The following is a 284,958-nucleotide window of genomic DNA, read 5'->3' as shown; positions in this document are numbered from 1 at the left end:
TTATTCAAATAATTGCAAAATGGGTCTATGTTCTGATAGTGCTCGTTACTATAGAATGTCCTGTCCATATAAGGAGTCTCCATGTCTCTCCAGCTCTTTATAAAACAGAAAATGCATTTTCGTTTCAGTTTCAGTTTAATTTCCAATTTTATCCAATCAGGATAGAGAACTCAATCAGGATATAGATTAAACAAGTGAAATTTGAAGTGATGACACTAAGAAATGAGCAGGCAAAATTTGAACAGGAACACTATAAAAATGAAGCTTAAAAATGGGTACTTTCTCCTGATTGGCTGAGATTTTGACACCTACCAGAAAATGTATTTTCTGTTTATTAAAGAGCTGGAGAGACGGGGAGACTCCTGTTACTGAACAAACACTCTATAGCAATGATTACTATCAGAATATAGTGCTTTAACCTTTTATCAAAATACTTTTTGTTTTAACCCAAAAATATCACTTACCCTACCTTTAACTATTAACTATTACAAAGTGAATTATAGTCCAGTCTATAAAGTAGCCATACAATGTCCTTGAGACCACAGATGGTGGATTTTGATGAGAAATGGAACAAGCTACAAACAACAATCAAGGCAGTTCTGATGCTTGATTTAGAAGGAGTTTTTAGAATCGGCCTCAGGTCTAAATGGGTTAAGCTTGTGTACTGAGTTGTGCACCAAAAATAGCATATCCACAAGCTCACAATACATTGCAGTGCAACACTGTGAGCACTGTGAGCTTGTAGATCAGCTATTTTTGGTGCGTGACACTGGCACGCAGCTAAGCATTAATCACCCTAACTGTTACACTGTCCCATACTGACTCTCTTTGCCTCGCACTCATCTCTCGCTGTCTTTTATCTTTCCCCCTCTTCCTTGCCCTTTTCTCCTTCCCTAATCTTTCCCCTAGCTTAATTGGCCTATTTACTCTATATACTCAATGACAATGCTTCTGTTTACTCTTTTGTGACGAGATAATCGATCCATAGACTGACTGATCAATGCCTAACCGGTCTTTATTTATAGTGTGAAAGAGATGGAGCGAGCGAGGCTGTGCTGTCCCATCACGCCCCTGGGCAGGGCAATGGCTTCGTTCCCTGTGTCACCGCGCTATGCCAAGATGCTAGCACTAGGGAAGCAACAGGATTGCCTGCCCTTTGTTATCGCTGTGGTAGCAGCCATGACTGTCCGGGAGCTCTTTGAAGACCTTGACAGGTGGGCTGCATAATCTTTACGAAAAATCATAATACTGATTTACGTTTAACCATGTAATCCCTATTTTATACTAAGAATTTTGAAAACACATTGTGAACTTGTGGAATGGCCATTTTTGCGGGGCCAAGGGTTACGGGCCATGGGTAGGCAACCTTGCCTACTTTTTGGTGCGGTTAATGTAAACTGCTTAAACTTTTCTACATTATTTCTTCTCTATGCTCAAAACCTTTATTTGCACCAGAATCCCCTGTCGATTCAGAAGCTTTCTCAGACATTTGAATTGACTCCGATATATGTGTGACTATTATGAAGACCTGTCCTGCGTTGTAATTTCAATGTGAATAGTCATGCTTTAAACTACTAACTAATTTTCCTCCCTTCTCAGACCTGCAGGATCTGAGGATGAGAATTCCACACTGGCCCAGCGTAGAGCTCGCCTGAGCCAGATGAGGAGGCTGTGGGCTGGACAGGGAGCTTCTCTCCTCCTGGGGGACCTCATGGTCATGCTGGGTAAGGTTACTCATAATGTGTTATGATTTAACCGTGTATGTGTAGACCTCTACTTGTTTACCATTAGAGGTTGTTGGCATAATTATGGTATTGTTATGTCAGGGTATATATAGTATGTTGTATGTGTATATCTAAATATGTATGTATGCAACTGTAGGTGCAGTTGGTGCGTGTGAGTTTGCTGGCTGCAAACCAGAGTTCTGTGAGGAAAATGGCCTAAGGTATAAAGCCATGGTTGAAATCAGGCGGCTTAGAGGGCAACTGACCAATGCAGGTAGGCGTACACACACACACACACACACACACACACACACACACACACACACACACACACACACACACACACACACACACACACACACACACACACTTACAGATAACCAATATAACACATGCGACAAATAAGCATTCATATTTTATGTTTGTAGTGAATGCAGTATGTCCAGAGGTGGGAGTGTTTGTGGATCCCAAGATGACTCCGCCCACAGCGAGCCAGGTGGTCTGCTTGCGTCAGATTGTGCTGGCCGGACTGGGAGACCATCTTGCCCGGCGGGTACAGGCCGAAGAGATTCTAGACCCAAAATGGAAGAACGGATACAAGGCAAGTTACATCGGGGGATAATATTTTGCTCAGAAAACTGTAGTTGTTTATTTCCCTCTTAAACATGTTTTCTTTTATTAAAATCTCTCTTTAGACACCTCTTTTGGATGAGCCAGTGTTCATTCACCCCAGCTCCGCTTTGTTCAAAACCCTGCCTGAGTTTGTGGTTTACCAAGAGGTCTTGGAGACCACAAAGATGTACATGAGAGGTAAAGTACACCTCCGGTGCGTTAATCAAATCACATTAACAAGGACAGTAGTAACCACAATGGAGACGCTGTGCTAGGGCTGGACGATAGGACTTCAAATCAGTATCACGATCATTTCAAACTTTTGCCTCGATTACGGTTAATGAACGATAATAACGAAAAATTTAAAATAGCAGATCTACAAGCTCATAATGCGTTGTGCGCTTGTAGATCGGCTATTTTTACTATTATTGCAAGCCACCATTGTGCAACAAAGTATAATACAGGGTTAAGTGGTTAATCAGACTAATCGATTTAGTCAGAAAAAAAAGAACTTGCTTCTCAATTATTCGATCATAAGTCGGTTATTGGTTGGTTAATATCGGTTTCAATATATTTTCGGTTAATTGCCCAACCTGTGCCCGTTTCCTGCTGTCTCTCTCAGGTGTGTCTGCAATAGAAGCAGAGTGGGTCCCTCAGCTCCTGCCCCAGTACTGCCACTTCGGCCCTCCACAGGAGACCCCGCCTCCGTGGCTCTGTTCCTCCACAGGCGCTATCAAATGTCACCGTCAAAGCACCTTTTGTAAGTGTCACTGGCTGAATGGATGAATAGGCAAAATTTGAGTAGAGTTGTTTTTAAACGCAGCTGAACATATTATGTGAAGAGACCTGTGGCTTTTTAGTAGGATGGTACGTTGTTGGAAAAACAAAAGGACCTGGAAAAACTTTTATGATGCACATTTTTGAATGAATTTGAATGGAAGACTGTACACACTGCCTGTAAAGTGTCCTCTCGCTTCAATCTATCCTGTGTAGTCCGTGTGAGTTGGCAGCTACCTGCAGTGGAGATGGATTACCCAGATGGCTTGGAACGCTACAAGCTGTTTGCAAAGTTCCTGCTTGAGGGACAGGTACTCTTTCAAAACCTGATATTCCAAATCTTTGATGTGACATGGTAATTGTATGTGATTTATATTGTATATCCCATGTCAATTTTGCAGGTATGTCTTAATTTGAAGAAACACAGTGCCCACCTACTCTCGAACCCCTCCATCATGTTGAAGACATGGGCAAAGTAAGTTATGTGTCCCTTAACATGTGTTAACCCATTAAGACCTGGAACTATGTCATTTAGATTTGAGCTAAAAAAGCATTATTTTACACTTTGGGCTATTCAAAAATAGCAGATATACAAGCTCATTGCCGCGCTACGAGCTTGTAGATCTGCTATTTTTGAAAAATCGTGAAAATGTGTGCAAATCTTTGAATATATATATTTTTAAAGCGAACATTTTTAACTCAAATCGTTGCTTCTGGGGGGTCCCTGGAACTAAATATTTTGATGGGGGTCCGCTGCCAAATACATATAATTTTAGGGGTCCTTGACATGAGAAAGATTGAGCACCACTGATATAGAAACATACGTTTTTCAGAATACTGTTGAGATTTAGGAGACATGTATAATCGGCTTCAGGTCTCAATGTGTTAAAGAAAACATGCAAAATTGTTACACTCAGAGTTAAATAATAAATAAATGAACAGGATTTTACTGTATACATTCTCTTGCTGTTACGTTGCTTTCCCAGACTGCAGCCCAGGACACAGGCTTTACTAGGTGCCCTGGTTTCCCAGAAGGTTGACTGTAGAGATGCGCTGCTCTCCGCCTGGATAAAAAACGACAAATGTGAGCATTTGCAGTAAAAGTGTTTTATTTTATGTTTTTTATTAAGCTGTGCCTAACCTTTTTGTTTTGTGTGTGTGTGTGTGTGTGTGTGTGTCGTTCAGTCCTCCTGTCTGTATACTGCCAGTGGCTACCTGAAGCCATGCACCAGGAAGTGGCCAAAGGTTGGCCTCCTATATGAGGAAGTAAGACGAGAACATCGTATCTACAAAGAACATGGAAATAAAGAATGACTCACTACAGAGACTTCAGCGTAACCCTAGCCAATCTACAAGCTCACAACGCATCCTTATGTTCACCTATACATGCCCAAAATGGGGCAGCAGGGTGAAAGTGGTTAACAGACTCAAAAGTGTGCCTCTTTTTTAAAAGAGCAATTTTTTTTATCCCTGTTTTGTCTGACAGAAACAGACTTAAGTCATGTTTTAATATTGTTATCAAGATACTACAACCCTGTATGTCTGATTTGGTCTTCATAAGACTCGTATTAAAGGGTTTCTTTCAATGGCATTTGCTTGTATAAAATGGTTGGGTGATGACATGAAGATGTGAGCCCGTACAGCATCTGTATGAATGGACCTTGCATGTTTTATTATAATTAATAATACTCTAATCTAAGTATAATTATTAGGGCCAAACCGAGCCATGTAAAGCCAAACTGAACCACTGTCAGTCAGTCATGTCAGATGCATTATAGGTGACTGAAATCACAGACTGGCGACATAAACCCTCTACATTGTTGGACCCAGTCTTGTTTTATATATTTTTCTTAAATTTGAAAATGGAAGTGAATGGCGGTGGGACATATGGAGTCATATGTCATACGTAATAGATGACTGGCGTCATATAGACAGAGTGGCTCCTAGATGGCAAGCCGTCAAGAAGACGATCTGTGAGTGTGACAGTCTGTCTGGAGCTAATCTCGTAAACCATTGGACCTATCCCTCTAAATGTCTCATATTGTATACATTTTGTCTCCTTGGAACTTGAATTTTATACTGGAAGTCAATGGCGGTCTCACAGCTCCTGGCGGTGGGGAAATATTACCTCTTTGTTCTCTTCATTGTCTTTCAGTAATTTTCCCCCCCACAACGGGGTGTGACATTCACATTATGCTGCACCGATGTTCCTGTGACGTATTGATCATACGTCACTGCGGGTGGTGTAGGCTATAAGGCAAGGTGTGCTTCCCCAGGTCATTAGTAGGACTTGCGAGTAGAGGGAGAAAAGCAGGGAACAAGTTTAGGTTAAAACAGCAGCACTGACGCACTATAAGTGAATTATAGTCCAGTCTATAAAGTAGCCGTACAATGTCCTTGAGACCACGGATGGTGGATTTTGATGAGAAATGGAACAAGCTACAAACAACAATCAAGGCAGTTCTGATGCTCGATAATGTGGAGAGAGTTACATGGAATGACAGCATCCATGACATTTATGACTTGTGTGGTGCATACCCAGAGAAATTATACTCACAGACAAAGGTGTTTCTGAGGCATCACGTCCAGCAGTTGTCCATGAATGTTGTGGAATCAAATGAGAACACTTTACAGACGTACCTAAGGTACTGGGAAATTTATAGCAAGGGAGTTGACAATATAGACAGTTTATTCGGTTATATCAACACTCTGCACGAAGATCTTCTGCAAGAAGAAATTCACAAGTGTGAGGTCAGAGAGTTGGCATTAGACAATATAGATGAAGTTGATAGCATGAGTTGGCCACATGAGGACCGGCCAATTCGGATGCAGCTCAACGGAAACAAAAATAAAGAAATTCATTAATTCTACTACGTTGGTCAAGTAGTCACGCGCATGAGTGACCGTGGTAGACCTGGGCATCAGCTTCCAAAGCAATGTATTGCAAGCAACCTGGCCCTTCAAGAACTACCTTTGCCTTCCTTCAAGAACTAGTAGAGAATTTACAGATGTTTGAGTTCTAGAATCCGCACCAATCAATAGAAAGTTGACCTGGCTGCACCATGTCTGCGAATCCCTATCCAAGCTCTACCATGATGACAACATACCAAATGGTCATGCTGTTGGCTTTCAACAACAGCCGGTGGACTACAAGGAGCTGCATGACAGCACATACTGTAGATGAATGAGAAGGAGCTACACAAGACCGTGCTGTAGATGAATGAGAAGGAGCTACACAAGACTATCTGACCTTGTTTGACAGCACACCAATGCTCAACCACGACTCGCAAAAGGAGGAAATAGAGGCAGTGTCCACATTTTCATGCACGCTTCACCATTAAAAGGACAAGATTACGATGTTAATGCATAAATGAGGAGTGCCATAGATAGACTGGTACCTCAAAATATATTTAGAAGCTGCTATAGTGAGAATCATGAAGGCCTGCAGGGTGCGACACCCTCATCCAAGAGCTTATCAACCAACCGGTCCAAAGCCAGATTCAACCCCAGCATCAAGAATAAGGTGGACAGAGTGGAAGGTGATCAAGGTGATGGTATGAAGTTGATTTTATTTTATCTTTAAGACTGTGTGACTGTTCAGACGCAAGGTGAAGTCTATTTTATTTATTTTTAAAAATAAGATTGTGTGACTATTCAGACTCCGTCAGACTGGGTGGAGAGAGATGAATGTGGCCTGAAGACACTTTTGGTAAGGGTTGGTTGATGGAGGAGTAAGGAGAGAAGAGGGAGACACTGAAAGAGAAGGGAGAAGAGTGAGAAGACGGTGGAAGACTGAGGGGCTCATTGTGGATGAGAAGGAGGCTAAATGTGGAGTAATAATGGAGCTTCATGATGGCAACATAATTTGTCTCCAAATGCCTTATGGCAGTGGAAGGGGGGTCCCTTCTGAAAATATTTTGTGCCATGAAGGAACCAATATTTACGTTGTTAAAATGTTTCAGAAATATTCAAAATGTTTCACTTTCTTTGCAAGATTTTGTGTGTGTGTGTGTGTGTGTGTGTGTGTGAGTGTTTATGTTTATGTTTATGGCTGCAATCTGGATGAATGTGCGTGCGCGTGCGCGTGACGTACGATCTGCTTAGACTCAGTGGCCAATGGGGCGTCTCGGTCAACACGGTCCCCTATGTCGTCACTTCCTCCAGTCGGCTCATGCACTTCCGGGACGAAGCGGAAGACAACAACATTAGGAATTCTCGTACAGTTTATTTTCCAGAGAAACTGTCCAAGCTTTGTTTAGAGTATATTTGTATCGAAAACACTAACGTCACTGTGAACATGGTGAGTAAACACGCAAAGATATGTTGGTGACAGGTAATGACAAATTGTTCCCTGTTGCAGATCGTACTTGAACAGTTAGCAAACGGCTATTCAACAAAGCTGCCCCGTCATGATAATTCAGGCTAAACAAGACATAAAGGTATTCTGTAAAACGTCCGTGAGCGTTTTGCTCGTGCGGTCTGTTCTATGATTTTTGTCAGTGGTGGAAAGTAACTAAGTACATGTACTCAAAGTACTGTACTTAACGACTTAAGTAGAATTTTAAGGTATTTTGACCTTACTGGAGTATTTCCAATTTTCATTACTTTTTACTTCTACATCTCACGGGCACATATTGTACTTTTACCCCCCTACAATTATTTGTACACTTTAGTTACTAGTTCGTTTTTGTAGATTTTGATTATTATTACAAAACATGCATTAACCACTTCAGCCCCATTTAAACGTTGGCTATTTGAAAATAGCAGCTTGTAGATCGGCCATTTTCGAAAGATTGTTATACATTTTATACATATTATGATACCTTGTGAAACGGGACATTCTGCATAATGAGTACTTTTACTTTTGGTACTTTAAGTACATTTTAATGCCAGTAGTTTTGTACTTTTACTCAAGTAAATTTTGATTACCAGACTTTCACTAACTGTTTCTACATTGCAGTATTGATAGTTGGAAGTTTCCACCACTGTTTTTTGTTCACAGTTTTCCTTCAACATGTTCGACCACCCGATCCCACGGGCTTTCCAGAACCGCTTCTCCACCCAGTACCGCTGCTTCTCTGTGTCCATGCTGGCAGGTCCGAACGACCGCTCTGATGTGGAGAAAGGAGGAAAAAGTAATTGACTGAAGTACTGTACTGTACAAAACCAAATGGACCCATAGACCATAATCGTCCATTTGGTTACATTTGTACACTCTGAGTTGTTAATGATGGATGAGAAGGATTTACTGTGTAAACAGAACCTTCAATTAAATTGTATACATATAATCATATTATATTGTTCTGGCCAGAGTCAGAATTATTAATGTTTTTTTGTTTTACAGTTATAATGCCACCCTCTGCTCTTGATCAGCTCAGTAAGTACATTGTATTTAGCCACCTCCTGTACCATACTTAATGCAAAAGTCATTATATCTGTGTCTCACCGTTCTACTCTTCTTTGCCCCTACAGGCAGACTTAACATCACATATCCAATGTTGTTCAAATTAACCAACAAGAACTCGGACAGATTGACACACTGTGGTGTTCTGGAGTTTGTTGCAGATGAGGGGATCTGCTACCTACCACACTGGGTAAGAAATAACAGAAGTGACACAGCTTACAGTAGGTGTGGGTGAAATGGGTCATTTTGCTGTAAACTAATGTCACCGTTTCACCGAACCCATCATCACAATACTTGCACAGTATGTGAGCGGATAATAAACATCAAGGTTTTTGTGTGCACTTTTTCCATTATTATGTCCGACTGTCGCTTGTGTGAGCTCATATTTTTCATAATTAAAATGTGATGGATGTTCTGAACAAATAGAGCATTTGTTTTCATAATTTTGGGCAAGTTGTACATTATTTTATTTCTTTATTTAAAAGAAATAGCAGATCTACAACCTCGCAATGTGTCATGTTGACCTGTGTTTTGAACTGTAGATCAACAATCTTGTATACCTAGAGGGATTTACGTTGTTATGATACGGTTACTTGTTACATAGCATGCAATAAACATGTAGTTATGTTTATTTTTCCTTGCAGATGATGCAGAATCTCCTGCTGGAGGAAGGTGGTCTGGTCCAGGTAGAAAGTGTTAACCTCATGGTGGCCACGTACTCCAAATTCCAGCCACAGAGCCCAGACTTCCTGGACATTACAAACCCGAAAGCAGTGTATGAAATATTCAATATCACCTAATTCATGTTTTCTACCTTTCTACATTAATGTTTCAGACAATTAATTTAGTAACTTTTCAGCAGGATTAAAAAGCAGGAGTTATATTTAAAGTTTTGCAATTAAATTTAACTATCATTGTTATAAAAACATAATCCTCCCCAAATTATGAGCAGGATTTAACTGGTGTTATTTGTTCCAGGTTGGAAAACGCATTGCGAAACTTTGCCTGCCTGACAACAGGCGATGTCGTCGCAATCAACTACAACGAAAAGGTCATTTTAAAATCTATTGGATGTATTCCAGTTATGTAGTGCAGGTCCAATGTTGAATTATATTTGTATCTCTATCATAGCCTGTTCAGTTAAGAATAACAACTTTTTTCAGATCTATGAACTGCGGGTAATGGAGACCAAGCCAGATAAGGCCGTATCCATCATTGAGTGTGACATGAACGTAAGATTCACTATATACTGCTCATCACTGTCCATTAATAAATACAACACTACGAACAAATGCTGAATTCATAGGTGATTCTTTTACTTCGTGTATAGCTTTACATGGCTTTGTTGTCTCAAAGTCTTGAGTCTTACTGTTTCTCAGGTGGATTTTGATGCTCCACTGGGTTACAAAGAACCTGAATGGCCCCAGCACCGGCCCCAGCACCACGAGGAACCCACAGTAAGGACAAACCGGATTATTTGTCTAGGAAACAGTTGTATTAAAAGTACCTGAATGTGATTAGAATAGCTATGCTGCGGATGGTCTGAAATAACATTCACTCTTTTGACAGGAGGAAGAAGGAGATCCCAGCAGTTATGCAGACATGGATATTGGATTCAGAGTGCGTATATAGTTTTGTACAAATGTATTTTAGCAATGTTTTCTCTTCTGCTATTCCTGAAAAGCACTGATGTACATGAAAGAACAGTGTTGGTCAGACCTGGTTACATTTGTATACATTGCAAATTTTGTGTTTTTATCAATTATCATATGAATTAGCTGATGTTAGTGAAAATAAATGTATTTTTTTCTTTTCTTTTATTCTCAGGCTTTCGGTTGCTCTGGTAATCGGTTGGATGGCAAATTGAAGGGCATTGAGGCCAACCCTGCACCTATTGACCCAAGTGATATTAAAAGGTTAGACATTTCAACTGTACTGTTTCGTTTGTGAACATTTGTCACATAGTGGTATGGGAGTTAAGGAACTAGATTGCTGGGACTAGGTAACAAGACTAGGTAACGAGTAAGATATCTATGCTGCCGGGCAGAAACCAGCTATGTCCAAAATATTAACTTTTCAGGAAATGAAGGGGAAAAAAGCATGTTTTTAGAACAACATAATACTGCCTCATCAAAGTTGGTATGATGACTTTATACATTGTCAGATACTTTAATGTGTCCTTATATTATCATCACTTTACCCAAATACAGCTCAAGTGGAGTTGGGAGGTTTTTGACCATTAATGTGGAGAGTTTTTTTCCCCGTCTGACTTCGTCATTCTAATTAACCTATTATTAACTGTTAGAGGATCCAATGGAGTTAGGAGATTTTGTCAGAAGCGCTTTTTTAATACTTTTCATTGGTTCAATATTTGTAAAACCCACACACAGACGTAAATGGTGTTCAATAGCACTGATCTATAGAAAATAAATAAAAAGGTTTTTGCCTGACAGCGACGATATCTAGCATCTATTTTGGACTTTGCATCTTAAATATTATCTGGCATATTACCCACAGTTCTCTCATCTTTGTGTACTACAAATCTGTTAATATTGAGTCATTACACTTGTGATCTCTGCTCTAAATCAGCCTACTAACTTCTTTCACACAGAGGAATTCCTAACTATGACTACAAAGTGGGCAGGATCACCTTCATCAGAAACTCTAGGCCTCTGCCCAAGAAACTTCTAGATGATGTAAGTACTGAAATGCATATGAAGCAATTACATTTAGTGTTTTGTGTGCAGAATATGTCTACATTTATGTCATTGTTACTTTCAGGATGACCCTTTGAGCAGATTCATTGCCTTCTCCGGTGAAGGACAGTCACTACGCAAAAAGGGTAGAAAACCTTGAAGAATGAATCAGCAGAGGAGACTGGTTTACACAAGCTCACTATACAGTATCTGTCCTACATCCACTGTAACAAAAATAAACTAGCCTTTAAAGAGCTGGGATTATATTTTTCTGTCCCTTGGATGTTGCGGTTTTGCGATCCTGCTGGGATTATATTATACACTTAATTCTCCAAACATGTATAAAAGGACTGGGAAAGAACGCCAAGTGCAGCCAGCACTAACTCATAATTGGTAAGAATCCAGGGTCACTGGTTTGGTCCTGGCCAGAATAAATCTGCCTCCACCACAAATCTGTTAAACTTGATCTTTTTGTAGCTGAATTTATTTTCCAGTTTTGCACCTCAAACTAGTTGGTGATTTGTTTTTCTTATTCTCTCTAAAAGGGTAAATATTCAGTTAATTTGTGAATGGCTTTTACAATTGATAATCCTAATGCCCTTTCCTTGCTGAGTAATGATAGCCATGTTCTTTTGTTTTCTAAGTGAAGTGATGAAAAATCTTTGTTTGATGGCTTTTTTCAAGATTCAGGTCCTGATTGTTCTCCCAAGTCAGGAATATTGTTACAAAATTACCTTTGCTTGGTTTATTTATAGCTTAAATAAAGTGTTTTGATTTTAAATACGTGCATGTTTTTTCTTTCTTTCATTGATGTCTGAGATAGAACGCATTACCAATGTTTTGGTTGTGTATGTATGTATGTATGTATTTATAAATTTAAAAAAGCCTTGGATCAAGACGATCATAGATGTATTTGATCGAGTCTGACTTTTACGAAAGTCTTGATCCAATGTGTATTTTCTATGGTGGAGGTATTGCTAATCAAAGTACGCGTCATGACATAAATCCTACGTCATATTTGGTATAGCTGACTGATATAGTGACATCATATGAACGTGAGTGTCAGCACGCAGCAGCACATCTTAAAACCATATAACAATGCTTAAAACCAGTACAACCGCATAGTGTCGTTCCACAACAGATAAAACCTCAAACTCTGCACCTTCTGCCAGAGGAATAACGTAGCCTTCAGAAGCTTTACGTCGCTACGTCATCCATACGACAGCAATGGAGGGGAGCGAAAGATCAATCTGGAGGGCAAGTATTTAAATATAAAAATGCAATGACATTGGACCGTTTATCTCTATCAGGCTCGAGCCAAATGTCTGCTGATCTTAACTAGAGTTGCAAAGAAGTGAACTTGTTTAAAGCAGAACAAACAGCAGGCAGTTGGTGTCTAGCTAACTATGCTAATCGGCTAATCTAACCTGACAGTAATTCCCGAGAATACAAGAACAACAGCGGCCACCCCATCAAGCTAAAGAAATGGATCGGGTCCATTTGGTTCCATTTGTATACTGTCAGAGTTACAGACTTGTAAGGGTCAATTTAGACCCCTTCAAGGAACCTTGAGAGTCCCTGGACCCACTCTGAGAACCACTGTCTTAATAATTACAACGTTAAACGGATGTATCACCGATTTTCTGAATGAATGTTTAGAAACACTAGAATAAATATCCAGGTGGCGATATGGTTTTTACATTGTATTTAATCAACTAAAGCCTGTGTTGCAGTTGGCACCGCATGTCCTTTATTAGGTCGGATTAATCCTGTCTTTTCCCCCCTCTACTGTTCTCGACATAAATCTAATTCTGTCTCTTGTCTGTCCTCAGCCACCTCGTGTCTGTGATGACTACTGGAGTGAGTTCAGACACTGTAAAAGCCTGTTGAACCGTTTCCACCACTATTATGCTTATGGTACATTACCATCCTGTCAACAGTGGAAAGAAGACTACGGCAATTGCAGAGAATGGGAGAAACGCAAAAGCACAGAGGCCAAGGTACAGTCAATAGAGATGGTTTTAAAATGAGAGATATTTGTTTGTTGTCCCTCCTTAATATTAAGCCGCTCTTAAGAATGTGCTCTAAAAAAGCAATTTGTGATTTACAAGATTTTTTTTGTTTGTGTTTGTGCAGGAGGCATTACTGAAGAGTGAAAGACATAGGGTGGAAGAGCAGAGAAAAGTTACCCCCGTTTGGGAATTGAGACAAGAGCCTCCCAGAGACTGGCATATGCCCCTAAACCAAGAAAAGTCTCAGGACTCCTGAAGACTCCATTGGCACTTTTCCGTGTCAACATGTTGACTCCATAGTGGCCAGGCCAAAGTGACTATCTATAACATTGAGAGGCTACATTTGTCTACACAACTTTGAGTGAGCCCTATCTGCTGTAGGTGCTGTGGTGATCAAATCATGATTCCAACTTAAGGTTGTCAGTGGGATGATGCTTGACTATGCTTAAGTACAATACATCTGTGACTATACAGTATATTCAGTGGAAGTCTTGGAAGATGTGCAGCCTTTTGATGTAAGCCAATTCTAGTAACATTGTGCTACTTTTTTTCTTCTTTTTTAACTTTTATGAATCCTGTGGGGTGTTAAGAAAAACTTTCGCACACCTAGAATAAAAACTTAAAATAGCAGGTGCGTAGGCAAAAATCATGCCTGAAGAAGGTCATCAGTGCCCGAAACGTTGCTTCTAATAAATCTGCTCTCCTGTACCGTGCAGTTCTGCAGTGTGTATTCCTTTTTATTATTAATCCTGTGGGGGGAATTCAGTTTCAGCTGCAAACAGCTGATGGCTACTCGGATTGTCACGATGAGTGGTTGGGGGGGGGGTTAAGTGTCTTGCTTAGTCACAAGACATGTAGACATTGTTCAACAAGACTGCGATTATCTACATTTTCTTGTGTAGAAGTTAATACATAAAGGATTGCACACAAACAAATTTATCGGGTGTAGGATAGTCTGTCTGTTCATCCATTCCACACCACCTTACATGGTGGTCAGAAACACGTTTGTCAATCTCCGGTGAACATTTCAAGGAATGAGAATATACAGACCGGTGACAAATGAAAACCCTGAATAAATAAGTTGACTTGTCCCCGGCTTAGAGGGCAGTCACTGCAAATCAATACAAAGTTATTCTGAGTGATCACCACCACCTTCATCCTATGATGCACTTCAGAGCACTTCTATCCTGAAGAGAGTGGTCTCTTCCATGATGACAATCCACAGGGCACGAGGGGTCACTGAATGGTCTGATGAGTATGAAATTATGTAAAGCATTAGTCACCAGATCTCAACCCAGTTAAACATCTTATGGAGATCTCGGACCTACGTGTTAGACAGCGCTCTCCACCACCATCATCAAAAGACCAAATGGAATATATTTGTTAGAATGGTGTTCTAACAAAGCAGAGTTCCAGAGACGAATCTCAGCCTAGATGCATTGAACCTGTTCTGGTAGCCCAACCTTGCCAAGAGACTTTATACTGGCTTTTGCTTAGTTTTCCATCCGTAGATTAATGCACATATTCAACTAGTATTAGTACACAATGTAAAAAAGGTAAACGGGAAGCTTGATATTTAAAACTGACAAAACCATTTTGATAATGCATGAGGCAAAACATGCAAGACCAGGTGTCCTTTGTCAGTTTGTTCTAATGACACTAGTAATTGTTACAATTGGGGGATAGCAAAAGTGTGAATGTCAATGACCTCATCTTCTGTGGTGCTGACTTGGTTTGACTCCCTGTTGTGAAAGATCACATACAAGTTTCCCTGAGCACTTTCCACCTTTTATGACATTATGAAATGAGGTGATGTCACAATTTGGCTGTGAAGTGATAAAACAGATCAATTATATCAAACAAGATGCATTTAATGCCAAGTGCAAACGTAATCCAGCTAAATAATGAAGACATAATCCAGATAAATGACATGTCAATGTGACATGTCAAGAAGATGGATTATCTCGGCAGCACCAAAACAGCATCTTGTTCTGAAGCACAAGGATGATGTCAATGGCGGTGTGATGTTACATGCATTCTGTAAATGGAAATACACAAGATTAATAGTTTGACGCTATTCTCTTCCTCCACGTATTGTCTAAACATTGTCTAAATGGAAGCACAGAAGCAGATTGACTCACAACATAAGCTGCCTTTTATTGTTGCATGAAATGTGTTACATAAATGTAAGAAAAGCTTAATAATAAAAACCCAAATGTAAATGTTTGTATTACTATTTCATACAGCTATATGAATGTGGAAAAACAACTTGTGTCATTCAACATTTCAATGAGTCAAGAATTCACACATTTGATGCAAATCTGTGACAAGACGAGTAACATCGAGCTTCAAACTACTGTTTTGGTGTAGAGGGAAAAAAGAAGTTGGCTTAGTACAGAGCCCACTCCGGCCAACAAAGTATATAGGGTTTAGGTGCATAATCCCCATTCCTCACTGAGTGTAGACTCTGGTAATGTCATTGTATTTGCCATCAGGTGCCTCGTGCTTGGCCTTTGGTGCCGTGTAGCTGGGTCCCTCATGACTGAAGGGAAAAAGAAGGGAGTCAGGTTTCAGAGCTTCCTGGTACAGTTCCTCAGACTCGAGCTTCAGTTCCTCCAGAGCCTCCCTCTGAGCTTCCAGAGCAAGCTCAACAGCCTCCATTTCAGAGATATGCTGCATCTGCAAGGAGTAGAGACAGACAGGCACATTGAATGTCATCTAGAAATGGCTTGTACAGTGTACAAGTGTAACCACATGGACCCGTAAGGGTCCATATGGTTCCATTTGTACACTCTCAGAGATATAGGGGATCCGTATATAGGGGATCCATCTAATGCATAATGGTAAACTGAGGGTCCTTGAAATTAAAAAGTTTGAGAATCACTGGTCTACAACACTTTCAACAAAGATGGAGCTGCAATGTACAAACTCAGCTTACCTGTTTGTAACGCGACCACTCCTTAAGTAGCAGAGCGCGTCGCTCGGCCTCCTCAAAGGAGAGCAGGGGTGCAGAGCGTACCCTTTGGGATAGAAAATATGAGATTTGTATGACAAATAAATGATGAAATGTGTGTTGCCTGACAAAAATAAGAGGAAGGGATATGCACCTTGTTTCATCCAGGCATTTGATCGGAATGATGAAGTCCTCTATGGGGATAAGCTCAGGTGGAACTTTCTCCAGTTTCTTCAGCTTCTTCCTCAGCCTCTCTCTCATCAACTGATCTCTTCTGGGATCCGATTTCTTCTTCTTTTTGAGCGGCTCCCCCCTTATGATGGAGAAAGCATTTTATTTGAAAGCACATGCATCCGCCATGGAGAGAGAAAAACTATAATTTGCTAATGTATTATTTGACCACAGCTCACTCATACTATCCGGGGAACACACCATAGTGGAGCAGATGTCTTCAGTGTCAGCACCGACGCAAACCAAGGACTTTGTATCGCATGCAAAGTTTCTCCTTTCAGAAACCTGTAAAAGAATACAGATTGGTGGCGTTTGCGAGTCATGAGAATTGTCGTGCTGCTGAGTGTAGAGGAGTGGGTAATGACAGGCACAACAAGGACTCCTCAGTTTAGCAGACTTTACTGTTGTAACTGCACCCAGGTCAATACATACAGACAGACAGACTTCACAACAAACAATTATGGTCATTAAGGCAGTTCTAGCAAAGAACGGGGAGACTTGTCCGTCCATGCTGTGAGCTTGAGTACCTGTTAACATGAACTAACCTATGAAGTGTCCACCTCTCTTTATAAACGTCCCACATGGAACGTCCCATAGCCAATGAGAATACGAACAGAACATGCACATTCAACCAAACTAGGGGGTAAATATCTAGGTAACACCAAGTTACACACATCACAGTCTGTCATAAAATAAGGTGTCTCAGGGCTGTAATGCCCATCACAACAGAATAATCATGTTTATCCTCTCTGGGATAAAAGAAAAGGGGGGATTTTGCTTTAACCACACAAAATAATACAGTAATTCACTTATATTAGTTGTCCATTTGGTATATTATTGTATATTATAATATATTATTGTTTGTCTTGATGAATTGAATACACAGCACCTCCATGGAAACACGCCCTGGGCTTATTGGGTTATCCTTTTAGCATTATTTTGTATAAATCTGTGCCTTTTTTGCAAACTGTTAATAAAGTATTCAATCAATCAAAAAAAATCCATCATGTTGCTATAAACAGCCATGGATCAGAAGACGGTCATGTCATAATATAGGACAGTCATGTATCAGGGCTGCTATAAACATTGCTATACGTACCTTGAGGGAGCGCTATCTCGGGATAATATCCTGCATAGAGACCGTGATAAAGAAAGCGACATGGTTTCCTATTAACTGGAACACTGCAAATCGTAAATTATGATATAACTATGGATCTCTGACAGAGAAAAGTCACATCACGTCCCCTGTTTGTCTCCTGTGACAGTTCAGCTGCGACGGAATGGCATGGCGCATGAATATGACGGCATCCACCGATTTCGCGTAGCTACTTTCGACTATTTTGTTAGAGCAGAAAAAGACTTGCAATAAATATTAACCACTTTTACAATGAACCTTAAAAATAAAAATGACATTGATTTAGTTGTGTGGGCTTGTTTCCTTCTGAAGAAATGACTTTATTTGGCAGACGCAAGAGCTTGACATTTCTGATTTCCTGTCGAATCTTATTTTCGGTGTGTAAAAACACTTCAGCATACCAGTATCTAGGCGAAAGGTGAAGGCGTTTTAGTCGAGACGATACTGTTTGACATACACTCCGCTTTAAAGTCTAAAGTCTACTTTATTATTTTACAATACATTCATAGACTGGGATCAACATCATGTCGCTTCTCAGAGGTAAGTAACGTTTAACACACAATGTGATGATTTATTTGTGCATTCATTATTGTCAATGCATATATAATACAAAACATTATGACTGCGTGAGGGTAAAGGTGACTCTTTTTGTTTTACCCGTCTGAATGAACTCTGATCATAAATCCCTTTAAATCTATGTTTCTGAGAAATATTAACCGTTAAATTAGGCCATCTGTAATTTGATTAGAATTTCTTAATCTCTCTTTACCTTATTTTTTACTTCACAGAGACACAGACAGAGTAGACGGGGGTTTCAGTCACTCTTGTTTGGAATTGTTTGTCAGTTTGACTATAGCATGTTCATATTATATAGCACAAATAAATAATGATGACACAGCACACTGCTTCGATGATTTACTTCTCATAGCCACAACAAAGTGTTGATATCACATTTGTAACTTTTATGAGATGATGATTTCTTACACATACATGGTATATCTGATCATCAAACCAGTGTGTTATGCACTTGTTACATTAATGAGCTGGTAGTATCTCACATACATGGTATGTCATTAAATCAGAGTGCTACTGTGCACTCTGCCAATATATTATGGTTTGCACACTAGGCTATATTCAAGGTTCAAGGGTGTTTATTGTCATATATATACACTACAGCTGGTGGCAGCTTTAAATGCCTAAATGCCTCTTCAACAGTGTGGATAACGATACAACATTTATAATAAGACAAAAAGGAGAAAATAGGAATAAGAAAAATGCCATAACTATGTTTTCGTATGACAGTGTCATGCAAAAGTAGCGAAAATAGCCAATCTACTACACATTGTGAGCTTGTAGATCTGTTTCTGCTATTTTTGGAAATTCTTGAAAAATGCTGAATATTTCTGAAACATTCTGTTTATAATAATGACATGCCCAAAATAGGGACGCCAGATTGAAAGTGGTTGGTTAAACCCAGAGCCGTATAAGAGAGTTACGTCACTAGCATAGACTCTCATAGGAAGAATGTGGAATGCGGAAATGCTCAATAAGGAAGTTCCAATGTTTGGAACTACAGCCCATAGCAGCCCGCTTTGCAGTGTGATCAAAGTGTGACGCGACTCTCTCTTACACGACTCTGATTAAACCTAGACAAATTTCTTCAGAAGCTGCCTCTGTCTCTCCTCAGGTGTATTTGTTGTGTCTGCCAAGCGCACTCCTTTCGGTACGTATGGTGGTGTCCTGAAAGACCACAGTGCCACTGATATGCTTGAGCATGCTGCCAAGGCTGCCCTGGCAGCAGGGGGTGTGGCCCCAGAACTCGTCAACAGTGTCATTATGGGGAATGTCATGCAGGTACAGTAAATCCAACAGTCCATCAAGTATCCAATTCCACTTGATATCCTGCCTCAGAACACATGCAAAATTAACTGCTATAGATTGAGATCCAGTCTTATGTCCAGTCTAGTTTTAGGTCTTGGTGGCTCAACCATTACGATTGTGACCATAAATAGGACTGCAACCTGCGGTCCAGGCTTGATTTCTAGACGAATTGTAATGCTTGTGACACTCTCCTTTCCTGTCTCTCTCCACTGTTCTAAATCTAAAATAATCTAAATAAATAAAAAAAAGTCCTTTAAAATCTATGCATGTGTTCTGATCTGGACCTCTGGATTTATGTTGTGCTTATCGTTCTGTTTCAGAGCTCAGCAGATGCACCTTACATTGCACGTCATGTGGGTCTCAGGTGTGGCGTGCCAATCCCGGTACCTGCTCTTACTGTGAATAGGCTGTGTGGATCTGGTTTTCAGTCCATAATCAATGGTGCTCAGGTAAGCTTCACCATTAACAACAGATGTTCTACTGGCACATTGTTAACGCTGTGGCTCCGAAAGAGATTGCTGTCTGTAAGAGGGTCTGTGTGTCTGTCAGCGTCAATTCCTGAGCACAATGTCAATAGGCTAATGTGGAATCCCACTAATATTTGGACATTAAAAAAAAAATATTTAACTTTTAATTTTTATGTCAAAGTCAAAGGGGCCCAAATTTGGGCACGGATGATGTCATCAGCTGGACTATTTCAGGGCCGTCGAATCGGGCTGAAACCTTGCCTAAATATGGAGTCATACATAATACATACGTCATAGATGACTGGTGTCATATAGATTGGAAAGATTCTTGAAAATTGGTTTTGCTGAGGTGCTCAACTGGCACAGGCGCAAAGTTCCTGGCCACCAACCGAGGAGACGAGGGGTTAGAATCCTCTGCGGTGCATCTGGCTTGGGCGAGCGTCCCAATGAACACAAGTTGGGTTAGTGGCTTCTGTTCAAGATGGAAACACGATGTGTATCAGAGGAGACGTGGTTGACTGCACCTTTCCTAAGAACAACATGCAGGAGTTGGCAATGACATGGACTTTATATACACACACGGGGGAATTGGCAGTGACTACATTGGGGAGATTTTTTTTTTACAAAAAAATATTAAAACAAGCAGATTTATTCCACATTCCTGAGACTAAGTACACTATAGGAGTCCTCAAGGAGAAAGGCCCACACGGCCATAAAAAGTGTGGTTTTCAGGCTGCTTTACAGAAAGTCAAGTGTAAAGGTCCTTACACACCGGGGCAAATTCTTCATGCGAATAAATACGTTTTTTTTAAAACCTTATAAAGTCAATGCAAGCGTCCACATCAGTTTCGCGAAGCGAAAAAGCGTCTTTTAATTATTCGGAACGAGTCCGAATTTTGTGTATATTCGCATATTCGCCGGTGTGTAACCACCTTTACTATCAATAAAAGGTATTATGGTGTGCACTGTGCATGCTCGAGAGTGTGCGTGAAGGCTTGTACTATATACAGTACTACAATTGCTTTACCTATATTGATTGAATACTTTATTAACAAGATTGTTAACAGTACAAGAAGTACAGTCAAAAGTTATAATGCTAAAAGGATAACACAAAAAGCCCCAGGGGATTGTTTCCATTGTAGTCCATTGTATTCAATTCATCAGTAAGACATACAATATATACATGCAATACATATCAGTAACAGTAAAAGTTCAGTAGCAGCAAAAGGTATATTTACAGAAGAGGGAGGTGATGTGGTGTATGTAGTGTGTCTTCCTGTTATAGAGTTTAAAGTTCTGTGTATTATCATCTGTGTTTGTAGGAGATCTGCCTAAAGGAATCAGAGGTTGTCTTGTGTGGCGGATCAGAGAGTATGAGCCAGGCACCCTACGCGGTTCGCAACATAAGATTTGGCACCAGATTTGGATTTGACCTCAAGGTTTGTGATTTTGTTGTTTTTGGCAGATTTCCTTAAAGCTCCACTATAATTGACTCTGTTTTAGGTAGATCATAATTTTATTATTTAACTCCAACTTCTAACATTGTAATGATGCATGTCTGTTTCAGACCTTGGCTGCCAGGCAATAGAAATGTAGTTGTGTTTAACTTTAAACTTTTCTGTCTCATTCACAGCTGGAGGACACACTGTGGGCAGGGCTCACGGACCTGCATATCAAGATCCCTATGGGCATTACCGCAGAAAACCTGGCAGAGAAATACCAGATCACCCGAGAAGAGTGTGACAAGTTTGCTCACCAGACCCAGCAAAGGTGGAAGGCGGGTCAGTGTAGCTACGTTACTAATAGTTCTGTTGTAAGATTACCGTACACATATTTTGTCGCAGTCAGGAGTGTCCAAAACTGTTACTTTTCAGGAAATGGAAAAAAAGAACCTGTGTTCCATTGAATCCAATGTAGTTAGTTAGTAGTCACAATCTCTTTTGTCTGACGCTGTAGTAGGGTATTCGTTTACAAAAAACATAAAGAGTTTCTTCCCGATAGCAACAATATGCAGTAGCTATGGAAAGCCTTGTTTCTATTTACTGCTCAGCTACTTCATCCAGTAATTTGCACACGCACATACATACATACATGCACGCACACAGACCGTTTCCGTATCCGCTCTAGATACATTTTTAACCTAATGTTTATCCTTGTCTATCTGCAGCTCATGAGGCAGGTCATTATACAGCAGAAATTGCACCCATCGACGTGAAGGCCAAGAAGGGCAAGGTGCCTATGACACAAGATGAACACCCTCGTCCCCAGACCACATTGGAACAGATGGCTAAGCTTGCTCCAGTCTTCAAGAAGGGAGGAACTGTTACTGCTGCCAACGCATCAGTGAGCACAAAACACTAAATCTTTCTCATCCCAACAGAACTCAAAATATTATTATATCTTCCACCAATGCTGTCACATATTGTCTTTCATAATCAACAAAAAGTTGACAGGCCTAACTAATATTACGGAACTCTATTGTTTGACTTGTCATGGGTGGGTGTATCCCCTTTTTCCATTTGGATCATAATTTAGACTTTCAAAACACACTGCTAATAATTATATAAGATCTTAAATGCATTTGTGCATGATGATATACAGTATATCTGCAATTAGAAAACACAAATTCCTCTTCCACGTCTCCAGGGAGTATCCGATGGGGCTGCTGCTGTGGTGATTGCCAGTGAGGATGCTGTGAAAGAACATAAGCTCACTCCATTGGCCAGAATAGTGGCCTATCACGTGTCAGGATGTGACCCAAGCATCATGGGAATTGGTGAGTCTCGTTTGCTGTAGTCCAAGACAAAAATAGGAAGACTCACCATCTCCGTTTTACTTCCCGTATCTGTGAAGTAGGCAGGCGCCTTTTTTAGGAAACCGGAAGCAGGTTGGAGTCTATTAATTCCAATGGAAGAGTGAACACAGCTTCTGAACCATTCTTTAGCTCCTTGGTCACTGAACTAAATATTGGACCCAATCGCAACAAGCCACACAATATTCCCTAGATTTTCATACTAATCATACTACTTTCATACTACAAAGTTTCAGAGACAAATCAGGAGAGAATCAACTTTATTATCAACCTATCTCTGTCCCAGCAACACACTCTCGCGGGATCTAGCACCAGTAAACGTTCGCGAGATTTGTGTACCATGTTGCTTCTAGTGGCTCCAACCGGGATGCTGTATCTCCCTAAATTAACCATCTTTGCTGTAGTGTTCAAGAAAGGTAGTGACTTCTGAACAGGCATCATCATACCCATAATGCATTGTGCAAACAGTCAAAGCTGAGTGAGGCTGATTATAGGTATACCATTGAAATGTTTATGTTTAGGCATTCAATTAGAGATGGTTAGGCATGGGTTTGGTGTGGTTAAGGTCAGGGTAGGATCTGGGAGGGGCAGAGCAGTGAGCCAATGACACGACCTTTAAGAAAAACATGAAAATGTATTGATCTGAATGAAAATGACATTTTAGGTCTGCTCTGTGTCTGTAACTCGCTCTAATCCTTTATAAAAATAGGCCCAGTTCCAGCCATCACAGAAGCTCTTAAAAAAGCTGGCCTTTCTATCAACGACATGGATCTTGTGGAGGTATTATTTCTGTGTATTGAAAGGCCAAAAATTCTTGAGGCAACTGATTCTGATCTGATTCCTGACTTGCTACCTGAGTATACTTAAGTTACTGTACATGCATGGTACCATTCACATACATTGATGTTCTGGGAGTGGTTGTGAAGGTCCTCAGAATGTCCTTTTGCTTTGTACAGGTGAACGAGGCATTTGCTGCCCAATTCCTCGCCGTTTCAAAAGCTCTTGAACTGGACCCAGAGAAAACCAATGTCAATGGTGGAGCTATCGCCATTGGACATCCTCTCGGAGCATCTGGAGCACGCATCACTGCCCACCTGGCTCACGAGCTCAGGTGTCCTTGTCATTCCCCTCACATACTGTACCCTGTACTGAAGTACACCCCAACGTGTACAACTTTTCAGTCATGCTACGGCTCATTGTAATATCAGTTGTTTTCCCTTTCCTACAGGCGTCGAGGTGGAAAGTACGCTATTGGTTCTGCGTGCATTGGTGGTGGCCAGGGCATTGCCATCATCCTGGAAAACACTCAGTGAACAAACTACTACTACTACTGAATGAATGTGCCTTGAAGAATATATCGCATCAGAGAAGACCAAGACTGCACCGTCCACTCACAGAAGAACATTACATGCCATTGACCCCTACTAAAAATAACTTTGCTTTTGGCACCAAAAGGTTTATTTTACACAACCCATAAAATCACAACTAATCTCTTCACATGCTCTAATGGCTGTTTTCCCTGAAACATAACAGCGATAGCATTCAAACTCCTTCTATTATTACCTCATACTGATTCGTTTGTCAGAGTGCTGTATTTATTTTTGAAAATCTACTCACTCCATTTTGCTCAGAAGCGCTATGAACATACTGTATAAAGGGCTAACTTGGTAATATTGCCTGGATCTGTATGTTTTTTCTATATAAGCTTGACCTTACTTAGGCCATGGTTACCTATAAGCAGTATTGTGTTGGTGGTTTTGTTAGTGGTGGGACGCTATTTTAAAGAAGTCGCACGCACGTCGCTTAACACCTACACTACAGGTCACACAATGGACAATTGATATGCATCTAAGCTCATTCCTATGTTAATTCATGCTGGTGTGAGCCCTGGCAGTCGGGAGCCTTTATAAACTTTGTTGAGGTGTGAATTAAGTGTTTTAAATCGATGCGTGTGCGCGTGCGTACTCCTGCTCAAACAAGGGGTTGCACGGCGTGTTACCGCGTCCCAAGATCAATGCATCCCGGCCTATTGGATATGTTCTTTGCAATGTGATGCGAGAGTGCGGTCTAGCCAACACCAACTCGGGACTCCTGAATTGCTCCACACTCTTCTATCTAGCATCAGGGTCTTGAGCAGCATTATGTTTTTTAAATCTGATGGTGAGGGGGGAAAAGCTGATGTACTGTATGTCTTGTTTCGGAGTGAATGGGTTATTTCTGTGACAAGAAGATGCCTCTAGATTTAATCTTTGCCTTAGAATTTTGTTTATCACGCTACATCAGGGATCTGTGCCCAACAACCATTAAGATGCCAGTAAAGGACTTTATATTTCCGTAAAATAAATCTCAATAAAATAAAAAATGAAAAGTGGAATGTTTTATTAGATCGGGTGAATGTTTGCTCACAGTTTTTTTTCAATCAAACATATGTTCAGTTAACCACACTACCAATACAAGGACTATACAGTACTGCATACACTAGTATGTTGTATAAATAGCCAATTGCTTTTAAAGAATAACTTTCAATATATTTAAATATGTTCAGAAATCTGCCTTGTTGTTGCTGCAGAATATGTTTGTATGGCCTAATTAATTATTACACACACACGCACACCTTTAAGCGCCATGTAGAGAATCACATTTGTTTTCATGGCTTCATCAATAACATTAATAATCTTAACAGTAGCTACAGAATAATTTGACAATCACGCCATCTATTCCTCTTAAACATAATTTGCATCCATGATTGTGCTGAATGTATACAGGTTCCATATATCTTATCAATTACCAATAAAGTATGGGAAGTTCATTTTAGAATCATGCATAGGTCATGCCCTTCCTTGCGTAGATATTGGACTGAGATCTTTGACACTATCTCCGGAAGTGTCGAGATACAATTTGAACCAACTGCAATGACAGCTATTTTTGGAATTTCTCCCCCTACTCTGTCACTACTACCGAAACACAAAGCTCACTTGGTGGCCTTTACCACTCTCTTAACTAGGTGTTTAGTTTTGATGAAGTGGAAGTCCTCTGCTCCCCCATCCCATCTTCATTGCCATCATTGGATTAGAGATGTACTCCACTTTATTAAATGAGAGAAAATTAGAAGGCCGTGAGAGGCTCGGTATCTAAGTTTGGGAAAACCTGGGGTCTGTAAACAACTTACAGTTCCATATAGTCCATGAGCCAGACAAGATTTCATTATCGAAAGAGTGGGCAAAACCATACCTATATTAAATTGTTCATAGGGTCAATACGAGTAAATCAATATATGATAACCTCTCCACAGGAGCAGCCTTTTCATGGTTATCACACATTTTGTTATTTTCCCCATACGTACATGACAGGTGAAAAAATTACAAAATTTAAAAAAGAGTTATCATAATGAAACTTCCTGAGTTGACTACTTACATGAAGACAATGATTTATCGTATTACAAGTTTTCTGAAATTGTATATTTAAATATGCAAATTAGGCATTAGGAAAGTATGCCCGAATTTGCATAACTTTCCAGAATCAACATTGGAACATTGGACAAAGCCAGAGTCAACATTCTTATTTAATTTTGTTAAGATGTTGGAGTCAAAGGTTTTTAACGAGGGAATATTCAATATCTGGCTCAATTTTGGGGCTCTGGCTCATGGACTAAATGCTTAATTTGCATATTTAAATATACAATTTCAGAAAACTTGTAATACGATAAATCATTGTCTTCATGTAAGTAATCAACTGGGGAAGTTTCATTATGATAGCTATTTTTTAAATCTTGTAATTTTTTCACCTGTCATGTACGTATGGGGAAAATAACAAAATGTGTGATAACTATGAAAAAGCTGCTCCTGCGGAAAGGTTATCATACATTTATTTACTCGTATTGACCCTATGAACAATTTAATATAGGTTTGGTTTTGCCCACTCTTTTGATAATCATTGCTCAATTTTGGGGCTCTGGCTCATGGACTAATACTGTTCTAGACGGATTGAGTCTAAGCCTGAATTTGAGCATATTAAGACATGATCCCTGGCGCAGCTGGGTTCTATGTCTATTATGAGGAACTATGTGTGGGTGTAATGTTATGTTCATTATATGTTTTGCTTTGTGGGGTGATCAAGCCATGTTTTGTTATGATGTGTGTTTGTTTTGTATTCTATCTGCTTGTTTGTCTTTGTTTTGTCTTTTGTCTGAATAACTTGTTTCAGGGTATGCAGTCTATAATTGTCCCCTCCTTGCTGGAGTAGGATTACACAATTTCTGTTGTTGACACTTTTGATACTTGCTTACTAAATCTGCATAATTTTATGTGTACTTGCCCTGTAGTTACAGTGATGGTATAGCATTTGTATGTCGATATGTTATTGCTATTGTCTTATGTCCTATGTGGGTGTTTGTGTTTCACATAAAATGTATGTACGTCATTATTTAATGTGTACCCTGACATCCTGAAAAAAATAAACTGAAGAAAGACAAAAAAGTCATGCATAGTTTCACTTTTATCCTGGCTGCAAGACAAGTCATTATGTTTTTAAGGTTAAGAAAGAATTTATGTTAACTGCGTTCGGAAATACACTGAGCGCACTGGCTAATACATAGGCAAGTGCGCTCCGGTGTGCAATTTAGAGTGATTAATCCAAGAACAAATCAACAGCTACCTCAGCGAGCGTAAACTGTTGTTTGAATTCCAATCGGGCTTCAGAACATCCCACTCCACTGACACATGCCTACTGTATTTGACCGACTACATCAAACGTGAGGTAGACTCCGGCAAATACTGCGGCATGGTCATGCTGGACCTCCAAAAGGCGTTTGACACTGTAAACCACTCAATTCTACTTGATAAGCTGAGGGCGATTGGTTTTGATTGCACATCACTAAATTGGATGAGATCTTACTTGGAGGGTAGAGAGCAAGTGGTTGACATCAACGGAACCATGTCCTCATCTCTCCCGGTGAGCTGCGGGGTTCCTCAAGGCAGCATTCTAGGGCCGTTACTGTTCCTACTATACATTAACGACATGAATGCTGCCTGTAAATGCAAACTGTTCCTGTTCGCTGATGACTCGGCACTCCTGATCTCGGGTGAGGACAAGTTGCAAGTTGAGGAAGCTCTCAGCTCTGAACTCTCAAAAATCCGTACCTGGCTTACCGATAACAAACTGTCACTACACCTTGGGAAAACTGAATCCATTCTCTTTGGGACCAAACATTCCCTCAGTAAGATGAAGGTAAATGACTTCAAGGTCAAAGTCGATGACACAATCATCTCTAGCAAAGAAGAGATTACCTATTTGGGATGTATTCTTGACAAATACGTGACAGGTGAAAGCATGGCAACAAAGGTGGTCAAAAGAATAAACCAGAGAACCAGATTTAGGCCCTGATTCAACCCCTGTTTTGACTATGCTTGCTCCTCTTGGTACTCCAACACCTCAGTGTCACTGAAGACTAAGCTTCAAACCTCCCAAAACAAACTGATTCGACTACTTCTCGGACTGGGGCCCATGACCCACCTCTCACCCACTCACTTTGCCAGCCTAGGCTGGCTCAGGGTGGAAGACAGGGTTAAACAACTAAAAATGGGACTGGTCTTCAAAATCGTAAATGCAGATTTGCCCGAAATGCCCCCTATACCCGCATATCTGTCTAAATTCCTCCAAAAAGTTAGTGACACCCACAGTCACGAAACTAGAGGGAGCATAAACAACAATCTGGTACCACCCACCCATAAAACAAACATGGGCAAATTCTCCTTCTACAGCACGGCCACCAAGGTATGGAATAGTCCAACCCCATCCCTCAAAAAATGCAGTTCGCTGGGCTCATTTAAAACAGCCCTAAAAACTCATCTTTCTGGAGGCCATAAGAGGAGGTAGTACCAGTTTCCCGGTAGACAGACGACCCCCCTCCCCTTTTTTTGTATATATTTTTTATTTTTCTTTGCTTTTTTGTTGTTGTACATAGTGGTGGTATTTTTCCTCTGTATTTTTATGTTGATTTTTGAACTGTTTGGTTGCTACTATATATGTCTATGAAATTAATTCAAGGACCCCAACGGAAACAAGTCCGCAAGGACTTTTTTGGTTGGACCTTTTAGACAAAAGTATTATAAATGTAACTGTGTTGTTTTACATTCTTTTGCCTAATAACATTTACAATCAATCAATAAATCATTTCCGAACGCACATTATATGTGTGTACTGTAAAATGTAGCATAGACACAACTTTTTTTCTGGTTGTGCCCCCACAACACATTTTGGAAAGATGTATTCTGTATATATCCTATTGTTGACAATAATTACTGACTGACTTACTAACTTAAATTACTACTCTACAATAATGATAGAAATAAACAGCAGAGTTCCAAATGGAGCCATTCTAAATCTTAATTTATAAATAGTATTTGAAAATAACTACAATAAATAAATAAGAAAGCTGCAAAAACAGTCAATTTGTATTTTTTGTTTAATGTTTTCCCTAGAGTCTAGGGGATTATCCCTGGCCCTGGTGTAAATGATGAAAAAAGAACATAAACTACGCAAAAAACTTATCCTTTTTAACATTATTTATAATGGACATATTAAAAGTTTACGTGTGTGCGCACCTTCAACGTGATTTTATTTGGACTACAAAGACCATGAACACCTTGAACAGGGACGCTGTTTACGTCAACGCGTCTGCAGTCTTTATATACGTAACTTCCCCGGAAGTCGGTCTTTTTTCATAGCAAAGGTAAGAATGCCCTGTTTCCACACCATAGAAGGAAAACAAATCTGTTTCCATCTCTGTTTTTATAGTATCATCACTGTACCCCAACACTGGTAACCTAAAGTATATGTTCTTAGGGTCCGGTCAATGTGATTATTGTGGGATTTTAACACATAATGACTCTATAATAAAGTGTTACGTTTATCGCTATTCTTGGGCCCACCGGCTAGCCTTCGTGCTATCAGGATGCGTTGTAACATTGCACTCAGTTTTAGTCACCGGACCTGCTTAGCATGAAAACTGTATTCTACCAACAGTTAGCTGTTTATTTATCTTAAATGTTAGACTTTAAAGTGACTTTAAATGATGGGCTGCCTGACATTCGAGTTGCTAGCAGCTAGCTAATATGGCAGTGACACTAAGGTAGTCACCGTGTGCCCGTGTCATGCCTCCGCTTTGGGTGTACATGTGCTTGTGTGTTGGCATTTAATCTAAACGCCGAATCGTAATTATATATGATATGTTGGAAGTCATGCAAATCGTATGCCAGTGGTCGTTCTCAAATTGCGTTTACGTGACGAGAACTCACTCATTAACAACGGAGATGTTTGTATGCTATGCTGTATATTGCTCCTACATAACATGTGTTTCACATGATTGCAGCTGGTTACGTTTCGGATTGTTTGGCGTGTGTGGTGTAATAAATTTAGTGTTATGGTTACGTTGGTGGTGGTAGGGTAAGGATCTGTGGAGGTTGCTACCTATGTATGCTACCGTGCTACTACCTGTATGTGTTGAAGTAAAAGAGAAATCGGGTCAGTTTGTAAGCTGATGCTAGGGACGATGGGGTTCATGTGGTTCTCTAAGCATAAATAACCCAAACCTAAATGTTAATTTAGGTGTAATCAGCTCAGTTAATTGGCAAATTCACTTAAACTGGTTGTTTGAACACTTTTTTACAGTTTGTAAAAAGGTACAGATTTGTACAAAAGGATGCTAAAAGGATAACCCAAAAGCCCATAGCTTATTTCCTGTGTATTTCAATTCATCAAGACATTTAAAGGGACATTTCACTTTCAAAAAAACTTTTGGTCATTTTATCGTCTACTCAGGCTTTTGTGAGCCCCCCAGACCGTTTTGAAGTTGCTTGATTCAGTATTTAGATATTTGATATTCATTTTATCAGACACGCCCCCTTCCTATACAAACATTTTTTAACATGTTAGATTTGTCAAAAACACCCGTCCTTGGTTCTGGTGACTCACCCTGCCCTCCTAATATGCGAGGGGGCCGTGTTTTTTCAATAACTTCATTTTAAATATTTTTTGGAAAATGAAAAAAATGAAATGCATTTAAAAAAATACTAATAATTGAAAAAACACGGCCCCCTCGCGTATTAGGAGGGCAGGGTGAGTCAGCAGCAGAACCAAGGACGGGTGTTTTTGATGAATCTAACAGGTTAAAAATGGAGTTTGAAGTTATAATGGGTTTGTATAGGAAGGGGGAGTGTCTGACAAAATAATTATCAAATATCTAAATACTAAATCAAGCAACTTAAAAACGGTCTGGGGGGCTCACAAAAGCCTGAGTAGACAATAAAATGACAATTTTTTTAAAGTGAAATATCCCTTTAAAGGCTGACAAACTGCAAACTGACTGATCTCTCAAATTGACTGCTACACAAATTCAAAACTAATGGTGGTTATTGTGATAATCTCTGAACCCCTTCCCTAGATGGCAGAGGGGGACAAGAAGGTGGTTGCCAAGAAGAGGCCGCACTGCAGCCGGAACCCGGTTCTGGCCCGGGGCATTGGCCGGTACTCTCGGTCTGCCATGTTCGCCCGCAGGGCTATGTACAAGAGGAAGACCAAGACTACAGAGACCAAGGTTTGTGACTAATTGGAATGTATACCATCAAACTCGATGCATTTCCATATTTGCTACATGTTTGTGCAGTATCTTTATTAAATCAGCATCTTGGTTTTATGCAGCCCGAGAAGAAGATGAAGGTGAGGCCACAAGCTACCGTCGTCAAGACTGTTGGAGGAGACAAGAATGGAGGCACCCGTGTTGTCAAGATGCGCAAAATGGTAAGTTTTTAGATCTGGTCAGTTCCATATTTAGTCACAACGTCTGGACCATGGTGCATGATTTGATAAAAGGATATATTGCCCCTACATTACATGTGTTTCACATGGTTGCAGCTGGTTAAGTTTCGGATTGTTTGGTGTGTGTGGTGTAATACATTTTGTGTTATGGTTACCTTGGTGGTGGTATGGTAGGATAAGGATCTGTGGAGGTTGTTATCCATGCTGTGAGAGCAGTCAAGGTTTCTACAGTGTGCCTGACTGCTGAAAGGAAAACTTAAACAGTTTTCAATATAAAACCAATTCTGATGTGAGGAGATCAATAATATAATGTGTAATTCTTCTTAATATTGACATCAAAACAATGACATGAAACATGTTTGTCATCGAGCATACACCCGATAATGAAACAATGTGTTGGTGTTGGATTACCAGTTTGAAAATAAGCTACACAGCACTCTGATCACACCCTGAAATGGACCCCCTAATCAAATTGAAACACAAATGCAATATACAGCATGTTTTCTTGGATTTAACATAAGTGAACCATGGGTCGTGCCAGCAGTATTCTGACCTAGGGACTTGTTTGTAAATGATGTGCTGTTTGGCCCTTAAAATGACATAGTTCTATATGTGTTCGCTACTGTAGCCCCGCTACTACCCAACAGAGGACGTTGCCCGCAAACTTAAGAGCCATGGCAAGAAGCCCTTCTGCCAGCACAGGAGGAGACTGCGTGCCACCATCACCCCAGGAACTGTCCTCATTTTGCTCACCGGTCGCCACCGTGGAAAGGTAAGGACTCCTTGGGCATACCTGGATATCGTTGCTGTCAGGCAGTAACCTTGTATCTTAAAATTTGAACTTTTTATGTTGTCACGCAAAAATAGCCTATCTACAAGCTCACAACACATCGCAATGCCATGTGAGCTTGTAGATGGGCTATTTTTTAACTTTGAAGTGAAAGTGGTTCAAGTCTGCCTTTAGGTTGTATAAATATTGAACCAAAGAAATGTAACAAGATTGTGACTTAATATCTACACTGGATTCATTGAAACAGTTTCTTTTTTCCATTTCCTGAAAAGTATGTTAAAGGTTATTAAAGGTTTCTACCTTACGGCAGCTATTAACAGACTCGCATGACATTTGATGCAATATTGTGTGTGCCGAGATGCAGAAATGATCATCCTACAAATTATTGGAACTTAAACTCATGCATTTCATCAGTTATTGAGTTCATCATTAGGTTAGGGCCACTTACTTGTATGTAGGAGTGAACGATCACACAGCTAAACAAGCAGATGTTGTGACGTGAAAAGACAATGCTTTATCTTTGGGTGTGTGTACTGAAGGGCTGGTAACTTTCCTCAGAAGATATTCGAATGTTGGTCTTAAAAATTGGCAGATATTCGAATATTATTATTAAAATAAAGTCATATATATTATTATATATTATTATATATTTTGTTTGTTTTTAGAACTTGATACATTGTTTTTGTATTGTCCCTGTCAAATAAACATTCAAAATAAATAATAAATAAATGCATAAATTCAACAAATTAATTGTCATATTCGAATATACATATTTTCTCCATATTTGAAATTAATTCACCAGCCCTAGTGTACTTCAAATAGATCTTTGATTAAACTACAGTACATTAAATGGACATCCATCCAATGGCTGAATCTGACATTGTTAAACGGTTTTGATACACATGCCATTTCTCCTAGAGATGTAGTCCCTTTCTCCTCACAAATGCTGCGTGGGCAAATTATGGAGGCATACAACTGATCCCACACACTGAACCTGAGTTCAACTGCTGTAAACAACATGAATTGTGTCAGCTCTGAAATGGAGAGGAAGAGGACCCTTTAGATATTTGCCATGTGTGAAGTAGATTTTCTTCAAATAATTTTAATTGGATGCACCATATTGCTATGTCAAGCTCCCTTAATTTGGTGAGGCATTAATTCCAGTTGTTTGGTTTGTGATGTTTAGGGAAGTGATCTTGTCAGGCAAAAACCTTCTCAACAGTACAGACACTTAAGAATCCAACATCATAAAGCTTGAATGATTGGAAAAATACAGGTCTTAGTGGATTATGTTATGATGTATTAATTGTCTGCTGTCTCCTACATTTCAGCGTGTTGTGTTCCTGAAGATGCTCGCAAGTGGTCTCCTGCTTGTCAGTGGTGAGGACAACTACATTTTCAGTATCTAAATTATTTGTGTACAATCTTTTTTCAACTGTGCATCGCTATGTTGGCTTAACGATGTGACCTAGAGCACTCCAAGTGGTCACAACAATCTAAATCTAACAGACGTTTAACCACTTGAACCCTAGCATCTCTAACATTTGCAGAAAATGGATCTAGAAGCTGTTCTGAGCTTGGAGATCTATTTTTGGCAGAAATTTGGCATAGACAAAGAGCCGACTAAGTATAAAGGGTTAAGTGGTTAATGCTGCCACTCTTAACATTATTTCATTTTTACCACCTTCAGGCCCCCTTGCCGTGAACAGAGTTCCCCTGCGTAGGGCACACCAGAAATTTGTCATCGCTACAAACACCAAAGTTGACATCTCTGGTGTGAAAGTACCCAGAACTCTGACTGACCAGTACTTCAAGAAGAAGAGGCTGAGGAAGCCCCGTCATCAGGAGGGAGATCTCTTTGATACAGAGAAAGAGGTGAATTATCCACATCTTGAAATACCCATTTGTACCGTTGTCTATGTAGAGTATTGAAACATTACTAATTTCTCTAATTTCTTATCTCCCACTACAGAAGTACCAGCTGACAGAGCAGAGGAAGGAAGACCAGAAAGCTGTGGACTCCCAGCTCCTGCCTTGCATTAAGAAAGTCCCTCACCTGAAGGATTACCTGCGTTCAAGCTTCTGCCTGTCCAATGGTGTCTATGCACACAAGCTGGTTTTCTAAATGTGTTATAAATAAAGTACTACTACCGTTCAGTTATATTGGTTTGTGTGGTTTTTTTTTTTTGGCCAAAGTTCTGAGTTGATCAGTGATTTACTTGCATTGTATCTAGTTAACCAATTGCATCACTAGTTAGCCTTTGAATAGTCTTGCAAGCCAGACTGCCTTCCACAATTTTCAAATGCTTCCATCATAGTCTGGAGCACGAAAGAAAGTGATCAGGGGATAAAGCGGATTTGGCGCCTCCTGCCCGCTTCAGCTTAATCTTTGGTGGTGCAAATTTGTCATAAAAGCAGCTTGCTGCAAAGACTTAGTTCACCCAAAAAATTACTTATTTTCTATCAATTCCACACCCCATGAAGCCTTGAATCCATGGATTTATTTTTGTGGCATTCCTCAAGGCAATAATTTGATTCGTCTCCTACCGGCTAATGTATCCGGTAGGAGACACAAGTCGATTATTTGTCTCCTACCTGATACACACCTGGTCATCAAATTATTGGCTTAGGAATGCCACAAACTAAAATAAATCCATGAATTCAAGGCTTCATGGGGTGTGCAATTGATAGAAAATGTCATTTTTTGGGTTAACTCCAAGTTGGAAATTGCATCTTTCTGGAGGCATGTTGTCCTAGCATTTGGAGATCATGCAATGTTGTCTGCAAGACAAGGCCTTCGCAATTCTTGTTACAAGTCATGCTAGATAAGCCTGTAAGGCCACTTATGAGGCTACCCATTTAGAGAGCCTGACCAAGTTGTGAAATAAAATTTTTATTCAAAAACAATGTTGCGATACTGCTTATAACCGTTTCCATCTTAAAGTAGAACTTGTGTTCCAGGTCTTTGAAGTAACAGTGTTTGGATCCACTTCATCCTTTTTAAGCATTGAAAATAACTAGTTGTACATGGAAAACTGGAAGTGGCTGAAATATAATTTCTTGATCCAAGCATTATACAAACATTGCAATCTTATACCTATGTTGTAAAACCATTTGAATGATGTCTTGTGTACAACGGTGTGATGACTAAAAGAACAACCACTACAGAAATTCTAGACAGCCAAACCATAATGTTTTAATTAGAAAAGAAATTGGTCACACCTAATGAAACAGAAGACAAAAAATAAATACATGTTTCATTTCTCTTATATGGCCATGTTTTTTTTTCTCCTCCAAAAACAAAGAAGTTCAACAAAGTAGAAAGCAGCACAGAAAAAGGCAGTGCCCCTTGATCAGGAATGATAAAGCCTTTCTGTCAAAATCAGTCAGTAAATAATGGTCAGTTGGTATTTATGGGAGCGCATTCCCCTTAGCCGGACTTGAACAGCAGAATGGCAACTTGGCCCAAGTAGAAGTAGATGAAATGCTTCGTCTCATGAGTAACGTAGCTGCCGAAGTTCCTCCCAACGATGCAATGCCAGGTGGGGTTGTACTTCTTATCAAACTCCTGTGAGGGGGAGAGACCAACAATACCAGTGAATCACCTGTAGAGATTAGTTTACGGTAACTTAACTGTAAGCCCTATACTTCTTATGTTGAATAGCGAAAATGGCACATCTACAAGCTCAACGCAGCATATTTTGTCAGCTTGGGTATTTTTGCCATTTCTGCCCAAAATGGGGATGTCAGATTTAAAGTGGATAAGGGTATGACACAAATATATATCAAGGATCCCAAATTAGCCTTAATTTTATTATAATTGCCAGAATATGTAGACAGTGGTGCCCATATTAACCTGAGTATATGACATTAATTAACTATTATGCATCTACCATTGCCATAATAAAGAACTGCAAATAAGAGGATGTTTGACTAATGCAATACACTGATGGGTTAGTTATGTGCATACAACTAGTATTTCACAAGGCATTTTATTTAAATAGGCCAATAGAAATCTTAATTCATCCTATCAACAAGTACACAGTAAACCAGACCAAAATATTTCTCTTGTGTACTCATGTCGTATATAAGATGTGTTGAATCTAAAATCTGTGTGTTAAGTGTTAATTTATCCATTTGTAATTGAGTGTATAAATGGAACCAAACTGAACCCATATGGGTAAATTTGGCTCCACGTGTAACGCTCGGAGTTAAATCAACACTGGATATTACTGTAAAGGAGTGTGATTAGTCGTTACCTTTTTGATGTAAGCAGCAATGTCTTTCTCGATGTTGTACTTCTCCAGGGCCTGTGTGGCACACTCCACTGCATCTTGCTGCATGTCCTCAGACATATCTGCATTCTTTATCACTGCCTTTCTGTCAGACATGGTTGTTGTTGCTGTGGGAAACCAAAAACAGTAGGGGGCATTAAACTTCTTCACTGTCACAGCACTGATTTGACGTGCACAGACAAGCTACTCACTAGACAGCCCATTACAAACTCTACTTAAGGGAATTCCTGACCTGGGGATTTTAAAGCTGCTGGAATCATAATTTTTTTTAAAGAATAAAGCGTACATTTAGCCGACATGTATGGTAGGGTATGTTAATACATGTACAATCAGTTGAATCAGAAGATTATTGTCACATCAGGTTTAGGTATTATTAAGTGGGTGGAATTATTTTTTTCGTGCAAGCGCCATCATTTGTAGTTTTTAGTTTTCTGCTGATAATTTTAGACTGTGTGCGTGTCGGGTAGGACACCTACTGGTTGACAACTAGTACTGCTTGAAACTCATAGATCAACATCTCCCCTGACTAAGCGGGTGTTGCCGTAGCAGAAGAAATGTGGTCTCATGCGGGAGACCGCAGATCAAATCCGAGAATGGACATTATTAAAGTTATGGATCGCAGCTTTTAGGAAATGCCATCTCATGCACAGAGTAAAGCTAGTTAACGTTACATAATAAGCAACACATGACATCCACTGAAAACTGGCCATATCTACTCTATGTGTTGTTGCATAACAGTTTCCATCAGCATCACCACAGCATCTCTAGTAGTTTCTATGGATACGCAGGACACTTGGTCAATCCTATATTTTCTAATATATATTAAAAAAAAACGCAGTCCTCACACCAGGCTTTCGTTGCAAATTGCACTGCAACTCGATAATAAAAAAAATAACCCAATGCGCGTGTTTGCTCAGATAAAGCAACAAATAAAAAATGTCTCAAGATCCTGAGCTAGCGTTGGGATTTAAAAGAGAACCACGCTACCGTGCAGGCAGCAATTAGTGTTGCCATCTTTAGCGAGAGAAACAAGCAACCAGGTCTATGAAAACAAGCCCAAAAGAAGCGAGCCCTTCGCCCTTTAAACACATACGTTGTCCATTTGAAAGTAGCCGACTTACAAGCTCACAACGCGTCGCATCCTAACTCTATGGTCGCATCGTAGAGCTGCTATTATTGGCAACCACCAATATTTACAAGCGGATTTAACAGAAAAACAAGCCCAAAGTCTTATAATATGCGGACATGGCAACGCTGACAGCAATGAATGAACACAAATATGAACGCTGAACGCTTAGCTTGAGCAAAAAAAAAGGCCATCACTGACTGACCACATCTTCGACTGTTCTGTATTCAAATGTATATAATTAGTAACGTTAACAACCGGCTATTTAGATTCACATACATCTTTGATTTACCTTATTATGTCCTTGTAGATTAGATTGCTTGTCTTCTTTAAAGAGACGACTCTTCTTCTCTAAGCGACAACTCCCGCGAAGTGGTTGACACAAAAGTAATGTGGGTGTGTGACTGCCGTAGAACCCTGTGTTGAATGCGTCCTATTGGCTGCTATTAACGGACCTCGCGCTGCCATTGGTCCATTCGAGGATGTCTTCCCTGGTGTTTCTGTCAGCATTTTGTTTCCGACCATCATGCCTTGCGCCCATAGCCTCGTTACCCTGACAACCTTGGTAAATAACAACGTTCACGCCTAGCTAGCATCAAACCACTGACTGCTTCTGATGGTGTTATAGAACAGTGGTTCTCAACCTTTTCAGGCCGCGACCCCCCAAAAGAATCATATTTGAGTTGAGGTATTTCAGTTAATTTGACTCGGTTCCACAGATAAATATTGTGAAAGATATTGGGAGGCGTTGTGTGCTGGTAGATTTTTTATTTATTTTTTGCCTCTTATATTATTTTACAATTTAGCCAATGTTTGACCAGTTTTTATAGTATAGTTTGCTGATCACTTTTGATGATGCAGTAATGGTCTTTAATATTTTCTCTTTATTTTTTTGTCTTAAAAGTCCTTAAATTGTCACTTCACTGTCATCTGTGAACCCCCCCCCCCCCCCCCTGAGAACCCGTTATAGAAGAAAGAAACAAAAGCAAAGCTTAACTTGCCATAATATTACACTGTTTTCTGTCACAGAAGATTGTGACAGCTCAGGGGAAATAGTTTTGTACAGTATTTTCACCAGCTAATTGTAGAAAGTAGAAACATATTTCACAAATGAGATATTAGTCATTGATATTGCTTTTTGAACAAAATGTATCTCTTGTATTTATTTCACTCATACTGAAAACATAAGGAAAAGCAGATCACCTTTATGTATTTCTATTTTTTTGGTCATAAAGGTTGTCACATGCAAGCACAACCCTTTATGATTCCAGCCATCACAAGTTAAAGTTTAGGCTAAATGCCTAAATTGTAAAAGTGTCTATTAAGTTCACTTGAAAGATTGAAGTTGTGAAAAAGGATATTTCGCCACAATAACCCTTTAGCAAAATACAATTGTGCTGACCTAAAACACACATAAAAACACCCCAAACTATAAAAATACTAAAACAAACTATATTCACAAATATGAAGAAAATAGCTATAAAGCATAAGGGAAATAACACAAGCAGGGTATTTCCACATGTCAATGACTGGCAAAGATCACACACCTCTTACGATTTCCAGTATTACCATGTGAGTGCATAAGATAGTCGGTACTTCTTACATTAAAATTATTAATTTAAAAGTAAAAGCATAAATGCACCCAAACATGGAGATGCTATCAATCTCAATTTTCTGTCATTTACCTGGACTTAACATAAGAAATAATACAACAATGACTATCGGTCTGGCAGGTTTACCAATGTGTATTTTGGCCACGTCACAACAGGCAAACTATTGGCAAAAATGGCAGATCTACAGGCTCGCTACGCATTGTCAGCTTGTAGATCAACCACTTTCGTCAAGATTTGCTGTTGAAGGAAAAAAGGACCTGGCCAAGCCAAGGATAGAGCCCTGGGGAACCCCTGGTCGATGAAGTACTGTATAGGGTTTAAGTGGTTCATATCCATGTGACCTACCCAGGTCAATGACATGCTCTAAATTCCACATGGTAAATAAGAAATATCATTATGAAATATAATACTGAAAACTGTTGGAGGCACAGAGCTCAATGATGAGGTTACGCCATGTAAATGTATCATTTATGATGAGCTACAATATGTGAAGCTCAGCTTAACATCAGCCCAGTTGTCTCAGGAGCACCGACTGTTGCCAAGATAATCAAACAAGGCAACAGCAAAATATTTCACAATAATGAGATGCGTAACTAAACCAAGACACACAGTGTATTGCGTAGGTATTTCACAGTCAAAATTGGTATATGATAAAGCAGTGTTAGGACACCATGATTAAAAACACTTTTGCGTACATGTAAAAATATTTGTCAAGGTAATGCTTTTTTTTATGGAGGAAATATGGAAATTTCAAAAGAACACAGGAAAAATGCTTTAACAGTGTTGATGAATGCTTCTCTTTTGTTGGAAATTTAAAGATGCCAATTTGAGTATTTAGACTTATTTTTTTGTAAAATAAGAATTGACCCGAAACAATAAAATAAATAAAACAAAACATCACAGCTCCTCTCTTTCCAGCATTACACATGGGCAGTAAATAAAAAGTATTCCAAAAGTATACGAACACACCAACACATAATGCATTCATGAACATGCTTCACACATTTTGTTTACAGGTAATCAGTTGTTTTGTTAACATTTTCTCCTGCAGATTCTGCGTTTTTTGGTTCACTCGCTGCGTTCCTTTGGCTCCCTGTATCTGTAATGGATATACTCAAAGATGTCCCTTTCACTGTCCACCATCAGAGGCTCTCCTGCCACTCCTACAGAACAGACAGCAATAACAGAGTATAAATAACAAAACTAAATTAGAAAGAGACATTGATTCTTGATTGATAGGTAGGAGTTGCATCAAGTTGAAACAGGGTCCAAATTGCTCAGTCACACAGAGTTGAAAATTGACAGTGACTCACCGGTGACCCCGAGTGGCCGTACACTGTACTCGTTGAGGGTGAAGCCTTTCTCCAGAGCATGAGTTCTCATGTTCTTATTAAAGATATCACTCCCAGTGAAATACAGAATACCACAAAAGTACTGGTCCTTGGGAATTAACCTTGGGACAGCCCAGAGAGCACAGGGAGATACATGAATAAATGGGTACAAATTTAACAAGAAACTATGCACTCATTATAAACATGTTTACTAACTCTTTGAAGGTTAAGAGCAAAATAAAAGGAGGCGAGTACCCACCTGATGTCAATACGCCTGTGAAGGTACTCCTCCTCATCTTCATCACTGCTCTGCAGCTGGCAGACACCCTATAGAACAGACATGCACATTAAATGGCCTGCAGGCCAGAACCAGCCTGTTATGCGTGAATGCGTGCATTTGTGTGTACCTTCACACATTTGAAACGGATTGACCTAATGTAATAATAAATACATTATTTAAAAAAAATAACAGACATAATGTGCCAGAATTCGACTCCCCCTTCGCCCACTCATACGCATTAAAGGCCCTACGACACCAAACCTATTTGCAAGAACTAACAGCAGCTACAGCGACTGAACTGATCAGATCACTTTACGATGAGACCATTGATTTGCTGCTCACTTAGTTTCTCTTCTCATGCCCTGATTTGCACATGCTGAAGAGCCAGACAGCAACATGCTCAGCTGGGTGAACAGCCACTGCCAATGGCAGACTACCTCCAACGGCACGAGACACACCACAAAGACTACAGCGATTGTCAGCCACATATGACATAACGACATTGGCTTGGTGTGTCAGGGCCTTTAGCCGTATCCCTAGTTTGTCAAGATCCTGTCCTCGCAAGAGACTAAAACCTGTGTCGTCACTTCGAGACAAAACATGCAGAAAAATACATAAACCTCTCAGAAGCTTCTGTATACTACATTGACATAATGCACTTGTTAAATTTATAGGCAGAGATACAAGATGTGAGATTGAAGGACAACTATTGTATAATTACTTTCATGATACTGTAAATACTAAACAACATGTACAGCACATACGGTTTAGTATAAGTTAATTTAATGATAGGGAGTGGTTAGGATATGAATTAGTTTTGTCCTCAACAGGAATCTGAATTTCTCATGTAGTCCCCAATGACAAATAGTTGCCCACCCCTGCAATGGAAGCAATAACCATCACATGGTGACCACGGTCATGAGGCTCCTGTGCTTAGAGGAGTGAGGGCATATCGACTTCATTACAGCACTAATTGCATTACCAATTACGCTATCAAACGCATTTGGGTTTTGCACACACGTAAGCCGATTAAGCAGTGGCCTCACCATGAACTTGGTGTCTCCTTTGGACAGAGTGTCTGTCACAAATCCAATGGATTCAAAGTGTTCCACAACAGCATTGAGGAGTTTGGGCTGAAAAGGGGTTCAACAAACAGATGGAAGTTAGGAATTTGAATGAAGTTTTAATCAGGATTCATGGGTATTCAGGCCGCTGTAGAAATGGCCCTCACCTGCTTCTCAGACTGAGAGGTGAAGTCTGGGTGGGTCAGTAAGATATCAATATCACCACTGGAGTCAGCACCTAGGTATCACCAACATGGATGTAAGAAGAAAGACAAGACCAGAAGCAAACAGCAATATTTAAAAGGAATGTTCTCACCTCTCCTGTAGCTTCCACAAATGGTTCCGATGTATTCTGTGTCTACCTTTTCCAACTCCTTTAGCATGAGAACCTAAACAAACACATGCACAAATGCAAGGCCACTTTATGTAAAACTGCACATTTCATGAACACAATCACCCAGAAACACTTAACAATTAAATGACTCACTTCCATCTTCTGCATTTCAGATCGTGGAATCCGCTTCTCAAATTCTTCAAAGTACCTGACGGAAGTAAAAGGAAGCTCCATCACACTTTACATACTCCGTATTCACATGAGGAAATAAAGACATACTACAGAGCTCAAGCCTGTACGCCTATACAGTATTACTATTTGATGTAGAAGACCTTCCATCTTTACCTGAGTCCTAACTGTTGATGATGGTTTAGCTTGTGTTCAATGTTTTTCAAATCTAAAAAAGAAAGAAAGATGGGTATATATACATTGTTATTCTCATAACACATGATGCATATATATAAAAAAGAACTATGCTAAAGAGGTCAGCATAATTATATGTCTTTCCTTAACAAAGTACAAAAGTGAAAAATGTATTTACTTACTACTTACAAGTATGGTCCATCATGCCAAAACATGATATGGCTCATATCCGGAAGTCATAGAACTCCATTGTCCAAAATAATAAACAAGTCCCAGAGCATAACTCGTCATTGCAATGAACATGGGAATTGTACAACTTTACAACGATAGCTTTTGCATCTCCCCTTCAGAATGTAAATAAGGCAACGAGCATACTCAGGGATGGTGATCGAAAGGACATTTGCCGTTAGTTTTTACAATGCTTGTGTTCATTGCTATGATGACTTATGCAGCCCAAAGCAATCGTACAGTTCTGGGAGTTTTTGTGGCATTGTGAAATATTTAACATTTACGGTAAATAACTTTTATTTTATACTTAAGTAGTCACTGCAGAGACAAGTAACTCCATGTTTTGGTTGTCACTATGATATCATCAAAATGACATCCGTTATTAGACCCTGTCTTATTTAATGGATTTTTATGACGTCCAGATATTAGCTATATTAGCTATAGCTAATAAATGCATTTTTCAGTGTTTTTACATTTCACCGGCTGTTTGCAATAAGAACATGTTTTATTACGGCAGCCTTATTCACTAAATTGTGTGCATTAAACCATAATAGCCTTTTCATCAAATTACTGTGACTGTCAATGTTGATGTCAATATGAACTTAAAACAGATGCAGAACAAACCTTCTAGTGTCTTCACCCCCTCATCAAAGAACTTCCTGGCTGCAGCAGGACTGAGAAAAAAGGAGAATCAAAAGAAGTAGTTAGTTACATGTAGAAAAGGATATATAAATGACCAGCTTAAATTCAACCCATTCCTGCCTCAACACCCTCAGTGTTCCAGATAGGAAGATAAAGAACAGCATTTTATGTTGTGTGTTGTTTGTTTCCTTTATTGCATTTATATTGTATGTGATGCTGTGCTTATTTGTATCTTGTTGATCAAGATAGTTATATTTTCTGGTTTACATGTCTTTATCACTGCATTTCAGTCCATAACCATAACCTTCATTAAAAAAAGAAGTGTTTTAATTGGTCACAACGTATGAAGAGTTTTGATATTGGACAGGGAATTCTTGCGGAATTACGCACCCAATTCCAGTAACTCTGGTGAGGAAAGTGATGGAAGAGCTTGTGTCATCATTACGAATCTAGAGAAAATAACAACGCATTAGCCTTTAGCCATAAATGTTAAGCCACAACCAAAAACGAAATGCATGAATGTTTCCTCAGATACAAAAAACACACCTTATCCAATTTCCTTAACGTCCCAGTTTGCAGGAATTCATCAATCTTCTTTGCAATTTGAACTCCCACACCCTCCTGTGGAAACATGACAATTCGAGTGATGACTCTAAAACATGACACGCCTCCATCTCAGCTCTGCTGACAAGCATACTGATGTTGACTGCCAAAAATCATCTGGCACACTGTCTTCACACTACAGTAGAGGGTAACACATTAACACATTCACAGAAGGGCATCCTTGGCAAGCTGGGTCACTGGTTAAATGGAGGAATCCCAGTGGACTCATGTCAACCTTCTGTGCACCACCACCCAAAAACTGTAATGTCAACACTGAAAGTCTATCTGAAAGAAGGCAATGTAAGTGCCACATTTACTACGATGGCTTAGAAGACTATCATATAAAGCTCACTGATCCACATCACATCAAATATGGAACAGATTTCTTATATAAAAACAGAAGAGTGCCGAGGACATTTTAAATTTCATAGTTACTTTTCCTTGCCTGCAGATGCATCTGTCAATTAAAGGCTATAAGTGGGTGATAACAAATATACAGCAGTTGCAGAAAAATGTGAGGATTGGTCCCATTTCTAAAGACATCTCTATCGTGCATGCATTACCCTATTGTATTAAATGCATTGTTCCACAGAGATTGCTGAACATACTATATGAATCTTTAAGTGCTGCTTCTTGATTGATGTTCATTGAAAGGCAATGTGCAGCATATCTGGAACATTCTTGAACTCCAACTATCTACTTAAGTTGACACAATTTGGCACTTTACTAGCAATGAAGTTACGTTTTTAAGGTTCATCTTCATGTCCATCACAGCCGATACCCAGACATGAGATAACAACAATTGCCTTTTGCTTAATAAACAAAGCTCAACAAGGAATGTGCTTCCTGCTACAACTGAAGAACCTGAATGTTTCAAAACCAGTCCTGAGCCAATATGACCAGTCAATATAACAACTAATTCAAACATTTGCCATTGTGGTTCTTCTCTGCTTCCTCCTACTACTCCACGGCTGCGGGCAGGGATATCATATGACAGCTGTTAGGGAAGCCGTGCGATGCCAGGTTGAAGACAAGAGCAGTTGGAAAATGTATGAACACACCCAGAGAACAACCTATTATCAAAAGCTTAACAATCCCAGTACAGAAATACACAGTCTCTGGTCACCCTACTGACTTCCCTCTATAGATACATGACACTTGATTTGCAGAATGTCGACTGCTCCTTAGGAATCCCATCCATTCTTCAGGCATGCTATCCTATTCACTATAATTATCTCATGGTATAGAGCGTCGCAGTTCCCGCCCACTTCCTGTTTTTTTTGGTGCCGGAAGAAAAAACTCAATGCATTTTTCAACATTTCCAAAAATATTTATATCTATTAATTTAAGCCTCGAATCAAGCCATCATGACATGACATGAATCATGACCATAAACGTTTGATTCTGTGATTTTTTTTTTGTTGAAAACGGCAAAACAAAGGGTATTTATTAAATATAGTATATCATATAATTAAATATAATTAAAAAAATGACAGAAAAAAACGTTTTATGGTCATGATTCATGTCATCTCGTGATGGCTTGATTCGAGGCTTAAATTAATAGATATAAATATTTTTGGAAATGTCAATGGAAAAATGCATTGGGTTTTTTCTTCCGGCACCAAAAAAAACAGGAAGTGGGCGGGAACTGCGACGCTCTATAACATTGCAGTGCACTGCTAGAAAGTAACAATCTTCCGCTACAGCTGCAACCATACTGTTATTCCATGCAGCTTGAATGCATCAACTATACTGTATAATATAGTCTACTACTGTGCCATCTGTGCTGAGATGTAATCATGATCCAACTACAAATCCCAGCAACTGAAGGTATTAAATCTGTATTTGTACGCACCAGTTTCTTAGCCTCCGTACCACTTTTGATCTTCTGGGGATATTTGGAAATGGTAGAGGCAGCTTTCCTAAACACAGGACACAAGAAACCATATATTCAATTTCAAAACAAAGAGGTTGTGAATAGACTGACTAATATTAGACAATTTCATTATTTTTCCTGATTAATAAACTCTGAGAAGCTCTGGACAATATGAAAACACATGTTGAATGACTGTACCTGTAGGCATTGTATTTGTGTATGGCTCTGTTGACATTCTTCTCATAATTGGCCAGTTCTGTAAGTGAAAAACCCCATCATCAGTCCAACATCTTTTCTTTCTGTTGATTGCCACCACTAGGTAGTGCTAAGTCAACCTATCCAGGAGGGATTTAAATGTCAAGACAAATAGGCTACTAGTAGGGCTTCAATATCTCCCCAAGCCTGAATTTTTCAATTTCTTCTTAATGTTTCTTCATTACTGAAAACATAACATTGTGCTCAAAAATACATTTAGTCATCTATCTGTATTCTGTGTCGCAGTTTGCAAGTAACAACCTGGTGAACAGCAGAGCATTAGCAGACATTAGCTCAGCACTACAACACGTACCGGTTAGAAAGTCTGTTATTCCTTCGTTTAGGGACTCCTGGGGTGCTTTCCTCTTACTCATGGTTGATGTGTCCTTTGCTTGACCGTATAATGGTAAATATGTAGTTACTGTGTAGTTGACCTGTCGGATAATAAGGAAGCAAATGTCCTGCAAGCCTTTAACAGCTAACGCGTTAGCACGTTCAAGGAAGCTAGCTAACAATGACCACACGTCATCACGTACGCATTGGGGGCGGGACTCTGTGTGACTAGTTATCAAAGTGGGGTCCGGCCGTCCGGGGACCCCCAGGGGTCCTTGAAGGGGTTCCAGGGCGTCCCCAGCCAAATAATTGATAGGTATAAATATGAACCAAATGGACCCTTATGTGTCTGTAACTCTGAGAGTGTACAAATGGAAACACCCACTTTAATGGACCCTAACAGGTCCATTTTGTAAAAAAAATCCATTTGTTTCCAAAATTTGTATGAATGGACTCCATTTGTTTCCATTTGTACACTCTCAGAGTTAAATTAACACTGATGATACTACAGTGTAGACTGGGGTCCACTTGATAAACATTTTATCAAATGGGGTCCTTGGCTTAATCCATATACAAACTGGGGATCCTTGAAATTAAAATGGTTGAGAATCACTGCTATGGCCGTAAAAATCTTCTCTTAGGGGTCCCTGGCATCTTTTCAATCTTTGCATCCGCAGGCTATTAGTGTCAATTTGGGGGTCCTTCACATGAAAAGGTTTGAGAACCACTGTGACGCTTCGGTGTGTGTGTGTGTGTGTGTGTGTGTGTGTGTGTGTAAGAGTGTGTGAGTGTGTGCGTGCGTGCGTGCGTGCGTGCGTGCGTGTGTGTGTGTGCGAAATACAGAGAGAGAGAGAGAGATTGATAAATGGATGACTGATTCCATTATTCTTTAACATGACACAGTTTAATGGTGAAATTTCAAATCTAGAGTTAATAAAACATCTATTGTAAACTTTATCATAAAAATAATAAATAGAAAGCATTTACACACACACACACACACACACACACACACACACACACACACACACACACACACACACACACACACACACACACACACACACACTTTTCAACCAATGTTTCAATAATGTTGATGTGAGTGCAGTGATATGATACAGTCCATCTCCCACTGTTTCTCCAAGAGAAAATCACATTTCTTTTCAGGAAAGGTGAATTTGTAATGAATCATTCAATCATCGATTCATAATCTAGATTCATCGGTTCACAAAAACCCACAATAAAACAATTAATCAGATACGACACAAACCGTAAAATTATATAAAGTAAATACAGAACCGAGAGGAATCTTTTTTTTTGTCTGTGTTATGAATCTATTTTGATGAATACTTTGTCCCTGGAGAATATCTTGATGGCCTCCTCCATTTCAGAAAGCTTGCTATCCAGCTGAGCACGGCGAGAACGAATGCTCAGTGTGTCTGCCCTGACGGGAAGAGAGAGCAGCTCACTCACCATGGACTGGTGGGCTGTGGACAAATGGGCCAGAGTCACATAATATTCCCTAAAATGAACGAATTCATCCTAAATAGAAGGGCAAATGAATAGATGCAGAAATATACACAATAGACCGCAGTGGTGTAAAGTAAATGTACTCAAGTACTGTACTTAAATACAATTTTGAAGTATTTGTACTTTACTGGAGTATTTCCAATTTTCAGTACTTTTACTTCTACTCCACTACATTTCTGAGGCAAATATTATACTTTTACTCCACTACAATTATTTGAAAACTTTAGTTACTTTTGTAGATTTTGATTATTATTACAAAACATTACCCACTTCAGCCCTATACATTTCGGCCATTTGAAAATAGACTTTTTCCACCACTGGTAGTCCGTAGTACGGCGGACAATTACACTTGCAGACAAGAATGGACTTTCCATTCAACAATGAGAAAATCTGTCATTTTCGGCAAGCAACACCATTGTGCGGTGGAGCATAAATTAAGCTTTACCCTCTTTAAGTGACTGCAGGGTTTCCTGTCTCTCCTGCTCTGGCATCAGGGTGTGACCAGCGGGGATGCTGGGATCAGGTGTATTCCGTCTCCTTTCCTCCTCTGCTCTCCGCCACTGTTCTTTCCTCTCCTCAAGACTGTGTGAGTGTATGTAAGAGAGACAGAAGGAATAAATAGCAACAAAGAGAAACGCCATTCAGAAACACAAATCAGACAAGATAATTACCAGTGTCTCTAATGCTGGATTTATACTTGTGAGTAAGTAAATCAGGGGGTAAATTGTTACTTTTGACATATTTTGCAGATTAATATCAGTGATTGAAAGAATACTCACTACTGCGGAACCTGTCCCTTGACTGCACTTGGTACAGGTTTATCTCTGAGGTTTGTCAGTGACTGAGACCGACGCAGCACTGTCTTTCCCGCAGTCCGAGCATTATAGTTTATAAAGTCCACAGCCTTCCCCTGAACCTGCAAATGAGTCCACATGAATCACTGTAGACTAGAGCAGTGGCTCTCACTACTATAGCCACAAAAACATGGGCTGCTCCAATCAACATAATGCTATATCTTTCAGTGTGTTATGCCAGAGGGTATCTACAATAAGAAAGAATCTGTCTCAACTAGTCTGGCTAGTCTCACCTGCAGGTTTTGGTTCACTGAAGAATTACAAGAGGCTGGACGTTGCAGAGCAGAGGTTGAGGAGCTGCTATGTGGTCTTGGGGGACATGGTGACCCACATTTAGAGTGGGCCCTCAGGAAATGTTGACATTGTGGCTTGGTAGTTGTTGGGCTGGTCTCCTGTATTAAGAAGCAGGAGGACTGAATTATAACTAAGTGAGCAAGTATAACTCAATTTAGGATTTTCATTTACCACAATCAGACTTCCTTACCTGTTGGACCATAACCCTGGATGGGACATCCTTGTATTTGGAGGAGGTCCAGAGTGCTTTGACAGGAACCGGGCGGGAGCACGCTCTTTCAGCCTCCAGCTCTTTGCAGCGCCTTTGGATTTCCCTGAGCCTACGCACATTGTCTTTCCTGTGGTCACGTACCAACAGCTCTGAAAGACAACGAACATAAATTGTCAGAAAAGTTTCCTTTACAAGCTATTTGAACAGAGTTCAAAAGAAAACTTGCTAGGTGAGGACTGAGGAGTCAAGGACTACTACTAGTAACACAGATGGGCTATTAAAATTAATATTTAAATTCTTAAGACTCAGAAAGACTAGAAACAGCATAGGACATCGTCATCACCTATAACTAAATGTATATGCCCAACTTCACAGAAATACAATAAAAGGCTCTGTATAATTAACAAGAGAGCTTAACATACTTTCTTTAGGGACGTTTGGAGTGAAGGGGACACCATCCAGTTTGAGTAGTGCCCCGACAACCCCTCTCTGTCCTCTCTCCAGAATATGGGTGGCATTAGGGCCAATGCGAGGACGATGAGGAGGGGTTCGAGCACTGTAGCAGCCAGGGTACAACACATGGTCGGGGGCCAGGGGGCCTGAGATGAAGGACAAAGTCCCACCAGAGTTTCCCTCTAAACGTCCTCGAGCTGCAGGAAAGAAGGAGAAGCATATCTTTAATTGTAATTACAATTCTAGTGTTGCAGATACATTGCCTGATTGAGGTAGCCTACTTGCAAATAAATCAGATTTGAAATGTTCACGCACGTGCGTGCGCACACACACACACACACACACACACACACACACACACACACACACACACACACACACACACACACATATATATATATATATATATATATATATATATATATATATATATATATATATATATATATATATATATATATATATATATATATATATATATATATATATATATATATATATATATATATATAAAATATACGATTGACCAAGTGTCCTGCGTATCCATAGAAACTACGGAGCTAGAGATGCTGTGATGATGCTGATGGAAACTGTTATGCAACAACACATAGAGTAGATATGGACAGTTTTCAGTGGATATCATGTGTTGTGTAATATGTATCATATATATCAGAAAACAGGCATGTTCTCACAGTGAACTACACATGCACAACAGACTGGCATGCAGCACCTTACCAGAGCTGGGACGTTTGTAGTACTCTGGAAAAAGAGAAGGGTCTGGGGGAATTGGCCCAGATATCATCGAAGGACCCTCACACATCAGAAGATGCTTGAATTAATAAGAGAGTGAGATGTTCACAGTTACAGTGCTTACAGGCATGCAAATATCAAACGGATTAGAAGGGAGTTTTCACACTGAGCTTAATTATCCATCAATATCGCTTATACTAGCAATAATACTGCAAAAAACAACAACAACACTTATAGCACTGCACATTTAATCTATGTTTGTAAACCAAATAATCTGCATTGCTGGATAAGTGAGCAATTGCTTGGCCATGCCTTAAAATTATTTTCTACAATACATTTGGAAAACGTTGGAATATTAGCAAAAATCCTATCCATCTTATTTTCTATAATCCATTTGTAAAATATTGGAAATAATATCAAATCGACTTGTTTGCGTTAGGATAAATAAATAAGATACCTTTTGGAATTTCTTGTTGACCAACTGCCGATTGTGTTCTCGCAGATTGATGACGCAGAAGTATCAACAACACTCGACACGATCGTCACCATGGCAACGGTACAGACGTACACAGAAGAACTATAACGAATGGAGTATCCATTTTCATTCAAATTGTCCATTACCTAGAGTATGATTTTTTAGTAGGCGGCATAATTTGGCCACATAGATTTTTAGTAGGCTCCATATATATCTATATACTGGACATTTGGTGCGGCCGCATGAACAGCTTTGTGGTCACATGCTCTAGATGGGTTTAGCTTGTCCCATTCATTCATTCATTCAGGGTTCCATGTCCCGGGCAGTGTCACACCACTGCTCTCTACTGGAGGAATCATTTCATTACACCAAAATAAATGCGACACAGCCAGGCAGCCACACTAATGTGTGGATCAATAATCATGATTCTACAACCTACACATTGTGCAATATTAATTCAATATATATTATATTATATGATATATATTTTACTTATGGCATTATGGCAGGAATTTATGCTTCAAAAAATAAATACAAAATAATATAGGATATTGGCACACATTGCTGAATAGTTGGAATCATTGATTAATTTTGAATCTTATTTGAAAGTCTATTTTCTGATTCTAAATGGTCATAAGTATCCAACCAGGCCTAATTGATTCAGTGTGCACACTATGCATTAGAACAAAGAAAAAATAAAACAGCCCAAAGTGCACATTTTAATACGTCATGCCTACTTGATGATGACATATTCTCCATACTCCACCAACAAAATGTGTCAACACAAACATTGGACCAGCGGTGTACTGTAAAGTAACTAAGTACATGTACTCAAGTACTGTACTTAAGTACAATTTTGAGGTATTTTTTACTTTCTTCAGTATTTACAATTTTCAATACTTTTACTTATACCCCACTCCACTACAATTATATGAAAACGTTAGTTACTAGTTACTTTGTAGATTTTAATTATTATTACAAAACACAAGCCACTTAAATATATTTCGGCCATTTGAAAATAGATTTGTTTTTTATACATTTCGAACTTGTGAAATAGGACATTCTTCAAAATGAGTACTTTTACTTTTGGTTCTTTAAGTCCATTTTTATGCCGATACTTTTGTACTTTTACTACTTCTTCCATCACTGCATTGGACCATAAAATATATATTCATATAAATGACAGTTGCACAACAGCCCCGCCCTCGTTCTTGTGCCTTTGCTGCGCGTGCGCAGTCCGTGTGTCTGCTTTCTCCTTCACTGTGCCCCGTAGCGCGAGCAGAGGTTTGTGAAACCATAGGCGCATCGGTCCATTCATAAAAGGTAGGGAACACGAAACTATTGCCATATCAATATAATATAATGTGATTCCTAACGTATTGTCGTGGAGCTCTAACTGCATGACAATGACACAGGAGTTGACTGCGGTCATTTGGTTAGTAATGAGATGGGAGGAGGTCTGCAGTAGCCTATGTCAGCCTTGTCAGGGTACAACAACCTGACAAGATCACATCCCATTATTGACATAACGGAATAGTAAAGTAACCATCATATTTAATGTAAACAATGACTGAATAGTAATTATGATTGTGATTTAAAACCACGGCCTGTCTTCTTTTACACTAGGCCTATAATCAATGATTTGGGGCGACTAAAGAAAACGGGTCCATATTATGTTATATATTTTGAAACATAGTCTGCTATGAACTTGAAGTTTCATTACACATTCATCTAATGTATGGCTATCAGAATGTTTTTGTTTATCTTGAAGATAACGTTATGTTGTTCTATGTGGGACACGGCTAGACAAAAGAGCGAGAGGCCTAGCCTACTGACGCATGAACAATGCGAACCAATTGAAGCATCTGGCTGTCTGTCCCAATCCCATAGGGAACATCTAAGCCCTTTCTGTTCACATGCAAAGTTCACCTCGATGCCATAAATCTCATCTGGTTCAATTCAAAGCTGTTATATTTCTTAGTGGAAAAGCAAGGTCCACACATGACAAGGTGGACGAGGGGGCGGTCTGGTCATCCTTTGGCAAATTGCACGCAAACTGGCTGTGATGTAATCGGCGGATATTGGATTATCTGGTGGTATTAATTTATGAAGGACAAGGTCAGGGGTTTTATTCGTGAATGAAGTTGCTCGTGGTGCATATGGGCCGTTTCTGTGGATAGGCAGTATAGCAGCACTATATAGGCTCCATGGGGAAGTCGCTATCCAAAGTACTGAAATCACATGAATTCATCTCTATTGATGTGCAGGCCACAGTGGTGGGAAAAGTACTAAATTGTTTTACTGAAGTGAAAGTATCAATACTGCAATGTAGAAATACTCTGTTGCAAGTAGAAGTCCGGAATTCAAAATGTACGTGAGTAAAAGTATAAAGGTATTGGCATCAAAATGTACTTAAAGAACCAAAGGTGAAAGTAGGACAGTATGCAGAATTTCCCATTTCAAGTCTTCAAATGTATAAAAATCATTTGAAAATAGCAGATCTACAAGCTCACAATGCATGAGCTTGTAGATTGGCTATGTTCAAATGGCCGAAACCGAAATGTATATAGGGCTGAAGTGGTTAATGTATGTTTTGTAATAATTATCAAAATCTACAAAGTAACTGGTAAATAAAGTTTTCAAAAAATTGTATTGGAGTAAAGTACAATATTTGACTCTGAGATGTAGTGGAGTAGAAGTAAAAGTATTGGAAATTGGAAATACCCAAGTAAAGTACAAACACCTCAAAATTGTACTTAAGTGCAGTACTTGAGTACTTAGTTACTTTACACCACTGGCAGGCCAGATCTTGGCCCAGTAGTAGTAACTGTGTTGTCCCCATGAACCCTAAAGCCCTCCTGTGAGGATATCATGTTCAGGAGATCAGAATATGGCATCAAGTGAAAGTAGGGTCTGCCAATGCACTGTACATTCAGGCTATACATTCATATCGTGGTGTGACTTGATGGCTCTTGACCTTATCTCACTGTCACACTTTCATTCTGCTTCTTACCGCATACTTGTTTTGTGCGGTAGTTGCTTTCCTGTCTTGTGATTGGGTGAGTAATGGGTGTGAGTGACCCTGGTGTTGTCATCTGTTCGCAGCCTTTAACATATTGGGGGTGCTTTTAGTTTGGGTTGCTGAGATTGCCTAGCATGTATGTGGATATCATTTTTGCTTTTTTTGGGGGGGGGGGGGGGGGATACAGGATGTTACTCGGTTTAGATGTTTTAATAAGCCCAATGGGGACAAGGCACCCATTTTGAAACCGTGTGGTCATGTGTGTTGTAGTGTCAAATTCCCAAATTCGCCTGGGCTAAATTTAGAGCAGGATTTGGCGAGGGAGGGAAGACTGGCAGGATTGAAAGCATAAAAAAAAACAGACTAAAAGATGGTGGTAAGGAAGAGGCAGGTTGTAGGTGTTTGCGTGTGTGTGTGTGTGTGTGTGTGTGTGTGTGTGTGTGTGTGTGTGTGTGTGTGTGTGTGCGCGCGCATGCGTGTAGAGGGGCGGAGTTAACTGACAAAGACTGCCCATGAATTGCACAAAGTCAGCAGAATGCCAGGTTGGATCAGCTAGCAGACAGATGCAAAGTCCCTCAGAAACTGAACAACAGTGCTAAGACAGCATAGGCTCTAATGCTGCCCTAGTGCAAGTCAGGCCATTATGCCCTCTATGCCATAGAGGACATGAGGGCCTACTCCTGTTGTGTTAGTAATATCTACACCACCTCTGAACACAAATAAGACACTTAAAAATCATTATAGGAGCAATACTGTGCTCTGCTCTGCCAGCCAAGCGGTAATAGAAAAGAGAGCCACTTTATTAAAACAAACAATAAGGCCTGTGGACCAATGTAAGTTTTTGTTTTTGTTACTCTCTTTAACTCTTAAGACATATTTTATACTTTTAAAAACGTTCAAATAGCAAAAAAAATAGCCATCTAGAAGGTTTTTTGAAAAACAGGTTGAAAGTGGTTAAAAGCTTGGCTAAGCTTAGGTTATGACTGAGCATTGTGCTTTACATGGGGTCCCTTATGTCAACAGCCTGTGCACTTGCAGAAGGAGCACATAAAGGGCCATAAAGAGGCCAGCATACACACCGTATCAACCAATCCTAGTGTTTAGTTCATGCAGCACAAAGTACATAGTGTGTTCACTTACTACTGTCCCCTATACATGAATCATGATGCAATAGTTTGCAAAAGTTACACCTGTGTAGATAGGAGACTAGCTCTGATTAGAAAATCTGAAGCTGAGGTCCTGTACAATGGGCACAATGAAGCTTAATTTATACTTTGTATTTTGCAAATTTACTTGTGGCAAGTGACGCAGTTGTATACCACAAGGTATAAATTAGGCTTAACAACTTTCGACCTTTTTTCGGCATGTTTCAAAAATGCTGAATTTAGCCAATCTTCAAATCTTATATAGAAAGTAAGTGGTTAATCCATATACATCACAGAGAATTAGAAACGCACAACAAGAACCAGTACTGTACACAGTCAGTTGTTGTGACAGCAGTGTAAAACGTGCGTGCCAAAATGTCTTCTTGCACGTCCTTCTTCTCAAGAAATCATGGCACAGACAAGCGAGAAGAGCGAGGTGGTGCAGCAGCAGCAGCAGCAGCCGCAGGAGGACAGTACAGGAAAGGGCAAGCAGACAGAGAACAAAGAGCCCTGTGGGGCATGCAGGCACCACGTGCCCAAGGATCACGGTGAGTTGCGGGACGGAGCCGGTGAGACGGGAGCTAGAGAGAGAGAGAGGCGAGGACCTGCCATCAGGGTCCCTTGAGTCGAGCCGTGGGCCAACTGTCCTAGAGAGATCCTCGGCACCTCTCTACCCGAGAGGAAGTGACAGGGGAGAGCAGTGTCAGTGTCATGCTAAGGGATCATGAGATGAAAATACATTTAAAAGGAAGGATAACAAGCAGAAAATGTCCTCGAAGTATTCCTACCCCCACACATATAAGAAAGGAAAATAGCGCACACACACACACACACACACACGCGCGCGCGTGCGCGTGCGCGCACGCACGCGCGCGCACACACACACACACACACACACTGACGGAGCTCTGTGTAGTGACCCAGGGGACCCTGATGACGGTGTGCAGTGGTGTTAGCTGCTGACTAACCAAATCTGCTTCAACATACACAAGGATTGCAGCACACATATTGTAGCGCTATTGCTATGGCCTGAATTTAGTTTTATCCCGCTCTTTTATGTTTACAATGCTCTTAACACTCCTTTGCTGGATGGCTATTGGGTTTCATAGTCCAGAATGGATCCTGTTAGTTAAATGACGTCTGCGGCTTGTTAATGGACTGAGGCCATCAATAGGGTTAAATGCAGGGGGGGTGGGGTTGGGGGCTGTATATCACAGCCGTCAATGTCAGCGTAAGGCCACTTCGAGAGGGTCAGTGCTTTTCCAACTAAACTGACCCATCCATCTTTGCATCCCGCTTCAGCTTTTAGCTTTGACCATCTGTTGGCTTGCAAATGCTGGCAGAAACACCAGGATTAGATGCTTTGTTTGTCTGCATAGACCATAGATGCTGCTGTGATGAAGTGCTGTGGTTTGTGTGGTTACCGGAGCTCTGTAGTGCAGTGTGTCCTGTGTGAACTAAAATGTGGACCCTTTGCCGCTTTTTGTTTTTAGTGCCTCGTTCCATATTTCCCAGAAGCCTTTTCGATGTTATTATGCATTATCTAGCTTGAAACAGGTGAGATGTATCTGTGTATTTGTATCAATGTTTTCATTAGCAAGAGATTTTGAAACCATTAACCTGTTTCCACAGGCATAATGGCTGTCCCACCCACATACGCAGACCTGGGCAAATCTGCCAAAGACATCTTCAACAAGGGCTATGGTAAGTCATTAGACTTTCTACCCCTTTTTCTCCCCAATTTAGTCGTTATGCTTATTCATTCCTCCCCACGCACAGTTCTGTGTTGTCACTGCTGTTGTAACCTATTGGCTCACCTGCCAGTGAGGAGCCCCCGCCGGGAGGATGTAGCGCCTCGGTCCTACTCCTCCCGCCCAACACTCCCTGCTGACAGGTGCCGCCCGTAGGAGTATGTATAGTGACAAATATCACCCTCCCCGCCCGGCTTCCCTCCCCCGAACACGGGCCAATTGTGTTCAAATAAGCCCTCGACGAGACTCACAGCAGACTTGAACATTTTCGACCTTTTTTCAAAACTTTTTCTGTCCAGGCTTTGGTGCTGTGAAACTGGACGTGAAGACCAAGTCCCAGAGTGGAGTTGTAAGTACAAAAGTCATTGGAAGCATGAATATTTTGAGCTTCATGTCCAGACCTTTGTCTTGGAGCTCAGATGTAGTTCCGATGGCTGACTGAATAATAGCCATGCCAAAATGTGTTTGTTGCCTGACATAGTAAGCCTAACACACAGAGTCAGGATCTCAGAAAGTAGGAGTGTCTGTCCGACCAGTTTTACCCTCTTTTCCATCAGGCGGTATGCTGTAGCGCTGAGGAAAATAAGCATTTGATCAAATGTTTAGTTACCGCCAAACTGGCAGTCTTATTTCTGTTATGACGCCATGGTAAAAGCCATAGGAATTACCCAAACATTTTCTCAATACACTGCTTTCAAAACATCTGTAAATGTATTCCATCAATTCCAAAACTCACTGCATGCATCTTCCTACCCCTCGCAGGTCTCTGCTTCATTTTCCCTCAGAAAGCAGATAAACTGGCCAATGTAAATCTTGTGTAGTTCTCTCTAATGCTCTCTTTCTCTGTCTTTTTCTGCCTTCTCTTTGGACATTCCTGTCAGATGGTAAGAATGCGCGTTTGTCAGTCTTTCTGTGTGCAAGTGTGTGATTAAACGCAGGTGCATTCAAAGGTAAAGCAGCGATGGTGATTGTGGCTTGAGTGTGTGAGGTAGACATACTTCTGAGTAAATACTTATTTGCAGCAGCAGTCCCTTCAGCTGACACAATATCCTCTGCTGCTAAAACTGTTCTGGCATTGACCTCAGACACACTCAGAAACCAGTGTGGCCCTCTACCCACTACTCTGCCTTTAAAGTAGTTTCCTTCCCCACTCAACTCTCCACAAATCCTCTGTTTCTCAAAAGACTCACTAAAACTCACAAACTTTGTAGCTCCCCACAATAACCAGTCATACAGACTTGAGAGGGATTGTGTGGCAGAGGAGATGTGGAGAAGTGACGCTGCCGGGGTTTTTCTTTCAAATCTTTTTTTTCCTATACTCTTTTTTCTCTCTCACCTGTATTTATATTCTACCTGCCGTGTGCTTTTATAATGTTATAGTTAACTACAACTAAATAACTCCCCTCTCTCTTTGCCTCTTTCAGGAGTTTAACACCTCTGGCACCAACAACACAGACACAGGGAAATCAGGTGGCCACCTGGAAACCAAGTACAAAGTGAAGGAGCTGGGCCTCAGCTTCAACCAGAAATGGAACACGGACAACACACTGACCACAGAAGTCACAATGGAGGACCAGGTGAGTAATGTGATTATTTAAGGGATATGGTCTAGACTGATGAAGAATAGACATAAGGGATAAGGTAGGGCCTATAGTTAGCCAATCATTATTACAAATTTAAGGGTGACATGACAGGTTTATTTTCCAGTAATGAATGACCAATGATGACCATCTCACTGTACATTATCCTGATTTCCTTCCAAACTAAATCAATAATTTGACATATTGATTTAAAACTGATTGTATTACCTTACAAGCTTCCGCTTCCATAGCAACGTAAACTGAGGCAGAACAGCCTGTTATCGAGAATGCTTGAATGACCTCTCAAATAATAGCATAATTACTTCACAGAAACCAGCTTAGCAGATCAATGAAAAAGAAGCATATCTATCCAAGCCTTTTTATACATTCATCATGAAGCTCATGTTGGGTTTGCCCTTTTTGGGCTGTCTCTGTGTATAGCTGGCTAATGGATTGAAGCTGGCATTGGACACGTCATTCGTGCCCAACACTGGGTAAGATGCATCCCATTATTCATTAGAAAATTATTTATGTCACGCTTTGATTTGATTTGATTTGATTTGATTTATACCGCCCTCTCGTCTTCACCCTTGACATTATTTCGGCAGCAAGAAGAGCGCCAAACTGAAGACGGGTTACAAGCGTGACTTCGTCAACGTAGGCTGTGACCTTGACTTCGACATGGCCGGTCCCACGGTCCACGCAGCTGCCGTGCTGGGCTACGAGGGCTGGCTGGCTGGCTACCAGATGGCCTTTGACACTGCTAAGTCCAAGCTGGCCCAGAACAACTTCGCCCTGGGATACAAGGCTGGAGATTTCCAGCTCCACACCAGTGTGTGAGTACTATTGCAGACTCAGGGAGAGAAGTGATAAATGGAGCAAGAGTGACCATTAAAGAAACTCTGCTCAAGGGAAATCATGAACTGCAGCATCAACCCCAGTGACATAGAGGTGGATTGTTTCCTCTCTACTAGTGCTCATGTTGTGGTGTTGTGTTTCAGTAACGACGGCACTGAGTTTGGTGGCTCCATTTACCAGAAGGTGAACGGCAACCTGGAGACCGCCATCAACCTGGCGTGGACAGCCGGCAGCAATAACACGCGCTTTGGAATTGGAGCCAAATATCAGCTAGATAAGGATACCTCACTGGCTGTGAGTACTGGTTTCAGCATGGGGTCAGAGACGAGTAACACTGTCACAAGAACAAAAGGGGATGTACCATAATCAGCTAAAGTGTAATGGACTTATATAATACATAATGTATACGTATGTTGATTTATGCATTGATACAAACGTATCTGGGTGTTATAGCCATGACCACAGTAAAATCTGGAGTGTTATATTATTGTAATTTGCAAGTTAAAATAATATTATTTTGCTTGCATGCTTTTACTGTGCATGCAAGTATATTGTTATGAAATACATGATTATTTGACCGTTTCATGTCTCTGCTTCTCACAGGCCAAAGTCAACAATGCTTGCCTCGTTGGCGTTGGTTACACACAAACTCTGAGGCCAGGTAAGTGCATCACTGCTTTCTCACTCGTTTTAACCTCTACATGAAATCTATTTGCTGAAAATAGACGATCTAGTATTAGTAGATGTGCTATTTTTGCTGAATGTTTGTGCCAGAATAGGAGCGCTAGGGTTCATGTGGTTAAGATGAGCTAGTTCTGCTGAAGGGCTTTGCCAATACATTTTGAAACCCTGGAGAATGCTTGCCCTCAGCCGAGTTTTCACAGAAAGGCCTTATCTCAAGCATTGCTCTGTTGCACAACAACGGCACACTTACTTTCTTGAACTGATTGACACGCTTCCCCGCAGGTGTGAAGCTTACCCTCTCAGCTCTAATCGATGGAAAGAACTTCAACGCTGGCGGGCACAAAGTGGGCATGGGCTTTGAGCTGGAGGCATAAGGGCCCAAGGGAAGATGACATGGGGACAGCAAGGCGGAGAAAAGAAAAAGTAAAGAGCCCAAATGTGAGGAAACCTCAAACAACCACACAGAATCACCTTGAGAACTCTCCCTTCTGAATGCTACACAGACCCACACTCACACATCGTTTGGCCTTAACCCTACAACCTCTTAGCACCACCCAAGACCTCCAGGACTGTAATTACTGACTGTAAATGAGATTTCCCTTTCTGTTCTTTTACCATTAACACAGCAATACCTGTTTCTAATTATTTATTACAGTATGGGAACAGAACAGGGTTAGTTAACAGTTAACTCCTCCAAATATTGCAAAACGTTTTACCAGTCTGGCCAGGCGAATTGTGTTACTTTGGTAGAAGAGTGTAATTTAATATTTGTCCTGCTACCTATCTCATTTTCTATTCTTTACCTTCGCTGTGCTTCGTTGTGACCATCTCCGCCTCAGATCACACATTGAGTCTACATTTTGATTGTTGATAATGAGGATGGAAGATAGTTTGTTGTGTTTATGGTGTGTTTGTTGTACGTTCTCTCCAAGTCAGGGAAAAGTACTCAATTTTGTTTCAATTCCTGCGCCTTCCCAGACAAAGGGAGTTTTATTGTCACATTGACAAGTAGCTACAGTGATTGTAAAAGGACACAATTAAAGGACAAGAACTAACCAGAAAAAACAAAGAGGTGTGTGACTGAATTAAAGCACAGCGTTCAACCCCTTGAACACTGTTCTAAACGCTGTAGCTTCTGCTGCCTAAAAACCTCTATTTTAATTCTGGTCCTGTGGTGAAGAATCATTTTTGAGGGCCAAGGGCGCTGTGGAATTCTGTCATCTCTTTGTCTTGTCTCTCTTTGTGTCCTGTACCCATTTAAACTTTACCGCAACCACTTTGTGCTGTGCTTCGGTTAGGGACGGTTGTCAGTAGTTAAGAGCTCAAACGGATTTTAATGAATTCATGGAATAAAGAATGTCAAACACATTGGTGTCCATTGAGTTACGCCTTTCCACTTTGTTGTGTTTTAAGACACCAGAAATTACATTTAAAATACTATATAGAACTTTGTTTTGAATCATTATGGAAATGTATAATAGTTGTATTTTCTAACAATGACAATCTTTCAGCCAATCAATACAGAATTGGAGAGGCTTATTGTCGGTATCAGTTGAGAACGCAGGAACCTAGCCCTGTTTCAATGCACTAGACCCCTGGGAGATGGATGCTCAACACCTGTCATCAGCTCCCCGTACTTACCGCACGATTTACTGCGCTACTCATACGCTGATGTGGCGGTGCCTTGGATCAAACCCATGACCTTATGGTCCAAAGGCGAGTGCTCTACCGACTGAGCTACCCAGACACTAGCATTTAGAAAATTATCATCCTGCCAGTGTAATGTCCAAATTGATTGGCTGTTGTTGCCATTTCACAATAACAACCAAAACCGTTCTCAATGGCAGTTATGCAAATTATCATGTGTCTTACAAGTGGTAATAATAAGGAGTTTCTTATAATGCAAAATATATAGTGTATAAATATAGAGGTTGTTACATAAGTAAACATGTAGGCTGCTGTATTGTACTCTTAAACAAGGGAACCAGGGGACCTGGTAGCCTACTGCCAGACCCCCTAATGGCAGTACGTCACGCTAAGCTTGGCCAATCAAAAAGAGGGACATATATGGACGAAAACGTTGAACCTTTTTTTTACGAAAGAGGGACCGACAAAGCCTCATGTAGGTCTGACCCCCTGGGTCTGGCAAATACATACAAGCACTCCAAAGTCATTAGAATGCTTCAGAAGCTTTTTGTAATTGTAGCATAAATTATATACGTTAACATTGTATTCTTAGGATAAAATGAAAATGCAAAGAAAACTACGATTTTGAATTGTCCAAACAATGGGAGGATCCATGCCTCTCACTTCCCCATGAGGACATGAACCAACTGTAAGGCGTAGTCAACGGCCTTGCCAAATGAACCATGACAGGAACGACATGAACATCTACCCGAGTGTTCCTCGCCTACATGACCACTGCACTGGCCTCCCAGTCAATGTAGGGTGTGTATAATCCCTGTATAACTATAAAGAAAAACAACTAAATTCTAAACTGCTGCAATATACTGTTATATGCAGTATATACGTTATAAGTACTAGTATCTCGACATGCCTGTTACAAATTCCATATTCCTACTGTATAAACACATATTCTTCTTACAGTACACTGCTTCTATTGAGACGATATATGCCCATATTTCTATGTATAAGTATATACGTAACCCTCAGGGTTCTTCCGCTAAGGTGGTGCTATTGTTGCCTCCTTTTTAGACAACTTGAACTTACAGTACCTGAGTGGGTATTATCTGGTAATATACTGGCATTGTAGTAAAACATGGCTATTCTCTAATGAAGAATGCCAGTATAGTAACAGAACACTGTTTCAAGGTCGGCTACATGATCTATAATCAGTGATAGACCTTAATCAGTACAGTTGACCACTGCTGGCCTCAGTCAATGTAGGGGGTGTACAAGTCACTGTGTAACAATAAAGAAAGACACATACGTACATTGTATATTCTTAATTCTATTCTAATAAGTACTAGTATCTACATATTACATATTCTGACAGTATTACCTACTCTTCTGGTGGGTCTTCTTGATCTGGGAGTGGAGGGATTTGCTCTTTATCCTCGCCGTTGAGGGAAAACATCTCTTCAAATCTACTACCTGGGCGCTGCTCAATGTAATGCCGGCCAGGCCTATCAGGGTGAGAAGGCGGACAAAACGGCGTAAAAAAAGGCGTATTTGAGTGGCCTGAGTGAGCCCAGTGAGGCGGACGAGGGAGGCGAAAAAAATTAGGCTGTTGTGAACGACGTTCAGCGTACTTCTGCTTGTTGTAAAGTGTTTTGTAAAGGTTTTTCCAGTCTTTGTCTTTGGAGGTTCTGCTGGCATCCTGATGTTCGAAGTCACGGTGGCAGAGGTGTCTCCACAGGCGGTTGTCTGCCGTGATGCTGTGGAAGCGTCTGCTAACCGAGGACAGCGCCACCAGTGAGTGGACATCCAGCAGGCTCAGGACTCTGAGGAGAACCTCTGGGGGCAGAGCACACAGCCCAAACACAGTTGGGAGAGACAAGGCGTCTCTGGCTGCAGCTATTAAAGGGAATACCAGCTGGTCTTTGAAAATTCGTGACAGCTTCCCCAGATCATTAAACACTGTGGCTGCACTCGGGCCTGCCCACTCCGCTGTCACAAAGCTGGATGGACGTAGAGACAGTTTGCACACAGTGTCCACCGTCTCAATCTTCAGAGTAGCATTGATAACAAGCATGGTTCCCATAGACACAGCAACAACCATAGCGATGCTGTTCTCACAGAGACGAGGATGACTGTAATGTAGTCTGTATGCACCACCTTCCCTCCTCCACCCAGTGGGCATCTCACCAGGCTTGATGTCAGAACCGTGAGGAACAAAACCTGTCTCCATCATCAGGAGGTGCACAGCCACCATGAGGGAGTCACTGGGGCTCCTACTCTGGGCCCCGTTGTGCAAGATTTCCAAGAAGGGGGGTACCTTCCCCCCCTCCGCCTCACTGCACAGCATGGGCTCCCAGGTGGGGACTACAGGCAGCGTCTCCCCCTCAAGTGTGCCCTCTTCCTGCATACGTGATGCTTGGCTTCTTCTAGGCTCACTACTGGAAAGCGTAGCCACTCTCTGGTTAGTCCGGCTGTGATGGGACATTGTACTGCTACAGCTGCTGCTGCTGACAGACTGGCCTGAAGGGAAAGGGGGAGCAGGGGACACAGACTGAGGCAGGATCACGCTGATCAAATCCCCAGAAACAATCCCACAGGAGGACAGTGTCTGGCCAGTGTCTACCAGCGGCTCTGTGCCGTTCAGAGACAGAGTGAACTCTGTTTCTGGGCTGAGTCCATGGGAAGGTAGAAGGATCTCCTGGATCTGAAGTTGGAGCTCTGCCAAAGTGGGTTCCACCCCCTGCAGCTCCACTCTACTGATTTGCCTGTTGATACGAACGCGCAACTTCATGCTATGTAACTCGAATAAGTCAATCAAGTCAATCACCCTCATACAAGTTCCCTTAAAACAATGTGACAGAAAGCTTAGAGTGTGATACGAAGCAGCTTTATAGACGCTTTGTATCTTGCATCATCAAATATGACGTCAATCTTGCCCAAATATTGAGAGCCACCTCTGGTCGGAAACACTGAGTATAGGTTAATGCCTGCTCCGTTGTATGCTACAAGCTCAGTCCTCTGAGCTAAGTTGGAAACTTGGACGGCAGGGATCTCCCATGCCAACCCATAAACAAAATATGCCACCATTTGTTTTTGGTCATTTTTCTTCACGTGATAAACGATTCTGTCCACCACGTGTGGCCAACTCGGACAGTGTGCTCAACAACACACAAGGTCATTGGCTGCTTGGCGCCGAACCTGTGCAAAAACATCATGCTCTTTGGACTGGGTCCAATAAAGCATGGCTTCACATGGATCTCATGTGGCCAGTCTATGACGCCAGTCGTCAATGATGTATCTATGATGTATGACTCCATATTTGGGCAAGGTTTCAGCCCGATTAACCGCTTTTCACTTCCTTATAGACGGCTTGGCTCTGAAAAAGTCAAAATTTGGACAATCCGAGCCACTTTGACCTCCATCAAAAAATACAATAAATATATATTTAAAAAAAGTATAGAACATTATGTGATAACAATTTGTGCTGATCGGTCCAGCAGGTTGTGAGATTAGATATGGACACAGACAGAAACGCACAGACACACAGACCCTCTTATATAGACTATACTATAGTAACGTGGCTCCTGTCCAAGCCATGTTGATGCAGAAGGAATGTAGACCTGTGCACCATGTCAACTCAATGCTGGCACTAAAAACAAGGCAGGCGCGCCAACACAAATTCCTTTTCGATTCCCAAATAAAAACTGCACTAACAAATGCCTGTTCATTTATTTGTAATTTTTTTTATCGTGGACTTTGTTTATTTGCAGATCTGTTTCATGTGTTCAGGTGTATGATGTTTGTTTACGGGTTGGGGCCATGCGTGAATTCCATCTTCCTGGCTTAACCTGCATGATATGCGACCTGACGCTGAAATGGACGGCTGTTGTCTCTGATGCTTCATCTTAAAATGTGTGTGCATTGTTCTTGATTTGTGGTTAAGACAACTTTGTGGATTCATTGAATTCTTCGTGTAGCCTACTCCTGTGAAACAGAGCGGCTCTGCTGTGAAAGTGTCTCAGACGTTACTGTGCACGAGAGAGAGAGAGGTCACAGAATGTCAAATGGATTCATCAAGTTCATCAAGCATAAAGTGGCTTGTTATAGCACTACCTCAATTGGTGCAATTTCTTTCCCGAGTAGTGGGTGAGAGTGAGATATTGAACCTATTTGCCAAGTTTGTTAACTGTTAGTTTCTGAGGTGGAAAGTGTGTGTAAAATGCAAATCCAGAAGTGCAGAATTGAAATCCACAAATTCCTTTTCAATTCCCCCCCAAAAATTGGACCAACAAATGCCTGTTATTTGTAAATAAATGTTATGTATTCACAGATTCGGTTTTTTATGTGTTTTGCGAGTTTACAAATCTTTTTTGTGTATTTGCTAATGTTTTATATTTGTTTCATATTATACATTTACACACGGATTGAAGATCTGTTCTCACAAATGCTTAGACATAGACATATCTACCTCCACACTGTAGCAATTACTCACAATCATACCATATGCCAAGACATATATAAGTGAAACAGGAAAGGGTGACATTTTTGCTTAATTTCTCAATAAATAACATTGAGAGATAACAAACATATACAGTAAATGTATAAACATCACAAATGATGTTTTTTTGTTGTTGCAAATGACATGGGTTCCAGCCTGCGGCTTTTCTTCTGCCGCAGGTTTGCAAATTTGACATTTTCACCAATGATTGGTTGTGTGCATTGCACAACAAATATGGCCTGATTGGAGCGCAATAATACATTTTGGAATAAATTAATTATAAATGCATAACTCCTACAACTCCTATATCCGTCTATCCCCACTCTACAAATCTGCCTCAAGAACTTAAAACATTGGTCTGGCTAGATTTTCCATTAAAAAAAATTGGCAAAACAAAATTTGTCTAAAATGTACTGTAAGTCTGATTGCTACAGAAATCTGTGGACAATTGACATACAACTTGACATCTTATTTAGTTTTGAAGATACTGATGAATAAACTTCGAAGGGGCATGACTTGGCACATACATAGACCAAAGTCAACAACTGTTGGGCCAATCATTATTAACCTTGCAGGATATGTACACTGTACGTAAGTATCTGAAACATACCTTGAAAGTTTATTTCAAATCCACAAGGGTGTGCTACAAATGAACAATATGGGTGTGGCTGAACACAAATCACATTATAAATAAAACATTGTGATTGTCAAATCATTACAAAAAACTCACAGAATATGTTTTATAAAACATTTGAAGTCGTATAAAATTATTTTGAAAACACCATATACGGTATAAGGCACCGTCAGTTCCTAACACGATCATGGCCTGGCGCAAATGTGGCCATAAATCAATTAGTTTATAAAAACATCACCAATTTAGGTGGTTTAATTAATGTTTAATTACACCATTGAAACATGTCCGCAAAATGTTTTTGAAATTGAACAGTATAGGGACGTGACGAGGGCGTTGCCAAAAAAGGGTGTGGGACAAAATTCGAGTCTATCTGATTGTTATTAAAAAAACAGTTCCCTACTCTCCGTTGCAGCTTTCAACTTCTAAGACAACGTGTTGGCTTCAACCCCTGAATCACCACTTTGCGGCTATATTCAATCTTTGTTTTGTTTCCATGAATGAGCATAAAATGTGCCAATATATACATCTCATTTAAATAGAAAAAGACATGGAATTTCAAGCCCTGTTCACTGTGCAGTCCATAACATAGGAATGTTCTGATTATATATGTTCTTTTTTTTCAACAGATCACATTTTCCGTGAGGAATCAAGCTGCATGACAGCCATTTAAACAAAATATAGCATGGTTCAAAATTCTTTCTTTCTTTACTTTTGTGCAATTAAATTACAAGAATGGCTTGTACTTGCTGAATTAAAATTAATACCGTTACCTGAGTGAATAAATAATATCTGCTATGGTAAATACATGTGATTTGTTTAAGGTTTTCTCGAAATTATTGGCACAACACTCTCCAACACTGTGTTTGATTGAAGTGACCGATCAACTGGAAAATTACAAATATCACGATGACATGGATATACGGTAAGCCAATAACAGTCAGTAGCCAATCACTCGGGGCATACCACGTCTTAAATAACGCCAACCAGGGCATCTTAAAGCAGTTTGCCATCACATCCACAAAGGGGCAGTAGAGTGTGGCGTTTTAGGCCAGCACCAAGCCAAAGATACATTCAGGAGAGATCACTGGAGAAACTCTGCCCTCCATTCAGCCAAGTCCATTCTCTCAGCATCTAGAGATGGATGGAGAGCGTTACAATTGCATCAGTTTACATGAATGTTGAGGAAAAGATGTAATGTATATTTTGATATTTTGTGCATTTACTGACGGACTGTAGTATTTGAAACATTGTTGTGTACACCAACATGTGGCCCTGAGTAAATGCACTTATCCACAGGCTGCAGATCCCCATACATGCACGATCAGCGCTGAAAAGAGCAATATAACTAGATAATAACAACTGTGAGGTTGTGTGTGTGTGTGTGTGACTGTGTGTGTGTGTGTGTGTGTGTGTGTGCGTGTGTGTGTGTGTGTGTGTGTGTGTGTGTGTGTGTGTGTGTACCTCCATGTTGTTCTCTGACTCTTGGATGGTGTCATGCAGAAGGCTCTGGAGTCGGCTCTCAAATGTCCTGCTCTCCTCCACCAGGGACTGGTTGGGGGTCAGCAGAGGAGGTACAGAGGATGGGGTCCGTATGCCATCAGGACTCCCACTCACCGGGCTTCTCACCTTGCTCTATGAGAGAAAAGCTTGGTTCATACATTGTCGCATTGTGGCAAAAATAGCCACTCTACAAGCGTGTAGGTCTGCTATTTTTGGTGTTTGTTTGTGTGTGTGTGTGTGTGTGTGTGTGTGTGTGTGTGTGTGTGTGTGTGTGTGTGTGTGTGTGTGTGTGTGTGTGTGTGTGTGTGTGTGTGTGTGTGTGTGTGTGTGCGTGTGCGTGCGTGTGTGTGTACAGTACTGTGTGTACAGTACTGTATGTGTGCTCAAGATGTGATAAAGATGAGAACAATCCAAAGTTTAAACGGATGAGAGTGTTCTGGTCCTCGCTTTTCATGGGGCTACACTGTAGTGTTCATTTGTAACGATGAGACTGTACAAATGTAACCAAATGGAAGATAGTAACAGTAATGGTTATAAAACATTATAAAGTTTTATTCTAATGTACTCAGGCATGTTTCTTGGAGTGGAGTTATGCAACGTGCCCAATAACATGGGGGAGGCGTTGACTGTGCGGCCCAGTGGCCAATGAGGCGCCCACCTACAGTATTTATATCTACTAGTCCATACCCGTGGGGGGATATGCTGAGATTTGGTGAAATCGATAAAGGGGCTTCGCAGTTGCCTGCAGATGGTAATGGTCAATGGCTGTGTGCAAATGCAGATCAATTGCTCCAGCCACTGAGGAGAACCGGGCAGACAGTTTTGGGCTCACCACCGACCACCCACCACAGAGGTTTGTCAAATTATAGGAGGATGGTTCCAACAAATACAAATGGGAAGCGGGCAGGGGAGGGCCATCCTTGTCGCTGCATTAATGACTCCTACAGGTTGCTGTTCAGCAGGGAGCAGAACTGGGGAGAGTAGCATGTTCCTCCACATGCGTTACGTACTCCCAGTGAAACTCCTCACTGTGTGAGGAGGAGATACTTATTTTCCTACATGGAATTAGGAATTGGCATAAAGACTAAATTGGGATAAAATGATAACCAGTCGCGTAGTACAGAGGGTTTAGGGATTAGGTGGTGAATGCATTTCATGGATATCAGTCAACGGTCCTCATAAGTATAGACAAAGATGGAAGAAGTGCACTGACGCAGGCTACTTTGAGAAGGTTCCACAGCTCTCTCTGTCTTTTCTCCTGTAGACTCATGAGGACCTGTTCGCTCTCCGCCATCCTCTGCACCACTCCCTCCACCTTGGGCAACAACTCCATCACACGCTGACGACACACCACCGTCTTACTGCCAAACACACAACACACACAAGTACCGTAAGTAGTTTACAATTTGTAAGATTGCAAAAGGTTCACTGTACTGTACTCAGCTTTGAGTAACTACATTATATTGTGTCTTTGTGCGTGCGTGCGTGTACCTGAGGTGTGTGTAAAAGTCTCTGAGTTTCCTCTCGTAGAACTGCACGGCCTGAACCACCAGACGAACTACCTCTTGACTGTCCCCGGAGCACCTCTGGTCTGAGACAGAGAAGGAGGGAGGGGAAGGAAAGAAGGAACACAGGAAAAAAAAAGTTAATTTAGCCACTTAAACCCTATATACTGTATGCTATTATTGTTTCCGTAGGGGGGCGAGACGTAAGGGAGCGCTTGTTTTTGGCGGAGGCGAGGGAGGCACGCCGTCTGAAGCGGACTTGAGCCACGAGAGGTACCGCCGAGCGAGCTTAGGCGAGCGCGTCGTTGCGAATTCCGCTTCAGCCGACTCCGAGTTATGTCCCGATAGGGACAGAATCGTAAATCATCGTGAAGTGAACACAGCCGAGCGCTCCCTGCCCCCGTTTCAGCCAATCACAAGCCACGTCTCGTGTCTTGCATCCTACGAAAACAATACTCGCTGTGTATGACCAGAGTCCCCCCCCGGGGGTCTACACTTATGGCCCAGAATAGGGACAATATGGTTAATCTGGTTAACTTAAGTGATTAGTGTGATGCTGCATCTCAAAGTCACACCTCTGGGTTTCTCTCTGAGTTTGCGGAACAGCTCCATGGCTTTACCCTCCCTGATGGAGAGAGAGAGAGAGAGAGAGAGAGAGAGAGAGAGAGAGAGAGAGAGAGAGAGAGAGAGAGAGAGAGAGAGAGAGAGAGAGAGAGAGAGAGAGAGAGAGAGAGAGAGAGAGAGAGAGGGGGGGTTATAGTGAGGGACATGAATGATATACAGATACACAGTGCTAATTTATCCCTTTGTAACTCAGAGCGTGTACAATGTTTGTACATACTGTACACACAGAGTTGATCACTTAAACCTGACACCTTCGTATGATAAAGATAACCGATCTATAAGCTCACGACATGTTGTTAGCTTGTACGCTTGTGTGCGACGTGTATAAATTAAGCATACAGGCCTACGCTATTTTTGAGAATCTTCGCCTTTAACGACATGCCCCAAAAAACAGGGACACCAGGTTGAAAGTGGTTAAATTAACACTCTGTGTAGGTTTGTGTTTGTCTTCTCTTACAGTGTGTCCAGAGCCTCGCCGCTCCTCCACGGCTGTCTCTGTAGATCCACTATATCTGTCTGTAACAGCATCATCTCCTCCTCCAACTCACTCACCCTGGCCTGAAACACACACACACGCACACGCACACACACGCACACACACACACACACACACACACACACACACACACACACACACACACACACACACACACACACACACACACACACACACACACACACACACACACAGTAGCAGTCGTTTATTCCTTGTTACAGAGTAGCTTCTGCCACAACAGCTGCTAATCGTCCTGAGGTGCAAACAGTAACAGTCATATATCACAAAGCAGTAAACACTCTTTTACTATAAGAGAAAAAGTTAAATAAGAGAAAGGATAGTTGCTTAGTTCAAGTGGTTGCTACAGTAATAGTATTGTACTCTAGATTCAAAGTTTATTAGAAACATGCGCTCACGCACGCACACACAGTACCTGATTGCAACTGGCTGCTGCCATTTCCTCCATTTCTCTCCACACACCCAGAAGTTTCTCTGAAGCTAGAACATTCAACCAGACTGGTATTAGTTAATGGCACAACAAATGGTATGGTCAAGGCATACTAGAGTATAATGGCCCTACAGTGCAGACAGAGACCAACCATAAAGTATTTCTATTAATGTGCTATCTTTAACACGATTAGGGAGTCTTTGTACCAATGCCTGTTGATCTCTGTTCCTGGTACTTGTCCATGTCTATGTGAAGGCTGGTGATGAAGAAGTCCTGCTTGGCTATCAGTCTCTGGTACATGGACACCATCTCATTCTTCTGTTTGGACAGTGAAGAGTTGTGTCTCAGCAGGCTCATACTGAAAGAGAGACAAAACGGATGTATGTATGTATGTATGTATTCAATAGTTTCGCTCTATTGTACTAGTATCTTCTTAAGTGACACAGGAGTATTTGACTGAAAAATTGACCTGAGACTGTAACCCTATAGGGTTACAGTCTCAGGTCCATTTTTCAGTCGCCAAGGTAAATAAACACTGAAGATATTTGTGTGGTATGTATATATATTTGTGTGTGTGTATGTGTGTGTGTGTGTGTGTGTGTGTGTGTGTGTGTGTGTGTGTGTGTGTGTGTGTGTGTGTGTGTGTGTGTGTGTGTGTGTGTGTGTGTGTGTGTGTGTGTTGGGGGGGCTGGCAACTCACATTAAAATGCTCCAATTTAGGAGCATTTTAAAGTGAGTTGCGAGCCCCCATCTTGTTTTTCTTGATTCTGTTTTTGCAGTTTGGCTCAGCACCAAGAGACGGAGGACGTGCGTTATTTTTTGTGTGTGAGTGTATCCCTTACATGGCAGCTTTCTGTCCCTGTTGCAGTCTTTGCCAGTCTTCCTTCAGGGTACGGATGGTGTGCCACGCCTGACCACAGGTCCTCCTCAGGTGACTGTACTGCAAGATGTGCTTAGGGTCCGTCTCTGGGCGAAAGACACAGAACAGGGACAGAAAGAGATGCAGAAAATCAACAAGGTGCGAGATACAAACGTAGAACTTTGTAGCTGTACTCATCTGAGACAGGGAACCAATCCCTATTTATGTACTCACGGACAAAGCGTATGTTTTCGGGCAGGGAGCGGGGGCTGAACTGGGGCTCATAACTGCAAGAGGAGCGATCAAATAGAAAGACGAGAGGCAGATCCGTCCGACGGCCATCTATCTCCTACACACGGATGAAACAGTGTGTATGTCATTCCAAAACCAATTTTTGGGGGCAGTGATTGTTTTGGTTCAAGGTGAGCGTGCCATCCAAGTTGGCATGCCATGGTGGACGGAATAGGTTATCATGTGCACCAAAACAAGCAGTCCCTCTGCATCAATCACAGCAATGGGGCGTGTTTTCTGTGGTTTTGCATAGTTTTGGCATCGGAATAGCATAGACGCGATAGAACAATGTAACACAGCATACGTATACTCGTTTGGTGAACATCGTGCATGTGTGTGCTTATGTTGTATATTACCACATAATCTACAGCACACTGCATGGCCTCTCCGTGGGGCTCCAAGGCCAGGCCCGCCTCCAGCAGCAGCTCCTGATTGGCTGGAGGGATGTTGGTGTCCTTTTCTATTCGCAACTGCAAGTCGCCCACGGTCTCATTGGCCGAGACGGGGTACGTCAGGATCTTAGCAGACACCATGTTCAGAACGTGAACCAGCTGTGGGAGGATAGAAAGTGAGCATGAAAAAATGTGTTTCTGTGTTTGGGACAAAACCAGATAAAGGGTCAGGGGAAAGAATGCATGAATATATGGATGAATGAATGAATGAATGGATGGGTGAACCTTGAGCTGTAGTATATTCTCTAGCTGGGAGAGCCAGTCACTGGGGGTGGCCTGGGTGTCCTTGCCTCTCCAATGAGGAGACCACTTCAGCATCAGCTGCAGCCACCTCTCCAGCCTCTCTAACAACAAACTACACAACAAATCATCACACTGTTGATGTACATGTTTATGCAGTTCATCGTTGATGATTATCATAGTCAATAGAAACAACAATCATCCTTTCTGCCTATTTCGGTCATTCCGCGTTCCTACAATTCCCATGATGCATTTTGCGGGCAAGCATTAGCCTGGCATGCCGGTCTATTTCTGCGTTCACAATAGCAGCAACAAAAGCTTCAAAACGACCAAGTGTGGTCGGCTACACAGTCAGTCGTAAAAACATGATTGATTGATGCTTCACTGCGTCATTGGAGCAAATAAAAGTGTTGGGTGTCAGTTTGGTGTCCCAAACTTAACAAACTATTTAGAAAATAGTGAAAATAGCAGATTTAGAGCTCAATTTATGCTCAATTTTTGTTTTACCTGTGTGTGTGATAACTAACTGTCCTTGAATTCACTGACTATTTACAGTTTAGGAAACCTCCCAGACAGTTGTATTTGGTTTTATTTCTATATAATAATTATGGATAATTAAGTAGTAGTGTAGCGCTATGTAGTGAATAAACATGACTGGCTGAAATGGATTGGCTGCTACCATTACCTGTTGATGTGATTGGGCTGGGGTATATGCTTAGAGAAGCGAACCTCCCCAGTGAGGTCCTCATAAACCACAATGTCATCATCCTCCTTCAACTTCAGTCTATTATGCCTAAAAAGGAGAGAAGAAGGGAACTTGTAAAGGGCTTAATATGCTATGTTGCGTGTCATGCACCGAAAATAGCAACCCATAGTGTATCTTGGTGTGCGACACAGGTATGCAGCTAAGTATAAATGTGGACATGTGGACATTTCAATGGTACATCTATCATCGTTTGTATTACCAACGTCAAGGGGCATTGACGTGGGCACCGAAAGCCTCTTCCTGGAATTCTTTGGTCAGGTTAACACCCTTTTTGTGTTGAAATCAAATCACATCATAATATTTTTGGTCTATTTTGGATATAAGCCTATCAGTATCATTCACCACATCCAATTCCTGAAGAACTGGCCATTCGGTTTATTATCACAGTCAAGGCTGAGAGGGAAAGGTGACAATGGGGGCATTGTTTGTAATTTATTTGGCTCTGAGAGCAAGAAAGGTCACAAAGAATAAAGAATCTCATGATTTGAGAGAGATGAAAAGGGCGACATCTATTTATTTAAGGGAACTAATGAGAGAAAGCAAGCGTTGCCTCACTATTACTTTTGTATACTTTTTGTATACTGTAAACCTGTTTACTGTACTTTTATGTAATTTGAACAAAGAAAGAATTAGAAGAATTAAGAATAAGGAATCAAGGAACATACTGTATGTGACTATAATGGGAAGTTAAGACATTTCATTTCAGCGAGTGTTATGACTCATCACACATAAACAGTTTTAGCTGGAAGGGTAGTCGTACCAGGGAACCGGTTGCCAGGTTGGTAAGAAGGGACGGAATCCTGTGATGCACTCAAACACCAGCGTTCCAAAACTCCAGTAGTCCACAGTGACCGTGTACTTCTGCCTTTCAATTAGCTCTGGAGCCTACGAGACGGGAGGAGGACATCACATGAAAGACCATTGAAATGGGTCTGGTTATTATTACATACTGTCTGGAATACACAGAGGAGCCCCTGTGCATCGTAGGTTTTATCACTTACCAGTGGTGTAAAGTAACTAAGTACATTTACTCAAGCACCAGTACTTAAGAACAATTTTGAGGTATTTTTTACTTTACAGGAGTATTTCCAATTTTCAGTACTTTTACTTCTACTCCACTACATCTCAGAGACAAATATTATACTTTTACTCCACTATAATTATTTGAAAAATGTAATTACTAGTTACTTTGTAGATTTTTTAACCACTTCAGCCCTATATACATTTCGGCCATTTGAAAATAGCAGATCTACAAGATCGTGATGTGACGCATTGTGAGCTTGTAGATCTGCCATTTTCAAAAGATTGATCTGCTATTTTTCTACATTTTCTACATTTGAAAACTTGAAATGGGATATTATGCATAATGAGTACTTTCTACTTTTGGTACTTTAAGTACATTTTTGATACCAATACTTTAGTACTTTTACTGAAGTACATTTTGAATTCCAGACTTTTACTTGTAACATAACACATTCTATATTGCAGTATTGATACTTTTATTTAAGAAAAAAATTTGAGTACTTTTTCCACCACTGTCACTTACCAGGTACTGCAGAGTTCCAACGAACGACGTACACAAACTGCTCTGATCGAGCTCCTTGGCGTAGCCCAGATCTATAATCTTATGGATCAGCTGACATGAGGGGAGATGGACAGAGAAGGAGTTGATCAACAGTGTTTATAGATTTATTACATATAAATACTGTCTGACATCGCAACAACACACTACTCCTGCACACATACAGATATATAAACTTTTTATTTTACCAGTTGTGTATAGCATCTTTTACTCTCACCAACCTAATTAAACAATTAAACCAGCGTTTAGGCTTTACTGTCTTGTATTATTAAAAAGGGGGGAAAAAAAGAAAAAGGAAACTTTCAAAACAAGTGTTTCCCACCCGGTCTTTTTTAATTTTTACATACGTTTGCCTGGTGTAATTCCAAAAATAAAATGTTGTGCACATAAACATGAACCAACATCTTTAATATGTCTGGCCACAGTTATGCAACATTTCTATCATTTCTACAAAGCCTGTTGAAGGCCTGGGGATGGGTTGGTACTTGGTAGGTTACATAATGCACCCAACACAGAGAGGCACACAAAAGAAGGTCAAAGCAATGCAATCCTATAAGCCTGTGATAATTGCAGGGATATGACCACGGACTTGAAAATGTCCCTCTCCAAAGACATTGCTCAACGCTCACTCGATGAGTGAAGGTGTGAGAAATGTTTATTGTGGCTGTGCTTTCCTGTACCTATTCCACATAGATCAAATTATATCAGTTAGCCCTGTCTGTGACCCGCTTTTCTGCGGCGTGGGGTGTGCCTGTGATTACATGCGGAGGTCAGAGGTTGACTCACTCTCTTCTCTCCCTGCTGCAGGACAATGTTCTCCGGTTTCAGATCTCTGTGGATGATCCTCTTTTTATGGAGGTAAGTCAGAGCCGAGGCTACAGGAAACAGAGGAGATGAAAGAAGGAGAGAGGAGGAGGCAGCCATTTAAAAAGCGCTACACATCATGGATAATCACATGGTTGCTAGTGTACTAGATTGGCTCAGAGCCTCTGCCTGAAGACCAAAAGCCTAAAATCTCAACCAGCCAAGGGAGATTCCCCTATAGGCTAGTGGTTAAGATGTTTGTCTTTAATGTTCCTTCCTCCACAGGAACCCCAGGTTCAAATCCCAGGTGTTACACTAGGGGAAGTAAGTCTGGGATGCATTGTAATTCATTTAAACGAGGTGTGTGTCTGTACATGCCTTAGTGAACTTGCAATATAATACACATAATATAATGTACTAGAGGTTCATGTATTATGCGGCCCCCACACCTACGTCGCACTGCCGACCAATACTGTATGTCTGAGTCATAGTGTTGGGGGCTTTGCCAAAATACCCATTGTACCCGTCTGTCTGTGTGTCTTTTTGGGCCCATATATGGAGATGTCTGTTTCTGACTGTCTACCTGTGTCCCTTTTATGCCCATATATGGAGATATCTGTATCTGTGATATGGAGATCAACAATGTCATCAGTATATGCCCATATATGGGAATGCCCATATATGTTGGTCATAATTTGTTGCCTTGCTCAAAATAAATCCTATATATTTTTTCATCAACGACAAAGTGCCTTGGAATTATTTTCTTTGCAAGTCTGCAGTCATCAGTCACCATCAGTCTGCAGTCCACACCATTTGGGAGTTAAGCAGTACTTTGAAAACCCTTTTTTCTTCATGGTTATGTCTCATTCAGAGTGACGTCAGCGGTCTGCCCGCCTGCCCTCCCATTAGACAATTTTAATATAGGATGCAAATTAATTCCAAGTATGTTATTGCCCACATAGCACATCATTGATGTATTGTGACAGAGTGAAACAGATGCTTTCGTATTTTACAGTTGAAACAGTATTGAGTATCTCAGTTGTGCGTCAAAGGGTGAGTAAAAAGTGTGCTGACTAAGAGTTGCAAATGAGGCAGAACTCATACTTTTTTGGTCCCTGAGTGAGTGTTTAAGTACATACTGTATGCACACACACACGCACACGCACACGCACACGCACACGCACGCGCACGCACACGCACACGCACACGCACACGCACACGCACACGCACACACACTTTTACCCTTGCTGCTGGGGCAGTTTACAGGGTTCACTCAACATGAGGAAGTGCCCACCAATGGCTAACAGGAAAAGGAGTTTCAGTGTGTGTGTGTCTGTGTGTGTCTGTGTGTGTGTGTGTGTGTGTGTGTGTGTGTGTGTGTGTGTGTGTGTGTGTGTGTGTGTGTGTGTGTGTGTGTGTGTGTGTGTGTGTGTGTGTGCGTGCGTGCGTGCATGCATACGTGTATGTGTGTGCGCGTGCGTGTGCGTGCGCGCGTGTGTGTGTGTGCATCATGCATGTGTGTGCGTGTGTGGTGTGTGCATGCATCTCTAATGGGGTTAGGTGAAACAGTGTTAAAGCATATTATCTTTGAACCATATGGGTCTCCTCTTCAATCTGTTTAGACAATGCTTGTATAAATACACGCTTTACACCGTAGCAGAAAGCTGAAATGTGTGTGTGCTGTATATTGAGCGCCTCTGGTTGTTGACGTATGCTTCCGCATTAGTGTGAGTTGTATCCTTAGTGACTCAGGCTGACATCATGAAACTGGTCACTGTGAGTGACCATGTCCTTATGATGAAGGAAACTAATCACACTGCCAGCTCACGCTCTTTTGCTCTTGCAATCTCTGTCTTACACACACACACACACACACACACACACACACACACACACACACACACACACACACACACACACACACACACACACACACACACACACACACACACACACACACACAAAACATTAGGAGGGTCACATCATGGGAGCATAGGGTTATATAGAATACTCACATATGTCACGCAGCAAAATCAGGACTGATCCCTCCCTCATTCCACAGCAGTTCTCCAGCACGTTGAGATACTGAAGACCCACAAACACAGACACTTGATACTTGTACGCCATGGTTAACGATGAGAGAATGGAATAACAGAGACCTACACCATTAAAGCACAAAGCCCCCATTTGTAAACAAGCGAGCGCACGGGTACAAATGCGTGCACGCACACACACACCTTTCTCAGATCCCCTCCCTGACAGAATTCCATGGCCAGCAGTGGTAGGTCGTTGGTGCCCACCATTCTCTGCATCCCCTCAGGAACCTCCCTGGCTGCAACCACATTAACGTGGTCCAACCTGACGAACACAAGAAAAGACAAATAGATGTTCATCTACTGATGCTTAAACCTAGTTCAGAACAAAGATATGCAACGAGACAAAACCGTTCTAAGCTGATTTATACTTTGTGGTCTCATTTGATCAGTATTCTTTCTCTCTGTCTCTCACCCCAAGGAAGAGCTTTGACACTCAAAATGTCACTTTTGATGGTATAATACAAGGGTCAAGGGTGCAGACTCTCATTTTCCATTTTACCCAAGTTCTACTGTCCAGCAATTATTTAATCTTTTGGGTGTGCATGCTTTTGTAACCTTTTTGCACCTCTCTCACACTTGCCCTCCTCATTGTATAACACTGATTGAAACAATGTGTTTCTCATTGTCATTGGGCCAGTTCCACCTAAAAAGGCCCAATAAAAAGTTGAGGAGAGAATGTAAAGATAACAAGTACTTATTGATACCAGACTTCCACAGTTTTGTTTTTACACTCAACTCATCATAACATTGTACAACATGTAACCACAGGGCAGTGAAAGGTAGATATTACACAGGATAACCATCACTAGAATAATAGGCAGTCATGAAGTCATCATCAGTCAGTGTTTTTTCCCCATTACGGCAAGAGTTCTTGGCTGCATTTAAAGTACAAGTACTGTACACTGAGAACTTTGCAAGGAGACAGGTACGGCTTGCTAACCCAAACATGATCAGAACATCACATGCTGGTCTCATGACCCTTTCTGACGCAGAGACAAGAATGTTGTTACTTAATGTGGAAATGGTCATCTCTCAACTCTTTTGTGTTTTCTGTGCGGTTATCGGATTACGTATTTTGGAGTTGGGAGAGTGAATAAGAGATGAACCACTTTCAACCTTCCGTCCCTATTTTGGTCATGTCATTATAGGCGGAAATATTAAAAGAATTACAATATTTTCCAAACATTTTCCAAAACCGTTGTAAATACAAACAATGTTGTTTGAGAATGTCAACTTGTTGAAAAAGTTGATGTAGAGCTTAAAATCATGGCAGTGCAGCCTAAAAGATGTACTGGATTCACAAATGTATGTATATGCGCGTTTGACAGCCCACGCATATATCCATGTGAATGTGTGTGTTAAGTAGCTATAATAATATAATAGGTTTCCATGTATGAGTCCCCTGCCCTGTGGTTGTTCCACTAGTTGTGCGTGGGCGCAGGGAAGGGTTGTGGTCGAGACCATGTCTGCCTGAAAACAACACACTTGTTAAACCGTGACCCGAAAACAAGCCATTTTTACACCCATTTCCACACCAACAAATGCCAAAACACACATACGCACGTACTGTACCACACAGACCAAACCAAAACACTTGCCAATTACCATCCCACTGCAGAGACACAACCAAACCTCCATTGTCCAACCAACCAAACCTCCACAACAAAGGCTTGGCTGAGGCTAACACTAATACTGTACACCAACGTGGAGCAAAATGAGGAGGTGGCATATATCACCCTGACTGAAATAACCACCATTAGACCAAAATAACCCAAACTGCACTATGCTCATAATCTTGAAATGTCACGGGTCAATTAATTTATTCTTTATTTTTACTATGGTAGGATCCAAAATTAGACACTTTATATTTTGAGAAAACTTGGAAAACAGATGTTAAGATGAAGCATAGATGTCAAAGCCATTAGCTCTCAGTTTGTTATGGAATGTACCATGTTGAGTCATGACATGTCAACCAATGGTTGCTTGCCTTGCATGCCAGGGAAAGAAAGCTGTACTCAAGTTAAACAAACTGCTTTTTAAGCTGTACTTGTTTTGAGAAAACAGAGAATCTGTGGGTACCCAATCTAAGGCATGCTTAGGCAAGACAGAAAACAAATAAAGAACAAAATCTCTATTGACTGATTTGACATCATGCATGTGAAAAGGGCTTGATATGCTTTGTTGCGCATGGTGTCGTGCACCAAAAACAACAGATCTACAAGCTCACTGTGCGGCGTCGCATTATGAGCTTGAAGATCGGCTACACAGATGTGCAACCACTTATAAATCCGGCTAAAATCAAACTCACCTCTTCATAATCTGGATCTCCAGACACCATCTCTCTTTGTTCCTCTCACTGAGCTCCTGACGGCACTGCTTGATAGCGATTTGCTCCTCGGTGTCCTACACAGTGAAATACAGAGTGTTCATTTAACCAATTAAACCCTAAACAGTGCTCTATTTCTTGGCCTCCTCATTTTCCCCCTCTACACAAATTCTCTTTGCGGAAAGTAGACGATCTAAGCTCACAAAGTGTCACGTAGTGACACGTTGTGAGCTTGTAGATCTGCTTTTTTCGTGGAATGTATAGGGACAACTTAAAGTGTACTTAAAGTGGACCCTTCTTTCACACACATCAGAATCAGAATCAGTTTTTATTGTCACTTCCACAATACACACTAGGCATACAGGGGAGCAAAATGCCGTTCTCCGCAACTCATGGTGCTTGTCACATTTAAAAACAATAGACACATTAAAAAGAGGCAAAGCCATTTAAAAACATTAAAAAGTAGAGAGAGAGCAGACAACATTCATAAATAAAAAAACATACACACACAAAAGCACATGCATGAACATGCAGTCACACACGTTTTTTTTTGTTCTTTGCGAACGCAGCGGCGCCTCCGCGCAAGTGGAGCTTACTATGAAACCGTGCTCGGGTTGTGTGTCTGTGTGCAGTATTGTGTGCACTGCCTGTGTGCAGCCGCGCCCCCATGTGACTCACGCTCTCATTGGCTGCTGACAGATCTCAAAGGGCCATGAAGAATGCAGGAATGTAGACAATGCTCTGATTAAAATGCACAACAGCCTGCAACATGCCTAAACCAAACACATTTCAACAACTACAAAGACAAAAAACATTTACAAAAAAAAAAAAACACAACAAACAAACATAACCATTTAAAAAAGACCCAAAAATAATGGGGCTAGCGGTATGGAGCCTTCTTGTGGCGGCCCTGTTCTCACTAATTTAACTGTACCACCCACTTCTCTACAATTGCTCATTCCTTTCTATTCTTCTTATTGTTATTTTCGAGCTGCGTTCGCTTCCCGCGTTCGCGCGTCTTATTGTATCTATCTATGTATCTATCCATCTATGTATCTATTGATTGATTAATTGATTCATTGAACAAGCTCGCAGCGCAGCACGAAGTGACGCGCTGTGAGCATTGGCTATTTTTGAATAGCAAAAATCTAAATTGACACACAGATGCTTTCCCGGTTTTAATGGGATAAAGTAGCATGCACTAGTCTGCCAAAACCACCAAAGGTCCCATCGAATGGGAGGTGGTTCAATTGCCCATCCTTTGGCAATGATTACCTGACCTTGATAGAATCATCCACAGCAAGCCTCCCATTCTCCTATTTCCCATAATGTTCTAAAATAGATCGACAATAACTAAGGGAGAAACAGTAATGGCATCACCATTGATCCAGGAAGACTGGAAATCACTTCCTGAAGAGGAAGTGAAATCATCATAATACCAGGAGTGGTACTCTACCACGACCCTCCCTGTCGCCCCCATTTCCTCCCTGTCGCTCCCATTTCCTCTAAAAGCCAGACTGTTAGGGGGGCAATGTTCCTTATCAATGCATCACTGTAATCAAACAATTACACAGCAGAATAATTTACCTGGCACTCATGTTAAATTACTTGGGTTTACGCAATTTATTTGAATAACATATACTTGGTTGGAGACAAGTGTCTGGCTTGAACATAAATGAACATTTTACTTCATCATCATACCTCATATTTAGTGGTCTCATGTGTGCAATCTGTATATCGAAAGCTTATTAAATACATTTCAGTGAGACAACAATCTCTTCATCCAATAGATCATAACGGAAAAATCGATGTTTCATCAACTTTTGTAACTGCAATTACAGATGGGACCTTTGAGATTTGAGATGGGCGTGTGAAACGTGAGCACACAACCATTAATTTCCTAATTTCCTTCCTAGTGATGAGAAGGTATTTTTTGGTGAAGATTACTCATGAAAATGATTGACCTTTGAAGCACTATGCAGCATAATTCAGCATACTTTTGGGGCTTTATTCAATTATGAATTATGCTGACAGAGAACATACCAATTGTAGGTAAGTTTCTAAATTAAATTAAGTTTGGAAATAAAAGTCTGTAACAAGACTGTGGTTAGTTAGTAATGCTAACTAACCACAGTCTTGTTACAGACTTTTATGGGGCGGTCCAGGGTCCAGGAAGGTCCGCTAGCATGCCATGCATGTACATTTTCCCAAGCTGTGTGGTCTGTACTGAAGTGCTATTACTGTACAATACTATCACTGTGTGACTTAGCATGACATCATTAAAGATGATGAAGACACACATCAAGCATCCTTTCTGTTGGACCAGGTGTATAAATACGACAACTTCCTGGACTGATTATAAAAGCCCAATTCAACAGTGTAACTAACATGCATGCAGCTGGCAAGAATCATTTTAAGGAATCAGACCATTATGCAGCCATCCGGTACATTCTCTGAGAGACAAAAAAAAAGCATTTTAGCATGACTGATAATGCTGTTAATCATTTGAGAGATGTGCAGTAGGCTGCAAAGACAAAATGTCTAAATTAAGAATTCAAGTGTTTCATAAAGCAGTGGTTCTTTTCATGCCAAGGACCCCCAAAATGACATGTATTTGGCTGCGGACCCCCATCTCAAACACATTTTGTATGAAGCCAAGATTTGAGTTAAAAATGTAAAAAAAACCTAAAACAAATGATCAAAGATTTGCACAAAATATCAAGATTTTTCAAAACGCTATATCAACACATTTTGCTGGGAACCCCCTGGTACCTAACCTCACTCCGTCAAATGGAAGAAGCTTGCGACACACATTTTGTTTCACAGCGTACCTCCTTCCTGAAACCAAATGCAAATGAGATTTCCGGAGGGAGGGGGGGTTTACCAGGCTACCTGGTACCCCCCTCAAGGGCCCCTGGGGGGTCCCCGGACCCCACTTTGAGAACCAATGTCATATAGAGTGCATTATAGAGTTTAGGTTCAGTACCTTATTCTGCCACCGTGTGACATTTCCAAAGCCTCCTGTCCCCAGCCGTTCTTTCAGCTCCCAGGACCCACAGCTCTGCTGTTGCTGCAGAGGTCTGTTCATGGTTCACCTCACTGCTTCCCAAACCTGATCAAGGCTACAGCACACACATACACAATTATAGGCTACTACAGACTATAGTCTGTAATTGCATAAGGAGACAAACCTCCAATAGCAGATCTACAAACTCACAATGCATCACGATGCAACGCATAATTGTGAGCTTGCGATCTGATATTTTCAAAATACTTTTTGTGCATTTGAAAACTTGTGCATAATGAACACTTTCTACTTTTGGTACTTTAAGTACATTTTGATATCGTTATACTGTTACTCAAGCAGGCCTAAATGCTTAATTCCGGAATTTTACTAACAGAGTATTTCCACATTGCAGTATCGATACTTTTACTTAAGTAAAGAATGTGAGTACTTTTTCCACCACTGAGTAAGTCAAACACCTGTACACAAACAACCACTTCATTCAATACTGTAGGCCTACAACAGTTTACTTTGCATATAGCGGGATTACAATGGTCTAATGAGCTACTGGTTGCTTATTAAAGCGTTGGTTTTACATAATTCCTTACAATGCGTTCCTTGTAGCTGTCATTTTGTCCTGCCTTGATTCCTTGAATGACTTACAGTAAGTTAAAGTAGAAATACTTATAGCGCGCTTATAAATCCCATTGTGAATATCAACTTACAGTGATGTTACAACTTACTTTAGTGTACTAAATCCTACCTGGAAATGTAGATTGCACAGAGAAGATACTGTGTGTGTAAAGAAGAAATCCCAGCATTGAGCACAAAAATGTATTAACTTTAACACGATCTAAAAAGGATTCGAATGCTTTAGTAATGTTTATGTTTAGCTCCGAAACACACACACATCTCAAAACTTGGTTACTTCCTGAAAGTCAGATTTCCTGTAAACCTGCATTCTCTGACCCCGCCCCCAGAAGGCTCAGTACAGTTCTCTCTGCTTCGTAGGAACTCTCATATCATCAGATGACTGAAAGTAAAAGTATCAAGAAATACTCAGTGGTGGGAGAAGAAGTACTCACATTTTTTACTTAAGTAAAAGTATCAATACTGCGATTTAGAAACACTCTGTTACAAGTAAAAGTTTGGTAATCAAAAATTGCTTGAGTAAAAGTACAAAAGGTATCAAAATGTACTTAAAGTACCAAAAGTGGAAAGTACTTATTATGCAGAATGTCATACCCAAAGAAGTTTTCAAATGTATACAAATCTTTTGAAAATGTTCGGCCATTTTCAAATGGCCGAAATGTATAGGCTGAAGTGGTTAATGTAGCTATGTTTTGTAATAATAATCAAAATCTTCAAAGTAACTAATGACTAAAGTTTTGAAATAATTGCAGTGAAGTAAAAGTTCAATATTTGCATGTAGTGGAGTAGTAGAAGTAAAAGTACTGAAAATTGGAAATACTTCTTTAAGTAAATATTTTACTTAAGTACAGTATTGAGTAAATGTACTTAGTTACTTTACACCACTGCAGTTCTCTGCTTCATAGCAACTCATATCAGATGACTGAAAGTAAAAGTATCAAGAAATACTCACTTACAGTCCTGTATTCAAAGTTTGAGTAAGGACTAAACCTAATTAAAGTGCCTCATTATGCAGAATTTTCACAATAATATTATGGAATTGTAATTAGCAATGCATTAATGTTACAGTTGGTAAAGGCAGGGCTGATTGATTTTAATAACACCATGTGCTGCTGGGTAGCTTAACCTGTGATAATACTTGATCATTTATCAGTGAATTTATGTTTTGTATTCATCATCTAAATATGCAAAGTGAAATCAAATAATTGTAGTGGAGTTAAAAAGTACAATATTTGGTTCCGAGATGTAGTCATGTAGGCTATGAGTGTCAAGAAATGGAAATATTCAAGTAAGTAGGCTACCTGAACATGTACAGTATTTGACTAAATATACGTTGTCTCCACCAGAATGGACACATTCCAGTGCCAAATTCTGATACAGTATAATGTTGTAGGCAAATACATGATTATAATAAATAATAATAATAATAATAATAATAAATGTATTTATTTGTGAATATGTATGTGATATGTGATATGTTTTTATGTATCCTATATTTTAATGTAATAAGCATAATCACTCAAAGGATATTTGTTAATATTGTTCTGACCTTCTTAGTACATGTACCGGTACTATAGATTTCAGCCCTGTGGAAATTGAGCCCATTCATAGAATGCAACCCCAGATAAATATAATTGCAGCATTTTGTTTTCTTCCAAAACAATCTATTTGGAGAGAATTGCTAGATTTCTGTACAGTAGGCTTCAAAAAATAGAAGAGGCTCACACACTGACATATCAAAAAATGGGGATCCAAAGGATGTAAAAATATTTTAAATTACATGGTGAAAAAAAAGTGACACAGTTGTTGAACAAGTGAAGCGAGTGGACATTTCGGTCCACAGACCATCATCAGCACTGATATTATTTTTGCATCCTAAAGAGTCTAATGTTTTGATTTGTCAGTGTGCCATCAGGCTCTTCTGTTTTTGTGGACTTCAATACTGGCTTCTCGCACCTGGCTTTAGCTTCAGTAAGCCTTGAGTCAAGAGTGCAAACACTAGTTTTATTTTATTCTTCATGTAGGCTACAATATAAAATTCTTCATAGTTATATGATGGGTATTTTCTGTGACCAAATTGACCATTGACCAATTTACAGTCTCATGATTGGTGAAGGAGAATGTCATTATGGAAAACATGCTTAAGAATTTCCCCAGTGTACCAAGTTTTGTCATCTAAACACCTTCTAAAACCAAAGAGCTTATTTTTATATATTTGTTTATTTTATCTAAGTGCCATGATGCCAGGCCGGTTACTGAATTTCAGAACTTTAGAATGACTTAAGATTTCCCCCGGTGTTTTGTCATTTTATCACCAAAACACCGCCTTAAACTGAAGTGTTCTGAAGAATACTGGAAAGCACCACTGATGCCACAATCTGATGTTTACAAACAGACCATTTGAATAAAGTACACAGTTCTCTTCTGTGTGTGACGTTTCCTTGACGTGACTTTAGTGTGAGGTGGAAGGCCCAATCAGATTAGTAGTTTAGGTCATTTTTGAGAAAACACTTTGTTTATAGACAGTTACCATACATGGTAACCTGGAATCTCAGCATCTCATGGTGCACTAAGCTCTGGGCAGTGGTGGAAAGTAACTGAGTACATTTACTTAAGTACTGTACTTAAGTACAATTTTGAGATATTTGTACTTTACTTGAGTATTTCCAATTTCCAAAAATTTTACTTGGTTTTGGTTGATCTTACCATGCCTCTGTACTGATTTCCAGCTGCTATTTGGGCCAGCCTCAAGACGACCACCAGAGATCGACCCTCCTTGCTACTTGCTATTAGCACTCATCCTGGGCATAGAAGTATAACTGTGTGGAATAACTTTATGATATATATTATAATTGGTTAAGGTCCCCTCAAGTACAGTGTTACAGTGTACAGTGTTATGTCTATACACACCTTAATAAGGTGTGTATAGACATACATCACTCTTTCGCTTTGAGTAGCTATAAGTAAAGCATTTGAGTATACTTTTTCCACCACTGGCTCGGGTCAGTATCACCAGCCTTTTGTCTGCTCAGGTGAGCCAGGCAGTACATTAAAACAATTTATGACTCAAAAAATAAGAAAGCTGCAAGAACTGTCTTTTTGTGTTCACTCTTTAATGTTTTCTGTTAGTAAATCCCCCTGGCTCTGATGATGTTATATAGATGTATTGATAACTTCTTTGTTTGTGTATGTTGTTTGTGTTTGTTCGTATTGTATTGTATTTCATGAGAATATAAATAAAGAGTTGTAACCCCTTGAACCCCTGCATCCATATTCTGAGGGGAACATTAGCCCAAAATAGCAGATAACACAGGTCTGTTTAGTAGCCTATATAGGGTTTAAGTGGTTAACAGTCATGATACATGCAGTGTTTCAACTCCATCAAAAAGATATCTGAGAACTTTTGTTCCCTTGGCAGTTGATTTTTTTAACAAGCTTCAGAGATTGAGCTGATGGACATGATCAACTTTATTGATTGCTTGAGGGCAATTAGTACAGCTGAAAGTTCTAAAAAGCTGAAAGGATAACTGATAACTGAAGGATCCAAAGGCTTGTTTTTATCCCTGTAATCATTTTAACTAAGATGTTGTTTTGGACAGTTGTTCTCCCCCTTGCAATAGCCAACTGTATATTCATTACAATTACAGTAATAACAAAGTAACACAGTATAGATTTTCATCATGAACTTCCTGAAATGCTTGAAAGCATGCTGGAATAGGGAAAGGCATTGTAGCAGTATCCCCATTTTTCCTCACGGATCTGAGGCTGAATTTGTGGCCACATGATTCACATGCAGCCATACTGTGTGTGTGCGCGTGTGTGTGTGTGTGTGAGTGTGTGTTCATGTGTGCATGCGTGCGTGCGTGCGTGTGTGTGTGCGTGCGTGCATGTCCTTCCCCTGGAAGGATGTGTTGATTTATGATGTGGTCATCCCAGATGGACAGTGAGGGAAGAAGTAAATGAAAAAATTTGCTTGTTACTTTCCTTCGGAATCCAAATGGATTCAGCACTAAATTCTGACAATAGCAGAATTTGGGTATTCCTTGAATACACAGAGGTATGATTGATTTGCAAATTAATAAATTATTATTATTGTTATCACATATGTAAATTGAGTTCTAGAAGTGAAAGCCACTTTATGAGTTGCTTTTCTACTTGTGTGAATAATGTGATACGTTTTTATTTATTTTACCTATAGACACTATTTTAATCACGATATTGTTTTGATAGATAGATAGGCTAGATAGATAGATAGATAGATAGATAGATAGATAGATAGATAGATAGATAGATAGATAGATAGATAGATAGATAGATAGATAGATAGATAGATAGATAGATAGATAGATAGATAGATAGATAGATAGATAGATAGATAGATATAGATCAGTGGTTCTCAATCTGTGGGTCCCAGATGACAGTGAAGTGACAATTTAAGGACTTTTAAGACCTTTTTAATACCTAAAAAAAAGAAAAGAAAAGTAAAAGACCATTACTGCATCAAAAGTAATCAAACTATACTATAAAAATAAAAATAAAGTGAAAATAGCAGATCTATAAGCTTGTAGATCTGCTATTTTCACTATATTTATCTGTGGAACCAAGTCAAACCAAATTGAATGCCACAACTCCTACAATTCCAAGTGCTTGTCAGGGTGAGGGGGTCCCTAGTTCAAATGATTATTTTGAGGGGTCCCCAGTTCAAATGATTATTTTTAGGGGGTCCCCAGTTCAAATATGATTATTTTGGGGGGTCACGGCCTGAAAAGGTTGAGAAGTTGAACTATAGATAGTGTTAAATAAATCGATAAAATGACGTAATCTATTCTTGAGACTAACAATCCACCTTAGGTGTGGGACAGTCCCGTGGGAGACTGATACCGCCCATGGGCTGCATCATCATCAGCATCATCGCCATCATCATCATCATCCGGACGGAATGCGTGGAGCGGGCGAATAAAGCCTGAGGACCGAGGAGAGCAAAGTCAAACACAGTCCGATCAGCGACAATTGACTCTAGTCCAGACTCCAGAACCTTTGGCAAAGTTTGTCTATAGAGGGATATCGGGACTCGGGAATTGAACGACATTTGTTCGGTAAGACCTGTTTCTACTTCTATTATGGTTTGCTTGTGGTCGATAAACGGATCAATAGCCTCTTAAGCGGAGCGGAGCGGAACTTATTTGGATATCAGTCAGTGGGATCGGATCATCATTAATGTGCTAATGTTTTATATAGGTTAGTAGTGTTAGTTCGGCTAACATACATCAGCTAATGTATCGCTTTTTGTAATTGCAGATGCACAATCATGTACGGCGTTCACTCATCAGTTCTGGGCACCTCGATGTAAAATTGGCTATTTTGTCCAAAATGTAAAAAAATAAATATTAGAAAAATGGTCTTACGTAAAGTAAAGTATACATGATTTTAGAACATGCTTAAACATTCGACAATAAAGGTCTAATATTTCTACAATTTCTACAAATTGCTACAAAAGTATATCCAGTCATTTTGGGGCATCATCAGGAAAGATACAATTAAGTCTGATAATGATGTACCGTGCATGTTCACATCATGTATACTTTACATTAGCCTACTTAACCATTTTTTTATGTGACTAGTTTAGTTTCACTTTCAGCTTCTTTTTTTATTTCATCTTGTTCAAATTGTATCAAAAATAAGGCAAACACCTTTTAGATGTTTTGATGACTGGGGGATCAGATATATCCTATTTGTGAATTTAAAGTCACCTGTATTAGAAAATGACAGCACAAGTGACATCTGAACTGAAGGACATGCTGAAGTCCATTGACTTGTCTTGAACACCCATGAGAACTTTCCCTAAGATCCCACAGACATCAGTCAGTGAGTGGATGAACCCATCATTGAATGAGATCATAGAAAAAACTCTTGGCAACAAAAATTAACCAAACATTCTTTGGATGCTTCACTATTAAAATTGTTTTTCTTTTGGAGATAATGAAATAACACATTGATATAATTGCAGTAAAGGAGTAGCCTCCTGTGACACTGCTATTCACAGCGTGTGTGGGTGTGTGAAAGGGAGAAACTGATAAGAGACCTGTGTGTGTGTGTGTGTGTGTGTGTGTGTGTGTGTGTGTGTGTGTGTGCGTGTGCGTGCGTGCGTGCGTGCGTGCGTGCGTGTGTGTGTGTGTGTGCACTCGCCTGTGTGTTTGTTTTTGTGAGTGTGTGTTGTCCATCCAGTGCCAGAACTTGACTAACCCTGCACTGCATCACTGGCTGACATATCAGGGAGGTATAGCCATGGTTCACATGACGCTTGTATACACAGTCATGTTTCAGGGCTACAGGGAGGTACAGTGTTGGGTTAGACTTATACGTCTTGTCTTAGCCATTTTTCTGGGAATTCCACTCCACAGCATGTATCATGACGTGAGTTTTTCAACCCTACACCGATGCTGTGTCTGAGGTTGTTCTAAGCAGGGAGGAAGTAATTAGCATTAATTATCTTCATTCTTTACAGTGTGGTCAGTCAGTGGGCTTTGTGAGTCTGGCTCAAGGCTTGGGGGCGTTCAGACTGATTTCTGTGACTCAGGGGATCAGGCATACTAGGGACAGACAGCCACACAGCCAATAGGTCAGAGCAGTGTAGATTGAACAGAGGCTTGCAGTGTACTGCATACACTTTCTGTGTGTGAAATATGAGAGAATGATGGAGTCAGATTACTTGACAATGACTGAGTGACTATTTGGTGACATGCCAGAGTTTTTAGAATGGCTGGCAGGCTGCTGTCCACAAGTGCATCTGAATGCACTCTTCTTCCTCATCCGTCCTTGCGTCTAGTGTATATGACTGAACAAGGCAACTAATTGTATGACCTTCAGTTGGATCTCATTCCATGTACCACTACCTTCCCACTTCCCTCCCTGTCTCTGTATTCCTGTGAGAATGGGATGATTCAACAGTACGACGGAGCATAACTTAACCCATTGAGACCTGAAGCCGATTCTACATGTCTCCTAAAGCTCAACAGTATTCTGAAAAACGTATGTTTCAGTGGTGCTCAATCTTTTTCATGTCAAGGACCCCCACAATTATATGTATTTGGCCGTGGACCCCCATCAAAATATTTTGTTCCAGAGACCCCCCAGAAGTAAAGATTTGAGTTAAAAATGTTGTGTAAAAATATATATATTCAAAGATTTGCACACATTTTCACGATTTTTCAAAAATAGCAGATCTACAAGCTCGTAGCGCGGCACTCGCTACTCGCTACGCTATTTTTGAATAGCCCAAAGTGTAAAATAATGCTTTTTAGCTCAAATCTAAAAATGACACAGTTCCAGGTATTAATGGGTTAAGCATCACTCTTCGTCCCTTCTCTGCCCTCCCTGTTCTGTTTGCCTGATGTACGGTATGCTCTCTTTCATTTGCTCCTATTGTTCCACACGGTTCATTATCTCCTCCAGTTTCTGCTATTTGTGCCTGATGTCATCACCTGCTCCTTCCACACCCCTCTTTGTGGTCCTCTCTCTGAGTCTTCAGTTAGTTCTGTAGCTGCTTTCAGCGTTCCTAATGAAGGGCGCAGGCCTTCGACCAACGTGTAGAATGATAATCAAAGGGCTACAATGCAGCTCTCTGTTCTGAGGGGTTCTGCAACGAGGGATTATGGACGGCCCCAGTGGGCCAAGGATAAGGCCTTTCAAGCAGCTTACCATACCTATTGAGGTTATATTTAATAACTTCATAGCTAAACATATTACCTGCATGTTTTGTTTTTTCTACTGCGTCATACACGCTTCAAGCCTTTCATTGGTAGAGGTGATTAAAAGTCAGGGGAGAAGTAGTATTATACTATTCTCAATAAGTCAAACTAATTCATAACAGCATTATGGGGTTCAGGTTATATGAAGTAGTGATTGTTGCCAAAGAAAACCATATTGTAATGGTTTATTCGTAGTACTTTATTTATTCAAACTTTGTAGTAAAATAAAACGGTTGTACCATGTCACTACAACAAAGTTAAATTAGGATTAAGAATGCTAAAAGTGTTTCTTGTGCCAGCTCCTTCTACTGACTGCCCAGTGTCCACAAACTTTTCAACAGAGAGTGAGAGAGTGAGTCAATGCACAGACATCAAAAGGAACATCAGTTGACTCCAGCAGCGAAGCGAAGAGAGACAGGATAGAAAGTGGAGTGATATTTGAAGGAAAAATCGGAACTAAACTTGGATACGCTGTAGCCACATTTCTACTGACCCCTCTGCAAATTCAGCCAATTCAGGCCTCATGCCAATGGCGAACCCTGGACTTGACATTCTGACCATGTTACTGGAAGTGAGAAGAATGTCTCACTACCAACCTATACTAACTCAGCACAGCATCATCATCGCACATTCTTGGTAATGTTCTGTTGAACTCATCATCAGAAGAGAGTCGAGGATCAGGGGCACTCAAAGCCAATTCCATTAATTATGTGCAGCTGCACAACAACACTGGAAGTGAATAATGTTAGGGAGTTACCCATTACAAAAGTTCAAAGATATGGAGAAAATACACATGTGGAGAAAGTGGGAAGTGTGTGTGTAGTGTGTGCGTGCGCGCAGACTATATTGTGTGCACATGCAGGTGTTTGTATATCTATCTATTGGCATTATCCTCCACAAATGTGTTGTGTTTTAAATTGAAGCCACAACGTTGATGCTGACTCACAGTCTAGCTCTAGTTTAACTCTCCCACATTGCTGTTGTTTCGTGTGTTCCAGTCATGTTTGACCTACTAAGAAACCCACAGCAATTCAGCACCTCCCCAGGGAGCCACTGACACGTGTTCACACAGAAATACAGTCAAAAGCCACCAATGGGTGGGACAGACAGCCCTAATACTCTGTAGGAAATTAGTTAAACTGCATGTTGTATAAAAATAAAAGAACAGCTGAGTGCACAAGAAATCCCCTTTGTACCATGCCGACGGTTTCCCCCCCGCCTGTACGTCGGTTTATATAATATAAATTCCTGTGTCTATCTTGTAAGACAGACCACAAATGCAGCTAAAATTGAGGCAAACTGGATGGTGGGGCTGTCAAAAAGCTGCTGATAATCCTGTGGTGGTCATGGTGGCGCCCCAGAAGGGCCCCTGTGTGACGGATACCACAGACTTTAGAATGGGTGGGATAAACATATGTTAATGTCTGATGTGTTTGAGCGTGCGCGCGCGTGTGCGCGGATATATTTATGTTCGTCACCGTCAAGGGCACTGGACATAAAACTGACAGTGCTGCAGCAGGAAACACATGTTTTCAGCTGACAGGGGTGGAGAGAGGGGCGACGGAACACAGCTCAACAGCTGCACAAAGGAAACAAAAAAGGAAAAACTAAACAGAACGGCGGCTGTTATTGATCAGCTGCCTGTGAGGTTCAGTTAGGGGGTCGAAACAACATACAGCGAGTGACAGATCGTTCCTCTGCCTGACCGAGGGCCAGTTTCCCAGACGTCTGTGTTCATTACGGTGAGTGTGTGTGTGTGTGCATGTGTGCGTGTATGCGTGTGTTTTAAAGGTGAAATCCTATAAGGCCACCACTGTTAAAGCTCGGGGAGGGCCTTGTTCCTGAAACAATGAACATAGTGAACTGTGTGTAGCTTTGTTGCCATGGAGCGTAGACTACCTCTACGTTCCTGAGCTCTGCATGTGTGTACATGAGTGCCTGTGGGTGCCTGTGTGTGTGTGTGTGTGTGTGTGTGTGTGTGTGTGTGTGTGTGTGTGTGTGTGTGTGTGTGTGTGTGTGTGTGTGTGTGTGTGTGTGTGTGTGTCTGTGTGTGTGTCTGTGTGTGTGTCTGTGTGTGTATGTGTGTGTATGCATGCCAATGTCTGCCAACAAAGCAGTTTTCTTTTTTACACCACTGATATATCAAAACACTACAGTGTTTTCTGTCAGCTCAGTCACCCACAGGGGAGTGAGTCAGTGGAGAAGCAGCAGTGTGTAAAAAGGTGTCTAACAACACAAGCGTGTTTGTGCAGCACCTCATGTATGTATGCAATTTTGTGTGTTGGGTGTCTGTGTATACAAAAAAGGACTTACGCAGGTTTGCATGCGACTTAGTCCTCTTTTGGCTCTACTGAGGCCATTCACAACCGTCAGACAGTTTTTTTGTGTTCGGCTTTCTCTAACTCTATCCCATTTTCTCTTGTAGTCTTTCATCCCTTTTCCACCCCTTTTTCCTTCCTTTTCCATTACCCCCCACCCCACCCCCCATCCCACCCAGACCTCAGTTTATGACTCACGGTTACTCACACTTGAGTGAGGAGTGAACGGGGCTTATCTTCCACGTTTCTCATCTCCACAAACTGGTCCGTGTCCAGACAAAGTAGGGAGTCAGTCTAAAACCAAAATGGCCTTTTTGACTGAAAAGTCTAAGAGGAATCCAATTATAATTCTTTGCCCTGGGCTTTCCTCGATTTTACCCTCTCCTTTTATTGAGTCATTTTATCCATTCACATCTGTTGCATATACTGTAGCAAGATTGTGGAGAAACGTTATGTCTGCTGTGGTTTCTGTTCAGTTGTCCAGATTGTGGACACTTTTTTTGTTATGGCTTGGCCTTCATTGCGGTGGCCAGTGTTTAATTTTTCAGAAAGTCTCCTCCCAACTTTCTCCCTGTGGTAAAGAGACACTGTAAATATGATAAAGAGGCCAGATATATCATGCAGGGGCAGTACAATTCCATCCACTGCACAAATGATCATAATATCAGTGCATTGTTCCATTGTTGTAACAAAAAGTGCTATAGATAGACAGCTAGTAACCAATTTGTCTCAGCCTGTAACCTGTGTGTGCTTCACTGTATGAGAGGTCCTTTGTTTAGCATCTTCAAACATCCTCCAAACATAAACACAAATGTACTCGCATGAACGATCCAATCCTTATCCTTATGACTCCTTATCTGCTGTTTCAGGAAAAGGAAATCAACGCAACTTCAGTGAACTTGAAATGACTCTGTTTCCCACTAGTGCCCCATATTATCCACCCTTTCCTCCCTCGTGGTTCCTCCTGCTCCAGGGAAGAGTTGGGCTAAGGTGGGATTCAGGAAGGAAGGGAAACAGTGTGGCATTGGTGTCCCCTGTTGGTCTTTTCCTTGTAGAGTAGCTTATGTCCTTGGTATGGATGACAGATTTACAATAGAACATTTCCATTGTCTGAAAAACCTCCAGGAAATCTCCTTGGATTGTATTATTTCAGGGATTGTCGTGTAACTCGTGTTATATGGCAGTGCTTTATAAAAAATGTTATTGGACTTAGGAATTTTTGTCCAAATTTGACTTCATTGTCACTTGTGTGTTTTATTTCATTCCATGCAGATATAAAAGTCCTCATGGCCAGAACATTGGTGCTTTTGATATTGCTCTCTGCTCTCTGCTGCTGCCTAGCAGACAATGTAAGTACTACACCCACTCAACTGGGATATTGGTGTTTAGAATAGTTAGCTGTCTGCTCACCTGCAACTTTTGCTTGTACATATTAATAACACAGAATGTCAGTAATATTTGACACCAACGTGGCTTTGTCTAAAAAATATCTGCCTTCCCTTCCAGGTCGAGCTCAAACGTGCCAAGAGAGGAACACGCTTTTTCAGAGGTGAGATTGGGCTGCTGCCACCCAGACGGACCCTTGTGATTATACGTGTCCACAAGGCACCCTCACCCTCTTTTGACACCGCTTGTGAGCTCCATCACTATTTTTTGTCTTCATTAACACCACCACCATCACCATAATTAGACTGTCTCTGTTGTCTGTCATGTGTCTTGTCTCCACTCTCTTGTGGCCCCTCAACGCTTTCTTGCATGTTCCTCCTTTTACATGTGATAATGATTGCCTTTTCCGTGTTTGTGTTTTTGATGACGGTAGTCTAAATGTGTCTTATTTGTCCATCTGTCTTTGTCCCGTGTGTGAATATTTGTGTACCTGTAGCGTATTGTGAGGATAGTCAGACATCAGCCATGCGTAGTTATGGGGACACGTGGCTGAGATGGAAGGGACTGCGTGTGGAGTACTGCTTCTGTGAAAAGTGGGGGAGAGAACGCTGTCATTTTGTGCCTGTTATCAGTGAGTGGACACAGACACACACACACACACACACACACACACACACACACACACACACACACACCCACACACACACACACACACACACACCCACACACACACACACACACACACACACATACACGTGCGCGTGAACGCACGCACGCTCATGCAATCACACCAAGCAGCTGACCTGATTTATCTTTTAACTGTTAGATTTTCGTTTGTGTGTGGTCTCTAGTCCCAATGAACAGAACTTTGATTTTGCTGTCTGTGTTTGATACTGTAATACTCCTCCTACATGTTTTTCTGTCTACTATATCCTGTCTGTCAGTCATGGCTAATTTGTAGTATCTCGTATGACATATTGGCATACGAGATACTACAAGCGACGCAGTCATATGGCAAGCGACGCAGTCATACATCAAAATATAAATTAGGCCTCAGTCTGCCAATTAGTCTGTCTGTCTGTTGATTTCTCCGTCACCTGACAGAAAAAAAAATCTTACTTTATGTTATCGATTGTCTTTGTTGGATTTTCTTCCACGTTTGTCTTCAAAGTCTTCCTCTTGGACGCCGTTGGGATGTCAGGGAGTGGGTGTAGTTTAGTCTGGGACTGTTTAGAGTCCTCTCATCAGAGCAGCTCATACGCATTCACCCCCTATTGACTAACTCTATGAGGCATTACAGACCCCTCCCTCTGACAAATTACAACCACATTTCAGTCTGCCAAACATGAACCGCCTGTGAGACCAGAACGCCAGCAGTGATTAGGGTGTTATGTGACCTTAAGGAATTATTAAACAATAAAGACAATTGCGGATTGGCGATGTTGCTGCAGTTTTATAACAACTGAAAAAAACACGGTTTTAATTAACCTTACATGACATGATGTCTTGAAGGTCAAATTAATGGAGGCTTTCTAAAACACTTGTGGTTTATTAGGGTACATCTATATTGGCTAATAAAATAGGAATTAAATCATACCCACAAAGTAAACGAATGCCTCACTGTGTGTCTCCCACAGATTGTGACGTTTCGATGTGCTATAATGGAGGAACATGTAAGAAGGCAGAGTACTCTGCAGACTACCTATGCCAGTGTCCCACAGGCTTCACTGGGACTCGGTGTGAGATTAGTAAGTACTCAACAAGCATATTACATTGCTTGATTTTTTTCCCTAAAAGTATGACTTGTATTTAGCTTAAATTGTCATGCATATTGGACTCTGTGTGAGTGACTAATGTCAGACTTCACATAAAGTGGAAACATAACTTGGCAAGTTGGCAATTATGTAAAGTGATTCTGATCGTAATTATGGTTGTTGCACATCTGGTTTGCTGTGCAATAACCTATACTGCCCTTCCTCTTGATATAAACTATGCCCCACGCTCTGTGTCTAATTTTGACTCTGCAATCCTGGCATCATCCATCTCCATAGTACGGTTAAGTGTGACAAGACCCTAATTAGAATTTCCCTTCCATGACCTTGTTAGCGGCTATAGTTAGGGCTAACAGACTTGATGTGTGACTCATAGCCATCATCAGACGTGTGGTCTGGATGGAAAAGAGAAAGGATAATAAACTATGGAAAGAAAATGAATTGTTGGCATATGAGAGTTTTTGTTTCTGTGGGCTCCTTTTTTTTTTGGCCGTCGGTCACTCCACCCTCTCAACGACACAAGAAGTGACTGAAAACGTGTCCTCATGGCCACATTATTTCAAATAAAGAATAATGAGTTTGGAGATGCCAGACCCAGATTATCCAATATCATTTATGATCATCACAGTTAGGTCATTGCTTAAAACCACAAATTGCTCAAACTATTGTGCAACTATGAAAAAAAGACAAAGTAAAAAATGTATTGAACTCTTTTAACATAGTTTTCAGTGACTCAAATATTGATTTAATCTAAAAATCATTGTAATCTACACTGGCATTTATCACCCTATAAGTCCTGGCCAGTCCCATATCTCAATTATCCACGGTCTACTTTATGAACTGAAGTATAACTTGTGTCTTTCCCCATAGACACCAATGAGAAGTGCATTGCAGGACGCGGTGTAGGCTACCGGGGCACATGGAGTATCAGCCACACAGGAGCGGAGTGCATCAACTGGAACTCTACATCTCTGAGAGGGAGGAAGTTTACAGCTAAGAGACCTGACGCCAGCAGCCTAGGACTGAGCAATCACAACTTCTGCCGGTATGTAGCGCCAACCCATCAGCTTTGATACATCATATAGCTAGAGATTGTCCTGATGAAGGACAAATTATGTCTTCTTCTCACTGTCAACCTTGTTTTGTCTTAACTTTCAGAAACCCAGACAATGACACTACTCCATGGTGCTACGTCTACAAAAACACTCAGGTCGAATGGCAGTTCTGTACCTTGCCCAAGTGTCCAGAAGGTAGTGCTATACACAGTTTCACATTTTGTGATTTTGTTTTTAAATGCAGTCCCCCTTACACCCTTACACCCCTGCCCTATTGCCCCTGCCCTATTGCGTCCGACAGTAAAATGCATTGCATAGACATCTCCCTCTGTCATGTGACGTAACCTCTTTCTTTCTGTGCGTGTTTCTGTGCAGATAAGAACCGAGAGTGCATGCAGGGCTCTGGCCAGTCCTACAGAGGCACCACAGCTGTCACTAGGATCGGCACTCGCTGTCTTCCCTGGGATTCCCCCCTCATCAGACGCAACAACTTCTACAACGCATGGAAACCTAACGCCCTGGAAGTGGGGCTGGGCAGCCATAGCTTTTGCAGGTAAACACACAATTTGCATATTTTATATGAATAGAAAATGTACACTGACTTGCTCTCTCTCTCTCTCTCTCTCTCTCTCTCTCTCTCTCTCTCTCTCTCTCTCTCACACACACATTACTCTCTCTCTCTCTCTCTCTCTCTCTCTCTCTCTCTCTCTCTCTCTCTCTCTCTCTCTCTCTCTCTCTCTCTCTCTCTCTCTCTCGCACACGCACACGCACGCACGTGCACACACGCACGCACGCACGCACGCACGCACGCACGCACGCACGCACGCACGCACGCACGCACGCACGCACGCACGCACGCACGCACGCACGCACGCACGCACACACACACACACACACACACACACACACACACACACACACACACACACACACACACACACACACACACACACACACACACACACATTGGGTAAAGGAAACAACGCCTCCTCCAAATTGAGCGGCTTCCTATAATAGCTGATATTGAGCAGTACCTTGCTAATTGTTTAGCCCTCCTTTTGGAGAGGCCGGCCATTTGAAGGCCCCTCACAACCAACTTGTGCACGTGCCCTAGGCTTCCAAAGATAAAAAACAAAAGTTTACATCTGTAGCCTAGCTGAGAGATGGTCTGCTCTAGCTGATGATATTTTAGCACTTTGGTTAGGAAGGCTTCCTCTAAGCTGTAATCAAAAGTACAGCCGACCTCGAGAATGAACACCTCTATATGGTTTTCATTAACAACAATGACATCAGGGGTGTTAGCTGAAATGTTAGAGAACACAGAATCATCATTACACATGCTAAACATGCTCGACTTCACACACACACACACACACACACACACACACACACGCGCACGCACGTGCGCACGCACACACACACACACACACACACACACACACACACACACACACACACACACACACACACACACACACACACACACACACACACACACACACACACACACACACACACACACACACACACACACACACACACACAATCAAGGGCTTCCCCAAGCATGACGCACAACCTAAACAACAAACTTAATCCCCACTTCCATTTCTTCATCCCCCAGGAACCCAGATGGTGACGCGACTCCCTGGTGTTACGTCTACAAGAACATGAGGCTGAACTGGGAGCAGTGCAATATCAAGAAATGCTGTGAGTATCCTCATGTTCATGACCAGAATGCTGAATTCAATTCAATGACAATTCTTTGGCATGACTTTCAAAAAAGAATAATGTTGCCAAAACACCATGCCAATGTCACCAAAATATTATAAGGATATGAAGGCAATAGAGATAAATTGACTTACTAACATAGAGAATACATAGAAATTATCAAATCAACTAACTGTGTTACAATAAATTATGTCAGATGTGGAATGAATAAAAAAAATCTTTCTTTTTCAGCGAGGCGTCCAATCATCATTACCACTCTGGGCCCTCGAGGCCCACTGGGCCCCCGGGGACCCACCACTAACAATAATAATAGAGGTAGTGCACGTTAACATCTTCAACTTTAATCACATATTTATATCCATTTAGTGCCATTTATGTTTATTTCGTTTTTCCATGATTTCCTATGACATTGCCACTGATTGGCAATGTCATACACTGTGTGGCTCTCAAACATTTTCATGTCAAGAACACCCAAATGAATCTGTATTTGGTCACTGACCCCCATATGAAAAGGTTCTGTGACAGGGACCGCCATAAGAGAAGATTTGTGTTTTCATTTCTTTTTTAAAGCATTGTTTGAATTTAGCCGATCTACAAGCTCACAGCGGGTCGCAATGCGACGTGTAGTGAGCTTGTAAATAGGCTATTATTCAAAAGTATGAAAGAGGGTTGATGCATTTGTTCCTCATTTTGCTGGGGACCCCCTCAGGCACCCCCTGTCATATACACAGTAAAGATGTTCTCTTTTATTCTAACCACCATCAGTGGTGTAAAGTAACTAAGTACATTTACTTAAGTACTGTACAATTTTTAGGTACTTTTACTTTACTGGAGTAATTCAAATTTTCAGCACTTTTACTTCTACTCCACTACATCTCAGAGACTTTTACTCCACTACAATTATTTGAAAACTTTAATTACTAGTTACTTTCCATATACAAATTATTACATTATAAAACATACATTAACCACTTTAGCCCTATTTTATACATAGGCTATTTGAAAATAGCCGATCTACAAGCTCACAACGCGTCGCATCGAGACGCGTTGTGAGCTTGTAGATCTGCTATTTTCTAATATTTTTTTACTTTTACCTTTGGAACTTTAAGTACATTTTGATGCCAATACTTTTGTACTTTAACTCGAGTCAATTTAGAATTCTGGACTTTTACTTGTAACAGAGTACTTCTATATTGCAGTATTGGTACTTTTTCTTATGTAAAGAATCTGAGTACTTTTTCCACCACTGGTTCTAACCACCATACTACAACCTCTGCAGCGACATGTGGCCAGCGTTTAGACAACTCTCTGAGTCGCCCCTCCTTCCGCATGTTTGGAGGCCAGGAGAGCGACATCACCGAGCAGCCGTGGCAGGCGGCCATCAACGCCTACCGGCCCCGGCACAAGGCATACGCTCTGCTGTGCGGCGGCATCCTCATTGACTCCTGCTGGGTCTTAACAGCCGCACACTGCTTTGAGGAGAAGTAGGTATCACACACACACACACACACACACACACTCAACCATCAACACATCCACACACTGAAGCTAACATTGTTTCCCGTTAACCCATTCAATCCGGGGACGCATCTCTGTCACATTAGATTTCTTTGGCTATTCGACAATCTTAAAATGACACAAATGATGCTTTCCCGGTCTTAACCCATTAAGACCCTGAGGCGGTTCTTAATTTTTTTTTCTAAATCCTAACAGTTTTTTGAAAAAAAAAAAAAATGTTCATTTCAGGAACGAAGCATCACAACTGCAGGTCATTCTGGGCAGAACATTCCGCAAGCAGAACTCAAGTAGCGAGCAGATCTTTGAGGTTGAGAAGTTGTGGCTTCATGAGAATTTTGATTCAGACACCTTTGACAATGACATTGGTGAGTAAAACACTAACACAAGGAACCTATATTTTGCACCGCCGAACCAGCTGTGCGGTATGCTTTAATTAAGCTTGTCAAATCTTAAATAAATCGCTTTGTCCTTATCCCACATTCTCTACCATGTGTTTCTCCGTTAATGGGTTTGCCTTCCCTTTTCCCTTTCTAGCCCTTCTGAAGTTGAAGAGTGACATTGGCCTGTGTGCGGTGAACTCTCCAGAGGTTTTGCCTGCATGTCTACCTGAAGCAGGGCTCGTGCTGCCCGATTGGACCGAGTGTGAGATCTCTGGATATGGGAAAGCTACAGAGTGTATGGAACCTTTTTCCATTTTAAAATCCATTTGCATTATTTTATTTTTTATTTTGTGGCATGCATAAGCATGATGATATTAGATTTTAGTTTTGGAACTTTTGTCCTGTATTTGACAAGCATTTAGTCATTTTATATTTATCTGTTACTGTTAACTATTAATAAGAGAAACAACGCTAGCCAGATGTGGCATTTGCAGCACCCTCTGGTGGACAGATTAACTTACCGGTAAATACAGACAGACAGCCTCATTACAATAGTTTTGCACTCGCCACTTCTCAGCAGTTCAGCTAATAATCATAACCAAGTTTCATACACGAAATGTAGCTCAAAGTACTTTCCATATGGCACTAAAAACAACATCTAAACAGCAGCATACATGCTAGTGAAACCAAATAAAATTTAACATCTGCTCTCTCCACAGTCTCACCAGAGTACTCAGAGCGCATCAAGAGAGGTTTTGTTCGCCTGTGGCCCCAGGATCGTTGTATCCCAGAAGTGTTGTCTGGACGCCTCGTTACCCCCAACATGCTGTGTGCAGGGGACACCCGGGAAAAGGATGATGCCTGCAAGGTGAGGACCAGAACTCATATTTAACAAGCCAGGGGTTCCTGTTTGTTTGCTTGTACAAATCAAGTTCTAACCGTGACTTTCTCTCTCACTGATCGTGTGCAGGGTGACTCTGGCGGTCCTCTTGTCTGTCCAAAGGATGGCAAGATGACTCTGATGGGAGTGATCAGCTGGGGCGACGGCTGTGGCAAGAAGGGCAAGCCAGGGGTGTATACCCGAGTCACCCGCTACATTGACTGGATAAACGGCAAAAGGAGGGCACACCATGACATCTAGATCGAGAGAGAGACGGATGCCGTGTGGGATGAACATACCCCATACATATCACACGAAGCACAACAAATACAGGTTGAACACAGACGGACAGAGTGAAACCATGTGATTCTGAATCTGTTCCAAGAACCTGCTTAGCTGTTGTTTAAACATCCATTGACTAAGTGGATGCATCTCACATCAGATGAAGCTTTGAAACCTCTTCTACAGAGTCACAGAAGAGGGGGGCCTGAGTCATACGTATGTTTTCATATGTTTGCCCCTCTGTAACTCCAGGTTTGCTAGGTCATTGCCTAAGGATGCGACTGTACATTTGGACAGGAACCTAAATGTGCTATGCTTCCTTACACCTGACACTCCTCCTCCTGTGCCATCTACACGGGTCTATTGATATTTATTGTTCTTTTTACACACATGAATCTCATCTGTGTTTCATTAGCCTAAGTGACACACAGCTTGGAGAGTAGATTATCAGTGTACTGTAGGTTCATTTAAAGAACCAGCAGGGAAATAATATACATGTCTAAAATGTAATGTGTGTTAGATATGGATTTTACAGCATTAGCGATAGGAATCTGTACCTGTGGTGCCGTCTGTTATTCACCAGTGGCAGGCGACACAGACTCATTCCAAATGGCTTCATATTAGTTTGGTGGAATGGAGATTTTCTTTTAGGTCAGTAGCAAATCAGATAACATACACTCCACTCATTGCTTTTAACATTTGTTTTTATCCTGCACAACTATTCATATAGGAATGAGTTAGCTACCCCAAAGGGCTTATATATTTTCTTTAAAGAACATATTGTGTCAGGCTTTTGTTAGAAAATCACTCTGTCTTGTTGTCCTGTAGTGTAGACAACAAGACAAAAGGACAAGACTGTGGTTCTGTCATGTTAAACATAAGACTATCTGCTGGTTCAGAGTCAATGGAGATTACACACGGTAAAATCCTGAGTGTTAATTTATAAAAAAAACACGGCCCATAAAGGGTCAACTCTTATACACTCTCAGAGCTGAATTAATACTCAGGATTTTGCAGTGCACCTTCCATGCACTTAAACTCACTGTGGTCCCTCTGTGTCCTCTGGTAGATGTGAATAGTTCTGACAGCTGTGTAGGGAGAAAACCATGGAGCACATTTCATTCTAGCCTGCTACAGTATGTCCTGCCCTTTCAGATCCACTACAAGGGGAAAGGGAGAGCATGAGTCACCTTTTTCTTTTTTCAGTTTTGTGTGATGCTCATTCGACAGTGCACCACTTGACACCTGGGTTGAGCCCAGGCAGGGAGGTTTATATTGTTTCAATGTTGATTTTAAATGATTTATCCATTTGTAACTCAGAGATTATACAAATGTAACCAAATGGACCCTTTCGTGTGCCTTTTGGTTACAGCTGTACACTCTCTCAGAGATAAATTAACAGAGGGTTTTACTGTGTACTACAACAAAATGCTTGTTGACGGTAAATCCAGCCTCCATTGTTGTATACTTCCGTTTCAATGCTTCACCTTTTCTTGGGTTACAGGTGATTGATGTTTTGTATTCAGTCAATATTTATGTGTATTTTGTATGATTTTGTAGCAACTTGAATGTGTGATACAATGTATTTAGTTTATTAATTTATTGTTACTGCTATATTAACCACATTTCATAAATGTACCTTATTTTTAATAAATTATGTTTGGAATGAATGTCTATGTTTAAGTTTGTTCCAAGTAATTTAAGTATTCCTTTTTATGTCATTCAAAACAATTCAGAATCCCAGTCCCTCCACCCACACCCACACCCAGCTCAGGCCTTAAAGGTTGTCGAGGAAAAAACAACAATTTGATTAATACAAAATATATTAAATAAAGATGGCAGAGTTATCATTGTTTTGTTTTTTTTATACATTTTTTATCCCACGATTTTGTAACCCTATTTTTTACACCCAGTGCCAATGTAATCCTGGGCACTACCTTCCCTCTGCCAACCTAGGGAGGCCAGGGCAGAGCTCATGCCTCCTTCAATGCATGAGAGCCAACTGACCTTCTTGTCACCTGACAGGGGAGAGTTTCCCTGGTTGGACGTAGCGCGTGGAAGGAACAGGTTATTCCAACCAGTTCCCTTCCCCTCCATCAGGCGCCCCGGCTGGCCAGGGGGAGGCAGTATAGTGACCAGGATTACTGCATGTTTTTGTGAGGGTATCTACCCTAGGAGACACGGGGAGAACATGCAAACTCCACACAGAAAGGCCCTTTCGCCAACCCCGCCTGGGGTATGGGCACTGATGACGCGGAGGAGAGAACACGCCCCCAGCGCCCACAGCGTCCCCTGCGGGAATCGAACCCAGGACCTTCTAGCTGTGAGGCGACAGCGCTACCGACTGCGCCACCGTGTCCTTTAGAGTTATCATTGTTAAAGAAATGGGGTCAAAGACAAATAATTACCTATGATAATATAAATCATATACATTATGTATATTATCATGTACTACATCAGAAGTCCTACAATGCTGAAGCCTACCAATATCCTTAAACACTTGAGTAGTTGTTTTTTTAATTGAGTAATTACTACAACAACTACGTGACTTATACCTCACTAAGTGGAATGCTATCCCCTCTCTGTGTGTAGCACTCGCTCACTATTCTCTAATTTAGAGAATAGTCAAGAGTAGTCTGCTAATGTGACTGAACTGATCACAGAAATGCATACAGCTCTCAGCCAGGCTAGCAAATCCACCCAAAAAAGACCCTGATTTATTGATAAGAAAAGTGAATGTCTATGCTGAGGGGGTCTCTGGTTATCTCAATGCATGAGGCCCAATGATGATTAAGTTCAGAGAAAGCCTAGTAATTTCTGTAGGCAGTTCTTTTAGATCATGTACATGGGTAGGTTTGCCATAAATGACAATACAATAGAAATAAAAACAATTTCCCACTGTTGCTTCTGAACTTTAAAGGATTGTTTCCATTTGCATAAACTGGTTACTAATATATTGGATTGGCCACACCAAAACACCACAAGCAACCTCATAAAATGTTTAATTGTAGGAGGAACTGTTAAATCCTTGACCATCTGGATTATTACAGCCTAGGCCTGGAATAGTGATTTTCTAGACATTGGAAAGTGAAGACAAAAACGTATCAACTATTATAGGCTAATGAATTTCTCCACTTTCTCCAATAAAACTGTCAAATTAGATTATCCCACCTGCTGCACACCCATAAGACTACACCAGGAGCTGCACAATATCTCCCTCTAGTGGCTAAACACGATTAATATTACACAGAATAAGGAATGCCAAACATTTCCCACTGCTGCTGCTAGAAGCTTTGGATGACCTTCCTCCCCCGAAAATTCTTCTGAGGCCCGGCCGAGGGCCAGCAGCCTGGGTCCTTGAAGATCCCGATCCTCATGAACAACTTTGGCGTCTTGGTCTTGTTGAGATGAAGATCGTCCCTCAGCCTCTGTCCCCTGGGGTACAGTCTCTGGGAGGACTGCTGAGACACAATGGAACACAAGGCAGCATTCAATGAACTTCAGAATCGTCCTCACAGTAGTATGTTTGATAAATTGTAAATGGTGCATTTATATAGCGCCTTTATGGCACAATCCAATGTGCATTACATTCACCCATTCACACACCGCCGGTGGAGGAAACCATGCAAGGCACCAACCTGCTCATCAGGAGCAATTAGGGGTTCAGTGTCTTGCTCAAGGACACTTCGACACTGACTCTGGGGGAGCCCGGGATCGAACCGGGAACCATCCAGTTCCCCAGTGCTGGCTCTACCTCCTGAGCCACTGCTGCCCCTATGAGACTTGCAAGAGTTACTTGGAAGGATGTAGGTAAGGACCTCTAGTGAGATGACATCAGGTAGTGGCCTCTGGGACTTCTCCTCTAGACTGGTTTATTTGGAACAGACCAAAGGCTTTCTTATTTACAGATTCCTTTTAAAATGTGTCAGTCTTTAAGTATGTGATTTACTTTTAGAAATTCACCTTCTCCATATCACAATATTTGTGTTATACAATAAGTAGCAGCTTTTGAAAACCTTGAGATTTGCAAAACATGAAAGCAATGTGGTGCTTGTTGTGTTGTTGTGTTGTTGTGTAGTGTACTTTACGTATCAAATTCTGGGAGGAAGCTTCATAATGAGTTCATGGTGTCACATAGAATTGAGCGGAACTGTACTCTCCTAAAGGTCCACCAAAGAGAGAGTGTTTCACCAGTCTAACCTCCATCTAACCCTCTGCGTAGGAGAGTGATTATTGTTGCCATACAGTAGTAATGGTTCCATGGTTCCATTGTCATTGTACAAACATGAGTCATCTTGAATATGCATGAAGCACTCCTGTAAACAATTATCAGCACTATCATTGTGAACATCGTAGCTACTGCTCTCACATTTCTAACTTTCTCTGTATGTTCTGTAAGTATAAATCAGTTATGCGTGGCCCTTATCAATGTGTATAGATACAGTAGGTATTATCCGGCGAGATGGTGGAGGGATAAGGTTTCAGTGCCTTAATTGCTCAAGGGCAGAATTGGCAGTTGACAGTGCCCAAGAGGTGAACACCTCTCCTGCTAGCAGTCAACACTCCACACTGTCCATGCTGGACTTGTACAGGCAAAGCCAAGCCTGTATGGATGGGGCTACGGCCACCCAAACTGATTTGTGGATTTAATCTAGCTGACAGTGAATCTAAAGAAAGAACCATAATCAATTGAATGTGTCAGTGAGACACTAAAAAGTTGATAACATAGTTTTACAACATATGTATGTTTGTATTATTTTGCTCAGAGCAATGCTGTTTCAGTTTGAATTGTCCTCAAGAATTCATGCATTAATGTGGAAGGAAATGCATGGGATGTGCAGCACTGTACTACAGTACATTGACTTCATGTGATTCCACATTGTCTCAGTTCACTTCAGTTCATGGGTGCTTTATTGGCTGTCATACTCAGTGTACTGTACAATTTTGCCAAAGCAATATAAACTATAACATAACATCTTATATTAATAATATACAAGCATAATGATAAAGAAAAGATTAAATATAAACAATGATCATATTAAACTAGATAGATATAAAGATGAATACATAGACATAGAATTCAGCAAACTATAATGAATACAAAGTACAAACTATAACATAAAATATGAGATTAAAAATAGACATCACATCATTAAACTTCATCTACAAACTATGACTTAACATTTAAGAATGAAAAGAAAACGTCACATTTTGTTGTTCTGGGACACACGTTCTCTTGTCAACTCTGCAGGGAATAAATGTTTTTATAAGCCCCTTATAAGTTTTCTTTTCCTGAGCTATAATAAATCATAATGTTTAGTGTCTGTTGATTGATTGATTGATTGATTGATTGATTGATTGATTGATTGATTGATTGATTGATTGATTGATTGGTTGAATACACAGGGGTGAAATGATTAATTGAATCATGAATCATATTGGTGCTTCGTTATTATATAGGAGCTGGTATCACCTGAGTTAATAATTAATTTCTCTATTAGGTCACTCAGCAGCCCCATTTGCAGAGAAAGGACGATGGAGAAGCTCGTAGTAGCAGCACAGTCGTGTTGGTACCAGCGAAATGTGTTGTAGTCCTGGTACTATGTTAGGCTAAACTGTACTGGGAAACCAGGCGAGCAGGTGAGGTTGTAACACAGGTATGCAAATCAAACGGAGACAGATGAGACCTAATCTAACCTTCTGTCGTTCCACGCGAGTCTGTATCTCTGTTGCGATCTAAATAGCAATTTGCATCAAAGCCCAGACGCAGAGCAGATGTAGTTCCTCCATGACTTGAGACTCGACCTAAATCATGACAATGGTAATGTACACTTTTATACGATCTTTTTATAGTCGATACATTGTTTTGGGATCGTTCCACAGGTTGAGAAGGAAGTGCGAAAGTGTGTTTCTGACCAGGTAGAAACAGACCCGTTTAGACTGTGCTCTTCATATGCATATAACTAACTATCTGTAAATCAGCTTATTTTGAAATGGGATTACAGTAAGAATTGCTGATAACTAAGAAAACGATCATAAAAATGATAATGAGTGTTTGTAGATCCAATGTGCTCTAGCTCTCTGGCATTGGAGTCTGAAAACAATTGGCTGACTAGTGCCTAGTGCCTACAGAAGATTAATAAAATGCTAATTTACTGCACTGACTGACAGTTTGAAGAAGAAAGAAAAAAAACTTGTTGCCTGCCTTTGAAATATCACACTAATTATTATTATTAGTTTTTCATTTTAAAGCTATGTGTTAGTCAAAACTTTGATTTTGACTTTAATTGGAGGTTATAAATTAAAAGAGTCACATTGTCTCAGTAGTACAGTTGATAGAATAATTACTTTGGAAGTCATGTGAACGTTTGTGAAACCCTTGAGTTTTGGCATTGATGTGCTGGAAAGGAATGGATACATTTTCTATTTTCTTACTATTGTTGTCATTTGGGATATATATGGTGGTTTAATTGTGCTACCATTTTGGCTCATTTGTTCAGATATTTGCAGGGTGCACTGTTTTTCTTGCAAGTCAACAGGATAAACACTGTAGGCCTATCCCATATATTCCATATAATGTAATCGTAATGGTCATCTTTTCATCCAAAACATATTTTTGTTGGCCAATTCCAAGGATGTAGTATCATAGTGAGTTAATTGTATGTCCATGGCAATAAAATAAAATAAAACATTTGACATGAACTTAAACTTTGGTGCTGTAAGGGAATTGTTTCCCTGTCTGGGTTTCATAACCCTTTTTTTTAACAATGTAAAACTGACTTTCACTTTTACTGATGATCTTGGCTTCTTCATGTTACACCATTAATTCAACTGATATCACACAGCATTTCCTTTATTTTTTAACCTTTTTCTATATGCAATGTAATTATACGTGTGAGGACTCAGCTTTGCGCAACTTCTGAATTATTAAATATTTGAATGATGGTAGCCTACTCTGCTTGTTTGCATAAGATAATGTTCATTGTTGCACCACTCTTTCCTTTCCCGCCTGGTGGCTTTCTGGCCAAACAAAAAGATATTAGAGGACATATAATGTATTATTGTTGTTCCTCAGACATTCACTATGTTTGGATGGAGCCGTGCATAATTTTTTACAACATAGTACAACATAGACCAAACAGGCTGTGCTTAGGGAGTACTGGACCACTATTACTTGACGGGCAAGAAATTAATACAGCTTTTAGAGTTGTTGTTAAAGGCCAGAAAATCTCTCTCTCTCTCTCTCTCTCTCTCTCTCTCTCTCTCTCTCTCTCTCTCTCTCTCTCTCTCTCTCTCTCTCAATTTCAGTCTTCTTCTACCTTACTTCTGCTTATTAGTCAGTTATGGTAAATACTGTATGCTTGTGTGCGTGTATGCCAAAGTATGTGGGATCTTCTCTTGAGCACCCCCTCCCTGTTTGTCCCTCTACAATAATTTACATTGCCACTTCCTCTATGACCAGTGCTTGTGAGAACGGTGCCGACGCCACTTCCTGATTCCACTTTATCATCGTCATTATGAAATAACAAACTACATACCCCTCCCCTAAGCCTTGGATTTATACTGTAGTGACACTCTTTTTTCCACTATCTGACCTTCACCACAAAGCAGTCATTGACAGCTGTGGTAACAGGTCTGAGGCCAGGCTGTCTACTGAAGATTAACTACATATAAATGCTCAGTTACCACACTGATAGACAGTTTGGAAGAAAAGACAAATCCTCTGTGTACAATACATTTATGCTAATCACTCTCTCTCTCTCTCTCTCTCTCTCCCTCTCTCGTCCTCTCCCTCCCTCTCTCTTCCTCCCTCCCTCCCTCTCTCTCTCTCTGAATGGTAATTTGATGTTTCTCTATGTTTCAGAACTTCTTTGGGAAACTAAAGAATCTGTAAGTACAGTAGCAAAAAGTGTCATTACCTTTACTGCCTTCTGTGTGGTTTTCTATAGGCAACACTTTATTTGGCTGAGAGTGGAAAATGGGAGTAGCAGCATGGCACCAGCCTGTTTTAAACTGAGCTGGTGCCAGTCCTGCATGGAACAACAAAAGAGGTGTACCATATGGTGCTGTTGTAGTAGTAATAATAATAATAAAACAGTGCTGTATTATGTATCTTGTATCCTCCTACTCTCAGACACAGTGGGCCCCCAGCTCCACCCAAACGGATAGGTGAGACTCAATTGGCTCTTCACTTCAAAGGAAGAAATAAACGTTTATATTTTGTGTTGAATTTTAATGCCTCTACTCTCTCTCTCTCTCTCTCTCTCTCTCTCTCTCTCTCTCTCTCTCTCTCTCTCTCTCTCTCTCTCTCTCTCTCTCTCTCTCTCTCTCTCTCTCTCTGTATGCTTATTGCAGATAACAATGCTGGGTACGGCTGGCCAGAGGATGAATTTGTAAGCAGCTTCTACATCTATGCTGAAATAGTAATCTCCCAGGTTTTATCACGGAACAACCCGTCATTTAAAATGACTGTATTATGTTCTTGTGGCAGGATGAGGAATATGGGGGGGATACGTATGAAGCACCTCCCTGTGAGCCTGACGTAAAGATGCCAGCTAGACAAGTGGAAGAGAATGTTTATTTGGGTAACAGCACTGCAGCAAGTCATTCATTAGTTCATCTGTACTTTTACATCTAAGTTTTAAGTTAAGTTTGTATGAATACCGACTGAGGAGTTAATTGGTGACAATTGGCTATGCAGAGACTAGGACATCCAATCCTGTTGTTCCCGGGAGGCAAGCTGCCCCTCCCCCGAGACCAGCCAAGGTGACACCGATGGGAAAAGTCTCGGTAAATAAAGCTCACTGCTTTTTGGTCCATGTCATCTCACGGTTTCTATTGGTTATGGCCTTTCTGTGTCATTAAAGTTCAATGATTCACAAACTTTTTAGATGATTTGACCATGTTCCTCTCACATAGAAACAGCCATCACAACATGATTCTGAAGAATTCTACATTGATCCCAGTCCCAGCTTCAAGAAACGTGAGTCTTTGATCATCATTAAACAGTTATTCTTTTGTGTTGTATTATATGAAATGAAAACATAAATTTTCCAAGATAAGCTAAGACATAAAATTAACAAATGTATTTCTTTCACATTTTATCCACTGGTGTATCTAGAACATCTTCATGACTTAGTTTGTCAACATCTTGTGTGCATTGTGCAGCCCAGCTTGTATGAACTTGACGCTTCCATTCCTTCAACCCCTACCACTTTATCCGCTCCTCTTCCCTCACAGCCCCTGAGGTAGACAGGAAAGAGAAACCAGGGAAGAAATCAGCCCCCAGGAGGATGCCCCCTTCCGTCCGCTCCCCCACCCTACCTGCTCCGACCCCTGCTGCTGCCCCCCAGGCTGAGGAAGGTACTCGCCACCATGTAACAACTCCTCCTTCAGACGATTCACGCATGCTATAAATGCACTGCTTATTTGCACTGTGACTGGGAAGACATTTGCTACACAAAACCACTATGACCAACAGTTTAACAGCACTGATCATCAAGCACAAAATCTTTGACTCGCTGACTTAATTACACCACCACTAGGGGACAGTATAACCCAATGACAGCTGGCTTAAATGTTTCTCCTTTCAGATGTATATTTGGATCCAAATGAGGGAGAGGTGAGCATTAGTGACATTTAATAACTTAGTAATGTGCCAGCTTTTTATCTGGAGATATTAACCCATTAAAACCGCGAAAGTCTAATTTTAGAGTTTTTTAGAGCATCGGTTTAGAACAGTGGTTCTCCAAAATAGCAGATATACAAGCTCACAGCACGGCACGAAGGGAGCTTGTACATCTGCTATTTTTGAGCATTTTTGAAAAATCTTGATAGCGTTTGAAAAATGTTGAATAATTTTGAATTGTTTTAACACATTATCTTCTCTTCTGGGGGTCCCTGGCACAAAACATTTTCTTGGGGCCCCGCGGCCAAATACATATCATTTCGGGGGTCCTTGGCACGAAACAGTTTGAGAACTACTGATTTAGAAGGCATTTGTAGAATCGGCCTCAGGTCTTAATGGGTTAATGATGACGATGATGTTCTTTTTGCTTCAGGGAGAAAATGATGACCTGTATCTAGAGCCAACAGCTGGTAGGTATCCACCATTCCCCTTGTTTCAACTCTTTGTGGGAACATTTATCACTAGTACACTGATGTGAAAACATCCACTGACAGCTACTGTACATTTATATCTATATTACAGCAAATATTTGCATAAACCGTTTTCCCATGTGATGAAGATTTAAGCACAGTCCATGATAAATTCCTTTATTTCTACTCTTTAGCTTGCCCTCCTGTCATGCGTGCTCCAATGAGGATGCCTCCTCCTTCCAAGACAGCGTCTGTCTCGTCCCTCGTGCCCTTGTAAGTACACCTCAATGAATAAACAATATCAATGATAATAATGATCTCTTATTTCCTATTATGGTCAGAGAATGAAGGAAGTTAAGTCACTGTAAACATAAATGCAAATATGCACATGAGCACATAAGTCAGTATAACTACATGTTATAAAGAATAACCTCCTCCTCTGTTCTCTGTCTGTAGGATGAAGCCTCCTGTTCCCAGGGCTAAGTCTGTGAGTGTCTTCTTCATTCACGTCTCACCCCTTTAACCACTGCATCAATCCACCTTATACTCATTTAAAGGGACCCATAACATAATTTGGCTTGAATTGGAATCAGGAGTTTTCATTATCTGGTGAATATAGTATAAATCCTGTGAAACTGGTTTATTTCACTGGTGTGATGCCACACCTGCTATACTTTGTTGTGCATCATGTCAGATCTACAAGATCACAACGTGAATATGTGCTATTTTTGGAGCGAGAGACCGGCGCACAACCAGTACCGCGGGAAGTAGGGGTGCTGGGGGTGCGGCCGCCCCCCCTCCCCCAAGGTTTTTGATAATAAATCGGTAAAATCAGGCAAAAATAAGAATTAAATAACATAACTCTAACCTAACCCTAATCCTAACCCTAAAACCGAAATAAAGAAACCAAAAACTGGGAAAAAAACGAACCCAATCCGCCCAGAACCGCGAAAAGTTTTCGGGGGGTCCTCATGCACGCGCGCAGGTGCGCATACCGCACCCCTAACCTAAAAGGTCTTCCCGCGGCTATGCGCACAACTAAGTATAAATCAAACATTAACACGCTATTGATTTATTGTTTTCTCTCCCACAGAGTTCTTCCTTCAATGAGGTAAAAGCTGGTAAGAACGCCTTGATTGTGCATCAAAAATAACGCATGCCTAAAACATGTCACAACTCATGATGATGATGATGACGATGACATTGATGGTGATGAACGTCTCCTGTTACACCAGTTCCTCCTCTAGATGTGAGACGCTCAACATTTCATTCGTTTCCTTCAAAACTCCCTCCGCCAACCCCTGGTGCTAAACCCCCCATTCCATCCAGCCTGAAGGAAGCCAAGCCCAGGTAAGAGAGAGATTGTAGTCAAGCACACACTGGAGGAAAGAATCCAGAGATCTGCGTTCAGTGTCACTCTAAATCAGTATCTAATTCTTTGTTTCAGCCCACCACCCCCTCCAATAGAGGTTAAGCCAGCAGGTAAGCAATAAAGGATGTACTGTTTGGGATTACACATCCTATGTGTAACAGGGCCGGCCGCTGCTATAAGCAATATAAGCGGTCGCTTAGGGCCACAACCACTAGGGGGCCAAAAAAATAATAATTATGTCATGTATCTCCTATCCAACAACTAGCGTTATTATTTTAGTATGCAATAAAAAATTACAATGATTTTATAATGGGGGTGTTTGGGGGGGGGCACCCAAAAAAATCTAGCTTAGGGCCACGAAAATCCTAGGGCTGGCCCTGATGTGTAATCTCTATAATAGAGATCTAATTTGTATTTCAAGCCAATACACACACACGCATGCGCACACACACACACACACACACACACACACACACACACACACACACACACACACACACACACACACACACACACACACACACACACACACACACACACACACACACACACACACACACAATGTACAGCAAAAGAAAGGCTGTATGAATAAAAAAAGAAATACAAAAACTAAGGTAAATGTGGTGCATTCTCAGTCAGTGTGGTGGATGTATTGGTAACAGTATTATATACTCTCAGAGAACACTGAGTTCTGCTGTGTACTTATCACACAACTTTCTTTTTTTTATCTCTACCTTTCAAGTTTCACCGACTGGTATGAAAGCTTCAAAACAGTCAGGAAATGAGGTATGTTTTTATTGCACTCCATGTAGCCTACAAGAATGATTATCAGTTTTAGCACTGGTATTGTGTGTTATACATGATTTGTACTTGATTGTGCACCGTGTCGCGCACCGAAAATAGCAGATCTACAAGCTCACACGTGACACGCAATGAGCTTGTGGATCTGCTTGGTGTGTGACCCTGGCGCACAACTTAAGTATAAATCATCCTTTATCATTTACTGTACAGGACAGAGAGTGGTTTGCCCGAGACTGTGATAGGAAGACCGCTGAGGACCTCTTACTTAGAGTCAATAAGGTACAGCACACAGCATTATGTCATTATATGAGCGATTCTCTGTCCCTTTGTCCTCATTTACAGAGAGGCCCTGTCTCATTTCACGCTAAAACGAACAACTAATGGTGTGAGAGTAATGGCAGCCACAACTTGTTTTTATTTCCTCTCAAGGAATACACATTAGGCTTTAGCAAGGCTGCTTTGCAGAGAAGGATAGTATGTTTGTGCGCACGTATATGTGAACGCGAGAGCTTGTGTGTGTGCGTGCGTGTGTGTGTGTGTGTGTGTGTGTGTGTGTGTGTGTGCATGTGTGTGTGTGTGTGTGTGTGTGTGTGTGCTTGTGTGCGTGCATGTGTGTGTGTGTGTGTGTGTGTGTGTGGCTGTCCTAAGGATCTACAAAGTAGCTGACACGTACACACATACTCAAACCCTCTGAGTCATCTCAAACCCAGGCTGAGTCAGAGGCCCATGGCTTCTGAAGATACTGATACTTCAATACTGTGTAGACCCTACATTATTACATACATAATCTTTTGACACACTATCTATCATCTGTTCAGTCACTTATTTCTGTTCCCTACCTCCCCTCCTCCTCTTTGTCCTCCTCTTTGCATTTCATCCATTCTTCTTTGTGCATGTTCCTCCTTTCTTTTTCACCATCTGTCAATTTTTATTCTGAATCTCGTTTTTTCTCGTGGGATCAATAAAGGTCTGTCTGTCTGTCTGTCTGTCTGTCATTAAGTAAGAGCAGAGCAAAATGGCTGTCGTGTGAACGTGGTCAATGATATGCTCTCTTTGCTGTAGGATGGAGCCTTCCTTATAAGGCACAGCTCAGCCCAGAATAAGGCACAGGCTGCCAGGCAGCCGTATACCCTGGCTGTACTCTACAGACAGAAGGTCTATAACATCCCCATACGCTTCCTGGTGGAGACGCAAGGCTACGCCCTCGGGAAGGAAGGCAAGAAAAATGAAGAGGTAAGGATGAAGGCAGGATTCATTGGGTTGTATCGCTACCTGAACAAGATACAAGTGCAAATATAATCACCTTTATCTGTTGCTTCTGTGCTCTGTGAGCGAGAAACCAGATGTAGCGATTCCATTCGCTTTCATAGTGAAAGCAGGTCTCAAAGTCACACTTTTGTTACATGAACAAACGCAAATAAAGCAGATTCTGCTAATAAATGGGGGGAAATTTTCCTGGTAACTGCTTGGGAATTGAACACGGGACGCCTTAACCACTTGGCTGTCGGCGCCCCGAGAGAAGCATTTATAGAACAAATGTGTGCCTCAGTAAGCAATCATACACGTATAGTAATCCCAGACTAAACAGCCACAGCCTTTTCTTTTTCTTTTCTCTGTCTCCGTGTGTCTCTGTCTCTTCCCTCAGATCTTCAGCAGCCTCCACGAGATCATCTCTCACCACAACAGTAACCAGCTGCTTCTGATCGACAGCAAGAGTCAAGCCAAGTACACTACGTACCTCACCCATCCTGCACGACCATAAGCACTTAAACCCTATATACAGTACTTCATTGACCGGGGTCCCCCAGTGGTCTATACTTGATCCCCTCCTTGTTCCCCGCTACACCAAATCCCTTCACTTAAAATAGCTGATTTAGAAGCTCACAACATGTCATTGTAAATCTGCTATTTTCACCATGTTCGTCTATTTTGGTCAAATGTTCACTTATTACGACATGCCCATATTAGGGACGTTAGGGTTCATGTGGTTAAAACTACACTACCCACAATCTCTCTCACACAGACAGATCAGCTGATGCAGCATACATAACCTTCTATGAGTTTAATCAAAGTTTTCAGCATGTAAGAACAATTTACTTACTTACCAAAGCGTTGTTCGAACATTCTATCATTCAAAATGCAAAGTCTTGCTACTTGATAAGATTTTACGTTTTAATAGCAACAGTTAATACCATTTAATGTACATTTTTAAAACCTCCATTATGAAAAAGTGTGTGGGTATCCTTGTAGCTCAGTCAATAGAGCACTCACCTTTGGACCACAAGGTTCTGGATTTGATTCCAGGTACCGCCAACCCGTATGAGTAGCATGGCTTGGGTAACTAAGTTGTGTGGTAAGTACTGGGAGCTGATGGTAGGTGTTGCTCTCCACCTCAACAATCCCCAGGGATATAAACTATAGTGCATTGAAAAGGGGATAGACATGCTCGTTCTCAGGTGATACCGACAATAAATAGTAATAATAATACTAAAACCTTATAGCACCTTTCAAAACTGGGTTACACAGTGCTTTACAAAGGAAACAACAAAAGAAAACAACACACAATAAAGCCACTCTGACCTACCTACTCTTACTTAAAAGAAATGTCAAATGGTACCTTTGCAAAGAATGGTTTGTCAAAGTTTAGTTCTACATAGTCACTAACTACAGTGCCAATCAACATATATGTACTGTAGGCTTATCATTGACCACGAGCCAGCCTTATCATTGACTAATCACATGATTCCTCCTAATGTATGTACAGCTGGCTACTTAAGTTGTTTGCATGATCTGCTTGAGTTTTGGTTGTGTGTGAAGAAAAACAAAAACAAAACATTTGTATCTATCAATAAATGTTAGGATAGGAGTCATATGAATGTGTTTATTATTGCTGCTCTCCATTTGGTGGTCTAGAGGCATGAGCTGAAACACCCCATTGACAGGAACCCACTCAAGTACATTGCAAAATCCTGAGTGTTAACCCTCTAGTCACTTAAACCCTCTAGTCTTAGTGAAAGGACCTGAGTTGCAAGCAACTGTACTTGGACTTCTGTCTACACCAAAAATAGCCGATCTACAAGCTCACAACGTGTCTCAGATCTTGTAGAGCTGCTATTTTTTTGCGAACGTTCCCCTCCGGAATAGGGATGCTGGAGTTCATGTGGTTAATTTAACGCTGAGTTATAAGAACTCTGAGAGAGAGAGAGAGAGAGAGAGAGAGAGAGAGAGAGAGAGAGAGAGAGAGAGAGAGTGGGGGGGATACAAAGAAATAGATTGACAGAGAGCGAGAGAGAAACTCTGAAAGCGTAAACCAACCCACATACAAGGGTCATTTTCTACACTTTTAGAGTTAAATTAACACTCAGACTTCTGCAGTGCTGGATGAGACAGATAGTTTCATAGGCTAACAGAGGCTTTGTGGTTAAACTCAGACCAAGGGCTGCCAGTGGCTGTTGACCATTGGTTGCAGCGGTGGTACTGTGGCCTGGATAATGTATTATAAACTGGTGTTTAGAGAGTCAGTTTACAGGAGTGAGTACGAAGTGAATGGTATTGCATAATACAGCCCTGTGGAGTGAACTCACTGCTAGTGCCCAATTTATGCTCCGGCTTATGCAACACCATTGTACGATGAAGTATAAATCAGGCTACAGTTATGAAATATCTATTGTCAAATCAGCACTTGAGGACTCTTTTCAAGTGGGCTCAGTCTGTGGTTGGTGAGCGCTGAGCGGAGGGTTTGCAGTTTGAAGCCAGCTAAGCACAGGAGCTGAATTTAAATTGTTTCCTAGTGTCAAGTGTCCAGTGACCATTGGCTATACTAGCTTGCCCTCAGGATGAACCCCTTCCCAGTGTCAACCCCGCAATTCTTTGGCCTGCCAACTAGGGCTGCAACTATAGATTATTCTATCAATTACTTTTTTGATTCTTATTTTCTTATTTTGATAATTTGTTTTTATTTTTTATACATCAACAAACGCAAAAAACAAACACATTCTAATTGCAATCGATAGTTTTTTAATAATTGATTAAATAGATTAGTTTGATCAACTGTTGCACCCTTACTGACAGCATAAAATACAAAAAAATACAGCCTTTTTTTAATTGACAATGATTACATTTAATTCAATGTAATACCCTGCATTCGATACTCATCCATTATTTAATATTATTATTTTTTGCTTCCAAACTGGTACATCTAGGGATTTTTCAGCATCACCTGAAGAAGAAGCTAAATGTATATTAAGAACGCCAGATTATTTGGAACACTAGGCTATTGCTGATATAAAATGCTGTTGGTTCTTTCCACATCCTGAGTGATCTGTCCCACTCAGTCAAATATGGAGTGTTATACAACGTTGCATTAACACTTGAGATTTTACTGTGCAAGTAAGTAAGTGATCATCAACACTGAAAACATCAACACTATTTCACTGCTTATGTCTTCATTATATGTTACAGATATCCTCCCATACACCTCAGAGGAGCAACATTTTTATATTTAAACTATTTAATGAAGGCCCCCTAGGGGTCCCCAGTCCCCACACCCCACTTTGAAAACCCCCGGTTTGGTTTTACCACAATTATTATTATTAATAAGTTTGCTCTGTCTGCATGCTATAAGTTGGCTGATGGAAAGGTCTTGATGATAATGATAATGATGATGATGATGATCAAGAGATGGGGGTATATGGTACACTACAGCAGTGGTTCTCAAACTAACTGGGGTCCGGGGACCCCCAGGAGTCCTTGAGGAGTTACATGTCTGTAACTCTGAGATTCTACGGGTCTATTTGGTCCCATTTTGCACACTTCCAGAGTTAGGATTTCACAGGGGTCCCAGAGATAACAAATGCTATCAAATGGGGGTCCGTGCCGTGGGCCTAAACCTTATCAAACTGGGGGTCCTTGAAATGAAAAAGTGAGAGAACCACTGCACTAACAGACAGTAGACCAAGGTGGGAGAGGTTTAGATGCCCTTAACTTATAACTTCCAGTCATCACTGGTCATCAATCATAATCATAACCTTTCGACATACTTTTGAGGGGGTGTGTTCTTCCCGCACTTGATTTTTGCAGAGATGGTAAAAAGGTGGGGCGCTGAGTGTCACGAGCCCCACGAGAAGTTGGTGAAAAGGAAGAGAGAGAGAGAGAGGGGGGGGGAGAGAGAAGGGGCTGCGGCGGAGGGGTACAAAGAGGACGTGTGTGTGTGTGTATGTGTGTTTTCTCCAGTCACTGCATTGGTGTTTCAGAGGGAACTCTGTACGCTACGCCGCTTTGCAATCCAACCATGTTTTTAACTCGCTGACGCTGTCAATCTTTTTAAAAGGCTCCCTGGGGAGTTCTGACGAAACGTCTCTTTCACACTGGGGCTGAATAATAGTAACTGAGGTGGGACTAGTTTCCTTAGCGGACGCGCAGAGCTTTTTAGCTTGATGATTGTTGTAGGGGGGCTAGTAGTGAATGGTCGCAGTCAGTGGATTCGTGTGATATCAACGCTAGCCGCACAAGACCCAGTTCCTACTACGTCTACTGGCCGTCATATTTGTACTTTTTGAGGACATTTAGGGCACAACAACACTAGCAAAAGCCCACATCAATTCCCCCTCGTGTCCCCTTCCCCTTTCCTTTTCCTTGCGGATTCTTCAGACAGAGAGGAAAAAGCTTCAAGAATGGCTCAGATACTGCCGATACGATTTCAGGAACATCTGCAGGTAAGGAGCCCCCCCACCCCCCCCCCCAAAAAAAGCCTAAAAATTCAATGAAAGATGATTTGTGTTTTTGCAGAGCTCCTCCTCGTATAGGTTCACAAACACACGGCACATGTCGCATTTAAATGGAATGTGAAATAGCTAGGGGCTGCAGGGTGGTGCTCGATATAGCTACAGGGCCTACTCTTCTCCTGTCGGGCAGATGATGACTTGTAGAAATTGAACAGGTCTAATGCGGACCCTCTCTCTCTCTCTCTCTCTCTCTCTCTCTCTCTCTCTCTCTCTCTCTCTCTCTACGCCGCAAAACAACGTCGCTGTCATTGCCAACCACGCACTGTCTGTCTGTGTCTGGCGCCCAGTCAAACTGCAGTGTTTGGGACAGTTTAGTAGCAAGACATCATGAGCTCAGCTGTTCAGTGGCAACATTGTAACTGAAACCTCAAACCTGGATGACACTTGTTATGTTAGCCGTGTAGCTGCCATATTACTGTCATATCCCCCCGCAGCAACGTATTGCTATTGTAAACGTTTAACTATATTGTGTAATATTCTGCCTCTTGCATCATACTGCTGCTGGCTGCTGCTGGGTCGATGCGATATGATATGATATATCCCATGTTTAATGCTCTCTGCCAGCAAGGCATTTGAATGTTGTTTAAGCATATGAGTGTCAACACAGACAGTGAGAAAGGTAGAGAGAATCCCCCACATCAACATGTTAACGACAGTAGTAAACGGCCTTGAGCCAATCTCGGATTGTGTTTGTGTCTAATCATGGATTGGACACAGACAGACAGACAACACAGACAGTATGGCTGTGGCGAAATGTCCATAGTTGTCCTCTTTGCTACACTTTGGAGATCATTGTTAATAATCGTTTCCCCATAGCTGCCCTAATAGCTGCCCCATGGCCTGGCGTCTTGCAGCTGAAGAAAAACTTTGTGACGCGTTTTGCACCCCCTCCTCATCTGTAGCTTGTTGTTATGGTAACGCCAGGCAGTCAAATGGCCTTTCACAAGAAAGAGCAGTGAGCCCCCACCCCCTCTCTGCTCCCTTCCTCTGGCCAGCAAGTAGCCCTTATTCCTACACTCCCTTGGCCAAAGATCCTCTATGCACTAAAAAACTGTGCCAGCCTGAGAGAGTCTACACAAGCTACCAGGCCCATCTCTTTCTGACAGCAGTCAGTGGATCCCCACTTTATCCTGATTGGGGGCAGTGGGATCCCTCTCGATTTCCAGGCTGTTGTGTCATAATAGCCCAAACTCTACATACGTCTATTTGTAACAAAAAAACAACAATTTGGACAATGAAAAGCAAGAGTGCTTCTTATTCCAGTGCAACCGTGAAATCCCGGCTCTGCCCCAGTCATATCCCCCCATGAATCTAGGTAGCTCCAGCAGAGTGAAAAATGCTTGGAATTTGCAAACCTAGGACTTTGGGCCTCAAGTTGTTTAGCTTTTTTTTCCTGTCCTGGCATTTACAGCTCTCCCCTACAGTTTGGGCTGGAGATCAGGACTGTTAGAAAGCATGGTATCTAGCCATTGCTGAAGCAATATAACTAGCACACAAAGTGCAAGTGTACCAAGTCCTGCAGTATTCCATTAAAGAGAAACTAAAAGCATTATGGCAGTGTCTAAGGACATGTTAGATGATCTATGGATCTCAGGGCTATTGTTCCACTTGTGGGAGAAGCAATACCAGTCATTTTCTCACTCTGCATCAGTAGCTAAGCATAGCCCGTCTACACGACCCTGTCATTATCTTTAAGCTGTGTGTGAAGTTGCTCTCCACTGTTATTCTTTTTTTCTTTCTTTGCTTATTTTTGCTGGTCTGATTTATGATCTCTGGGCTGGAACTGTGTGAGAGCATGTCAAAGTGTGTAATTAATTGACTGGATGGATTAGTGCTGCCCTAGTATGCCCTACTTACTTCTACTTGGATGTGTGGGGCAGACTGTAATATAGCCTCATAATGTGGGGGGCTTCTCTGAAATAAGTTTGGCTGCAATATCACGGAGCACAAGGATAACGTGGCTTTGCTGGTTGCAGTTTTTAAGTAAAACATTCCACTTGCTGACATGGTCCTGTCAGCCAGTTTTGTACGATTTTCTGCCACACGGCAGTTGCTGATGGGTATATGCTCACTGAGCCTCACTCTGTCAATGGGCTGGTGCCATCGGGTCTAACAGGCACACGTAATAAGGCGAATGATGTACCGTAAGCAGGCCCATTTAAAGCCCAGCAAATCACATCAGGACGACAGGAAGCCGGAAGTAGAAGTGATTTCATCATTTTCGGTCCCACAGAACCCAGCTGTGACCGTCACAGCTCCGCTAACGACCGAGATGAGCATCTGTGGTCAGTCATGTAGACCGTAATCATCAATCAGAGCGGGCGACATATGTCTGTGTTCAATGCATGTTCAAAATACTGCATGCCACACACCATAAATAGGCCCATAAGGGTAATTTTTGGAATTCGCAGAGAACACTGACACTTCTATTACACAAAACTACTCTTGTTTAAAGCTACATTTGGCCTTAACTGTGTGTGTGTGTGTGTGTGTGTGTGTGTGTGTGTGTGTGTGTGTGTGTGTGTGTGTGTGTGTGTGTGTGTGTGTGTGTGTGTGTGTGTGTGTGTGTGTGTGTGTGTGTGTGTGTGTGTGTGTGTGTGTGTGTGTCATTTTCAGCATCATGGAATGTGTGAAGTTGTAACATCACCAATGGTTCTATTTGCTGCATTCCTCAGTCTTTAATTGTGTTTGTGTAACCCACATGATCTCCTTAGGGACCCAAACCCATGTTGCGCTGTAAAACACTACAGCTTGTCAGTGCCACTGCAAAAATAGTTAATCATCTGCAAATGTATCCACCCAATCCATTGCAAGAAAACTCCATGTTGGGTAATTTAATATTAGTGTTGTTTATTAATTTTCCATTGCCATTTTCATTAATATTAGTTCAGCCATTTGACAGGCACTAGGCAAGAGTAGTAAGGCAATATAATGGAGACTGTCTGTCTTTATGAAGATGAATTAGTTGAGTATATGTAATAGTGTATGATAGCTGGAGACACAAGGTTGTGGTTAAAGAGCGATCTAGTCTGGAATGTTCTATTAAGAAGAGGGGGGGGGGGGGTCTTCCGGTGAGTCAGCCGTCCCACCCCAACGCGTACATTATTACTCAAGGCCTGTGTTACTGTTCCTTGGAAGCATAACTGACATAGCTTCCTCCAGCTCGCTTCCTTCCTTTTCTTTTACACAGGTACACAGCAAAATCCTTAGTATTAACTCTCAAAGTGAAAAAACATAATATATCCCACTTTCCCTGTGCCGTCCATATATTTTCCTCAGCTTTTCCTCCTGTCTCTTCCTGAAGAAGATCGTTCAGTTTTGGCAGCTGGAGGAGAGGCAGCAGCTTATGGCCTGCAATCCTCCCTGCAGGTCCTCCCCATGCCCCTTTGTTAAACCCTGCTCCCATACTTCCCCATTCCTCTGCACAGACGATTCTGTCTTCACAGAGAGAAGTGAAACACCCTCTTCTAGCAAATGCGGGTGGAACGTCATGACATGGACATGATTCATTATGAACGCTCCACTGTCTACGCCACAACTATTCCAATATATGCACAGTAAAATCTCCATTGTTAATTTAAGTTCTTGGGTTGTATAAATGGATCCAAATCGGGTCCATTTTACCGTGAGATTGTCACTGTAACCCGCTGTCTGTCATGACACCTGTGTGCCCTTTATAAACCTTAACAATCCTTTTTTATTTATTTTGCAGTGGACATGATTTAAAGGGTTCTCTCTTGGACTGTAGGCTAGCTATGCGCATAGTACTGTCCTTGTGATTTGGCGAAAGGATTCCTTTCCCCTTGCCTCAGACTGAATAATAACAGTCTATTCCCAGTTCGGTCATCAGAGTAAGATCTTGTGTTTGATCGGCACTCCCTGGTTCACAATCAAGGTTGATTTATGTGTTGGCAACAATTCCTATGTCCCGAAGCGCGTTCATCAAAGTGAAGCTCATGAGGTTTTGCAGTAAGTCCACCTGACGTAAAGATTGCCATCCTGGGCGAGCCCTCGATGCTGCATCAAACGGGTCTTGGGGCAACCCCTCATTAGCAAAGTAAACGTGTTGAATAATGTAATGGATTTGCTGACAGTGACTTCACCGAGGGTCCAGATGCTAATTCATGCTCGGCTAGGGCAGATCCCCTCTCTGGGGAATCACTTTGGTGCTCTCTCACCCTTATTTATGCTAGATGAAGTTAAACGCTCTCCCTCTTGCAGTTGGTTGTTTACATAGCAGATCTAAGTGGAGTCTACTGTTCAGGCCTCAGCAATCACAGGGTTTGTTGAATTAGAGTAATGCTATAATCGGGCAATTAGTCATATTGAATTATCAGAATTGTGATGGTCATTATTTTATCCCCGGGAGGAATCTTTTCTGTCAACAAACGTGGCGCAATACTCCAGAAAATGCTAGAAGGTATTAGTGGATAAAATAAGAGTTTAAAATCTGTATTATTGGTTGAGTTGATATTTTGTTGTCTGCTGTGTGCCTATGTCTGGTTTCCCGCTAGGCTGCCAAACATCCATTGAAAAACAAGTCATGAGAACATCCCCAGGAAAACTGGAACAGAACGTCTGCACTTTTAATAGAAACACTTGTTGTTTTTTGTGGGCCACCTACTGATCCTTCCTTCGAGGCAAATGTCAACTAGTGCCATGTTTATTTTACTGTAGAATCTTTCTTTCTCGTCAGTGAGGAATGACTCCCTCCAATGTCGGAAATTGGCTTCACTGCCAAATAAATATTTTATTTTTGCTCAACATGGTGCCAGCTGTAGGCCCTACAGTTGGGTGGTATTCTGCTTCCACAGTCCTGATGACTTGATATGTGAACGCAATGAACGCTGTTTGAACTCATGTTTTTTGTGATGATATGTTGGGACCAATGATGACGTGACATTACAGTAATGGTGATCGTCAATCGTTGGTTGATCAATCGATCGTGATATGTAGCCTGTTAAGCCTAATGTTACTTCCTGTCATTTTGGCCTCTTCCTTGCAGTTGCAGAACCTGGGAATTAACCCGGCCAACATCGGGTTCAGCTACCTTACCATGGAGTCAGACAAGTTCATCTGCATCAGGGAAAAGGTGGGCGATCAGAACCAGGTGGTGATTGTGGACATGTCGGACCCCACCAACCCTATCAGGAGACCCATCTCTGCAGACAGTGCCATCATGAACCCTGCCAGCAAAGTCATCGCCCTCAAAGGTAACGTAAGAGGCCATTGTTGTGACCATGGTTAGAGCACGGACACTGCTCGGACACTAGATGAAATACTTTGTTTGTAGCAGGTGAGAATAGTGATGTAAGTTTAATGGGAAGTGCATGCGATTCATGCTTGATTGTTTTCTTGTTCCTGGTTTTAGCTTTCTTTCGTCCATCTAATGTTCATGTGGCATAGCCACCGTCGTGCGATAATGACGACGATGACTAATGCTATATTTCCTCAATGCTATAAATATATGGAGTGCACTCAATTCCATTGCCTGTATGTATTCAATTGGTTGTGTAAATCGATTTCCTGCCACTGAATCCAGCTCTCGAAGCACAAATACAAGCACAGCCCAGATCAGAATGATTTAGCTATAATGCGGTCTCCACAGTCTTTGCCGTCTCTCTGGCAATCTCTCTCATAGGCTTGAGGCAAATTTACATACTGAGGCAAATGTATAAATCGTCCAACGATCAATGAAAATAACAGATATTCACCTGAAACTTTTTCCAGTTGAAAATCTGTTATTTTCATTAACCACACCATACTAGGTCCCCTCCTGTTTTTGCTCTACTAAATATCTTTGCCTAAAATAGCCGATCTGCAAGCTCACAACGTGTTGTGTTGTAATACGTTGTGAGCTTGTAGAGCTGCTATTTTCACCAGATGTTTGCACTCACTGAAGTTCACTTTTCCAGAAGGTGGCATACTCATTCCTTTCTTTCTTTAAAACAAATATATTTTCTTGACAAAATTACTTTTTTGATAATTTTTTGTGAATGTAATGTTCTCTTTTTCCGAAGACTAGCTGCTGTTCAGGTAATGGGGATCCGTTCCAAATAAATGTAAAATAAAAACAATAAATGTCATGTTTTGGGTCAGTTGAAACACACTTAGGTGTCGTGTGTTTCCGGTTCAAATCTGCTGTTGGGCCATCAAATGAAGCTATTAGAAACTGACCCAGAACAGGAAAACGGGAATGCCACCTTCTGGAAAAGGGAACTACCGTCATGCACAGAGCCAATATGGATGCTAGGGATCAAGTGGTTAACTATACTTTAAACTTCATTATTTTCCGTCTTTTGCTTCTCTTTACTCTTTCTCTCTCCCCCCGTCTCTGTCTCTCTGTCTTCCTTCCTCCTGAGGATAAAATGTCCCTGTTCCCTGGGCTCTCCCTCTTCGGTTCCCTTCTGCCCCACTCCCCCTTGTCTTCTCTTTCTCTGATTGACACTTTGCTTTCTCTCCCTTGCTCTCTGTCCCCTTTCTCAGATGGTGAGTTCCTTTCTGTCTGTCTGTCTGTCTGTCTGTCTACCTGTCACTGGCGGTCTTGTTTCAGTCATGATGAATCATGATACGGCAGTAGCCATGTCTCTCTCATAAAAGCCTCCCCTCATGTATTTATTTTTTGAATTATTTTTATTCCTTTTTTAGATAATTTTTTATATCTTTTCACCCCTTTTTCTACCAATGTAGTCATGCTGTCAATTTCCCAAGTAACCTTCTAGAGTAGTCCCTTGTCTCTGTTGACCTCTACTGGTTGGTCTAAGGGAGGTTGTAGGCCAGCAAGCGTTTCCTCCAATACACGTGATGCCGCCAGTCCGCTTCTCGTCACCTGACAGTAAGGAGATTCACAGGGAGGATGTAGCAGCGCGTGCAGAGCTATGCGCTACATCCTCCCAGTTCAGCTCCTCACTGAACAGGCGCCCTGACCAACCTGCAGGAGGCGCTATAGTGCAGCGACAGAGATCGCCCTCCCCACTCGGCTTATCACCCTCGGAACAGGAGGGACAGCGAGTGCATTTTCCGGCAGCGGCTGCTGCCGAGGCAGCTCCGCGGAGCTGCCGGCGGCGCCAGCTTTAGGAGTGTGCTGCGTTTGTGTAACGCAGTCCCCACCAAAATTATTTACGATTCTGTGCCTATCGGTACATAACTCGGACGGCGCTTAGTCGAATAGCAGACCATCGGCCGGTCGTCGCGGGCACTCGCGCCTGGAGACGCTCGGGCGCGACTCCTTGGCCTCAAGGTCTGCTGATTCGGCGCGCCTCCGTCATGGTCCAAAACTATACTTTATCGGCGGAAAAAATAAGTTGACTGCCGCTCCTCCACCGGCAGTTTCCGCGGCAGTTCCGCTGCTCCGCCGGCAGCTGACGCTCCACCGCCGGCAGTCACTGCCGGGAGCTGCCGCTCCTCCACCGGCAGTTCCGCGGAAGTTCCGCGGCTGTTGCCGCTGCCGGAGAATGCACTCGCTCCTTCTGCGGAACAGGGCCAATTGTGTTTGTTGTGACGCCCATGTATTCTGATCTGTTTTGACTAGTAACCAAGTTTTGCATTTTTTTTAAAATTTTAATTAAAAAGTTTATCCACAACAGAAACACACCTGCTTTTAAATTATCACCCACGCACACTCCAAACCCTGGCAGAAACACTTTTATGAGAACAATACATGTGTTCGCACTTCGCATGACCTGTTGTATGCTGGTAGAATGTCTGTGCGGTATGCATCATCAGATATCATACACTAGTCAAAGGGTGGGTGGGTGGGGGGGACTGTTGTGTGTGTCTGTACTTGCACGCGTGTGTGAGCCTGTGAGCGTGTGACAGTTAGCCATATCCATGTCCAGATCTGTTCCTTAAAGCGTATGACGTTATGCCATACTGTACATGCATCATTATGTGTGTTGATGGCAGTCTGCAAAGCAACTCCACTATTAAGCCGTTTATTAGTTCAGTTTGTTTCCTTAGTGGTTTTGACTTGGGTTTATTAAAACAGCCCACACAGCCTAGTCTCTCAAGACAGATTCATGGCTCCTGCAATTTCCAAATTCTTCCTCCTACCCGTCTGTAATTCAGAAGCTCTGAAAATGAATAGTAAATAAGACTGATATCCGGTCATTTACCCACTCCTGTGCAGTCACTTCAATCACCCCTACTGAAAAACTAATTAGTTGAAGCTGACGAGCAGGAGGGGGGGGGGGGTGATTGAAATATATAAGATATTTTGAAATACGTTTTCATGAATACTGCCGTGATTGATTGGTCAAATACCTCCTGGCCTTTTCTTGTGGAAGATATCTTCCTCTTCTCAAATGAACGGGCTGAATTACAGACTGGAGCATTCAGAGATCGTGGAAGAGATAGGCTGGCTTGAGAGACTACACACAGCCCAGGTACAATGACAGGTTCTTTTGCTATAATGAATTCATCCAAGATTAAGTGTAGGGGTTTTCCCGCAATATCTCTGGTGTTAGTTTATTATTTTTGACTGCTGTGATCAGCTGCACTTATGATTTAATTCACTTGTTATTTTCAAAAACACACTGAGTATTAGCTCACAAACAAATCCAGTGATTCAAAATGCATAATGCATTATTAATTTACAAGGGCCCACTACCTCCACATCGAGGTCATTACATGTAGTGTCACCTTTTTTTCTTTATTTTTTACCTACTGTAAATAGCATAGAACACAAAACAAGGCTAAGCCAAAACATCTGGAATACCTATTCATGTACAAGAGTATATATTCATGTAGTTTACTGTGAATTTCCAATTTATTTACTTTGGTTTTGTGTTTATTTGGCGGGGACAATACACATTAATGAACACTAAAACAGGATTTATGTATTACATACACATGATTAGACGTGTGACATGGTAGCTTATTCAGAAGAGCTGTTGGTGCCCTGTGACTGACTAGGATCGATCTTAAGGTGGTGATTCATCTTCGCTGATTTGCGATGTTAGAATCGATAGTTTTGTGGCCCAAATAAAATGTAATGAATTAAAATATAAGAACTGAGAACATGGAGCTTGATGGTACATTTTAGTAAATCCAGTAACATTTTGTGAATTCATTGCATTTTTAGGAATAATTCTGTATTGAAATTAATCGTATCACAATAATTGAATTGAATCAAATCGTGGCGAAATCGTACATTTACACCCCTACACGTGAACCCCTCGCCCAACGTACAACTGTTAGATGCAATGAAACTGTTGCTCTATGTCTGTCGCACTTCATCACTGCCTCCCTTCCCCTCAGCTGCTAAGACTCTGCAGATCTTCAACATTGAGATGAAGAGCAAGATGAAGGCTCATGCCATGACTGAGGAGGTCATGTTCTGGAAGTGGATCTCAGTCAACACAGTGGCCCTCGTCACCGACGCAGCCGTCTTTCACTGGAGCATGGAGGGAGACTCGCAACCCACCAAGGTGTTCGATCGGCACGCCAGTCTGGCGGGATGTCAGATCATCAACTACAGAACTGACGAGCAACAGAAGTGGCTACTGCTGATAGGGATCTCTGCGCAGGTATGAAAACGCACATGCACACTCACATGTGCATGGCAGCTGCAGTAGATGTTCACATTAGAGGGTAGACGGTCCAATTATCCACTGGTCCGTTTCCGTCCGGGTCCAATTTTTTGGACCTGTGCTACCCGCTAGTCAACATTTCTCCCTGTTCTATAAAAACAGAGTCTGCACACTGTTGTTAGTCCCCATTGTTTATTGCAGATCAACATTTTGATCCCCAAAGGATCTTCATCAGGATATGTTATACTGATGTTCTGTTTGTTCGGCACCCTGTTCACTGGAGTGGATGTGCATGCTCTACGTTCCCTTTCTATCCCTCTGTTTTATACTATACATTTTTCTCGTACATCTGTCCTGCAGCAAAACCGTGTGGTGGGAGCAATGCAGCTGTACTCTGTGGACAGAAAGGTGTCCCAGCCCATCGAGGGTCACGCTGCAGCCTTTGGGGAGTTTAAGGTGGAAGGCAACGGCAAACCTTCCACACTGTTTTGTTTTGCTGTGCGTTCTCAGGCCGGGGGCAAGGTGAGGGGGCTAGAGATGTCTGTTGACATTCTACCTGCATTCTAATTTGTCTCATTGTCTTTTGTTGTGTCAATGTCGGTGAAGTATCTGTAAATATATGATGTTCTTTGATGTTTTTCAAAAGAGAATTCCCTGACTATCACCACAGATTCTAATGAAAGTTCAACAGTCCCCAAGTTCCCTAACGTTTTCAACCAAAAATGTACTATATACAGTATTATAACCTTTTTTATAGTGTGTATTGCTGCTACCTTTCAGACTCAATTTGTCCTTGTTGTGGTTGTCCTGCCTTGGCTGTGTATGTTCATGTGTATGAATTCTTCCTTTTCCACTCAGTTGCATATCATTGAGGTGGGTCAGCCAGCTGCAGGAAACCAGCCATTCACTAAGAAAGCAGTGGATGTGTTCTTCCCTCCAGAGGCCCAGACAGACTTTCCTGTAGCCATGCAGGTAAGGAAGGACCCTCTAGAATTCCTACTTGAATATTGGTTCAATTGACATTTTGCTCCAATTATCTCTCCAATCTTTCTCAGATTGGTACGAAGCACGGTGTCATATACTTGATTACAAAGTATGGCTACATCCACCTGTATGACCTGGAATCTGGAGTGTGCATCTATATGAACAGGATCAGTGCAGAGACTATCTTTGTAACCGCCCCCCATGAACCCACCTCTGGAATAATTGGAGTCAACAAGAAGGGACAGGTGAGAAGCTAGACAGAAGAATACATTGGTGGTGAGAGCCAGTGTTTAAAATACAGGAACATTTGTCTTGCTATTCCATTCATGGCAAAACTGGAATTTGGACAGTTCAAGTGGCAATTAATGTTACTTGAGTGTGTGTATAATGTATATCACTTTCTAGGTGTTGTCAGTGTGTGTGGAAGAGGAGAATATTGTCAAATATGCCACCGATGTCCTGCAAAACCCAGACCTGGGCTTGAGGATGGCTGTGCGATCAAACCTGGCTGGGGCTGAGGAGTTGTTTGCCAGGAAGTTCAACACCCTGTTTGCCCAAGGATCTTACTCAGAGGCTGCTAAGGTTGCTGCCTCGGCACCCAAGGTATGGTGTCCCACATCCCTCCATTCCTCTGAATACTCTGTAATGCTATGAGCCGTTCTAAACATGAAACATTTAACTAATACCCCCTGAACCCTATATACTTCGTTGGCCGGGCTATACCTGATCCCCTCCTCTTTCGAATACACCTCTATGACTGACTCGAGATGAATACTGTAGTTGTTGAAATAGTGCCAGCCATCAAGGATGGCACTAGATAATCAATCACGCAAATTTTAAGGACTATGAAATGTCTTTATATTCCTGGCAGTAAAGTGTTACTGTGAGAATGTGTTTTGTAGTTATTTGGTTATTTTATAGTGTTTTCTCAATGAAGTCGCACCAGCAAGTATTGTAGCTCTATTGTTTGTTACCGGGAGCTATTGAACAGGTAGCTCTTCCTGGAAATCGAGAGGGCGTGGACTGACAAAGTCGTAGGTGGACGATCTCATTGTGTACACTAGGAGCGGTGTTCAGGATGCTACAGTTGAATGCTGTCCCCCTACATTAAATTCCTCCCTTCTCTCTGCTTCAATCGTCCCTGCAGGGCATCCTGCGTACGGCGGAGACCATTCGTAAGTTCCAGAGTGTTCCCGCCCAGCCTGGCCAGGCCTCTCCTCTGCTGCAGTACTTTGGCATCCTATTGGATCAGGGCCAGCTAAACAAGTTTGAGTCTCTGGAGCTGTGCCGGCCCGTCCTACAGCAGGGACGCAAGCAGCTGCTGGAGAAGTGGCTGAAGGAGGACAAGGTAGGACCGGAGTGGTGGGTAAAACAACAGTGGGGCGGGCGCTGATGGCCTTGTGGTTAAGGCGCATAACCACATACAGGCTCTAATGCAACAGCGAGTGGCGGGTTCGATTCCGGATCCCGTCTCTCTATCTCCCTATTTCCTGTCGCACTCGACTGTTCAAATAAAGGCGGAAAATCCCCCCAAAAATATCTTAAACAAAACAACAACAGTGGGGCACCGCATGATTCTCAGGAAGGGCTGAACATATAGAATTGTCAGCATGTTAGTGATTGTTATGGAAAAGATTCTGTGATAATATTGCTTTTTTCCCCCCATGACTTGCAGTAACACATGTTGTGATTATTTTATATATTTCTTAAAGATATTTTGAGGGGAATTTCTGCTTTTATTGATATTACAGTGTAGAGAGACAGGAAATGGGGAGGAAGAGAGTCGGGGAGTGACATGCAGCAAAGGTCTGCTTGGGCTGGGGAATCGAACCTGGGACTCACTGTCAGTCATCAAAGGCTATGTGGTATAGCCACTTGGCTATTGGCAATCCATGTTATGTGTTATTACATTGTTATAGCATAATAATAATGGTATTGATCCTCAGTCCTTGGGGTTGGTTGATGTAATGGTGACCGTGACGTAACATTCAGTGTAACAAATATTACTGTGGATGTGCCACAAATGTAGACCTGAAAAAAACACTATTTATGGACTAAACATCAGCATTCAATATCATCACGTGTTCCATATCCCTACACTTCTGCAATTGCACTAGTCAGTAATATGCCTTCTTGTTACTGTTACTGAAATAATTTATATATATCCTTTTGTATTTATTTTACTAACATACAGTATATCTTCTCATATAGCAGAACTGGAAGAATATCACACTGCACCATCTCCAAACCTTGTTACCTTGTTTAAATCTTGCTATTGTGCAGTATAATCTCTCTGTACTCTGCTTGACTGAGTACATGTGATTGTGTCTCTGTGGTAGCTGGAGTGTTCAGAGGAGCTAGGGGACTTGGTCAAAGCTTCAGACCCAACCCTGGCCCTTAGTGTTTATCTCAGAGCCAACGTCCCCAACAAGGTCATCCAGTGCTTTGCTGAGACCGGCCAGTTCCAGAAGATTGTCCTCTATGCCAAAAAGGTAATAAAAACTGCTCTCAGCACTTCCCGTTTTGGTGTTTTCCCATTTGCCTGGTTATTAGCATTGATGGAAGACTATTGGTTCAGCTTTACTCGGTGCATGTTGTCCATTTAACAGCGTGGTGTTTATATGGTTTGCTGCAGGTGGGCTACACTCCAGACTGGGTGTTTTTGTTGAGGAACGTGATGCGGGTCAGTCCAGAGCAAGGTCTACAATTTGCCCAAATGCTGGTCCAGGATGAGGAACCTCTGGCCAACATCAACCAGGTAAACACACGCACGCGCGCACGCACACACACACACACACACACACACACACACACACACACACACACACACACACAAACCAGGTAACCACACACACTCCTTGACATGAAATGCTACCCCTTCACGTACCCTCCTTTCAAAGCGCACACACTTCACGGTTCCCCAGAGTGGGAGCCGTCCTCTGTGTTATTCCAGATGTGCCAGCGATGCCTGTAATTCACTGACTTGGCGACTGCCTCCCCCTCTTTAAAGCCACACCACGTCTCTGTGCTCAGTCTTGATCTTAACCAGGAAACCTGACCTGATGCTGTCCTAAGCAGCGCACTGGCTTCTCTCAGCTGTGGCCTTTTTATAGTTTATAGTCATTAAAACCAAGAGCACTGCAACATCTGGGTACCAGGCCTCTGATTCCTAACCACTTGAACCCTAGCATCCCTATTCTGGGGCTAACATTCAGCGAAAATGGCAGAAATGCAAGTTTACAATGAGTCGCGATGCGCTGCGTTTTGAGCTTGTAGATCGTCAACTTTCGGCAAAGATATTTAGTGTGGACTGAAAATGGAATGGGGCCTAGTCTAGAGCCTTTGGGAATCCGGTCTACTAAGTATAGGGTTTAAGTGGCTAAAAGTGTGTGAATAGAAGCCTTTATAGAGGCAAATAAACTGACTGGATAGGGCTCATAAAACATTTGGAATTGAACCATTTAATCAAGATTTCTCCTGGTTATGTCTCTCTCTCTTTGCCGTACCTGGTAGATAGTGGATGTTTTCATGGAGGGAAACCTTATCCAGCAGTGCACTTCCTTCCTGTTGGATGCTCTGAAGAACAACCGGCCAGCAGAGGGACACCTGCAGACACGCTTACTTGAGATGAACCTCATACATGCCCCTCAGGTATGCTCGACATTCTCTCAATAATGTCTTGCCTCAACGCTAACAATTGGCTACAACTGCTCTGATCGTGTGTGTGTGTGTGTGTGTGTGTCTAGGTAGCGGATGCGATTCTGGGGAACCAGATGTTCACCCACTACGACCGTCCCCACATTGCTCAGCTGTGTGAGAAGGCTGGTCTGCTACAGAGAGCTCTAGAACACTACACTGACCTGTATGATATAAAACGAGCTGTGGTGCACACGCATCTGCTCAACCCTGAGGTATGCTACTGTGTTTGTGTTCAATGCAAGTCATTTCTTAACTCTTATAAATAGGGATGGGTATTGGCAAGAACCTCACGATACGACACGTATCACGATACGATTATATCACGATATATTGCGATATCACGATATATTGCGATGCGATACATATTGCAATATATTGCGATACGATACATATTGCGATATATACATATATCACGACCACATATTGTGTATATATATATATATGTTACAGGGAAATTGGCATTCCAGGGAAATTGAAAAAGGAGCGCTCGTTTTCACCACCCCCCCAGGCAATTCTGTAGAACCAACACTAGAGGGCCATGCAAGCCACACTACGTGCATAGACGTGCATAGACATGAACGAAAGCCAGGTCCGCCTCGCATCAAAGCCCCGCCTCGCGCCTTCTCCTCCTCCTCCTCTCGCCACCTCGCATCAAAGCCCCTCCTCCTCCTCCCCCTCCTCGCGAGGAGGAGCGCCTCGCGTAAAAAACCCTGTCTCGAAAAGCCCCGCCTCGCGCGGAAGCCCCGCGCCTAAAAACGAGCGCTCCTTTTTCAATTTCCCTGGAATGCCAATTTCCCTGTGACATATACACTACATATTGAGTAGGGGTGTCGGAAAAAATCGATTCGAATACGAATCGCGATTCTACTGTTGGACGATTCAGAATCGATTCTCATTTTTAAAAAATCGATAAAAAAAAAAAAAAAAAAAAAACTTTTTTTTTTTTTATGATCTTGGATTTACCTTTGTGTGTTTACATTATTATCAGTTGATAAAACCTTTACAATTATAAAAGCTACATAAATGAATCAAGAATCGTTTTGAATCGAGAATCGTTTGTTTTGAAAAAATCGATAAAAATCGGAATCGTGACCCCAAGAATCGGAATCGAATCGATTTGTGAGATAGCAGACGATTCACAGCCCTAATATTGAGTAGCTGCAGATCAGTGATAGGTTCTTAGAATGATAATAATGCCCATCCCTACTTATAAAGAATGACATTTTTGTTAAATGATCTCTCTGTCTCAATGTTGCTCTGTTTCTGCCTTTCTCTCTCGTCTTCTTCCTTTCTCTTTTCACATATTTATTTTATTCATTTATACCTCCCTCCAGTGGCTGGTGAACTTCTTTGGCTCTCTGTCAGTAGAAGACTCGGTGGAGTGCCTCAGGGCCATGCTGGCGGCTAATATAAGGCAGAACTTGCAGCTTTCTGTCCAGGTTGCATCGAAATATCACGAGCAGCTGGGCACACAGACACTGGTGGAGCTATTTGAGTCCTTCAAGAGTTACGAAGGTAGGCACTGCCTAAATCTAAGGGGAAAAAAAGACAGACGATTGCGGTTTGTCTAAGCCTTAGGGCTATAGTCATAATTATATTTTCAACCGGGTCATGGGGTGATGTTCATTCTTACAGTGAGTGTTTTAAAACGACTTGTCTCACTCTTTGCAGACTGCATATGATAATGCAAGATGTAACTGATGTCAATTTCCCCATGACTTTCTCCTTTCTGTTCAAGGCTTGTTTTACTTCCTGGGGTCGATTGTGAACTTTAGCCAGGAAGCTGACGTTCACTTTAAATACATCCAGGCAGCTTGTAAGACAGGCCAGATCAAAGAGGTGGAAAGAATCTGCAGAGAGAGCAACTGCTACGAGCCAGAGAAGGTCAAAAACTTCCTTAAGGTAAGAAGTTCCTTTGCAACAACGTACTGTAGTCATTATTCATAGTGATAGTCCAAAATATGTGTGTCACAGAAAGCTAGTATGAATGATGCCACATACAATGTGGCCATTAATCGAATAATGGCTAACATCTTATGTGTTTGTCATCCAACCAGGAAGCAAAGCTCACAGACCAGCTCCCTCTCATCATTGTGTGTGATAGATTTGATTTTGTCCACGACCTGGTCCTCTACCTCTACCGCAACAGTCTGCAGAAATACATTGAAATCTACGTACAGAAAGTAAGATCAGAACCACTCCTTGTATTTACTGTTCGACTGCTTTATTTTTTACACAACGGTTTGTTTTGTCTTGTTTTTACCAGCTTGTGGAGCAAGCTGGTCTATATTCAGTCGCTGCACTAGTAGTGACTTTTTCATGACTTTCTCCTCATTGGCTGTCCTTTAAGGCCAATGGGGAGTCCACAATGCCTTCCCATACTCTGAACGGGTATAAGAGCTCCGGTCACAGAATTTGATGTGTTGTCACTGACTGAGTGACTGAATCAGTCAGTGCAACAACTCTCAAGCTATGGGATCACAACTGCCGGCGCTACATAAAGAGGGAATGTGCATCAGACGGTTCAATAATCTAAACATGTTTTATTTGATTGATGAATGGCCCAAACAACACAGTTTATGTTATGTTTACAGTTAGATGTTGGATTGTTTGTGCCCGTAAGAGTGCATGAATAAATCCACTAGTGAGCTTTAGATGTGAAAGGCACCTTAATTTAACTCTGGAGTTTAATATGCGGTATGTACTGTATATTTTTAGTAATGTTTAGTAAGATGCAAGAGTCATGACAGTACTTTTCAAGGGTTTTAGCTTGGCACAAGCTGGTATAATATGACTGTCATTCTTTTTTTTCTCCCCTCATTTAATTTGGGGATTTGAACTGCCTGTTTCCAGGTGAACCCCAGTCGTCTGCCGGTGGTTATAGGTGGTCTGTTGGACGTGGACTGCGCCGAGGACGTCATTAAGAACCTGATCATGGTTGTCCGAGGACAGTTCTCCACTGATGAGCTTGTGGCAGAGGTGGAGAAGAGGAACAGGTGATGAACGACGACGAGCCAATCGCTTTTTCCTGGTCCTGATGTAACAACCTAAAAACGATATAATACAATAATAATTGAATTATAAAAATGTTCTCTTAGGTTAAAACTCTTGCTGCCGTGGCTGGAGTCCCGCATCCATGAAGGCTGCGAGGAGCCCGCCACCCACAATGCCCTGGCAAAGATCTACATCGACAGCAACAACACCCCCGAGCGCTTCCTGAAGGAGAACCCGTTCTACGACAGCGCTGTCGTGGGACGCTACTGCGAGAAGAGAGACCCCCACCTGGCCTGCGTTGCCTATGAGAGGGGCCAGTGTGACCTGGACCTGATCAAGGTGCGTGGCTGAAGTCCTGTGTTTTGATCAGTGGTTCTCAAATGTTTTCGTGTCAAGGACCCCCAAATTTATATGCATTTGGCCGCGGACCCCCATCTGAAAGGATTTTGTGCCAGGGATCCCCAGAATAGAAGATGTGTGTTTGAAAATTATCCAAAATGTTCCAAACATTATTGAGATTTTTCTAAATAAATAAAAAATAGCAGATGTACAAGCTTGCAGCGCGCTGTGAGCTTGTATATCTGCTATTCTTTTTATAGCCAACGTATAAAATATGGATAAAGTGGTGAAATGATTGTGATGCTGTATTAACAAATTTAGCTGGGGACCCGCTGGGGCCCCCCACTTTGAGAACCACTGGTTTAGATTATCTGACATTATAACAAGATCTTAATTTTCATGCACTGTATACATAACTGAGGCCATTCCTGGGAACCATCAAGTAGTGGTGTGTTTATTTCTGCTGTAGGTGTGCAATGAGAACTCGCTGTTCAAGAGCGAAGCTCGGTACCTGGTGCGACGGAAAGATCCAGAGCTATGGGCAAACGTTCTGGAAGAGAACAACCCCTTCAGAAGACAGCTCATTGATCAGGTCTGTTTTTCTCTGTTCATTTAAGTGTCGTCACTTTAAAAAACATTACAGGACAGAATGGAGGAAACACAGAAATGCAAGAACACAAAGAAACAAGGAAAAAAGTTACAAGTACACAGGTCTGCTATGGCACACACAGTATAACAATCCAGCACTGCTGCTGTGGGCTAGGCATTCTGTTCTGCCATGTGGAGAGAAGCCAAATGGGAGATGGGATGGAGATGGGATGAGTGGGTGAATATACAGTATTGAAATTCCCCAGGAGATGCAGACAGGATACCAAATAGGTTCTTCCCCCTGGGGGCTCTTGACTATCTTTCCTCTGTTCTATCTCAGGTGGTGCAGACAGCCCTGAATGAAACCCAGGACCCAGAGGAGGTGTCTGTGACAGTCAAGGCCTTCATGACCGCAGACCTGCCCAATGAGCTCATTGAGCTGCTGGAGAAGATTGTACTGGACAACTCTGTCTTCAGCGAGCACAGGTGCAGTAGAAGTAGTACTGCAATAGACCACTGGAGTGATGGAATTATGTATTCCTGTTTGTGGTACAGTCTTCATTGTTTTTATTTATCTTTTATCCATTTAGAAACCTCCAGAACTTGCTGATTTTGACAGCCATCAAAGCAGACCGCACTCGTGTGATGGAATACATAAACAGACTAGATAACTACGATGCCCCAGACATCGCGAACATCGCCATCAGCAATGAGCTCTTTGAGGAAGCCTTTGCCATTTTCAAGAAGTTCGACGTCAACACCTCGGCCATACAGGTAGTGGAAGTGGAAGCTTCTTTCACCATTTAACTGAACGTGACAAGTTTCTAGCCTTTTACTATCTCGTGGACATAGCATTTCTCAAAGACTGCAATTTCTCACTGGTTAAAAGAACATGTGACACCAGTGTTACCGGTAACACTTGACATTACATAATGTCTTCCTCTCCTGGTGGAGAGAGGTAATTGCAACAATGTCTGAAATACATACTAGTCCATAACCTGGAATATGAGCTCCCACAACACATTCGCAACTACAGATCCCATAGCCCCACTAAGGAGATAAATGCATGAGAAGTGCCAATTGTATAAATGCCCCCGAACACAGATTCGTTGTTATGTCACTATCATGCCGAGCGCTACTGTGGGTTCTTGCAGACAGACACAATTGATTAGACAGTTTTGTAATTAAGCACTCCTGCGCTTTATTGTCCACACACACCCTTGTTGGGTCTGCTGCTCCCATGCGTTTAAATCAAAGTCTGTGCCATTGAGCCATTTCACTCTCTCTCTCTCTCTGCTGGTTTTCTCTTTGGCATTGTGTGACTGTGTATAGCTACTCCCATGAGTGTGAGTCACTTCCCCCATTACCACCCACCATCTGACACGGCTATGAGACCGCGACTGCAACAAAATCAGCTTATATGTGGGAAAAGTTCAAAAACAAACGGCTTCCTCACTAGCTGTACTGTATATGGCAATGGTGAGGGCCCATATGGAGTTTCAGATCGATTGGACAGCCCACTGAGGGGAGAAATGGATGAGGACAGACAAAAGGACATAGTTTTGTTCATTCTATATACTAAGAAAAGGTGGTGGCACATCTAGTATCCAAGTAACTAATCCAGTGTCGTTTCCAGCAATCCAGCAGTGTAAATATCATTAGCAACAGCTTGGCTTTTACGTTTGGCATTGAGACAAAATCCTCTGACATAGTCTTGTCTAACCCTAACCACTCAAAGCCCTATTTCAAAAATAGCATAAATAGCAGATCTACAAGCTCGCAATGCATTGTGATGTGACGTTTTGTGATCTTGTAGATCTGCTATTTTCACTTAAAAAGAGAAAAATCTTTGGAAATTGGCACAAAGTCACCTCCAGAGCCTTCATTCTCTCCCATCTCTTCTCATGTGATAAGTGAAATCTGACTCCCCTACTCTGTGCTGCAACTCTGGTGTGCTCGCAGACGGAGCAGACACTTTCAATCATCCTACTATGTATTGATAACATTCATTATAACATGCCTAGCATTTGACAATATTAGAGAATTGTATTTGAACATGAGTGCTGCATCTTCTGATGGGTTTAATTTCCATTTGAAAAAAATGATGGTGGGGTGGTGGGGCAAGTAATGTAAACGTGTATGCCCGAACACCGGTAACTGTGGCAACCATAGTGCTTATTAGAGATTTATATTCTGGATTCCCTACCCACTAGGTTCTGATAGAGCACATAAGCAACTTGGACCGAGCCTATGAGTTTGCCGAGCGCTGCAATGAGCCCGCTGTGTGGAGCCAGCTGGCTAGGGCTCAGCTGCAACGGGACCTCGTCAAGGAGGCCATCGACTCGTACATCAAGGCCGACGACCCCTCCGCATACATGGAGGTGGTCAATGCTGCCAGCAAGAACAGTAAGGCCGCGCACTGCAGTGTTTGTACGGTGTTTTTGTACTGTGTTTGTATGTTTGTGCACACTTCAGTTTTTTCACCTTTCTCTTCTTATTCCTGCAGACAACTGGGAAGATTTGGTGAAGTTCCTACAGATGGCTCGGAAGAAAGCCAGGGAGTCGTACGTGGAGACTGAGCTGATCTTTGCCTTGGCGAAAACAAACCGCTTGGCTGAGCTGGAGGAGTTTATCAGCGGGCCCAACAATGCTCACATACAGCAGGTAGAGTTTCTCTTGTGGATTATGCGCTTTGAAAATGGGCACATTTCACTTCACCTGAATGCTGAACACTCAACCAACAAGCACGTACATACTATCTCTTAATTAATCTCTCTCTCTCTCTCTCTTTCTCCAGGTGGGCGATAGGTGTTATGAGGAGGGAATGTATGATGCAGCCAAGCTCCTGTATAACAACGTGTCCAACTTTGCCCGCCTGGCGTCCACGCTGGTCCACCTGGGAGAGTACCAAGCAGCGGTTGACAGTGCTAGGAAAGCTAACAGCACGCGGACATGGAAGGAGGTATCTGTCACACACAAGAACCAAATATGACCTGTTAATCTTGTATTATTTTATAAATATATATAGTATAGTCTGTAAATAATAAGAGTGGTGGCAACAACAACTTATTTTGGAAATAAAAACACAGTTTTAGCCTTTTTCACCAGGTACAGCACATGTGGCTTAAAAGTGAGGGGGCAATCAATCAAAATACCCAGATATTTATTTGTTAACAACCTCTATTTCACTTCCCTCACGAGTGACCACCGAAGGGATATTTTGTGGCCTATTCTTAGAGCTGGTCTTGTCTGCATTAAGAACTAGTTTCAGCTGAAATGGGATATTTTGAACAACAATAAAAGCCTTTTGCAAGTAGTTATTTACATCACCTTTGCTATTTTCATCATGGAGTATGTTTGTATTTTCTTAAAGGCAGGCCTATTTATATTTCGCCATTAATAGGCGAGATGTGGTCAAGTGTGAGCTACAGGTTGGCTCATGCTACTAGCAGCTGTGCCCAACAGGAGAGCTCACAGGCGGGTAGGAGAAGTGCATACACTCAATATCCAAATTCCAATATCCCAACTGCCACACTCGCGCACTCCACTTGCGCATTAGTCCCGCCTCCAAATGAGGAGGAGAGTATATGCGAGTCTGGAGGAATCAAGCCAGCTGGACTGACAGACACTTTCCAATTCCTCACTCCTGCCTGCTCACTCACTCACTACCGCTGCATTTCATGATGTAGCCTATTAGATGCTGTACTTCTCATAGGCCCATATGAGCTGTTTGACATGCATTCTCGCACAACAAACAGCATGATTGTATAAATAAAAATCAACCCATTTTTGAATTTGTTGCTTACATAGCTTAGATCACTGTTATTCAGAATGATATATACTGTATATATAAATGCACTTCAATATCTCATCAGTTTAATCAAATGGGACACTTTCACTCTCAAACAGTTCCAAGTCATGGGATTCCCTCCCATATCATCATAGACGGTCCATCCAATATTAGAACAAATAGGCAGACGACAATTCCGGCAAGAGGACGAGAACAGGCTGAAACCTACTCTTGATGTATACTCGCTGATTGGCGCTCCAAGCGGCTTGGAGAGCCCACACGGCTCCTCCACTCGGCTCCTCCAAAAAGCTAATTACCAAGTGGGACAACTTTTTCCCGGTTAAGCTGGAGGACCGAGTGTGTGTGTGAGCGACTGAGCAGAGATTTTGGGAATTGGAATTTGACTATTGTTCATCTCTGGTGGTTCTAATGGCCGAACACATCTGTCCTCTGATTGGCTGTCGCTTGACTCTGTCGCTGCTGATTTACCTAAACCTTTTCTTGTTGCCAGTCGTATAGCCGCCTACAGTATTGGACAGTTTGATTCGTCAGAACTTCTATAACGGAATTTTGATGGCTCATGGGAGTTTGTAACCTGTTCACTATGCTATTATTTATCCGCCCCTTTTTTAGACTTTATGACTTGGAGACTTGTACAAGGTGCTAAGTAACTACTTACTGACTTCCTCCCTGCCTGTGTCTGTAAGGTGTGCTTTGCGTGTGTGGACGGTGAGGAGTTTCGCCTGGCTCAAATCTGTGGGCTCCACATAGTGATCCATGCCGACGAACTGGAGGACCTGATCAGCTACTACCAGGACCGGGGCTACTATGAGGAGCTCATCGCCCTGCTGGAGGCGGCTCTGGGCTTGGAGAGGGCTCACATGGGCATGTTCACTGAGCTGGCCATCCTCTATTCCAAGTTCAAACCCCAGAAGATGAGGGAGCACCTGGAACTCTTCTGGTCTAGAGTCAACATCCCTAAGGTACTGCGTGTGTGTGTGTTTGCATGCATATGTTGTGTTGTTACCATGTGTGTTTGCATCTCAAAACTTCTGTTACACTACCAAGTATCACAAATCCCATGAGGAACTGTACACTTAAAAAGTGTGTGTGTGTGTGTGTGTGTGTGTGTGTGTGTGTTTCGGCCAAGAGCCTTTCTAACTCGGTTGTGTTGTTGCCTGTGTACGTGTGAATAATGCATATGATCTAAGCCTGTATGTGTCCTCTGCATGTGAAGACGAATGCACTGATACTTTGCTATGGTGTCGCTCTGGTTCACCAATCAGGTGCTCCGTGCAGCAGAGCAGTCTCACTTGTGGGCGGAGCTGGTTTTCCTCTATGACAAATACGAGGAGTTCGACAATGCCATCATCACCATGATGTCACATCCCGCAGATGCATGGAAGGAGGGACAGTTCAAAGACATTATCACCAAGGTAATGTATATGTGCATGATATCATAGGATATACACCAACTCCATTTTTTTCCTTATTTATACTCCAAACCTTGCTACACTCACCATTCTCTCTCTGTTAGGTTGCCAATGTAGAATTGTACTACAAAGCCCTTTTTTTCTACTTGGACTACCAACCCCTGCTGCTGAACGACCTGCTGATCATACTGTCGCCGCGGTTAGACCATAGCAGAGCTGTCAACTTTTTCAGCAAGGTAATCGATCTGTAGGAAATCCCCACTTTTTCGAAACGCTGTTCTTAAGTGTCTTTTATTTTTGTGCAGTCGGTATGCAAGACAAAGCGAGGTGACATACAGGCTATGCTTTGTTTGCCCAGGTCAACCAGCTGAAGTTGGTGAAGCCTTATCTGAGGTCTGTCCAGAGTCACAACAATAAGGGAGTGAACGAAGCCCTCAACAACCTGCTGACAGAGGAGGAGGATTACCAGGTGTGTATGTTAGTTAGACTTTCACTCCTCATATATATATATATATATATATATATCACAATTTACACTGGTACATATTGAAGCTGAGTTGCTCAGATTTATTTACTTGTTATAATATCGGGTGATGTGTGTTCCAGAGGTCCTATGTCTAGCACAGCACTGATTACCTGTGGCCACTAGAGGGAGCTAGACACATCTAATGGAACTTAGGTTCCCTGGTCATGTTTGGGATGAGACACACAATCTCCCTGTCTTCATGTGTGCATGTGCTTGTATGTTTGCATCATTCACAGGGACTGAGAGCGTCCATTGACGCATATGACAGCTTTGACACCATCAGCCTAGCGCAGAGGTTAGAGAAGCACGAGTTGATTGAGTTCCGACGCATCGCCGCCTACTTATACAAGGGCAACAACCGCTGGAGACAGAGCGTGGAGCTCTGCAAGAAGGATAAACTCTACAAGGTACAAATCCGGCCTTGACCGACAATAACACAGACAATATCACTTCTGCTTGGTCATTTACCTCCTGTAGATGGCACTGTTCATCTTCATCAAAACATCGACCAGCTCATAGTAATGCCCTTCACCAGTTGCTCATCTTGCCAGTTAGATGCACTACTTTTAAACAATATCTATAACCAATCAAGCAACTTAAAACTCAAATGTATTTGTATAGTGCTTAAACACTGTAACAGTGTTTAAGCACTATGCAAATACAGTCTCAAAGGGCTTTACAGACCCGCCCTCTTTTTCCCTTTCTCCTAATTTAGTCGCTATGCCAATTCCCTCATCGCTGTCGCTGCTGACCCCTACTGTTTGGTCTTGGGGACGTGTAGACAAAGTATCTCCTGATACACATAAAGTTGTGAGCCGTTTCTTTGCACCTGGCAGTGAGGAGTTTCACCGGGAGGGCATAACGCAATGGGAGGAACACGCTGGCCTTCTCAGTTTCACTCTCCCCGACCAACATGTAGGAGTCGCTAATGCAGCAAACAGAGATTCTCTTGACAGGAATAGAAAAGGAAGACACCCCGAGAAGAATCAGAAAAGAGGGGAACCCCTTCCAGGGTGGACCGGTGTGCAATACTGTACGTGCCGATTCAGTTGATTGTATATTTGTATCTGTCTCCCAGGATGCCATGCTGTATGCTGCAGAATCCAAGGATGCAGAGCTGGCAGAGACTCTGCTGCAGTGGTTCCTGGAGGAGGACAGGAAGGAGTGCTTTGCTGCCTGCCTGTTTGCCTCCTATGACCTGCTCCATCCGGATGTGGTGCTGGAGCTGGCCTGGAGGCACAACATCATGGACTTCGCCATGCCATACTTCATCCAGGTTATGAGAGAGTACCTCACCAAGGTTAGCGCTTCAGTGCCAAAACAAGACACTTCTGTTTTGTCTTAGTTCATTCAGAGCAAATTCATAGCCGGTTTAGTCTCACTGATAGTTTTTTATTTATTTGATTGCTTAAAGCAAAATTGTAATCTTCAGATTCCTTTTAAGCTTATTGTACTTGAAGAGGAAAGGCACTAATTAGAATAAACTTTGATTGCTTTTTCTTTGTGACTATATTCGTCTGTTCTTCTCAGATGATTGGTTTGCTGTAGATATTCTACAGGTGAGAGGACAGTTTTCTCACTCTCTCTCTCTCTGTATGTATTGAAAAACGGTACATTTTAATAATTAAACATGTTGTGTGCCGTATGATGAGGTCTAGCTTAGCCTGAAGAGAAAGCTCTCCTTAGTGATGTTCAGAAGCATTACCCCATGCCTCCTCCCAAAATGAGGCCTTCATGACTTCCTGTGCTGTTTCACCTGTAGACATGTGAGATGACAAGGGCATCTCTGTGGGTTCTTTTCCAGGTTGATGCGTTTGCAGAGAAGGTGACGGTCTCTGGCCCTATTTTTTATTTCTCTTTTGTGTTCCGTCTGGTTCTGTTGTAACTTATCCCTTAGGTTTCTGATGTAGGAACCTAGCATGGACTGTAGACTTGAATATGCCCTAACGTTAGCTGAGGGGCTAGTTCCAGTCCCGGAGAGCTGTAGCATGTACAAGCCTTTGTTCTGGACCAACACAGCAGATTTTGGGATGAAGTCATGCGTGTGTTTGAGTAAAGCAGTGTTCCAATTATCCTGAGGTGGGGGTGTGCGTCACATAATTCTTCTTGGGGTTGGGTTCACTACATTTACTATTTGAAATTATGATGTAACTACTTGGAATTAAAAGCCTTTTGACAGATGAGGCAACCATGCTTGGCTAAAAAGAAAAAGTGAAGAATAGATTCATTAAAATTTAAGCAGACAATTAATTCTGTGATGGAATACATAAGCCACCTGTTAATGGATTTTTTTTTGCAACAAGAAGATGCATGCTGCAGATGTGAGAGTTACTGATGCACTTGAAATAGCTCACTAGTGTGTGCTAGGCAGCAAAGTTATAGTTATTACTGGCATAATGTATATGTACATTGTAGGCTCCTAGCCTCTGTTGCAGCTAAGCTTACCAATTTCAGCATTTATTTATCACATGAAGTGAAATGCAGTCAAGCCGTGGGCTTTTGCAGGGTCCTCCAAGTATTACATTTAAAATGTGTCCACTGAGGGCTGCAGTCTGAAATACATGAGCAAATGTGAAGGCCTGAGTCCCTGTGAGACCCCCCCCCACCCCACTCCCAACCCCAATATGAACACTGTACATGACCAGAACTAAAGCCTGTGTGCTGTGCATATCCTCTGGACCAGGAGTAGCCCGTACCAACCTAACAGAACACCCTTTTCTCCTCTAACCCCTCAGTCTTGGGGCTGCATCTTAGTGTTTGATTGGCATTGTTTTGGTCCTCTCCTTGACCCCTTCTCCAAGATCTGCTCTGATCCAGGATCTCCAGATAGATGGGATTTTGAAGAAACCCAGTGGTAGACCGTTTCTACCTGTCTAGTGTTCTCAGAGCAGTGGGGTGAAGTGTGCAAGGAGAGGGAGCCACTGTGGACTTCTTGGATGCATCCCCAGGTTGCTCATTCCAGGTTAACACGATAGGCAGTGTAAAATGGCTGTCCAATAAATCCATATAGGCCCCCTACTACTTCCTTCAAGGGCTGCAGGGTCCTTGCATTTTCTCTCCCCCCGTTGATCTTCTATCAATGTATTTCAGTTGCGTATATCCATTGAATTTATTTTTTCCACAGGCCAGCCGCCTTGTTCCATATTGTAAATCTTTGGTGAAACTGCTAGGGTCCAAACTTGTCACTGCAGCCCTTGAAGAATATCCTACTGACAACCTGTTTTACTACTTCTAGTTTAACACTAAGCAAGAGACAGCACCACTAACATGTAGGAGCTGTTTTAAAACCAAGACCCCCCGTCGGCTGGCAGCTTAATAGGCAACGTTTCCCAATGACATGTTTTACATACTATTTAGAATAGGATAGAAAATTTGCATTAAACTACACCTGATACTTATTTTAGGAATCCTTGCCATTTGCCTCCTGCATTAATGTACAGAAAACCTGCCAAAATAGCATCTATTTATTTGTCAGGCGTTTACACAAACCGGTTTGATATATATTTTTTATGTTGAAATCGATTCTTGACAGAAACATTACACTAGAAAAATGTGTTAATTCAGTTGAACCATTTTTCAAGTAACCAAATTTGACTTGCATCAGAAACCTTGCTAACTTTTATTTAGTCCTCTGTGTTGCTATTCACACTATTGATGCACCATGCCTGAAAATCCCTTTGCACTTAAGTCAGCTACCTGAAAAACCCTCACTCCGGCTATGTTCCTTCAAATGCATCACGCAAATTTCAGAGCAACAAGAGTTGGTGAATTTGTAGCTTGCTTTTAACCCAGCGATCTTTACTCTCAATGGAACTTTAAGGGGGCTTGCTCATAGCCATGTAATGGAAGCATGTGTAAGTTATGACTGTTGGGTTATTGATATGGGATTGTGATTGTGAGTGGCTGAATATGTAGCATCAGCCTACATGCATGTACTAAGCTTATCCTTCACTGAGAACACAATGACATGCTATTTTAATGTAGCCCCCCCCCCTACACTCCTATGATCCTTGCTTTTGATTGTGAGTAGAGAATATACTGTTCTTAACCACTTAAACCCTATATACTTCATTGACCAGGGTCCCCCCGGGGTCTCTACTTGGTCCCCTCTTTTTCCCCCTTCACTCCAATTTTTTGGCGGAAAATAGCAGATCTACAAGCTCACAACGTGTCACGACACGTTGTGAGTTCGTAGATCTGCTATTTTTGCTGAATAAGGACGCTAGGTTTCATGAACCCTAGCTACTCCGGTAATTGAAGTATATAGGGTTTAAGTGGTTATTATGGCCTCTCACCTGTACTGAAAGCTACAATAGAGACCCTCACCAAAACGTGCATGGCATCTTCTACCTCAGTAACATGTGTATGTGTACTGTAGTATATTGAATCACAGAAGTGAACTGTTGCTAATATGATATGTCTAGTATGTTTGTGTGTATGTACTGTTTAAAGTGTGTACTGGAAAGGTAAAATTGTGGTCTTTTACCATAATTATACAGCCACATATTTTTAGTTGAAGAGAATGTTAGATTAAAATTGTATTGGCTATATTTTTTTCATTGTAAAAGCAGAATAAATGTCCATCATTAAGAAGTATATATCATCTTTGTCCAGCTAAATCTTTGTACCTCCAATTGTGAATGTTTTCTATTTTGTATCATACTTGATGGAACACAATATTCTCTGCATCTCCACATACCCATGAAAATTTGTGAAAATGCATTCTGAATTGTCGGCAACAATTAATTTGGATCATCCATCCATTTCCAACAATTCCTAAAACGTTTTGGAGGTACAAGTTTCTGCGGGACACATTCCAATTCCATGCACATGTACATTGTGCTGCTTCTGACCAACTTCTTTTCTCACTCCACCCCTTTCAGGTAGACAAACTGGAGGAAACCGAAAGCCAAAGGAAAACTGAAGATGAGGTGACGGAGCCTCAGCCTATAGTGTTTGGTACGTCCAGACACAGTGACTGTTCATTACATTGTTAAACGCCTGCACAATGTCTCCAAAAACACTATCCACCCCAATTTGTCATGATCCAGGGTGAACTGACATTGATTGGCCCGAAGTAGGTGGTATTGCAGTCAAATTAGCATTTGAATGATCCTATCTGTTACTCTGTTGAAGTTAAAATGAAATTAATTATTGGAACCACTTGAACCCTAGCGTCACTTTTCTGGACATTTCATAATAGGTTAACATTTGGAGAAAATAGATCTACAAGCTCACAACACATCGCAACCCAACACGTGAGCTTGTAGATCATCTATATTCGCCAAAGTGTCAAAGGAAAAAAAGAGGGGACCTAGTATAGACCCTGGGGGCTCCGGTCAATGAAGTATATGAGGTGGTTAATCTATGACGGGGGTTTTCAACTGATTATGAACCAAGGACCACCACCCTGACTAAGAATCAAGGGGACCACTGATGTGTTGGGTGAGGATATGGGCTAAGATTAGTTTTTTGGTAACACTTGCTATGCATCCCATGTCTATAATGCATTATAACCTGCTTATAACACGATTATAGTTATACAGACTCAAATACTCATAACCCTTTACAACACTGTTTCTCAACGAATGGTCCATGGTAAAATGGGTTAGTATCGTTCAACAAATTATATTAAGCCCTTAACAGTCATTAATTAATTAATGTGTCCAAGCCCTTAATTAACAGTAATTTTATGCTAGTGGTCCAGAGCTCAAAAAAGGTTGAGAACCACATTCCTATCCTACAGTTACCCTTATTCTGTTCCGTTACTTTATCCAGCCTTCATATTAACACATTGAGTGCCAAAAACTGTCCGGGCCGTTTTTCTTAATCCAAACGAGGTGTGCCAAAAACGGTTATAACCGTTTTTGAAAAAAAAAAAAAAAACAGCACCAGGAGATTTAGACTTTAATCCACTTCCTGGTTAACTTATGACTTCAAAAGCCTGTATCTCGGCTCCTGTGTACTTTTTTTTTTTACTATGTATTTTTGACTATTTTTGACTATTTTCAACTGGCTGCAACTATGGAACGGATTACCGAATGTTCTAAAACAAATTCCCCCGATTGTACGAGACCTCTGTGTGTAATGAGGGGATCACTGTGAGGACGGTGATCACTGAAAATATTTTGTGACTACTTGAAAAAGGTTAAAAAAAAAGGTTAAAAATCCAGGCACTGACTGTACCCTGTTTTAAAAAAAACCTGGCACTCAATGTGTTAACCTCATGTTAACTGATATACTGATTTGTAACTTATATGAGCAAGCAGACACATGCAATCATTATGGACACATTTCCTAATAATGATGACTCAACCAGGCCAACATGGACTCGTCATCTTAGGTCACTAGGTAATTTAGTGCACTGTTTCGCAACTAGTGGTCTGGCATGATTACGGGTGGTCCGTGTCGGTCTCTTCTTGGCTATAGTTGTGGTCATGGACAGAGTCTCATGTCATTTTCTGGCTTGAAATTGCCCCGAACATATTCTTCAGGTATGCCAGCAGGAAAATACTACTGTCACAAAGATGACTACTAAAAGGGCTTTTAGAAGTTATGTAGTAGTTATGCTTGTACTTTTGGAATTAAAGCATAAGCCTCCTCAAAGGACCACTGATAATGATGATAATGTCTTTAATTCCTCGGCCCTCAAATACCAAGTTACTAAGTTTCTCCAAAATATATATATTTTTGAAAATAAATAAATAAAACAATCTTCACTCTCCTACATTACTTAATGCATCCAAAATATAAAAAATATGAAAATAATGAAAAATAGATATAATGAAAAATAGATAAAACAATCTTCACTTTCCTAACAACTGAATGCATGATCAGGGACTACATGCAATACCTCCACAGACCACCAGTGGTCCACGGACCACCAGTTGAAAACCCCGGATCTATGACATCATAGAATGTTTACAGTCCCTTCCAGCCAATTTGTCTTCCTGTTCGTCTCAATTTTCTCACCATTTTTGGTGGTTTGAAATTGCTGTAGCTACAACATCAACCAGGCAGGTGATCCTCACCAAGGCATTGTAAAGTCATGTCTAGGTGGAAGATTACTGTCCTCCACCTTCCCCCGGACACCTGGAGGATTTTGAGGCAGTGGTCATTAAATCATACTCATCGGAGCCTTTTGTCTCTGGAAGAATGGGAAGTTGACAGGGCTGTTGTTGGTGTTGTCGCTCAGGCACAAACAGGCAGATGGAACTCAAATGAATAGTTTTATTCACTTTTTATTGTGACACACAATGTTTAATTATGTGAACTGCTCTATACCTACGTACCTGTATGTCTCTGTCTGCACACAGGTCAGCAGCTGATGTTGACTGGGGGCACCAGTCCAGTAGTGACTCCTCAGCCGGTGTATCCAGGTTATGGGTACGCTGCCCCAGCCTACCCTGCTCAGCCTGCTTATGGCTTCAACATGCAGTAGACCTGATACTTCCCCCCCCCCCCCCTCCCCACCCCCTCCGTTTAACTTTCCTGACCTGAACTACACCTAATCATGCTGCTCTGGATCTCATGGTGGCCCACCCACAGAACAGAGACCCCTGATACCCCCACCACCACCACCACCACCACACCCAGCATTCATTCCCAAGGATACCGCCACGCCCTCTGCCACATGACTAAGGAGTAACCTCTCTGACACGACCGCCACTCCACTTGTTCACCCACCCGAGACTCATAGAAACTGCTTCCACGTCACCCCCCTTCTCTCCCTCTACCCAGTTTTTCCTCAATAGAGATGGGTGGCATCAAGGCCATCGGATCCCTCCGCGTTGATGAACTCTTGACCACGTCACCTCATTACACAGCATGAAGTCTGCTCTTAGCTCCTAGAGAAGGTCCTGCGCATACCTGGGACAACATTATGTTCCATCAAACCACTTTCTCTACCCTATCGCTGTTCCATGTAGACAATTATTAACCATAAAGCAGCTGTTTTCATCTATCGTTTATTGTTTAGTTTTTTATTGTAAAATTTTTTGTTGCATAGATACAGCACTGATGAAGAAGAGACTTTGTTATTGAGGAGTCAAAGGGGGAGGGAGGTTGGGGGTGTTGAATGGAACGGGTGCCTCCTCCCTCCATCCCGAAGCACTGCTAAAGGCCTTATATTAATAGAGGAGGTGGCATAACTGGGTCAATGACCATATTCACACAACAGCCATTTTTCTTATACCCGGGTGTATGACGTACAATAAGAGCAAAATGGCCATTGTGTGAATATGGTACATCTTTGTTTCACAACTGTCTCGGCTCAAACTCTAAAGACAGTTACTGTGCAATAGTTTATTTCTCCTTTTGTCCTTTAACAACAGGTACCAAGTGTTTGAAAAAGGCAACACTGTATACAAACTAAGAACACTAGTTTCTGAAGCATGATTTATACTTGGATAAGTATAAATCACCCTTAAGGTTACGGTACTGTGTGCACGTGCGAGTGTGTGTGTGTGTGTGTGTGTGTGTGTGTGTGTGTTGGTATATCCGCCACCAAACCGAGAGATCCTGCCTGATCTGCCTCTCCCCTGCAGCCGTAACCTTTTGCCACATCAGAGTGGGCGCTGACGCTGTGGTCACCCAACCATTGACCTCCATAATATGGGATTCTGGAAAACCTGGAGGTTCGCGATTATTGTGACATGAGGATAAAACATGAGGTGAAATGACAAGAAAAAAACATCAACAAAACCGCTATATGCTGTTGTCTGTGCATGTGCTGCCAAACTATAATGCTGCGACCAGGAGCACAATTTTCATGTTACTATATCGCGACTATATCAAGTATTAATGTGTCAAGAAAAAAGAAAAGAAAACAAGTTCAAGTGATGTACTTTGAAATCACCTCACTAACAGAACAGTGACGAAAGTCCAATAGCAAACACATTTGCGGTGATGAAATGTAGGGTAAGAAGGTAACTCACTTGCTTACATCCTGGTGCCAGTGGTTCAGAAATAATCATTATTGTACTGAAAGTGTATAATTTAAGATATGTTGAAATACCTAACTAATCAAAGAAGTCAAATATTATGGAACTACCATACCATATGTATTGTCTATAGTGTATTGTTGTAGTCTTCAAAATAAAAAAGCAATGATTTTTGTAAGAAAAATACAAAATACAAAAAGAGCAGGGAAAATAATGTGGCGTGTGAGTGTGTTTACTCAGTTGAAGCAGCCAATGAGAATGTTTCACAAGAGCGTTTTGTGGGCACACTGTCCACTAGTTCTGTATTATACACCGAGCTGCGTCCCACCATTGTATCAACTTTGGGATTTGGGGTTTTCGAGAGGGAAACCGAACCTTTTAGCTGTACACAAGCACTCCCTTTATCTGCACAAGTCATGCATACAGAACAGAGAAAATAAAGTTTACAAACAATGCCGTCTACTGTCTGGTGATGTGTTTAACCTGCATTAATCTTCAATGTCTGCAACATTAGGCATACTCAGTGGCATGAGGTGTTTGTGTGTGTTTGAGAACCAGGTTTCTAACAGTCGTGCACGCAAAAGAAAATGGTTGAACCAATATTTCCATAGGCAGTTGTGGGAGAAAGTAAGGTGATAAAGGACCTCTAGCACCCACACAGTCTGCTACACTGTATGTTTCATATTTCCAGGATGTGGAGCAGTCTTGTTTGTGCATGACGGCGTGCCACTGGATCCCATAGCCTAGGAGCCAGGAAGCCGTTCTGGTAACCTACTCTACTATTAGTTGAATTGATGGATCACCTTTGTGAGAGCCTGCTGCTCTTTTTTTTTTTTTTTTTTTTTAAAGATATCTCCTCCACCAAAAGGTGTGGTTGGTTGCTAAAAAAAATAGTAATATATAATAAAGTAATGATGCAAGAAAATGTTCCGATTTCATTTTGTGATTTAATGACATTTATTCATAGCGCGCTACACACGGCAGCTTTGCCAAAGAGGGTTTGGTTGGTAGAGAGAGAGGCGACAGGGCGACAGCGATAGAGACTGCGCCCCGCCCTTATCCTGGTGTGCAACAACAGTGACCAGTCTCCTCTCTCTCTCTCTCCAGCTGTAGTTCAACCCCTCTCTCTCACTCTCACTCTCACTCTCTCTCTCTCTCCTGCTGTAGTTCAACCTCTCTCTCTCTCTCTCTCTCTCACTCTGTCCTGCTGTAGTTGAACATCCAGCTTTATAACCGCTGGTGGCTGCCCTGGCTGTAGATTCACATCAGTCTAGTAGTACTAACTATCCGGACACGTCAGTGTCGGTGATCAACATCTGACAGGAGTCTGACAGCTGACCAAGTGTCTCCCATTTGTTGCGCGCTGTGGTCTTTTTGTGAAATAGACTTAAAGTCGACTTTAAAACACGCGGCTTTGTGTTTAGTTTAGTCTAGTTTTGAGTTAAAATGCAAGGACGCAGCACATTCATCAGTCCCTTTCACAGACCGCGGTGTCTAGCGGCTGCAGCTCCGGGAGGAAAAGCCAAATTAACTCACCCGGGAAAGGCGATTCTGGCAGGTAAGTTTATTTGTCACGCGAATAAGGAAGTTGTACTTTTCGTAGGCTACATGCGCACCTTTTATAAACAACACATTACAACTACTACAAGGATATGCAACAATGAACGTATTTTTGCTCTCGTTCCGTCCTTTCCCACAGTTTATTGCGTTGCGTGGCGGCATTTAAGTGCGTTATAATAGCCTACCTACAACAGGTAGTCTGGAGACATGGTGGTGGTTTGTGTCACTGTTGTGGGTATTGTTGGACGATGACGCTCTAAAAGGAAAAAAAATGTTTTTTTTGTTTTTAACGCCCACTTGGATTCCCAAAGAACTAAACTAAATCACGTGTTATACATTGTTATTAATGTTCTGTTCTGTTCTGTTCTATTATATAGTACAAGTATTGACCATAGCCTGCCCCACAGTTCTTGCAGTTGTACAACATTAGAATTTTAGGAACACAAGCACAACTCATATTATATGGGGGTTACATTTCTGTATTTTATAAATTTGGGCTTACATTTAGTCTAAGCTTTTAAGGGCTATTTTTCTCTGTGTCAAATAACATGTTTCAGTCTCCACTTTGGGTCGTGACTGGCAACAAGCATCAAATTAGTGGAGTTCAACATGAGGTGCAGGCTGCCTTGTCACAATGGACTTGGGTTAGTAAAAGAGGGACCAAAATGAAACCGCAGGCACTGGCATTGCAGGAATCATCACTGCTACAGTACTACTGCTTGCATTTAACTTAAATTCACAACATGTTGATGTCATATACTGTTACTGTATAGTCCCTACTTTAGAAGTGGTTGAGTTGTAATGCATATAGGCTAATAGCCCTGCCCAAGAAGGGACTGCATTTCTTGTTCCTTCATCTCTCCATCTCTCCCTGCCGCCAAGCAGGCACCGGTAGCCTCAAACTGCCATGAAGACCATAGATCTACATTGATATGATTCTGATATGATCACACTAATCTAAAGATCACCCACGACGGTGCAGTTTTACATAATACCATTAGGTTGGAGTGATGCCCAAAGGATACTCAGGCACAGGGGCATCATTTTGATTCAGTGATTTAGTGGCTTATCCCCGCTGAGCACCCGGAACTCTTGCCCACCCTGCTTGGCCTTGACATTCCACCCCACCAGGCTCTGCGGTGGTCACATGATCAGCAGGTCTAATTGGTGAAGGGGTTTCTCAGGGCTGCTCTTAAATTATGGTTGTATGTTATTGACAGCTATTGTGGCTGTATATTGATTGACAGCTATAGGGTACTTTATTGACAGCATGGGTCTATCTTTTCAGCCGTCTGTCAAGCAGTGACCCCTGTAAGCTAATTCTACAGTAGCACTGTAGCCCAGAGAAACAGTGCATCAAGCAATATTATGAAAACAAATCAAATACAATAATTTAAGGAATTAAGGACATCTGCACACTGTCTGGACTTGCTCAATGTAAGGTACAATTTAATAGGTTAAATACGTTTTGGTCAAGGAACTTCTTCAGGCAGATTCGAGTGAAATAATGGAAAAAACACAAAACTGGTTAGTGTGGTTTAAATATTGATCATTTTGCAGCCTCCAGCTTTTTTCTTTTTTTTTTACAATTCCAAATATAAGGTAGATGTCATCATGTTAAAAAGAAATAATAGAAGTCTGCACACTGTAACTTTACAAGAAGGTCCCAGTCAAGGCTTTATTTGTAGATTAACGTTTCGACACAAGGTCTTCTAATCAGAACTCATGTCATGTTGTCATCAACCACCTCCTACTCATGTCCTCCTATCAGCTCAGCCACTGATGAAGAGACATGGAGCCACCATGGTGTGACCTCAACCCCCTCCCCCCGTCACACCCACTAACCAGATTCACAGGAAAATGTTCTGCAATCTCTGTCTCTCTCTCTTTCTGTCTGTCCCGTGACGCGTCTGTCCCTCTCTCTCCCTCTCTCTCACTCAGCATGTCTCTGTGTGGTCTGTCCTGTTTTGCAACAACTGCATTATTGCTGTCACCCTGCTTGGCTCTCCCTACCTTAACCCACCCAAACTCCCTGCTGTAAGGGAGTATTGATGTCTTACAGGCTCCTAGGGGTTATAAAGTGTGTGTGTGTGTGTGTGTGTGTGTGTGTGTGTGTGTGTGTGTGTGTGTGTGTGTGTGTGTGTGTGTGTGTGTGTGTGTGTGTGTGTGTGTGTGTGTGTGTGTGTGTGTGTGTGTGCGCAATCACGCATATTCGCATTTGCAGCAGCGCCTGTCTTTTGGTTTCAAAGACGGTACATCTAGAATGGCCTTTGGACCTGAGCTCTGCTCAGATGACTCAGCTATCGGGGCAATGAGGTACAACTGGCCTTTAGTATCTGCCCTGAGGTGCTGGCCATCAGACACGCAGCCAGCTGTTTACTGTGCCAGCATACAAAACCCCTGCAGACACTGTCTGGCCGTCCATAAATCCTAACAGCACTCACACTGACATCTCTCCTAGTGCTCTGACGCTGCTTTCCATTTATCTCTTATATTTGGCAGCATCGTTTGGTGTGTGTGTGTCTGTGAGTGATGTATGTTTGTTTGTGTGTGATGAGATGGACCTATTCGTCAAGCTTTAATGGAAGCTGGTTTCTATGTGTTTGTAATGGCGTACTTGTTCTTGTAATTTGTTACTTCCCTGTACCCCCACCCCATTGTTTCTAATATTTCACACCTTAAGTACATATCCTGGTACGTATCCTATTGCGCTGTGGTACGCAGGTGGGACTAGGACATTATTATCCGTGTGTTCTTGCTAAAGGCTCAGCTGGTGGAACGCGGGGCTGTGGAAGGACACCTCTGGCATATTGGAGTGAGAAATGTGAGAAGAAAATAAATATCCAAACAAAAAGGCAAAGGAAGGGTGGAGGTCTCAAGTCAAACTCCTCTCCGTACCCAAAGGCTGTGAGCACTGAGCAGACAGCAAGCAGTGGGGAGGCCTGCCCTTAATGGAGGAGAGAGGTCTGACATTTCTTTAAAAAGCACTTAGACGATGGCAGGAGGACCAGTTTTTATTCTGAGGCTATTCGGGTTGTATAGTTTGAGTTGTATGACCTCTGCTCAGATTTTTGTCAGTTGGACGTGGAAGAAGAGAACAGCTCTATGCATATCCCCCGCGGGGGGGGGGGGGTTAACGGGTCTCTGGTCCTGATTTTCTGCATGCTTGTATTTGTGCATTCCTTCACTGTTGTGTCGGTCCTTTATGTATTGTGTAGAAGCCTGCCTGTTCATGAGAGAGAGAGAGAGAGAGAGAGAGAGACGTGGGTCACAGAAAGGGCCTCAGAGAGGGGAGGGAGGGGGGTCAAGCGAGAGAGAGAGAGAGCATCTACCCCAATTCTCGCTCTCTCGCTCTCGCTCTCTCGTTCTCTAGCTCTCGCTCTCTCTCTCTCTCTCTCTGTCCTGCCTCGGGCAGTCAGTTACATTTTCTGAGTCTCCTTTCAGACGCGGGTGGCTTGTCAAAGTGTGCACTTCCTCCCTGTTGGCTCACTGTATTTGCCTTCATACACGCCACACTGCATGGCATTGGACCAGACGTCCACTTACACAAACCTCTGCTCACTTGGCCTGGCCCCACACCTCCATTCCTCTACTCACGTTGCCAGTGAGCTGTTGGCACAACAGTGTAACATGTGTCTATCTATGGTGGTCTACAGAATCAAACTAACTGCAGTTTAATTCAATAGTGGCTTATACTTGACATTTAATGCCACAGTGGACAGCACACAGTCAAATCCTCAGTGTTCATGTATATTTATTTGTAACTCTGAGAGTAAAGTTAAATTAAGAATTTTACAGTGTAGTTAGTTAGTAGTTAGTATTTAGTTTGGTTAGAAAAGAAGCTAAAGCTCAGGCTTGGTTTTCTTTTTAGAAACAACTCCTGCTTTTCTTTGTTGCCAGGAAAAAACTAATTTAGGCTACGTTCTTCCCTCTTCTTGATTATGGTGATCTGTTGTACATTCAGGCCTCTGCCAAACAGATGCACTGGCTGGATATACTGTGCACCACCACTATGCTCTGAGGTTTATCACAGGCTGGATACTGTGTACCATGTTGCTCTGACGTAAGGCAAGACAATGCACGTTTATTTGTATTGCACATTTTGACAACAAGGCAATTCAATGTAACCTGACTCCGTCAAATGGAAGAAGCTTGCGACACACATTTTGTTTCACAGCCTACTTCCATCTGAGACTTCGGTCGCAGAATCGATGACAGACGGCGTTTCATTTTGTTCAAGCTACTAGGCAGGTGATTGGATGATCCCGCCCCTAGCAGCCACTGATGGGTTCTAACACGCAGCGGACCGGGCAGCTTTACTCCCTGAGCAATCCCAGACCTCCTTCCTGAAATCAAATGCAAATGAGATTTCCGGAGGGAGGGGGGTTTACCAGGCTGTAACCTAAAAAGCTCTCACTGTTGCACCTGAGTAGGGTGGCCTTCATTGGCCTTGTGTAGACTCACTCATTGGCACATATTAATTTAATGTATTTCAATTTCATATTATTTAAGTCTATCCTTGGTCTGCTTCCCTCTTACCTTTGCGGGTATATCTAACACAAAACAAGTAGGCCTAAGTATTGTCCGTGTTCAAACGACAGCCTATTACTGTCCTGTCCGTCGGGACGGACAGTAAGAGGCTCAAACTGAGCTCAGCATACAAGCTTTTATGTGCGTTACCCCTGCAGATTGGAATGACCTGCAGGCAGTTATTTAAAAAATACTAGATTTTAAGGCCACTTTGCAGCCTGAAAATCCGGTTTTGAAGCCTGAAAATCCGGTTTTGAAGCAGCCTCCATATAAGGGCATGTCACGTCTGTGACGTAACCCAAGAGTGTGTCCCAAAATGTAACAATTCACACCCGGTAACATTGAAATTGAAACGTGAAAGCCAGATAAGCCAAATGTAGTGAATGGTTTGGAGGCAGATTATTTCAGAAATTCTTCTGAATTCTTGAATTTGGCTATTGTGAGCTTCTTCTACCATATGTCTGCTATAGGTACTAGCTTTTAAAGTTTGTTTTATGTTATTTGTTCAACTTTAATTTTGCTTTTAATTTCACTTTTAATGTTTGGTATTATGTTGTTACAACACTGTATTGCTGCTGCTATCTTGGACAGAGCTCCCTCAGAAATTAGATCTTGTGTCTCAACAGGATTTACTTGGATAAATAAAGGTCTACTAGGAGTAGTATTAAAGTTGTCATATCCATAAAAGTTAACATGACTCTCTCCGAGTCTCTCTTATTACACACCTGCAACAGTATAACACACGACAACACATTTCAAATACATTTGCAAATGAATGCCATCACCATGTAGCACATGTAGTTTGCATAAAACCAGTGTCCATGTAAAATTCATTGACATCCCTGATGTAATTAAACATTAGTGCAGCAGCATCAGGAAACAGTGTTTTGGACAGCGAATGCCCCTGAAAGGCCAGATGACAGATGAATAATTCCTTTGATCTTTTTGTGCAAGGCAAACATAAATATTAAGCCTCTATTAATAGACTACCTCATGTTTGATGTACAGTAGTCCTCTGGCTACGTTTCCCATTTGGATCGTCGATATGGATATAATGATCACGTCATCTCCTGCTCCAATTTTCGGCAGTATCCTTGTCTCTCCAGAGAAAAGAGCTAATTGTCTAAATAAGGAACATTCAGATGAATAATGGATACATTCAATTAAAGAAACTGCTTATTAATTAGCTGGCATGCACACACGGTTGCAATTCTCTCGTTAAGCGTTTTGATAGATTTTTCATATCCTGAGTTTAATCCTGGAATAAGGAGGTCAATTATTAATCCTTATTTCCAAAAGGAACATTTGGCAGAAGACCATAATACCCTTATGTGCTGTTTTTACTGTTTTTGTTATGCTGAAATCAATAAAGTGGACATCATTTTATTTTATGCTTATTGCTTATAACCTGCCAGAGCATATTCTCACACTATGAGCAATATCATTGTATTCCGTTTTTTAAAAGTATGCAAGTCAATCTCTAGAAGTTGCCAGTCCTTCCATTAGCTCAATGACACACACACACACACGCCAAGATAACATGTAGTAACACACACACACACACACGCACGCACACACACACAAACACATACAAGCACGCACGTACGCACGCACGCACGCACGCACGCACGCACGCACGCACGCACGCACGCACGCACGCACGCACGCACGCACGCACGCACTCTTTCCAATATTACGTACAGTAGTTCACAAATATCCAGTGTTGGAAGTTAACTTTAGCATCAAACAACAATTTCAATGAGACACCTGATTAAAGGTATAGGGTAAGTGATTTTCTTTGGTTAAAATAATTGTTAAATAGCTCTATATTCTGATAGTACTCATTGCTATAGAGTGTTTGTTCAGTATTAGGAGTCTCCTTGTCTCTCCACCTCTTTATTAAACAGAAAATGCATTTTCGTTTCAGTTTCAGTTTCATTTCCAATTTTATCCAACCAGGACAGAGAACTCAATCAGGATACAGATTAAACAAGTGAAATTGGAAGTGATGACACTAAGAAATGAGCATGCAAAATTGGAACTGGAACACTATACAAATTAAGCTTAAACATGGGTACTTTCTCCTGATTGGCTGAGATTTTGACACCTACCGAAAAATGTATTTTCTGTTTATTAAAGAGCTGGAGAGACAGGGAGACATCTGTTACTGAAAAAACACTCTATAGCAATGATTACTATCAGAATATAGTATTTTAACCTTTTAACAAAATACTTTTTGTTTTAACCAAAAAATATCACTTACCCTACCTTTAACTGTGCATGCTGTTGGCCATTTCAGACCGTTCATTAAAACTCATTTACACCAGGAAGTAGATTTCTAAATCAGATTTAAATAAACACTGAGGATTTTACTGTATAAGCTTCTAGTTGTAACTAATAAGCACATTAATTGGATGTTTCTTCACTGAGAGCAGATGTGATAGCTGCTCATCAGAACCTGTTTCGTCTCTGTAGCTCTGCCAGTTTACCTTCCCCTACCTTCTGTCACTTACAAAGATTTTGTATTTTTTGTGTGTGTGTGTGTGTGTGTGTGTGTGTGTGTGTGTGTGTGTGTGTGTGTGTGTGTGTGTGTGCGCGCACATGCAAACTGAGTGGCTGTGACTGGATCAGGGGCCCAGCTGGGAATTGCGGGAGCTGTTGATTAAACTATAAATCTGAAGTGGGCAGAGAGAGGAGAGACTAGCGTGCAGCGACACGTCGGTGTCTTTGCACAGTACATTAAATTGGTCTCTACGTCTGTCTCTCAGACTGAATTAGAAAAGAAGACACTTTCTTTCTTTTGAGCTGCTTAGTAAGGAAGGAAGGAAGGTGCCATTGTCACGCAGCAGGCTTCGATTTCGGCAGTAATAACACTGTATTTGATTGCTACCTCGGGCCCGCTATAATATCCCCCAGCAGTGACAATTCCGTTTCTGCGCTCTTTTCCTGTAATAGCAAAGTGCCAAAAAACATATGTGAATGCATCGATTTTGTGACTGGTGCTGTGATTGGTTGGAGATGAGGAGAGATGGAGGCGGGTGTGGGGAGAGAAGTAGCAGTGGAGGGCACCGTTGTGTGGATGAAGATGAATGGTCATTTTCTCTCGTATCTTATCTGTCTTTGGGTCCTTTACTGGAACCATTTAAGAATCCATCTCTAAAGATGTGTGTGTGTGTGTGTGTGTGTACTGTGTACTGTGTACTGTGTACTGTGTACTGTGTACTGTGTGTGCGTGTGTGTGTGTGCGTGTGCGTGCGTGCTCATTTGTAATGTACTAGAAGACAAACAACCTCAGTAGAAGCCTAGTACTCAGTGTTGTGCATCTAATAAGAATTGATCCTGAGCCCTGTCTTCCCATGTAGCCACGTCCCACAGTGCTTAGCGGACCACTGCTTTGGCCTCCGCAGGCAGCACAGTTTCAGATGCATTGCTGTCTCGGCTGAGGGAGATGAATGAGGTGCATTGTACCACGCTGCCTGCCTGAGACACACTGACCCACAGAGCTGGGATCAGTGTGGTTTGAATGTGTAGTGTTGTAAAGCCCATGTGATCTGTCCTAGCCGGGTAACATTCACTTATTACTCCACATGGGATTAGTGGAATTAGATCAAAGTGTGTGTGTGTGTGTGTGTGTGTGTGTGTGTGTGTGTGTGTGTGTGTGTGTGTGTGTGTGTGTGTGTGTGTGTGTGTGTGTGTGTGTGTGTGTGTGTGTGTGTGTGTGTGTGTGTGTGTGTGTGTGTGTGTGCGAGAGAGAGATAGAGAGAGGCCCATGACTCAGCTTTCTACAATTGCATTGAAAACAATATCACTTTATCTCAGGCCTCACATTCCTTGCTTTGTTGGTCGATTCCCAGCCAGTAAAAGTACCACCTTATCTGTATTGTGTAAGTCATTCATTGGTTAAATATAGCTGCTAGCTTGAGTGAAGTGTCAGAGAGATTGAGTCCTGTATATACACACTAGTAGAGTTATGTTCAAAGTACAACATATGCAGGGGGTCACAAAAAGAAGGACATAAAGGCTGTGTGGGCTGTGTGTGCTCTGTAAAAAGATGCCAGTGTTTGACCTGGGAGTTTGGTCATCATTCAGGGCTCTGATTGCCTTCCTGTGTGTGTGTGTGTGTGTGTGTGTGTGTGTGTGTGTGTGTGTGTGTGTGTGTGTGTGTGTGTGTGTGTGTGTGTGTGTGTGTGTGTGTGTGTGTGTGTGTGTGTGTGTGTGTGTGTGTGTGTGTGTGTGTGTGTGTGTGTGTGTGTGTGTGTGTGTGTGTGTGTGTGTGTGTGTGTGTGTGTGTGTGTGTGTGTGTGTGTGTGTGTGTGCGTGCGTGCGTGCGTGCGTGCGTGCGTGCATGTGTGTGTGTGCCTGCGTGTGTGTGTGTGCGCGTTTGTTACTACATGGCATCTTGCCGTGTGTGTATGTCATTGAGCTAATGGAAGGGTTTTGGCCTGGGTAATGGAGCCCCTCCCCGAGGGCAGAGCACATAATTTAATTAACGTCCATTCTGTCGTCCTGTCTCCTCTCCCCAGACTCTACCTTGGCTCGTGACTCATTCCTATTATCTGTAGTGTGGCTTCTGCACTGAAAAAATGCTGAGTGTTAATTTCCAAATGGAACCAAAAGGGACCCTTCCCTTTGGTTCCATTTGTACACTCTCTCAGAGCTAAATTAACTAAGGATTTGACTGTGTGTAGAGATACTTGTCCTAGTATGTAGGTCTTAAAAAACAACACCCAACATCATTCAATGTATTTCTGCTGCTTTAATCACAGGATAATGGTATGGTTTAAAATAAGCTACAGTAACAGTTAAGAACTCTGTGATTTCTGACACAGCATCTATCTTTTCTGTCTATATTTGCCTGCTCCTCTACAGTATTTCACACACCCAGTGCAGTCGGACTGTCTAGTTTGTCTCCGGCCGCGTTCATGATTTATCTCCGCCCGGCCAATTACTATTCCTCTCACCGCATCAATGTTTAACGTTTATGGGTGATAGCCATTAGTGCAGTGGTTTTAATGATCCACGATGCAATGCTCCATGATGTAATGGCACCTCCTTGAGATTCAAGTTCATAAAGTACATTAACGTTGCCTCCAGTCTGAGAAGATGACAAGATCATATTAGATGTTGTTGTTTCCCCCCAAAATGAAAATGCTCATATTGGATGGGGTTTGATTTAGGCCTTTTTTTTAGAACACATTACACATCACATCAATGGATCCCGGTCAGCCGCTGACAAAGATTTGATTTGTTGCCCTGTGCTTCTCCCCAGGTGGCATCGCAGGTGGCATCGAGATCTGCATCACCTTCCCCACAGAGTACGTCAAGACCCAGTTACAGCTGGACGAGAAGGCCGGCGGCGCGCCAAAATTTAGGGGAATTAGTAAGTACTGTATATGTCTGTCTGTCTGTCTCTCTGTCTGTCTGTCTCTCTGTCTGTCTGTCTGTCTGTCTCTCTGTCTGTCTGTCTGTCTGTCTGTCTGTCTGTCTGTCTGTCTGTCTGTCTGTCTGTCTGTCTGTCTGTCTGTCTGTCTGTCTGTCTGTCTACCTATTTGAATGTCTGTCTGTCTGTCTGTCTGTCTGTCTGTCTGTCTGTCTGTCTGTCTGTCTGTCTGTCTGTCTGTCTATCTGTCTGTCTGTCTGTCTGTCTGTCTGTCTGTCTGTCTGTCTGTCTGTCTGTCTGTCTGTCTGTCTGTCTGTCTGTCTGTCTGTCTGTCTGTCTGTCTGTCTGGGTGTCTGTCTGTCTGTCTGTCTGTCTGTCTGTCTGTCTGTCTGTCTGTCTGTCTGTCTGTCTGTCTGTCTGTCTGTCTGTCTGTCTGTCTGTCTGTCTGTCTGTCTGTCTGTCTGTCTGTCTGTGAGTATGTCTGTGAGTATGACTGTCTACCTACCTACCTACCTACCTACCTACCTACCTACCTACCTACCTACCTACCTACCTACCTACCTACCTACCTACCTACCTGTCTGTCTGTCTGTCTGTCTGTCTGTCTGTCTGTCTGTCTGGAACTCACTATCATCTCATTACCTATCATCCCCTGGTGCATTATGGATTCTGGCAGGCTGTCACCCTGCATGTTTATCGTGTTTATATGACTGAGATCAGACCCACATGCACGCGCACATGCACATGCACATGCATAGGCACACATTCACATACACACAGTCTGTTACTCCCGGGTGGAGATACCGTGCTAATTAGGCTACAGACAGCTGTTGCTTTCTCCTCTCGGTGGTCTATCTGGTTAGCTAGCAGAACGCGGAGTATTGGACCAGAGCCCTTTAAGATGCTTGTTGTTGCTGTGTGTCCCTGTCGTATTGGTTTGTCTGTGCATTCTACAGTATATGGTGACATCATATGTTTGTGTAGGTATGATATCGTTGCTGAGGGGCAGAAACCTTGCATCTCCACCTTCATAAATTAAAGCCTATTTATTTATACAATTTATACGACGCTTTGTGAGTATTTCTTGTTAACATTTGAGCCCATAATGACATGCCCAAATTAGGGACACCAGGATGGAAGTGGATAAGTCTGTCTGTAGGTTTTATGAATATTTAACCAATGAAAAGAGAGCTTTTTGTGAAAAGAGAGCTTTTTGTGACTAAATAATAACTACATTGGATCCATTGGAACACAGACAAAGTACTGCTTTTGGACAATACAGTGCAACGTTTCCGCCTAATCGCAATCATTTGAGATAATCACAATCATTTTTGCATATTTGTCATAATCGTGGTGGAAATAGCAGATCTACAAGCTCACAAAGCGATGCGACGCGTTGTGAGCTTGTAGATCGGCTATTTCCCCTATTAATGTTTTTTTTTAAAGTATACATTTATTAAATTATGTCAGTCATTTCTTTGCATATTTAGGTTATTTGTCATATCTGCCCTGTGCAACCTCTAAGCCTAAAAGCCAAACAGAAATGTCATTTCTATTCATATGTTCCAGTGTTCAACGACAGAAACACAATTGAATCGTTAATCGTAATTATTTGAGTGACAATTAATGGTCATGTAAAATGTCATAATCGTGACAGCCCTGCCGACAGTGATGATATGATGTAATATGTTTGTTGTCCAGATGACTGTGTGAAACAGACGGTCCAGAGTCATGGCGTCAGAGGCCTGTACAGAGGACTGAGCTCACTGGTGTATGGATCCATACCCAAATCAGCTGTCAGGTATGTGACGCAGCGGAACACTCTTCATGTCACGGACCCCTACTGTACATTGACTTGTATTTGGTGCCATGGACCCTCTTTTTTGAATTATCATTCTGCCCTAGAGACCCTGATAGGAAAATAGGTTTTGGTTTAACTTACAGTTTCTACAAATGTCACAATTGTACATTTGTATTGTAATAATCTAAAGGGAATTGAATTATTGTTTGAATTAAACTACTCATCATTTGACTGGACACACACACACTCACACACACACACACACACACACACACACACACACACACACACACACACACACACACACACACACACACACACACACACACACACACACACACACACACACACACACACACACACACACACACACACACACACACACCTCCCTCTACATACAGTTTGTAAGCAGTAAAAGCTTAAATAGAGTGAGTGTTCTCGGCTCAGTGTGACTACCTGGATCTCCTAACTCCAATTATTCTAGTCCATTACCCACAATGTACGGCATAAATGCCAGCCTACCCTTCTGGGTAATTATGTTATTCTTTCACAGCTCTGACATTTATCCCCAGACTCAGCACGCACGTTTCTCGCACACAGCCACAGACACACATGCACCAGGCTCCGTCTCTCACGCACACATACAGTACAGTAACACACATGCACACACACATGATGCATTTTATTGCCAGAATCTCCGTTCTCCAATTAGGGACGTTTTCTTGGACTCTCCCTTTACGTTTGCTTTGTTTTGCTGCCAGTGTGAGTGTGTGTGTGTGTGTGTGTGTGTGTGTGTGTGTGTGTGTGTGTGTGTGTGTGTGTGTGTGTGTGTGTGTGTGTGTGTGTGTGTGTGTGTGTTGTGCTAGCGGGTTGAGTGGAGCGACAGGCCTAGCCAGGCGGAACAGAGCTGCCACTCAACCTCAGACAAGAGACACAAAGAGGAGGATTGTGTGTATACTCCGTGTGTGTGTGTGTGTGTGTGTGTGTGTGTGTGTGTGTGTGTGTGTGTGTGTGTGTGTGTGTGTGTGTGTGTGTGTGTGTGTGTGTGTGTGTGTGTGTGTGTGTGTGTGCACGTGTATATACTGTATGTGTGTGTTGTGGTTTCAGTCTCAGCCAACACTTCCAGGAGTGAACCATAAAGGTTGTGCTTCTGTGTGTGTGTGCGTGTGTGTGCGTGTGTGTGCGTGTGTGTGTGTGCGTGTGTGTGTGTGTGTGTGTGTGTGTCACTGAAGATATGTGACAGAGGCATATATACAGAGGTGTTGACCTTAAGCCTTGTCGACGTCATTGGTCTGCAGCTGACAGCTAACATGCATGAAGGAGGGGCTTATCTGGGGTTATTTTTTAATCCAAAAAAGATTGTTGACAAGTGAATAAAAAAAGAATAGAAAGATGACAACCGTATTGGGGTGGACAGATGGAGATAGCATTGGTAGATGGACAGTCCTGTATCCGTCCTAATATCATCCCTGTTTTTTTACCGTCTTGCTGTCTCCATTTTTGTGCTCCTTCTCTGTCTTTCTTCGTCACTAGGGCAGAGCTTGCCTTTCCAGCATATGGGTGCAAGCTACTGAAATCATACACCTAACTATGATGCAGTCTATGAACAATTGTAAATAAAAGGATAGTGGTGTTGCAGTAAAATAAAATATCGACTATGTAACAGAAATGGAGGCAACAGCCAAGATGTAGCACATAAAAAAATAGAATTGGCGAGTATGCTACAGTTAATCAAACTAATTACTTTAATGAATAATAAAAACATATCGATTTAAATCAAATAACCTATTTTGGGGGGGAAATTAATTATTATTATTCATTTATTTTCAAAGTAGAACAATTGTGAAAATAGCTGATAATACAAGCTCATAATGCAACATGTTGTGACCTTGTACTGTATATGGGCTAATTTCTATATTTTTGCACGACACCATTCTACAACACAGTATGAAATAAGGTATGCAGTTAATCAGACTGATCAATATATTCAAATATAAAACATCTGTGATATATAAAAAAATATTATTATTATTGTTCGACTAATCGAAAAAGTATTCAATAGAATAATCGCTAAGAAAAATAAATCTATAGTTATTAGCCCTATTTATTGCCATAGTCAAAGAGCCCATATACACATTGCATTCAAATGTGATCTGGATGTACAGTATAATCCTGAAAATGAATGAATACACCTGGCTGACTTTGATTGAGGTGCTCCAAGAGGTGATTGAGGTGCTCCAAGGTCCAATCACAGTGTGACAGTACCTCCAGATGTGATCTGGCAGATGCGACTAGATACTGATTGCAGCGTGCATTTACACCTCCTCGACATGCATTTCTTACTCATTCAGATAAGATATCCAGGAACAGATCACGTTTTAAATTGCGTAAATGCGGTCTAAATTCATTCTACATCAAGCCTATGAATGATTATTACTATTTTACTATTTCATCTTTCAAAACGCTCATTAGGGCTCTGATACCTTTTCCACATGAACCACAGCTGCCCTATTGTGGGGCTGACATTCGGCAAAACGATCTTATCTACAAGCTCACAGTGCGTCACAATGTGACACAATGTACAATGTATTGTATCTATCATATGACCAAAAACGTTTTAGTCTGCTGAAAGAGTGTTCCTGCATGCTGCCTGCACATTATGGAACATAGTCTGTAAATGTTAGTAACATATTATACAACTTTATTTTATAAACAAACTGTATTCTAGGCCTAGGCTAGGGTACTGTACTCTAGATTGTTGGTCATGGGTGCCTGGCACCACTCGTGTTCCCCACCCCCATCTTTCGTCCACTTCTCCTCCTCCTTCCCCATCCCATTAACTGATTGCCTGTGTGTGCGGGGCCGGGGTGCATGTGTGGCTCTGCGTTGGAGCACCATGCAGTCAGGCTGTGGATGTTTGAAGGAGAGGGGAGGTTATTGAGGAGTCAGAAGTGGGACAGACAAAGGAGCTGGGCGAGCCGATGACCTTTTTCTCCAATAGCCTGATTTATACTTAGCTGTGCAATGAAACTCACAACGCGTTCTCTCTTTCTTTCTTTCTTTCTCACACACACACACACACACACACACACACACACACACACACACACACACACACACACACACACACACACACACACACACACACACACACACACACACACACACACACACACACACACACACACACACACACACACACACACACACACACATCCCTCTCTATTTACACCTGTCTTCCCAAACTCATATGATCCTGTTTGGTCCTCCTCAATCAATTCTTCAGATAAATTGATTGATCAATTAAAAATAAATAAATATATATATATATATATATATATACAGTATATATATATATGTTAGGACATTGATATTATGGAGGATTCGTTTTGACCTTAGGGTTGTATTGTCTTCCCTATTTGTTAAGGCCAATTCTCTACTTCTCTTATTCCCTTCTTTCCTCTCCTGTCTCCTTCTCAAATAAGGACACGTAAGAAAGTGTCCTAATGGAGTTCCGTTCAGTGTTCCATGGTCTCCGTGGTGACCAGAGCCTGACAGCAGCGGGTTTGCTCTCCGCTGTCTTTCTAATGAGCAGTGTTCGTTGGCGATGACGTGCGATGCCACCTCATCGCACTTCAACTCAGTCATAGAAGAGTACTTGAAATCGAAAATTACAAGTATTATTTTGGATTTTTCATGGGTTGTTTCTCATGTTTTCGTTTGGAATCAGGGGGGTTGTGCCACTAAAAGGGTTAGCTTATTTCTGCCGTGGGAGTTGTCTAATTGCGGGGTGCCTGTCATTCAAATAAACAGACCAAACCCACATGAAGACAGAGCAACCGATGTGGAATGTTAATTAACAGTCCAAAAGAGAGCATGAAATGGAGATAAACACGCTGCCTGACTGTACACGAACGCTCAGAGTGTAGAAATGGACCCTTGGGGGTAATTCTGACCACTGCAAGTTTTTTTTTTTTATGTCCAAATGCGTAATATATGCTCCGTCGTATGACGGTGTCGAAAATAGCAGATCTGCAAGCTCACAACGCGTTGCATCCACAGTTCCATTTTACTGTGTATGAAAGACATTGTGTAAGAAATATGAGCATGGCAGTTGGACAGTGGTCCAGATGTAAGGCAGACACGCACAGGAAAACAAAACATCCATCAATGGCAAGTGCCTGTCTTCCCTCTCCAGTTTTCCTCCTCTTTCCTTCTCCTCCTCTTCCTCCTCATCGTGCGCTCACTCCTTCAATCACCACAATTGAATTCCATCTATAAATAGCCTTTCTTGTGAAGGACATACAGGCACAGCGTTTTCTGACTGATTACAGTGATGCTTAAAAAGCACACACACATACATGCACGCACGCACACACACACACACAGATGCACTCTCTCTCCCCTTCTTGAGGTGCACTGCGTGGGCTGGCTTCCATGGCAGCAGTTGCTGGGGATCTGTTTATAACTCTGCACTTTATTGGGGCACTTTAATAAGGGACAAGCCTGTTGCAGGACGCAAGGTGAAAGATGCTGCCATGTTATGTATGCACAACGAGCAGTTTGATACAAAGATCTGATCCAATTTATGAGTGTAAGACCTTTTTTTTTTACCGTGACAACAAAGCAGTTTTCTATGCAGTGGGTAATGGAGAGGATGCTGTGGTGCGTTCTATTGAAATAGTCCTTCCTGCCAACCTGTTTCTGCTGACTCAATGCAACGTGATGATGTCCTGCTCTTTGGCACTCTTTCATTTGCTCGCACTTTGTCTTTGTCGCTATCGAATGCATTTCAGGTGTAATATATCATGGCGGTAGTAGAGCCCACACTCTTCACATTTATTAATCTTATTTCTTATTTTATATAAAAACAAAGTTTCTTCATCAGGCCTGATGAAGGTCATTGAGATGAGACTAATTTGGAGGAAGCAGTTTTACAATTCCACTACATTAACCTGCATTTATAATATAAGAGCAGTGTCATAACCATTCAGGCTTAAAGCGACAATGCTTATGTTTTATGTCCGCGTCCAATCTGGCGTGCCCCCTGCTTCAAAAATCTTTATTGTCATTGTAAATTACTAGGTGACCTACCCCTGCTTCAAATATGTTTATTGACATTAGGTAGGCGTCCTACCCAACACCAGGGTCTAAATGTATCAATAGAAGAGTAGAGCAACTATACCTCCAACCACTCAAGATGTGGTACTGTAGTTTTATTGTATTACTACACTCTATCATACAGATTTGTGAAAGACCAGCCGAAATGAAAAAGATGTATTTATTTATCTCTTATTTATTTGTGCATTCCCACAGTGATAACGAGGAACAGATTCAAAGCCGTCTGGCATAAAAGTCAGTACTGCTACGTAAAAGTATCCAGTATTTTATGTCCAGTATTATCTTGTCCAATGTACTAATCCCCTGTTGTCTCCGTTGTCTTTGTCAGGTTTGGAGTGTTTGAGGCTCTCAGTAACCATGCCAGGGATGAGAACGGTCGTTTAGATAGCACCAAAGGCCTGCTGTGTGGGCTTGGAGCTGGGGTGATGGAGGCTGTACTAGTGGTGTGCCCTATGGAAACTGTTAAGGTACACTAGTATTACCCGCTGCATTGTAGTCATATTTATTGACCTGCAGGTTTATACGGCAGGCGTTTAACCTGAACAGCTGCTGCTTATTCTATTCTCTGTGGTTAGCATTGTTTTTTATTTTTGTACTTGCTTATTATTGCTTATTATTCTTTGACCAGCGTTTAGCACAAACCCAGGAGCTCCTGTTGACTTTATTTGACACTGATGCACCTCAGTTACACCCTGTTATTTTGTCTGTTGTTGGAATTGTTTATTTTGCAGTCTATGTAGTCAAGTTTAACCTTCTATGTTCAGATATTTTTCTTTAGCCTGTTGTGAGACAGATAGGCAGACTTCAAAACAGGAAGCGCTATCAAATGTTGTTTGGTCTGGTATCTCACTGTCAACAAGCTCTCCCCCTTCTAAGTTTTGTACTAAAGGGTTAACTTGTCCTTCGTTTTATCACCCAAGGTCAAGTTCATCCACGACCAGACATCAGCCAACCCCAAATACAAGGGTTTCTTCCATGGAGTTAGAGAGATAGTCAGAACCCAAGGTAAGGCACAGTGCCATCTACTGTTCACATTAAGAGTTCACAGTTCATAGCCATGCAATTTAAACGATATGGGTACAAGCTAGCTTAACATTTTGTCCTTTCCAACCTGTCTAGGTCTGAGAGGGACGTATCAGGGCCTCACAGCCACCGTCCTCAAACAAGGCTCTAACCAGGCCATCCGTTTCTACGTGATGACGTCGCTCAGGAACTGGTACAAAGGTAAGTGTGTGCGTTTATGTGTGTGAGCGCCTGAGAATGGATATTACCATGTTTAATTTGAAACATACAATGAGCACACACACTCAAGATCAGAATGATGTACTGTATTGGAAAAGTGGTTTATTTTCTTGTCAGTCCTGACCTCTAGTGGTCAATTATAAAATTACAGTAGTCTGGGTTACCCAGGGTCAGAGTTGAGAAATACTGGCCTTGTACCAATAAACATATTGTCTCTTTTCTTACAACACCATGTTTGCCTGACTGGTTCAAATGTCATCAGGATCAGTGTTAAGCGTCAGACCTTGCAGTGATCGTGCAACCATCACGCCATGATGACCATGGCGCTTCCTCACCTCTAGTCTACATGTATTCTCCCCCCAGGCGATAACCCCAACAAAGCTATTAACCCCATACTGACTGGAACATTTGGAGCCATAGCCGGAGCTGCCAGTGTGTTTGGAAACACTCCCATGGATGTCATCAAGACGAGGATGCAGGTAGAGAGCACGTGCATGGCCTGGCTTTGTTTTTGTTTATTTTCTTATTGTCTCATTTTGATGTATTTTTTACTTTACTATTAGTATTTCCAATTTTCAATACTTTTACTTCTACTCCTCTATACATCTCAGAGGCAAATATTGTCCTTTTTAATCCACTACAATTATTTGAAAACTTTAGTTACTAGTTACTTCGTGGATTTCGATTATTTTTATTTATTATTTTTAAAACGTGTGAAATGGGACATTCTGCATAATGAGTACTTTACCTTTTGGTACTTTAAGTATATTTTGTTGCCAAAACTTTTATACTTTTACTCAAGTACATTTTGAATACCAGACTTTTACTTGTAACAGAGTATTTCTACATTGCAGTATTGATACTTTTACTTAAGTAACAAATGTGAGTACTTCTTCCACCACTGGTTGCTTGTAGTAAAGCTTTTTCTCCAGTTGTTTGAAGTTGTAAGATCTTGATAAAAGTATCGTTAAGCTTTGTAAAATGCAGCTCTGTTCTCTTACCTCTATCACCCAGTGACAATTGATGTATACTGTTCCCTCTCTTTTAAAGGGTCTTCAGGCACATAAATACAAGAGTACATGGGACTGTGCTGTGAAAATCATGCGACACGAGGGCTTAGCAGCGTGAGTACATCTCCATACTTATACTGTGTAGATTAGTTTACATTTCATTTTATTTCAGGAGATCGGTCTACACGGCAAGCCTCAAACTTGTACTCCTCCTCCTGTACAAATGTATTTTGTTGCAGTGTATGGAAAGTCTTCAAATTGGCCTGAATAACACTATCAACATTATATAAAAAACAAAATTGAAGTCACATTTAAGACATCAAGTGTGAACAGTTAGAGTTGCAGTTCTACTCTTGTTGTGATTGTATCACCAATAGTTTCTTTAATTTTTTTTGGTTTGTGCTTTTTACCGCTTTTCCTCCCCAATTTAGTCATTATGTCAATTGATTCCTCCCCACACACATTTCTGTGTTGTATCCTACTGACTCACCTACCAGTGAGGAGCCCCCACCGGGAGGACAAAGAGCTTTCGTGCTACTCCTCCCGCCCAACACTCCCTGCTTACAGGTGCCGCCCCAGTGCTACTTGAAACTGATGAGATCAGTTTCAAGTACACATTTACTGAACAAGCAGTGGAGTGGCTCAGGAGGTAGAGCGGCCGTCTTGGAATCCGAAGGTTCAAGGTTCGATTCCCGGCTCCTCCTGGCTAAGTATCAAAGTGTCCTTGAGCAAGACACTGAACCCCTAACTGCCCCCAATGAGCAGGCTGGGGCCTTGCATGGTTTCATCCGACATCGGTGTGTCAATGGGTGAATGTGAATTACGTTGTAATGCAGGATTTACCATATGAGAAAAAACTGTAAAAGCACCTTTGAATGATAGTTCAGTGTTGCCTTATAAAGCAGTGGAGTAAGGATAATTCCTTTTAACAGGACGTTCATGAAAGTTCTTGCGGGCTTGTTTCCAATGAGGGCCTGTGAGCAATTAGGGGTTAAGAGTCTTGCTCAGGGACAAATTTCATTTCATCGACACATATGCTGGCGTGGCCTGGAATCGTACCTGGGGCAACCAGGGCCTCTGGCTCCCTAGGCGGGCTCACTAACCACTCAGCTATGGCCGCCCCGAGTATGCTATCTGTGATAACCTACAACAGTAGACCATCTCTAGCCTAGCCCATCTCATTTGCAAACTGGAAACCAATGAAAATGATTGTGTGGACAGTGATATCAGCTCCATTCCTGGTCAGTATAGATAGAGCCTTTAGTATTATGTCATCGGTAATGAAGCAAATGATGATCATAGCCTACCAATTAAAGTCAATTGCTAAATATGTGACAACAGTCTGTGAATCACAAATAGACATTTCAACAAGTAAGCTGTCAGTGATTCATAAAATCATTTTAGTCATTATTTTCTGGTGTTATACTGTCGTTCTTGAATACAGAAAGGTTCTATACTCATCTCTCTCTCCCTCTCTGTCTCTCTCTCTATAGTTTCTATAAGGGAACAGTTCCTCGGCTGGGCCGTGTGTGCCTGGATGTGGCCATAGTCTTCATCATCTACGAGGAGGTGGTGAAAGCTCTGAATACTGTCTGGACGACAGACTGAGATGCCGGCAGCTCTGCCTCCTAGCCCTCTGTCACATATCCAAGTTCAGTGTTCCTCTCTGTAAACATTACCATATCCTCTGGGGGTGGGGGTGGGGGTGGGGTGGACGGGTAAAAGACAGATCAGTGTCTTGGTACAATGTTACATGCTACACAGGATGTCAACTAGCTTCTAGGCAGGAGCCCAACATAATTTGTACATAAGAAAAATATAATTGTTAATATTTTAGGGTATGCATGCTGGTATGAGGTTGCATAGTGGACAGGCAAATTTCCTGAGGCGCAGTGGCATCATTTTCCTTGCCTGAGGGTGTTTGGTATTTTGGGGTCTCGCCATGATCTGTGGGAGGAGTGTACACTGCAATTTTGCTGTCAATGAGGCCCACGATTTATGCCGTCCGCCTGCTTGGACCAGGTCAACCGGTAACACCCACTGACCAATTTAGTCGGCCTAATTCAACCAACCTCGCCACTGCGCTGCTAGACCATTCTTTTGTTCTTCGTCACACCCCATTTGCCACGCCATTAACTGCACTTCATGCCAGTTTGCCTTTTCCCCTAAAATAGGGCTCCTAGTCTGGGCAGAGTTGCTGTTGTGTGTTTGTCGGTGTCGGCGCATTAAGGCACCTGACACCAAAACCATACACCTTGTGCCTCCGCAAGACCGCATTAACTGAAGAACAGGGATTCTGTTATTTTCAATCATTCACAGATGTTATAATGATGTTTCCTGCCGGTGTGCAGGTGTCATGCCACATTCTGAGTTAAACTCGCTGTCTAACGTGAGAGACATGAGATCTGGTCAGAGGAGCCAGGTTGCAGTTTACAGCCACATTAACAACCATAACTTCCGTAACGAAGCCTTTTAAAACAACGGTATTGTTTTTATGATATGCCAGTTATTTTTATATGATGCAGATTAGAGTTTAGTTTACTAGCTACCACCAGTTGTAAATGTGTAATGTTTGATTCCTGTGCGAGATGCCAAGCCCATTGTACTACTACTGTTCAAAGAGTGGACTGGACTGGAAGACTAGTCTAAAGATTTTATCAAGAGAAAAAGTTTATTATTTTATGGTTTAAATTATATGGGGAGATGTGGTAAAAGTATTTATTGAGAGGTGAATAATGAATATCATTATAATACAGTTGAGAGACCATTTACTGTTGACATGTGCAGTGATAAAAACATTTTTAAACAGGTTTTGGTGAAAAAACAGTGTTAATTTTGATTTAGGACAATAATGGACTTACTGTCTTTCACTGTGATTGTAAATGACCCCAGAACATTGAGTCAGATTCAAATTTTGATCTCAGCCCTCATCATCTTATCCTGTCATGGAAAACATTTACATGCACACAATCTCTGTAAATAATCAGGTTACGGTGATGATTCCATTAAAGCATTTAGTTTGAAATATCATTATTTCTCTAAATTACCTATGTTTACACAGATGTATTTAGTAATGTGAGAGCATGATGTGATGTAATGCGACCCAGGTCAAATCTCTGTTGGTATTCTTTACTGGAAAGGCTTCTGGCTGCACCATTGGCCACGTTGTCATTTCTGTGCAAATACAATGGCACCTTATCTGTGTCAACTTCTTGCGTGACCTTTCTGACCCATGCACATATACAGTCAAATAAAATAAACCAGACAATGATATTTACAAATGAACCGAAAGTTTAATCCAGGTGTCTTAATCAGAGTTATTATACTTACCGGGATTATAACCTTACTATGATAAAAAATAAATAACTGTAGATGCTGTTTTGCCTTAATTGAGCTCTGATGGGGCTCTTACATGTTAAATGTATCTATTTAAAACACTAAAATACACTGTTGCTACCATCTCTCAGGTTATATCCGCATCCCACTTATCAATGTCACCCTGCCACTGGCTGATTGGTTCCTTCATATAGAACCCTGGTGTGAAAGCTCCACATGGAGATTCAGCACTTCAATCTTCAATTCCACATCCATTCCATGCATTCCAGAAGCCTATCGTCTGATTTGCTCTGTGTACTGAGTGTTTCTTACCAAAAATAGTGATCGACAAGCTGTTGCAGCACGACAAGCTTTTAGATCTGCCATTTTTTTGTGCGAGACATGTACTGTACGTATACATTAGGCTTATGTTGTGAGTCTGGGCAAAAAATCCATGTTTTTTTTGTTGCTGATGATTTGGTGCAATGTTTCGGGGATGTTTAATTTTTTTCTTCATTTTTGTTTTACTGTTGCCCCACGCTGTGCCTTTTATTTGATTATTATCAAAACAAATCATGCTTAAGTTTCTTCCAAACCTTGCCATTTTAAATAACTACTTGATGTGCCATGCGTGTCCTTGTGCCATAGTAATAGTGTAACGTGAGAACAGTCTGAAGCTATACTGTACATGTGCTGTAATGAATATGATGTAAAAAAAAATGATGATTTGAAACTAAATGCATAATTATTTTGTATTTACTGTTGCTGTCTGTCTGGGTGGCCGAAATGAAAATGCCTTGTGCTCCCCACTGCCAAAACAAAGGCAGGCTGTCATGGATAAAGCAAACTGAAGTTAACTTATGTCCAGTATGTGTAGTACTGTATTATTTATGATACTCTGTGGGTTGTTTATGACAGTGCTTGTGCAATAACACCATCCCCCTTCTCCAACTCATTGTGCTGTGGGGGTGGGAATGGGAATGGGGGTGTGGTTCAAAACTCATTAAACTTGAAGCGACTGTAAACATGAACAATGTTTGTCTACTTGTTGCTTTTATCCTCCCTCTTTCCTCTGTTGCTCTGCGCTCTTGGTTACATGCGATCACATTGAGACAGATCAAGGGGTGGGGGGGGGGCTGCGGGGGCAGGTACAGTAGGGGAAGCTTTGGACAGGGAGCTCTTTGTTCCTTACTTGGCCGATGTTCATATGGGGCAATTCTACTGTCCGTCCGTCCGTCCGTCCGTCCATCCATCTCTCTCTCTCATCCAGATCCATTGTGCCTCCGATGTTTGTTGTCAAATGGAATGTACTGTGCTCTGCTGAAGATGAACTGAACTGGAGGTGAGGAGACTGGACAGTATGGACTTCGGTACAAGTTAGAGGCAGCTGGATGGACACAAGTGAAGCATGGGCGAGGGGAGACAGGGCAGGGTCTGCACGACGGCTACGTAGCTAGCGAGAGGAACTAGAATGAAAACATGATGATAAGATGCTTTCAGAACAAACCAGCACATAGCTTGACAAGTGGGACAGTGGAGAAACTGCAGAGCTGCACTGTGCAATCTTACCCTGAACACTAGAGGGGGTGCTGCACCAATGCGATCAACAATGTATGGATCTGTTAGCATTCCTCAGCAGAAATTAGGATTGGGTTAATATTAGCCCCATCCCTCTGTTTTCCCCTCTCTGTCTCTCTCCTCTCTCCCCTCTCTCTCTCTTATGTGGGCACACACGTCTGTCTGTCTGTCTGTCTGTCTGTCTGTCTCTGTCTGTGTGTGTGTGTGTGTGTGTGTGTGTGTGTGTGTGTGTGTGTGTGTGTGTGTGTGTGTGTGTGTGTGTGTGTGTGTGTGTGTGTGTACACCCACAGATACACTCCTCTCCCTCTCTGTGCTCCCTCTACATAGAGATACACTGGTGACAGAGGCCTTTCCTCTCTTTACAACTGTACAATAGAGCTTTATGTGAAGAGTCCCACACCGGACTGTCGTTCAACCCTGTCTTCCCTTCATTGCACATACAATAACATCCTCCGCCTCCTCCCTGTCTCAGTGAGAGAAGAAGTAAGGGAAAATCATCTTCAACTAATCAACTAATGAGCTGAATGACCTGATGAGCTTTGACACAATAAAGACTCAGGGGTAAAACTTTTAACTCAGACCTCAATAGAAGATGGTTCCCATACCGTTAGTCAACTGAGGCTTTCTCTCTCCCGTATCCTCATCACAGAGATTGTTGTCTTTCTTTTACAGTAGCCAATAGCCATACACTGCTCCGCCCCATCCCCCTTCTCCCCCGGGATCCACTAAGGACCAGTGAAGGGAAAGTAATGTAATTGTTCTTGAGTCATTCTCTTCTTCAATAGTTTGGATACTCTTTCTCCCAATGAAGCACAGTCATGCTGTAGTGAAGACCAGTTCAGATCACTGCTGTTTGCTGTGACAATGTTTCAAAGTGTCTTTTTAAACAATTGAATATCGGCTCCAGTGAAAGCGCTGCTGTCCGTGGTGCTGAATTTGATTCAAATTTGGAGATGTATATATTACGAAAACTATTTGCTTTTACCTAAAGTGCATTTTTTTTTGTTAACTTCTTCCTCATCATCTTGTCTTATTGAAGCAATGGCGTTTAGGGATAAGTAAGTGCCTTTGGCCTATGACCTACACACACACACACACACACACACACACACACACACACACACACACACACACACACACACACACACACACACACACACACACACACACACACACACACACACACACACACACACACACACACACACACACACACACACACACACACACACACACACACACACACACACACACACACACACTTTTAAGCTCCACCTGGGAGGAACCAACATGGACTTTCAGATGAAGCAGTACGTCTACAAGAGAAAAAGCGATGGTGTGTATATCATCAACCTGAGGAAGTCTGAAAGAAGCTGTGCAGAAGGTGTGCTCGGCCAGCAGTTTGTCTCTGTGTCAAACACTCTGATGATGTTGTCACAGTAGGATGCTCCGCCCCCAAATACCAACCTCTTTGTCCCGATTATAATGACATGTACAACTCGTACATGTCATTATAGTATCCAGTCACATGGGTGCATCCTCCATGAATATACATGACCTTCCCGAAGACACAGAGTGGCCGTACCTCGCCTCTGGAACAATTCCAGAAACCTTGGGCTTGAATCATCTGTGGTGTCGACATCAAATGCATAAAGTACATATAGTACTTTTTTGTGTCATATGTATAACCCCCCCAGATGAACATGTAGATGATATATCAGCACAGCTGTGTGGCAGTGGGATTGGATGGAACATCAAGGTGACATTCTCCTCTTCCAGTTGTCACTGGGGTCAACTTCCTCCAGCATAAAGACACTGTGTTGAGGACATCAATCTGATCATCCCTGACCCCCTCCAAATGACTAGACTTTGTCTCCCACGGAAACAGCAGCTTGTCTGTGTTTGGGCTCGTTCTTCTTGGCGTAGTCTAGGGAGTCGTACACCATGGCGAAACCTGTAGTCTTTCCTCCACCGAATTGGGTGCTGAAGCCAAAGACGAACACCACATCAGGAGTGGTCTTGTACATCTTGGCAAGCTTCTCCCTGATCTCAGTCTTGGGGACTGTGGACTTGCCTGGATGGAGGACATCGATGACCATTTGCTTCCTTTGAAGCAGCCGGTTTGTCACAAACTTTCGGGTCCTGACCGTCACTGTGTCACTCATCTATGATTGTTGTGTAACGGAATGGTGTCATTCTGTGTGCTCTACCACTTATATTGATTCAGTGGCACAAACATCATGCAAAGTTTGGCCAATCCACAAAGCTGATGGGTTGGGTTGCCCAAGCAAGGAAGTTGAGCCTGTTGATGTCCCTAATATGGTAAATTGATCCCCATAGCAGCCCCAGCCAGACTTTGTGTTCAGCAGTGTTGACAACTAGTTTTCAATAGAAGTTAAATTAAACTCCATTGTGTGAGGAATAGGATGTCACTTGCCAAAAGAATGCATCCACAGGCTAAACATGTGTCGCACCACAACGTGTTTTTAACCTATAGATCTTTGACAATGTTGTACTATGGAGCATACATTTGTCAAGTGGTGGTTATATGTCCATATTTGGTAAACCCAGGGAGAGTTGTAAATGCTTATTGGATAAAAGCTGGAGCAGAGCTGATGCAATATGGCTTCTGCTGCTAAATTCAAAATTCCATTGAACCCGCCTCCCACCCTGACTCCCACTCAAACTGAATGCTGCCCTCAGAAGGCAATCCAATGAATATAAGTCACATCTGCTTTTAGACAATTGAATATCGGCTCCACTGAAAGCGCCGCTGTCCCTGGTGCTGAATTTGATATTCTGATTTGGAGATGTAAGAGTCCATTAGAAAACAACACTGTATTTACTTATAAACCTAAAGTGCAATTGTTTTGGTTAACTTCTTCCTCATCATCATCTTCTTCTTTTCCTTTCTTATTGAAGCAATGTTTGGCGTTTAGGGATAAGTAGGCCTAACTGCCTTTGGCTTGTGACCTATCAATCGTGTGTGTGTGTGTCGTGTGTGTGTGTGTGTGTGTGTGTGTGTGTGTGTGTGTGTGTGTGTGTGTGTGTGTGTGTGTGTGTGTGTGTGTGTGTGTGTGTGTGTGTGTGTGTGTGTGTGTGTGTGTGTGTGTGTGTGTGTGTGTGTGTGTGTGTGTGTGTGAGAGAGTGAGTGAGTGAGTGTGTGTGTGTGTGTGTTCTGAGGGGCGGTGTCCGTGGGGCAGCGGGAGGAAGGAGAGTGCATGTAGCACCGTGTAACCTACAGTAGATTCCACTTTTACGCACCAGTAGTTCGTGTAGTAGTAGGTGACCCGGTGTTTGTGTCTGAAAAGTGCTGTAAAAGTTGTTGTTTTGGTTTCCTCGTCGAACCTTAATCCCAGGTTGCTTTCATTACGTTTTGTATAAACACAGTTCGTTGCATATCTATCTCATTAGTACTTGACCAGGAGAGCTAATTGAAACGCCATCCCAGAAAGGCAGGATACAATTAAAGCAGCAAACCGGGAGTGTGTGCGGGGCCACCACCACCACCGCCGTCCTTTGAGCCGCACAGACAGACAAGTGTCCGCGCATCATCATGGGAGCGCATGGATGGATCTCAGCGCGTTATTATGGGTTCATTATGTGTGGATGTCTGGCGGTGATTCTTCTGTCCCGTGAAGCCGAAGCGGGCTGCGGGGAGAGAGAAAGCCCCCTGAACTGCTGCACCGGGCGAAATAACGAATGCTCCGAGTACAGCAAGCGCAAGACGGTCTGCTACTGTGACACCTACTGTCAGAAGACGGGAGACTGCTGCGAGGACTACCAGCGCGTGTGTCAAGTATCTGGTGAGCTTTGCTTGTTCTGTTCTAAGTCCGTTGGGTTCTCAAAGTGGGGTCCGGCCGGGGATCCCTCAAGGGGTCCTTGGGGGTGTTCCAGGGGGTCCCCCAAATGTGTTAGTAGCCTATAGCATCACAATAATTTTAACCACTTAAACCTTTTATACCTTTTATACTTTATACTATTCTAGCAGATCTACATGCAAGCTCATAGCGTGGCACTAGGTGCCATGCTATGAGCTTGTAGATCTGCTATTTTTGAAAAATCGTGAAAAACGTGTGCAAATCTTTGAATATAATATGTTTTAAACATTTGGTAACTCAAATCTTTGCTTCTGGGGTTGTCCCTGGCACCAAATATTTTGACATGGGGGTCCGCGGCCAAATACATGTCATTTTGGGGGTCCTGGACATGAAAAAAATTGTGAACCACTGCTGTAAGTGATGAAAGCGTTAGCCCGAGGAACAAAACGAAGCAAAAAAACACCTGTTGCGCGATTTCCTCCTTCTTTTTGAATTCTTCTTGCATTATTTACAACAGAAGTATCGTCCAGTGATGCCTGTTGTTCCTTTGTTTTACCGTTTGAGATGGTTGGCACGGAGGTGACACAGAGACAGTGAGACATACTTCACATAGCTGTCTGTCTTTGTTTATTATTGCTGTTTGCTTCAAGTGGCTGGTCACAGATGACAAAGTTTTGAGGTGAGATATTGGACAGTGGTTTGTGTACTTATGAGGGAGAGAGGGAGTGTGTGTGTGTGTGTGTGTGTGTGTGTGTGTGTGTGTGTGTGTGTGTGTGTGTGTGTGTGTGCGTGCGTGTGCGTGTGCGTGTGCGTGTGCGTGTGTGTGTGTGTGTGCGTGTGTGTGTGTGTGTGTGTTTGTTTGAGTTTGTGTTCCTGACAGGCCACATTTTGGGAAATCTTGGGACAAAACCAGTTGATTGCATGTATTATGGGGGACTAAATTGGTACTCCCAATTTGATGTCAGTTTTAGTCTATGGTTTATAAGGTTACGGTAAGGGTTAGGGTTTAGGATCAGTTAAAGAGAGAGAGAGAGAGAGAGAGAGAGAGAGAGAGAGAGAGAGAGAGAGAGAGAGAGAGAGAGATGTGCAGCTTGTTGAGCTGAATGAATGTCTGGAAGGTGCAACATAAATCAAAGGTATTAATATATATATTATAGTGAGGTAAGTGTTGGGAGGGGGTGTGGCACATTACAGCTGACACTATATATGGGCAAACAGACGAATGGAAGCCATGGGAACAGACAGCCAAACATCAGGATTTACAGTAAAAGTCAAACTGTGTGTGAGATGTGAGAGAGAGAGAGAGAGAGAGAGAGAGAGAGAGAGAGAGAGAGAGAGAGAGAGAGAGAGAGAGAGAGAGAGAGAGAGATGTAAATTCCAGAGTGATTATTTAACACTAAATTGGTGCCACAAGAGTCTATTGTTTACACTCAGAGTTAGATTATTACTACAGATCTCCCAGGATGTACTCCAACCTGGAAGGCAGAGCCTCTTTGTAGAAACATCCTGAGTTCAGATACCGTGATTATCTCCATATAGATGGCCTCAGAGCAAGACCCTTGTTTTAAGTGAGCACTAACAAGCACCTATAGGGAGGATCTTAGGTTCCAAGTGCACTTAAAACACAGCAGTGATCCCTCTCTTTAGGCACATTTAAAAGTATACACAGTGGGCCTTTTTGTTTGAGTGCTGTCTCTGTGTGATGTGAACTTGCTGGCTCCTCGATTCATCCAAACTGGCTTATGCATCGCATGGCCTTCCTCTTTTTAATAGACCCAGTGTTATTCTCTGTGTTATTAACATACTGTACGAGCTTGATTATCAAAACACATTAGAATGTGGAGAGGAATACCGTAACGCTGACCATCTGACAGGGCCCTATTGCACTTTATAAGGAACAAGTCAGCCCAGTCAAAATCCAGTCTCACCGTAGAGGTAATGTTGATGCAACATCTATCATTAGGTCATCTCACAACCAGCTGACTGGATTCCAATATAACCATATCCAGGTCCAGTTTCTCTCCTCTGCGTCTGCCAAGCTGAAATATTACAGGAGAAAGACCAGGACACCACCCCAGATCAGTGTTAGGTCATCCCCATACTGTGTTTGACAGCAGCGGGCCCCTGAAAGGTCCCTCTAACGGCTTCCAGACTGAGGCGATTAACGCAGTGGACATTGCGTGTCTGTGTGACAGAGCCAGTGCCGAGCAGAGCAGAACAGAACGGAACCGTCTCTGGGAACCAGAGCTTACAGTGAATCATATAGCAGGGGTTATGTACTCCATACATTATGCAGATTAAAGCACTGTTCCCTTCACAGGATGAACAGCAGTTTTTATGATCTCAGTTTTTAAGGTCAGGTGTTTAGATTTAGTTTCAATGAAAGTGTTTCACTACTCATGCAGTCACTGATGTCTGGTGTTATTGGGAGTTGCTGTTTGCCAAATGGACACCGGCTCTGTATAAAGTGATGGCGCCAAAAACTCCTTGAAGTGTGTTATTTGAACGATTGTTGTAATAAACTATCATAACACTTACTATTTTTAGAGGCTTTGAGGGGAACCTGTGTTTGGAACTTTAGTTTGACAGGTTAGAGATACACTGGCGTGTCTAGCCTGTTCTGGTGTTTTTGTCACAGCTTTGTAAACCTGGCTGTGACCTATGAACCCAGTATGGGTCAATGTGTTTAACAAGGAAAAATAAATACGACTCCCTCTCTTGCAAAATGTCTATTCTGAAATCTTTCTCTTTCTCCCCCTCCCTTCTTCTTCTCTCTGAAACCTTTACTGCATAAACAAAATTGTGTCACTTTGGCTCGAGTTGAAGCACCTCTAGGTTTTCTTGCCTGCCGTTAGACTCATCTGAACCTGATTCTGCAGCTCTGTAAGGCAGCGTCTGTCCTGGTCTATAATTAACACCCTGTCAGCTGCAGGTGAGTAAAGGCCTGTCACGGTGGGTGACATCAGAGGAAAGATAGAAAGACGTGTTTGAACCCAATGGAAAGAAATGCTTAATGACGCACTCGAAACCACGCTTGTTGCCACACAGCAGCAGGTGGGGGGATGTGTGTAAACATTTCATTATAATCATCAATCTTAATCCCATTATGTTTGGATTGTAGGCCTAAGCACACAGCAAAGTTCTCAGTGTTAACTAACTCATTTCCAACTTAACTAACTGAGGATTTTTATACTGTGACCGTGACGTCTGGTTGTTCTCAACTCAACAGGACACAGTCTTTCCCTCAAATGCATCAGAGGTCTGACCATCATTCATCTGGTCGTCCTCCTCTCTTCTCCTCCCTCATACTTATCCCTTCTGTTTTCCTTTCCTCTGCCTCCAGAGCATGTTGTTATGCCAGAATGTTTTCCTTTCTTCCTACCCCCCCCCCCCCTCTTTCTGACCAGGGTGTGGGCCGTGGTTGTAGCCAAGGGTTTGGCACTGCTGTGCTGAGACTGACCAGCTGTTGTAGTTATGGCTTTCTGTCCTGTTTCTCCTAGTATTCAGGTAGTAGCCTATACACACACAGTAGGGAAAGTGGGGAAAGGGAATATTTTCTGCTTTCCAGGGGAGCAGAAATTTTACTTTAACCCGCGACACGCTGACAGGCCTAGGTGACCGGACCGCTACGCCAGCAGTCCGGGCCACTCATCGGCTTCCCTGATTGGACAACCCAACCCATCGACTTCACGGATTGGTCTAGCTTTGTGTCATGTTTGTGCTACTGCTCCAATACACTGTACTGTAAGTGGTATCGTACACAACAGGTCAGTGCCAGACTCTGGTGGTGTAGTGGTGTGTGTAGTAACATTGCATGCTCATGCTCTCCACCATAACAGTCGACTCGACATATCATGTGTGTATTGTTAGAATAGACAGGAATCTGGCAAAAAATAAATCTGGCTGTGAAATCCGTGTAATAGGTCTACAATTTGTGTAGAAGTAGTGTGCTATCTATGGCTCTCAGAAGGTGCCTGAGGGTTGTGGGTGTGATTCCTCGTCTGCCCTGGACCCCTTGTGCCTCGGGACGATCACTGTCCACTACTGTGTCCTGTCTGGTCAGCAACACCTCAGGACGATCACTGTCCACTACTGTGTCCAGTCTGGTGGTCAGCAACACTCACGCACGTTGTTCATATGCGCTGACCTCAAAGTCAGAATTGTTGCGGTATTACAGCTCGTCGTCAGGAAACGCAGACGTGACCTATGACCAACTGAAGCAGATCCTGGCCATCAACTTGGGACAGGTGAACCTTGCCCTTCAACTGGACTCAGAGGAGTTCAAGGAGAAGTATGGTGGAGATAAGCCACAACCGACAGATAGCATTGTCTTCACCTGCCTGGCTGGGATTAGGAGCAAGAACGCTCTCGACGCGGCCACCTCATTGGGATACAAAGATGCACAGCATTACCCTGGTGGATGGCAAGACTGGGAAAAAAACGAACAGCTGAACTGATGGAGAGACAGCTAAACAGGAAGGCTCTCTCAATGGTTGAAGTCCCACCTGATCAGTCTATAACTGGAGTCTTTCTCAAAGGCTCTTATAAAAAAGATGGGTTGATTGTGCACTTATTATTATATAATACACAATTGTTAAGGCATAAATCTGCTGTGTGAATGCCAAAGACTTTAATACCCGCAGGAGTTTACCCACAGCTCAGCGACAACCATTTGTTTGCTACCAGCTACTATAACTGCTGCTCATTGATTGTAATATCTAACGTTATTAGTAATGGGTAACAGGTACCGCACTCCCTGGGTTCTCTCAACGGGTACAGCCAGTAGGTACAACAGGTATTGCATAACAGGGTGGAGCATGCTGCATGCATTCCTAACTTGCATCGTACCCAACTTACACCATTCCTGACTAGCGTGGTCCCAGAGTGAGGTAATAGTTACGGTAGCTTATTTAAGTTAAAGAACTATTGTAAAAGCACATAGATGAACACTGAATTCAAGTTCCCAATACTTTATTGAAATGTTTCAGACAAATCAGACTAGGTTAGGGTCAAATCCAATACATTGTTTTAGCTTAGCACTGTAGGGGCAGAGCCATCTGAAGAGGGTCTGTTTGTACAGTATGTGTGCGTGTGTGTGTGTGTGTGTGTTAGGCATGGGACGATATACGATATTATCGTATATCGCGATAAAAAACGTCCATGATAACGGTATCGCAGGGTACTATAATTATCGCAAAAATTATCAGGCTTTTGGGAGCAGCCCGGACAGTTGCTTGATTCAGTATTTAGATATTATATATATATATATTAATTTTATCAGACGCCCCTCTCTCTAGTCTTAACACCTAATCTGCCAGAATTATTTCAGATTTTTTGCTGTAGACTGCCAGAGATTTTTCATTGAAAAAAAAAGTACTCAGGAGCCGAGATACAGAATTTTAAAGTTTTAAGTTAACAAGGAAGTGGATAGGAGTTTAAATCTTCGATAAATCATATCTCCTTGGTCTTTGGGTCTAAAAACAAGAACGCAGATCTGTGTCTTTGGCAACCAGGCGAGAAATTAATTAGAACGCAGATATGCGTCTTTGGCAGCCAATGTGTTAACATTACCTGCCAAGATATTAAACATAGTTTTTTATCCCTTTGCCAGCGCAATTACCTTAATCCGACGATCTTTGAAACGCAGTGGAAGCCAGATTGTGTACAAAAAAAAGTCCCTGTGAGGAGGCGGAGGGATCCGTGTGTCCATTGGAACAATAACATTCCAACGCCGATCGGCCATTTTGGGGCTATGGCCCGTTGAAAACGGGTGGTTTTCAATGCATAAAAAAATAAACTGAGTTAGGAGTGTTTTTCTAAAAATCGCATAGTCAGGGTGGATGGATGTGAAGTTTTTTGGAATTACATCACATCCACATATTTATTCTCTGAGTGACGATGGATCATCCCAAAGCTGTGTTAGGGTGCCCCTTGTGGAATTAAAAAAAATAATAATAATTTGATAATAGAACGCCATGGCAGGCAACGTGTTAATTTGGTGAATCCATCCATCCACCCACTTATCCATCCATCATCCATCCAGCCATCCCTCTTCATCCACTTATCCAGAGGGTGGTGGAGGTAACAGTTCCAGCAGAGAATCCGTCTTCCCACATCATCCACTTAATAATCTCCACTGGTCCTTGGTCTACACATGTCACTGTGAACCACATGATGTTTTTATGTTTCCCCTTCGTCTGCATTTTCTCCTGAGGGCCATCCTCTTCATCTTTCTCTGATATGCTTCGACCCCGTTGCCATTTGCAGTTTGTTTGTTTATTATTATTATTATTATTATTTTTTAAAATGGGATCACAGTTTGTTTCTCTTTTTATAGGGCTATGTTCAGAGCCGTCTGGGAGAAATGTGGGGCCCGCTGCGAAGTCGCGTGTGCGCGCCCCCATCCTCGCGCGCGGTTTTGGGCGGATATTTCCGAGTTTTTGGTGGTTATTTGCGGTGATTTCTTTTTATAACTCTTAACAAATGTGATTCTGTTCATTAAAAAAAAAAAGAAAAAAAATCTTTTTTTTTCTTTTTTTTGCGGGGCCCCCCCAAGCGCGGGGCCCGGTGCGGCCGCACCGCTCGCACCACCCTTCCTGCGGCCCTGGCTATGTTATGGTTTCAGTTATTGTTGGTAGTCATGGCCGCCAGTTCCCACCTGATGTCATGTGTGAGTTCAGACTGCTCCACACCATACTGAATAACTGCTAGCTTGCATAACATCTTCAGATTAGGACTTAAATCTAAGATCAGCACACCTGTTGACCTGATCATGGTCAGGTCAACAGGTGTGTTGTATCCTCCAAAGAGGATGATACGATCTCCCACCATGCAACAGCCCATCAAATTCCTACCACATGGGGCTTTCCCTTTGGGCTCAACCTTCTTCCACGAGAGGATCTGTGGATTGAATTTCCACAGATCATTGAATAATTGCTTTGAGTTGCTGCCACCAAATATGTACAGCTCTCCATTGTAGGCAAAGGCTGAATGACCCGCGCGTCCTTCTGGAAGAAGCTGTGGAGAAGGTGTGCTCAGCCAGCAGTTGGTCTCTGTGTCAAACACACTGATGTTGTTTTTGAAGTCCCACTGGACCCCCCTGCCCCCAAATACAAAGATCTTTGTCCCGATGATGGTTGCAGAGTGACAGAGTGCAGTTGGTGGAGTGGCTCTGGTGTTAATTAAAGACCAGACCATTGTGGTTGTGTCCAACTTGTAGATGTCATTAGTGTGTCCAGTCAGCTGGGTGATTCCTCCATAAATATACATGACCTTCCTCAAGACACAGGCTGAGTGGTGGTACCTCCCTTCTGGAACGGTATCAGAAATATTGGGTTTGGACCATCTGTGGTTGTCAACATCAAATGAATAAAGCACGTTACAAGTAAGGATATCCCCCCCAGATGTAGACAATATCTTCTACCAGAACAGCTGTGTGGCCCATATGCACACAGGGAACCTCAAGGTGATGTTCTCCTCCTCCAGTTTTCACTGTGGTCAACTTCATCCAGCGTAAAGACAATGTGTTGAAGATGTGGACATTGCTATCACTGTGGTTGCAACCGCGATCGCAACCTTCAAAAGAGTACAGCTTGTGTCCGACTGCCACAGCAGCCGGCCAGGAGGAAAGCCTATGTCCTCCTTTCAGATGTATCGTCCAGTGAAACATTTCACACACCAGCACCACTGTGAATCAGTGCAACTAATTTACAGAAGAGGTTAGAAGGCAGGGCAACGTGTTGCTAACAGTTTCTGAATGGTGTTGTGTTGGGAAATAGAATAAAAACATTTAAAAGGACAATTATGTTGAATGTGATGACGATGGTGTGATGTCATTCCTAGATGACATCATTATTATGGAATAGCTGATGACGTTACTCAAAGTGAATGGCCACTTTAGCAAAATCTATAATCTGAAATGTGCTAATAATAAGATGTGTTTTGTCAGTACTATGACACCAGTACTATGACATCAGTCATCCATATTTGGGCACATCGAGATAAAGACACGCAGACAGATATGCAGAGATGTAGAAAGGCAACAACACCTTGGAAACAGAGTGTTTGTGGACTGGTAAGAGTTTGAGGCTCGATGCTCAGGAAGAGCTTCTACCCAGCAGCTGTTAAGAGTCATAAACAAGGACATGGTCAGTTCATAGGTGGATTTAATGGGGGGGGGGCAGGGTGGGAATTGCCCCCCCCTGGCGGCTGGGGACGTTTTTTTCTTTTTCTTTTTTCAATATATATATATTTTTTTTTATATATATATATTTTTGTAATAAAAAAATATGAATTGTGAGACATAAATCTGAATTCTATATCTGTTGCGCAGTAGTTGGGAGTCGGATCTACTGTACACTTTATGGAGTAAATGTTTTGTACTGAATTAATTAACCAAAGTAACCGAATTAAAGTCACAACCCCCCCCCCAAAAAAAGAGTAACAACCCCATGGAAAACCCGAAAATTTGCGCTTGTACTGAATTAACCAAAGTAACCGAATTAAAGTCACAAACCCCCCAAAAAAGAGTATCAAACGCGCGGAAAACCCGAAAATTTTGCGCGCTCGCATGCGAGCCTGTGCCCCCCCCAGGGCTAATGTGAAACTCCGCCTATGGGTCAGTTCCTGTCTTTCTAGAATATCTAATCTTCTTCATCTTCACCCCCCCCCCCCTCTAAGATATCTAAGATATACTAAGTGGCATTTTAAGATTTTTAAGCATATTTACATCATCGTGATAATATCGTAAATCGCAATTATTTTGCTCACAATAATCGTGACATGAACATTTCATATCTTCCCATCCCTAGTGTGTGTATGTGCTTGTGTGTGTGTGCGTGCGAGCCTGTCTGTCTGTCTGTCCGTCTGTCCGTCCGTCCGTCCGTCCGTCCGTCCGTCCGTCCGTCCGTCCGTCCGTCCGTCCGTCCGTCCGTCCGTCCGTCCGTCCGTCCGTCCGTCCGTCCGTCCGCCCGCCCGGGGCTAATCTTGAACCAGACGGCTCAGTGCCAAATTGATTGCATGCTGCCAGTAGGTCAAGGAAATGAATGTTTCATATATATACTTTTTGAAAATATTAAACTTTTTAAAACTTTAATTTTATACTGAAAGTCAAAGAGTTCAGATTGGGCTGAAACTTTGGCCAAATTTGTGGATGACTAAAACATACAGTAATACTGACATCATAGATGACTAACGTCATACATGTAACATGACTGATGTCATAGATAACTGACATCATAGACTTGACAGAGAGATCCACATGGGAGCCACAGCGTTATTACCCTGTCTTGTTTATCGAGCACAAGATAGCTAGTGCATGTCTTCACTCTTCTTGTGTCTTTCTCCAGCCTCAACATTTATGCTGTTCAATTAGGTTTGAATTGTTAATTGAACTCTGAAAGTGTCAACACTGAGAACCTTTCTGTGTAGAGTGAGAGTTGAGAGTGGGATGAAGGTGCAGCAGAGTGAATTTGGTACACATGGATGCATTGCCTGCTCAGACATGAGCAGGACTGGGGGACTCTTGCCTCATACTTCTGAGAATATAAGCCATTTGATCTCCTGACTTCCATTGCGTTTTCACCTGTATCCTATCCCTCGCTACTGTGACAATCCCAACTTCCCTCCTCGGATTAACCAACCTCTACTGTATGTCAGCAGCGGTTTATAACATCTTTATTTATTCATTTTATTCATTCATTTTAACAAAAAGCCGTCTCAGCTGTGTTTTGTAAATGAGTCCTCAGTCCGCTCGGCTCAGCTCGCCCTGCAGTGTCTGCAGGAAACATTGAAGACGTCAAGCCTGTTATTACGGTTTAGTCCTGTGTCCTTCACACCTATTAACAGGTTTATGCTTGTTGTACAACATTATTAACTGAGTTTAATAGTGTGTGTGCGTGCGTGTGCGTGTGTGTGTGTGTGTGTGTGTGTGTGTGTGTGTGTGTGTGTGTGTGTGTGTGTGTGTGTGTGTGTGTGTGTGTGTGTGTGTGTGTGCGTGCGTGCGTGCGTGCGTGCGTGCGTGCGTGCGTGCGTGCGTGCGTGCGTGCGTGCGTGTGTGTGTGGGGGGGGTCCTGTGCAACAGCTGGACATCTGGGTCCCATCAGAGAGGAGGAGGTGGGGGAGGGGAGGAGGAAGGAAAGGGGCGGGGGGGGGGGGGGGCTGCGGGACAAAACAAGAGGACAGATGGGGAGATGGGATAGTGGGGGACAGACAGATAAAGGGAGGGAAACAATGCAAACTGGGACGGCTGGTCTGATAGCAGGTTCATAACCCCTTTGTTATGAAACCATAAAATGGAATAGAGGAAGAAAGAGCTGGATGAGGGACACTGTAGCACCATCTCACTGGCAAGACAATCCATTTTGCTCTCTTTAGCTTTAGTTTCTGCCTTGAGATTGCCTGCCAAAGTATAAGATAAAGGAGAGGAACTTGCGTAGACTTTCATTTTTATTTTGGTTCAACAAGTATCGGGACATTTTGTCTGAAGCTGTGCCACGAACACAAATGGGAAATAACCCTCTCCAAGCAGTCAAAACATCCTCATTGCTTTCATTCTACGAAGCAAAATCTGTACATTTTTACTGAAGAATTAAATTAACTGCTGTGTAGTGCAAATGTTTTTCTTTAATGCAGCTTTCTTTCTTTTCCTTTCTGTTTAACTATTGTGAATACAGTGTTGCACACTCTATACAGCCATTATACACTGAAATCTTAGCAAATACTGTAATTTGACAATACCCTTAAGTCCATTGATGTTAAGCATCATCATCATCATCATCATCATCAATCACTCACTGAATATTTCTCAAATGGAGAAAATCTTACAGGCAGAACAGTTGCTATTTTATTTTTGAGGGGACAAAAGCTGAACATGCTGACAAGCACCAGCACCAGGGGGGTCCGGGGGTCAAAGGTTGTTTTTGGAGAAGTTGTCGATGACAGGAGGGGTGCAGGGGACAGCAGTCGCGGTAAAGTGCCCATGGGTCAGACAGTGTCAGACTGTCAGCGGTGTTATCATGTGGGTGGTGGAATTCTTGCGCCGGTGGTACCAGCAACCGAGCGGGGGCCACCAATGTTTGTTAATTGCCTTGTGACCCCTGGTGGCTCAGGGGCAATGGGCTGAGACCTCCAGACACATTCTGAGCTGTGTGTGTGTGTGTGTGTGTGTGTGTGTGTGTGTGTGTGTGTGTGTGTGTGTGTGTGTGTGTGTGTGTGTGTGTGTGTGTGTGTGTGTGTGTGTGTGTGTGTGTGTGTGTGCGTGCGTGCGTGCGTGCGCGTGCGCGCGCCCGTGCGTGTGCGTGTGCGTGTCACCAGAGGGGTAATACCCCACATTTCCTCTTGGGTGCGGGAACCAGTCGACCCTGGCGGGGCACACCCTGCCTGTTGGCCTTCCCTCAGCAGTAAAAGACCTCTGAGTCTGACAACTGCTCTGCCTGCCTCACATGTTCTCTCTCCTCTGTAAGAAGAGCAATGCAGCAAAATGCACAGGCCGGCCAATAAGCTTGCGATTTTATATCAAGAAGGAAGGATAGGTTTTTCCGTGTAAGTGACAACTGAGGGTGGAACATGCTCAAAGCGGTTGGGGGTTTTATTTGGGAAAATAAATGGTCAGGGCTGTGTGTGAGTGTGTGTGTGTGTGTGTGTGTGTGTGTGTGTGTGTGTGTGTGTGTGTGTGTGTGTGTGTGTGTGTGTGTGTGTGTGTGTGTGTGTGTGTGTGTGTGTGTGTGTGTGTGTGTGTGTGTGTGGTTATCTGGGAAAGGCGAGCGTCAGGTGGGCAGCACTAATGTGCAGGAATGCAGAGATTCCACAATAGCTTTGTGGATTGCCTGTGTCACTGAGACCCCCCCCTCCCCACACACACCCCAACAGGACCATGGGAATGAACTGAGCAGGCGGTACCTTGAAAGCTCTCGCTCTCTCATTCTTTTTCTCTCTCTCCCTCTCACTTTCACACAACACAGTACACACACACACGCAATCGCTCATACACACTCTCTCATATACACACACTCACTTGCTTTGACTCTCATACCCACATATGCGTGTGTTGTGTGCGTGTGTGTGTGTGTGTGTGTGTGTGTGTGTGGGGGTGTGGGTGTGTGTGTGTGCATGCACGACTGCGCGTGCATATGTGTGTCAGTGTGTTATGGTGACAGAGTGAGGAAAATTAGATGATGATGGGGGATTAGATTCAGTTATGGTATATTTATCCCCGCACTTGCCATAATTCCACAAAGGACAATGAAGGGAGATCAAGCTGTGTGCACCTGCTTCCACTATCCTGAAGAGTTGTATGTGCTTATTATACAGACGAATTAACCATAGGCTATAAATGCTGGAATGAAAATGAATTAAAAACAAAACAAAAACATTTCAGTGTTTTGTGTGCTTTTAACAGTACATTTTATGCTACTTGTGCATTTTTTTTATTTCATTCACATGCGTGCACATGCATGTGTGTGCATGCATGCCAACAAATGTATGAATAATTTTGCAATTGTGTAGCCAAACTTGCATGTCATCTTAAATTGATATTTGGGCCTCGTGTGTCATTCCCTCTTTCAGAAGTAGACGTTAAATGTCTGTTCTCAGCTGTTAAATCTGTTCGTCCAGGCCTCATTACTCTGGGAGAGGTTTGACTTTGATCAGAGCAGCCATCTAACTAATAGAGCTTCCGCCTCCTCCACTTTAATTGGTTGAAATGACTCTCTGAATGGGTGACTTGATTGTTGTTGCAGCTACTGTGTGTGTGTGTGTGTGTGTGTGTGTGTGTGTGTGTGTGTGTGTGTGTGTGTGTGTGTGTGTGTGTGTGTGTGTGTGTGTGTCTGTGTGTGTGTGTGTGTGTGTGTGTGTGTGTGTGTGTGTGTGTGTGTGTGTGTGTGTGTGTGTGTGTGTGTGTGTGTGCGTGCATTAGTGCACAATTTGAGTTTTTATGTATGGGTGGCTTAACAGAAACCAGAGGTGAACACAGAATGTAGAATGTAGGCTCCTGTTTGTAGGGCGCCACATAGCTAGACATAGACTTCCTGAGTCTGGCTTTGTTGACAATGCACTTGCCACCCGTCCAGACATACCTGTAAGTGAATATTTTATTCAGTATTGTACATATGCAGCTCTGTACCTGTGTATTCACTTGCACACTTAAGGGCAACCCCATCCCAATAAATGGACACGTATGAAGTAAGAGCAAACGCTGTGCAACTTGGTTTTTACATCTTTGACCTATGTGTTCTTAACTCACCCAACCCTCAGCTGATCTCAGTTTCTCCCTGCTTCCCCAGCAGCCATTGACTGCGTGGTGGGACCATGGGGTCCCTGGTCTGCGTGCACGTCTCTGTGCGGGGTTGGCAGCACGGAGCGGAGTCGCCAAGTATCCATTCCCCCTAGAAACGGAGGCACGCCCTGCCCTGACCTCAAACAGCGAAGAGGATGCTTCGGAAACGACGCCGTTTGCAGCAGTTCCAAAGGTAACGCTTAAAGGAGCAATAGACATCATTCAGTCACTAGATTTTGCACTTTTACCACACCTTGCATACGTTTTTCTATTTCCTTGTCACCTCTATAAGGCAGCAAAGGTAGCAATCATGTAGTCCACGAAACTGTAAGACGACGGCTGCCTCTGATGAATGTATTTAGGGTATAGCGGGTATCTTACCCAACATAAACACATGGGTAATGGCAGCCATCAGCTCAAGGCTTAAAGGAGTAAACAAAGCTCTCTGTCACATGACTGACGACCAATTTGTACCTAATTTGGTGATTCTGAAAATAGTACAAGCTCATAGCACATTGCAATGTGACAAAGCGTATCATTGTACGACAAAGCATAAATCAGACTTTATATCAGGCTTAAGTCAGACAGGGAGTTCTGCACAGACAACGTTCTGTGCATGAGTAAGTGCATGTGCACACTGCACACCACATCTACTGTACACCTGGTCAAAATTCTATGGGGCCAATTATAGTACATCCATTTGGCATTTCAATATTCTCTGAGGTAGCTGTTGTTGACAGTTAGCATCATGTTCACACAAAACTGGTCCAGAGTCTTATCTACAGCTGCACTGCTTCAAATCCACCCTTTCTCCCACTGAATCACTTTCCTAGTAGTGAAACAGCAGAGTCCAAGACTTCCAAGAAAGGCTCAGGTTTACACAGTCAATGATTTACGCAATAGTAGTACTTCCTTTCACATACGTTTGTTTGCCTAAGCCAACAATCCTGGGTCAATGAATCATATCAATGGGAGAAGATATTGCGAGTGAAACTTGAAATGTGTGTATGTGCTTTCACCCATGTGTCCTCTCCCTCTTATAAAAGGAGGACATATTCGCAACCAGATGAAGGTCCATATGACGAAAGCATTTCTTTCTTTTGTAGTTAGTTCTGCTCCTGAGCCCAGTTGGGTTGGATGTGCACACCTGCTCACCTTTTTGTAATGCTCTCCTCTCCCTCTTATAACATGACATGATTGGGTTTTAAAGTATTGCTTTTCCCCCAATCCCACTCCTTGCAGAGGTGGCAAAGATCCTGCCTGATTCATTCAAGAGGAACTTCAAGGACCCTTGGAGACGACCACACATGCTGATGAAGGAGGAGAGGCCCAGGTATAGGGGCTTCCATTGGCAGGCAACTAATACAAACACCAGTGTGAGACTACTGACCCAGACAGCCCACTCGGTCTCTATAGCATATAGTCATGCGCACATGTAAGGGATGTAGAGTTGGGAGGGGGGGGTAACTACTACACAGTCTACTACACAGTAACTACTGCACAGTTAAACCTTAACTGTGAGCCATGAGCCATGGCTCGTGGCTCATGGCTCATGGCTTCCGATAGTATCTAGTACAGAGCTATGAGCCATGGCTTGGCTCACAAAGTATAAATTAGGCTTAACTAGCACATCTGCAGTGGATAGAGGTGGTCTTCCTGCTCTTCTACTGTCTGAGACATTTTGACCGTGATCAGGTAGGAACACTACTGGTTGAGTGGTATTGCTTGAAGCTCAATGCACAGTATCTCCCCCCAAGTTGGCCTCACATCTTAGCTTAGTGGCATATATTTTGTCTCCTGCGCAGAAGAAGCACTTACATCTTGATTTGAGGATTGCAGCTTTAATTTAACTGAGAGTCTACAAAGGTAAAGGTCTGTAGACTCTCAGAGTTACAAATGATAAATGAGCACTGAGGATTTTACTGTGTAGCATACAAAATAATCTGTCAAGTACAGTGTTAATAGAGCCCACTGCATAGTTAGGATCGGTAAATGCAGTACAGTAACAAATACCCTGAACAACTAAAGGATACAACATTATTATTGTCATTATAATTACTATTGTTATTATTATTATTATTGACTTGCCTATATTGCTCTGAGGCTGAAGCTTTTATTTTGAAAACTTTGCCTGTTTCATAATTTCTATGTCACTATTTCAAAAACTTTTTGAGATGGAATTCATGTGAAGTTTTGAGTTTGACTCAGAATTTGTTTTCAGATCACCCTGAGTAGCAAAAGATAAGAAATTGAGACTAAGGCCAAGGTTACCATAACGCACAAACTAAGCTTGAAATTACTTTGACGGCAGGAGGTAACCTTTGTCACTGTATGTTTGTGTGATGAGCTGACCTTGATTGATATGGCAGCAGTACTAATCCACGTAAAGGGCAAAACTTCTCTGCATGCACGTCACCTCTGATCAAAGCTGATTGTGGATGGGGCTCAGTGTCAGGACAATCAGACCCCAGGGAACACACATCTTGGCCTGTTTCCTGGCTAAACCGAGCCTTTTACCCAGATTAAAGTGGACATCGGATACCTTTGTTTTGACTGAAGCACAAAGCAAGTGAGGATTGGAAGTGGATTACTCATAAATGTGAGGCCTTATCCATGATTAACACAGTGCTAGGCTGATTTCTCATGGACATCTGGCACGCTGACTAGTTGCCAACGGTGTCTTGGAAATTGACCCAGAAAATGTGGTTCTGACCTGGTGCCAAAATGGGATGAAATCATGATCTGTAAGGGTTATCTTTGGTGTACAAAATGATCAGCATCAGCCTTATTGCAAGACAGTGTGGCATTTCCTGGGATTTAGGTCTCCAGCATAAGAGACAACATGTCTATCACTGAGCTAAGATAGAACATCTGCTTGCCCAGGGGAGATATTGCGCTTTGGGCTTCAGGCACCACTTATCAACTAGAAGAGCAGGTAGACCACCTCCAACCACCACAGATGTGCTAATTAGTTGTATAAATATACCATACCGTAACCCTACCATACAAATTGGTCAAAATAACATTTTATTCACTAAAATAAGTTCCAGATTGCAGCTTTAACTTACATATAGCTTAACACAGAATTAAGCCAGAACAGGTCTGAAAACAAGATTTCCTTTGCTTATTGTTTGCAGCATTGAATTTCTTGTTGTTGCTCAATATTTCTTAAAATTTTATGACTTGTTTGCAACCAGATTATATAAAATGTGAACCGCAATGCAAGCCTGAATACTCAAAATGGATCCAATTGTCTTGGTATAATTCTGCCAAAGTGCAAACCACTTGTAAATTCTGGGTGTGATCGAGGTCTTGCGGCAAAGGTTCATATTTCATTCAGCAAAACATCCCAATGCGGATGATTTTTAGTCACAACCAAGTGGATCAGAGACAAAACAAATAGGGCTCAAGTTCAAAGTAGCTGCCACAGAGAACACAGTGAACTGGAAAACAAGCCTTCATTATTGTTTCGAGTTCACAGTATGAGCAAGGCTGGTGTTACTGTAGGTGACCATGACCCTGCTTGGACACACTGAAATAGAAAACGATTGAGTTGCTTAACGATGTAAACCCTATATAATTTGTTGACCGGAGTCACCCAGGGCTCTATAGTAGGTCCCCTCCTTTTTTCCCTCTACAGGTGATTGCGTAGTGAGATTTCTCCAATTTGGTGCAATGTTACCATTATGTTTACCAGTGATAGAATATGACCTTCTCAGATAGTTTGTAAAAGAAAACGTGAACTGACCTACTGAGGTATTTGTTTGGAGAAATGACAAAGTTCAGAGAAATGTATGTGTTGATAATATTTGTAATTATACCACCAGCACCACCATTACACTATTAATGTCATGCACCCTCTAGAGGCAGCTTGCGCACACCAGGGGGTGCACACACCAATTCCTGCTTTTCACTGAATATAGCCGATGATCTACAAGCTCACAACACGTTGCAAAACAACACGTTTTTGCCGGTTTATATTAAGCATCTCAAGGAGATGAGTGTAGTTACGGTAAAAGCCTTTGTTTTCATAGTGTTTTCTATTTTAATTCTGTAATGCATTTAGACTCTATTTAATAAAGGTGCTGTATAAATCAAGTTTAGTACGATGAAGGGGGTATAGTAATAATGCCACAACACCATTGGTTAAAGACTGTTAACCAATGGCTAACAGTCTTTTATCTTCTTATGCGTGATTGTAGTTACTGATCCAACTTAATTTGAAGGGTCGGACCTCCATGGTGTCTTTCATCAGTCCATCGTAGGTTGATTGCTGATTGCTTCAAGGTAGAGAAGACAGAAGAATGCCGTTTTGGAGTCTTTTAAAACAGCCTGTAACTCTTCAGGTACTTCTGAAGGTTTCCTGCATGGATTTCTTTTGCTGATGTTTGTAGTGGCATACATCATGAGAGAATGATAACAGCCCTAGACTTGATTCAAACAATGAGATACTACTGGTTAGGTATGTTGCGTTGTGACTGGCAGTCTGTTCACTATCTGGGTTTCTTAGAGTAATCTCAAAGTCCAGCTGTGTGTTTTGGCTTGGGTTCACCCTGCAGACCATGTGTCTGGATTTCAGTACCAAATATTCGCGAGGTCCTTCAGTAGAGGAGAATCAGTTCTATTAAAGCCTTTAACCATTAACTTATGGATGTGAAAAATATCCATGAACTTCTTGATGATTCTCTCTCTCTTGCTCTCGCTCACTCTCTCTCTCTCTCTCTCTCTCTCTCTCTCTCTCTCTCTCTCTCTCTCTCTCTCTCTCTCTCTCTCTCTGTCTCTCTGTCTGTCTGTCTGTCTCTCTCCAGTTATTGTGTGTACCTGCGGATAAAACAGGCTAATCCAGCATGCAAACTCAAACTGTGGAGTGCCCAGCTGGTCCGAGAGAGACTGGTCTGTGCAGAGTGCCAGAGTGACGCCATGTCAAAGACAGACCACTGTAGTGGTGATGGCCTAGAGAGCACCAAGTAAGAAACCAAAATTATTATGTACACAGTAAAATCCGGATTGTTAATATACAATATACTTCTACACAGCAGCAAATCAATGTTCATGTTGAATTCCTAGAACATTCTGGACTGCAGCCTCGGCGCCTGGATGTCACGGCTCATGGGTGCGAGAGTCATCCTCAGACGGCTGCCGGTGCCCACCGTATTCTGTGCTGTTCGTGTGAGCCGCCCGCCACATCACAAACCCTCTCACCCATGATGCTGGGACATGGTTACAGCAGCTCCGACTCAGCCAAGGAGAACCCTGCCATCTAAATCCAGACTCCCCGAGTCCAGCGTGACTAGAGGAGATCTGTGGTGTCCTGCCATTTTTACCCAATCCACCTCATACTCAGTACCGTATACACTCATACTATGCACTCAGAAATCTTGTAAACCTATATTTTTACACCACACTATGTACTTTATCTTTTTCCTCCAAAGCACAGTGACAGCTATGCGTTTTTTGTTTTTTGTTTTGTTTTTTACCACTGAATCTTATAGACATCGTAAGATGCCTTGACAATATACTGTCTTATGATTATCTCAAGACATGGCCATGGGTATTTTTTATTATATTATAAGCCTACTATATTATTGTACTATGCAAACTTTAACGATTACATTTTTAATATATAATGTCCTATAAATCATAACTGATGCTTTCCCAAACCTTATAAAATTGTACAGAATAACTAGAATTACAGGTATATTTAATGACACATTTACAGCAAAAGAATCCGTGAACAACTACATGACAAATGCAATAATACAAAATTACAACAATAAACACTACTATTTGCAAACAGTAGTAGTCTAAAATGATTTACTATTTGAATATTTATTGTTTTAGTACATAGAGTAATTGAAATACTGCTACTACTATGGATGTGAATGTAAGATTTATTTCTTTTTTTTTAATGAAGATTGTATTATTGGGATTGTGGGTTATGTTGCTCTCAGTGATGACCCAGTAGTTGCCATGGTTGCCTGTAGACTTTGCACCAAGCTCTATGTGCTTCTTAGGTTTTCAGAAGCATGTGTGGTGTGGAAACCGTGTAGGATGGCCCCTCGAAGAAGATCTTGGGGCTTTGAGTAGTAAAAGGTGGGGTGTTGTTGTCAACTGGATTTCTAATTCATTCAACACCAATGAAAGCATGTTTTATTACATGTAATGTTGCATTTTTCACCAACGGTCCAACAACAGAGATAAATCTAAATGCATCAGGAATAGCCTACATGTTTATAGTGTCTACCTCCATGAATGCAAATGCATTTTGATTATGTATAAATATATAAATATATTATTTTGCTTTATACATTTTCTACTTTTGATTAATGTGTGTGATGTACTCTACTGTATATGTGATGGCTTTAATTCTGTGTTTCCACCAGTATGAAACATACTTTTCTTGCTGCACCCAGTCCAAAAGCCTTTCGTTCACAAGGCTTCAGAGGCGCTAAAAACTCCCCTAGGTACTGGACTAAATTGCGTCCCTATAATCAATTGTCTCTTGTAGTTTATTCCCAAGAATGTAACCATCCTGTTCCTGAGCAGTGATCTACTCAATGATTTCAATGGTTGCCTATGGGTACTTTGTACGGACCCTCATTTCAGTGGTTCTCTTTCTCCTGCGTGTCCATGACTGAAAGCTAACATCTTTTTTATTTAGTTTTCACTTCCTCCCGCATTTAAAATCGTATTAGCTACACAGGTGAGTTTTATCAGTAAGCCGAGTAAGGCATCATCCAACATTGCTCACACTTCCGTAGCCCCGTTGTCAGGCCAGATAGTTATTCACTCCCATCACTTATTAGCACCATCTCCTCCCTGAGCTCCCCCAAAGCCTCATGGGCACACAGCTGTGTCTCCTTTTCCTCCTCTCCTCCCGTCTTCTCCTGTGTTGTCAATGTTGAGTGTCTCTTTAGAACGCACTACAGATGAACCCAGTACAGTAGTGTGTTGCTGAGTCCAGGAACAAGCCTGGTATCCTCTTGTGTGTTCGACCGTCTGTCTTTATGTTTATTTATTTGAAAGCAAATGATCATTTTAGTGCAGCAACAACATACTCTTGTACACTTTCCATTAGTGAAAATAAACAGATACGAATATACCATCATTTCTTGTCTTGTCATATATTTTTATTTGCTTGTATGCAGTGGTGGAAAATAAGTATTGTACCATTATGAGGTACTTGATAGATTAACTATACAAATACAAATATTCAAAATATACAAATATAATCTAAATTAGAATGTATTACTCTTTGTGATTTACTATTTGGGGAGGGGTAAAGCTGCCTAGCAAATAAAGTAGTTACAATACGCCCTTTCTAATACCAACTGCAACATTAAGTACACATTAATGCATCAATAATTATAATACAATCAAGTTATATTTATTATTCTGAAATTGGCCATTCTTTATAATGAGTAATTTTACTTTTGGTGCTTTAAAGGTATGGGTACGTGATATCTTTTGGTTAAAACAAAACGTTTTTTGTTAAAATGTTAAAGCACTATATTCTGATAGTAATCATTGCTATATAGAGTGTTTGTTCAGTAACAGGGGTCTCCCCATCTCTCCAGCTCTTTAATAAACAGAAAATGTCAGGTGGGTTACAAGAATTCATTTATCAGCCTCATTTCTATAGTGTTCCAGTTACATTTTGTCTGCTCATTCTTTGTCATCACCAATTTCACTTGTTTAATCTATATCATGTCTGAGTTCTCTATCCTGATTGGATAAAATTGGTATCCTGACCTGAAAATGCATTTTTTTGTTTAATAAAGAGATGGAGAGACATGGAGACTCCTGTTACTGAATAAACACTCTATAGCAATGATTACTATTAGAATATAGAGCTATTTAACACTAACCAAAGAAAATCACTTACTCTACCTTTAAGTATACAAGTATTTTTATCCTAATGCTTTTTGTGCTTTTATGTAAGTTAGATTTTCAATGCTGGACTTTTACTTGTAAAAGAGTACTTGTACACTGTGGTATTTCTACTTAAAGCTGCACTATGTAACTGTTGTATCCCGGATTTGAACCCGGGTCTTCTGCGTGAGTGCTGAATTTCTTACCACTGAGCTAATAGAGCCTGCCTGCCTTCTTCAGGGGAGAAATAGAATCAAAATTTGTGTCAAACCAGAGAAACAGGTCATCAAATGTCTCAATAGAAGAGCAGTGAGACCAAATACAACCACCCCAATTGTATAAATATTGTATTAACATGCTCTACCACACAGATTGGTCAAAATAATATTTTGTTTAAAAAAAAAAGATACATATTAAATACAGCTTTAAGTTAATGATCTGATTCTACACCACTGATTGTACAGTATGTAAGCAATAACTAACTACTGTATTTACAGTACAGTACAGGCCAAGCAAGGTCTGCTTTCAGATTTCTGCCTTTTTATTTATCCAGTGTCGTACGACGGTGTTGTGCACCAAAAATAGCACATCTACAACCTCAGAATGAGTCGCCTGATTGTAGTTTGGCTATTTTCGGCGTGCGACACCAACCATTGTACGACTAAGTATAAATTGGGCTTAACATACCGTGACTGAATAGAATCAAAGACGACCATTAACATTGCTGACTTCTCCCTCCTAGCAATTACTGGCGTGAACACAGCAGTCCTAAGTATATATCCTCACTGTTATACCAGGGTTCACATGCTGCTATTAGGCTACAGTTAAAAGGAGAGTAGGGTCGTAAGTCTGTGATATGATGCAAACATGGATCCATCAACACATTTTTGTTACATTCTTAGCTCGACTGTCCCTCAGAGGTTACATGTTTTGTTAAGACGTTGGTACTGTAGGTTTTGATTGATTGATTGGATACTTTATTAACAGTTTGCAAAGAAAAGCACAGGGAAGTTCAATACAAGGTCTGAGAATTTTAAACCCAAGAAAGCACTATGGCTTGTTTCCATTGAGGTCCTTTGTACTCAATTCATCGAAACATTTAATGACAGACAAATATACTCTACTATGCAAAAACATCATATAAACGGGTAGAATTCGTAAATTCGTTTTTTTTTCAGCAAGATACTTTTCAACCTGTTCATAAACTATTATTTCCATAACTTTCGAGATGGAACTAAGAATAGAAATAGGGCGGTAGTTGCCGGGGTCTAATTTGCTTCCTTTTTTGTACAAAGGGGTTACTCTCACTAGTTTAAAATCTTGGGGGATGCATCCCTGTTTAATGGAGAGGTTTATTATGTGGGCAATGGTTGGAGCAAAGGAGGCGGCTGAGTCTCTGAGAAATTTCGAGGGGATATTGTCATGGCCAATGGCCTTGTTTTGTTGAAGGGCACTACATTTTTTAAACACATCATCAGTTCTCACCATGGTGAGTTTAAAATCATCTTTGCGTACACCTAGATTTTGGTAGAAAGCTTGGATGTGCTTTACACCATAAAGCCCAGAGTGAGAGGGCAGTTTGTTAACCAGTGTTGTGGCTATGGTTGTAAATAAGATGTTTAAGCGATTAGCCACATCCAGCTTGTCGACCTGTGTACTCCTGAGCTCAGTGGACAAGTCCAGCTTCACCAGTTCGTGATTAAAGGCCTCATAGAGTAGGTTTTTAGGGATCTAGATAAGACTGTTTTGTGACAGCCGGCCTTGGGTTTTTGTTATTTACGTGTACAGAAGATGATATAGTGATCACTTAACAAATTTGGTCTCAGAAAAGCTCAGAATGTTAGCCTTACCGTCGCAAAACATTTCTCTGATTTGTGCCAGTTAGGCCCAGCAATATGCAGACCCTTAGCACCAAAAATAGTGTCCATGTTTTCGATGGGCGAATAGGGAATAGGTACTTGTACTAGGAAACCTTGTCCACAAATGCTTTATAACATAGACAGTAATATTGCTAGACTAGACCATCTTGGACATAATAATAATAGTAACAACTAGAAAAAGTGCTCCTCGGAGCACAGGTCTCCGCCAGGTCAGGTAAGTTATTGTGGCCTCCTGGTGGCGCTATAATAGGCCAATGTGAAAAGGGTGGCATTTCTTCCTCGGCCTAGTGGGAATGTGCGTGCAAATTTTCACGGAAATCGCACGCCGCGTTCATGATTTCAGACATTTTGTTCAAAACGGACCAATCCTGCAAACTTTGGAAGTCAACCTTAGTCAATCAGGATGGAATATGAAATATCGGACAGATGCGTCTTGATCACATGACTATAGAGATACTGTGTACCGATTTGTGTGATGTTTGGATACAATCTGAAGGATTAATATCCAAAAATGTATTTGACATAAGTCGGCCTCCTGGTGGCGCTGTAAAAAGCAGATGTGAAAAATGCAGTGCAGATGTTTTTCCTTGGCCTCTAGGGAGTAGGCGTGCAAAGTTTCACGCAGATCGGTGCAGTTATAGTTAAAAATGCAAATCGGCCTGTTATAGCGCCACCATGAGGCTGATGTGAAAAGTTTTAAGTGCCATTTCTTCCTCGGCCTAGTGGGAATGTGCGTGTGCAATTTTATGCAAATGGCAAGCTGCGTTCATGATTTGAGGCAGTTTGTTCAAAACGGACCAATCCTGCAAACTTTGGATGGTAACCTTAGCCAATGAGGATGGAATATGGGAAATCGGACAGATCAGGGTTGATCACATGACTATAGAGATACTGTGTACCGATCTGCATGAGGTTTGGTTAAAAACTGTAGGAGTAATGGGAAAAAGTGGGTTTTGCACAAATCGGCCTCCTGGTGGCGCTATAACAGGCCCATGTGAAAAAATTGAGGCAGAGGTTCTGAATTGGCATCCAGGGAGTGTGTGTGCACAGTTTCGCAGCGACCGGGCCAACGGTGCCGGAGATTTGGTGCTAACACACAGACAGGACACACGGACGGACGGACGGACGGACGGACACACGGACACACGGACGGACGGACAGGGGCGAAAACATACTCTCTCGCCATGCCTTTCGGCCTGGCGGAGACAATAATGCAATATCATCCGGGTCATCGGTCAGTAGGAGACTCTTTGCAGCGGCTTCGATGTGCTCTTTGAGTCTTCTGACCGATGACCCAGTCATCAAATTATTGGCTTAGGAATGCGACAAAAGCAAAGAAAAACTCCATGAATTCAAGGTTTCATGGGGTGTGTAATAAGTATTTTTTGGGGCGAACTACTCCTTTAACCTTTATTTGTTAGTGCAATCCCTAGTGATGTGACCACTTGATTTTAGTAGACTTCCAACTACTCCCTCACTCTCTACAATCCCTCCCCAGTTAGCAACAAACACACTCCTCCCTTCCTCTTCTCTGCTCTGTCCTAAACTCCCCACCGTCAGCACAACTCTTTATTTTCTCTTTCTACAACAGTGGCAATAGAATGCTGCCAGCCACTCTGAAGTATAGGCTTTACCCCCTGGCGGCCCTGCCGCTACGTAACCTGCTTTCCAAAGGGCAGGAAGGCCTGTCTCTGGCCCAGTGCCTGATGGGGTCCGACAGCAGTGTGTTCTGGGATTACGTCTGCTGAAAAGAAGGGCATTCCATCACTGGCGGCCTTTGTCGCAGAGCGGCCACTGTTTGCTTTCGACAAGACAGCTGTTCAAAGCCCACACGGCCCCACGGACGGTGTGAAGAGAGTGAGCCCACGGCCCACGGGCGACTTCCGTCCATTGATGGCGGAGGCGGACATAGAGTAGGCAGGCTTCACTACCCTAGGGCTGAGATGGACAAAATCACAATATTTTTGACCAAATACGTCGATATCGATATTGAGACGATATTGTGGGGATGACTATTGGTGCTTTCACAAAACATTTACACTGACATTTTTGATAATATAAGTAATGCCTATGTAATAGCCTAAATAAATGGGTAAAGGCAAATAATAGGGTTAGAACAAAGTTCAGGCAATTACATCACTTTACAGTAATGCAGACTTTAAAACCAGGAAAAGACAACACTTATGCTATTACTTATTATATTGATAATTCCCAAACAATATTAGTCTCATCACAATATCGATATTTTCCCAAACTAGTAATAGCGCCTCTTATATCAAGTGAAATATCTCACTCAAATGTATGGTATATTTAGTCTGCGTGTATGTGATACACATGTGGGTGGGTGTGAGCGATGACATCTACACTACAGTATATGCATGTGTTCACACGAGGACATGTACAGTATACATGCATGTATGTATGTTACGTATGTGTGTGTGTGTGTGTGTGTGTGTGTGTGTGTGTGTGTGTGGGTGTGTGTGTGTGTGTGTGTGTGTGTGTGTGTGTGTGTGTGTGACTGCATGTGAGGGTGGAAGGTGTGTGTATGTGTACTGTAATTAGCAGGTCATCCTAATGAGTGCTTGTTGCGTGTGCAGCAGCAGCTGTCCTAACACAGAGGAATGATAATGAATAGACACAGCAACACAGCTGGAACACAACAGAGGCAGCAGTAACACAGGCAGCAGACTTTACGCTGTGGGGAATCATTATTTGAACAGAAAAACTAACATTTGTGAACCACTCTCAACACCTCACTGTCATCTGGATTGAATTGACTGCTTTCTCCTAATCAACAATTTGGTGTTCTTTTTGCCTAGCTCCAACCCCTAAATTGCTAGTCACGCCCATGAAAATATTCTGAGCTGAGAATCAGGCTGGTCTGCTTTTGTCCCCAAGTATTTTAATACGAGAAAAGATACATAGTTATGTCATATATGATATCCAATGACAATTGAGAAAATACAGCCAAGGAAAGTGGTCTGATAACTTCACTTATTTCCAATATTTATAACAATTAATTATATAAAGTTTGAACAGAATACACATTGGTGTGTAAAAACTCACATAGAAAATACCACTACAAACGTTTGACTAGGATTACCCCGCTGTTTGCTGGAACTGTGGCTCCACCTGGTGGTACATTCACTGAAATGTTTGTTCACAGAAACATATTTTGGACTGGCAATGATCAGGTGTCGAAAGAATGCAAAGACAGAACAAAAGTAAAATCATGTTTTTCATTTATTTCCCATTTCAATCTTTTTTTCCAGGGGAAAAAAATATTTAAATGCGATAAAGACATGAATGTGCTTCTAATCTTACATTTTAAAGTATATGTGATCAATGACTTAGCCAACATTCCTGCCTATTTAGAGCTTGTTCTATTCACATAAAGATGCATACACATCTCCTCACTCAAGCTACACAGCAATGAAAGCTAATCCATCAGTACAGACAATAAGCATGAAAAAGTACAGGAAAATGTATACTTCTTACACAAAAAGCAGGCATTGAAGAATCTCAGTGTGCACTGTGCAGAGATACTGGGATAGCAGTTATGGCACAGAAACAAACCAGAGTCCATACTATACTGTACATGTAAGTAAGGCAACAGGAACAATAGATTTGGATCTCAAAGGGTAGTGTGTGTGTGTGTTTCTCACGTTTAAGAGATCAAAGGAAGAGTGTATGTTTTGTACACGTGTTGAGGTGGTCAAAGATGCAGACATCTACATTAAATTGAAATCATACTGTACAACATTCTAGTTTAGAGCATATAATCTTCTATAACCATTCATTCTGCATGTTCTCATTTTCCATCCTTTCCATGTTTGAAACATGAGCAAGCAGTTATGGGAAAGGTCTGTGTATGGTTTCAAAAACCTTTGTTTGGTCAAATTTGGTCATCGAGTCGATATTCTAATCCACACCAATTGCCAGGTAAATGTAACCCTCTTATAGAGGATTCCTTGCTTTGACTACAAGCACAGAATATATCCTTCCCTTCAAAAGCACACAACTGACAATCAATCATCATAAGGTCGGAAGTACGCCTGTCCACATTGAGTGTGTATTCTGTGCAGCATAGTTCAATACATTATTCACTCATTCAAATTTCACTAACGGGAGGCGTTTTTACAGACGCTATATAATGTTGAGTGTTATGGACAAACATGAACATCAATAAAACCAGGGGAAAAGTTCACAGGTTTTTTTTGTTGATGAAAAAAATAACTGGACAGTAAATAAAAAATAAAAATAAATGTGTGTTTACCTGTTCATCTGTCAGCATTACGTTTTAATACAGGCCGTTTATTTAGAGCTTGGAAACCCGGACGAAGGGAGGTTGACCTGTTCTCATGTCTTTGTCTCTGTTGAGTGAGTCTACATGTTTTGTATGCAAGTCATTGCTTTGCTTTTACTTGAGGTTTTTGAGCTGTTGGTTGGTGTTGTTGATCTTGAGATCCATCTTGTCCACTTTGTTCAGCAGAGAATCTAGATCGGCATCCTGGCTATCTATCTCAGTCTGGAGGCCCAGTCCCAGGCCCTTTAGTCTGCTCAGGCCCAGCGACATATCATCTAGGTGACCACACATAAAGAAGGTTTCAATTCACTTCAACTTACTATTGGCTGTTAATTGTTAACTTTGAGGGTGGATAAATGTACACTGAGGATTTTACTGTGTACAACTAAAAAGGGTCTGTTGAGTTTCTCCACATACACATTTTGTAGTGTACTACACACAGAATCCTGTCTAACCAGATCAGCATTTATTTATGGGTACACAAAGCTACTCTTTTGTAAGTGTTCTTGTGTGTTGGTTCCAACAAATCTAGCACACAACTTCTGTTATACTGTATGTACTGTACCCTTTGTCAGTACACAATTTAGGTTAGATTAAGTCATACATGTGATAAGGGTTTAAAAAAAGTAGACAGGTATTCCTACCTAGGTTGTTGTCCAGCGTCTGGTGGGCAGTCTTAAGGTAGGAGTTCTGAGAGTAGCCATTCTGTCTGGATACGCTGTCAGTGTCATCTATACCGGCAGCAGCCCCAAATCCTAAAACACACAAAACAGAACAAATACTTGTGCCATGTCCAATCACACTCATTTACCGATAGTTATTGTGCAACTCTGGTGCAAATCCTTACCCCCTGTATCCAACTTCCTCAGGTTGGGATGGCTGGCTTGGTACTTATCTTCATGTCCTTTACTGCTGGACAAGGCATTCTGTAATCTGAAAGAACGGTGATGCCGTCAGATAAGCATTGTTTATTTAAATAACACGGACCAGTCAATGAAAAAGACCTTCAACAGAGGAAAAAGTAAATGTTTTATAGAAGGAAAGTTGTAACATCTGTAGCGAGTACGTAATGGTATGGTTCCTTGCACTATAGGTTAAGTTAGTAACCCTTGGCCCAAGGGGACATAGCACTCGAAAATAACTGCCACAGATGAGGGGCCGATGACCTAGTGATGCTGGCTGCTATCCACCCTCTAGACCCTTTGATGATGAAAGAGATAACATTAATCTCACTTGAGTTCACAGGAGATGAAAAGTGCCCAGAAACATAAATGATTCAACAATGAATACCAGCCAGCCCATAAAGACGTGGGGTGGGTGGATAGGAATAATATACCTATAGCTCAATGAAGGACAAACAGATTGGCCCCAAATCTGAGAGAGACTAATTACACTCAATGCTTGGATCTCTGGCTAGACAGGTCAAAGCAGAGGTCACAGACCTGGGTGTGATTTTAGATTAAAATGTAATTCTAATTTTAACCAGGTCACAAAATTAAGAACAGCCTTTCTTCACAACATGGCTGAAGTGAGACCTTTTTATAAATCAGAAAGATGCAGAAGTGCTTATCCACGCTTTTATTACAAGCCGACTAGACTATTGTAACTCCCTTTTTACAGAACTACCCAAAAAATCTATATGAAAATTACAGGTAATCCAGAATGCGGCAGCTGGAATTTGAGCAAATACCAGAAGAAGAGATCCCATTAGTCCAGTCCTGGCGACACTGCACTGGCTATCTTTATCTTTTAGAATTGATTTTAAAGCACTTGTATTTGTTTACAAGGCACTTAATAACATGGCACCTTCATATATTGAAGATTCTATAAATGTTTATGTTCCAACTAGAACACTCAGGTCCTCCTCCGCTCTCCTACTAGATGTTCCCAATGCACTTCATAAAAACACCGGTGATGGCGAGCTCTCTTAGCGTTCAAGTAAGCTGAAGTCATCTTATGTTCACGTCCTGTTTTTTATTATTTATTACTATACTGTTTAGTTATGTTTTTGTTTGCCATTTTTTTTTTTCTTTCTGGCATCCTTCTATTTATTATGTTAAATGTTAAGCACTTAGTTTGGTATACTACGTATATAGAGCATCGCAGTTCCCGCCCCTTCCGGGTTCCACCGCAAAATACTCAATGCATTTTTCCCATTGACATTTCCAAAAATATTTATATCAATTAATTTAAGCCTAGAATCAAGCCAATAAAACATGACCATCATCATGACCATAAAACGTTTGATTCTGTGATTATTTTTTTTTGAAAACGGCAAAACAAAGGGTATTTATTAAATATAGTATATCATATAATTAAATATAAAATAAAAAATGTATTGGCTTGATTCTAGGCTTAAATTAATTGATATAAATATTTTTGGAAATGTCAATGGGAAAAATGCATTGAGTTTTTTCTTCCGGCACCAGGAAAAACCAGGAAGTGGGCGGGAACTGCGATGCTCTATAGTGTAACATGGTAGAACACACCACTGGAAGTAATACTGAGTGTTAAAGGAGAGATCCGCCCATTTTAAGTGTTATCTTTGATGTGTCGCAAATCACTCACCATCATTGAAAGGGACGTTGAGTTATTCGTGCAGAACGAGATCACGCTGGTTGCTTGTTTCTTCCACAGACACCAGGTTCTGTGAGAGAAACAAGCAACCAGCGTCATCTCGTTCTGCACGAACGATAGCTCGTGCGCGACTTTCAGTGCATGTTTGAGTATCATGAGACTCCACGATGAGCAGTAGTAGAGAAAAAACTAACTTTGCATCGGTTATAATAGACGATTTTCACTCTTACACGGGCTCCCATTATGCCACGGAGGGGGTCGCCAGACTGAACGACAGGGGACTCTCTGGAATAACTCAACGTCCCTTTCAATGTTGGTGAGTGATTAGCGACACATCAAAGATAACACTTAAAATGGGCGGATCTCTCCTTTAACTTTAACTCTCAGAGCTAGACACTCTGGATTTTGCTGTGTAATGTAGGGAAATTGCTTGCGCCTGTCAGATAACAGTTTGGAGTGGAGGATGGTGCCATGATGACTACTAGTGAGGGGAGTTGCTATCCGACCCAGACTGAGTAGCTGCCAAACCAATCTAAGATGTTGCCATGGTGCTGAAACAGCACCATTGGTACGACGGACACACTTACAAAATATCCCAGAAGTGGGCATGAATTAAATACTAAATTAAAAAAAGGATGTCTGTTATTACTTGTCGCTGGCCTGGTAGGTGTTGGTTGGCTGCTCAGGTTGGGGCTTGGCAGTCTCTGGCTTGGCCTTGAAGTAGTTGACAAGGCCTCCCCACACACTCTTGATACCATTGATGTGCTTCTGGCTGGTCTTCAGGTCCTGTTCCATGTTGTCCACCATCTTATCTGTCCTCTTCAGAACCTCCCCCTGACGCATCAACTCCTACACACACAGGCAGAGACGGAGGGCGGGTCAATACAATGTGGAGGTGCACTGGTAGATGATCGGATAGTGAGTTGACAACATGATCACACCAATTCCAGCCAATTCCAGTTCAATTCCAGGCGGAGAACTGAGTTCCATGTCCTTCCTCCTCTCTGCCCTCAGTTTCCATCTACATAAAGTAAAAAGTGGCAAGTGCCTAAAAAACTTGAAATGATGCTTTAGTGTCTGCAGGTTATAACATTTGGGTGTTTTCTATTTCACATCTTGTCAAGCAGTCGGGACAAAGTCTTTTTATGTCAGCACACACGTGCTTTGATGGTCCTGTACTTTCCCTTCCACTCTCAGCCGTAGCTGTGTGTCTGTAACTGATCTGCACCAGACATCACCATATACTGTAATTTATTTAATTTCTTAATATTGACCCTGGATATCCCTGTTTTATTTATCAATATACTACTATTGTGTATAATATTTTACTATCACTGTCACTTTACCACTATGGACATTTAGTTTTAGTTTTGTTCAATGTGTCTATATGTTGTCCTGTTTATTGGGTATTGCTCTTGGTATTTTTTTATTTTTTTGTGTACAGCACTTTGGTTCAACACTGTTGTTTCAAAATGTGCTATATAAATAAAGTGGATTGCTAATGTTTTGTAATTGTATGTTGCCCACTTGGCACTTCTTGCACGTCTGTCCATCCTTGAAGGGGTCTCCTCCTTTATGATCATTCCTGAGGTTTCTTCCTTTCCTTTTCCGGCCAAGGGTTTTTCCTTGAGGGCTTTCCGTCGCTCAACTGAGTCATTTTGTTTCCTTTGTTAAATGTGGGCCTATGAAGTCATTTGAGACTGTGAGAGTAATTAAGGGTTATACAAATAAACACGCCTTGATTCAATTATGAAAACCATGCCGAAAACACTGGCCGCCCCCCCCCCGGTGCAAGTGGAGGACGCGAGCAGAGTGTCCGAGTGTGAAAGTTTGGGGTTTTGGAATTCAGCTTAAGAGAGAGAGAGAAAGATAGATAGATTGAGGGCCCTTTAGTAGCTTTGTCTAACAGGCAAGGCATGACATTGTGTTCACCAGGACAATGATGACATAGTTTGACATTGCCTACCTCTGCAGTATCCACACCCATCTTCTCAGATTCATAGATCATTCCAAGGGAACGGTAGCTGCTGTCGACAGCAGACTTGGCTGTACGCATCACTTCCTGCTGGAGGTACTTCTGCTTCCGCTCAGCATCACTCATGCCTCTATCCATGGGGTCCTCATTAAAGTCACTTCCACTAGGCCCACACACTTCCTCCTCATCGTCATCTGCAAACGGGTTGTGGGATTTGGGGTAGGCCATCTAAAAACAAATAATACAACTATGTATCCTTATTACAATCACACCATTCAAAGTAATAGAGGTACAGAAAAGAACATATGGCGGCCCGTTATATTTGGTTCCTCAGGAACCAAATATTTTTATTTGGTTCCTTATATTCTGATCACCCTCATCACGGCTTTTCACATTTCAAGATAACAGCAGCCATCACAATCACAAATGATCATCAAACACATTCCATTAGACATAATAGATGTTATAAAATAAAATACCTAAACAAAACTTTCATGTAAGGTTGGTTAACGTTAGCCAATGGTGTAAAGTAACTAGGTACATTTACTCAAGTACTGTACTTAAGTACAATTTGAGGTATTTTTTACTTTACTGGAGTATTTCCAACTTCTACTCCACTACATCTTAGAAGCAAATATTGTACTTTTACTCCACTACAATTACATGAAAACTTGAGTTACTAGTTACTTTGCAGATATAAATTATTACATTATAAAACATACATTAACCACTTTAGCCCCATTTAATACACAGGCTATTTGAAAATAGCCATCAAGCTCACATGCAAGGTGTTGTTGCAGAACGGCTGTTTTCAAAGATTGTAGTACTTTTACTTTTGGTACTTTAAGTATATTTTGATGCCAATACTTTTGTACTTTCACTCAAGAAACATTTTGAACACAGGCCTTTTACTTAGTTGTAACTGAGTATTTTTTATATTGTGGTATTGCTACTTTTACTTAAGTAAAATATCTGTTAATATTCTTCCACCACTGACGTTAGCTAGGTCAACTAGGCAGGGTGTTGATTAAAATGATAGTGATAATAATCATATACTGAAAACAACTAGTTAGTAATTAAATACGATTCATGACAACATGCTCAAGCGGTTGCTGGCCACGTAAAGCTAACGGGGCTGAACAACCAATCACACCCATCCCACCATGACGCATCAAACATATAAACATGTGTTCTTCAAATCTAATATTTTGTGAACACAAACACAACTAAGTTATTAATACTGCACAAACCTTTGACCCCGAGATGTGATGTTGTTCTTCTGTCAGCTGACTGTTCTGTTCTGAGAGCCTTCTTCCTGCCAACGTGGTGACGTAACGTTCCTGCTTGTCGTCAACAGCACGGCGGCTGCGCAGCGAATGTCCTAAAAGCAGTGGTTCGTTCTCAAACTTTTTCATGTCAAGAAGAACCCTCAAATTGACACTTATTACCCCGCGGACCCCCATTTGAAAAGATATGCCAAGGACCCCCCAATGCATAACAGAAGATTTTTACGGCTCGCAGTGATTTTCAACCATTTTAATTTCAAGGACCTCCAATTTGACATGCACTAGGCTACGGACCCCCATTTAATATGGCATTTCTATCTCTGGGAGTGGGACCCCAATTTATATTGTAAAATCAATTGTTAGTTTAACTCTGGAACCAAACCAAATTTGGTTTGGTTCCAGCTAGTTAAACTAACAAAGGGTCCGCGGGGTAATAAATAAGTGTCAATTTGGGGGTCCTTGACATGAAAAAGTTTGAGAACGAACCACTGCTTTTTAGGACAAGGCAAGGGGAAAGTGATTCTACATTCGCTGCGCAGCCATTTGGTTCTTCTTAACTATCTATAATTTAGCTGGGGACCCCCTGGAACTCCCTCAAGGACCCCTGGGGGTCCCCGGACCCCACTTTGAGAACCAATGTCCTAAAGTACAATATTTGTCTTTGACATGTAGTGGAGTGAAAGTCATGAGTATCCAAAAATACACATGAGTATCCAAAAATACTCAAGAAGTAAAATTACTTCGTTACTGTCCATCACTGGCAGTAACTTATGTCACTACTAGACTGTTTGGGATCAATTCACTTTGCAGTCTGCAGATCCGGTCTAGAGCGGATACGGAGTTGTGTGCGTGTGTGTGTGTGTGTGTGTGTGTGTGTGTGTGTGTGTGTGTGTGTGTGTGTGTGTGTGTGTGTGTGTGTGTGTGTGTGTGTGTGTGTGTGTGTGTGTGTGTGTGTGTGTGTGTGTGTGTGTCGCGCGCGTGCATGCGTGCGCACGTGCGCGTGCTGTGAGTGTATTAGAGTGTAAATTACCGGATACATGTAGGCGGGCTCCAGACCGGATACGAGCACTGAACAATAAATAGATAGAAACCCGATGACGCGTATTAATCTCTCACATCTGTCCACCGTTTTGTTCACGTGTATTATTACGGCGGAATGCGATAAAGAAAAACGTCAGATGTTACAACAAGCGTAAGCGCGCAAGGATCATCACGGGTTTGCGTGATTTATAAGTTACACGGTCGTTTGTCCCCGCTGAGCCGCCGTACTGCAGCAGCAACAGCAACAGCCTGAGCCAAAGCAGCAGCAGAACAGTACTGTCCTCTCCTCCCTTCACAATCACATTATTAATGTCAGATAAACATGGCTGCACCGAGGGGCTTTTATTTCAACACGGTTCTGTCATTAGCCCGCTCTCTAGCCGCCCACCGCCCCGCGCCGCTTGACAAGGTGAGACGTGAAACCGAACCATGTTATGATGATGTTGTTATTATTATTAATGTTAGTGGTGCAGCAACAGGGTTGTTGTGTCGGGAGTCTTTACTTTGCTTCCGCACAAGTGAGGCGTAATGATTAGTGACAGACAGTGTGGTCATCAGGCGACATATCTAACAGGTGTGTCATCATGACTGACTGTTGTACATTAGCAGTCTGTGTGACTGTGACATATAATGCGCCACTTGTGTTATTTATTCGTAATTTGTGGAGGAAGTATCCCTTTTTGTGGTCGGTTAATTCCATTCACCATTAACCACCACACTGCAGCACTGCGGTCAAACAGGTTTCAGAGAGAGAGGGAGAGAGAGAGAGAGAGAGACATCCATATTGCATCTTAGTTGCAACCTGTTGCTTGCTGCACAGTAAAAATCCATGTGTTAAAGCTACAATCCGGAGCTTTTATGTCCTAATACCACCATGACACCATGTGTCGCTCTTCACAAGACGGAGCCTTCCCCGCTTTTACATATAAGAAGATATTGCCCTTAAGGCTTATGAGCTTGAGGCAGGATAGAGGCTACTTGTTGTCAACCAGTAGGTGTCAACCAGTAGGTGTCCTACCCGACAACATGGTCTAAATTTAGTAGGTTTGCGTGCGAGGCCACCTCCAGCTACTGCAGAATGTAGTTATTGATTGATTGATTGATTGATTGATTGTATTGTTTGTTTTTGAATAACATTTGATTCATTATAATAAGTGTATAATGTACATTCTCAGAGTTAGAAATGGAAAAATTAACATGAAGATTTTGCTATGTAAGATCTTCATGTCTAATGTAGACATTTGTTTTGTTTTGATGCTGAGATCAGTAAATTGGGAAACAGCTTTTGCAAACTGATATTTTCCTTTTCCCTTCCTTTTGATACCCAGTGTTAATTTTGACTACAAATTCTGAATTAGTCTTAGTCTTTTGAATAACACACCATTTAGTTTGAGTCCTATTTTAGTCTTCTGAAATGGTTTAGTCTTAGTCTACTCTTTAGTCGACTAAATATCAAAACCTTAGTCTTTTAGTCTTTTAGTCTTAGTCTTAGTCAAAAACATTTACATGTAGCAAATTCAAAATGAACCCTGTCGATACCTAATATGGTAACAATATGGCCATTCCATTCCAACTCTACCAGAGCCCTACATCAAGGCACTGCTAAGTGGAGTTTCAGCAGTGTTAGTCCATCCATCATCCATCAATGCTTTTGTGAAATTTGTGCCAAATGAGGGTTCGAACATCATTCCTTCTCGGTTTCTCTCAGGTTAAAAAGCTACAATGCATGTGCCCAGTAGAAGTTCGGGGTGTGTTCAGCCTGGATGTGCGTCGCAGAGACGCTGTCCTAGCACTAGCTGTGTTTTTGGTGGAGTCAGACTTACAGGTGAGTGTTGGTTGGCAACAGGAGGAGGTTAGCCTTAACATGCTGGATCCAAAACCAATCACTTATACACCATGACTGCAGAGTCTACTGCATACAGCAGTGGTTTTCAACCTTTTTCATATCAAGGTCCATTATTTATTCGGCATTCGAGCCACGGACCACGGTTTGATGAGATTTAGCCTCTCAGACCCAAGACTTAGAATATTTTGTTGTCGTAGGATACGATTTTGTCCACAAGAGAGATAACAGGCAAACGTTGATCAAAATAACAATCATTCTGCATTCTCTAATTGTTTAGACTTCTTGTAAATTAAGTAATGTAGATGTTTAACAATAATGTAACTCTTGCGAGAGTAAAATGAAACCAAATGGACCCATAAGGGTCATTTTACGCTCTCAAGAGTTAAAGATCTATGATGGTCCATTTGGTTTCCAACTCTCCATCATTTAGCTGGGGACCACCTGGAACCCCCTCAAGGACCACTGGTGGTCCCCGGACCACTGGTTGAGAACCACTGGCATACAACGTTTAGCTATTGTATATTAGTTTCATTCCTGTGCTGTATCACAAGTCTACCAGTTCTTGCAGTCCTCCACAACACTTCACATGTATCAGTAGTACAGTACGTTAAACTCATTCCCTTAATCTGATTAAGTTGGCGATTAGACAGTCTGCTGGCTGTTTAAGCTTCCAAATCCATCGCAATCGAGACCTGAGCTAGAACATCTCCCAGTGGTGTGAGTTAGTTCACAGCCCACACCGTAAGCAGTAGCAGAACTTACTGTAAACCTTTTGTGCCAATATATGATTAGCTACTAATTGTGATTCAGTAATAAAATAAATAAAGAATACTTGTTTAATCTTCTTTTACATTTGTGATGACTCCTGTGTGGTGGCTATATACAACGTGTCCAGTGTTTGTAATGTGTGTAATGTTGTGCTTTCCTCTGGCAGCACAAAGAGACACTTGTTCCCTACTTGCTGAGCCTATTAAGAGGGTTACCACGGGTCCAATGGATCGAGGAAAGCTCAGGAAAGAAAGGAAGAGGTAACAGCAAACCTCTTATGGTCCAGAGTTTTTCTCTTACATTGTGTCTATTTAGGACTTTTTTTGCTTTCATTTGAACCAATTTTGTTTGAAATTTGCTTCAGGTCGCTGTACCCATTTATAAGGTCTTTTAGCAATTCCTTGTAATTGTTCAATAAAGTGTTAAGATATATCTTAAGATGAGCTGAGGTGGCGCAGTGGTTAAGTACCTGTCCACCACCGCTGAGTCTTGGGTTTGAATCCACTGGGGTGCATCCAGTTTGGCTGAGCATTTATAGTCTATACGAACACAATTGGCCATGTTCGGGGAGGGACGCCGGCCGGGGAGGGTGATCACTGTCACCGCACGGACTCCTGCGGGCTGGGGTGTGGTGCCTGCCAGCGGGTAATGTTGAACGGGAGGAGTAGGATGGAGGCACTACATCCTCCTGGTGGTGGCTCCTCATTGGCATTTGAGCCAGTAGGTTACAACAGCAGTGGCGACACTGAAGTGTTTGGGGAGGAATTAATTAGCATAGCTAAAGCATAGCTAAAGTGGAAGAAAAAAAACGTAAAAATAATTGGCTACAGCTGAGGCGTCTTCATAGAACATCTTAAGACACCAGCTTGCATAATATAACAGTAATTTTATATCTGATATAGTTAACTACTGATGTTTCCAAAGTTGTATTTTTATTAAATTTTAAGATAATTATTTATTTAGGCAATTTGTCTTTATTGCACGGAACACTTGTGAGCTCCTTGTGAGCATGTGGTCCACCAGGCACCCCTCAAAGTTGTATTAGTTCCATTTAGGGCTGGGCAATATATCAATATTATATCGTTGCTGTAGGGCAGAAACCTCCTATCTCCATATTCTAACTTTTTGTGTTTTTTTCCACAGCCGTGGTAACCAACCTTTTCAAGCCCATGAGCACTTTTTATTCCAATGTGTGAGCCCAGAACTACCTCTATAAATTATGTTCCAAAAAAAACACTTCTAAGGCATGACTAAGAAAAGAATAGAGTCTGCACACTGGTGATGCTGAAAATGCTCCGCTGTGTTTTTATTGTGTTTGACAACGCAATAAAAACAGCAGAGCTTTTTCAGTATCACCAGTGTGCAGACTCTATTATTTATTTTTTTAAATTATACTTTTGCTTTATTGATACTTTTGCACCTGGTTCACGGATGTGCGTGCACTACTTTTTTTCATGACTAAGACATTATCATATTTACTTAAGCTATTTCTGACAGGCAGTATGTGCATACTTCCACACAAAGGCTAGTAGTCTAAATACAGTAAGAATAAACTGTGTAATCAATGCCAAATATTAGAAAAACATTTATAAAAATGCCAAAATGATTTTAGGAGGAATGTACATTATAGGAGGTAAAATACATTTTACACCTTTATACAAAACCAACTACTTCGCATTGTGAGTTTGTAGATCATTTTGCTATTTTTGGGAGAGAGAAAAAGAAATATTGTCATAATATCGATATCAAGGTATTTGGTAAAACAATATGGTGATTGGTGATATTTGATTTTGTCCATATTGCCCAGCCTTAGTTAAATTTTTGCACTGGCCACATATTGTCTTATGTGGACATACTGTCCAGTACTTGTTCTCAGCGCCAGTGCACTTAGAAAGAATTTCAAACTTTGTTTCCTTCTCTTGAACATTTGATAAGCATTTGATAAGGTCTCCCGCGTTTGCAATTTGTATACGTCTGTTTGTGAGATTCGAGAGATTCCTGTGGTCATGCTGGTAGTTCTTATCTGCTTTTTCAGAATCTCTCCCTGTTGCCGAAAACTTCAGCTTCTGTTTAGTGACCCTGTTGTCAGATGTTGCTGAGAGGGACCCAAACTCCAGACAACAGGTCAGATATCTGTGTTCTCATCATTGTGAGAGAAATGTGCTAGAAAGAGTAGATCATTTTGTGTCTCTTGCAGTTGATTGCTGTGTTATGTAAATGTCTTCTCTTTTTTGGGGGGGGACAATTTCCTTTGCAGATTTTAGATACCGTCACGGAAGTTATGCAGGGGATCCTGGAGATGTGCCAGACACTGGAGAACCAGGATAAAGGTACAGCCGCACACACACTCACTCACTCACTCTTATGTAACTACCTAGATTTTAACCTAGGTACCAAACCGAACATGTAGACCATGTACTGTACAGTAGATCAGCTATTATTATTTTTTGCTACGTTTGAAAATGTGTGAATGTTTTGGGGAAAGTTTTGGAAAATGCAAAAAAATCTCACCTATAATGACATGCCCAAAATAGAGACGCCAGGGTTAAGTTGTTAACCCCTGTCCTCTCAGACAAACAGCATAAGAACCACTCTCCTTCCTCCAGTGTATCTGTGCAGGTACGTCGTTCCCTGCCTGCTGGGGGTGACGAGGGCATTCGGTCGCTATAGCAACACAGACGAGGCTCTGCTGTCCAAGCTGTTCCCCAGAGATTCTCCTCCGACCCGCTGCGTTACGGAGGAGACGGAGGTCCTACGGCGGAGGTCCTTCAATGACTTCCGCTCTATCATGCCATCGTCACTGCTGACTGTGTGCCAGAGTGACAGTCTACGAAGACGCACTGGAACCAGCCCGGATACCTCATCACAGGTGTGTGTGTGTCTGTTTAATGGAGCAGGTTTTGTAAAAGTGTCAGTTTGTCTGGCTGCAAAGATTAAATGATTGTAGATTTCGAAGTATTAAAGGCGATTATGATATGATACCAAATGAACCCTATAGTGTCCTTTTTGTGGGCATGTCATAATAGGCTAAACACATTTCAGATCTACAAGCTCACAACGCACCACATTGCGAGGCGTTTTGATTAGCAAATCTATCTTGAATAGATTTGGTGTAGAGGTAAAAAGGGAGGGGACCAAGTATATACCGCTGGGGGACCCGGTCAGCTGAAGTATAATGGGGTTTAAGTGGTTAAGTGCTATAGGTGAATATGATATTTTTTTGCTGGATTAGTTATTTGTGCTAAAAACGAGTAGGGAGTTTTTACTGGTCCCCGGGGAGGGGAAATTACTTTTTCGCATTCATCCAGCAGCTGACGGCTGCTCAGATGGTTCAGATGAGCGCATGGGTAGAAAGCTGTTATGGGTTAAAGGAGTAGTTCACCCCAAACAAATCTTATTTTCTATCAATTACTCTCCCCATGAAGCATTGAATTCATGGAGATTTTTTAGTTTTTGCGACATACCTAAGCCAATAATTTGATGACCGGCGGAAAGATGCTAATGTCTCCGGTAGGAGACTCAAAGAGTCTCATTTGAGTCTTCTACCGGAGAAACCGCCGGTCATCAAATTATTGGCTCAGGAATGCCACAAAAAAAAAAAAATCTCCATGAATTCAATGCTTCATGGGGAGAGTAATTGATAGAAAATACGTTTTTCTCCTTTAAGTGTCTTGCTCGGGGACACTTTGGCAAGTAGACTGGGCAAGCCGAGGGTTGAACCGGCAACCTTCTGATTCCCAGATGGCCTCTCTACCCACTCGCCAATGGCCACGCCAGGGAAAAAAGAGACAATCACACCTTTGATGATTTTGTAGTTTATGATGGTTGAGTTGATCTGTTCATCACAGGTCAGCTCTGATCCGGGAGGCCACTCCCCCTGCTCCCCTACAGCTCCCGGTTCACACTGCTTTGAAGGTAAAACCATAAACACAACCTACTCTGAGCTTGATTTGACCTCTTCTTCCTGGGCTATTCTCTAGAAGTAAACAGCTGCAGGTTCATGCATGTTGCTGTTGTCAGTGATAAGTGATTTCCCATGTAATCCCAGAGTCCACATCTTTTCAGCACTGTTTCTCAATGATTAGGGGACCCTCAGGGGTCCTTGAGGCAGTTCCAGGGGGTCCCCATCTAAATGATTGATAGTGGAACCAAATGGACCTATGTGAGTCTCTAGCTCTGACAGACCCTTACAACTCTATTTGTATACTCTCAAAGTCAAATTAAGTGAGGATTTTGCAGTGCAGATTGGGGTCCCAGAGATTACATTTATTTTGTATCAGATGGTGGTCTGTGGCCTAAGAATAGTTGTTTTAAAGAACAGATTCAGTTACCGGTTACGTTTAACTATCATTCATGCAGATCAGACCCAGACCATTCCCCCTTTGTTTCCAGGTGCCTACTTCCCTTCCAGCACGGTAGATCCTGACTACTACTTCTCCACCGTCAGCTCCTGTTTCTCCATGTCTCCTCTCTGCATGGGAGTAGGGGAGGGTGAGCTGGAAATGCCCATCGACCAACTCAGACAGCTCCTCAGCATGGTACAATATCCTGCTACACATCACAGCAGGAACACTCACTGGCATTTTATTTTTTTATTAAAAAACTGCTTCTCGATTAATCTGAAAAGTTAGAGATAGTTAGAGATAGTTAGTTAGTTGCAGCCCTAAACACCATCAATGGTTGTGTGTGTTGTCTTGTCGCTTTGCAGGTGAAGAGTTTTGTCACAGACTCGTTTCTAAAAACACTGGATGCCACCATGTTGGAAGTCACAGAGGTGGGAGATCTTAGTTTACAATTTGATATTACCACTAGTCTATATGAGGTGAATTTGCTCTAAGTATTAGTTACTTAATATTTCTGACAGGTCTCCTTTGATTGTTTTTCAGTCCAACGCTGGAATCAACTTCTACTACAAAACCTTCAGTGATCCTATCTATGCCTGTATGTTCAAAATGCTGAGAGATACACTGTACAACTTGAAAGGTGAGTAATGATCTATGTTCTGTTTCACCCAAAAACCTTCATAACGTTGAATCACCGCACTGGCCACATATTCTACTGTATTTTCTAACCTGTCAAGTGGACATTGTACTATCATTGTGTGTGAAACCTCAGCCTCTCTCTTCCTGTTGCGCAGCCTTGCAGACGGCGTTTGCGCGCGAAGTCCACGACTTTGTCCTGGAGCAGTTCAGCAGCAGCCAGTCGGAGCTGCAGCGCGTCCTGCATGACACGGGTGGGTTGCCGGGGGAACCCAGCCCCCTCAAGCTACGTTGTCAAGCCAACGCTGCGTGCGTGGACCTCATGGTGTGGGCCGTCAAAGATGAGCAGGGTAAGACATTGTAGCACGGAGCGAATGGAACTGTGAGTGTAGTAGGGGTGCAACAGTTATTCAATTTGATTTAATTGATTATGAAAAATTATCAATTTCAATAATGGTACAGCATGAATCAATAAATACAACATGAGTGGACCGTGTGGAACGCATCTCATCGCGACACGCTGTGAACTTGTAATTAAGTGGTAAATCAGACTAATCAATTATTTGAAGAAAAAAAATTGCTACGCCCTGCATATGTGCACATGATGAGATGGGAGCTACATTGGTTAGTATTTGTTTAACACTTATTGTATCCATTGTCCACCCCTCCCACCTATGTTTTATAGGAGCAGAGAATTTGTGTACCAAGCTGTCAGAGAAGCTGCAGTCTAAAACCTCCAGCAAAGTCATCATAGCCCACATGCCTCTTCTCATCTGTTGCCTGCAGGTATGTGACAACACAGTCAAGTCCATGTTTTTATAGCACCTTTCCTACCAAGCAAACCCAATGTCCTTCACATTTACCACTTGACCCCTATATACTTAGTTTACCTAGGCCCCCTCCACTAAATCACTAAGTATCTTTGCCGGTCTACAAGCTCACAACGTTTTGTGTTGCGACCAGTTATGTTATCGCCGGATATTAACCCCAGAATAGGGACGGTAGGTTTCAAGTAGTTAAAGATAAAGAATAAAAAGAACGGCTATTGTAGCTCACTTAAACAATGCAATTCATCAAGATTTTGGCTCATTTAAAAATAAATGTCCTCACTTTTGCTGTGGCCCTTCAAATGATGGTCTTTATCACCCTGAGATTTGGGTATGTTTCCAAAGCAATCAATATTAACACAACTAACCTACCGCATATTATCAGTTATGAGAGTGACCGTAAACTCTAAATGCTGTTAATTTATATGATGAACTTCCGCAAGCCAAACAATTAACCCATTAACTGCCAGAGGTATTTTCATATTTTAAAGTACTCAGGAGCCGAGATACAGATTTTTTTAAGTTTTAAGTTAACAAGGAAGTGGATAGGAGTCTAAATCTTTTTTATTTTATTTTTTTAGTTCACGTAGATCTACGCGATTGGCACGTGGCGGCTTTAAATAGGTTCGCGTAGATCTACGTGATTGGCAGTGAGATGAATACAGTATTCCCTTTCCATACATTTATTACAAGCTCGGATCATCCCATGTCAACACAACATGCTTCAACAAAGAAAAGACTCGCTGTTCCTTGCAGAGACTTCTCCTCTATATCCATATAGGTCAATAAAGTCATGAACCATGACCTTGGTTAGTGGTATCATGACTGAATCTACTTTAATGTAGTAACTAGCATAATCTAGACATCTTTTACAATTCTGCACTGAATCTACTTTAATGTAGTAACTAGTATAATCTAGACATCTTTGACAATTCTGCATGTGGTTTTACACATTCTATACACTCACTCACTCACTCACTCACTCACTCACTCACTCACTCGCACTCTCTCTCTCTCCTGTTCATTTGACATGTTTTATGTCACAACAACCTGATAAAAATTGATTGGTATTGTTTTTCTATATCTATTTTAAAAAAAAATCATTACGTGTTCCATTTCTCAGGGACTTGGCCGTCTGTGTGAAAGGTTTCCAGTTGTGGCCCACTCTGCCAGTACCTCGCTCAGAGATTTCCTGGTGGTCCCCTCCCCTGTTCTGATAAAGCTCTACAAATACCACAGCCAATACAGCACAGGTATACCCACCCCCCCACACCCCACATTAGGTGTGCAACAGTTAATGTAACACATTAAAATAGTGTTAATTTATATCAAACTAAATGGACCTGTAGCCTAGTGTTAATTTAATTAGTCTAAATGGAACCAAATGGACCCGTTGCCTGGTGTTAATTTAACCAACCTAGTGGAGTCGTCCATTTCGATGCTACTGTAGGCTACAGACCTTATTAGGACTAATTCCAAACTTGGGTTTTGTGGACAAACGGAACAGAACAATTGCTCATAATTTTGGGACTGTCCACAAATGTCAGTCAGTCAGACTCATGACGTGAATGAATTGCCTACTCTAGAAAAACAACCATTGTACAATTGTAGCCCTACAATAATACACAATACACAATTTATCTAATTATTTTAATGCGTTAGAGTGGATCTGTGCATTCAGCGTTGCACTAACATTTCTTATCACAGTGCAATTGACCAAATCCCATATCTGACAGAAATGGCACAGAACATTTCTCTCGTGGCTGGTCGTATGCACAGTCAAATCACCATCAATGACAGTGTGTCCGTGTCACATCCGAGGCCCGTTCTTCTATTGATCAGAACATGGCATTCATTGACCGAGCGATGTTAGACGCACCGACAAATCGAAATGCAATTCACATTATTGATTACACTGCGGTGCCCTGCTGATCTTTTGATATATTAACCACTTAAGCCCTATATACTCCTTCATATGACAAACAGCAAAAATAGATCTACAAGCTTGAGAGCTTGTTGATATGCAATTTTCGCTATTTTTGACTTTTGGAAAATGGGGGGAGATTTACTATAGACAAAAATAATAAAGCTATTCATTGAAATGTTGTATAATGACATGCCCGAAAAGTGACGCCAGCGTTAATGTAGTTAAACATGAGATGCTTCAGAGATTCATAAAGTGATGGTTCTATAAAAGATACCTGTCATTTTGAATTGTAATGTTTTTCTGTCTTTCACATACTGTGCTCTTTGTTAAAGGTACCGGAGAAATCAGGATCAATGTAACCAACGAGCACTGCCAGCCCACCTTCAACATCCTGACCAACAGGAAGGATCAGCCCTCCATGTATGAGCAACTCAGAGACATCTCCATCGATAACATCTGCAGGTTGGACGCAAATTAAAATATTCTGTCTATCTATCCTGTGTCAGTGTCCTAACAAAGCAAGGGGTCGACTGGAGAAGTGGTGACAAATATTTAGCTCAAATAACGTTATAAGCAGTGTGGGCCAAGTTACTTGGCCAAGAGTGGTCCACCCTCCCCTTTGGAACAGCCCCAGAAACCTGTGGTTTGAACCATCTGTGGGTGCCGACATCCAATGCATGAAGCAGGTTGCAGTGAGGCCACCCTCCCCAGTGTAGACAATATCTTCTATCAGCACAGCTGTGTGGCCCTCACGCCTGAAGGGAACGTCAAGGGGGCTTTCTCCTCTTCTTGGTGTTACTGGGGGAAACTTCATCCAGCGCAAAGACGCTGTTTTGAAGACCTGCCATCTGAGTCTATCTGTTCTCGTCAGTGTTATCTCTAAAGTAGTACAGCTTGTGTCTCACCGCTACAGCAGCACTTTTAAGAACATCTAGCCTTGGTGATCCTTTCTGATCCACCGTCCAAGATTTTTTTTTTATTACGATAGTTATTGGTGAATTGAAGTAAAAACCTGTTGGTTTCCTGCTCTGTAGAGGAATGAAGAGCTCAAGAGGCAAAGATAAGAAGAGTCAAAGAAGTAGGCTCCTAGATTCTAGAGCTGTTAGAATCTTGGTCGAAAGAGTCTTGAAGAGATATGTGGTAACGAGTTGAGTCTTTGAGAGCGTGATCTGTTGGAGATTATTGGGAGCGTTGATTTAAGGCTGCAGTGCTTTTTATCTTGCTGGCTAGATTGCTTACGTCATGTTGAGGTCACGATGAGTCAGCTGCAGTATATCCATATATGGCCTACTAGCAGGTCAATAGAATATATAAATAAATGCTTGCACACTGAGCGCTCCAATGCGACAGATGCTTTATTGCACCAAAAAATCTGTGACGTTTCGAGCACAAAGCTCTTCTTCAGACTAAAGTGAACACAGAGAAACACCAATCTTAACCCATAAAACAATCAACATGATCACATGGAATGCAATACAGCTGTAGACATTTTCTCACGTAACCAAAACAGGGCAGACAGTCAGGATGGTCAAAGACATCATAACAATAAAGTAAAGTGACATATAATCGATTTTCATACACAGTGCAAATAACATTAAAGTAAAGTTGGATTGCAACAGTATTGATGTTTGTCAATACATTTTAAGGCATGTTTCGTACCACTACTTCACACTAAGACTAGCAAATGTTTTCAATCGATTCTTTTCAAATCAAGTATTAGCTGATCTCCATCTCCACCTCTCTCAGATGTCTCAAGGCCGGTCTGACCATGGATCCTGTGATAGTGGAGGCCTTTCTGGCCAGTTTGTCCAATCGTCTCTACATCTCACAGGAGAATGACAAGTGAGTGACATCTCTTTCTCTCTTTTTGACCAAAATAAACGTGCATCTGCTGTATAGTCACCCTCGGAATTCTAATCAATGTCCAAATTTGACGTTGATTGGGAGTCACTCTTACAAAAGCCCTGTTTTCCTGCCACAGGGAGGCCAATCTGATTCCCGACCACACCATCAGAGGGCTGGGTCACATCGCTGTGGCTCTGAGGGACACGCCCAAGGTCATGGAACCCATCTTGCAGATCCTCCAGCAGAAGTTCTGTCAGCCAACCTCGCCGCTGGACGTGCTGATCATAGACCAGTTGGGTTGCATGGTTATCACCGGAAACGTGAGTTTTGTGGCACTCGCACGCACCCACGCACGCACACACGCACACAGGCAGTCTTACCGTTTCTCTTTTGCTTCCCTTTAGCAATATATCTACCAGGAGGTGTGGAATCTGTTCCAGCAGATCAGTGTGAAAGCCAGCTCGGTGGTTTATTCAGCCACTAAAGACTACAGAGATCATGGTTACAGGTCAGGATCTGATATTGACCTATGAACAGTGTAGAGTATTAGTATCAGCAGAAATACCGTAATACTAACATAATGAATGATGTACTGTAGACCTCTTTGTTATGTTCTAAACGGTGTTGTCTTTCCCTCGAAGGCACTGCTCCCTGGCTGTGATAAACGCACTGGCCAATATCGCAGCCAACCTGCAGGTGGAGCCACTGCTGGACGAGCTGATGGTGAACCTGCTGGAATTGTTTGTCCAGCTCGGCCTGGAAGGAAAGCGGGCCAGTGAGAGGGCCTCGGACAAAGGGCCGGCCCTTAAGGTATACTGTAGTACACTGGTTCTTTAACATGGGTCCCTCAAGGACCCATGTTAATAGGGAATTATTGATAGTTAGAAACCAAATGGACCCTTTTCAGGTCTGTAACTCAGAGAGTGTACAAATGAACTTGGTTCCATTTGTAGCTGGGGGTCTTTGAAATGAAAAACCAGTGCTGTAGCATTACATGCATCCATGCATGTACTACTGCATGTCATTTCTGATTCCTCGTCTTTCTTTATGTAATCTCTCAGGCATCAAGCAGTGCTGGAAACCTTGGTGTCCTCATCCCAGTCATTGCTGTGGTAAGTAGGTCTTGTATATGTATACTGTAGGTAACCACCCCTCGCCCCCTAAAACGCTATTTTTGTACAAGTGCTTGGTGTTGAAATACAACACTGTTAGAAAATCTACAGGAGAATCCGAGTGGTTAATGGTGAATCTGGGCTCTTAGTTATTATTTAACTCCATGGACAAATATTTACCCTCCCCGCTGGTGTACACAGCATCGGTGTCATTGGGTTGCAGATTTTTTTCTTTTTTGTAACGTTTTTATTAGATACATTGTATGACGACACATTTCTATAGTAACATTAGTTCTGTGCATAATGTTTACAGATGAGTATTCATTGCAGATTTAAATCAGTTGAATGATGAAAATAGTATTTCCATCAAAAAGGCCAAGTACACAAATCTTGTTCTTTCAGAATATCTGTAACAAAACAAATGGTTGTTTTAGTGGATCTTAACCTCTTTCTCTCCTCGCGTTATTTATATTACATATATATTACATTGATTACAAAGTCACATTGTAACATAAGTGCCCTTGCAGGCATGAAAGATCAGGATTTTAGTATACTGGGCTCATAGCTTGAGATGGAACATTAACAGATGGCAAATAAGAAGCATTTTCGGACTCACTCAGCCAAACATTTACAGAGACTTTTTCTACGTAAAGCAGGCAAAGTATTCATGAAAAGTCCTTAGACATAAAAGTGCATGTGATGATGATACATTTCCAAACTGCACCTGTTGAGTTGAGTATGTAAAACGATTTTACTGTGGCACTTTAGAACCAAGGCTGAAGACCTGCATGAAGAATAGAATTTGCGGGGACTATTAGGGGTGTATTAGCTGGACTCCTGGATAGGCTTGTCACGATTATTACATAATCGCCTCATCGCAATTATTTGAGATAATTGCAGTCATTTTGCATATCGTTTCCATGTTGAAACGTTTTCATATATTTTCAAACATTTTCAAAAATATGGAAATAGCAGATCTGCGACCCGCTGTGAGCTTGTAGATCGGCGATTTCTACCATTAATGCTTTTTTGAAAGTATAAAGTTATTAAATATGTCAGTCATTTCTTTGTATATTTAGGTTATTTGTCATATCTGCCCTGAGACACTTCAAAGCCTAAAATCCAAACAGAAATGTAATTTCTGTTCATATGTTCCAGTGTTCAACGACAGAAACACATTTTGTTTCCTCGCAATTATTTGTGTGACACTTAATAATAATAAGTAATAATAATCGTGACAGCCCTACTCCTGGATAGACTTTAGTTTTGCGTGGGGTTGGCCACCCGGCCCATGAAAACAAGGCACTCTGTGCGGTGCTCGTAGATGAGGAAGAGGAAGGGCCTGTCCACGATGAAGCGGATCTGAGAGGAGAGCGGCATGAAACCCACCTGGGTCAGAGCCGCAGCCTCTGTCCCCTCCTCGTTCACTGTGATGGTCCCCTGGTGTTTCAGCTGGATGGGGGGGACACCACAAGATGGAACATTATGGGGAGACATGTTTGATTGATTGAAGTACACATGATGAGATGGACAAGGTGTCCATCGATGGTTGTGAACGACCCACTGACTTTCTGTATTTACATTCTCTTCACATTTGAATTGGTTAGGGTTTAGTGAGAGAGAATGGTTGATTTAGAGTTTCAATACATACCAAATTGATGGCGATCTTTTCCGAGGTTATCCCAGTGAAGTCTCCATTCTGCTCAAACAGGTCTGTCAGACCCATCTCCTTCAGATTGTCAATGAGGTTATAATTCTGCTCCAATTTAAATTTGGGGAACACCACTTCACGAGTCCTAGCAGAGGAAGAGACAGAATAGACAGAATTGGACAAAATCTAATATGATATTTTTTATATCTTTTTATGATATACCAAATACCTTAATATTGATATTGTGGAGATGACTATTGGTGCTTTCACACAAATATTAACACAATGTGATCAGCTGTATTACATTGACATATTGCCCAGCCTTAAGTCAGAATGTCTGTCTATTTTAGATCTGTTAATGCCATGGACTCTAAATCTCAGTAATACCATACCATCTTCATGGAGAAATCTGCTTCACCATGGAACCTTCTGTCAAAAATGTGGTCATATAAGTTCAGTACAGAGTGTCCTGCTGACCTGTTTGTCATGTTGTTTAGCCACTTGTTTACCACCGTGGGGGAGATCTCCTGCTCCAATTTCCTCATGTCGGAGATTTTCCTGGGCAGGGCGATGAGCATGCTGATGTTTCCTGTGTACGGGAGCTGAGATCAAGACAGTTTATTTTACTGTATACCGATCGTATCTGTGGGCTAGAAATCTGCATCTGAAAGACGGGACTCTTCGCGATATACTCGGAATACATACAATGGTCTACCAACAGTTTTGAGATCACCCACCTGCAGGATGTCACACTCTAGTTCGTGGTCGGCCGCAGCCATGTAGTTCCCCTTGTTGGTCATCATTGGCACGCGTACGTTTGTCCTCTCGCTTACACGGAAGTTGCGGTAGTACGTCATTTCTTTGGGGAACTTCTGCTCCCATGTACCTGTTTCATGAAAGTAAGGGACATTAGATGTTCTGTGAGTAACCAAACAAAACAAATGACTGGTCTACTGATGACTGACTGTTTCCTGTTTTGAATAGTTTATTTTTTTTTGGTCTGCTATAAGAAAAATGCAACAACAAAAAACTCAATACTGGTCCACTTTCCAACTTGTTGCTTACCTTTGAAGTACAGATAGTTGAGCAGCATCAGCACCATGTTTGGGTCCACACTCTTCAGTGGCTCCTTGATCAGTCCTTTGGTCAGCCTTAGGATACGACTGTTGGCCTTGGTCAGAAAGCCGGGGTCTCCGAAGTCCACCGACTGTGGCTCAGCGAAATAGTAAGTCTTTGTGTCCGCACGGAAAGAATCTTTCAGCGTGACCTCTTTCTTCACGTAGAGATCGTTCACTGAGCGCAGTGTGTAGCCAAAGTTCCTCCGGAAGAGACGGTGCGTCAGCTTCCTGAAAAGCTTGTGCACAGTCGTGTTGTCATAGTGATGGCTGGCATTGACAAAATCGGCGAATCCCATAGATTTGTAGAGCTGGTCGTGGGTTCTTGGCCCTGCCCCCAACGACATCATCGCCATAGCGATAGAGATGCTCGCTGGGGCCAGCAGGATGTTGTCAGTCTGGTTGACCTGGTTACGGAGGCTGCGGTACAGGCTAAAACCAAAGCGGGCGTTGATGATGTTGATTCGCTGGAGCCGCGAGCGGCCGTGGAACAGCCGTAGGAGTCTGGCACGGCGGATCTTGGGGTCCGAGGGCTCAGCAAATATGTCGATTTCCGGGGCCGGGGTGGCAATCTCATCTATTGTATCAACTTCTCTGAAAAACAGTTGCATGCATGATTGTATCAACCACTTGTATGCTACATTTAAACAGTACTATGAAGTTTTATAATAATGTTTTAAGATGCTGCATTTCAGTGGTGCATAAATTATCCAATATGCAGTACATTAGATATTAACTTAGTTATGTATTTTATCCTGTAACTTACTTATCGTCATCGATGCCCTCAGCCAAAAGCATATCAAAATCAAGATAGTCTTCATCCTCAAAGCCGTCAAAGGGAAGGTCATTGGTCACAGTGTTCTCTCTCAGGGCCTCCATGTCAAGGCCTCTGGGGTCCGGGTCAGCATCAGGCTCAGTAAAGTGAGTGGCCAGGTCTTTGATACCAGCTGAGGCTGGGCTGACCAGGAGGCAGAACATATAGGAGACTTTGATGAGCCACATCCTGAAAGGAGACGGGCAAGAACAGAGGCTGAATCAGGGAAAACAGAGTAACTGGGCCTCAGTGGAAATGACTAGCTTGATGATACATCTCAAATTTGGTACATTTTTGGTTTTGAACCCAAAATTGCATGATACATAGACAGACTGTTGGAAAAGTAAGATTTCTGACGATGATACTGATACTGAAATTTGAATGACAAGTTCTGTCTCTCTCTAACATTTAGTATTTGGTAGCATATCCCTTGCTTGCAATAACTGCATTAAGCCTGCTACCCATTGATATAACCAAATTGTTAAATTATTTTTTGTGGCATTATTTCCAGGCTTTTACTACTTTAGCCTGTTTATCCTCCCCCCCTAAATCTTTCTTCACGAGGTGAAATGCATGCTCAATTGCGTTAAGGTCTGGTGATTGACTTGGCCATTGAAAAACCTTCCACTTTTCACCATATTGAAGTCCTTTGTTGTGTTGCCAGTGTGTTTTGGGTCTTTGTTTCTCCCTGAGCTGTTACAGTCGGACAGATAAAATGTTTTGTAGACTTGAATTAATTTGGCTGCGTCATGAGTTACATAATCAATAAAGATTAGTGAAGCAGAAGCAGCTAATGCAAGACTAATCCATGACACTTCTTCACCATGCTTCAGATGAGCCTGTATGCTCTTTCTACAAACTTTGGCCTTTCCATCACTTTGGTAGAGGTTAATCTTGGTCACATCGGTCCATAAAACGTTGTTCCAGAACTTTTGTGGCTCATGTATATTCTTCTCTCGCCTTCCAGTCTTCCTACTGAGAGGTTTGCATCTTATAGTATAGGCTTGATATTGCTACTCTCTAAGTCTTCTGCGAACGGTTGATTAAGATACCTTCACGGTTCACCCCTGCCCTGTGGAGATTTTTGTGATGTCACTGACTGATGTTTTGGGGGTATTCTTCACAGCTCTCACAATGTTTCTGTGAACAACTTCTGTTGTTGTCCTTGGTCGACCTATTCGATGTCTGCTGCTTAGTACGTCAGCAGCTGCTTTTCTTCCAGGTTGTACAAGCTATGCTTGTGCAATGGCTCTGATCGATTTCCCCTCTTTTCTAAGCTTCAAAGCCCCCTGGTCTTCACGTTGGTTTATGTTTTCTAACACAAATACAGTCTAAACAGGCAAAGTCCAAGGCTAAAACCAAGAGTAGACATTAAGAACTATTTATCTATTTATTATAGAACTAGTTTAATCAATTGGACACATCTGGGCAGCAAGAAACACCTGTTAGTCACATGTTCTGGTACTTTTGCTCACCCAAAAATGTATTGGGTGATCTGATATAAAAGCTGATATACCCTAAATTGCTAACATAATCTAGATACAAAAAATACCAGGAATTAGAAGCTGAAATTCAGATCTGTCATTTCATGCACATCTTTTAACCTCAAATTTGGTTGTCTTTCAGCTTACAGCAAGACAAAAGAATTGACCGTACTCCAGTACGTTTAGATGGGACTGTATATACTGTATATATTATGTGAAATGGCTTACCTTGTGGTTGTTGTGTGTATGCAGGAAATGTTGTATTGGTTCTGTGTGCAGGTCTATGAGCAAGGAGTTGAGCATGACAAATGAACTTTGATGCAAGCTCCTCCTGAACAAATAGGCCAGATCAAACAACGGACAAAAAGTGCTGTGACTAACTGAAAACTTGAACTCTTCCCAAATCACTTCATCCCTCCAGAATATTTGTTTTGGTTCATTGTCAAAAGTCTGTAGCTTTTGATCAATATATTTTTTTGTATGTTTTCACATACAGCCCATAAATATTGTAGTTACTAGTTTGTGTAATGTTCTTGATTGTTGTTTCACTCTTTCTTTTGGAATCTCATTGTGCAGATGGAGATTTGAAGATGGCTTGATTGTTCACCTTTGCTGCTTCTCCTTTTTCCCCCAATCCACAGCTGACCAGACGCCTTCCGCCAATCAAAGAGGCTAAGCCCCGCCTCCAGAAGCTGTTCCGTGACTTCTGGTTGTACTCTGTGGTCATGGGCTTTGCGGTCGAGGGAAGTGGTAAGCCATCTTATTGCATTCCTCGCTTGTAACGATCCAATGTCTCACCCCAATTTGTATTTGTATTATTGTTTAGATCAGGGGTCTTCAAAGTTTTTTGGCCCAAGGACCCCTTAGCTGAGAAAGAGATGAAGCAGGGACCCCCACCACTACATATTGTATAACTTTTTCATAGATTTAATAGATAGTTCGATTCATGCTAATGTGTATTTTCAGATAGTTAACCTTTTAAACCCTCAATATTTAGTCAACTTGACCGTTGGCTCTGTACTTGGTCTGTTCTTTTCCCCTTTACACCAACTCTCAGAAAATAGCCGATCTAAAAGCTCACAACGACCTTGCAGCGGGAGCTCGTAGAGCTTGTAGATCTGCTATTTTCGGCTATAATGTTCCCTATCACACAAAGATTTGACGGACCCCCTGTAGTAACTCTGAGGATCCCCTAGGGGTCACAGACCCCCTGTTGAAGACCCCTGGTTTAGATAAACGGTGAACCTGAGGTCATTTACATTGTATTGAAAGTAAAGTGGGTTAGAGACACCTTTTAATGTACATATTGATGCTTTATGTTAAGCCTAATTTATACATTGTCATACGGCCGTATTGCTTGCCCAAAAGAGAGGATTTTCTGAAATGTCTGACCTTGAAAATCTGTTATTTTCAGCAGCATGAGGTATAAATTAGGATTTAAGCTTCATAATTTGTATGATAAGGAGTTTTTCTCCCTGTTTGTCTGTGTGTGTGTGCATGCACGCACTGCGTGTGTGCGTACATGCGTGCATCTGTTTTTGTGCGTCTGTCTGTCAGGACTGTGGCCAGAGGAGTGGTATGAGGGAGTTTGTGAGATTGCTACCACGTCTCCCCTACTCACCTTCCCCAGTGGAGAGCCTCTACGCTCAGAGCTGCAGTATAACTCGGCCCTGAAGAATGACACAGTCACACCGGTATACACACACACACACACACACACACACACACACACACACACACACACACACACACACACACACACACACACAGGGTTAATTTTGTCAGCTAATATTTGCTTGTGTCGCAGGAATTCATTAACAAAGAAAAACTGTCTTATTACTAAAAAAATATAATTAAAAAAGTAAATGTTGCAAAAAAGAACGACCCCATGGATGGATGGGTCTCTCAGGTCCTCCTTGGAGAAGATTACAGTCAGGACCGTGGAAGTTCAAGTTGGACAGTGGTCCTATGTGCACCCACTGCTTCCAGCGCTGCTCGATCTGGAAACCCCCATTTGGGTCACTGTAATATTTGGGGGGCAGTTGTTAAAAAGGCCTTTCACTGTGTCCATATTTGTTGATATCAGGTTGCTATTGTTACCCGATACTTGGAGGCCAGTCTGACGTCATGGACCTCCATGTTTTGGCAAGACTGACGTGGTACTCCATATTTGAACGACTCCATATTTAGGCAAGACTGACATAGAACTCCATATTTGGGCATGGTTGACAGTGATGTGTCACAGCAATTCAGCTTAAAAGCACACTCAGAGTGTGAGAGACACTATTGACAAGATACCGAACGATCATTCACAATCATTATTTGCTGGTCATCATCACCTCGCTATCCCCGACTCCTTTTTGTGTCTTTGGGAGTGAATACCTGCATTGAGGATATGTCTGCTCTCTATACTTCTGCTCGGCTGCTGAGGAGTGCAGTGAGGACTCAGATGGTCCCCAGGGCCAATTTAACAGCAAAACCTGCAAAGCACAAAGTTACTGCTGTGGAACAGGGCTTTGTGTTGACAGTCATGTTTGCCACCATACTTGGTCCCTCTGGGTGGATATTGGCTAATCTGGAGAATTACAAGAAGAAAGAGTAAAATGAGGCAAACAAGTGGAAAGAGTTGCAGAAGAAGACAAGAGGTCCGAGGAGATGGAAGAAAAGAGAGAATTGAGTATCATTGGGAACTAAAAAAGCTTGTTTCACATCAAGAATATGTTGCATCACCTCCCCCTCTCTTTCCAGCCTTTCACTGTCTTCTATGCGAAAAGTGAGAATGAAATCAGTTCCACTGCCCTTTTCTCTCTGTTCAGATGTCTGACTATGTACAACGAAAATAAATAAAAACAAAAAAAAGAAACACTTACTGCCTGCAACAGCCTAGATAGATTCCCTGTTCTACATTACCTTCCTTCCGGTGGCATGTCCAGTCTTTTCTGACTGGGGTGGCCCAAGCAGCATGAAGTATGAATTAGGCTTTAATGGCACCACCAAGTTCTTTCTGCGCCGGAAATGTGGAAATTCAATCCAGAGACCTTTTCCTGGAAGACTGTTGAGCCTAAGGGGGAATGGCCCTTGTTGTATTTCTTGGATGTGCTGTTGAATGGAGATCACCATGTTGGACGATACAACAGCTACAGAAAAAATAACACGGACCACAAAAAAGAAACCGCAAAGTATGTGAAGATCTCAGGATCGACATAGAAACGGCGACCACTGTTCTCACTGACCAGCAGTGAGAACAGAGACGTGCTACAGCCAATGAGAGCACAGGACAGGTGGAAACTGTGTGAATCAAAAACTTTGACTAAGATGGATAAGCTCCTGGTGCGTGTTAAACACGACACAGAGACCAGGAATACATTTAACTGATCACCGATCCCTTCTTTTCCTGCAGTGCACGGGGAGCCTAACTTGATTCATGATTAATAATTGTACAGTATCGCTAAAGTTGCACAAATCACTATCATTGACCCACATGGTCTTAAAAATTCTAATGTAGAGAGACAAATTAACTAATAGAGCAAAAAGTGTTAATTCGCATAAAAATAAAACAAAGGAACAAATGAAAGTCTAGTCAAGTAAAACAAACATGAAAGGATGCATGATAGGATGAAAAGACATTCAGTGAGCTGGAATAAAAATAATAAAAAGAAAATATTGCACTTCTGCATATTGCATCTTTATTTTGCGTCCTGGTGAAATATCTTTTAGTGTGTGATCCCTGTCACCGACCAGTCATGCAACCTAGTAAGACACCCGATTTCAAGAAAGAGTTGTGTAGTGTGAACTGCACAGCGATTTGACGACTTTGAAAGGCGTGCAGTGTGTGTGCGAGGCATTAGGGCTAAATAAGACCGTGTTACTCCATCCTTTTAGTATTTAAAACATTTCCGAGATAAACCGTCTCATGCACTAACAAGTTAGCCTGCAAAAAAAAAGGCCTTGGCAGATTAGTCTGGCCAAGCTCGGTTGTGATTGGCTTTCGCTGCCCCTGAAGTTGTGGGGCACCAATCAGGGCCCAGTATGCAAATATGGGGCGGGTTTATCACCAGAGGCATTTTTGTAATCCGCCCCTTGGAAATGCAGGTTCCAAACAGACTCCAGAGTCTGAATACAAAACTGTATTATATATTTGGTATTTTCTTCAATTAAGCCTGTATTTTTGTTGTTTTTGGATTCATCATTCACTATGAATGTTGTGACACAAACAAACATTCTACATGAATTCAAGGCTTCACCTTTTCTATTGTAGAGGAAACCTTGACGTGCTTTCTGTTTCTGGCCCCAAGGCGGAGCTGAGTGAGCTACGATCTACCATCATCAACCTCCTGGATCCGTCCCCTGAGAGCTCTGCGCTCATCAATAAGCTGGACTTTGCCATGTCCACATACCTGCTGTCAGTCTACAGATTAGAATACATGAGGTACAATGTGTGGCTTCTTTTTTAGCAACTTAAGCTCTATTTTATACTTCGTTGTATGACGCTCGAATGGGTGACCTGAAGAATTTCTTCACCTCCTGGTCCCTCCTTTCAGGATGCTCCGTTCCAACGACCCCGACCGGTTCCAGGTCATGTTCCGATACTTTGAAGACAAAGCCATTCAAAAGGACAAGTCTGGTGAGTTTGTGTTCTCTTCATACGCCATACTGTCAGTTATTGTGAAGTACATTTACTCAAGTACTGTACTTACAGTATAGGAATATTTCACTTTCAAATAAAATTACATTAAAAAATTATATAAATAATGGAGAAATCACGGCCCCTCACTCATTATAATGTCCTAATGAGTGAGTTGGCCGTAATTTTTCCATTACTTTTTAAATTTATTTGTTATATATTTATATTTATATATATATATATATATTATACCACTGCATACTGTCCTTCTCGATGTCTGTTTGTTCTCTCATTTTGTTTTCTCATGTTGACAACAATGACCAGGCATGATGCAGTGTGTTATTTCTGTCGGGGACAAGGTGTTTGATGTCTTCCTGCAAATGATGGCTGAGAAGGTAGGAGTTCCGCATTGTACGCTGCTAATTCATGAGGGTTAATATTAACTCTGAAAGTGTAAAAATGTACCCATAAGGGTTCACCAATCTGTAGTTTTTATCTGTTTATACCATCATATAGATAGTATACAGTGCATTCTTTGCGTCTTTCAGCCCAAAACCAAAGAGCACGAGGAGGAGCTGGAACGGCACGCACAGTTTCTATTGGTCAACTTTAACCACACCCACAAGAGGATCCGTAGAGTTGCGGACAAATACTTGTCTGGTTTGGCCGAGACGTAAGTATTTCTGACCCTCCAGAAAACCTGTCAGCTTAGGGCTGGGCGATGCGACTTCATATCAATATCACAATTATTTCAATATTTTTCCTCGATTACGATTAACAATATTTAAAAAAATATATTGTGAAAATAGCAGCTCTACAAGCTCACGATACATCAAGGTGTGACGTGCTGTGCTCTATAAATAAAACTATTTTAAACTTGCTTCTTTGATTAACCTACATAAGATTAAGTCGATTATTGGTTTCGATATATTTTTGGTTAGTTGCCCAGCCCATCAGCTTCAATTACAGATGAGTTTTTTTGTCCTGGTATTTGACTGTTTGACATCTATATCTACGTATGTCTGTTAGTTTCCCCCACCTGCTGTGGAGTGGTCGTGTGTTGAAGACCATGTTGGACATCCTGCAGACACTCTCTCTGTCACTCAGTGCCGTAAGTATGAAAAGTGACACCAACACCAAACAAAGAAGCATTGTGACCCGAGAGATGTTTGTTAGAATCTCCATAACGGATGCAGTCTCCCATCTCTGTGGAGTTGCTCAGTAGAGGAATGAATATAAGCTGAGCTTTACAAAGGAAGAATTTAGGCTCATTGAAGTTCTCGTAAGAAAGATATATAAAGTTTTGCACTGAAGTAACAAAAGGGGAGATTGCATAGTTTTGTATTTGGGGATTTTGTTTTACTTTATAGTGCTTATAGTTTAAGTCAAAATAAACTATAAGCAAGCACTGAACATATTTTCCACTTGTTTAGGACATCCACAAGGACCAACCTTTCTATGACATTCTAGACACTCCCTACAGGATCACTGTCCCAGATACATATGAGCTCAGAGAGGTGAGTTTGGACTTCACTTACACTCGTGACCACAAGAGGGCACCAGACTGCTGTTTTACACATTATTAAGAACATTTCCCTTTTGAAACAATTTCATTGATGTAATATATAATCTGTGGTCTAACCTTTCCATGTTGTCACCTAGAAGTAAGTGAGTATTTGATGTTTTTTTAATTTTAAATAGCCCCTAAATAGTTTCCTATATTCCCTAATTAAGCAACTTCTGTAGGTATTCAATGAAATTCATTAACCCATTCAATCCGTGAACGCATCTACAAATGTCTTCTAAATCCTAACAGGTTTCTGAAAAACCTATGTTGCTATATCAGTGGTGCTCAAACGTTTTGTCCAAGGGACCCCCAGAAGCAAGGTTTTGAGTTACAAATGTTTGCTTTAACTGATTCACTGCCAATCACGTAGATCTACGCGAACCTATTTAAAGCCGCCATGTGCCAATCGCGTAGATCTATGTGAACTAAAAAAAACATATATATATTTTTCTTTTTTCCAATTTGACCCAAAGACCAAGGAGATATGATTTTTCGAAGATCTAGACTCCTATCCACTTCCTTGTTAACTTAAAACTTAATAATTCTGTATCTCGGCTCCTGAGTACTTTTTTTTTTTTCAATGAAAAATCTCTGGCACTGGCTAAAAAAATATGAAAATACCTCTGGCAGTTAATGGGTTCAAAAAGAAATTGCAGATCTAAGCTCACGAGCTTGTATATATGCTATTTTTGAATAGCCAAAGTATAAAATAATGGTTATAGCTAAACTAAAAAATGACACAGATGCGTTATCATCTAAACGTGTCTGAATCTTATTGAGTCCTTTCTGTGTAGATCTTGTAGTTTGCAGGAGTAAAAAGATAATGAATGTTACATGACACCAGTTCTTTTCTCTCCTTTCAGAGCATAGTGAAGGACTTTGCTGCTCGCTGTGGTGAAATCCTGAAAGAGGCGATGAAATGGGCCCCCTCTGTCACCAAGTCCCACCTGCAGGTCAGCTTCATTGAATTGACCTCTTAGTGCAGTGGTTCTCAAATGTTTTAATGTCAAGGACCCCCATAACTTTCAGAGTCTGTATGGGCCTATTTGGGACCCCTTCAAGGTACCCTGAGGGTCCCTGGACCTCACTTTGAGAACCACTGCTCTAGTGCATTTACCCCACTTGGTACAGTTCGGTTGGGCGAGTGTGAATGCAACAGTCAAACTTGGGTGTGCACCAAAACACCCACACAGACCCCTTTGAGGAGGTGGTCTCAAATAGGGTATTTTTTCCATTTCTCGAAAAGTTATGTTTTTTTTCCATTTGCTGAAAAGTAATGGTTTTGGACATACAAGGTTTCCACCTAACAGCAACTGTATATAATTCTTCCTGTGTGTGTGTGTGTGTGTGTGTGTGTGCGCGTGTGCAGGAGTACTTGAACAAGCATCAGAACTGGGTTTCAGGTCTGTCCCAGCACACAGGCCTCGCCATGGCCACAGAGAGCATTCTACACTTCGCTGGCTACAACAGACAGAGTACCACACTAGGCGTGAGTCACACAAACACACACGCACGCGTGCATGAATGCACACAGGTAGGCGTGCGCACTCACTCATGTGCACGCACTCACGTGCACACACACACACACACACTCTCTCTCCCTCTCTTTCTCTCTGTTACATTGTTTGTGATGGTACTGCTGTTGGATTGCACAGACCAGCTGATACTAATGCAGCTGGCTTTAGATGAGAAACGTCACCTCAAAACAAATTCGTTTTTTCTCAGATGTCAACTAGCCTAAATGCTAGGTTACACAGTTAACATTTGTCATTTTCGTGAAAGTATTCATAGAATTATAAGCATCAACAGCCAATTTGTCAATGGCACATATTGATACAGCATATTTTGCAGACACTGAGGGCACTGAGTTACAGTACAATTTCCATCCATACTTAGTACATTAAAGCTATTTGTCACGTTTGTTAGTGAAATGCAGAGGCTGCAAAGGACAGCGTAAATGATGTCCTCTAACTTAACAGAAGAGCTGACCTGTCCTACCGTGACTAGTTTATTGTCGGCGTCCAGGTGTATTGCTTATTAACCCTTTGTCCAGCACTGATAGTTGTTCAACATAACATTTAATGTGCCGTCTAGTTGCTTTGTCAAAGCCACGCAGTCTTAATAACACTAAGCATAAGTGTCTTCTGTTCTTTATGTTCTTCATGTGCCTTTAAGTACATTGTTTTTGAGTATTTCATTTAGTATGTATTATTTATGTAGCACCAGTATGGTTTCTACTGTTTGTCCACATGTGCATGCATTAGCCTACTCGTCTATGTGACATTATTTTGCTTTGCTATTGCATTTTATATGTTTTTTTGGCCTGCATTCTGTTGTATACATCCTTTTCATTTGCTTCATTTTGTTGTATTTTGTCTTTATTAAAACTGCAACGAACTGCCCTACCTGGTTGCTTGGCTGGTTTACGGATTTGCTGGTTACCTGGTTACTTACCTGCAATGGACTGGTGGGTTGGTTGGCTGGTTGCCCATTTGGCTAACTGGTTATGCTGGTGGCCTCCTCCGTCCTTGGGGCCAACTGTGTAGGCTGCTTTTCCTCAGGTTGGTCAGCACTCCATCACAACGAGACGACACCTTCAACATAGAACAACAAACAGTGTTACACCTGATTTATACTTAGTTGCGCGCAAGTTGTCTTGCACCAAAAATAGAAGGTCCTGCAAGCTCACAACGTGTCGTGCTGCGATGTATTGTGAGCTTGTAGATCGGCTATTTTTTGGTGTGAGACACATTGCACAACCAAGTATAAATCAGGCTTTACGGTGCACCCTGTTGTCTTACGTCCTGACCTGGAGCCAGTTGCACCACCTCACACTAAGTTCAAACTTAGCCTAGTTATAGCTTAAATGGCTTTTTAAAAAGCCATTTAGACCGGGAAAGTATTGTTGTCATTTTTAGATTTCTTTGGCTATTCAAAAATAGCAGATCTACAAGCTCATAGCGCGGCACTGAGTGCCGCACTATGAGCTTGTAGATCTGCTATTTTTTTTTTAATCGTGAAAATGTGTGCAAAAAATATATATTTTTAAGCGAACATTTGTAAAATATCTTTGTTCCAGGGACCCCCAGAAGCAAAGATTTTAGTTACAAATGTTCGCTTTAAAATATATATATTCAAAGATTTGCACACATTTTCACGATTTTTCAAAAATAGCAGATCTACAAGCTCATAGCGCGGCACTCGGTGCTGCGCTATGAGCTTGTAGATCTGCTATTTTTGATTAGCCAAAGAAATATAAAATGAATTGAATGGGTTAAGCTATAACTAGGCTAAGTTTGAACTTAGCGTTAGGTGGTGCAACTGGCCCCTGGTGAATCTGCATCTCTGCTCTAAGTGGGCTCTAACCTGTGTTCTCATCTAGACCACCCAGCTGACTGAGAGACCGTCCTGCGTGAAGAAGGACTACTCCAACTTCATGGCTTCCCTCAACTTACGGAACCGCTACACTGGAGAGGTGACGTCTATTGTTGAACGTCATGGTGATAATAACATGAGTAGCTTTCTGAAGGGCTGAACATGGGCATTTTTACCCGCTGAGTCGCAAGCACTAATTCCGAGAGAACTAGTGTGGATTGCATAGTGTGCAGTTACTGTAGGTGCAAAAGTGCCATTAGAAACCACTGTAGGCTATTATTGTTGGAAAACGTGCTAGCTTGATAATTCACCACATGGCACATTTCACATTGTATGTATTTGATTTGATGAATTAAGACATATAAATATATGTATATGACATGGTAAATACAGCCTGAGCAAATAACCCATATATTTCCATTTTATTTCAATTATTTCACAGTATTTGCTGTTAATTCCCCATAATTCCCATTCATTCCCATGGACAGTTTCCATCATGAATATTCCCAGAATTTTTTATATTCCCAGAAAACCCTAATCTGGCCTCAAAATACCATTACATTTAGAGCTGCATATTCCTGATGAATATGTACGGTATGTTTTTAGCTACTTTGATGTATGTGTGTGTGTGTGTGTGTGTGTGTGTGTGCATGTGTCTGCGTGTGTGATGTTTAGGTGAATGGTATGATCCAGTTCTCCCAGGCGACCCACAGCAAGGCAGACCTGACCAAGCTGATGGTCCATACGACGACTGATGCTCTGGAAAGGAAAGACCCAGAATCCTTCACTCAGGCCATGTTCAAGATGGCCGCCCTGCTAATCAGTACCAAAGGTAAGCACCATTTTATGTATTACACGTTCCCCTCGTCCTTCTTTATTCCATGTCCACCAGTTTCATGCCACAGCTACAATATGGGGATGATCACACCGAGATGCGTTGCTACAAGCGCTTTAGAAACGTCTTGGCAAACAGCGTCTTCTACTGCTGTATTTGGCACTCTTTGTTAACAAAGCACTATGACAAGTGGTGCAACACTGCACCGTGCGCTGAAAAGTTGAGAATATAAGAAGGTTTATGGCTTCTAAAATCGCTACGCACAACGCAAGAGAAGAGCACACGGCACGTCACGGCAGGCATGCCATAACATGGCGATGGGTTTCCAGTGTGTCTCGGACGTGATCGCCTCCTAAGACTGTGACTATAAATGACTGAGATGTAGGCCTGCCTTCCGCCACAGTGTGTGCTGGGATTGGCTGAAGCCCCCGTTGACTCTGACCGGACAATGAATGAATGAACATTACATTTTTTATTATAATGCATTTATTTTCCTATTTATTAAGTATCTTTCTCTGCCCCCCTTCAGACTGTGATCCTCAGCTCTTGCATCATCTGTGCTGGTCTCCTCTGAAGATGTTTACTGAACATGGTATGGAGACTGCCATCGCCTGCTGGGAGTGGCTGCTGGCTGCGCACGCTGGAGTAGAAGTCCCGGTATGTACACAGTAAAATGTAAAGTGTTACTTTAACCCTGATGGTCTACAAATGTGTCCTGATATAAGATCCCACTATGAAATGAGGAAACCTCTGTCGATCCGTCTTCTGTCTGTCTGACTCTGTTCTCGTCCATTTTATGCTGGGATTGAGGAAGCTGATTCTTCACTTTTTCCAAATTTAAGAAGTGCAATAGCATTTTTGTGAACTCCCACTGAATTAAGACGGGTGTGGGTGGAAATTACCTTCATCTGTTGCAATTGTCTCCCCATGTTTGTATTATCACTGCCAACCCTATACTGTTGGTCTGGGGAGGGTGAAGACAACCACATATCCCCTCCGATACACGTGGATTCGCCGGCCGCTTCTTTTCACCATACAGTGAGGAAATGTGTCATGTGTAGGGAGTATTCATTGGCTAGATTGGGAGCAAAAATGGGTGCAAATAATTGGCTACATTAATAATAATAAATAAATAAAAAGAACAGTGAATACTGTAGGAGTTTTTTTGGGGGGTTTTCTTTCTTTAGAAACCACCAATATAACACACAGGTAACACCTTAACGATTCACTCCTGCTCTTTTGTCTTCCTCTCTCCCAGTTCATGCGTGAGATGGCCGGGGCTTGGCAGAATGCAGTGGAGCAGAAGCTGGGTTTGTTCTCGGAGGCCAAGGTAGAGGCAGACCCCCTGGCTGCATCCGAGGAGAGCCAGCCCGTGCCCTGCCCGCCTGACGTCACACCTCACTTCCTCTGGATAGAGGTCTGTCACGCCCGCCATTCTTCACTTCATGCTCTATGTATAGTACACCTCCCTTCTGTCTTGTCCCAACTAATGCTGGCCAAGATATTGAATTATACAATAAATATAATAATTATACCCGCCATTCTTCACTTCATGTTCTATGTATAGTACACCTCCCTTCTGTCTTGTCCCAACTAATGCTGGCCAAAATATTGAATTATACAATAATAATAATAATTATGATAAACATTCCATAATGACGTATCAAAAATGTTCTGCTAATACTGCTGAGAAGGTGATGGCAGCAAAAGAACATCTCTCTCTTTTTTTATCTCCATTGTGCCCACACTCCGTGCCCGCCCACATCGCCCCTGCAGTTCCTGGTGCAGAGATTCGAGATAGCCAAGTACTGCAGCGCTGACCAGGTGGAGATATTCACCGCCATCCTCCAGAGGTCACTGTCGCACAACGTTGGAGGAGCCAAGAGCAGTCTCAACAGACATGTTGCTGCCATAGGGCCCAGATACAGGTATATAGTGTCAGGCAGTGGTTCTCAAACTTTTTCAAGTCAAGGACCCCCAGTTTGGTCTGTATTTGGCCGTGGACCGTCATCCCCCCAGAAGAGAAGATTTATGTAAATTATTTTTTAAATAATTAAAAACTTTGCAAACATTTTAAATATTTTTCAAATATTTTCAAAAATAGCAGATGTAAAAATAGCAAAATAGCAAAAGCTAAGGTATGGCAAGGTTATAGGGTTACCAACTCCCAGAGATTAAAATAAGGGACACCTATCCTGGGCGTGCGTGCCCTTTGTATGTTGGTGAGTGATTAGCGACACATCAAAGCAAACATCTAAAATGACTGGAAATCTCCTTTAAGGGAAACACTGAGGTAGTGCAGTGGTTATCAACCTGTGGGTCGGGACCCCCAGGGGGGTCCCACATGATTTTGGGGGGTCCCTAGATGAAAGTAATATTACTAAAGTGACAATTTAAGGACTTTTAAGACTTTTAATACCTAAAAAATAAGATTTCTTTTTAACTCATTTAGTGCCACTGGACGTCTAAGACGTCCGCTAATATAAGCCCTGAGTGCCACTGGGCGTCTAAGACGTCCAATGAATTTTATTTTTTATTTTTTTATTTTTTGGAAAAAAATGTTCAGAACCCAAGATATCATGATTTGAAAATATTCTGCTCCATTCACTCTTTGTTTAACTTCTTACTGAAAAAGGCTGTATCTCGGCTCCTAAGCACTTTTTTTTTACAATTAATTTTGGCTGTGGCACTCATAGCCAAACTGCCATAAATAAGCCGGGCACTGAATGAGTTAAAATATGATTATTTGGGGGGTGAAAGGGCCTGAAAAGGTTGAGAACCATATACCATGAGTGTACCATGAGACCCAAAGCCGCACTGTAGATGCTGATGTGTGCCGTCGTAGAGTTCGAATGTCATGGAAGTTGTCGGGCTCGTCACATGAACGATTTCTATTTCCTTCAGACTGCTGACCCTGGGCATGATGGTGCTGCACGCCGATGTTGTGACAAGTGCCACCATCCGCAATGTACTGAGGGAGAAGATTTACTCCACAGCCTTTGACTACTTCAGGTAGGAATAATGGCTGTGTGTCATCTTAAGGCCAGTCCACACCAATGCAACTCCTTTCAGCATGCAACTACTTGCAACCTTTATCCCCAATGGCGGTTGCAAGGAGTTGCATTGGTGTGGACTGGCCTTTAAAACTGTTTTGTTGCAAGGAGTTGCGACTAGTTGCATTGGTGAGGTCTGGCTTTTATAAAGACCAATGAAGTCTAGGGCTGCAACTATCGATTATCTTCTTAGCATTTATTCAATCGATTATTTTTTTCTATTAGTTGAATTACAGAGAAGTGTTTTTTTTTTAACATACGTTTGTCAATGAATCAGCATGAACAATAGATTTTCTATAATCGACTATATCGATTTGTCTGAATAAACTATTTTATAATTTTTCGTACAACTTGCAAAAATAGTGGTGTGTTGTGAGCTTGTAGATCTGCTATTCTTGGTATTTTTGAAAATCTCCCCTTCTGATAAAGATGAGGTCTAATAATCCTTCATCACCATTTTTCTTTGTCTATAGCATTGCTCCTAAGTTTCCCACACAGACAGACAAGAGGTTGAGAGAAGACATCAGCATAATGATCAAGTTCTACGCCAGCCTGCTGTCAGACAAGAAGTATCTGGCTGCCACCCAGCTGGTACCAACAGGTACAATGCTGAAGAGCCATAACATGTCCAACATTATTACACCCATTCCACACGTGTATTCTGAGATTAGGAATTTACAGTATATATGCTGTCGGTTGGTCTGTCTGTGTGTCCGGAGCTAAACTTGAAAACCGCTGCACATATTTTAGCAGTCATGTTTTCTTTATTTTTTTTGGGGGGGGGGGGGGTTTCTGCCTTTAATGATAGTACACAGTGAAGTTAGACAGGAAACAGTGGGAGAGACGGGGAGAGACACGCTTTGTCTTTGGAAAACTAAAGGAAATCTGGCTTTTGGTAGCATAGTCTTAAAATAATATTTTTAGGTATTGATGATCAGTTGTAAGGTAGGGCTGGGCTCTGAAATATGATAGAACCACTTGGAAAGCGTTTCCAGTGTTTGGCCCATAATCTTTAGGTCAAATATTGCCTAACAATATTGTATGGTGCAAACAAGAACAGCTTCTAGGCCAGTTACAAGTAGTGGGACATATTAAGAATCACTGATACCCAAAGTAAAACCTCAAACATACAGATTGAAATGCAGTGTAGAGTGGATATGAGTGTATTGCTGGTTCTCATTCAAGCTATCAAATCAGGGACTAATCTAAACCTGGGATACCAAATGCAATTGATTGAGTGGAACTAGAAGCAGTAAGTAGCCTGCCTCCGAGCCTGATCCCTGGGACAGGAGATGGGAACTACCGACTGAAGGTTAATACTGTAGTTCACAAATCCAGTGTTGGAGATAAAGAATAGAGTACTGACTGAGTGGCTTTCATTCAAGCAATCTAATATTGCACAAAATGATGTCTTAGTCATAACCAAGTTGATACAAGTATCTAGTAGAATAGAAAGATAGGGATTATCTGGGCCCCAGGACTGAAGTCCAGAACCACTGCAAGGAATTATATTTTTTGTCGGCTACACGGTATGCGTTGTCCACATCTTGGAATGCACTTCAGTTGTGCAGGATTGGTTTCAGTCAGCTTATACTCCTACCAATGATTCTCCACATACAGATGGAACCAATACATGATATAATAAGCATTGTCAGGAATCGGGATACAGCTTTCACCATTCCATCATTTCTTCTGACCATGCTCTTTTTAAATCTTTTTATCTTTCCAAGCCTACATGGCATGGAAGCCTTTTTAACAACTGACCCCAGATTTTGTTTTGAAAGCTTGTACAATCCTACCCTAACCTTTTATATTAAAATTGCCCTGTGGGTGTATGGTGGACATCACTAACGTTACATGCCCATATATGGAGAGTATTCTGGTGCATAGTAGAGGTGTCACTATATGCCTAATCTTCGATTCGACTGTTGATTTTAAGCTCACGATTTGATTTGATATTCGATCTCTATTTAATGTTAATTATTAGGCTATTGACTTTGAAGAAGTATAAATAACAAATGAGAATCTAGAATAATAAAAATGTTTAACATAATATTAATAATATAAACTTTGGGTTTTATCAACTGTCATTGACATTTCAGATTCTTCTTTAAAAAGATTAGTTAACATTCTTTGAAATGTTACGATTTTACCGTATATGACATCATGGATATGGGCATAAAAGGGCAGGGCAGGACAGACGGATACAGAGATCTCCATGTATGGGCATAGAAGCGACACAGACATAAGTTTCTAAGTGGATTGACATATTTATTCTTTGTGGAACTCTGCATTGACAGCACGGATTAGACAGTGCGGTGTAACGTCTCCTCTTTCCGTTCATGGGAGAAAGTGGTGAACATATAGTGATAGACTGATGTTGGAATATTTGGACGAACGGGATGTTTCCTCTTCTCCAGACAATCAGGACATGTCGGTCAACAGCCTGTCTGTGATGACGGTGGCAGACAGCCGCAGCAATCTGGACGTGGCCGTGGGTCAGAGGCAGCAGGTGGCTCAGGGATGGATCAATACTTACCCTCTGTCCTCTGGCATGTCCACCATATCCAAGAAATCAGGTCTCTCACACACACACACACACACACACACACACACACACACACACACACACACACACACACACACACACACACACACACACACACACACACAGACACAGAGAGAGAGCTGTGACATGATATGCACTTGGAATTGCAACTGAAAAAAGTCCTACATAGTAAAATCCTCAGTGTTCATTTATCCATTTGTAACTCTGAAAGCGTACCGGGTCCATTTGGTTACATTTGCACACTCAGACCGAGTTAAATTAACACAAAGTGTTGCAGTGTAGCGAAGCAGAACTCATCCACTTGTTATTCATATACAGTACATGAAATATATGCTACATGAAGTTAGTGGTGTAAAGTCCATTTACTCAAGTGCTGTACTTAAGTACACTTTTGAGGAGTTTTTACTTTACTGGAGTATTTCCCATTTTCAATACTTTTACTTCTACTCTACTACATCTCAGAGGCAAATATTATACTTTAACTCCACTACAATTATTTGACAGGTTTAGCTACTATACAGTAGTTACTTTGCAGATTTAGATTATTATCATAAAACATACATTAACCACTTCAGCCCTATACTGTATATATTTCGGCCATTTGAAAATGGGCAAGCTCACAATGCTATTTTCTGCTATTTTCAAAGGATGTTTAAATTTTGAATTTGTGAAATGGGACATATTCTGCACAGTACTTTTACTTTTGGTACTTTCAATATATTTTGATGCCAATACTTTTGTACTTTTACTCAAGTACATTTTGATTAGCAGACTTTTACCTGTAACAGTATTTCTACATTGCAGTATTGATACTTTTACTTAAGTAAAAAATGTGTGTACTTTTTCCACCACTGCATGAAGTTTGCATCTGTTTGATACATTTCCGTTGTGCTCTTTCAGGAATGTCTAAGAAAAGCAACAGAGGCTCTCAGATGCACAAGTACTACACCAAACGTAGAACTCTACTACTGGCACTGCTCGTAAGAACCATCATCTATTCTCACTTATGTTTGCAAATCTATACTCTTTTCATATTGACTGACTGCCTTTTTAGCCCCACTATCGGCAGGGCATTAAGGAAGTTTCCTTCAGATTTTAGCGACCCCATGGCCTTTCCTCTTGGCCAAAATGGCCACTTGCTTAAAAGATATATCAAAATGGTCGTATTGCCATGAAAGTTGCTTAGTGCATTTATGCTCCATGGAGAATGAGGTTTTAGGTGACTCCATGGCCTTTCCTATAGTGCCTCTCTAAATAAAAGATGGTACTTTATTTTATTTGAAAAGTTGTTACTCCTTTAGTAAATGCTAAATATATCCCCTGCCCTCCAATTCTGGCATGAATACTAATCTTGAGTTTAACTTGTTTGTATTTTTAACCCCTCTAGTGAGAGCGTGATGCTCTACAGACTTGTGCCCCTTTTTTGTGTTGCCCATCTACAATGCCCCAATAATAATTTATTGATAAGATGCCACAGGTCCAAATGGACCCTTTACAGGTCTGTAACTCTGAGAGTTTGTACACTCTCAAGAGTTAAATCAACACTCTACAGTGTTTGATTAAGTGTTTGATTCGTATGCTCTCAGAGTTACTGACCCGCCACGACCCTAGTGGGCCCCAGACCAGACTTTGAGAAACAATGCTGTGTTCTATGTCCCTCCTCAGGCCAGTGAGATTGAGCGCCTGACGACGTGGTACAACCCCCTGTCCACCCAGGAGCTGGCCATCTCCACAGAGCAGTCTGTGGAGACCAGCATCGCAAACTGGAGGTCCAGATACATCAGCCTGACCGAGAAACAATGGAAGGACAACGTGAACCTGGCCTGGAGCATAGCGCCCTATCTAGCCCTGCAGCTCCCTGCCAGGTAAACAGACAAAATGGAGTCAATTAATGGAAGATTTTCTACATTGTACCATCAACCACTTCAATCAATCCTGTGCAATTCGTTGACCGGGGTCCCCCAGGGCTCTATACTTGGTCTGCTCCCTTTTCCCCCTCTACACCAAATCTCTTTGCCAAAAAATTGCCAATCCACAAGCTCATCTACAAGGTTGTAGATTTGCTGTATTCGCCAAATGTGCGCCTCAGAGTAGTGAAGCTATGGTTCATGTGTGTAATCGAACTCTAAAATATTTTCACGAGGAGATGACCCAGAAATTGTACATTTATGACAGTATATAAACCTGAGCTACAGTAGTAATTGTAAACGGGAAAGGGAACTTTTTGGCCTGTGCAGCTGTTTTTCTTTTGGGGCAGTGTTTCTCAAATAGGGTTACATGGAGGTGCTATGTGAGAGAAAGTGGAAAATGTAAAACTTAATATTATTGTTACTGATAAATGATAAAACATTGACAATCTTTGTGTGAACCTCCTGATCTCTAAAGTGGTAAACCAAATCAAATCAAAAAGTAGCACAAATGTTGTTTAATAGAAAGCAACACTAGGTGGGTTATCATTCATTCATTCATTCATAGCATCATATGTTAGCTATGGTTTTATCTTGCAGTTTTAGAAGCAAAATTGAGTCTGTTAAAGGGGGTATGAAGCCAAACAAGTATGGAAACCGCTGTTTTAGGGCATCTCTAGATTTCCGGGTGCGTTCTTACCCTTGACCCTTGTTTAATTCTGCAGCTTTACTCACAGCCTGTCAGTTAGTGTACGTACCTAAGTCAGTCAGCTCATTCACTCTGCATATAGTCAGTTCATCTGTCTGTCTGTCTGTCTGTCTGTCAATCAGTCTGTTAGTGGGCCAGTCTGTCAGTCAGTGGCTTGGCGTATGCACACCCAAGTGAGGTTTTGATTTGTCATTTCAGGTTCAAGAACACAGAAGCCATTGTGACAGAGGTGACCCGCCTGGTGCGTATGGACCCAGCTGCCGTATGTGACGTCCCAGAGGCTGTCAAGGTGAGATCTTTCTCCTGTCACAAGCTGTCCCCAATCCCACTCCCATTCCTCTTAAGTGACAACATCCTAAAGTCCTGTGTAAAAGGGTGTCTCATCCTGTTCACAGTTCTGTTTGGCATCATTTAGTACACAGTAAAATCTTCTGTGTTCATTTATGCATTTTTAACTCTCAGAGTTTTTTTTTTTTTAATATTGTAGTTTGCGCCACATTCAAAACTCAATTCAGAAACTTGTTGCCTGATATTTATACGTATCTCAAGATGCCTGGACCAGCTGCAGATGCCTGGCCCTCCCACGCTCCCATTTTCAGTTCTCCCATGAAGGACGATATTGTTGGTCAGGCATGTTTAGCCTATTGACTGTATACTTGACATTATGTCGACCATTTTCAAAAGCATACCGTGGTTTGTTTGATTTTCAAGGAATCCACTGGATATCCATTCCTTTCAGTTACTAGTCCATAACAGCATGTCCTCCCACTGTCTGTCTGGGCTATGGGACCGCTACAGATCCCATGAACCCACATTGCCGTCCATCTGGGCTATAGGGCCACAACCACGGTGACCGTGAAATTTGGGAAAAGTGAAAATCGTCCTCACTGCATGCATATGCCAGTGGACATTGGTTGAGTACAGATGGATGGAAATGGATGAGGACAGATGGACTGACAGAGTTCTGTTTGTTTTATAATAGGATTATGGAAATCAACTTGTAGAGACATTTAGAATCTCACTAGAGTATGGTTATATAAGTTTAAAAAAAATTGAAAGTTGAGCTCACAAACTATACATATAAACAATATCTAACTAATTAAATAATGAAAATGTACTTACTAAATTCCTAGAACTGAAGGAAATTATAAAAATACATTTTGTCTAGACATTTTACTCAATGTACAACCAATTTTATTGAATAGGACAGATGGGGTATGATGAGCTATACTATGATTTAATCAAGGGCAGTCTGATTGCTTTACATTTTAGAATCACAATCGTGTGCGCTATTATCCTCCCTCTGACTACATTTTTAAGGGCCTACTTTGCAAACGTTAAAGAGAGACTAAAGTTTTTTTCTGTCACCCATTAACTGCCAGAGGTATTTTCATATTTTTTTAGCCAGTGCCAGAGTTTTTCATTGAAAAAAAAAAAGTACTCAGGAGCCGAGATACAGAATTTTTAAGTTAACAAGGAAGTGGATAGGAGTCTAGATCTTCGAAATATCATATCTCCTTGGTCTTTGGGTCAAATTTGGATTTTTTTTTATTTTTATTTTTAGTTCACGGCTTTAAATAGGTTCGCGTAGATCTACGTGATTGGCAGTGAATCAGTTAAGGAAAAATATATATGTTTTGCAATACTTATTAATCTCCTGGGAGATGATGATGTTGTTGTTTGGATGATCTGTCTCCCTCCAGCTTTCTCCAGTCTTTGGGATTTTGTTCTGCCTGGCTGGAGTCTTAATGAGCCTCTTATCTGTCTACTCTAGCAAGGAAAGTGCAGGGGCGTGCCGCTGCCAACCCCTTGTCCTCGGAGGACACCATGATATCTACTTGATGATCCTCTCTGACATCTCACTGTTGTTTGTTGTTCCCCATCACTTTAGTTACGAATAAATACAGCTCCCTCTAGGGGACTTGTTAGCACATGACGTTGTGTCAATGAATCGCGTATCACTCCAAAATTCAGAGCGTTAATTTATCCCAATGAAAGCGTAAAAATGGATTCCGTTTCTCTGTCATATACATGGATCCTAGCCAAGGCCTGATTCTGATGTCTGAATTGAGTCCTCTCACTTTTTCTATATGTTCTTCCTGTGTATTCTCAGTTCTTAGTGACATGGCACACCATTGACGCCGACTCGCCAGAGCTGAGTCACATCCTGTGCTGGGCCCCGGCCGACCCCCCCACTGGACTCTCCTACTTCTCCTCCATGTACCCCCCCCACCCCCTGACCGCCCAGTATGGGGTCAAAGTTCTCCGCTCCTTCCCTCCGGTACGCAACATACACTTAAGCCCGATTTATACTCGTCGCATGATGGCATCACGTGCTGAAACTAGTGATCTATAAGCTCACAACGCGTGTCGCGATGTTGTGATAGCTGATGTAGATCGGCTATTTTTGATACATGACGCATCGTACAATGGCCTATAAATTAAGCATTATCCTGAAATGTGTCTCTTTGATACTACGCCCATTCCTGCTAACTCCTTTTCAACACACAATTACCTTTATTGTTATAAATAATATGTAAGTTGTACAGTATAGCCTGCACAAATGTAACACATAAGTAAAAGTGTCAAGTGTCTACATGTTTTTATCTTACCTTCTCCCCAGTCAAACTTTTGTCTGCCTTTCTTTCTAGGATGCCATTTTGTTTTACATCCCTCAGATTGTCCAAGCACTTCGATATGACAAGGTAAAGTTATTATAATGTGTTAAAAAGGCCATAATCCCCCAGATTAATAAATGATGATCACAACTCTCTACCGCGCTCTTTCTCTGTTTGTGTGTGGGCATGTAAGAAGGTGATTTTGTCACAGTGACGTTTTTGCCTAAATGGGTTTTGTCCAGTTTGTTAAGCCAGTGTGTGTGTGTTGCCTTAAAGCTGCAATCTTTCATGTCCTACCCGAGATTTGAACCCTGGTCCCCCATGCAAGTGCTGACATTTTTTACCACTGAGCTAATAGAGCACAAATGCTTGCTCAGGAGAAAATAAATATTTTGACCGAACCAGTTGTCAACCCCTACCACAGGAACAAAAATTAGAAGAGCAGGGAGACCAAATACAACCACCCCAGTTGTGTTAGTTATATTGTATTAACAGACTCTAGCATACAGATTGGTCAAAATAAAAAAATATTTGCGTCATTTAAGATTTTTGCGTTGGTTGTAGCTTGTACATCTGCTGTTTTAGAACATTTTAGAAAAATCTTGAAAGTGTAAGAACTACTGATTTAGAAGGCATTTGTAGAATCGGCCTCAGGTCTTAATGGGTTCAAGTTGAAATGTGTGCCTGTGTTTGTGGCCTGCTGTTAGATGGGTTATGTGAGGGAGTACATCCTGTGGGCGGCTCAGACGTCCCAGCTGCTGGCTCACCAGTTCCTCTGGAACATGAAGACCAACATCTACCTGGACGAGGAAGCACATCACAAAGACCGTGAGATGCCTTCCGCCTGATTCATACTTAATTAGGCGCGGGTCTCGTGCACTGAAAATAGCCGATCTACAAGCTCACGACATGTTGCGGCGAAACACGTTCTGAGCTTGTAGATCGACCATTACAGAGCCTGCGTGCAACGAAGTATAACTCGGGCTTTCCTCTCTGTCACTATATAGCATTCTGTATATATGTCTTTGTGTGTGTGTGTGTTCTCGTGAGTTTGTTCATCTGTGCTTTGGTTCCTGTCTGCAGCGGACATAGGGGAGTTGTTGGAGCAAATGGTGGTGGAGATCACTGGCGCTCTGTCCGGCCCAAACAAGGACTTCTACCAGAGAGAGTTTGACTTCTTCAACAAGCTCACCAACGTGTCCGCCATCATCAAGTACTTTCACCCTGTTCTCTTTCTCTGTCAAATTCCTGTCTTTCTTTGTTCCTTTGCACCTTCGCACCTCTTCCTCGATTCTTTCCTCTCTCTCATCTTTCTTCAGTTACCGTACAGGAAGCTATACAGTCACAAGTGGCTGAAAACGTAGTAGCATAACATTAAAACTTTCCTCTTTAACTTCATGAATAACATTAAGTCCCTAGAGGTAGTTTCAAGGTGTTTATGAGGTGTAAGCTAACTCCTTTTCATCAGTGAGCTGCTCCCCAAATCCCCTTGCTGTTCATTTGCTTTGCCCTTGGGTTGCTGCAGTGTCTTTGTGATTATCCAGTGGTCTGGAAGGTATTTACATGCTGGGATGTTGATCCCACACCATCCCTGAGTAGCTGTCCGTCTGAGAAGTCTGTATATCTGTATGTGTGATTAGTAGCATACTGACAGCATCCATTAGTGCAGCGTCATACTGGGAGCCATTCATCCCCTCACTACAGGTTGATGAAAATTCCCTTCTTACCTCAATAGGGTGTTAATTGGACACAAATTGCCGCTGTCCAGGGGACGAGTGGCTCTAAATGAACCTTGCGTCCCCTGCGTCTCCTCCTCCTATTGCTCAGTAACCCCAGTGACTGCCCTCTGTGAATAACAACGGAGCCCTGCTGCCGCTTGTGGTCACAGAAGCCATTAGCTGATGGGATGCCCACGTAGCATTGCATTCTTCGTAAACCGAACCTCTTAAGGAAGTGCTGTTATAGCAATATTAATAATAATATTCCATTCGGGTGAAGTTTTAGATCATTTATTAGGAAGATGTCAGCAGAGCAAACAGCATACAGATCAGACAGAGCTCTGGCCTCCTGGCCAGAGCTTGGGCCCCGTAGGGCAGAAGCTCCCTGAAGTGTCATATGCGACACCTCTTATACACCAAGATCTCTCCCCTAAATGTAGATAAATATAAACAGGCTATACTAAGTAACAGTACCATAGAGCTGACTGGTTAAATTAGCAATGACCATGTATAGTATCACAGGACAAATTACATGCTGACACAGAGCATAATGTGGAAATAGACCTTTGTATCAATTGTTGAATGACAGGAACAGAAGCTGTGAAAAGAACCCTGCTGTGTGGCTACTATTCTAGGGCCAAAATATAGATAGATACATAGATTGATTTAGAACAGGTTGGCATTCTGAAATAGCCATTACAGTCCAGAGTTTTTTGTTTTTGTACATGAATAATCATATTCATGTACATACGACAGGTGATTTATAGAATGCCAAATCAATAGACATTTTCCTACCTACATGTTGATATAGCTATATATTTACTCAACCATTTACTGTATGATCAATCAGACAAAAATATCAGGAGACAGGACGTGCGACTTATAACTGATGCATAATTGCCTGACACAGAAGGCATCACTGACTCTGCCGTTAACCTAATAATAATATCCAAAGTAGATCTACTTGTTTGGGTTTGAGAGCTCTCTCTCTCTCTCATTTTCTAGAATTTAGTATATGTGAAATCTTTTATCTGGTTGGACGTTAAATCTCTGTTTTTCAAGGCAAAGGGCCCTTAGCACGCTGGCTAATTGGGGCGATACGCGTGTCTAAACACTTCTCTCCCTTCTAAACGTTAAAAGGCCAGAGACTATGCAGTCAAAACAAATATTTCCACATTTATGGCCAATGCCCAGTTGACAATTTTTTTTTTTTAGATATAAGCTTTTATCTAAAATTCCTATATTAATTAATTCAGATAGATATCAAACATATCACATGAAACATATTACAGAATAATAGACCTGGTTGTTTTAGGTTTGAAAGCCTCTCACTCATAATGTCAAATTTATATCCGTTTGTATGTTAAATCTCTGTTTCTCACGGCTGAGGGCTCCATTATCATCACGTGGAATTTGCTAACAAATGGAATTTTCATCACTCGGGCATTTTCGCTACATGGAATACAAATCTCACCCTTCTAGACGTTGACATGCCAGAGATTAGGCAGTAAGAACAAATATGTTCACATTAGTTATCGAATATAGTTTTCCAGTCTTCATGGCTCTTTCCTCCATCTTCACTTGGCATACGGGTCCATTTAGTTATGCGTCTTTGACAGTGATCTCCACTGGGCTGGTGGGTCCCAGTGTTCAGTGGCTCTCACGTGCAGCATGTCTCTCTGTGGCTTTGTCCTCCTGCTGTGGCAAAGTCTCTTGGTGTGTGACATGGTGTCGAATTCGTCACCTTCGCTGTTACATGGTGACATTGTTGGTGCTGCTCTCATGGCTGGTGACCACGCACGCTCTGCTGTGGAAAACGCATGCTCTGCTCCTTCCCTCTGTGGCTTGAAACTTGTGGTTTCCTCCTTATCATCACAGACAGAGTAGATCTGCCTGCGAGGTTCCAATCGTGTAGTTGTTGAAGATCATCAGAAGTTGATTCTGCATAGCTTGCTTCTGTAGTGCTCCTCTTTGTCCTCCATCGTCTGGATCTGGTCCGGATCTGCTTTGAGAAAATCTTCTTCCCAAAAAGTCCTTCACCCTTAAGTTCTTTTGATCAAGTATCCATAATCATAATTAGTTATGAAATATGAAATATTGATCCCATCCTCGTCGCCAAATGTTATAGCAATATTAATAATAATATTCCATTCGGGTGAAGTTTTAGATCATTTATTAGGAAGATGTCAGCAGAGCAAACAGCATACAGATCAGACAGAGCTCTGGCCTCCTGGCCAGAGCTTGGGCCCCGTAGGGCAGAAGCTCCCTGAAGTGTCATATGCGACACCTCTTATACACCAAGATCTCTCCCCTAAATGTAGATAAATATAAACAGGCTATACTAAGTAACAGTACCATAGAGCTGACTGGTTAAATTAGCAATGACCATGTATAGTATCACAGGACAAATTACATGCTGACACAGAGCATAATGTGGAAATAGACCTTTGTATCAATTGTTGAATGACAGGAACAGAAGCTGTGAAAAGAACCCTGCTGTGTGGCTACTATTCTAGGGCCAAAATATAGATAGATACATAGATTGATTTAGAACAGGTTGGCATTCTGAAATAGCCATTACAGTGCAGAAAAACATGCAATACGCTTTGTGTTTGTCATCCTCAGGCCTTTTCCTAAGGGGGAGGAGAGGAAGAGAGCCTGTCTGGAGGCCATGTCCGAGATCAAGGTCCAACCCGGCTGTTACCTCCCCAGTAATCCGGAGGCCATAGTCCTGGACATAGACTACAAGTCTGGCACGCCCATGCAGAGGTAGACCTGTGCAAATCCCATCTTCTGGCTTAGACGGGAGGCATATAGTGTTGACCTCACTTAGTCCGTTAAAACTTAAGGCCTATTTTATACTTCATCATTCGTACAACAGTGCCTATCTGCAAGCTCACGATGCATTGCGTTGTTGCGAGCTTGTAGATCGGCTATTTTCGCAATGTTAGAAATTGTCTCCATTTTGTGCCCCTGTCTAGTGCTGCTAAGGCTCCTTACCTGGCCAAATTCAAAGTGAGGAGGTGTGGCGTCAGCGAACTGGAAAAAGAAGGTACCGTGCCGTCTACATTGTAGATATTTCAGTTTCTCCTGCAAAACTCGTCTTCGTGGCCGTGGGTGTGCAGCGTGTCATGATGTGATCTCCTTAGGTCTACAGTGTCGCTCAGACTCCCTGGATGAGGCGAAGAGCGAAGAGGAGGCAAAGAGAATCAGCTGGCAGGCGGCCATCTTTAAAGTAGGAGATGACTGCAGACAGGTAGGGTGCAATAGTAAATCAAATGTAATAAAATAATCGCTAGTTGCAGCCCTATAGACAGGTTTCACTTATTCTCTTTCATTGACCATAATCCCACCCCCTAAATAGAGAGTGAGAACAACAAAATTCAGTATAGGTTATCTTTCACTTCTTAACTCCCCATGTCCTCCTTGTCCCCATGTGTGTCCATGTGTTTTCAGGACCACATTGGAAATGAGTGTTTTATTACACTTTATGTGTACATCCTGGGTTGAAGTTATATTGTGTTGAAACTTCTTTTACCAAAATAAAATCAATCAATCCACTCTTAATAAACACTAGAGTAAACCCCACAGTCAACGAAATAGGAATTTTCTTCTACCCTGGTCTGTGCTTTGTTTTTCCAGGACATGCTGGCTCTGCAGATCATTGGACTGTTCAAGAACATCTTCCAGTTGGTGGGTCTGGACCTCTACGTGTTCCCCTACAGAGTGGTGGCCACTGCACCAGGGGTGAGTCCATACAAGAACTATCTGGTACCACATCTGGCCAGCTCAAACCAGCTCAGTGGCCTTGTGGTTAGCGTGTCCGCTCTGAGCTTGGTAGGTCGTTGATTCAATCCCCGGCCGAGTCATGATATGTTCATATCAAACACTATAAAACATGGTACCCATGCCCATGGTTGGACTGAGGCAAAGTCCCTGCCAGTGTTTCTGCTAGGGCGATAAGGTTCTATTTTACCAGTCAAATGTTACATTTACCGACCATAATGCAATATACGTCATGTGTGTGTTAGCATAGCATATACGTGCGACGGTGCGTGTGCACGAGCCAACCTATCACCTTGTTACTGTAGCGCAGCGCTTCTTCCCACCACTTTATCATAGATGCACTACGCTGTTCCTGTGTTTATCCATAGTTTCCTAAAGTATTATTTATACTTCCATCATGTAGGGGTGTGCGTGGGCTAGGCCTGACCTCGACTAAGTCGACTAGTCGACTGGTTAGTCGCGGGGGGTCCGAGTCGACTAAGTGTCTCTTAGTCGACTCTAGTCGGAAAAAAAAAGGGCCAAAAATGTTTTAAATTGTTTTTTGGCCAAGTCTACACCTGCAACCACACGTAACTTCCACTTTATTCTTCTTATTCCTCGTCTTTGTATTGGTATTGTTTGGGTTGGAGCGCCTCAGTGCGGCTGCAGAGTTCATGTGCAACCTCTTCCAGAGAGAGATAGAGACACTAGAAACTCTGCTGGAGACAAAACAAACTGTGTAGACTTGGCCCTTTGAAATAAAATGTATTTTGGCCAATTTTTTTTTTTTAAATTAGTCGCAATTAGTCGCCAATTAGAGTCGACTAAACAAATCCTTAGTCGGGGACAGGCCTAGCGTGGGCTTGTAGATCAGCTATTTTGCCCAAATGTTCACCTATTTCTGCCAAATTTTCGCCTATTATGACATGCTCAGAATAGGGACGCTAGGGTTCACGTGGTTAATCCTTCCCCTTGTTCCAACGTCCTCTCGTCTTTCCCCATCTTTGGCCACAGTGTGGCGTGATTGAATGCATCCCCGACTGCAAGTCTCGTGACCAGCTGGGCCGGCAGACAGACTTTGGCATGTACGACTACTTTAGGAACCAGTATGGTGATGAGTCCACACTTGCGTTCCAGAAGGTAAGTGTCGTACGATGCTTTCAATCAACAATGTGAGCCTTAAAGGTCTGTAACTAGAGTTAAATTAACACTGATTTTACAGTGTAGATTGGGGTCCCAGAGATTTAAAAAAAACGTGTCAAATGGGGATCCGTTGCCTAATGCATATCAAACTGAGTGTTCGTGATATTAAAGAGCTTGAACTGCACTACGCCACCTGCTGGTGTGTTTGGACACCATATTCATATGAGCTTACTCATCAACCAGTGACACACTTATTTTTCTTAGCTATGAATGATCCTGACAGTACGTTTTAACAGCGGGCGACTCTCGGGCGATCCCGGGCGACATCGTCCAAAAGATAAAGAAAATCCATCTTTCATCGCCCCCCCGCCCACTTCGCCCTATCGCCAGTAGTCGCCGGCTCTCATAGACATATAATGCACTTCCGGAAAATACTATCCTGATCGCCCGCTGATCGCCCGCTGTTAAAACGCACCGTCAGGTTTAATGGTTCGATCCTTCACCCCATCATCCATATCCCCCTCTCTGTGTCTCTCTCTCTCTCTCTCTCTCTGTCTTGTCATGCAGGCGCGGTACAACTTCATCCGCAGTATGGCCGCCTACAGTCTGCTGCTCTTCCTGTTGCAGATCAAAGACAGACACAACGGAAACATCATGCTGGATAGCCAGGGCCACCTCATTCACATTGGTGTGTAATGGCCCCCCCCCACCTTTTCCCCCCTCTACACCAAATCACTTCCCTGACAATAGCCGATGTAAAAGCTCATAACACGTCACAACACATTGTGAGCTTATAGATCTGTTACTTTTGCAGAATGTTTGACTATTTATTTACTCAAGTAACATTTTGAATACAGGCCCTTGACTTGTAATAGAGTATTATATTTTAGTTTTTCTACTTTTACATAACAAATTCAGAATACTTCTTCCACCACTGGTCCCTATTAAACCTTGGATTATCTTTTGCGTGTGTGTGTGTGTGTGTGTGTCATCAGATTTCGGTTTCATTTTTGAGAGTTCTCCCGGTGGGAACCTGGGCTGGGAGCCGGATATCAAGCTGACAGATGAGATGGTGATGATCATGGGGGGCAAAATGGAGGCCACGCCCTTCAAATGGTTCATGGAGATGTGTGTGAGGGGATACCTGGCTGTCAGGTGAGTGTGTGTGTGTGTGTGTGTGTGTGTGTGTGTGTGTGTGTGTGTGGGAATTAGTGTTCTAAACAGGCCTGAAAATTAAGGCCCTACCCGAACCGGGCCTGAATTGTGCCAGCCCAAGGAATTACCATAATTTTAAGCCCGAGACCGGCCCAATAACCCGAAAAATAATAATTTAAAAAAGAAAGAATCGCCAGTAGGCATCGCCAGTGGTTCAAATTATAGCAGAGTGTGAGAATAAGAGAACAGACTGGCAGCTTCACATGTTCAATTGTTCATTCAAAACATACAAAGTTGCACACAAAATAGAGTTAAATCCTTGTCGTCACACCACAAGCCTAGCCTACTCTGCAATCTCTCTCTCTCTCTCTCTCTCTCCCTGACTGTCTCGCTGACTGCTGCTGCCTGCAATTTATACTTTGTCAGCGCGCAACACCAGCAATTAAGTATAAATCAGGCAGCCGGTCCAGTGCAGCAACAACCTTTTTTCCTGCTGCCTGCTTGTAGCCTCCATTAAAAACCCAGTCATCGGCGGCCACTGTCAGCGCAGCACTATGTTGACAGCGCTGCTGTTCATAATAAATACACACACAGACGGAACAGAATTATTAGTATAACTTCTTTTTTTTTCGTCAGCAGACCGGGCCGATCAAATGGCATACCTTTTAGGCCTGAACCCGGCCCATGGTTGGGTTCGGGCAGAATTTGAGAACTATTGTGGGAATCAGTGCCTTTGTCTAACAAACTCATGAATGAATGTAGGACTGAGACAAGTGGCTATCTCTTTCTTTTCTCTCTCTCTTTTATCAGGCCGTATATGGACGCAGTGGTCTCCCTTGTCACCCTGATGCTGGATACTGGTCTTCCCTGCTTCAGAGGACAGACCATCAAGTTGCTCAAGTGAGTTTACACTGGGATCACACACCCACCCTAATCCATTAATGAGGGGGGGGGGCTATTGCCCTGGAAGAGGAAATAAACATCCCCATGGGTAGGACAGGAGATGTGAATAGAAAATTCAATGGATGCTTTTAAACTTTTACACAACAACATTGTATGTACAGTATGTATTTGACTTGATTCTAACTAGTTAATTGGACTGAACCCGTATTTGTAACTATGCCTTTCAGGACAGGAACCCCTTTTGGGGTTCTTGTTGCTATGTACAGTATATAGCAACATTCATTTTGTTGTAATTTTGGAATACATATTTGAAGTTTTTCAGAAAACTTCAGGTCTAAATGGGTTAAAGTTGCTTACAAAGTTTATAATCGGCTCTTTTAACTACTTTTTATGCTATTTTGGGCATTTGAGGTTTAAGAAACTGGTGGCTCAAAAAGTTGATGTGAACCGCTGTGGTTCGATTAATGATTATAATGTCGCAAGATATGCAAATTTACTGATTTGATTGCTTTCCTAACGAGACCCTCACAGGGTCATAGGCAGAAATGCATTAGTTTTTGCACACGCAATGCCAGCACAGAAGTATACAACACTTCTACTTTTTGTTGGATGATGACACATTCAACACGTTCTGAGCTTCTCTCCCCTGCTTTCAGGCAAAGATTCAACCCAAGCGTGAGCGAGAAGGAGGCAGCCGCTTTCATCATCAAAGTCATCCAGAACTGCTTCCTCAGCAACAGGTCAGTGCAACTCACCAGGTGGTCACCTCAAGATGTTATCATCAGTATGAGTTAGGGCTGGGTGATATGACTTCAAAAATAATATCACGATTATTTCAAACTTTTGCCTCTATTAGAATTAATGAATGATTATGAAAAGTAAAGAAAAATTGTGAAAAGAGCAGATCTACAAACTCACAACGCGTCGCATTACTGTTTTTACACGCCACCATTGTACAATGAAGTGTAATTCGGGATTAAGTGGTTGATCAGACTAATCACTTTAGTCAATTATAAACATCAATAAAAAATAATTCTGTGTCGATTCGTTGATACTGAAAATAAGAGGAAAGTACTATGTTATATTATAAGTCTACCGTATTCACACAGTGGTCATTTAGGTCTTACATCATACTCGATTATGACATCAGAGTAAAATGGCCCACCATGTGATTATAGTCAATGTTACTTCAACGTTGTTCATTCTTGTTTCACAGGAGCCGAACGTATGACATGATCCAGTACTACCAAAACCAGATCCCGTACTAAACTTCTGTGCCTAAGTTGGCGGCTGGATTAGTACTATGTTTGTGCGTGCGTGCATAATAAGTATGCACATGGGTGCGTGTTTGCCGTAGCTGGTCAACACTGAAGACTGTCAATGGTTCTTTAGTTGTTTAATGATTGCTGGTTGTTGACAGTCCAGTTGTTTGCTTTAGCTTCTTGTTCTTCTCCAAAAGTCATATTTTTTTTTCTCCTTTTGGTATTAGTCGTATGCTCCAATATTTAACTTATGTTTAAATTAATATTATTAATATGAATATACTATTGCACTGGCATCTTGACTTCTGTGCACTTGGAGGAAAACCCCCCCCCCAACACGGTTTACGCTCGATTTAATTCTGCACGTTCGTTCAAATAATATTTTAACAAAAATGTTTGTGCCAATTTTCTTCAAAAGATTTGTAATGTGGGTGAACGTGGTGGGTTCTATCTGTTGGTTTTCTCGATGGGGTTTGACGATACCGTAATGTAATGTAAACATTTTAATTGGATACTTGAAGTAGCAGATGTACTGTAGATCGGTTTTCAGTTATATGACCAGTGTGGCCTACTCTGTGATCCCGTACTTGACTGTACTACTGTGCTTCTCTTTTTAATGGACCAATCGGAGTTCTATGATCTGTGGCATGGTACACATTGACTGCTTGTATTTAACAACGGAAGGCTTGCTGTATAGACATGGGCTACACTGTCTGGTTCCGGGGGGGGGGGGGGGGGGTTGAGGCTCGAAGGGGGGTTGTGTGTCACCAAAGGAGAAGTGATGAACACTAGTTGTGTGTTACTGTATAGGGCATAGCAGTTGCGGCCACTTCCTGGTTCCACTTCAAAATACTCAATGCATTTTTCCCATTGACATTTCCAAAAATATTGATATCAATTAATTTAAGCCTAGAATCAAGCCATCCAGGGTCCTGGTGAATCATGACCATTAAACATTTTTTTCTGTGATTTATTTTATTTTATATTTAATTATATGATATACTATATTTAATAAATACCCTTTGTTTTGCCGTTTTCAAAAAAGTTTTTTCACAGAATCAAACGTTTTATGGTCATGATTCACCAGGACCCTGGATGGCTTGATTCTAGGCTTAAAATAATTGATATAAATATTTTTGGAAATGTCAATGGGAAAAATGCATTGAGTATTTTTAAGTGGAACCAGGAAGTGGCCGCAACTGCTATGCCCTATATGGTGAGTTCTATTTAATGTTGCCAAAGGGTGGGTGGGGTTTGGGAGTGGGTGGTGTAAAGCTCCTGAATCCAACTTTTATATTAAGGTGTAAGGCACAGGGTGAGGTTTGAATGTGGACGTTAAAAGTCGTGAGCTAACATGTGACCCATGTGGCGTTCAGTAATCCAAAATGCAGTATCCTGTGTCTATATGGTCGGCGCCTGCCTTCTTTATTTAATGTTATTGAATGTAAAGATTTTGCCTCTCTTTGTATATTTATATCCATGGCCCATATTTTCTGTCTCCTTTTCTATTGTCTTGCCTTTTGAATGATAATGGCTCAGATATTAAATCAAAATAAAGTTCTATTAAATTAAAACCATGCTGTGTCGTCATTCTCGCTGATGTTTGAATACAAAATCATGTGTTCGGCCGTACTGAAGTGCCTGAGAGCACAAGGACGGAGAGCATGCAAACAGAACAATCTGGTCTAGGGTCTGGACAGGTTACTTATACTTTGCAGGGCTTGCTGTACTAAGGAACAGTGCAGGCGGTGGAAGAAAGAGGCCTTAGATTCTCTGAAATATGAGCCAGGGTGCATCTTGTGGGTAAAGCCACACAGTAAAATCCTCAGTGTTCCTTTTACTCTTGAAAGTGTAGTGTACCCTAAGCCTAAGGCAGTGGTTCCCCCACCCTGATAAGCACTTGAAATTGTAGGTGTTGAGGCATTCATTTTAGTTTGACTCTGTGAGGCTAGTTTCTTATATTATTTGACAATTTGGCCAATGTTTGACCAGTTTTTATAGTATAGTTTGTTGATTACTTTTGATGCAGTAATGGTCTTATTCTTTTTTTTTTGCTGTATTAAAAGGGTCTTTTAATACCTCACAGACAGTGAAGTGACCTTAAATTGTCACTTCACTGTCATTTGGGGACCCCTTTTTAAAACACCACCTGGGGACTCCCCCTGGGGGTCCCGACTCACAGGTTGAGAACCACTGCCCTAAGGGTCCATTTGTCAACTCTATGAGTTACTTTTATATTTGGGTAAATGAACACTTGACTATTTTACTGTGCAGGCACTGTAGAGATGCTGTGAACACAACTCGTTCTAGGCTTTCCTGATCAGGCCATGCAGCATTGCAGGCTGTTCGGAAAGATCCTGAAGGGGAAGACAATCAGCTGCAGCTCAGTGCACGGCAATACATCTCATTAACCCATTAAGACCTGAGGCGATTCTTAATTTTTTTTTCTAAATCCTAAACATTTTTTGAAAATAATCTGAAAAATATTTTTTCAAGATTTAAAAAAAATAGTAGATCTGCAAGCTCATAGCGCGGCACTCGGTGCAGCGCTATGAGCTTGTATATCTGCTATTTTTGAATAGCCAAAGAAATCTAAAGTGACACATGCGTTCCAGGTCTTCATGGGTGCCTTGAATTGCCAAGCCTGATAGTACAGCCATGGCATCTGAATAGGTCCATCATACACCATCAGCTGTTCCTTTTTTTTTGTAATCTCATCCGAATTTGCTGTTTGTCTATGTGCTGGTACATTGTGGTTTTTTCAACTGCTGAGTGGGTGCTTTCAAGGCTCCAGGCAGAGCCATACTGTTAGTCTCTTGATTGTTGGTACATCGCTGTCTCTGAACTGCTGAGCAGGCTATTTCATGCCAGGCTCGGCCTTCTTTTCGGTCTGCGGTTGTTGAGATTAAAGTGCTAATGATTGACTGTAATGCTGCGGGGCTTGTTGGAATCCTAAACAAATGAGCATGTAGTGCCGTGTAGGCAAGTGTATGAGGTCTGAAATGTCTGAGTTTAGCTTACTAATGAGGTTATGTCCCCACATGTTCCTGGCAGTTACTTTATTTTCTTCACCTTTTCGATGCAGGCTCAGTAACATTAAACACCACCAGGAGGCAGCAGACGTCACAAAAAATGTACATCTTTCTAGTGGATGCCAGCCAGTCAGTGCCGTGGTGGGCCCTTATAGTTTCCCTCCATACCCCAGAGAAGAGAAGAGATCTTTAATTATTTAGAGAGGCTGTGTTTCTGTACCACTCACCATGAACAAGTTGTATGACTCAACTGAGAGAAACGTCTAGTTCTTGAAGCAAACCACGTGAGGTTTTGACAGGCCCACATCACCACTTCATCCTTTTCCCTATCAGTTAATACGAGGGCCCTGTTTTGCACAAAGGAGAGCAAAGCCCTCTAGGTTTTACCCTCGTCAAACTGAGAAGCCAGACGCACTTAATTGCTGTCTCCACACTAGAAGAAGAAATGTCTTGACAAACTACAGACGAGGCGGCATTGCTTTGGCAAAGGCTAACATGTGCATGCCTGTTTGTGCTGGTCAAAAAGCAGGCTTGGAACACAGCTAAAGTGGTTGACATCCTGCCAAACGGGTTGGGTAAAGCACAGTCTAGAAATAGGAATAAAACAGCCCATTAAAGGTGTGAAACTTGAGTTGGGTGGCATTCCAGGGGGCATTCCGAATGGGGTTTCACTTCAGGTTCAGAGCACACACTGTCAAATGAGTTAAATGATCATTTTACCTGTGCTGTCAGTGGGAGAGGTGTTCAGTACAGTACTCTAGTCTGCAATACTTTATGACTAACGTAAATAAAGTGAGTGTGTGGATTTTATTTTTTTAAGAAAACGTCTAGAAACTGCATTGCTCAAGAAACGGACTTTGTAAATGACTTATGTTGCTTTAATATAGGATCCCTCTCTTTTGGACTGAATAGCCCGTAACAAATGTACTCATTTTATTGTACTGTACTGCCCAAGATGACCTGCTTGTTCTAAAAACAAAAAGAAAGTATTAAAAAAAAACTGCATTTCTAAAGAGAGAGAGAGTTGCTCGGCAAATGTAAAGGCAAAATAACAGACAAAATGAGTTCTTCCCATTGTGTATGAATTCAAATTTAGAGTTCGTAGCTTCAAAGTAACATCCAGCCCAAAAGAGGCGAGGGTGTGGAACTTGAGCGATGGACAGTTGGGTGCGTCAGCACATGAGAGCGAGTACCTTGAGGAAAGAACCAGGGCAACATGCCTTAGGCCAGGCTCCTATGACTCAAACAATGACTACATGCCTTAGGCCAGGTTCCTATGTATGACTCAAACAATGACTACAGAGAGAGTGGTATAGAGAGAGATCCCATGATAACCTGCTGGTTCACGGGCAGATTCAGGCTACTCTTGCCTTTAAGCCCTCGCAGCTGAGATCCCTGTGGCTCTGATTAATATACTGTAGCTTCTTTACAGAAAACACAGCTCTGTTTGTTTATGAGCGGAGGTGCTATATTTGGTTAATATTTCATTGCTTACAGATGTCCAGAGGGGACACCCTGTGATGTATTTTTGATGAGATCAGATCACTCAGTGGTAAAGTCTGTCATGGCTACTCCCTGTGGTCCTCCAGGCGTGCTAATCCAATCCCCAAAGCATCATGAAGACATTTATACATTCTGCAGTGTAGCTCTTCACGGTACACAGTAAAATACAGAGTTTTCATTTCAATTAACACTCAGCGTTTTACAGTGAAGGCTGGGAATCTGCACCCGTGACGAAAAAGACTATACTTTTGGAAATACCTGTCAATGTATTGTGACAAAGTGGTTGTGAGGTGTCCCATAAAACTTTGTTTTAAACAAAAAAATATAATTTATAGCAGCATTAAGTAATGAAAAACTAATGTAAAATAGGTTTTGATATCCCCACAAAGATAGTTAGACCTGTGTGTGTGTGTGTGTGTGTGTGTGTGTGTGTGTGTGTGTACAAACGCGCTTCACTTGTTTGACAAGACAACATTACCTAACCACAAAAATCTAAATGCAGACCATGATCGGACAAAATGTGAACCAATATGATCTTGAATAGAATCTAAATATTGGATAATGTAAACAGGGTTGTTGATAATACTCTTCTAAAGCCACCCAATGCTTAACTATGCTCTGCCCACTAAGCCAATCACATAACTGATTGATTAACTTCACTCCAGTTAGCCAACGTTTGACAGAGTTTAAAGATACGGGAGCAACACTGCTATCATCCTGTCTATCACCTTGCAGCGTGTGGCTTGATCAAACTATGAGACAATGATTCTGATAGCCCTGAGCCTGGGCTTGGAGTATGTCATCAGTGACACAGTCCTGGATGTGACTCAATTACACAAATGCATATTGACACTGACTACAGTCACTGTGTGTGTGTGTGTGTGTGTGTGTGTGTGTGTGTGTGTGTGTGTGTGTGTGTGTGTGTGTGTGTGTGTGTGTGTGTGTGTGTGTGTGTGTGTGTGTGTGTGAGAGAGAGTGAGTGGGGTCTGTGTATGTCAAACTCAAACGATGTCATAGAATTAAGAAAAAGTACACAACAAAAATATTTTGGCAACTTTTATGTTGTTTTATGTTAACTATTACGGGTAACTCTCTCAGAGTTAAAGTAACACTCCGGATGTTACTGTTGCAGGTCGTGCAGTGCCAGCATGTGAGTGATTATGTGTGCACACCGTGTTTGTGTGGGTTCATGCATGATTAGTGTAAGTGGGTAAACCCAGCCGGCTATTAACTGAAAACCAGCGAGCAACCTTCAACCCCAGAACGGCCATATGCATGGCACCCCCCCACCTCTCTCTCTCCCTCCCTGACCCCCCCCCCCATCTTCTTTGGCTCAATCGATCTCTGTACATCTCATCTTTATCACATGCGTTGAAATGAAGGCAGGGTGGGGGGGGGGGGGGGGGGGGGGGTCTTGTGACATGTTCGTGCTCCTTGAACTGGTGTGGCCAGGGCCCGGTATGCCAGCCATGTGCTGTGCAATAATTAACTGTTCTCCGAGTCGTTCCAGCCATTAAAGCAGTGAGGAGCGAGGGTGAGGAGAAAGGGCCACTTGTCCAAAGGCCACTGCAGACAGTCAGGCCTATTGATGAGACGCTGCCGCTAATCAGAAATAGCGTCCGCTGTGCCCTGAATAGCAGCGTTTATGTACTTTTTTGCGGCAGAGAGGCCGGGTGCCACACAAGAGTCTGGCTGTAACCCCCCCCACCTCCACCACCACCACCACCACCATGGTTGCTGTCGTAATCGCACTGGTTTATTTTCACCTCCAAAAGGCCAACGCCACCGAGAGGACATCCCATAAATCTGGACCGACTCCACAGTGGTGCTATTGGGCCCCAGCCAGCGGAGGTGGTCCGTGTCTGGGTGAAAAAACAACAACTGGCCCTTCACTATCAGAGCTGAGATCTACCTGCCACCATGTCATCCACATGTCACATAACCATCGGAATTATGACTCTAATGGAAGAAATATGACCTTTTTCCATATGTATTTCATATCGTCGCTGTTGGGTGGAAAACCAAATCCATTACTTTTCAGGGAAATGAAAAAGGAACCTGTGTTTCGATGGATCCAATGTAGTTATTATTTAGTCACAAGTTACTTTTAATATTTTACATAGGTTCAGTAAAATATTTCACTTTTACTTGCAAAATGTTTCATAAATTGCTAAAAAGTCAGAGCTTGTAGATTGGCTATTTTTGCACTTTTCTGTGACGAAATAGGGCATTCATTTACGGAAAAGAAAACATAAAAAGTTGAAATATGGGGATACGAGGTTTCTGTTGATATGGAAAAGTATGCTTAAAAATGATATATTTCATATAGTATACTTGTGTGCTAGATTTGTCCTGCGGGGCATTAGGAATTAAGACCTTATGCCTCTGTTACTGTAACTGCTATCTATGTGTTGTGCTATTTGAGGGCGTGATGGTTGAAAAGACGGGTAGAGGGGTTAAACTTTACTAATGACAGACACATTCATTCACTCACTCACTGTTTACCTGGCGACTAAAGGCCGTAAGGCAACAAATACTGCTCATTCACAAACCCATACATGTGTGCACGGCACGCACACACACACAAGTGAGGACACGTGCATGTCAGATTTACCTCCAAACCAATGGAACTTATAGTGTAGAATTCTGCTGAGGTTCCTTATGAGAGAAAGGTAGAACCACCTTCAAGTTACCTTTATTGTCACAAACACACTGCTATCTCCTGCAGGGCCAGTCCAAAGTAAAGACCATCCCTCCACACTATGTGAGGGCTTGTCAGGACAGACATTGGGCAATTCTCTCTCTCTCTCTCTCTCTCTCTCTCTCTCTCTCTCTCTCTCTCTCTCTCTCTCTCTCTCTCTCTCTCTCTCTCTCTCTCTCTCTCTCTCTCATCTGTGCCCACGTGTTACAGTCTGAGGGTCTGGCCTGTTGAATGGGGCCCTGTGTTCGCCCTCTCCTTATCGTGTGACCTTTGATCTGTTTGGACAGCGTGACCGATGGGGGCTACAGTGAGGAAAGAGCAGGGGAGCGACACAGCAGCCAGAGTCAACTATGGGGAAAGACATTCTTAAACCCACCTTGACCAAAATGTTAGTCTAAACAATGTATCCAGACATGTATGTATGTATACCACCTTGATGAACTCCAGTTTGTCTATAGCAATGTGAAACTTTATTCATGTTTGTATCACCCAGATAAACATTATCTTTGTTCTAAGCAAATCATCGGCTTATCTCTAGAGCAGGGGTCTTCAACAGGGCGTCCGGGACCCCTAGGGGGTCCTCAGAGTTACTGCAGGGGGTCTGCCAAATCTTTGTGTGATATGATTATTTTTACCTTAACCACTTGAACTTTTTATACAATATAGAGGGGGTCCCTGCTTCATCTCTCTCTCAGCTAGGGGGTCTTTGGCCTGAAAACGAACCCTGCTCTAGAGGTTCATTTATACACTAAAATGACTGTCACCTCTCTCTCTTTGACTTTGTATCTTGTGCATCTTGTGAGCTCACAGCCTGTTGCATGTCACTCCTCTCCTTCATATCTTCACTAGATCTACTGTACGTGTTAATTGCTGTTGTGTTGACGTTGTACTCCAGCACATCAATCACAGCATGGCCTTGTACCTTTATACGTAAATAATGCGCCACGCCCGTACTAGCACACATGGAATCTCAGGATGGAACCCCCCTCCCCCCAGAATGACAAGAACATATTTCTATGGCAAATTCTTGGAGCCCATCTTTGGGATTTAGAGACTAGTAGTCAACTATTCAATAGCATATCCACTCTCTGGATCTAGACTATACTATACTTAGTTGACTTGCCACATAGCCTATCTTTGTTTATTTATACTTTCACAGTGATATTAATTGTTTCACATCCTCCAACACTATACTGTTAATGTACTGTATCATCCATTTGCACAGGAATGATCCATCCACCCAAGCGATATGCACTGAAACCTGCTTTCAAATTCCTAAATACTTTGAATATACATATGGTCCACAAATGTTGCAGGGATATAACATTTGACAAAAGAAGCTAAACCTTTTGTAAACCTTCATGGGTGTGTGGCTGGCTGGCTGACTGACTGACTGACTGACTGTGTATGCAATGTGCTGTTTGGCCAGCAGAGGGCTGAGACACCAGCAAACTGTGAGAGTAGTGAAGCCTTTGAATCCTGTACAGGCGGGAATGGTTTCACATACATTAGAATCTAATGTATGTGAAAGCATTCATGCCTGATTAGATGAACCCGCTATACACCATTTCCTTTTGTTTCTCAGGCCGCTCAGTTTTTCTCAGTTTGATTCGAGACCATAACACCAACCATGTCAAATAAAAGGGTATAACTCCATGGCTTTCCTCCTCTCTACAGCCTCAGATTCCTAATATTCAAACGCATTTTCACCCACTGAATTGGTGTAAATTAGCACTACCCGTGACAGCCAAACAATAACAAAAAAAGAAAACTCTGCCACTCTCTCTCTCTCTCAACCGCCATGACCACGGTTGTCACGGAGACCCATTCAGATGCCCGGCGGTGACCTTTGACCCGAGGGGAGGCTGGTGAATGTGGCTGAAAGGGGCGGCTGGGACGGGGCATCTGGGGTATCATCTGGCGCCTAACAAAGACCCTCGCCAGCTGGGGAGGAGGGCAGAAGACACAGAGAGAGAGAGAGAGGGAGCGAGAGGGGCACAGAGGAGAGGGGAGCTGAGAAAAAGAGAGAGCACTCTTTTCTTCTTGCCCTCTTCAGAGAGAGTGGCCATTGACACAACGCATCTCATTAAAATGTGTGACCCCTCCCCATCCCTCCCCTTACCCTCAGCCTGGTGGTGCAGGCCCAGCCAGCTGCCTGGACCTCTCTCTCCAGCCATTCAAGCTCAAGTGCAGTCTACTGCAGGGTGGGGGGGGGGGGGGGTTCAGACACAGAGACGGGTGTAGCTGGAGGCAGAGGCCCTACTGGACATATGCCACATCTCCCTACTCTTCCATTGAGAAATTTTAGACCGACGAGTAGTTCTGCCCAAAGCTCATACGTGCTTCCCCGAACCAAGCAGGGATTGCCTCTTAGTTGAGCGGTTGCAATATGGTCTACTCTCATGCAGGGGTTTGAATCCCGGGGGGAAGACATGAAAGTTATGGATTACAGCTTTAATTCTGAGAGCGTAAACATTTAACCAATATGAACTCTTTTTAGATTTACAAATGGATACATTTAAAGAGGATTTTACTTTGTAAAGGAGCACGTCTGCTACTGTTTATCAAAAAATATATTTATTTTCTCCCTATCTGAGTAAAAGGCAATAAGGAAGACATTGCTCATTAGATGAGCGTTGTCCAGTGGGGTAATTAACTTTTTCTTTTCAAAATGATCAAGTTTTGTTATACTGTTAAATAAGGTCATAGTTCTGCACTCTGAAAAAATATCTTTTCGTGCACTTTAATTTTGATCTTTAGATTTTGATAGCCCCCTGGAAGCAAGTGTGAACATACTTATGCATACTTACTGTGTGTGTATTTATGTATGTATTTATGTACACGTGTGTGTGTGTGTGCATGTATGCATGTATGTGAGTGACATCAGGGGCATTGTGATGTCACTGTGGCGCCAGACGTGGCCCCAAGTCCGTGTGCGGATGGGCAGCAGGATAAAACATGCAAACAGCTGCTGGGTGGCAATGCACACACAATCACAGACAACAAACAATGACACACACACACACACACACACACACACACACACACACACACACACACACACACACACACACACACACACACACACACACACACACACACACACACACACACACACACACACACACACACACACCCCTCAGCTCCCCCAGAGATCCTCTGCTGTCCATGTGCCCCTCAAGTACACACAGGGCTCTCCAAGGGTCATGGTCATGCAGTGTGCCTGCGTGTGTGGGTGGTGTGTGTGTGTGTGTGTGTGTGTGTGTGTGTGTGTGTGTGTGTGTGTGTGTGTGTGTGTGTGTGTGTGTGCGTGCGTGCGTGCGCACACACTTTTGCATGTGTGTGTGGAGCAAAGAAAGCACAGCAGGACTGCTGTCAAAACACAGAAAGTCTGCCATGGGGTGCAAAGGGTGGGGTGGGGTGCGTTGGGGGTGGAGCTGGAGCTGGAGCAGGGCGGGCCATGTGGTAGCTTAGAGGGGCGGAGCTAAACTGCCTGGGGATGAGATGCTGCAGGTACAGCAGAGTGGCAGCTGAATCTATTATAGTCATTGAGAGGTAAACGCAACACACATTCACTACGTATGAGAAGAACATACATTAAATGCACATGTGTGAAAAATACTCTGTGAACTCTGAGAGTGCACCATTTGTACACGCTCAGAGTTAAAATAACTATAAAAATACAGCTGTTTTAGGAAACAATTCATAGAGACACATGATCCACTGGGCACCGTGTGTACATCATACATGGAACCGATCTCTGCCGTGTGCAAAGGAAAGGCATGGTTTGAACCGATCAGCTGCCCCTCAGCCGCAGCCCCACCCTCGCCTCTCCCATTCTGATTGGGTTTCTTGAATTCAAGGGTATATGGAGACAGAACCCCTTGTGCCACCAACTCCCCCACCCTCCCAAACCCTCCTGTCCACAACCCTTCCTCCCTGCACACCCCCCCCCCCCTCCAGCCTCTCTTCTCTCTTTCTTGCTCTCTCTGTCATCTCTGTTGATGAATGGGGCCTTGCGTGTGGATTTTAATTACTGCTCTGTCGAGGTGGGAATTGGCCATGCATTAAATTGGAATGAGACACATTTTTCCCCTCAGCGGGGGAGGAAGGAGAGAGGACGGGGTGAGGTAAAAAAAGAAAGAAAGAAAAAAAGGTGTATAGGGGGGGCAGTTACTGTATTAACTGAGCCATCCAGTGGCAAAAAGTTCCCACATAACTATGAAGGGAGGCTGAGAGAACCGGAGAAAAGTGCACGTCTTTACGGTGTGGCTCTGCAAGAGGCTAGTGTGTAGAGTCTGTGTGTGTGTGTACAGTAAGTGTGTGTGTGTGTGTCTGCCGGGGCTAATCTTCAAACCACTGGACCTTTCAGCGCCACATTCTTCCCACCCACATATCCTATATTAAAATTGGGCTACAGGGAGGGCTGGCGGGCGGGCTAATCCGGCCGGAGAACCACGGCCACGTCACTATGACCCAAACATAACCATAAACAAACTCAATAAGCCCATATATAGGCATGTCACTATGACTCAGACATAACCATAAACAAACCTGATACACCCGTGTATAAGGATATATTGAGATCCGGTTGTCCAGAGCCACAGATCCGACCCCTATGCCCATATATGGTCATGTGCATATGGGACTGACCGATTTCAAACTGGGCGCACGCATCGGCAAGGATTCGGGGGAGTGCGGTGCCCGCCGTCGAGTAGTTCGGATGTGCAGTTGTCCAGGACCGCCGATCCAACCGATACACTACACCCATATATAGGCATGTCAGTATGACTCAGACATAACCATAAACAAACCTATGACGTCAGTCATCCCTATATTTGAGTAAAGTTTCAGCCCTATCCGACCTAGGAGGTTATGTATAGAGCACTTGCATGTACCCCTAACACGGCTAGCGGGGGCAGACGGAGACGTTTGAAGATGAAGGGCCATTGTGTGTGTCATTTACCACTGATTAGAAAAGACATCACACAGGTCACATTGACTTTACAGCTCTGGTATCAAGACGGCTGGAGCTTCGCAAAGGTGGCTCAAATAGTTTGAGCGTTGTGACCTTTGTGCTCGGCTGGTGTTGCATGCAGCTTGGTGTTCAGTGAAACAAAGAAAACAGGCTCCTGGTTGACTTCTGGTCTGTTTAGTTAGTCTTTCTAATTTCAGGAATTTTGGAAGAAAGTTTGCTCACTTTAACCCTATATACTTAGTTAATCAGGGTGCCCCTGGGCTCTATACTTGGTCCACTCCTTTGTTCCCTACGCTACAACAAATCTCTTCACAGAAAATAGCTGATCTACAAGCTCACAATGTGTCGCAGCTTGTGACTAAATAATAACTATACACTGGATCCATTGGAACACAAGTTATTTTTTCCATTTCCTCAAAAGTAACAGTTTTGGAGATGCAAGGTTTCCACCCGACAGAATAGTGAATAATGATACTATGGCAGGTGTCTTTGTTTTTTCAGTCCAAGGACCCCTTAGCTGAGAGAGAGAGAGAGATGAAGCAGGGACCCCCCACTACATATTGTATTAAATTGTGTTGCAGATTATTAAAGGTTTTCATAGATTTCATACATGGCTTGTTTGACAGCATTATCATGTTCATGTGCATTTTCAGACATTTAACCACTTAGTAAACTTGACCTTTCACTCTGTACTTGGTCTGCTCTTTCCCCCCATCTACACCAAACCTCTTTGCCGAAAATAGCCGATCTACTATTTTTGGCTAAAGTTCTCCTTAAAAAAAAGGGATGCTATGGATTCAAGTGGTTAATGTAAAAAAAAAAAAGATCCTATCACACAAAGATTTAGCGGCCCCCCCTGTAGTAACTCTGAGGACCCCCTAGGGGTCCCGGACCCCCTGTTGAAGACCCCTGTACTGGGGTTCACGTGGTTGATAAACCAGCTGCATGAAGTGCATGTGGTCTGTCTGGTTATATGTACCTTCTGGTCCATGTTTCCCCAGGCACACCATGCATGCATTAATCAAACTGTCCACCAGCAGCATGTGTGCTGTACCACTTTCATAAACTTTGTGTGCTATATTATTAACCCCTTATGACCCGAGGACCCGAATCTACAAATGTCTTCTAAATCCTTACAGTTTTCAGGAAAAAAATGATGTTGCTATATCAGTGGTGCTCGATGTATTTGGCCGCTGACCCCCATCTCAAAAGATTTTGTTCCAGGGACCCCCAGAAGCAAAGATTTGAGTTAAAAAATGTTCGTTTAAAAAATATCTATATTCAAAGATTTGCACGAATGTTCACGAATATAAAAAAATAGCAGATCTACAAGGTCATAGCGCAGCTTGTAGATCTGCTATTTTTGAATAGCCAACCAATGTGCTATATATTTCTAGCTGCTTTCCCGGTTTTATTGGGTTAATCTACAGTATATGAGCTGTTTTGAGGTTGTGAGCAATAATTCACTCATACCGTACCTAGCCAGTTGAGAACGTGTGCACTGGGTTGGGGGTTTGCCTATTTGTCTCTGTGTCGGGGGGGACACTGAGGCTCATACAACCCAAACTCAATGCCTTGAAGACCATTAAGAAGTTGAGTCAAGTACCCCTGAAGAGTACACAGTACAAATCTCAGGTTTGGCTCTTAGAGGAAAATATCATATTGTTCTTCACTCATTGGAAGGATCATTTCCTCCACTACACCAGCACACTGCATCATCCACGCCATTTCCCACTGAATTGCCTTTGCAGTGAATTTATGAGTTTGGGACGTTTCAAATGCAATAGGATCTTTCCCTCTTAAGCAAGGGGCAGGAGGTAAACGTATAGTGAGCCGACACATTCTCATGGCACGCTGTACACAAATCCTAGTGTTAATTTAACCACGAGTGTGTAAACATGGACCAAAATTCGACTTCAAGGGTGTAAAAATGTGAGTGTAAGAAAAAGTGTCCCTTTTCACACTCTCTTGTGTACTGTAGGCTATGCATCCAGCGGTATATACAGTACATTTTTTGTCCCCACTCCTTTGGGGTATTTTTGTCACTGTACATTGAACATAATGTGAAATTTGTCCTCTGCATTAACCCATCCTAACTATTAGGAGCAGTGGGCGCTATTAATACAGCGCCCAGGGAGCAGTTATTGGGTTAAGTGTCTTGCTCAGGCACACTTCGAATCTTATAGGCTGCGCAAGGCACGGGGTTGAACCGAGGACCTTCTGATACCCAGACGGCCCACTCTACCCAGTCAGCTATGGCCACCAGCTACCGCAGCAGCCGTCTATGTGGGTCTGAGTAACAGAGAACTGATATAGAGATGAGTGTAAACGCATTTTCTTTTAATCATTGACCTGCCCCTGATAAGATCTTGTCCTGAAATGTCTCCTATAATCAGACACTCGTGCCCTGACTTGATCTCAGCTATACTGTGTTCATTTAACTCTGAACCAAGGGGGCCCCGGTATAGGGTCCTTTTTGGTTCCATTTGTACACTGTCTGTTTACAGGCCATCAGAGGTCCATTTGGTTCCATCTGAATACTCTCAGAGTTAAATAAATGTATCTTTAGAAGACCTATGCATCCAGACACTGTACTTTTCGTGGGGATTTGGGAGCGCGTTGATGAGCACATCCACGTTGACCATTGGTCCTCCTGGACATAATGTAACATGATGATCACATGATCCGCTAGGAGGTTGCAGGGGTCGGCCCGGGTCATCCGTAGTCAGCTGATAGGATGAACCCACCTCTGTGATAACACGGCAGACGGGCAAAGGACAGAAACGCGTGATCTGGCAAACAACAGCATGACTTCTCCAATAGATGTCTCTTTTCATTTAGTCTTTCTATCTTTCTTTCTTTCTTTCTGTCTTTCTTTCCCCTTAGCGATCAATTATTACTGTCCTTCTCTGATAGACGCTGCTAGCTTGTTCTCCCCCTCACAGCTTGTCTAAAGCGCAGTGCTTGAGTCGCTGTTCAGTGAATTATTGATTTGTTGCTGTTGCGATCTTGAGGACACCTATAGGACCCTGAGAGTTTCTTAAACCTGTTCATCTGGAAACATATTAGCAGGCACACAAAAACAAACTGCATGTGGCAATTCTTGTAGCGTGTGTAATTTAGTATGCTTTGCAAAAACAAAACAAAACAAAACTAATCATTCAGACGGTACACTTGCTTAAAGAAGTTGCAGGATGTCATTTATAACCTGCTGCTTTAATACTGTTCTTTACATTTCTTTATTGTGCCTCTGAGTTAAATGAAGTCGAATTATTTTTGTTTCCATGCAGTTAAAAAAGAGACACACGCAGGTACTGTACTGTACAGGCCAGGATAGGGTTTATAGGGCACAGGTCAAGGGTCACGGAGCAGCACAGCCGCTTTCAATTTCCTGGTACGTCTTTCTTCTCTTTCCTCTGTCTTTCCTCTCTGCTTCTGCATCTAGTTCCCCTCCTTCACTTATTTTTATTTCTCTCCTCCTCTTTTTCCTCAGGTCCCTCCCTCTGTCTCTCCCTCCCTCCCTCCCTCCCTCCCTCCCTCCCTCCCTCCCTCCCTCCTCTTCACATCCTCACTCTGTTAATGGAGCGCTGGCAGTGAGCCAAGGGGAGCCTTGCTCTCTAGGTCTTCCCTCCTTGGCAGAGCTCCCAGAACGTGTGTTGGTTTATGTGTGTGTGTGTGTGTGTGTGTGTGTGTGTGTGTGTGTGTGTGTGTGTGTGTGTGTGTGTGTGTGTGTGTGTGTGTGTGTGTGTGTGTGTGTGTGTGTGTGTGTGTGTGCGCGCGCGCTCTCTCTCTCATAATCACCGCCATTCAGCACCTCGCCGGAGTGTGTCCGTGTTTACACGAGTGGGGTCAGGGAGCAGGCAACAACTCTCTCTCTCTCTTTCTCTCTCTCTCTCTCTCTCTCCCTCTCTCTCTCTCTCCTTCACTCCTGAAACATACACACACATGCGCACGGAGGTGACAGCGGTCAGGGAGCAGTGTGACAGTAGATCATGCGACTGACACTGGCAAAAATGAGAAATGTACAGATGTCACCGGTTCACTCTTAGGCCTGTTTCACACAAAGTTGTGCGCCGGTGTCTAGCTCCAAAAACAGCAGATCTACAAGCTCACAACACGTCACATCGTGACAAATTGTCAGCTTGTAGATCTGCTATTTTGGGCAACCGACACCGGTGCACATTGAAGTATAGGCTACGTTCATAAGCAGTAACACAACTATGGGCAGAGGTTTTAAAAGAGAAGTTAAAGACAGGAATATCAAATGCATAACATATACGAAAGGGTCTTCTGTACTGTAGGTTATCATTCATTCAGTTATTCAACGACTTATTCAATGACACTTGAGTCACAAGGGCCTTTCAAATAGTCAAATATACCGTATTCTGTATACAATAACCTGGCTGAGCACATGGTTATTGTGTTAAACTCTCTTTCCACAGCAATATTCAGAATCATATTTTTATGAGTACAGAGATATATTCTGATTGTTATATGTAGACACACTCATCACATTAGCTTCCAGGGCCAGAGTGGTGATATAATCCTTGGTCCTTGGTCTGCCCCGTGGCCTCCTTCCAGCTGGATGTGCCCCGAAGATGCCCAAGAGGAACCCATATCTAGATGCCCCAACCACCTTAACTGGCCTTTTCAACGTAATGGAGCAGTGCCTCCGAGTCTCTCCCGGGTAACTGAGTTTCTTACCCTATCCCTAAGCAGTACTTTTACTCAAGTACTGTACTTATGTACAATTTTGAGGTATTTTTTACTTTACTGGAGTATTTCCAATTTTCAGTACTTTTACTTCTACTCCACTACAATTATTTGAAAACTTTAGTTAGTTAAAATTGTATTTTATTATTACAAAACATCCATTACCCACTTCAGCCCTATATACATTTCGGCCATTAGAAAATAGCCGATCTACAAGCTCACAGTGCGTCGCGATAAGACGCGTTGTGAGCTTGTCTGCTATTTTCAAAAT

General features: G+C 42.0%; 21 protein-coding genes across 29 annotated transcripts in view; 12 read left to right on the top strand and 9 right to left on the bottom strand.

The window, feature by feature from the left end:
• Nucleotides 1-4,704, top strand: part of dhx37 (DEAH (Asp-Glu-Ala-His) box polypeptide 37) — a 17,080-nt gene extending 12,376 nt beyond the window's left edge. Inside the window, exons 18-27 of the mRNA XM_080432373.1 lie at nt 1,026-1,214; nt 1,600-1,724; nt 1,882-1,998; nt 2,153-2,325; nt 2,420-2,534; nt 2,959-3,096; nt 3,330-3,424; nt 3,515-3,588; nt 4,100-4,197; nt 4,299-4,704. Coding sequence (XP_080288499.1) covers nt 1,026-1,214; nt 1,600-1,724; nt 1,882-1,998; nt 2,153-2,325; nt 2,420-2,534; nt 2,959-3,096; nt 3,330-3,424; nt 3,515-3,588; nt 4,100-4,197; nt 4,299-4,375 — 1,201 coding nt within the window. The 3' untranslated portion in view covers nt 4,376-4,704. The remainder of the gene's footprint in view (nt 1-1,025; nt 1,215-1,599; nt 1,725-1,881; nt 1,999-2,152; nt 2,326-2,419; nt 2,535-2,958; nt 3,097-3,329; nt 3,425-3,514; nt 3,589-4,099; nt 4,198-4,298) is intronic.
• A 2,580-nt stretch (nt 4,705-7,284) lies between these two features.
• ufd1l (ubiquitin recognition factor in ER associated degradation 1) lies at nt 7,285-11,994 on the top strand (the record flags this gene model as incomplete). The annotated part of the gene is made up of 12 exons (XM_080432706.1): nt 7,285-7,413; nt 8,116-8,248; nt 8,458-8,490; nt 8,586-8,707; nt 9,162-9,292; nt 9,496-9,568; nt 9,681-9,749; nt 9,897-9,974; nt 10,087-10,137; nt 10,345-10,433; nt 11,129-11,213; nt 11,299-11,994. 12 exons carry the CDS (start codon nt 7,285-7,287, stop codon nt 11,371-11,373), a joined length of 1,068 nt encoding a protein of 355 aa, XP_080288832.1. The 3' UTR covers nt 11,374-11,994.
• Nucleotides 11,995-12,342: 348 nt separating this feature from the next.
• On the top strand, nt 12,343-13,940 carry cUnh22orf39 (chromosome Un C22orf39 homolog). The gene is made up of 3 exons (XM_080432379.1): nt 12,343-12,470; nt 13,046-13,213; nt 13,350-13,940. The coding sequence occupies exons 1-3, from the start codon at nt 12,441-12,443 to the stop codon at nt 13,479-13,481; spliced, it is 330 nt and encodes a 109-aa protein (XP_080288505.1). The 5' UTR covers nt 12,343-12,440; the 3' UTR covers nt 13,482-13,940.
• A 1,417-nt stretch (nt 13,941-15,357) lies between these two features.
• mrpl40 (mitochondrial ribosomal protein L40) lies at nt 15,358-17,675 on the bottom strand. The gene is made up of 5 exons (XM_080432378.1): nt 17,509-17,675; nt 16,611-16,694; nt 16,333-16,491; nt 16,164-16,245; nt 15,358-15,904 (listed from the first exon to the last, which is right to left on the bottom strand). The coding sequence occupies exons 1-5, from the start codon at nt 17,568-17,570 to the stop codon at nt 15,677-15,679; spliced, it is 615 nt and encodes a 204-aa protein (XP_080288504.1). The 5' UTR covers nt 17,571-17,675; the 3' UTR covers nt 15,358-15,676.
• Nucleotides 17,676-17,950: 275 nt separating this feature from the next.
• LOC308088820 (3-ketoacyl-CoA thiolase, mitochondrial-like) lies at nt 17,951-25,088 on the top strand. Its single transcript, XM_080433403.1, has 10 exons — nt 17,951-18,084; nt 19,232-19,398; nt 19,746-19,874; nt 21,215-21,331; nt 21,526-21,673; nt 22,060-22,235; nt 22,539-22,668; nt 23,414-23,484; nt 23,661-23,815; nt 23,933-25,088. The coding sequence occupies exons 1-10, from the start codon at nt 18,069-18,071 to the stop codon at nt 24,015-24,017; spliced, it is 1,194 nt and encodes a 397-aa protein (XP_080289529.1). The 5' UTR covers nt 17,951-18,068; the 3' UTR covers nt 24,018-25,088.
• Nucleotides 25,089-31,114: 6,026 nt separating this feature from the next.
• On the top strand, nt 31,115-34,469 carry rpl6 (ribosomal protein L6). The gene is made up of 6 exons (XM_080433971.1): nt 31,115-31,297; nt 31,402-31,500; nt 32,147-32,290; nt 33,640-33,688; nt 33,999-34,183; nt 34,281-34,469. Exons 1-6 carry the CDS (start codon nt 31,145-31,147, stop codon nt 34,431-34,433), a joined length of 783 nt encoding a protein of 260 aa, XP_080290097.1. The 5' UTR covers nt 31,115-31,144; the 3' UTR covers nt 34,434-34,469.
• Nucleotides 34,470-35,479: 1,010 nt separating this feature from the next.
• On the bottom strand, nt 35,480-38,139 carry dynll1 (dynein, light chain, LC8-type 1). Of its 2 annotated transcripts, none has more exons than XM_080433972.1 (3): nt 38,022-38,139; nt 36,568-36,710; nt 35,480-35,876 (listed from the first exon to the last, which is right to left on the bottom strand). In XM_080433972.1, the coding sequence occupies exons 2-3, from the start codon at nt 36,697-36,699 to the stop codon at nt 35,739-35,741; spliced, it is 270 nt and encodes an 89-aa protein (XP_080290098.1). In that variant the 5' UTR covers nt 36,700-36,710; nt 38,022-38,139; the 3' UTR covers nt 35,480-35,738. The 2 variants fall into 2 exon arrangements, with proteins under 2 accessions (XP_080290098.1, XP_080290099.1); XM_080433973.1 differs by having other exon boundaries at nt 38,009-38,124.
• Nucleotides 38,140-38,860: 721 nt separating this feature from the next.
• On the bottom strand, nt 38,861-46,816 carry polb (polymerase (DNA directed), beta). Its single transcript, XM_080434411.1, has 14 exons — nt 46,632-46,816; nt 46,262-46,319; nt 46,043-46,109; nt 44,131-44,205; nt 43,975-44,033; nt 43,567-43,616; nt 42,697-42,748; nt 42,505-42,559; nt 42,334-42,406; nt 42,185-42,255; nt 42,000-42,086; nt 40,933-41,000; nt 40,656-40,795; nt 38,861-40,505 (listed from the first exon to the last, which is right to left on the bottom strand). Exons 1-14 carry the CDS (start codon nt 46,690-46,692, stop codon nt 40,411-40,413), a joined length of 1,011 nt encoding a protein of 336 aa, XP_080290537.1. The 5' UTR covers nt 46,693-46,816; the 3' UTR covers nt 38,861-40,410.
• Nucleotides 46,817-47,977: 1,161 nt separating this feature from the next.
• Nucleotides 47,978-50,819, bottom strand: enkd1 (enkurin domain containing 1; the record flags this gene model as incomplete). The annotated part of the gene is made up of 7 exons (XM_080432900.1): nt 50,729-50,819; nt 49,963-50,190; nt 49,520-49,689; nt 49,269-49,427; nt 48,961-49,097; nt 48,627-48,763; nt 47,978-48,138 (listed from the first exon to the last, which is right to left on the bottom strand). Exons 1-7 carry the CDS (start codon nt 50,811-50,813, stop codon nt 47,978-47,980), a joined length of 1,077 nt encoding a protein of 358 aa, XP_080289026.1. The 5' UTR covers nt 50,814-50,819.
• A 1,614-nt stretch (nt 50,820-52,433) lies between these two features.
• Nucleotides 52,434-61,640, top strand: vdac3 (voltage-dependent anion channel 3). Of its 2 annotated transcripts, XM_080434226.1 has the most exons (10): nt 52,434-52,541; nt 55,790-55,933; nt 57,018-57,089; nt 57,436-57,485; nt 58,561-58,713; nt 59,158-59,210; nt 59,325-59,552; nt 59,718-59,868; nt 60,178-60,235; nt 60,541-61,640. In XM_080434226.1, the coding sequence occupies exons 2-10, from the start codon at nt 55,795-55,797 to the stop codon at nt 60,630-60,632; spliced, it is 996 nt and encodes a 331-aa protein (XP_080290352.1). In that variant the 5' UTR covers nt 52,434-52,541; nt 55,790-55,794; the 3' UTR covers nt 60,633-61,640. The 2 variants fall into 2 exon arrangements, with proteins under 2 accessions (XP_080290352.1, XP_080290353.1); XM_080434227.1 differs by lacking the exon at nt 55,790-55,933 and having other exon boundaries at nt 52,462-52,541.
• A 1,640-nt stretch (nt 61,641-63,280) lies between these two features.
• On the bottom strand, nt 63,281-65,310 carry LOC308088946 (F-box only protein 7-like; the record flags this gene model as incomplete). The annotated part of the gene is made up of 1 exon (XM_080433527.1): nt 63,281-65,310. The coding sequence occupies exon 1, from the start codon at nt 64,730-64,732 to the stop codon at nt 63,281-63,283; it is 1,452 nt and encodes a 483-aa protein (XP_080289653.1). The 5' UTR covers nt 64,733-65,310.
• A 1,685-nt stretch (nt 65,311-66,995) lies between these two features.
• On the bottom strand, nt 66,996-84,960 carry ikbkb (inhibitor of nuclear factor kappa B kinase subunit beta). The gene is made up of 21 exons (XM_080434069.1): nt 84,788-84,960; nt 84,007-84,142; nt 81,003-81,097; nt 78,836-78,956; nt 78,614-78,683; nt 76,581-76,669; nt 75,759-75,848; nt 74,973-75,097; nt 74,132-74,239; nt 73,432-73,561; nt 73,111-73,305; nt 72,698-72,812; nt 72,447-72,570; nt 71,811-71,962; nt 71,590-71,654; nt 71,118-71,218; nt 70,612-70,661; nt 70,023-70,122; nt 69,745-69,892; nt 68,493-68,663; nt 66,996-68,162 (listed from the first exon to the last, which is right to left on the bottom strand). The coding sequence occupies exons 2-21, from the start codon at nt 84,106-84,108 to the stop codon at nt 68,103-68,105; spliced, it is 2,211 nt and encodes a 736-aa protein (XP_080290195.1). The 5' UTR covers nt 84,109-84,142; nt 84,788-84,960; the 3' UTR covers nt 66,996-68,102.
• A 4,669-nt stretch (nt 84,961-89,629) lies between these two features.
• plat (plasminogen activator, tissue) lies at nt 89,630-105,408 on the top strand. Of its 4 annotated transcripts, none has more exons than XM_080434487.1 (15): nt 89,630-89,771; nt 96,014-96,090; nt 96,248-96,290; nt 96,624-96,758; nt 97,765-97,875; nt 98,770-98,944; nt 99,058-99,149; nt 99,330-99,507; nt 100,576-100,661; nt 100,914-100,997; nt 101,962-102,166; nt 102,429-102,565; nt 102,735-102,875; nt 103,300-103,448; nt 103,551-105,408. In XM_080434487.1, the coding sequence occupies exons 2-15, from the start codon at nt 96,028-96,030 to the stop codon at nt 103,719-103,721; spliced, it is 1,770 nt and encodes a 589-aa protein (XP_080290613.1). In that variant the 5' UTR covers nt 89,630-89,771; nt 96,014-96,027; the 3' UTR covers nt 103,722-105,408. The 4 variants fall into 4 exon arrangements, with proteins under 4 accessions (XP_080290613.1, XP_080290611.1, XP_080290612.1 ...); XM_080434485.1 differs by having other exon boundaries at nt 96,248-96,374; XM_080434486.1 differs by lacking the exon at nt 89,630-89,771 and adding an exon at nt 93,971-94,165 and having other exon boundaries at nt 96,248-96,374.
• Nucleotides 105,409-109,322: 3,914 nt separating this feature from the next.
• Nucleotides 109,323-118,862, top strand: LOC308089636 (B-cell linker protein). Of its 2 annotated transcripts, none has more exons than XM_080434482.1 (19): nt 109,323-109,563; nt 111,607-111,632; nt 111,877-111,911; nt 112,098-112,135; nt 112,234-112,327; nt 112,444-112,532; nt 112,662-112,725; nt 112,983-113,105; nt 113,336-113,364; nt 113,804-113,840; nt 114,035-114,113; nt 114,297-114,327; nt 114,934-114,961; nt 115,076-115,190; nt 115,288-115,322; nt 115,955-115,998; nt 116,224-116,292; nt 117,076-117,246; nt 117,608-118,862. In XM_080434482.1, exons 1-19 carry the CDS (start codon nt 109,555-109,557, stop codon nt 117,773-117,775), a joined length of 1,284 nt encoding a protein of 427 aa, XP_080290608.1. In that variant the 5' UTR covers nt 109,323-109,554; the 3' UTR covers nt 117,776-118,862. The 2 variants fall into 2 exon arrangements, with proteins under 2 accessions (XP_080290608.1, XP_080290609.1); XM_080434483.1 differs by having other exon boundaries at nt 109,325-109,563; nt 117,659-118,862.
• A 2,328-nt stretch (nt 118,863-121,190) lies between these two features.
• cltcl1 (clathrin, heavy chain-like 1) lies at nt 121,191-155,074 on the top strand. Of its 2 annotated transcripts, XM_080433914.1 has the most exons (32): nt 121,191-121,727; nt 126,802-127,009; nt 131,055-131,323; nt 131,687-131,848; nt 132,185-132,298; nt 132,382-132,555; nt 132,716-132,913; nt 133,458-133,658; nt 134,650-134,802; nt 134,946-135,068; nt 135,824-135,961; nt 136,057-136,221; nt 137,344-137,524; nt 137,748-137,911; nt 138,067-138,192; nt 138,863-139,005; nt 139,108-139,342; nt 139,812-139,934; nt 140,271-140,416; nt 140,521-140,704; nt 142,144-142,336; nt 142,437-142,594; nt 142,728-142,892; nt 144,428-144,703; nt 145,007-145,156; nt 145,258-145,389; nt 145,512-145,622; nt 145,916-146,086; nt 146,758-146,979; nt 147,484-147,510; nt 150,563-150,638; nt 152,996-155,074. In XM_080433914.1, exons 1-32 carry the CDS (start codon nt 121,686-121,688, stop codon nt 153,118-153,120), a joined length of 5,055 nt encoding a protein of 1,684 aa, XP_080290040.1. In that variant the 5' UTR covers nt 121,191-121,685; the 3' UTR covers nt 153,121-155,074. The 2 variants fall into 2 exon arrangements, with proteins under 2 accessions (XP_080290040.1, XP_080290041.1); XM_080433915.1 differs by lacking the exon at nt 147,484-147,510.
• Nucleotides 155,075-155,746: 672 nt separating this feature from the next.
• LOC308087977 (tricarboxylate transport protein B, mitochondrial) lies at nt 155,747-179,589 on the top strand. The gene is made up of 9 exons (XM_080432250.1): nt 155,747-156,179; nt 165,981-166,091; nt 167,793-167,892; nt 173,342-173,480; nt 173,934-174,018; nt 174,133-174,237; nt 174,619-174,734; nt 175,306-175,379; nt 176,759-179,589. Exons 1-9 carry the CDS (start codon nt 156,068-156,070, stop codon nt 176,871-176,873), a joined length of 957 nt encoding a protein of 318 aa, XP_080288376.1. The 5' UTR covers nt 155,747-156,067; the 3' UTR covers nt 176,874-179,589.
• Nucleotides 179,590-182,020: 2,431 nt separating this feature from the next.
• LOC308088944 (small ribosomal subunit protein eS24-like) lies at nt 182,021-182,323 on the bottom strand (the record flags this gene model as incomplete). Its single annotated transcript, XM_080433525.1, has 1 exon — nt 182,021-182,323. The coding sequence occupies one exon, from the start codon at nt 182,321-182,323 to the stop codon at nt 182,021-182,023; it is 303 nt and encodes a 100-aa protein (XP_080289651.1).
• Nucleotides 182,324-183,445: 1,122 nt separating this feature from the next.
• Nucleotides 183,446-204,242, top strand: LOC308088106 (somatomedin-B and thrombospondin type-1 domain-containing protein). Of its 2 annotated transcripts, none has more exons than XM_080432462.1 (5): nt 183,446-183,964; nt 197,263-197,445; nt 198,495-198,585; nt 202,061-202,219; nt 202,320-204,242. In XM_080432462.1, the coding sequence occupies exons 1-5, from the start codon at nt 183,715-183,717 to the stop codon at nt 202,423-202,425; spliced, it is 789 nt and encodes a 262-aa protein (XP_080288588.1). In that variant the 5' UTR covers nt 183,446-183,714; the 3' UTR covers nt 202,426-204,242. The 2 variants fall into 2 exon arrangements, with proteins under 2 accessions (XP_080288588.1, XP_080288587.1); XM_080432461.1 differs by having other exon boundaries at nt 197,260-197,445.
• A 5,987-nt stretch (nt 204,243-210,229) lies between these two features.
• Nucleotides 210,230-217,187, bottom strand: snap29 (synaptosome associated protein 29). The gene is made up of 6 exons (XM_080432821.1): nt 217,113-217,187; nt 215,854-216,090; nt 214,537-214,736; nt 212,158-212,243; nt 211,955-212,065; nt 210,230-211,585 (listed from the first exon to the last, which is right to left on the bottom strand). Exons 2-6 carry the CDS (start codon nt 216,088-216,090, stop codon nt 211,425-211,427), a joined length of 795 nt encoding a protein of 264 aa, XP_080288947.1. The 5' UTR covers nt 217,113-217,187; the 3' UTR covers nt 210,230-211,424.
• A 1,078-nt stretch (nt 217,188-218,265) lies between these two features.
• On the top strand, nt 218,266-268,481 carry pi4kab (phosphatidylinositol 4-kinase, catalytic, alpha b). Its single transcript, XM_080433032.1, has 54 exons — nt 218,266-218,598; nt 219,898-220,014; nt 220,970-221,063; nt 222,839-222,927; nt 223,061-223,133; nt 223,410-223,672; nt 224,652-224,718; nt 225,196-225,341; nt 225,512-225,577; nt 225,690-225,786; nt 225,941-226,132; nt 226,468-226,568; nt 227,733-227,862; nt 228,869-228,998; nt 230,283-230,378; nt 230,518-230,701; nt 230,786-230,889; nt 231,023-231,191; nt 231,443-231,493; nt 237,199-237,307; nt 238,115-238,251; nt 240,853-240,986; nt 241,099-241,181; nt 241,506-241,576; nt 241,730-241,854; nt 242,211-242,292; nt 242,615-242,698; nt 243,612-243,701; nt 244,118-244,237; nt 246,131-246,223; nt 246,799-246,955; nt 247,488-247,615; nt 248,217-248,375; nt 248,735-248,886; nt 249,863-249,970; nt 250,485-250,612; nt 252,432-252,590; nt 253,481-253,560; nt 254,246-254,445; nt 255,395-255,485; nt 257,310-257,477; nt 257,848-257,901; nt 258,522-258,642; nt 258,898-259,027; nt 262,158-262,301; nt 262,514-262,584; nt 262,682-262,788; nt 263,175-263,279; nt 264,312-264,437; nt 265,008-265,128; nt 265,436-265,595; nt 266,406-266,495; nt 267,155-267,238; nt 267,715-268,481. Exons 1-54 carry the CDS (start codon nt 218,512-218,514, stop codon nt 267,764-267,766), a joined length of 6,279 nt encoding a protein of 2,092 aa, XP_080289158.1. The 5' UTR covers nt 218,266-218,511; the 3' UTR covers nt 267,767-268,481.
• serpind1 (serpin peptidase inhibitor, clade D (heparin cofactor), member 1) lies at nt 231,873-236,837 on the bottom strand. Its single transcript, XM_080433016.1, has 7 exons — nt 236,786-236,837; nt 235,026-235,262; nt 234,210-234,853; nt 233,882-234,030; nt 233,622-233,746; nt 233,145-233,289; nt 231,873-232,945 (listed from the first exon to the last, which is right to left on the bottom strand). Exons 2-7 carry the CDS (start codon nt 235,259-235,261, stop codon nt 232,754-232,756), a joined length of 1,491 nt encoding a protein of 496 aa, XP_080289142.1. The 5' UTR covers nt 235,262; nt 236,786-236,837; the 3' UTR covers nt 231,873-232,753.
• Nucleotides 268,482-284,958: the final 16,477 nt, after the last annotated feature.

This window comes from Gymnoscopelus braueri (assembly GCF_963280865.1).
Source record: "Gymnoscopelus braueri genome assembly, chromosome: 7".
Taxonomy (NCBI): Eukaryota; Metazoa; Chordata; class Actinopteri; order Myctophiformes; family Myctophidae; genus Gymnoscopelus; species Gymnoscopelus braueri.
This window is presented reverse-complemented; position numbering and strand designations above follow the sequence as displayed.

Excerpts from the sequence above, each read along its gene's own strand:
- serpind1 (XM_080433016.1), bottom strand. The coding sequence starts at position 235,261 with ATGTGGCTCATCAAAGTCTCCTATATGTTCTGCCTCCTGGTCAGCCCA. Across the intron at positions 234,031-234,209 it reads CAACTATCTGTACTTCAAAG|GTACATGGGAGCAGAAGTTC; the intron begins GTAAGCAACAAG and ends TTCATGAAACAG. Across the intron at positions 233,747-233,881 it reads TAGAGTGTGACATCCTGCAG|CTCCCGTACACAGGAAACAT; the intron begins GTGGGTGATCTC and ends TCTTGATCTCAG.
- rpl6 (XM_080433971.1), top strand. The coding sequence starts at position 31,145 with ATGGCAGAGGGGGACAAGAAGGTGGTTGCCAAGAAGAGGCCGCACTGC. Across the intron at positions 31,501-32,146 it reads TTGTCAAGATGCGCAAAATG|CCCCGCTACTACCCAACAGA; the intron begins GTAAGTTTTTAG and ends TCGCTACTGTAG. Across the intron at positions 32,291-33,639 it reads CCGGTCGCCACCGTGGAAAG|CGTGTTGTGTTCCTGAAGAT; the intron begins GTAAGGACTCCT and ends CCTACATTTCAG.
- LOC308088106 (XM_080432461.1), top strand. The coding sequence starts at position 183,715 with ATGGGAGCGCATGGATGGATCTCAGCGCGTTATTATGGGTTCATTATG. Across the intron at positions 183,965-197,259 it reads GCGCGTGTGTCAAGTATCTG|CAGCCATTGACTGCGTGGTG; the intron begins GTGAGCTTTGCT and ends CTGCTTCCCCAG. Across the intron at positions 197,446-198,494 it reads CGTTTGCAGCAGTTCCAAAG|AGGTGGCAAAGATCCTGCCT; the intron begins GTAACGCTTAAA and ends CACTCCTTGCAG.
- cUnh22orf39 (XM_080432379.1), top strand. The coding sequence starts at position 12,441 with ATGGAGGGGAGCGAAAGATCAATCTGGAGG. Across the intron at positions 12,471-13,045 it reads GCGAAAGATCAATCTGGAGG|CCACCTCGTGTCTGTGATGA; the intron begins GCAAGTATTTAA and ends GTCTGTCCTCAG. Across the intron at positions 13,214-13,349 it reads GCAAAAGCACAGAGGCCAAG|GAGGCATTACTGAAGAGTGA; the intron begins GTACAGTCAATA and ends GTGTTTGTGCAG.
- snap29 (XM_080432821.1), bottom strand. The coding sequence starts at position 216,090 with ATGGCCTACCCCAAATCCCACAACCCGTTTGCAGATGACGATGAGGAG. Across the intron at positions 212,244-214,536 it reads ACCTACCAGGCCAGCGACAA|ATTACAGAATGCCTTGTCCA; the intron begins GTAATAACAGAC and ends CCGTTCTTTCAG. Across the intron at positions 211,586-211,954 it reads GACGCTGGACAACAACCTAG|ATGATATGTCGCTGGGCCTG; the intron begins GTAGGAATACCT and ends GTGGTCACCTAG.
- vdac3 (XM_080434226.1), top strand. The coding sequence starts at position 55,795 with ATGGCACAGACAAGCGAGAAGAGCGAGGTGGTGCAGCAGCAGCAGCAG. Across the intron at positions 57,090-57,435 it reads CATCTTCAACAAGGGCTATG|GCTTTGGTGCTGTGAAACTG; the intron begins GTAAGTCATTAG and ends TTTTCTGTCCAG. Across the intron at positions 60,236-60,540 it reads CACACAAACTCTGAGGCCAG|GTGTGAAGCTTACCCTCTCA; the intron begins GTAAGTGCATCA and ends GCTTCCCCGCAG.
- dynll1 (XM_080433972.1), bottom strand. The coding sequence starts at position 36,699 with ATGTCTGACAGAAAGGCAGTGATAAAGAATGCAGATATGTCTGAGGAC. Across the intron at positions 35,877-36,567 it reads TTGCTGCTTACATCAAAAAG|GAGTTTGATAAGAAGTACAA; the intron begins GTAACGACTAAT and ends TCCCCCTCACAG.
- polb (XM_080434411.1), bottom strand. The coding sequence starts at position 46,692 with ATGAGTAAGAGGAAAGCACCCCAGGAGTCCCTAAACGAAGGAATAACA. Across the intron at positions 46,110-46,261 it reads CACAAATACAATGCCTACAG|GAAAGCTGCCTCTACCATTT; the intron begins GTACAGTCATTC and ends TCCTGTGTTTAG. Across the intron at positions 43,617-43,974 it reads ACCAGAGTTACTGGAATTGG|TCCTGCTGCAGCCAGGAAGT; the intron begins GTGCGTAATTCC and ends CTTTTTTCTCAG.
- LOC308088820 (XM_080433403.1), top strand. Across the intron at positions 21,332-21,525 it reads GATTTGGATTTGACCTCAAG|CTGGAGGACACACTGTGGGC; the intron begins GTTTGTGATTTT and ends TCTCATTCACAG. Across the intron at positions 23,816-23,932 it reads CACCTGGCTCACGAGCTCAG|GCGTCGAGGTGGAAAGTACG; the intron begins GTGTCCTTGTCA and ends CCTTTCCTACAG.
- LOC308087977 (XM_080432250.1), top strand. The coding sequence starts at position 156,068 with ATGCAAGGACGCAGCACATTCATCAGTCCCTTTCACAGACCGCGGTGT. Across the intron at positions 174,735-175,305 it reads TCATCAAGACGAGGATGCAG|GGTCTTCAGGCACATAAATA; the intron begins GTAGAGAGCACG and ends TCTCTTTTAAAG. Across the intron at positions 175,380-176,758 it reads CGACACGAGGGCTTAGCAGC|TTTCTATAAGGGAACAGTTC; the intron begins GTGAGTACATCT and ends CTCTCTCTATAG.
- LOC308089636 (XM_080434482.1), top strand. Across the intron at positions 114,114-114,296 it reads GTCTCGTCCCTCGTGCCCTT|GATGAAGCCTCCTGTTCCCA; the intron begins GTAAGTACACCT and ends CTCTGTCTGTAG. Across the intron at positions 115,323-115,954 it reads AATAGAGGTTAAGCCAGCAG|TTTCACCGACTGGTATGAAA; the intron begins GTAAGCAATAAA and ends CTACCTTTCAAG.
- plat (XM_080434485.1), top strand. The coding sequence starts at position 96,028 with ATGGCCAGAACATTGGTGCTTTTGATATTGCTCTCTGCTCTCTGCTGC. Across the intron at positions 98,945-99,057 it reads AGCAATCACAACTTCTGCCG|AAACCCAGACAATGACACTA; the intron begins GTATGTAGCGCC and ends CTTAACTTTCAG. Across the intron at positions 100,662-100,913 it reads GTGCAATATCAAGAAATGCT|CGAGGCGTCCAATCATCATT; the intron begins GTGAGTATCCTC and ends TTTCTTTTTCAG.
- ikbkb (XM_080434069.1), bottom strand. The coding sequence starts at position 84,108 with ATGAACAGACCTCTGCAGCAACAGCAGAGCTGTGGGTCCTGGGAGCTG. Across the intron at positions 78,684-78,835 it reads AGGGAGGGGATCTGAGAAAG|TATCTCAACGTGCTGGAGAA; the intron begins GTGTGTGTGTGC and ends GTGGGTCTTCAG. Across the intron at positions 75,098-75,758 it reads TTGGAACTCTGCAGTACCTG|GCTCCAGAGCTAATTGAAAG; the intron begins GTAAGTGACAGT and ends CCCGTCTCGTAG.
- mrpl40 (XM_080432378.1), bottom strand. The coding sequence starts at position 17,570 with ATGTCGCTTTCTTTATCACGGTCTCTATGCAGGATATTATCCCGAGAT. Across the intron at positions 16,492-16,610 it reads AAGACATCTGCTCCACTATG|GGGGGAGCCGCTCAAAAAGA; the intron begins GTGTGTTCCCCG and ends CTCCATCATAAG. Across the intron at positions 16,246-16,332 it reads AAATGCCTGGATGAAACAAG|GGTACGCTCTGCACCCCTGC; the intron begins GTGCATATCCCT and ends TCTATCCCAAAG.
- cltcl1 (XM_080433914.1), top strand. The coding sequence starts at position 121,686 with ATGGCTCAGATACTGCCGATACGATTTCAGGAACATCTGCAG. Across the intron at positions 132,299-132,381 it reads ACTTTCCTGTAGCCATGCAG|ATTGGTACGAAGCACGGTGT; the intron begins GTAAGGAAGGAC and ends AATCTTTCTCAG. Across the intron at positions 147,511-150,562 it reads CGTTTGCAGAGAAGGTGACG|GTAGACAAACTGGAGGAAAC; the intron begins GTCTCTGGCCCT and ends CACCCCTTTCAG.
- pi4kab (XM_080433032.1), top strand. The coding sequence starts at position 218,512 with ATGGCTGCACCGAGGGGCTTTTATTTCAACACGGTTCTGTCATTAGCC. Across the intron at positions 240,987-241,098 it reads TACAGATTAGAATACATGAG|GATGCTCCGTTCCAACGACC; the intron begins GTACAATGTGTG and ends CCCTCCTTTCAG. Across the intron at positions 262,302-262,513 it reads TCTGGCACGCCCATGCAGAG|TGCTGCTAAGGCTCCTTACC; the intron begins GTAGACCTGTGC and ends GCCCCTGTCTAG.